Source organism: Giraffa tippelskirchi, chromosome 11, assembly GCF_054371585.1.
Source record: "Giraffa tippelskirchi isolate mGirTip1 chromosome 11, T2T-mGirTip1v1.2.pri, whole genome shotgun sequence".
Classification (NCBI taxonomy): Eukaryota; Metazoa; Chordata; class Mammalia; order Artiodactyla; family Giraffidae; genus Giraffa; species Giraffa tippelskirchi.
The window spans coordinates 62117511-62405868 of NC_137285.1; the positions used below are offsets into that span (position 1 = coordinate 62117511).

The window sequence follows — 288358 nt, forward strand, 5'->3', positions numbered from 1 at the left end:
TTAGTTTTCACCTTGAGACTGAGGTTGGGTGATAAAAATAAATCTTCCTTAATAAGAACTCACGAGCCTGGGACCTCCCTGCGGTCCAGTGGTTAAGATTTCACCTTCCAATGCAGCGGGTGCAGTTCTGATCTCTGGTCAGGGAACTAAGATCCCACATGCCTCATAGCCAAAAATCCAGGGCAGAAAACAACAGAAGCAATACTGTAATAAATTCAATAAAGACTCTTAAAATGGTCCACCTGAAAAAAAAAAATTTAAAAAAAACCTCTGAGCCAGAGACTCTGCTAGACACAGGACATGCATCATGTCTTCAGTCCTCCAGCAGCCTAACAATTGGGCCCCTAACTCCAACAGCCTTATCACTGGGGCCCATCATTTTTACAGATGAAAAATGGAGACAGAGAGAACCTAGGTCATTTGCACCCTGTGAACCTCCTCCAGAGGAGCCCCTTACACCCCTCTTTGTGCCATTGAACTAGTAATCCATGGTGACCAGCTTGATGACTCCCTTGTTAATGGATGCTGGCTGACATGAGTAAAACTTTCCATGGGTTCTGAAATCTGCCCTACATGTTTTGTTTTGTTTTGTTTTTAGCATTCCATTACAAAAATATTTTTTTAGCAAAATAATGCAAAAAGTAAAGCATATCAAACTGCTGCCCTCACCTCCTTTCTCTGTGAGCACAAAAGCAAACATCTGCAACTCTTTTAGCTAATTCTTCTGGTGGCTATCTCCTATTTTTTCATCATATGCTTATCTTCTTATTTCTTAGGGGTTTTTCCCCCCATTTTACACATTACTAACTTCTAATTATGACAGAGGAAGAGGGTTTAACAATCTTTCCCTCCATCCCACTTCCCTCCCCTCCCCCACAGGCATTTTATCACAGTCATCAATCAGTATTCACATCTTTGTAGCTGTGTGAATACAGCTTACTGCAGGGCTCTGCAGTGCACTGACTAGGCTTCAGTGTTTTCACATACTATTTTGAACTAATAATTGCCTCATCTTGATGTGTTGCATAGTTTTAAATGTAAGAACCTTAAAAAACTTATCATTCAATGTCCTGAATTCTGAGAAGTGTTTTTCGCTCAACACTCTGTCATGATAGTGAGATGATCTGTCATTTCCTTTTGTATTCCTGGGGCCTTTCTCCTCACTCCATCCCTGCTCACACCTCAACTGGTAGTTCCTGAGTCCAAATGCCCATCTTTCATCCTAAAACTCCCTCTCCTGTGTAGAAACCCTGATTTTCTGTGTTCTATGTTTTCCTCTTTTGTGTTTATTTCATTGTTCTATTGGACCATATTGTCCACAGCTTCTTAAGAAAGAGTTTGTAAGAGGTAGAGTTTGAGTCCTTTGTCTGGAAATGTCTTTATTCTTTCTCTCTCTCATTTGGTCAATAATTTGGTTGGGTGTACACTGAAAATAATTTGTCTGTAGAATTTCAAAGATCTTTGTCTTCTAGCATCTGATGTTGCTGTTTGTTACTGTTGTTCGGTTGCTAAGTTATGTCTGACTCTTTTGTCCCCACGGACTGCAGCACACCAGGCTCCTCTGTCTTTATCTCCCAGGCTTTGCTCAAATTTATGTCCATCGAGTCGGTGATGCCATCCAACCATCTCATCCTCTGTTGCCCACTTCTCCTCCTGCCCTCAATCTTTCCCAGCATCAGGGTCTTTTCTGATGAGTCAGCTCCTTGCATCAGGTGAACAAAGTATTGGAGCTTCAGCTTCAGTTCTTCCAGTGAGTATTCGGAGTTGATTTCCTTTAGGATGGACTGGTTGGATCTCCTTTCTGTCCAAGGGACTCTCAAGAGTCTTCTCGAGCACCACACTTTGAAAGTATCAATTCTTCAGTGCTCAGTCTTCTTTATTGTCCAACTCTCACATCCATACATGACTACTGGGAAAACCATAGCTTTGATTAGATGGACCTTTGTGGGCAAAGTGATGTCTCTGCTTTATTAATACACTGTCTAGGTTTCCTTCCAAGGAGCAACTGTGTTTTAATTTCATGGCTGCAGTCAATACCTGCAGTGATTTTGGAGCCCCCAAAAAGAAAAACTGTCACTGCTTCCACATTTTCCCCTTTTATTTGCCATAAAGTAGAGGAACCAGATTCCATGATCTTAATTTTTTGAATGTTGAGTTTTAAGCCAGCTTTTTAACTTTTCTCTTTCACCCTTGTCAGAAGGTTCTTTAGTTCCTCTTCACTTTCTGCTATGAAAATGGTATCATCTGTAAATCTGCTGCTGTTGATATTTCTCCCAGAAATCTTGATTCCAGTTTGTGATTCATCCAGTCCAGGATTTTGCATGATGTACTCTGCAGAGAAGTTATATAAGCAGTGTTGCTTTTGAAAAGTCCGAAATTCTGATTTTCATTCTTTCTAACCCTGATTTTTTCCCTCTACAATTTAAAAAAATGTTTAATTAATTACTTATTTATTGACCACACTGTGCCACACATATGATCTTAGTTTCCCAACCAACATGGAACCCATGTCCACTGCAGTGGAAGGTCAAAGTCTTAACCACTGGACTGCCAGGGAAATCCCTCCCTCCACAGATTTCTAGGGGCTTCTGTTTAGCCCAGGTGTTCCAAACTTTCATAATGATGAATTGTGGTATGGAGTTTTTTTCATTCATTTATTCAAAGACGCTTTCAATCCAGGGGAGTTTTGTCCTTCAATTCTGATATTTCTTTCATACATCAATTTCTGAATAATTTATTCTGTGCTATTTTCTTTTTTGAAACTGTCATTAATATTTATATGTTAGATGTCTCAGACTGATCCCATCTTTTATGTTTCTCTCTTTTCCATGTTTTCTTTTATTTTCTGTTTGATTTGCTCAATTTTATTTTCAATGAAGCTTTTTCTTTTTCTTTTTGAATTTTATCACATTTTAATTTTCGCGAGGCCTTTAGAATATTACATCCTGTTCCTGTATCATAAGATGCAGTATTTTATCTTTCTGAGGGTATTAATTACTATTCCAAGTTTATTTCCTAGGTTTTTGGCATCATTTTTCACATTGGAGGTCTTTCTCCAGTATCTGGTGATTCTTGACTGTCTGTCCATATTTAAGAGACAGACACTGAAAAGCATTGAGGAGGCTGTCTGTGTTGGTTGAGGTCCTAGAAGAGGAGTTTCTCCTTTAATCGGGTGGGGAGTCAAATTTCACTGGAGGAAGTCTTGTCCCTACTGCCAGTGCGAATACGTGGAGACCTTTCCCCTGTTGCTCACTTTTCTGGGAAAGCATCCTCTGGTATATGCCAGACTGTTGGCCTTCTGAGAGAAGGTGGGGGAGAACTGCAGACTGTAGCTTAGTTTCCATGTTCATTTCTGAGCCTCACCCCCTGCTGCCTCTGCCTAGGTCTGGGTACTCAGTTTGGGTCGTATCCCTTCAGGTGCTGTGCTCAGTCACTTCAGTTGTGTCCGACTCTTTGGAACCCCATGGACTACAGCCCTCAAGGCTCCTCTGTCCAAGGGATTTTCCAGGCAAGAATACTAGAGTGGGTTGCCATGCCCTCCTCCGGGGGATCTTCCCAACCCAGGAATCGAACCCATGTCACGTACATCTCTGCACTGGCAGGCAGGTTCTTTACCACTAGCGCCACCCGGGAAGCCCATATCCCTTCATAGTCCTTATAAATGGTGTATGTTGGCGAGGAACTTTTGAGTGAAACCTTTGATCTACTTGGCTCTCCTCTCCTGCTCCCATTTTAGGATTATGCCTGTTTACTTTCTATACTATTATTTATTAAATAGGTCTTCGGAAAGAAAAAGAGAATCGTCATTTTAAGCTGGGTTACTTTATAATAGAGGAGACTGCTCTCTTAGGGTCCTGGCCTATTTTGGATAGTAGGTGGGGCAGAGTGTTCTAGAAGACTTAGAGGTCTGCTTTTTCCAGATTAAGCTCGAAATGATGCTCTGAAATGCAGTCACCATTATCTACATTGTTAGAGGTAGAGATGAAACTGAAGATAACTGGCATTCATTGAGTACCTAATTACCCAAGACTGTTGTTTTCAGTCGCTAAGTTATGTCCGGCTTTTTGCAACCCCATGGACTGCAGCACACCAGGCTTTCCTGTCCTTCACTGTCTCCCAGAATTTGCTCAAACTCGTGTCCATTGAGTCAGTGATGCCATCCAACCATCTCATCCTCTGTCATCCCCTTCTCCTGCCTTCAGTCTTCCCAGAATCAGGGTCTTTTCCAATGAGTCAGCTCTTCACATCAGGTGGCCAAAGTATTGGAGCTTCAGCTTTAGTCTAAGTCCTTCCAATGAATATTCAGGGTTGATTTTCTTTAGGATAGACTGGTTTGATCGCCTTGCTGTCCAAGGGACTCTCAAGAGTCTTCTTCAGCATCACAGTTTGAAAGCATCAGTTCTTTGGCACTCAGCCTTCTTTATGGTCCAAATCTAACATCTGTACATGACTCTGGGAAAACCATAGCTTTGACCATACGGACTTTTGTGGGCAAAGTGATGTCTCTGTTTTTTAATATGCTATCTAGGTTTGTCATAGCTTTTCTCCCAAGGAGCAAGCCTGTTTTAATTTCATGACTACAGTCACTGTCCACAAGATTTTGGAGCCCAAGAAAATAAAATCTGCCACTGTTTCCATTTTTTTCCCCCATCTATTAACCATGAAGCCAAGACTGTACTAGGTGCTTTATGAGTTATCTCCTGTAACCTTTACAATTTTTTTCTCTATGGAAGATGACAGAGGTTCAGAAAGATTAAAAAGAAATCTTTCAGAGTCACACAGCAGCTAAGATGGAATTTGACTACAATTGTCTTTCTTGATAACAACAACTGCTAACATTTGTTGAGGATTTACATTGTATCAATCCTGAGAGCCAGTCCATAGTTCTTCGGGCACTCTGTCTATCGGATATAATCCCGTGAATCTATTGTCACTTCCACTATATAATTACAAAAAATTTGATTTAGGTCATAACTGAATGGCCTGGTGGCTTTCCCTACTTCCTTCAATTTAAGTCTGAATTTGGCAATAAGGAGTCATGATCTGAGCCACAGTCAGCTCCCGGTCTTGTTTTTGCTGACTGTATAGAGCTTCTCCATCTTTGGCTGCAAAGAATATATTGATCAATCTGATTTTGGTATTGACCGTCTGGTGATGTCCATGTGTAGAATCAACTTTTGTATTATTGGAAGAGGGTGTTTGCTATAGCCAATGAGTTCTCTTGTCAAAACTCTGTTAGCCTTTGCCCTGCTTCATTCTGTTCTCCAAGGCCAAACTTGCCTGTTACTCCAGGGATCTTGTCACTTCCTACTTTTGCATACCAGCCCCCTATAATGAAAAGGACATCTTTTTGGGGTGTTAGTTCTGAAAGGTCTTGTAGGTCTTCATAGAACCATTCATCTTCAGCTTCTTCAGCATTGATGGTTGGGGCATAGACTTGGATTACCGTGAGATTGAATGCTTTGCCTTGGAAATGAACCAAGATCATTCTGTCATTTTTGAGACTGCACTCAAGTACTGCATTTTGGACATTTTTGTTGATTATGAGGGCTACTACATTTCTTCTAAAGGATACTTGCCCACACTAGTAGATATAATGGTCATCTGAATTAAATTTGCCCATTCCTGTCCATTTTAGTTCACTGATTCCTAAAATGTCAGTGTTCACTCTTGCCATCTCCTGTTTGACCATTTCCAATTTAGTTTGATTCATGAACCTAACATTCCAGGATCCTTTGCAGTATTGTTCTTTACAGCATCAGACTTTACTTCCATCACCAGTCACATCCGCAACTAGGTGTTTTGGCTCTGTCTCTTCATTCTTTCCGGAGTTATTTCTCCACTCTTCTCCAGCAGCATACTGGGTACCTACCAACCTGGGGAGTTCATCTTTCAGTGTCATATCTTTTTGCCTTTTCCTAGTGATCATGGGGTTCTCAAGGCAAGAATGCTGAAGTGGCTTGCCATTCCCTTCTCCAATGGATCATGTTTTGTCAGAACTCTCCACCATGACCTGTCCATCTTGAGTGGCCCTACATGACATGGCTCATAGTTTCGTTAAGTTACACAAAGCTGTGATCCATGTAATTATTTTGGCTAGTTTTCTGTGATTGTGATTTTCATTCTGTCTGCTCTCTGATGGATGAGCTTAAGAGGCTTATGGAAGCTTTCTGATGGGAGGAATTGGCTGTGGGGAAAACTGGGTCTTGCTCTGGTGGGCAAGACCATGCTCAGTAGATCTTTAATCCAACTTTCTGCTGATGGGTGGGGCTGTGTTCCCTCCTTGTAGTTTGGCCTGAGGCCAAACTTTGGTAAGGGTAATGGCAACCTCTCCAAAAGGACTTATGCCAGCAGGCCACGCCTCCCAGGATTGCTGCTATCAGATTAGATCTGACAGACAGAAGAAAGATGGATGGGTTTGTAACATTGTGCAGAAGATGGTGATCAAAACCATCCCCAAGAAAAAGAAATGCAAAAAGGCAAAATGGCTATCTGAGGAGATCTTACAAAAGCTGAGAAAGGCAAAGGAGAAAAAGAAAAATATACTCATCTGAATGCAGAATTCCAAAGAAGAGCAAGGAGAGATAAGAAAGCCTTCCTAAGTGATCAATGAAATAAACAGAGGAAAACAATAGAATGGGAAAGACAGAGATCTCTTCAATAAAATTAGAAATACCAAGGGAATATTTCCTGCAAAGATGGGCACAATAGAGGACAGAAATGATATGGACCTAACAGAAGCAGAAGATATTAAGAAGAGGTGGCAAGAATACGCAGAAGAACTATACAAAAAAAGGTTTTAATGACACAGATAACCACCATAGTGTGATCACTCATCTAGAGCCAGACATTCTGGAATCTGAAGTCAAGTGGGCCTTAGGAAGCATTACCACGAACAAAGCTAGTGGAGGTGACGGAATTCCTGCTGAGCTTTTTCAAATCCTAAAAGATGATGCTGTGAAAGTATTGCACTCAATAGGCCAGCAAATTTGGAAAACTTAGCAGTGGCCACAGGACTGAAAAAAGTCAGTCTTCATTCCAATTCCAAAGAAGGGCAATGCCAAAGAATATTCAAACTATTGCACTCATTTTACATGCTAGCAAGGTAATGCTCAAAATCCTTCAAGCTAGGCTTCAACAGTACATGAACCAAGACTTTCCATATGTATACACTGGATCTAGAAAAGGCAGAGGAACCAGAGATCAAATTGCCAACATCTGTTGGATCATAGAAAAAGCAAGAGAATTCTAGAAAACCATCTACTTCTGCTTCATTGACTATGCTAAAGCCTTTGACTGTGTGGATCACAATCAACTGTGGAAAATTTTTAAAGAGGTAGGAATACCAGACCACCTTAACTGCCTCCTGAGAAGTCTGTATGCAGGTCAAGAAGCAACAGTTAGAACTGGACGTGGAACAATGAACTGGTTCCAAATTGGGAAAGGAATACGTCAAGGCTGTATACTGTCATCATGCTATTTAACTTATATGCAGAGTACATCATGTGACATGCCAGGCTGGATGAAGCTCAAGCGGGGATCAAGTTTTCTGGGAGAAATATCAATAACCTCAGGTATGCAGATGACTCCACCTTAATGGCACAAGGCAAAGAGGAACAAAAGAGCCTCTTGATGAAGGTGAAAGAGGAGAGTTAAAAAGCTGGCTAAAAACTCAACATCTAAAAAACTATGATCATGGCATCCAGTCCCATCCCTTTATGGCAAATAGATAAGAAAAAAAAATGGAAGTAGTGACAGATTTTATTTTCTTGGGCTCCAAAATCACTGTGGACAGTGACTGCAGCCATGAAATTAAAAGATGCTTGCTCCTTGGAAGAAAAGCTATGACAAACCTAGAAAGCATATTAAAAAGCAGAGACACCACTTTGCCCACAAAAGTCTGTATGGTCAAAGCTATGGTTTATCCAGCAGTCATGTACCGATGTAGAGTTGGACCATAAAGAAAGCTGAGTGCTGAAGAATTGATGCTTTTGAACTGTGGCGCTGAAGAAGACTCTTGAGGGTCCCTTGGACAACAAGGAGATCAAACCAGTCCATCCTAAAGGAAATCAACCCTGAATATCCATTGGAAGGCCTGATACTGAATCTCCAATACTTTGGCCACCTGATGTGAAGAGCTGACTCATTGGAAAAGACTCTCATGTTGGGAAAGATTGAAGGCAGGAGGAGAAGAGGGCGACAGAGTATGAGATGGTTGGATGTCATCACTGATTCAAGGGACATGAGTTTGAGCCAGCTCTGTGAGATAGTGAAGGATAGGGAAGCCTGACGTGGTGCAGTCCGTGGGGTCGCAGAGTCAGACACGACTGAGCAACTCAGCAACAACGAGAACAAAAATCCTGGGAGCCCAAAAGCTTGCTTCTCATTTGCCTAGTTGTTCTGGGGCATATCACTGGTGACTCATAAAAAAAATTCCTGTATAACTAAAGTGTCCATCTTTTGTAGAAACAACATATTTTTCCCCTAAATGATCTGGAAACAATGTATTTTTTAAAAAAATAATACACTATTTTACTCATTTTTCCTATATTCTCATTATATGACTCTCTTATACAAAGTCTTTTCTTTTCAGACAACTCACTCTGTTTTGACTCTGCAGTTGGAAAAAGTGACTCTAATTTTCCAACAAGAAGGTATTCGTTATAGCCAAACCATAGCAGGAATATACTATCCACTGTTCTTCAGGTCTCCTTAGCTGAAATCCAGGCTCATGCCTGCTTCTGTGGCTTTGTCAGTTCCCAGGTCAACAGGCTGGGACTGAGACTGCATCGTTTTCCAGTTTGATCTATGACATATTACATGTTCCCAAATTTGCAGGGCAGTTGTGGGTCAATACATAATAATGTGGTTAAGAGCTTGGGCTCTGTGGCCACAAGTCTACCTCTGAACCCCAGTTTCTCCAAGCTTTTTTTTTCTTCTGGACTTTGTGGCCGTGAACAAGTTCCTTGACCTATCTGTACCTATTTCCTCGTCTGTAAAATAGGGCTAATGATAAGCTATCATGGGACCACTGAGAAGATTGTTGTTCTACTGTTGCTCTTGTCCTTTTTAGCCCTTGTTTGTTTAACGTTTTGGTTAAGTTCATGTCTTTTAGGCCCCAACAGTTTGAAGTAAGGCTCACGATGACCAAGGAATTAAGCCCATTCCAGGAGAAAGTGGCCCAGGTCCCTACAGGTCCTTGGACCAGCCAGTGAGGGACTTGTGTAGCTTGAGGGTAAGCTTGGGTCTGCAGTCCTTGTCCACGAGGAAGGAGCTTCAGAAGAAGAGAACTTGGGCCGCTCACTCTTTAAGAATAAGGCCATAGAGTCTCTCAGGGGGAATGAGACAGGCTGGGATCTGGGTCCCTCTACCGCAGTGCCACCATGCTTGCACCCAGACCCAGCTCTCCTCAAGCAACAAAATTCAAAGAAATATATGGGACTGAAAATAACATGCATGCACAGTTGGACAAAAGAAACAGAGGGACCGAAAAACCCAACTGCCACTTCTGAAGAGCCTAGAGCAAAACCAGGGTAGTGCACAGGCTCCCCAACACACCACTTAAGCCATCCCTGGACACACCTCTGTCTTCACCCCATCTAAGGAACCAGCTTGTCCGCCCACTCCTTGGGGAGCGAGCAAGTGAGAGTAACTGTGGTTTGTTCTCCCTCTTATGTGCTGCAGTAGGGGTCCCTATAAAGCCTTGCCTGAAAAAAAAAAGGATAGTAAATTATTTTTAATACATGCTGAATTTTAATAAGCGCATGACAGCAGCTGGCTATCATGATCACTGGTGATATCTACAGCCCTTTAATGAATCCTCACTGCAGACCAGGTACGGTGCTAAATGCTCGACATACAATGTCTCATGTAATCCCCATGACATGTTACCCCATTTCCAGATGAGGGGATTAGAGTTGGGGGAGCTGAAGAGGATTTTCCCTGAGACTGATGAGGCTGAGCTTCAGGGCTCCTACCTGAACAGATCCCTGAGAGCTGGGGTGCTGGGAGATGTGGGGGTGGGGGGGTGGGGGGTGGGGAGAAGGCAGGCTGCAATCAGAAGCACTTCCATTAAGTGATTCTGGTAACTGCCTAGAGATCTCACAAAAAAGGGATCCTCTTTACCAAGTCCTCAGTGAGTTGTTACAATGTTTATCATGCTAAATGTTCATTTTGGGGTCTAATTTTGTGAGATGTTTCTTTTCTTTAAGAGGGTCCTTAAGTTTATGAGCTTCAGTCCCCCAAACCCAGATTTGATGCTCAAAAGAGGTGCATTTGGTTTTACTTTTAATTTCTATTCCACATTGTATCCTTGCCAGATTGATTTAAGCTACACAAAGTCACTTTACAGGAATGGAGAGAATCCTCAAATTGAAGGCTCATGGTAGCATGGAATTAGACTGTCTAGCTGTCTACATTTAGTAAGGCATAAGGGTTTGGTGAAGTCTTAATGGGCTTCATCAATACAAGTTTAAAAAGTCTTGCAAGTAATCTTCCTCTTACAGTGAGTAGTGGTTTGATGTCTCTTTTATAATCTATGAATCTCCTAGAAAAGTGGTAAACTGGCAATATATTTCTGTGCTCTGTTTGAACCTTTGATTTGCAAGAGTGATTTCAACATAATTTTCCTTTTGCAGAGCATGACTGCTGAAGCAAAACAAAACCCAAAGATAAACAGCCTTCATAGGTCTGACCACGATAGATTTTCCAAAGCAAAGAATAAAACATCAAAATGTCCGCTCAGTGGTTCCTTGTCCTTAAGAATCCTGGGGAGAATCAGATCATCTGAAATAGAAACTCTGCTATTTTTACACCCAGTTGCAAACTGGGAAGTTGCCAGGCTTTGGTCTCAGCAATGAGTCTTCCCAGGAACTGGGTCTAGAATTTATCAATACTTTACACTTTGGAGAAAGGTACACTCTGAGTCATTTCAGCTTTTGGTACTTTTTCTTTTTTTGAAGAACCTTTGAAATTACTTTTTGATATTTCTGGTCTCCTCCACCTAGAAAGAGAAGGCGGCAGAGGAATGAAACTGGCAAGAACCTCCCTTGGTGGGGCATCACTAGTATTAATGGAATGGACAATCGGACATGTGGGCTAGTGAACAGTGCCACATTATGCTTGATGGCAATTCAGATCGATGGCTGGCACTCCCCTAAAAGGGGAGTTGGGTGCAGGCACTTTAGATCTAACTTAGAATCCATCTCCTGGGCAAAACTGTGCGCCACCTTTTCAAATCACCGTATGTTGTTTAACGCAGGACTCTAGGAACATTGTGTGGACACACGCTCCCTTCACACAGAGGTCACTGAACTATCACAAAAATCTTAGCAAATCTTCTCTTGGCAACTGACATCTTCCCTTCATGTGGCCCATTCTTTTTTTTTTTTTTTTATGGATGAACAAGAGAAAGGCTTAACAGAAATATTATTATGCATCACTGAGAACAAGGGCCTCCTCCCAGGTTCCAATATTATTTTCTGGTTTTTTTGCCCTGGTGTATGCGATCTTAGTTCCCTGCCCAGGGATCAAATCAGGGCCCTGGCCCCCTGCAGTGGAACCACGGAGTCTTAACCACTAGACTGCCAGGGAAGTCCAACATATTCTTGTATGTTGTACACACACACACACACATACACACACCCCTCTATCTCCAAAACACAGTGAGGCAGGGGACATGAAAACAACTTATGTCAGAAGCATTTATTCACAATCAATCACCAGCAACACTAAGCCACTTTCACTGATGGTAGAATTCCAGATGGCTTTATAAACCAGTAGGTTCTCTGAAAATTGCTTCAAGGGACAAGGTTGAATCCTCTGTTGCCAATGAAGCTGATGGAGCAGAGGTTACAATGTGGACTAGTTTTACTGGGGGGGAATGACTAACAGAGGGAAAGTAACAAAGCTGTGTCTGAGGGAAGGCATCAGTCACTGTGACGTGAATCTAATCTCCTCGTGCTACGCCAGGAAGTTGTTTCTGGTTTCTATCAATACAGGTTGTTAGGAGTTACAGGAGCCGGGATGAAGCCGGGCAGGCGAGGCCAGGCAGCTTCTCCGCCCCCTCAGTGTCTGCACCTCACCAAGGGCAGGGATTGCATCAGTGGGCGTCTTTGGAACTCACGGCACAGCCTGGATTTAGGGAAGCCTTCCTGCCTCCCGGCTCACCTCAGGGAAGGGACAGGCACAGAGGTCTTCGTTGTTGTTACTTGATTGTAGCCTCCAATCAGTTCAGAGAAGTAGAAAGGAAACTGAACAGGCTAGCTCAAAAGGCAGAGAGAAAAGGGCTTAAAGGTTAAATTAATACGATGAACTAAATGTCAATTACCTTTTGAAATGAAACAAGTCAGTAGGTTGAAATATTTACTTCACCAATTGGTGTGTACTAGCTGCTGCAAATTAATGAAATAGCTTATGGTTCTTAAATAGCAATAAGGGAGCTTCCAAGTGTCAAAATTATAAACAATTCCAATAAAAAATACAATAAGCCCTCTTTGCTCAGTTCCACAAACATTTACTGGGCACCTGCTCTGGGCTTTTATGGGTTACTCTGTGTCCTAATTTTAGTTTTAGTTTCAGGTATTGTTTGATCTTTGGGAACTTGTAAATCTAAATTTGGAGGCTGCCTCTATTCTGGTATAAACAATTGAAAATTCACAGTTACATAAGGTGGTGAATTTCTTCATTAAGGAGGCCACAAGCAGGGCTCCCTTTATGACCTTTCTTATTTTAATTCCTTTAGGATGAGGTTAAGATTTTCCCTCTTCTGGAACAGATTCACTGTAATGAAGATTATTCCTTTATTCATAAATAACATTTTATGAACACCTAAGTATATACAAGAGCTCCGCATTTGCCTTTTACAAGGTTTCTGTAAAACTCAATGAGAAATTTATGTGACTTCACTTTAAAAAAAAAGTAAATTGCTATATATAGAGAAATGCTATTTTTATTACATACCTGAATGAGTCACAAATACATTCAACTGCTCCCAAATATAGCAAGTTAGAATTATCTGGGTCTATTTTCTTAAAGTTGTAAGAGTAGCTACCACTTAGTGCCATTGGTATGCTTCATAACACTTCATTTAATCTCTACGATAACCTTAGGAGGTGGGATTCTCTTCCTCCTAGAAGATGAGGAGACATGAGGTCAAGTGATCAGATGAAGGTCCTGTATTTAGACAGAACCGGGCTTTGGATTCAGACCTATTTGTGAACTCATTCTATTCTATAATGCACATTCATTTTTATAGATGATGTTGTGCTTCAATTGTATTAGAGTCAAGCCACATTTACATTATGGAAAATCAAGCAGTTTCAAGACTACCAAGCAGAATCACAACTTCTTGATCACGGAGTTGTCTGTGTGAACAGCAGCCGCGGGGCTGGGCTGTGGCTCACCCTACAGCGGCTGGGCCGCTCGCCTGCACTTCACAGCCTAACGTGATTTTTGCCTTGGGTTTTAACCCTGTGGTTTTTCTGTCTCGGCCCTTATGCTGTCACTTCTCTCTGATGTTCTTGTGCCTGTAGTGTTGGGGACTAATACACCAAATAACTAGAGCAGCGGTTCTCAAAGTTGTGTCCACAACCCGCCTTGTGAGCTAGTTTAAATGCAGAGGCTTGGGTCCCATTCATTCCCAGGTGTTCTGATTTAGCAGCTTTGGGAAAGTGAGGCCCAGGAACTGCTGCCCTAGGAGTAAAGAACACATACTTTGTGATTGTAAGAAATTTACTCTTTAAGTACCATCTGTATTGGTCAACTTTCCGATGTGCATCTCAGGCCTGGCTAGCTGAGATTCCTGGAGATACACTCATGGCAGAAACCTGCCATCTGAGAGGCTATGTAATTGCAGTAACTGAACTTCATTTTTCTTCACTTACTGTAAAAAATGCTAGGCTTATTAAATAAAAAAGTGACGAAAGAGCCTAAAAGTGCCACAAAAATGCGCCCCTCATCCCTACAACCTTGCTTTGGTCTGTCGAAACTCCAGGCTTCTTTTTCCTTAAAGGGCATGGGTGTGAGTCCCGGTGCTTGGCCAACCGACTCCCGAGAAAGCCCTGCCCGTGTGAGCCACGGTTCTGCCCTCATCTTTGAAGTGGGGAGAGCGGTGCCTGCTTTGCAGCGGTGTGGGAGCTTCTGGGAGCTTCCGAGAGATGTACATACAAAGTTCCTGGTAAGCCGTCGATATGCGCTCGAATCTTAACAATGAACTTTTTATCGGAATTCTAGTGGTAACTGCCACACAGGAGTCTGGTGGCTGTGGGAGGGCCCAGCTTTCACGCGTGCTCACCCCAGTGTACTGGAGTTGCGTGCAGAGGCGCGTCTACCCGGGCAGCCTGTCTGCGAGAGACACAACTTGCCCCTGTGGTCACCGTTCTCACTCTGGCTGCAGAAAACGCAATACAGGGGATAAAAGAGACCAGGGCTCCGCTCTTCCATCTATTAGAGACAAACCCTAAATATTGATAACGAAGTGTTATTACCTCAGTAGAAGAAACAGGCATACTAACATGAAAAAACACATTTTATTGCACTTAAGTTATAAGAAAATAAAATTTCTAAGTGAATCAAACCATAGACACAATCCCTTTAAAGGTTGTTTTCCTCCATCATGTCAGGTTGTTACATAACTAAAATTAACCCACTTGAATCTGATTGTTTTAAATCAGACTATAAATAAAACAAACAAAAAATAAACAGGAGGAGGAAAAAAAAAAGATCACTAGGATACAGTGTTCAACCACTTTCACAGTTCAGCTTGAGTTGTGGCTCCTGGAAAATGAGGCGAACCATTTGACTTTTCCACTCATTTCGCTTGTTTGCACGTGACGCCTTCACTACAAAAACTGGATGGTTTCTGCTTTGTCAGTTACTCAGAGCAATAAAACTGTAACAGTTGTTTTCCCAAATACTGTAAAACACTAAGACTGACCAGCAACTTTATTTTAATTTTGTGTTTTATATATTTTTAAAATATTTTGTCAGTTTTACTATGTACGTTCATCCATTCACCACAGCCCTCAAAAAGAAAAGTTTCTCCGCAGAACAGGCGGCAACAGCTCTGTTCCAAGGAATGTGTTTTAATTTTTGCCCAGATAAAAGAAAATAAGCTTTGCACACACTCTCAATTCTTTACTTGCAGGCAAACTTCACTCTTTATTTTCTGAAACTCTCCCATTCTCAGCCTCTTAGAGGCACAGATGGTTCAAGTTTCAGTGGCAAAAAGTCTTTTTTTTTTTTTTTTCCGTAACCAAACTAGAGCAAATTTGGAATTCAGTCTGGGACTAAAACGTCACAGCAGAAAAAAAATAAAAAAAAATAATTTGCTTTTTTTTCTTTCTTTCATTTAGCAGCATAAATAAGTTTGGCCACTGGGAGTACAGTACAGGGGTGGGACACGATCCCATATTTGAAGACCTACTTCTAGCACCAGCATCAAGAATTAAATCCATCTCGGGACTCACAGAACCCAGGACAACTTGCCACCTTTGAGCAACATAGGCATTAAAAAGTGTATGTGGAAGCGACAGGAATAGATTAACAGAGGCTAATACTGTGATTGATTGACATTGGCAATGGTTTGGCAAAAAAAAAAAAAAAGCTTTTCATGATAACTGTACAAAAACAATTCACAGTAATTTTTTTCCTTTTTAGCTTTTCCACTCCAGAAAAATAACTTTTTTGTTTCAGATGCTCTCTGGTGAGACAGTCCATCGGTACTGTGTGGATGTTATTGCAGCTTCTTTCTAGGTCTCAGTGGTAAAAGAACAGGCCAGCGGAATCTGTAACGACGTCTCAGCAGTAACGCTGCCCAGCGACCACTGGAGAAGAAAATAAAGAAATAATTGCACCTGGTTTGATTTCGAAAGTCTCGTGTTGCAAAGCTGCCCTCAGTCCAAAGTGAAGCCTCTTCCGGGAAGAGCCGGCAGGCGCCGTCTTGTCAGTTGCGGTCATCGCTTCCTCTCTTCCTTCTGTAGGTCTTTTCGCTCTGTTGCCCCAAGCCAACATCCTGCACCACTGAGAACAAGGGATATTTTTTCTTTTTTTTTTTTCTTTTGCAGGGGGAAGGGCAGGGAGTCTGTCGCCTACGCGTGGGGCCGATGCCCCCTCCTGCTCTTCACTTCATGTCCACATCAAAGTCCAGCACCAGCAGCTTGGTTTCCTCCGTCCCATTGCGACTCCCGACGGCACACACCAGCTTTGTGTTCGAGGCTCTGATCCGCCACACAACTCCCCCGCTCCCCCCGCTCTCCAATGTGACTAGGTTGCGAATAAATTCACCCGTTTTCAAGTCCCATAGTTTTACAGTTCCATCATCTGAGCTGGTAATTACAAAGTTCTTGTTGAACTGTAAACAGGTCACAGCACTCTGATGCTTGTTGGGACCTAGGCAAAACCAAAGGAATTTCATTACTGGTTAGAAATCATGGTTACGGGTCAGAAAGGTTGTAATTTGTGGAGTCTACATTGGAACACACAATAAATGAAATATTTAAAACACTGCACATTTAGAAACTGCGTTCTGAGTATTTTAGAATCAGCAGGGATGTAGGAAAATCTGGCAGCTATTTGTAACTGAAATGTTAATCTTTGAGGGTTCTGTCTTTCAGGAAGCATGGTTCACTACCAGGCACACACCGTGTGTTCTGGTTGTGTTGAAGAAGCCCATATTCTGCTTGTGGACCATCTACTATACTACCCTACCACTCTGAACTGACCAATCAAGGGCAAAGGTTGAATGGACCCTATTCCAAAACTCTGGGAAAGAGACAGAAATTGTCAATGAGAAAAATGCTGCAGGACCACCTACCAGACGGCCTCACTGAAAACTAACGCTTTCTACGGGCTCTGACCAGTAAAAAGCAGTTAGTCATGATGTAAGAAGTTAACAGCGCCGTGCCTCATTTAGTACTAGTGGCTTTCAGATGTTTCCTCCTCTAGCTGAATGAGCACCGTGATTCCCTCCCATTCTACGTAAGCAGATGGTTAAGGGTCTAAGTCAAGGCCAAAGCAATTTTCTATCAGATTAGAGAGGCTTCTCCCGCCGCCCCCGCCCCCACCAGTAAGGCAGCTCTTTAATTTAAAATTGGACTACAAATTCAAAATAAATGATCACTCAACAAAACGAGCATGCTGCTTCTGTGATACAGCTAAGATCTCTCTTTGCATTGTTCTTTCAGGTTAGGTAGAGCTAACCATACATGTAGGAAGTGATTAAACACTTTTATATTAAAAACACAATTTAAAACACTTTCTTAGGGCAGCATAGTTCTGTCAGTTCAGAGTGGAAATGCTCATAAACTTATCCAAAATCAGTTTTCATTTTGTATGAGGTTAATCATTCTGCGACACAAAAGTTCCACATTTCTCTTTTGACCAACTATCTCGTTTCTAAGAAATGCAACTAAAGGTGAGTAGCCACGATTTACCTTGCAATGTTTGTAAACACTGTCCTGTTTTGATATCCCAGATTTTAACTGTAGAATCTGCATTCCCAGAGACAAGAATGTTGTCTTTGAGTTCCATTCCACTTGTTAACGACTGGTGTCCTGTTAACGTGTGAATGCAATTCCCTGTCTCCACATCCCAAACACGGATTGATGTATCAAGAGATCCACTCACCACATGGATGCCATCGAACTACAACAGACACAGTTTATTAGGTGACAAGTGTAGACATTCTCGATATTATCTATTGACCTTAATCCTAAAAAGGGAGGGAAGCAAAGCATGAGAAACAGATAATGCTGGGAACAAAATGAGGCACCAGGATAAACTGCATGCAACCAAGCAACTCTCCAGTGCACATTCGCAGAAGCTTCTATCAGAAATGTGCATTTTTTATGACCAGTGGCTTCAAACTAGATGCAGAAACAATTTTTAAAGAAGCACAATGAACATATTATTGTCAGACCATCTGGCCACACTCAGTAGCTACATATTATGAATGATTCGATATGGACTACCATTTGAGTTTTACTTCCCAACAGGAAGTTGAAACTACTGATGTGGTTTATGATACAGGGTGTGCTTATCAGCATCTATGGCATGAAAAGGGCTAGAGATAACTTTCATGGTACTTCAAAGTAACTTCCATTAAGTTGTATGTAAAATAAAAATTTCATTTACAGGAACCTAATGCTAGTTAGGCACTGTGCCAACAGATAATTAGTCTAGAATTAGAAGTGGTGGCATTTTGATAACAAAAGGAAACTATCTATGGCATCTCTTCTCAAGCTTCCCAGCTAGACCAAAAGTCAACAAATGTCTACCAACTCCCAGATCTATAATAAAGTTCCTACCTATTTTCTCAATCTAAGGGTTTATTTAAATGAGGCTATTACATTCATTAAGGTTCTGAACACATCACAAAACATACAAACAACTGCAGCCAATTCCCTCTCCTCCAAATTAATAACCTTTTCTAAGTTATCAGACATCTTCATTTTATGTCAATATTTCATGACATAGACATAATCCCATGAAGAAACAAATATTCCAAGGATAGAACTGTGAGCCCTAGGACCATGTACTAATTTGCTGATCACTAGTGGGCAGTAATTGGTAAACAAGCTACATAAGTATTAATAATAGGAAATACAGCTGACTCTTGCACAACATGGGCTTGAACTGGGAGGGTCCACTACACTTAACCAATTTCTTTCACTCAATACCTACTATGTTACTGCACAGTCCTGGGTTGGCTTAATTCTTGGATGTGGAACTGCAGACCTCGAGGGCCAACTGTTAAGTTATGTGCGGGTTTTTGACTGGAGTGGGGGGTGGGTAGTGCCTCTGACTCCTACGTTGTTCAAGAGTCAACTGTAGTTTTTAATTGAAAATGCTGTCTTTCAGGAAACAAAACAAGACCTATTTTTTTAAACCTGCTAATAATCTAGTTATTTATGGCAAAATATGGCAATCTATTCTGGGATATCAGGTTCAAACAAAAACAAACCAAAAATGTCTAAGACAAATTTCCTTCTTTACGACCACAACCCAGCAGCCCTGTGACGGCAGAGCAGCTGTGTGCAGAGAGCTCCACCTCCACTTTGAGTGGGGGCAGAATCACAATGACACGGGCCATCAGCTTCCAGCTATCAAGGCAAAGGGGCAGCTTCCAGCCAAATTAATCCTGTGCTAAGGAGTTTATTAAAATCCAGGTTATTTTCCTATGAGACTATCTCCCCGTTAACTAACACAGGAAAATTTAGGGCCCCCAAATCTCAGGTTCCAAGACCAATAGTTGTATTTTAGAGGAAAACGAATCACAGAAAAATGGAAACAAATCATTTAAATAATTTCAAAATGTATGTTTTCTTCGTGCCAATTTTCAAGTAAATGTAAACAGCAGCATAATTCATCTGTTTCTGGACTGTACTGGATCAGCAGCTTGCCAGTGATCACTGAATAAGCCAGTACTGTGACTCACTACGCGGGCACCGCGGGAGCAAGAGCGCGGTCTCTTACCTGTAGTGAGTAGACCCTGTTGGTGTGGCCCTGCAGCGTGTGCAGACAGCTCTCTGTCTCTGGGTCCCACACCTTCACCATGAAGTCATACGCTCCGCTCACAACCCTTCTGCCATCATACTGAACACAGCGGACTGCCGCTACGTGACCCATCAACACGTGTAAACACTGGCCTGTCTCAATATCCCAAACCCTAAGGGTGGCATCTCGAGAACCGCTAACAACTCTGTGGGTATAACAGAAAAAAATGGATGAGAATTGAAAATCATGAGAAAACAATACAGAAAAAGTCAGTGGTTATTGAAACGTCTTTTCTTTCTCTTAAGCAGAAACCACCTGTTTTCAAAATAAATACATGCTATGTCAAAGCTCGATATATAAACACAGGAAAGTTGAGTTACTTTGCTTGGGATGGGACGCTGGAAAGCCTTGAATCCTGCCTGTTTGGTTCCCCCACCTGTGCGGGACCCAGGAGCATCCTGGCGTCCTGAGGTTTGAAAACTACTGTATTACAGTTAGATACAATGAAGATGAAGCAGAGGAAGATGAAGATAAAAAATTAGCAGAACATGTGGCGAGCTCTAACTACATACAACAAGATCTTTATTTTAGAAATAAGATGCCAGTGTGGACAGTATGTATAAAATGTTAATAGGTGGTAGTATTAATATTTTGAAAAATTTAAATTTTTTCTTTATTCTTTCTGCCATTTCCCCAAATTTTAATATGAACACACATTCCCTTTATGACTAGGGAAAAAATTCAATAGAAGTGTCTCAACAAAACTAGCCAGAATTTGGAATTTAAACTGCTAAAGATATGTGCTTTACACCATATACTTGGTTAATTTAACCAGTTTTAAATATGTCCTCAAACAAAGGTGCTTATGCTTATATTTTAAAAGATTCAATAGGCTATGAGGGCATTGAGATACACAGATTTTAGAAGATACACATGTAGAAGCAACAGATATCCCTTAAAATTCTGACCCAAGATTATTAAAGTGATACTCTTCCGAAAACAAGAGTGATGCAAATACTGTAATCACCTTTGGATTACAAAGGAGAGTTGAAAACTCAGATGTCTTTAATGTTATTCCTAAGAGATAAAGAAAAAACCAGTTTCGATGTTTGCAAGAGTAGAAAATGGAAGCATTGAGACATTTAAGTCAGAATATACTGAAGACTGAAATGCAAGGTCTCTTGATACTAACTTCACCAATTTTAATAGTAGACCACACTGTTCAAAGTAGGTTCAAATTACAAGAGAAAAAGGTACTTTTTTTCATGTATTACAAATCTAGAGTGAAATATGTTTAATGGTTCTTAATAAAGAATGCCATGGACAGAATGAACAGTGAAAACTGGAGTGGATTCACTGTAAGGACTCTTCAGAGAGACTTTTTCTGACAAAATAGGTAGAAATTACATCTGTTTAACAGGAGTACCATGAAGACACGCCAATGGAAAACAAAAAGGACTTTTAATAGGAGGGCTCTGTAGGAGGAAATAAAAGCAACAGCAAAGATGCTGAGAAGAAAAAGGCTACTAGCTGTCCAGTTTGGCTGAAACTGTTCTGAAAACTGGATTTCTTCCTTAATTCAGTATGCAGCAGAAGGCTCCCAAAGGCTCGTGGAACTACCATAACTAGAGGAGGTTCTCTGCCAGCTGTGTGCAAGGTGACCAAATATGGAAGCTCAGTCACTAGTTCAGGTGACAGGTAATGACAATAAGTTAAAACCCACAGGCCTCACTCAGCTTTTGCCTAGACACGAGGGAGACCATAGAGAGGGGGAAGGGTGGTGGGTGGGTAACTAAAGAGACTCAGAGGCTTGAAGCCTGAATAACTGAATTTGTCCTCCTACCAAAAATATATCCTCCCACCCTAAATATTTTTTTTAACATGATGAGTCATCAAAGATTTAGAACCATAAAGTCTAAGGTATTAGTCAAGATCACAGAACAAAGCGTTTCAAAGTGGAAGCCAACATCACCATTCAATGAGGAAGGAGACTTAACGACTGCCCGATTTTAAGGCAATACCCCACTGCTTTCCTAGCAGAGAAACATCTGGAGCTGGATAATTAAAGTCTAATTTAAGAGCACGTTAGCACTCTCCCTGTAGTAGACACAGTAAGTACTGTACAACTGAACTCTGCACAACAGGCCCCAAATTCACAAGTAACAGAGGAAGAATTTCCAAGTTCTACAGGATTTCCCCTACCTTTTTTCATGGAGATGCATACAACGCACAGTGGAAGTATGACCATATAAGGTGTGTATACATTCTCCCGTCTCTGCATTCCACACTTTGAGAGTCCGATCTGTAGATCCACTAATGATGATATTGTCTCTCATCTGTGATGACCATACTCCACCTGTGTGTCCCACTAATGTCCTCAGACACTGCAAAAACACTTAAGATGATTACTTTGAGGTAGAAAGAAAAACAATGTAAATAACATTTCAGTAGCTCATTAAAATCTGGATTAAAGTTATTTACTCAACTGGTATGTCTAGCATATCAGAAAATAATTTTCACACCAATATAACATGATCCCATCACTATTTTGTTTGTTTTGTTTATTTGGCAGCACTGCATTTTATACACACACACACATAATTTAGGAGCACGGATGTAGAAGGTAAACCTTTCTGACTAAAGTATGACAGCTCTGGCCTGGCCTCTTTGATAACAATATTAAAATTGCACCTTAGTTTCTTTCATGGGAACGGATTCAATGAAAGCATGCCAACAGGGTTGGGTGTGGCTACATACCACATTTCATCTGAATCTGCCCCAAGGCAGTAGTTAGGAGCCAGGCAAGGTACTTCTAGACAAGTAAAGACAGACATTAAAACTCTGAAATAAATCCAAGACTAATATTACACTATGGAAATACGAAACTGTTTTATAAAATTGTCACATCTGACTTGGAATATTTAGAAGATTTCTGCCCAAGAATCAACATTTTAAAACACAGATTTTCCCTCTGCCAACACTTTCGTCTATTATTTTTTAGGTGGTCAATTACTTAATTCACGAAAATATTTTCCATTGGACAGATAAAAATAAGTATTCAGAAGTGAATCTTTGAGGAATCACATTGTTTGCAGCGAGCCTGGACTGCTTTGTTTTCTTCAGACTCTTATTTAACTAAACAGCCCGCTCTAACTTCTAACTTCAGGGTTTGAGATAAATCAAAATTAACGTGATTTATTTAACTTTTAAACTATGGTTATGTTATCAACAAAGTTTAAAAGAAAAAATACCCCTCAATCATATTTTTGAAAAAGATTAAAAAGGAAGGAGATATAACTTAGATGGTTAATGAAAGTGGGAAAAATCAAGCCAAAAACAAAAACAAAACAAAACACACACACTACCACATCTATAAAATCTTAACCTAAGTTACAAAGATAGACCAACTATTTAAATGAAGAAGAAACTAATGACATCCCTACCATGAGAAACATCATTTTCATGCCAAGGAAAAAGCTAAATCAGAAGCTCTGATACTTGCTATCAAACTAAGCTAGAGTCAAAAACATATCTTTGTTCTCATCTCACTGGTTGATCCTTGCAAAGATATGTACCAAATAGTGACTTTATGAGGTGCAGAAAGAAGTAAACTTACTTTGCCTGTGACTGCTGACCAAACTTTTAAAGTGTTGTCATCAGAACCACTAACTATTCGGTTACCACAAAACTGTAAGCATGTGATCACGTGATCATCATGTCCTTTCAGCACCTGCAACATAGATGTATAGATTAGAAATATGTTAAATACTGGTGAAAAGAAAAGTGAGGCCGTAAATAGCAACAGTAATGCATAGTCTACTTCTAGAATAAAAATCTATATAAAATATGAAGTATCCTTCCTGGCAGATGAATCAAGTATTAAACACTTTATTGTTTCCATATTCTACTACCTACACATGAGACATCAACTACTAAAATCAGTCAAAACCTCATAAAGATGGTTTGAATACCAGTGTCTTTTATACTATCTAGTTTATCTTTTCAAACCAAAAGAACATGCACTTCAGCTGTGCAATTCTGACACACAAAAACAAAAGTACCTACTAAGCAGAAAGACAATACTCACCAACCTTTTCAACTTAACAAAAAAGTCTGTCATAATGTGTATGTATTAATAAAAATGTCTCCCCAAATTGCTTTTATTCCAGTTAAAAAAATACAGCCAAGAATTTCAAGCATTTTTGCCATTCTTTATATATTTGAAATGTTATAAGGCAGAAAATCAGAATCAGGCTCAAATTTATAAAATTAAAACACACAAAAGCTACCAAACAAGCCCCCCAAACATGGGCATTCCTCAAAAAATCATGCTCGGTCACACAGGGAACACATTTTTAGGTATGACACAAAATTCAACAGGATATTCAGAAATTTCCATTTACATGCAATACATAGAACAGGTAAATCAACTCATCTTTTATTCAAGTACAATTAGTCGTCAATTTTATTCAAGTACAAAGTACAATTAGTTGTCAGACTAGAGAAAAATTAGTAAAGAGGAACACTGTCAGTTACATTTCCTGTTATTTTAAAAATATATTGTTTTCTTTCTCCAGAGGACGGGCTGTGAAGTTACACCGCTTGCCGGCAGTGAGAGAGCGCACCATGTCCTAACACTGACTGACGGCGTCTGTTACACGGCGCGCCGAGTTCACTTACCTTGGGAGACTTCAGTTCTCCCCGCCTCCAGTTAGTATCAATTCTGTGCTGTCTGATGTATGCACTTTTCCATGGACTATGTATGAAACCTGGTTTTATTACTTTTCTTCTCTTGATGTGCAATGGTTCATCAATACCTAAAATTTGGAACATTTAAAGAGTATAACTGCCTTTACCAATAATACAAATTACACATTTTATAATGTATTTCATTTTCTCCTATGCTCAAAAGCACCGAAATGCAGAACACGAACACTGTTATGACAAAACAATCATGTAAATTTTGCATTCTGTATGGCAAGTTGTACACTGACTATTTAATTTCTCTCTTAGAATAATTCTATAAAATGTTGGTGAGGATGTGCATAAATTGGAACCCTTGGGCAATGCTTGTGGGAATGTAAAATGATGTAGCTGCTATGGAAAACTGTATAGTGATTCCTCAAAATAAACATAAAATTACGATATGACCCAGCAATTCCACCCTGGATACAGCACCCAAAAGAAATGAAAGTAGGGACTTGAGCAGTTATTTGTCTACCCACGGTCACACCATCATTCTTTGTAACAGCCAAGAGGTGGAGGCAACCCGGTGTCCACTGATGGATAAGTGGAGAAAAAAAGTGGTATATACATACAATGGAATGTTTAGCCTTAAGAAAGGAGAAATTCTGACACATTTGGATAAATCTTTAAGACATTATGCTAAGTGAAATAAGACAGTCACAAAAAGACAACTATTGTATGATTATATTTACATGAGGTCCCTGGAGCAGTCAAATCTATAGACAGGAAACAAAATGCTGGTTTCTAGGGCTGTGGGGAGGAGGAATAAGGAGTGCCGACCCACGGGTATGGAGCTGCAGCGGGGGAAGATGGTCGAGTTCTGGAGATGGATGGTTGCAATGGCTGCACGACCGAGTGCAATGTCAGTGCACTTAATGCCACTACGATGCACACTTAAAAATGGCAAAAGTGATACATTCTGTTTTATGTATAAATTATCACAATTTTTAAAAAGGTCATTAAAATAATGATTCTTTTTTTATAAGTTTATTTACTTTAGTTGGGGGCTAATTACTTTACAATATTGTAATAGTTTTTGCCATACATTGACATGAATCAGCCATGGGTTTACATGTGTTCCCCTTCCTGGACCCCCCACCCACCTCCCTCCCCATCCCATCCCTCAGGGCCCGGGCAATGGGATGACCCTAAAATAATGATTCTACGAGAGAAAGTAAAGCAAGCATAATTAATCCTACTTTATGATGACTTGAGAAGGAAGGGTTTCCTGATCAGTCCAAGCCAGAGACAGGGCAGAGGCAGGATGAGACACCAAGGATTCTGGACCTTCACCTCTCAGCTTTACTAACCATCAGTGTTGCCCACTCCACTATGATCTCCATTAACTGGATGAGAACCGACAGCGCCTCTGTCTTACCCTCTGATTCTTTCTTAAGAAGTTTGTTTGTCAAAGGCAAATAATATTTTAGCATAGCTGTTTTTCAAAAATAATATTTTTCTAGATGCCTGCTGGAAAAAATATGCTCTTTCTTGAATTAATATGGATGATACCTACTCCATTAGTAAGAAAGGGGATTTTATTTTTTTATAAGTCTCAGAACACCAGCTCCATGGTGGGAAGATTATGGGAGTGATCTAGCACATAAGAGGTGTTTAATAAATATTTGTGGAAGAAATGAATAGATTACAATTTGAGTATTTAATTGCTAATTTAATTTGGGGGTTATGTTTATATTGTTTTCATCTTGACTTTCTCACTGTTTATTAATTCTACTGGAGACTGGGAAGCAAATCAAATATATTCACTGTTAGTTAAAGTGCTCATTAAAGGGGTTAGTGCCAAGATTTGGCTCATCTGAACATGTGGAATAACCTGTGGATTTTATATATGTAGGTGAATGTAAATGAAGATGCAGTCTTGATTCTTTGATAGGCTGCCAAAGTTCTTTTTTATTTTATTTTATTTTTTTTTAAGCTCAGAGTGACTTTTAATATGCCAATCAATGTTAATAAAACACAAGTCAAACAGACAAGTGCAAACATGTTTTAAAAGAAAATAGAAAAACAAACAGATTCTATTTTTTTTTTTTTTTTTGCAATATCTGTTAGCCAGTATTATTAGTCAAATGGCTAATAACAGATAAAATATATTTTGTGAAAAGCTTGGGATAGTCAGAAGTCATTCTGGCATTTTGAACAGCTATATACAGTATCACCAAGATTAGTTTATATACACAAATATTGAAGAGAAACCGGGCAAAACATTTAAAAACAGACTAACAATACAATCAGGTACAAAACTTGGGTGGAAGGAGAAAACACTTTTTAAAAAGAGTCAGAGAAGGGTATTATCAGGAAAAAAGTACAAAACCAGTAATAATTATACAAAGTTCTTTTTTAAATTGATCCACCACTTTATTCTACAAGCACATAAAACTTATTATTTTTTTGTTGTGTTTTGTTTTCAGAATCACTCTGTTTTTTCGAACCACAAACATTTTCTCTCTGTGACTTTGAACCTTACCCTCTTCTTTGCATTTTTCTCTCCAGAGAAGGTTGTCTTCAGCCAAAATTCTCCAGTAGCGACAAGTCTGAGCTGCTTGTAGCAGGTCTTTGGGTTCCAGGAATGAAAGCACATAAAGTGCCAGCTATGAAAAGAAAAAGCAATAGCATACCATGCATCTCTTTTTAATTAGAAAATATTCTCTATAGGATAAAGTACTTATAGATAAATGTAATATAATTTTACATTCTAATTACTAGTATTAGGGAAAGGCAGTACCTTCTAATATTCAATTTTAACAAATACACACCAGATTTAAAACTATCCTATTGGTTTTTATGAACTTGACCCTAGTAACTCCTCACCTCTTCAAGGAATACTTATTAAACCCCTCTGCCTTTTCTCCTGCCTTTGCTCTGTGAGCCCCGACTCAAGAATTTTATCAAATCTATTTATATGTATTTTTACTTTATTAGTTCTTTAAATGTTAACTCTTTCTGTTCTTACTAAAATATAATTTCACTTAAGAAATGTGATTCCTATATACTCTGCGAGGCATGATTTCAGAATCCTTTGAAAAGACATAATTCATAGTTCTTTATCATATCAAAGTGTTTATATCAGAATGATGAACTTTTCAAACATTTACACCCTTTATTTGTAAGTGACAAAGGCTTATAAAAGTGACTGGGTTTCTAATTTCTTTATATTGCTTATGGGGACTTTCTTGATGGGCCAAATAGGGTTGTGTATTTGAGCTAGGTCTTTGACATATCATTGATTTAAAAAATTTTGTTTACAATACTTGCAAACCATCAATTTATTACCAGTGTGTAAAGTCAAGTCAAATGAATAAAAGAGCAGGAAAAGGGGAATGACAGCTTCTGATTATGCTCATTCAATTAGCCTCACAAATCACATAAAAATTCAAATTACGATATTAGGACAGAATGAACTAAACAGAGCAAAAGAGCTGGCTTTTCATGTAAACTAAGTTATCAGTTCAGTTCAGTTCAGTCACTCAGTCGTGTCCGACTCTTTGCGACCCCATGAACTGCAGCACGCCAGGCCTCCCTGTCCATCACCAACTTCCAGAGTCCACCCAAACCCATGTCCATTGAGTCGGTGATGCCATCCAACCATCTCATCCTCTGTCGTCCCCTTCTCCTCCTGCCCTCAATCCTACCCAGCATTAGGGTCTTTTCCAATGAGTCAACTCTTTGCATGAGGTGGCCAAAGTATTGGAGTTTCAGCTTCAACATTAGTTATAGATTAAGTCAAATTATCATTTAAAGGGCCTAGGCTCATACAGGGAGTAAAAGCATATTCTGAATAATTTTTTAATGTTAAAGAGGAACTACATAAAATAAATCATGCTTTCCCAATGACTTTTTATATATAGAATTCATCATTAATCACATATTTATTGAGTACATTCTTTACAGAAGTATTTCAACCAGTCAGTATTCAATTTAATACTCCTATTGACAAATGACAGTGAAAAAATTTTTGTGGAATAATTATTTTTGGTCTATCAGAAAAGATCATTCAGTATTATATACGGAAACTCATTTAAAATAAAAAAGCGTAACTATATTCAACAATCTATATATGTGTGTGTGTTCATATATATACATATATGAACACACACACATATACAAATATACACATATACAACCTGATAATATATTTTTAATGGATACTCCATAAACCACTTGATTTTGAAATTATCAATCAATCAAAGCCTAGACAAGTTTCTTAGTGTAGTCTAATATCATACTATTAGTCTTCTATGTGAAATTGACATTTAACATAGAAATTATCAGGTACAAAGTTGTATTTGTGGAAAAGAAATGCTACTTAATGCTCAAGATATTTAGAATAGTCAAATGAAAAAGTCTATACTTTAGTTATCCAGTTGAAGCTGAAAACAGGTAATTTACAGAAACATTCAATGGACCTTAAATGCTAAGAAACAAATCCAGAGTGGCTCAGATTTCAAAGGTTTATCTCCAAATTAACAGACAAAATTTCCTTTATTACTGGTGACTAACATATCATCTAGTCCAGTGTCTGAATGCATTAAAAAGAAATGTAAAGAAACACTCAAGTGCTAAAGAAAGTTAAAGTGCTAACTCCATAGGTAACTGGCACCCATTCCTTTTAAAACAGCAAAGGCCCTAACTCAACCATGAACTTCAATTTATTAAATGCTTGTCTATTCCACCAAAACATCCTGATATTATAGAAAATACACATAGCCAAATAGAAAAATATTAATAAGAAAATCAGGATCAGGAAAAATATAAATCAGAAAAGGTTTAAACTACAGGAGAAAAACACAAAATATATTGGCAATAATATTCTACATGGTTTTTTAATTAGGCTGCCGAGCAAAAACAAAACAATAGTTACACCAGTTCCTCAAAGAACACAAGGTTTTGGGTTCCTTATGGGAGTAGATAGTGGCCACTGTCCCAAACTACTTCTCTACAACCCTGAGGGGGGTAACAGGTTTCTGGGAGCCACATCAAACGGTCTAGCGAATGCAATTTTCTATTCATTTGTATTAAAGGTGAACTCTAGACTAGTAATTCTTCCTAAGGACTACTTCCACACAAGAGAAGCTCTTAAACTGAAGATTTATTTCAGATAATTTTATTTTCCTTGCCCAAACTTCTCATTTCAATTAGAGTTGCTAATTTCTGTTTTTCACTATAACTTATATAAAAGACTACCATGTTATATTTAAAAAGTGGATAATACTTTCTCAGAATTGCTATATTTCAGTCAATTAAATTAATGAAAGAAAGAAAAAAAAAGAACAAACAAAATGTTGGCCGATTCTATGTTAAGAATTTAGGTTTTGCTGTAGATCAACTGTTACCATTACACTCTTTTTGGCATTTACTTATAAACTAAGGATAATGCTCTTTATCACAAGTCTCCCATGTGAGACTACTGAGATATTTTGTCAAGGTTTTTGAAAGTAGTAAGTAAATGTTGGTAAAGAACTTTGAGATCTGTGGAGAGGAATTATAAAAAATTATTATAACTTCACTTCCTGACATTATTATTATTAAATAATAATAGTACTTAGTCTCCAATAAGATGTTAGTTTCCTTGACGACTTTAGATCTATACCATTATTTCTTTACATATAAAATAAAGCGTTTTTTAAAATAGAAAGTGGTGTGTTTTTTTTAGCAGTTAAAATTATACTCCACATCCTGTGATAAGCCATAATGGAAAATAATATGAAAAAGAATGTGTATGTATGTTTAACTGAGTCACTTTTCTGTAGAACAGTAATTATCACAACAATGTAATTCAACTACACTTCAATAAAAAGTAAAGTAAAGAGGGTGGGGGCAGGGGGAGACAGGTGTCATGCTAAGCCAGGCTCACTCACTCTCCCATCTCGCAACACTGCTTTGCCCTCAGGCAATCTTCAAAGGAACACTTAATCCAAGAAAATCTTTATTGCCATGGTTATCAATAAAATTACACTTTTTAGATTCTTAGCAATTTTTATAAATCATACTTTTTTGTGTGTTACGAAGCTACTATGGAAATCTAAATAAGGCAAAAAGCTCACAATCTTTGGAGATAAGAGGACAAACTAGACTCAGAGAGAAGTCTATACTAACAAAAATACTACCTTCTAAAATATGGAGGATAATCAAGGAAAACTACGAAAAATATATCAAAGGTGAATAAATTCACTTTCAGTCAAATACATATAAAAGAGTTTCCTATTATTAGCACCCTTCTGGAAGTAAAGAGAGCTTATGTCACTTTCATAAGCCAAATCTATCCAAAGGGTTCGGTTTTAGAATGAGCCAGCAAGAATACAAAATTTTTTTCTGGAACAATGTCATTTAAAAAAATCACTCCAAAGTAGCAACATTTCAGGAAAATGATGTTTTTTTTCCACTTTGGTTTTTCCTGGAGTTACACTTAATTTCATCTATTAACTATGATGAAACCAATGTTATAAATATCCAAAGTGAAATTATCATCAGGACTATCTTTAATGCCCTTGGGATATGTAGAAGGGTTATCTGAAAAAGAAATCAACTTCCTTTCTCTTCAAATTTGAAGTTTCAGGACTATTTGCATTTGTATTTATATTAACATAAATGGTATTTTATATTGCCTTCCTGGCTGATCTATATAAAAAGTTTGTGAAAATATAAATCATGGTAGCATTGATAAATGTTATTTCTGTTGGCTGACAAAAATGAAACTTTGATGCCTACAACCTCAATGAAAGAACTACATCTAAACGATGCCTTATTTATGTAGTCAGGAATACACATAGGATCATAGTCTATGATAAAAAAAAAAGATGCTTTATATTATACAAAGATATTAAAACAAATAGGTGTAAGTAATTCTAAAAGAAATGCTCTAAGAAATGTAATTGGTATGAGAAATCTGTGATTTTGCATGTGTGTGTGTGATGGGGTGAAAACGGAGATGAATAACAAGATATACATGTGAAATTTTATATACTTCAAAATAATCACATAATGTAACTCACAGAGAAGTACAATCCAACAGAATAATGAAACTATTAGTCTGAAAGAGAATTAGGATAAACAAACAACAAAATAAGAAAAAATACTGCTGTTTTAATAAAATCAGAAAAAAAATCTACTAATGTAATGAATACACAAAGACAATTAAAGGTTGGACTTCAAATAAGCTAGGAAAAAAATCTTGGTAAAGGAACAATCAAATTAATGAAACTCAATAGCTTAGTCTCATGTATGACTTATTCCAGCAGTGGAGAGAAGATACTTACTCTGTAAGTACACTTTAATCTGAAAATTACGCTAAACTACGGCAGCTTACCATTTATAGCCCCCTTTAACACTAATTAAGTGTTAAACTGACAATACTGAATACTGTAATTAGCACAACAACGTCTAAAGAGGGTAGCTGTTGATTTATATTTTCAAATAGCACCAATGAAGAATATAATTGATAATCCTTACCTCTTTAGGGAGCAAGGAAATGAAGTCTCGTTGAAACTGGGGTTCTATCACTTGCATCATATGTTTTACCTGGGTTGGTTCACAACTATCAATAAGTTCATCTAAAGCAAGCAATTTCTCTGGTCCACTCCAGCTCTATCAAAGAGGAATTAGAAATTTTTATTATTTTAATAAATGTCTCAAATTATAAACTCATAAAGGAAAATCAACATCTACACACAATATAAAAAGTGGCTACTTACAAAAGAAGGCACTGAAGTGATAATCATTTAGCCTCTTCAAATTTACTATCTTTATTTTGCAAAAGCTTTGAGCTTGACAGAAAAATATTTTTGCATATTATTATAATTGTGATATGTTCACCTACCACCAAGATACTGGTTAAGAAATCAAAATTTTGCTCAGAAACATTGGTTTGGGCTATTGAGTAAATAGAGAATTTTGAGAGATGATTTTCCTTTCTTCCCTTCCTTTCCAGTGGGCAGCACCATAAAACTTCACGGTGTTAGTAAGCACTCATCTGAGGGCAGATTGACTAGAGAAAAATTAATAACTGGCTAGAATGCCCATCTGACACCTGTTTTCCACAAATTAAAAGGGCTTTGATTTGCTATGTGAAAATAATTTCAAATAAAAAACAGCAAATAACAGTAAATGGCAGCTGACTTAATGGTAAAATCAGAATATGAAGAAAGGTTAAAATAAAAGAGAAAAAGAAATAAAGTATATATTATGGAAAAACAAAAACAATTATGCCTCAAAAATACGAGCTCCATTAAACTATACTAAGGGGGTTGCTTTAATTTTTCTTTCCCCTCAGTGAGGAACACCTGCACAGAAATGCCATGATTCTTAAAAGAAAAAACCAGACACGTGAATCATTTAAAATGTCAGGGCTCTCACGCACAAAAGTCAAAGAAAACATTTAAGTAACTTTGAAACACTTGGATGAAAACACATCCTTGAGGAAGTAGATATAGTACCTTTATGAATTATTATGTCCATTTTGGACATGGGAGAAGAGAGAACAATACATGAGGTTCGGAGCTAGAAAAATCTGGATTTTGACATTCCAGTTTTTGCTCAAACTAGGAACCTGGATTTTGTAATATGTGAAATAGACAGCAGTTGAAACCTGAGATATTCTGAGGTCACTGAAAGCCTTTTTAAAGTATTTCTTAAAATATTTACCCCTTCAGAATCTGCAATGAATCCTCTCTCTTCTATCTTAACGTGTAGACTAAACTAATACTAGCAAACATTTCAGTAGTGCTTCCCTAGTACTATTACATAGTAACGTCACAAACATTATCTCGCTTAATCATAAAAACCCTGGGGAGTATCTCCATTTTTACCTTCAAATATGAGGAAACAGAGGCTCTAATAAGCTGTATTTTTTCCTTTTACTTTGACACACATACCCAGAACATTCTCCTGGAGTACTCACTGTGTATCCTTTTTGGTTAGGATCAAGATTTATACATAGAAATTAAAGATATCCATATATGTGTATATGCACATACATGACCAATTAAAGGGCTTCCCTGGTGGATCAGCTGGTAAAGAATCTGCTTGCAACGTGGGAGACCTGGGTTCGATTCCTGGGTTGGGAAGATCCCCTGGAGAAGGGAAAGGCTACCCACTCCAGTATCCTGGCCTGGAGAATTCCATGAACTGTATAGTCCAGGGCTTGCAAAGAGTCGGACACGACTGAGTGACTTTTACTTTCTTTCTTTCATTTGACCAGTTAAAAGTAGTTAATCTGAAGTTTACTTCACTCTGTTTTCCTCACACAGCTTCAAATCCTGGCTCAAAACTTACCTCTTTGACAAAACTCATGCTGATCAATTGCCACTCATCCGTGACTTAGTACTATAAACTCTGAGTTATTGATTTACATTCCTCACAGGAAGAGGTAGGTTCTTATAATCTGCTGTTCTTCTCTATCTACATGATAAGGATTCATGGACACTAGTATAAAAACATGCCCTTTTTGGGTAATAGATAACTGCTGACTTTTTAATATACTACACGTTTAATATTTTTCTTTTTTTCAGTTAACGTATTATTTACTGTTTGCAAAAAAGGAATAGAAAAGCGGTATCAACACATGGTATCTACTGCTGTGTGTGTATGAGCATGCTCAGCCGTGTCCAACTCCCTACACCCCCTTGAACTGTAGCCCGCCAGGCTCTTCTGCCCATGTAATTTTCCAGGCAAGAATACTGGAGTGGGTTGCCATTTCCTTCTCGAGCGGATCTTCCCGACTCAGGGATTGAACACTCATCTCTTGCAAAGTTCTCTACACTGAGCCACCAGGGAAGCCTCTAACAGAAAAAAAAAAAAAAAAAAAAAAAAAAATATATATATATATATATATATCTTTTCAAGGATTTTAGGGGCTGCAGTATACAATGAAAAAACTAGACTAGAAGATAAATAACTAATTCAGATCTTAGGTAAATGTTAGAAACTGTGCCACAAACTTAAATATATATTTAAGGCAAAGGCCACGATGAAAATAATGCCCATATAGCAAAATGCTTCTAAGACTTAAAACAATATTTTTTGTTTTAAAATATTTGACAAGTTAAATAAAACTTAAATTATATTTCAATTTGAATTACATATACATTCAGCAGATGTTACTTTGTGACATTTTACTGAAACGTATACTACTAACAAAGAATTAGTAACATAAGCTGTAAGCTACAAAATAAATGAGACTGTTTTCAAGGACCATACATAATCAACCTTCCAATTACTTAAGTCACATCTCTTAGATAGTTCCAACAAAGGTCTGGACTACACAGGCCCTAGATTTCCTCTCTCCAGCCTGGGTTTCTTCCCTGAATTCCAGCCCTGTATATAAAATTGCTTATTCAACATATATTCTTGGGTATGTAATAGAAACTATATCCATGATCTTGCTCTTCAAATATGCAAGACCACAATCCTCATTTCAGTAAAATGTTGTTATTATATTAGTTTGGCCCAAAACTCTGGAGTCATCCTCAACTCCCTCACTCTCACCATGAGATAGCTCTGATCCATCAGTTTATTCAAAGGTCATAAAATGCAAAATATACCCAGAATCTGACTATCACTACAATGGTCTAAGCTACTATTGTCTCCCACCTGGGTTATTCCTGTAACTTCTATTCTCCACAGAACAGAGTGACAGTGCTAAAAGTCAGCTCACTCTTCTGCTTGAAGCTCCCCCACTTCACTCACAGTGAAAACCAAAGTCCTTAGGTTGGTCCTCGAGGCTCTCATTTCCTATTTCTTTCCCTCGTTTACTCTGCCTTAGCCAGAGACCCTCTTTCTGGGCCTCAGACACACCCAGCATGCCCTGCTTCAGAGCCTTTTCACTTGCTGATTCCTAGATTCTTCTTTCCCTAGGCACCCACATGCTTTACTTCCCTGATTCCTTCTCTAACACCTTCTCTGTGCAATTTTCAAAAATTGCAAACCATTTTGAAACCCCCTCCCTTTCCTGACTAAAGTTTTTTCAGAAAAGGGTTTTTGTTTATTTTGTTCATTATTGTATCCCAGATTCAAATTAGGGCCTAGCACCTGACAGTTACTCCATAAATATTTGTTGAATAAATGAATGAATCCCCAAAGAGTCAGGAAATACTGCACCAATGCTATCTCAAAACTTTTTCCACAGAAAGTTTCTATTCTGTATACTGGATGGTATCACTGGGACTTGCTTGCTTAGTCTGCTTCCAAGATTGGTTCCCAATTTTGACACATATGTGGTTTAGCAGCAAGGGAAGGATTACAACTTTGCAGTTTATGAATATATTAAAAAAATAACAACAACCCGCATGGATCTTTAATGAGGTCCAGAGGAAAGTACTTTGCCAACAGAAGTCCATCTAGTCAAGGCTATGGTTTTTCCAGTGGTCATGTATGGGCGTGAGAGTTGGACTATAAAGAAAGCTGAGCGTGGAAGAATTGATGCTTTTGAACTGTGGTGTTGGAGAAGACTCTGAAGAGTCCCTTGGATAGCAAGGAGATCCAACCAACGCATCCTAAAGGAGATCAGTCCTGAGTGTTCATTGGAAGGACTGATGTTGAAGCTGAAACTCCAATATTTTGGCCACATGATGGGAAGAGCTGACTCATTTGAAAAGACCCTGATGCTGGGAAAGATTGAAGGCAGGAGGAGAAGGGGACGACAGAGGATGAGATGGTTGTATGGCATCAACAACTCAATGGCCGTAAGTTTGGGTGGACTCCGGGAGCTGGTGATGGACAGGGAGGCCTGGCGTACTGAGGTCCATGGGGTCACAAAGAGTCGGACACGACTGTGTGACTGAACTGAACTGAATTGAGTTAAGTTGTAATTTACCTCTGCTAGAGCTTTGCCAAGAGAACTCACTGGTCATAGCAAACACCCTCTTTGCAACAACACAAGAAAAGACTCTACACATGGCCATCACCAGATGGTCAATACAGAAATCAGATTGATTATAGTCTTTGCAGCCAAAGATGGAGAAGCTCTATACAGTGAGCAAAAACAGGACTGGGAGCTGACTGTGGCTCACATCATGAACTCCTTATTACCAAATTCAGACTTAAATTGAAGAAAGTAGGGAAAACCACTAGACCATTCAGGTATGACCTAAATCAAACCACTTATGATTATACAGTGGAAGTGACAAATAGATTCAAGGGATTAGATCTGACAGACAGAGTGCCTGATGAACTACGGACGGAGGTTCATGACACTGTAGAGGAGGCAGTAAGCAAGACCATCCCCAAGGAAAAGAAATGCAAAAAGGCGAAATGGCTGTCTGAGGAGGCCTTACAGATAGCTGTGAAAAGAAGAGAAGCAAAAGGCAAAGGAAAAAAGTAAAGATATACCCATTTGAATGCAGAATTCCAAAGAATAGCAAGGAGAGATAAGAAAGCCTTCCTCAGTGATCAGTGCAAAGAAATAGAGGGAAACAACAGAATGGGAAAGACTAGAGATCTCTTCAAGAAAATTAGAGATACCAAGGGAACACTTCATGCAAAGATGGGCACAATAAAGGACAGAAATGGTATGGACCTAACAGAAGCAGAAGATATTAAGAAGAGGTGGCAAGAATACATAGAAGAACTATACAAAAAAAGATCTTCATGACCCAGATAATCACGATGGTGTGATCACTCACCTCGAGCCAGACATCCTGGAATGCGAAGTCAAGTGGGTCTTAGGAAGCGTCACTACAAACAAAGCTAGTGGAGGTGATGAAATTCCAGTTGAGCTATTTCAAATCCTAAAAGATGATGCTTGTAAAGTGCTGCACTCAAATTGCAAGTAAATTTGAAAAACTTAGCAGTGGCCACAGGACTGGAAAAGGTCGGTTTTCATTCCAATCGCAAAGGAAGGCAATGCCAAAGAACGTTCAAACTACTGCACAATTGCACTCATCTCACATGCTAGCAAAGCAATGCTCAAAATTCTCCAAGTCAGGCTTCTACAGTACACGAACCGTGAACTTCCAGATGTTCAAGGTGGATTTAGAAGAGGCAGAGGAACCAGAGATCAAATTGCCAACATCCACTGGATCACTGAAAAAGCAAGAGAGTTCCAGAAAAACATCTACTTCTGCTTTATTGACTATGCCAAAGCCTTTAACTGTGTGGATCACAACAAACTGTGGAAACTTCTGAAAAAGATGGGAATATCAGACCACCTGACCTGCCTCCTGAGAATCTGTATGCAGGTCAAGAAGCAACAGTTAGAACTGGACATGGAACAACAGACTGGTTCCAAATCGGGAAAGGAGTATGTCAAAGGTATATATTGTCACCTTGCTTATTTAACTTACATGCAGAGTACATCATGAAAAATGCTGGGCTGGATGAAGCACAAGCTGGAATCAAGATTGCCGGGAGAAATATCAATAACCTCAGAAATGCAGATGATACCGCACTTATGGCAGAAAGCAAAGAAGAACTAAAGAGCCTCTTGATGAAAGTGAAGAAGTTGGCTTAAAACTCATCATTCAGAAAACTGAGATCATGGCATCTGGTCCCATCATTTCATGGCAAATAGATGGGGAAACAGTGGAAACATTGACAGACTTTATTTTCTTGGGCTCCAAAATCACTGCAGATGGTTACTGAAGCCATGAAATTAAAAGACGCTTGTTACTTGGAAGAAAAGTTATGACTAACCTAGACAGCATATTAAAAAGTAGAGATATTACTTTGCCGACAAGGGTCCTTCTAGTCAACACTATGGTTTTTCCAGTAGTCATGTGGATGTGAGAGTTGGACTATAAAGAAAGCTGAGCGCCAAAGAATTGGTGCTTGTGAACTGTGGTGTTGGAGAAGACTCTTGAAAGTCCCTTGGACTGCAAGGAGATCCAACCCGTCCATCCTAAAGGAAATCAGTCCTGAATGTTCATTGAAAGAACTGATGCTGAAGCTGAAACTGCAATACGTTGGCCACCTGATGCAAAGAACAGACTCATTGGAAAATATCCTGATTCCAGGAAAGATTGAAGGTGGGAGGAGAAGGGGACAGACGACAGAGGATGAGATGGTTGGATGGCATCACTGACTCAATGGACATGAGTTTGAGTAAACTCTGGGAGTTGGTGATGGACAGGGAGGCCTGGAGTGCTGCAGGGTGGTCACAGAGAGTTGGACACGATTGGTTGACTGAACTGAACTGAACTTACTTCTGTAGGCCTTAGTTTATCTGAAAAAGTGTTGGAAATTCTGATAATTGTTTTATTTCTGCTCTGAAAAGTAGTTGTTCTTATAAAGAAAAAAGCATTTTCCTTTGGTCTTACATGGTAAAGTTAGTGGGAACATATTGAAGGAGATAGGAAAAACATTCCAAATTCAGAAAGGATGAAGATAAACAAAATTTAATTTGTGTACAAAATTAAAATGCAAACTTGAAAATTCCCCATGAAAGTGGTGTTTGATTTCAGGTAATTAGAGAGTAGCTGAAGGTAGTAGAGGAGAGTAGAAGGACCCCTGAACTGTAATCAGGGGCTGAGTGTCACTAGCAAACTCAATGTAGAACTGCAGGGAAGCCCCTTAATTAGTCTGTGTCTCAGAGACCCCACCTTATGTATAATGAGGGGCTTGGCCAGACCAGTGGTTCCCAGGTGCTGGCTGAGCAGTGCAAGAATCATGGAGTCCTCCAATCCACCATCAAAGATTCAGTGGTCAAGGTGGGGCTGAGGGCATTTTATGTTTTAAATAACCAACCTACCCAGTAGTGATGTGGGTGATTCACAAATGAGCAGTAGTTATTAGTTGGAATGATCCTTGGTAGTATCTCATTCAGATACACAGATTCTATGACTTTAGGCAATCCAGCACCTGAATATCACGTGATAAAGAACTCACTTCTCTAGTACCTCCAGAAGATGGTTATCTAGTCTGTTTGAACAGTTTCAGGACTAGAATACTTAGTATCTCTATTCTTCTCTGGGTCAGTTCTAATCGTTAAGTTCAAATCTACATCAAAATCCAACTAAAAGAATATGATCCAGGTTTTATTTGCTGAAGAAACCAATAATAAGTCTTCAAGATGTTAAACAGAAACATTTTCCCTTAGTCCTCTCTGGCTACATACATGACCTTCTTCCACTCTTTCTCACCTAACAGGGCTTCTTGATCGGACTGTTTCAAATACAACGGCAAAGTAGTTCTGTATTCATTTACTCCTGGCACTATTCTGTTTTAACATTTTGTTGATTAGCAAATAAGAGAGATCCAAATAAGTTAGAAAACATGTACAATTTCTAAGTGTTACCATAAAACCTAAGTCCTCCAAAAGAGTAGTTTTTACTCCACTTTTAATTTCAAAACACAGAAGTATTTTCTGTTTTATTACTGAAAACATATTAAGGAGTGTAACAGCTATTGTCAAAGTACATCATAGGTTTAATACAATACAAATATGCTTTGATTAAAATAATGCTGATACTGTTAATCTGATGACATTTGTATGAAGCTGGTGTTGATAGCCTCTTCTTAGACCTGAGAAAACAGAGGCTCACAAAGGATACTTCTTTTATTGAGTTTCTACTGTATTTTCAGGTATAGCTTTAAGCACATTTACACGTTTTCTCTCTTTTGACAACTTTTTAGCATTATATCTGTTTCACGGAGGATGAGAACAATGGCAAGAGTGGTTACATAATATCAATGAAATTACCCAGTTACTAAGAGGCAAAGCCAGAATTTGTACTAAAAGCTTCTCCTTCTAAGTCAAAGTGCTTCTCATTATATCAGGATACTTCTGAATATCAATTTCAGAGAATGTTAATATACCTTTACCTAGTCTAATATTTGCAACTTAAAAACTATATATTAACACTCAAATGACATAAAACAAAAAAAAAATGACCAATCCCCTGCTCCCAAATTAACAATCTGAAAGCATTAATCTGGTGTCGCCAAAAAAAAAAAAAAAAAGAATCAATGGCAACTGAAAATTCAAACAGTATAAAATTTTTGGACGTTTTTAGTTTTGTTTCTAATTGGCACTTCTATTTTAGAGTGGCATTCTGTTTCAATTTCCTTTTATCTAAAATGGTGTATCATTTGTTCTTATTCAATTTATAAATTGAGTACAGAGTACTTTGTCAGAATAGATGGAGCTGGACCAAAACAATGCTGTATCACTGTCTTAGGAGCAATAGCAGAACAGTAAGGGGACAAGTTCTCCCATTTTGCTTGTTATACCACAGAAAAGGCATCATTAAATGCCCCACAGCACATCTGCAGAAATCAAGCCAGTTTAATTATCCCTCAACTATACTACATAGGTCAACTCATGACTCCCCCACTTCACTATGAGATTCTCTCTCTCCATGTTAAGCATTAAAGCATCCCAAGCCTTTAGGCGAGTGATTCATTCCTAGTTACTCTGGCACCAGCCCTGAAAATAAAGGGCATGAGGCACCACAATGAGGCCTTGGGTGTGTCCGGCAGACAACGTACTCAAAGGATTAAGGTTTTGATCTATCTAGCTAGCTGACCTTCTGTTGCTAGTATATTTTTTTGCTACAGAATAGTTATGTGAAAAAATATAGTATCAAGCCCACTACAGGGATAATTTCATATGTTAGTTTACTAAATCTCATTCATTCTAAACAAGTTTTTTTTTTTTTAATTTACAATTAACATTTCTGAAGTTGGGATGCACCTAATAATCTATGGTATGTCAGATCTGATGACTTAATACAGTACATGGTAACATGAGGACATTTCATTAAGAAAAGCATGAGTGAGCTAAACAAGCAAACACTGAACAAAGGATTCCCTAAAACACCCTCAATGCAAAATAGAGCACAAAAGCTCCCTACTATAGATCAGCATTTGAGAGTGTTCTCTTAAAATTGGTAAAAACTAAATAGCTAGCAAAGAATATTCTGGAACTCTGAAACATTGGGGAAAAAAAAGGCCCATACTACATACAAAATAAATTTTAGTCTAGATTACCTTCTGATAAGCTTTGCATACAAAATAAGTATTTTGGAGGATGTCTACAGTGATGATAGAACTATTACTGACAGTGTAATTTTCCATCATGTTGGTACTTTCCTATAAACTTACACGAAATCAGCCTGTCATGTGCTCACGTGCTGTGCTGCTCACACTGTATGTGTGTAAGCATGACAATGCACGCTCACATTCCTGTCTCCTTGGCTCAGTCAGAAACGATACAACCGTTAAAGCATTTCTTTAAGGCGTTATAAGCGTCTGAGTTCTTTTTTCACCTCTAATTGGGGGGGATACACCTCTTTTTAAAAGGATGAGACAAAAAATTTAGAATTCTGAGGGCATGTTTAGGAAAAGATTAAAATAAAGTAAAATTAAATAAATCATGAACCTAAGGTAAAAGAACTCAGATGAGGGGAGAGAATAATTCTTATGAAAGGTAAGTTTAATTAACAAATCACTATGAAAACAAAACAAAAAGCTTTGTAATTGTAGTGGTTCGTAACATGATAACAGTAAAACGCAACTTTCATACCTCGAAGCCACAGATTCTCAAGTTCAGTAGCTGTTATTCTGGGCTAGATTACTCTGTGTTGAGGGTGGCTGTCCTTTACACTGACTCCACCCATCAGATGCCAGCAGTGTCCTGCACCCCAGCCTCGGAGTTGCAATAGCTAAAAATGTTTCAACCACAGGAAAATTTGCCCCCTGTTGAGAAGTGCTGCTCTAACCTTTCAGTTATCCACTGGAAAAAAAAAGGTTATTCTAGTTTCTCTGAAATTACCTGAAGAGTAGAAAACAATTTCAAAATTTCATTTTAAAGAAACACTGCTTCAAGTACGTTTTCCAGCTACAGAAGAAAAAAACTGGGACATTTAGTATTTGCTCAAGTATTTAAAATATTGGGATTAATATAAATGGGCACTGAAAAATCGGAAATAAACAAAATCCATAAAGTATCTTCTTTTTCAACCATTATTCCCCTAAGATTCAGAAAATACCATAAATCGAACAGCCAGACGTAAGGAAATATGTTCATTTACACTAGTATGGTGTCTATAATCAGAGATACCTTCACTTTACATACTTTATATTATTTACTATTTACAAAGAATGTTTAATCCATGCCAACTACTTTGCTAAATACTTGATTCCTATGCATTATCTCACTAGAAGAAGAGATAAATTAACTTAATATCACCATCATGAGTTAAAAAATTCCCAAGATTCAAGGTTTGGTTGTAACCAGTCTTCCTGCTAAACTTCCCCAAACTTTATATGCTAGTAAAATATAGTAATCAGAATTCTGAGCATAATAAGCTATATACAAGCATGGCATCTATGGAAAAAAGCTGCATCAACTCTTGGAGGCTATGAGGGTAACGGTGATGGATAAGTTACTACCAGTGACTAATACTCCTAAATGCTTCACTTCCAAACCATGCAGTTTAGAAAATAAGTACATTCACTAACACCAGAAACCCAAACATAAAAGAGAAAAAGAAATACCTTATTATCTAAAAAGCAATGAACAGTGCAAATGGACACTTTACACAAAATAAGCATTGGACCCTCTTAATTAATACACTTAAAATTTAAAGTTGAGTTACCTTGTATTTAATAGCATTTTTTAATTGAGATATACTTCACAATCATAAAATTCACCATTTAAATGTACACTTCAATAGCTCCCAACACATCCATCTTGTTGTGTAACCATCACCACTGTCCAATTCCAGATCACTTCCATCACCCCTGAAAGAAGCCCAGTACCTACTGGCAGTCTGCCCTCCAAACATCGCCTGGGGACCACTAACTAGTCTGCCTTCTGTCTCCCGTGGATCTGTCTGTCCTAGATGCTTCACATAATCACACATTATGTGGCCTTCTGTGTCTGACGGCCTTCACTTCGCATATGGTTTTGAAGGCTCATCCACGGTGTAGCATGTCCCTTTTCACGTCACAGCAACTAAGAGAAGCGTGTCAAGTACTGTGTTTAGACATGTCACCTGAAACATTTTCAGCCATTCCTGGAGGCCTGTAGGTGGCTGCACAGATGTAATCCGGCGTCGTTGTTGCCCTTGACCATTGGCTGCTCTCAGGTCTCCAAAAGTTGTTGGTGTTGCTGAACATGGTACAAGCCCAGTGGTGCTACAAAAATACAAGGGTGGAAGCAAAGACAGATAGTTACTAAGAATTATGGGCTCTAATAAGAATGAGATGGTATGGTATATTTCAAACACCAAATTATTATTTTTATTTGCTTATTCCCAGAAGGCAAGGATACACAAAACTTGCTCTGCTATTCTTAGGTAACTTTCCTCCCTCCTACACAACCAGCTGTTATCCCAGCACAGCTAATTGCAACCAAATGGCAGAATCTCTATGGCAAAACTGCAAGTTGTTGATAACATACAAATAATGTTAAAATATTTTCTTACAAGATTCAGGTTCCACTTGTCTTATGACTGGTCTTTAGGAACATTATTAAACAAAAGTTTAAATTTCTTTCATAAAAAGGGGTGTGAGACTTATTAATGCTTTAAAATATCATAAGTAGTAGTATGTTCAAAGGCTTTAGACATTTCACTGGTCATATTATTCCTTAAGTTTGCCCCTGATACCTTCTAAATTATTTATATTTGTCTATTCTTCTCTAATTTTCTATTGCTATTATTAAGCTTAGTCTAAATAGTATTTGATAAGAGTGAGCCTTGACTAGAAATGTATTTACTCAAACAGGTAGGTAGTGAGAACATATCATATTATAAGCAAAATTAAGTGAAATGAGATCATCAAAATACTTTTATCCAATAATTTAAATTCTGAGACAGTAAACACACACATACACACCACAAATCTGAAATTCAATTAATTTTGCCAACTAATAAAATAAGTAAATACTAAACATCTCTATTTTAGAGACATGTGGAAAAAAGGAGCAGGAAGATTCAGTTAACAAAATTACATTTGCAAAGTAATCTTCAGTTTATTGAGCTAAGACAGTACAGTGTTTAAAATCCAAAGAACATATAAATTGTATCCTAATAGTTAACTATTAAGGTCTGAAAAATTGCTAATGAAATAACCCCAATTCTTTTCTACCTAGCATATCTCATTATTTTGCTTAAAAATGCATCTCAGTCACCAGAAAAATATAGAAAAATCTTCATAAATACACTTTTAAACCTTTTAACGTTATTCATCTAAGATGGTCTCTAACATAAAACAATTAAATCTATTTTTTCCTCTATCAAATTTTAAAGGTAAGCTCTATTTTCTCCTTTGAAATGAAATAGAATGAGATTATAACTTAAACTTTCCAATAAAAATAATGAAAAATCATAGTCTCATTTTACTATTAGAAAATCTTTCAACAAAATTAAACAACATCAAATATACACTGACCAAGTCTCTAAAAAGACATGGCAATCAATATGCTTTCTGGTTTTCTTTAGTAAGACTGTGTTAAAAGGTTAAAAATAAAACTTTCTCCTTTGCAGGTACTTTCTCAATAGAAAAAAGTGAGTGACAGAAGAAAAACTTTACTGAAATGTGTTCTACAGTAAAAATTCAGCATTCATTTATAAATGGCCTTAAAAACAACTGAACCATTTAATACTTCTGCCCTGGTGTTAGTTTTATTAATAGAAGACCAAAATTATATGGTTGACTGAAATCTATACACTAAAAAAATAGCATACTTTAAACATTAAACTCAGCATTCTCATCCAAGAAACAGTTTAGCAAGACCAGTAGAAAAAAGCAAAAACGAAGTGAACAGTTTCACCTGTCTATCACTCTACACCCTCTGGTGAAAGTGCCCAAACACAGCGAAATTGTCAGAAGGCAAAACATAAGTAAGAGAGGGGGCCAGTTAACATGGGAAAATCACAACAGAAAGCATTTTCTGAATAAGCAAGAAAAGCCTCATTGTTCTCTTCTATATCATTTTTGCATTTTTGGTACATAAAACTGTTCTAATTATCATGATTTCTAAATTTCAACAAAAGGCATCTGGAAGGAATATTTTCCAGAACTGAATGAAATAGAAGTATAAACTGTTCCCTGGAAGAAAAGAGATGCAATCTGTAACAATGTTTAATCACAAGTCTGAGTAATGTTAATCTTATTGCATTTTAAAGAATAACTCTAAATCAAAATTTTGAGGGGAAAAACAGAAATGTCACCATCACGAAGTTCTTATGGTTTCTATATCTAATTTTCAATTAATTATTTGAAGTGACAAATATGCCAACAAGACTCATAAAAAGCCCTTAAGATGATTTTGTCATTTAAATTTTAAAACACCACATTCCAAATGACATCCAAAGCCATTTTTAATTGGCTGGGTAACAGACATTGTGCTTAAGTTAGCCTAATTAGTGTGAGAGAGGGAAAAGTTTTATACTGATGCAAAATCCAAAAATGATGGAATGGTGCAGGAAACAAGACTACAATTGTATTTAGTTGTTATGGAAACTATTCTACTGGTGTAGCAATGTGTGTGTTAAAAACATAAGGCTTACAAAGCAAATAAAAGGCGGTTTCTAACATAGTAATCTCATGAAATAAGATTTAGTTAGTAATTGTGAGGTCTATTTCACTGCTACTAAATGTATCTTCAGTTACCCATATATAACTATCTACCCTGGAACAGCTGTTGCTATAGAAACAAGATACATTTGCTCATATCCATGTATCAGGACTTACTTTTTAGAATTCCTTCAAAATTATAATTTAAAACTTTTGTTGATGAGAGAACTTCTGTGTGTGTCTTACTTCAATGTATTAGTAACAAAATGTATACCCACAGTGGTAGTCATTCTTCTCCTTATTCAAAATGTATGTTTTCTAATTTTCAGTGATGGCAAAATGTGCTAAATAGTCGACAGTACTAGTGACATTATAACTCTATGAGAATAAAGTGAATGAAAAGCTTTTCGGAATCATCAACTCTTTAAAGAAACATGAGAATAGGGAGAGAATCAAATTATACTTAATATTACCTTGTATATTCTGAGACTTTGCATGGTTTCTTTCCCAAAGAAAAAGAGCGGACCTCAGAACCATGGTCCAACTTTCTTTTCATCTATAAGGTAAAACAAATGAGATATGTTTAAAAAAAAAAATCACCTGTCCAATTATTAAATCTTAATGTTGGCATCAGTAATACTGAAAAAAAAACCTTACGTTTTCGTATGTCTGCAATATTAATTAGGCATAGCTAATTCATATAGAAAATAAATGTTTCATAGTTTCTTCTATTATTTCTACCTTGTTTTACTCTTTACAAGACTGGAGAAGTGAATTTCTCCCCCTAATATTTGTCCAGAAGAATAGGGTATGGTGATTTAAAAACTGATACCCATCGTACATATTCCTTGAGAGTAATATACCTTTCACATTTTCTGGTTTAAGGACCAATACATGGGAATATGTCAAGTTACCACACAGAAAAGAACCATATTCAACATGCTGTTCTTAGTGATTTTCATTTTCCTTTAAAAGACATATTTAATTTCAAAATTAGAATGGAAATAACAGTGATTTAAAACACATTATTATAAAAGGGTAAAGAGAATAATGTAAATAGAATGCTCTTGAAAAGTAATTATGATAAGGCATAAAGAATGACTGTGGGCAATGAGGACAGTACAAAAAGTCAATCCATAATAAGAGGGAAATCTAGAGATAATACAATAAAGGTAGGAAAAAACCATCCGTTGATATTCACACAGAATATATAGTTCTACTGACTATATATTATAGATACTCAGGACAAAATATTCTAACTTGAAAACCAACAAGAAAAACAGAAAGATTTTAAAAGAATGAGTTATGCATCTTTGTAAGGTATATCCAACATTTGTAGTTTTAAAGTATTTCACTATGCTACATAGATATGTAATACTGTAAATATATTCAGAATTACATTTTGTCATCAATATTGAAATATCTACTTTTTATATTTTACTGTTGGTTAATGGAGGTCATCTTACTATAGATATGTTATAAAACTATATAAGATCTGATGAGATTCAACAACTTATATTTTAGTAACCCTTCTAAGATTTGTGCTTGCTAATTAATTACTATACTACTGAAAATGACAGGAGGGGGGATCCCCAGAGTGACAGAAAGTTATCCTCAATCTTATAATAAGGTGAAAACCCCTGCTTTGCAGTAGCCTTATTTCTTACCTACTGCTTCACATGGGAACATCATAACACAGCATGCTACACTGTAAATACTAAAAAGAACCAATAAGACTCTAAAAATCTTTTTGAATCATATTCTAGATAATAAAAACTGTGCTTTTATCATCATGAAGAAAGTCTTCTAGAACACAGGGATTATTTTACAATGTTAGAGGCAAGACATGAGGGTATGACAAGCTCGTCCACAATTTATACCTTAGTTCATGAAAATACCGACTGAAAGAAATGGAACTGGTCTTATTTCAACCCTTCAGAAGTTTCTGTACTTATAAATTGTACTAAAGTGACTCCTCTCAGAACCCATTATTTTCTTTCTCCAAATAATTTTAATAAAAAGCAAAAATAAATGCTTCAATACATAGGGTAGCCACGTGTTTACACGCATATAAATTATAGACATACACACATACACAAAAATTTATTCATCAGGAAGGTCAGTATAGATTACCTTAAAAATCTATTTTTTATAACTTCTATGGATTCTCATTTTCAAAATTATGTTGATAAATTTTGATATTCATTGTAATTAGGAATACTGGCTTTCAGAACTTCCGGGATATCTTGTAAATACATTGCTGCAAATACCATTTGCTACTAAAGGCAAACTTTATTTCCATCTTAGAAATCCTTCAGTGAATAAAAATGCCCGAAATTCATTTCAAGGGAACTACTGAGAAAGGATTTTCAAATTTAGAATATTTGATAAAATAAAGCACTTTCTGTATGACTATATAAGTCTTTTTTTATATTGTTTACTAAAAATACTGACTTTAGAACCAAAAATTAATTCTGCAATTTTGAAGGGGTGCAGAAAGTCAATAAAATCTCTTTAAACATAAATCCCTAATATTCTAGTGATTCTACACTTTAAGAGAAGCAACTAAAGAAAAAAAAAAAAAACCACCCTATATCCAAGGCATAGAAAAATTAAAGGCAAGAAGGTTCACTGAAAGCTAACTAAGGGTAGAGTATTTCCAGGTCAGCATTTAACAGAGCCACGTTTCTAAAGTACAAATATATTTTTAAAGGAAAAATTCTCAGATTAAAATACTCATTTTATTTTAAATGTAAAGCTTTCTTCAGCTCACGTTGTCTTTCCATTATTTGCTTACATTCACAATATAAAACAGAATACCAGACATCCAGCCACCCACCAAAATTAGAGGATACTGCAGCCATCTCTGATGATACAGATTTTCCTTTTCAGGCAGGCACACACACACACACACACACACACTCATACAACACAGGAGGAAAACAGCTTACTTACTTTGTAAAAAATCATTTTTAGTGTGCCGTAGAAACCCATATTTTCCGGATTTTTCCCCTTCAGTGATTCTGTGCCCCCGCGTGTCCGGCTGCTTGGCAGTCTCTGACAATATAAACCTTTTTCAGGTAGGTATGTCACAGATTCTAATGTGGACATGCTCAGGCACGTCAGAAAAGGAAGATTAGGGAGCAGAACCGGCAACAAAACTCCACAGTAGAGGCAAATGCAGCTCAGTATCAAACCGCTTCTCGGGACACACATACATACATGCAGCTTGACTGAGGAGAACTCGAGGGAATAATGAGAGAGAACCGAGAAGATTATTGGAGGAGACTCTGCCCTGTCAAAGCCTGGACTGAAGAGATTCCTCCCTCAGCAGCAGAGGGATCAGATTACATCTTCCCTTGAACACAGAATGGTGCAGTCCAGGATTCAGCAATGCAGACTGCACATCAATTATATGGTGATCCGCTCCAGGGAACCCGTAAGCACACAGCGTGCTGAACAGAAGGAGGAGGTGGGCAGTCAAGGAGACCGCCCCCACGCCACAGCCCCCTTCTCCCCTTTCAAACTTTCAGGAGGTTATTTTACATTTTGTAAAACCTGCATTTTTGAAGAGTTTTAAATGGCAAGCATCATTTCTGCAAATAAGTCCTTTCAGAAATATTTTGAAAATGGAATATATTTTCATCTGGTCCTCCCAACAGAAGCAAAGCAGTCTATGTTCACTAACTGCTACCCTATTGCAGTCTGGCACAGGCTGACCAGATTTTTCAAGTAGCTTGGACAGTCCAAGATGGGCAGTTGCAAAGGGAAGAATGAGAGATTCTTTGAGGGCGATTTACAGAAAGGTAAACCAGTTTGGAACATACCAGCATTTGCAGAAATTATGTAATAAGTTATATTTCAACCTGCATATTTCTTATATTAACATTTAATATAAATATTCCCTATGCTTTTCCATCCCATTCATTTAAAACACAGTCTTCAAAAAAAAATTACCATACATTGTCAGTCCTTATTAATCCTGAGAATATCTTTCTATGATTAACAAACTAAGGATATAAAGTCTGGCTGAAAGGTTCTATTTTTCCAAAGAGAACAAAAACTGTGCTCATTGGAGAGTCTTATAATTACATGTTCATTTAATTTTGAGTAAACAGGAGGCACTGGACTTCCACTTCCAAACTTATCTTTACAGTGTATACTGCTTGTCTTTAAAAACGTATTTTATATAATAATAAAAAGCACCAAAGTCTGCCTGAAGGCAACATTTTTCTTAGAATGACTACTACACAAGTCTAGATATTTCATCTTGCAACTTGCTACAAAACTATCTTCGGAGGCAATTATGAGATTCTTTGGACTAGAAAGGCCCATTATTAAGGGTCTAGTTAATTAACTCCTACCCTCCCCATTAACGTTCTTTATTACAAGTAAACTGTGTCCCTATAGTTATTTAAGCACTTAGAAAGCTTCTTCAGGAAAAAGGAAATAACATCTTGACTTACTACATTTTAATACTTTTTGCTATGGTAGTAAATGACTTTTGTTAGAAAAATGATTCTAAATGATGCATAAAGTAGTATCATTTTTTAAATAAACATTTACCTTTTTAATTAAGACGTTAAGTCAGAAAAAAAGGAAATTAAGTCAGCATAATGTCTTTTTCTTTAAAACATAAATAAGATAACCTAAAATTTTATGAAAATGTATATCTTGGGTATTCTCTTGGAATTTATATTCTACATATTATTATTATTTTTTAATCTCCTTACTGGCTCTTAAACTAATTCTTACCTCAGAAACAATATGTACACGTACTCAACAAAAGTTGGTCTTCTAAATAAACAGTTAACTTACTTCAAAGGAAGTAATGTTACTCTTGTCAAAAAAATTCCAACTATTAAGGATGGACTCATAAAACCCTTTTTTTTTTTTTTAAAGCTTCAGAGCACTCAGGATTCAGAAAAAGAACCTCTCCCCATTCTGGGCTATCTGAAGAAACTAACTGTAAAAGGAATACCTGAAATTTCCTCTAAGAGCTTGTCAGAGGACAAAGAGACTACCTATCAGTCACATAGCAGTATATACCTTGACTACAATTAAAATCATGTCCTATCTCTAGTTGAACTAACCTTTTCAAATAAAGTTTACTCAGCTGAGGACACACACCAACTTTAATAAACCAGGAACACCGTCTCAAAATCTTGGCTAGTTAAAGAAGAAAACGTCTTAACTTTGTATATTCAATGGAATGCTCTTCTGGTTTTATGACTCCTTTGTATGGCTATGAAGTTACAGGAAAACCTGATTCCCACAAATGTATGTTTATATGTAGGTATGTATATTCACTTTTTAAATTTTTGCATAGCTCAAAAGTCAAAATGAAATACAAAAATAAACACTGAAAAGACTTTCCAACACTCCCAACCATCTATCCACCATGGTTCCCGTTTGGAAATGATTTTTATTAGTTTGTTTATCCTTTAAGTGAGAATTAAATGTTTGTAAGTACTCATGAAGACTTAACATTTCCAAATATTTAAACAATTCTCCCTAATATCTTGTTTACAATGCTAATTTGTACTACAAAGAAAAAATCTGTCAAGCAAAAGCTAGTGAATCAAGTCTTCAACTAGATTTCAAATTAACAGAATAAAAATAAATGATTTTCAATATTCTTTGAAGTACTAGTAATAGGGCTTCCCAGGTGGCTCAAGGGGTAAAGAATCTGTCTGCAATGGAGTAGATTCAGAAGATGCAGACTCAATCCCCGGGTCAGGAAGATCCCGGAGGAGGGCATGGCAATGCACGCCAGTATTCTTGCCTGGAGAATCCCATGGACAGAGGAGCCTGGTAGGCTACAGTCCAAAGGGTCACAAAGACTTAGACACGACTGAAGTGGCTAAGCACACATTCACTGAAGTACTAGGAATGAAAATTATGATCTATTACATTATTTTCATCAAAATCTATTTATGAACAAAGCAAATGAAATCATTCTCAAATTCCTATTTCTGAGCATTCTGGCTAAAATACAAATGTTTAAAAGTTTATCCAGAGATTTTTTGTAGTCTTGAGAAACCTCTATGCAGCTCAGGAAGCAACAGTTAGAACTGGACATGGAACAACAGACTGGTGCCAAATAGGAAAAGGAGTACGTCAAGGCTGTATATCGTCACCCTGCTTATTTAACTTATATGCAGAGTACATCATGAGAAACGCTGGGCTGGAAGAAGCACAAGTTGGAATCAAGATTGCTGGGAGAAATATCAATAACCTCAGGTATGCAGATGACACCACCCTTATGACAAAAAGTGAAGAAGAACTAAAAAGCCTCTTGATTAAAGTGAAAGATCAGGAGAGTGAAAAAGTTGGCTTAAAGCTCAACATTCAGAAAACTAAGATCATGGCATCTGGTCCCATCACTTCATGGCAAATAGATGGGGAAACAGTGTCAGACTTCACTTTTTTGGGCTCCAGAATCACTGCAGATGGTGACTACAGCCATGAAATTAAAAGGCACTTACTCCTTGGAATTCCAGAAAGTTATGACCAACCTAGATAGCATATTAAAAAGCAGAGACATTCCTTTGCCAACAGGTCCATCTAGTCAAGGCTATGGTTTTTCCAGTGGTCATGTATGGACATGAGAGTTGGACTGTAAAGAAAGCTGAGTGCCGAAGAATTGATGCTTTCGAACTGTGGCGTTGAAGAAGACTCTTGAGAGTCCCTTGGACTGCAAGGAGATCCAACCAGTCCATCCTAAAGGAGATCAGTCCTGGGTGTTCATTGCAAGGACTGATGTTGAAGCTGAAACTCCCATACTTTGTCCACCTCATGCGAAGAGTTGACTCATTGGAAAAGACCCTGATACTGAGAAGGACTGGGGACAGGAGGAGAAGGGGATGACAGAGGATGTGATGGCTGGATGGCATCACCAACTCGATGGACATGGGGTTGCAAAGAGTCGGACACGACTGAGTGACTGAACTGAACTGAACTAGTCGTATTAACTAGTCAGTGAATTAGTAGTAGTAATTAACTAGTAAGTGAAAAGGCCAGAAAATACTTGTCACCCACATTTTAGAATATCTCAAAGTAGTCAATAATTATTTTTCACTACAATAAACTAAATCTTCATATATCGGCTAAGCAATAAATTCTCCATTCTAAAAAATATTATTTCTTATGCTGACTGACAGGTGATAAACCTTACTGAAAATCTATTAGCAAGGGGAATGACTGACAATGAAGCCCTGGATTATAGCCTATCTGCTAATTCAGACCCAGTGCTCATCTCAACACAGATCCACTGAACTAGGTGTATGGGGAGTGCAGGAGAGCAGTAGTAAAAATGAAAAACCAGCATACAGATATGAAAATGTACTGCCCCAGAGTATAAGCCTTTGGGGAAATAGTGGAGGAAGAATGATTAACCTCTGAGCTACTGCAGGAGAAATGGCTCTTTCTAAGCAATTGGTGGCGATGACTAAGTTTTCAGAAGGGCAAGTTGTGGTTGACTAAGTTTTCAAAAGGGCAAGTTGCAGCTATCGGCAGAAACAAAAACTGACCTACGGGTAAATAGTGTGAAAAACACAGACAGCAAAACAGTGTTCACAGTATCATGTATCTTCAGAGAAAAACATATATATATATACAGGGTGTCAAGAGAGGAAAGAGTAGTTAATAGATTACTTTTCCTCACCTTGACTGTCAGAGTTCATTATTTTCATTTAAAATACTTTCTTCCATTGCACTTTTATCATACCTCATTGTAATTATTTTTATACTTTTCTCTCCCCTACCATTTGAAGGTTCACAGTTTTCTAAGACACAGTACAAAGATGATACAAAACAAATAAATAACTTTGAATGGCCATTTAAGCAAACCATTAGAATAAAAATTTTCTAAAGCATATATATACAAGCATATATATATATACACACATATATATACCTAATACTAAATTATACTTAGTGCTAAAAAGTCCAACTGTTACAATTAGTTGATGATACCATAGTACTTTGCATTACTTTGCCAACATTTAAAATTTCATTTTATAATAGTAGGATAATGTATTTATATAGATATATCAGTGATTTTCTTTATTACTATTATGACAACATTCTTTACTCTGATGTTACATTAGGACTACCACCTACCACAGTTAGCTGTCTTGCCCAAGCACAGAATTTAGATTAGAGAGAGTTTGGGATTTCAACATCAAAGAAAGGAATGCCAAGCATGTTGAGTTGAAACCAACTTTGGAAATCCTACTAACCCACTATCATTAGGTCTCTGGGGTACAAGTTCCTATTAAAATGTTCACAATTGATATTGGCAAGTTAATAACCCTGTTCTATCACAGGTATATTATCTATTAAAAAAGGATGTATGCTTAGTACCTACATTTTCCCCAATACAAGCAGGTGGCAGTACTGATCAATTATTTTCACTCAGCTATTTTCACATTTATTCATTCATTAAGCATTTACACCTACTGTATGTCAGGCACAGGACAGCACGTAATTTAAAAAATTTATTTTCCCCTCCATTGAACTGATGGTCAATTTAAGATAGAGAATAGGGCTAGTTCCAAAAAATTTTTGAGAATATGTAAATATGCAAAATGAAACAAGGTGAGCCAGATTTAGTTTGAAATTACCATCCAAGGAAGCATATATTAAAATACGACTACATTAAAAAATACCCCAAACACTATATACTGTAATACACAACAACTTGGTTTAAAATAACACTTGTTGGGAAGTGAGGGGATGCTTATATATAAAATCTTAACCTCAGTAAATCAAAATGTAAATCAAAGTATCATAGCTCAAATTGGTTTAAAAAATTTTTAACATAATTACAATTGTACAAGTGGTACTTAAATTTTTTTTCTTTTCCCTGAAGTTTAAAATATTTATAACTTTCTTTATAAAAATGCAGCCCCTGAGGATCTGACAAATAAATTACAATCGAGATTCAAGATAAAGGTTTTTTTTTATCCCTTAGTTTGGGCCAAATTACTGATCTGACAAACGTATGCACAAAATATATGTATCTACCAATATATGAAAATACACACATACAGAATTTCACACAATAATGCAAGTTAAGAGTTCTATTTATAACAGCCACAGAAGAAAACCATGAAAATGGCAGCTTTGCCTGTTTGCTCCTTTAAATTTGATATTGTTACATAGCTGGCAGAGACAATACGCGTACTAAAACATTACTTACAGCACTTCTTTGTAGACAAGCAACAGTTGTAATAACTTGAGAAACTTGTAAGTCACTCTGAAGTTTATCGTGAATTATCTAGAAAGCAATTGGTCTTTAAGTCTCATGTTCTAAACCCAAAATAAACTACCAGTAAGCATCTTGAATTCATATCAAAATTTCCTCTCAAATTTTCACTATGAATTTTTTTGTAGCAATCCCTTCAGTAAATAAGAAAAATATCATGGGAAACTATTTTTAAAAGGTTCCAGGAAAATAGAACAGCAAATATGACCCAGGAATGAATTTAATTAACATGGAGAAAGAATGAAATCAATTTTCCTTCCATGTGCTGCTTAGAACCACATTTGCTCTACTTTCTTTATCTAATTTAATATTTACTGCTGCTATTTGTAAGGTTCAAATATATTTACAAGGCTTGAGAAAAGTTTCCTATAGATATGGTATATCAATCTTGCATTTCAATATTAAAATAACCTTTCATTTTAAGGACTGCTTAAAATTCTGTAACTAATTTCTTTTATTAGCTATTAGTCCTCACTGAAAAGCTTTGAGAAAAGAGATAAAGACTAAGAAGAAAAAACGTTATATCCATTGAATCAACGAAAAACCATTAATAGCAGGAAGCCATACAGTGCAGAACTAGAAGGGAGCCTGGAAATCATCTTATTCTCCTTCATTTGTGGGATGAACCTAAGTTTTGGAATCAGAATAATCTGAGTTTAAACAACAGCTGTGTCATTATTCGAGTGTAACCTTGGCAGGGGTTATTTGACCACCATGAGTTCCAGTTTTCCTTTATTTGTGCAAATGTAGTTGTAATACCATTTACCTTACCAACCTAAGCGTCGTGGTGTGGACACAGAGGTGCCTGGCACAAAACATGCTATAAAATAAGAACTATTATTTATAGGTGAGAAGGTAAGGTAGAGAAGTGAGTGTCGTGTTCAGGGTTATGCAGCTATTTCAGAGCCACACACTCCAGTCCCAAGTTCACTGCTTTTAACTGGTTTCCATTATATATGCGATGGCTCAAGCTGAGTTAAAAAAAATTAGACATTACCAAAGAAGGAAAAAAGTACTATATTTTGCAACTAGCAATTAAAGATGCAAACTACAACTAAATCTTGATTTATTCAGTTCATGGAATGACTATCTAGGTCTCTATAACTATGCTTCTCCTACACATGGCAAATTGGGAGCAAAAAGATGGTAACTGGGGAAAAAGTAGCACAAACAGAAAGATTGAGGTTAAATGGAATCAATCAATTAAGAAATAATCAAGATCTGCAAGGTGCTACTGAAGTCAAATAAAAACATTACAATAATCCTCCACCCTTTAGATATTTAATACCCAATTGTCAAGACAAGAAGCTAATAAAGAGTATTTGACTGAATATCAAGTGCCAAATTGGGTAGTGTAAGAAGACAGAAAATGGAGAAATCATTTAAATACTCATTTAAATAGATACGGTATTGCTTCTAAGTTTAAAAGACTGAGTCTGATAGATGTTGGAGATAGAAGGGAATTATCATCTGTGGACCTATGATACATGTAGAAATGCCACCATCATTAACTTGAAGTACTGACAATATCTCTAACACTTCTAGCAGTCACTAGTCTTTGTAAGGCCGATTTAGTATTATTATCTCCTAATTCAAACACTTAATACTACAGTTAACATAGTCTTTAACTTACTAATAATGGTTTCTTCAAAAGTACTTCCTGCCGTAATAAATACTTCCATTTTAGGGCTAATGTATGTCTTTCTGTACAAGGAGAACTTTATTGTGTGGGTGTGAAAACTTTAGACTTTTTATTTTAGTTACAAACACTGACTAAGAAGGGGTCCTTCTGTTTCCAAAGGTACTTACCAGAAATCCTGCATAAAAGCAGGTTATACTCTTGAATGGGGGGGCGGGGGGGGAGGGTGTGGGTGGATAGTAAAGAAACAAGAGAGTTTTTAAACATTCAAATGTTATATTCATCAAAAAACTTTATGAAAAGACAATAAAAAATGTAACTCAGGGTCAAAGTGGATACCTGACTCACTGATTCTCACCAACATGTAGCCTCTACTATTGAAAAATCAGCTCACTTGGAAAACGAGCTACTTGGTCTCGTTCCACTCCCTGTCCCTTCTTCCCATGCCCTGGCCCTCCAGCCTCTAAACTCGAAGCCTCCTTCTAAAGAATAGATTTCAGTATAGAGCATTTTGAAGTCACAGAAACTGATCATCATGTAAGAACTAAGAGAAGGGTTATTATAAAGCATGGCATCACTGACTCAATGGACATGAGTTTGAGCAAACTCAGGGAGATAGTGAAGGACAGGGAAGCCAGGCATGCTACAGTCCATGGGATCACAAAGAGTCAGACACGACTTAGCAACTAAACAACCGATGTGCAATTGAACTGCAAAAGGAGGACATTCTCAACAGTGGTTCTGTTATTTTTTATCAAAAATGTACATAAAATTGAACACCACTCATAAAGTAATTCTCACATGTTGAAATTAGATATACAGAGAAAATGAATAAAAATCTTTTCAGTTCTTTCATCTACAATTACTTTACTATTTCCCTTATCACTCATCACCTCATACTAATTCTCAAATGTAGCACCCATTCCAAAAGATTCCTAAGCTTGGAAAAGGAAGAGAATTGGAATTGTAGGTAATAATTATTCTGTACCATGCACCAAGTACTATTCTAAAGCCTTTACAGCTAGTAACTCAGTTCTGTAAGAATGAAAGGGTATCTACCATATCATCCCTCTATTTCCTTACTCTTGCACTTTCTATAACCTGATTCTATCTTTCCATTTGATAATTTACTCTTTTTGAGAAAGAGATAGATACTGGCCTCAGATCTCTACAGATTGTTAATGTATCTGCCAGCCTTACTTTAGCAAATGTCTACCATGGTGAAAGACATGGTCACCCTTAGTTATTGGAGGCAAAATGATTTTACCCGTGGTACACTTTTAAAGACTGCTTCCCTGTGATCATAAAGAAATTCAGAACATGATCACAGCATCTCAAGGTTGGAAAAAGCCTTCAAATAAAGTTTACTACAGCCTCGGGTATGTTCTTAGGTGAACTTTCACTAGCACTCACTAGTCATCCAAGGTCTTTACCTAAAACACATATTATTTTGAACCCTGTGATCTTGGCTTACTCATTTTGATAATTATGTTCAATTATGAGTATTTGTCTAGCAGATACATAAAACCTAGATTCAAACTTACTGTACTTTTTAAAACACAACATCTCTTCTCAAGTACCTTAAATATTTTACAGAATTCAAAATGAGAAACGAGAGCTTAAACCAATCTTTTAAAACTCCAGTTATGAATCAAGTTTATGAACTTGAACTTATTTCCCTTATTTAAAAACATTTATTAAGTATCTATTCCATATCGGTGCTAGGCCAGGAAGAAACATAACACACACTGCATTCTTCCTGTAGAAAATGTACATCGTATTGATCTTTAATCAATTCTTCACTTATTTTTAGACTAGCTTGCCTGCTCTTTAAGTATTCAAGTGTTTGATGTAGCTGTCAAGTGAGTAGGGAAGAACCTAGTAATCATGCCCCCACTACATTTAAAAAGGAGGATTCTAAATATTCATTTTAGAAACATCAATTTACATTTTAAAGCAATTACTGTATACATAATTTAACAAACTACATTCTTTGCTTTGAAACTATCAAAAATTATATGACTAGCGTAACGCTTACATGATCCCTTACCATTTCAGAAGATTCCAAAAGGCTTGAAGAGTCAGTAAATAAAATCTGAGTACAAAGAAATATTGCTGGAAGTAGTCCAGCAATGAGTAGGGTTTGACAGATTTTGCCAAACAAAACATTTTGCCAAACAAAAATGTTTGTGGAAACATTTTCAAAATAACTATTAATTTGAAAAGGTATCTGATCTATAGTAGTCTTGCATTAGCAGTGAACTATAGGATTGATGTTTAGGAGCACTTTGATATCGTGGAACACTACTGTAATAGAAATATTTTACTTATAAGTTTATTTTCTTTATTAAAAAGTTCTTTAATATTTAGCACATAACTTAAAAAATATTTACCTATAAATACTCAAGGTCTCCAAATGTTTACAAATTAACTTGTAAAGTTTGTCACACTCGATACATGACTACAGACATTTCTTTTTGTAGAGTGGATATCACTGGTTTCCTACCAGTTACAAGCAAGCATGGTATGTAATGATGGCAGGATGACCATGAAACGAATCTGTAAACAACAATTATGAGCTGCTCTATGCACACAGCTGGTCTGTTGAGAACTGCTACATGGTGGTAGAAGGACATTTCAAACAAACTAAATCTAAACTTTATTCTTATTGAGTCAATGTGTGTTCAAACGTCTACAACATGAAAAAAAAAATTCTGTAAGGAATAGCTTAAGTCTACAGAAGGATATAAAGTCAAAGATAGCAAAAAGATGCTGAACTTTAGAATGTTCTTAAAATTGTAATGTTTTTTAGCTCTTGGGATAAAGACACACACTGACACACATAACCCTCTTCATTTTAAACCTCTCCTTTAAAGTTATTCTGTCAGGACACAAAATAGCAAATCAAGAACTTAAAATATTCTTCAAGAGATGTTAAATGAAGACATATTCATCATCATGATCACAATATAAAGATGCAAAGATTAAAATTAGATGGCATTTTCTAAGATATTTTCACTCAACTAGCTTTTATTGAACTATAATAAATAGATTTCATTAGGCCAAGATATAATTTATTCCTCACCAATTAATTTATTTCAAAGACCTTAACTTTGTGAAGTTCACTGAATTTGTTTATACAAAAGTAACAAAGGAAAAGGAAATTATTGTTAGGAAAATTTATGGTGATCTTCTAACCTCAAATTTCATTTTAATATTATCAGTGTCATCCAAATGAATCCTGAGTTGTAGAATGGTTCTCTACTTTCTAAACAATGAAATAAGAGGGAGAGAAAACTAAATAGTGACTTAAACATTTTATTTTTATAGATCTAGACTACCACATTCTAGAAATAGTTAGCCAACATTACTGAAAGCCAGACTCTTAGCAAAAAGTATACGAAACTGAGCAAGATGTAGTCTGTATCCTGGGGAACTTCCCAACTGAGAACGACAGACAAGGCAATAAAAAAATGACAAATCAGTGTACCCGATAGACAAAGCTGCCCAATTTATATGACAGCACATAGACCTAGAGAGAGAAAAAAATACATGTTTCCACACATGGCACTATTTTAAACCAAAAGAATAAAGAAAAAATAAACACTAGATTTTAATGACTTGAGTGCTCCTTCAGTGCTTACTATCAAAAATATTCAACTTTGAATAAGCAATGTAAAAAGAACAACAAAAAAAGACGTTCTCTTAAGAAAATGAAGTATACGGGGACGAAAACTTACTATATTCCAGGCACTCTTCTAGGCACTTTACTCATATTAACTCAGTGAAACTGAGCAACAACCCTATGAAGTAGGTATGATTATCACTTCATTTTACAGATACGGAATAGGAACAGTGAGTTTCAGTAACATTCCCAAGGTCACACAACTATTAAATTGGTAACTAAGATTTAACCACAGGCAGCGTTTGGTCTCCAGTTTATAGAAAATGAAATAGGGTTTTATATATATATATATATATATATATATATATATACACACATATATACAAATATATATATATATATATATAGCAAGAAGTATTGTTAAGAAATCTTTAGGATGCTTCCCAGGCTATCTCAGTGTGCAAACATGTGATGTGTGGATGAAATTTATGTTAAGACTCGCAGTGGGCCCAGAGAAAGAAAAGACAAACTACACAACTGTGACTGGATATACTTTACTTGTGGAAATTTACTAAAAGCAGCTAGCAAGAGTTAACATTCTACGCCGATACTTCCTTGGTGGGGAACTGCTCCCATCATCTTGGATGCCGTACTGAGGCTCCAAAGCCATCAATAGGCAGACAGGCAGAAAGTCTGATGGAAGGTGCTCACAGCAATACATGAGTTTTGCCTCCTTTCTCCAAATCCCTTAAGAACTTCTAGCTCCTAACCTTTATTTCTTCATGTTCCATGCTTTATTTCCTCCAAATGTGAAATAATGAAAAAGAGCTGAGAACAGAATATGCAAAAGTATCTCCACTGGAAGGTCGTTTCAAAGGGACTACTGGGTTTTCCACCATTACCATATGATGTGAACACTAGCAAAACAGGCGAAAGTTATATATCATAATACTTACTGAAGAAACCGCTTCAAGTGGTCTTTACTGTTTACTCTAACCCAAACACACTTAACAGGGAATTATGACTTTTTGACTTTTCATTTTTTAGTTCAGTAGACAGCTTAAAAACACTTATTAACCAAGTAATGTATATGTGTGTGTGTGTACACATACATATGTACATATGCATATACACATGCACATGTATACATGCACACAAACACAGCACTTTTCCATCTGAGTACATCAGAACATACTCTTCAATATGTGATTATCACTCTGGCCGTGTTTCTTAATGTCATCACACGTGACCTTTTTCTAAGAGCCAATCCACCTTAAATAACTACCAGTTTGATCCATGTGTGGTTAGCGCTTTCTAGCAGGGAACATCATTGGGCACACATGCGTATCTCTATGAGTCTATCCTACATTTGATTCTTTTGACTAGCTCTAATTATCTATATTAGATATACTAGGATACATAATTATATTATCTATACTAGGAGACATAATTACAACAAATTTAGATTTAGATGGTTATTTCAATCTCCCAGAGACACTCATTCATCCAACATTCCCTTGGTTGCTATTCTACATAAGCTAAACTCAGTACAGTCTCTGCTTCATGACTGGACTTCACAGTGTAGTAGGAGAGAAAGACAATACAACAAAACAGAGGAAACCTGAAACTAGTAAGTAGGGTTTTGACTTAGTTTGGGGCTCAGAGAAGGCTTCTCTTCTTTAAAGGAACAACTAAGCTGTGTTGTGGTGGGAAGGGGCACACACAGGGCTGCAGTGCACAGAGTAAAGCTATTATGGCAGGTGCAAGATGAAGCTAGAGAAGTAGAGAACGACCAGATTGGGTAAGACCTCACAAAGGGGTCTGGTCTCTATAATAAGACTAATGAAAAGTACAGTTAGTCAAGGGAAGGACATGATCCAGATAAACCTGCAATACTGTTCTGAATGTAATCTTAAGCCAGAATGGGGAAGGGAGTGAGAGTGGATGTGGAGAGACTGAGGAGGAAGCTATTCCATCAGGCCATGCAAGAGGAAACGCTGGCCTGGACTAGCCGCTATCCGTCTGTCTAGCAGAGATGCATGGAAGTGAATACGAGGTATTCAGGACATACACCTGGTAGGATCTGCTGACAGATGAGTCACGGGACGGAGAGGACAGGGCATTATTAACGATGATGGCAGGTTTCTTACACAACGTATGGACAATGACACGGGACGCTGAACAGGTCAGTGTTCGCTTTTGCTTTCTAGGGCAGGGAGGATCACAAGTTCCACTTCCAGTCTTATTTGGTGTGAGGTCTCTTCGAGACATCCAGATCTCAACTTATTATCACGCTCCAACCGGCTCTGGAGCTCAGAAAAAAGGTCCAGATAGAAGATACAATGTGGGAATTGCCTGTGTATAGGTCATCTCTGATTTCCTTCACAGAGCCTCCTCCTCCCCACTGTAAGTCTGTGAGCCACAGGGCTTGAACCCAACACCCTGTCACAGTGCAGACACATTAATTGTCTCCCTTCCTCATTAGACTGTAAGTTCCATAAAAGCACTGACCACATCTATTTTGATTCCTATTGTACCTCAGCTTTTCACACACTTCCTACATATATCAGAAAATCAATAAATAATATTTCTATGAAATAATTAAGAATGCATGATCTCTAAGATGGCAGAACTACAGAAATTAGTAACTGAAAAAGAATAATTTTTAGCATAATTTGAAAAACTCATAATTCAGAATAAGGCAAGATGATGTAGAAAGCATTTCATATATTTATTATGTATTTAGTATTGTATTATACATATTATTACTTATAATATTTTATACCTTTCTCCTCTCAGGAAAAATAAAAATTTCTACATATTTATCAGTTACACAATTCAAGTATAAATTAAATTGGAAGAAAATAATACAGTTTGATATGGGATGAAAATGCAGTTTTCTTTATTGCCTGTGTTTAAAAGGCAACGTGGTTTAGAACTCCCTGTACCTTTAAAAATGTGCAATAGAATATAAACTTTCACCAGTAAAGGCAGCATACAGTTTTAACAATATTTAATGTACACCATTTACAACAGATCTCACCTATCAAGCGTTCTATTGATTCACAGGTATTAACCTAACAGATAGCATTTTTGTGTGTCTATTTTACTGACAGGAAACCTATAGCATGAAAGTTTTTGAGAGTTACCAAAAGCATTATAACTAATATTAGGTTTAAAAAAAAAAAAAAAACCTTTGGCAATATGTATCTTAATCTCTATGAACAGAACAACAGGCTGAGTTCTATTTTCATTAAAATTAAGTCAAAAACTGCATATCTTACATATAACTGCCTAGTCTTACTTGGCTTTACCTGCTTTTTATCACCATCTCCCATTGAGACAGGATGTAGAAAGAAGCAGTATATTTAACGAAAGGGGTCAAAATACCAAGAGCCTACTGAAATATCCTTTAAAAACTACTGATATTTTTTCAATTACTACGTTATTCATTTTGGTTTTGTGAATATGAAAAGTATACAAGTAATAATTTTAACAAAAGATACATTTGGGGCATTCCATCACTTAATTTTGAATGCAGATAGAATATATCTCATCTTAATCTTCGATGTGGTCAACACTACAAACATGGATTTCCAAATCCTCTTTTGTTTTCATCTTCTAATCAAATTCTCATATATAAAAACTGAAGAATGCTATTACACTGCTCAGAGAATGTTTACATGTTCAAAGCACATATATCAAAACACTTTTGTATATAAACATACTCTGGGAACATTAAATATATTTGAAGACTACAAAATATAGCGCAAGATGATGAAAAACACTAGCTAACAGTACAAGTGCATTTTAAATTAGATTAAAAAGAGACAAAATACATTAAAATTTTAAAAAGGAAAACTGATAAAAAAAATTGGAAGAGGTTGTGGTTGGCCATTTATTACTTTTTTGGATTAGAGTTAATTAATATTCTAAAAAGGTCTACAAAAAGCTGAACAACCTCTCAAGCTCTGAATTCATGGCACTGACCTTAGACTTTCTCAGAATGATTTTTAATGCATTCTGTTATTAGTAAAACCTGTTCAAACACATGCCCCATCTGCCAGCACCCCATCTGCAAGAGAGCTTCTTATTCTTGTAGACAGTGTAACTTCTGCTTGCTTCCTTCTCGTTTCTACATACCAGCTGTATGGTAATGAGTGTGAGCAGCTGAAAGTCCCACACGGTAACAAAGCTGATATGAAAACGGCAGAACAACACTTCCCCTCAGTGAAGCAGTTTCGCATGAACAGAGCAGATAAGCTATTAAACAGGGAGGTGATGGTGATGAGAATTTTATTTGTGTGTATTTGGGGGATGTGTATTTGTGCCTGTTTATGCACATGTGTGTTAAACGTGGGGTTTCCACATAACTGAACACTAAAAAGAAATAAGAGCAGCACAGGATAACAAAGATAGATCTAAAATTTCTAAGTACTTTTGTTAAGACTTGTGAATCCATTCTTTAACTTTTTAAATCTCGATTCTTATATAGTAATAATATACCAGATGTCATTTGGAAAAGCCAGTTTTCAAAGATTTTAACAAGTTATGTTCCATTTCTTAACATATTTTGGGGCCTTAAGGGAAAGAAATAGAGACAGAACTGAAAAACCATTATGGAAGCTATTTCCTAGACATTTTAGCTGCTAACATGTGAACCAAGAAACTATGTTTTTAATTTTTATAGCAATTTAAGTTTTAAAAAGTTTATGATACTTGAAGCCAACACATTTATTCTGAAGAGAGAAACTCTAAACAAAATTCTAGGATGGCACATGCTACCTTCTTAACTCAGGAAAGCACATTGGGGTTAAGTTTTATATACATGAGAGTCACACTGAATGAATCTACGGAATGTAAGTAGATACAAAGCACATTAATTTTTTATGTGCAGTATCTTTCCATTTAGAGATTAACAGTCACTCAGGAAACTGTTTAAGAAAAATGACCATTTAAAATTGGTGTTATGCATTTTCTCTCACAATCTAAAGGAACTAGAAATGAAAAATATTCAAAATACTAACCACAGTGAAAGAAGTTAAGTGCTATACATGAGAATTAATTACAATTTTTACCAGCACATCTAACTAAGTCTTATGTGGACTTCATAACAGTTACTAAGTTCTTATCATGTAACTATACTTTCTATACATTATTTCGTTTAACCCTTAAAACAATCCTATGAAGAAGATACTATTATTATCTCCATTCTACAGAGGCTTAATAAAGGGTGAAGCTAAAAACTTCAGCCCAGTCTAAACAACTGCCTCTATGCTCTTAAACAGTCTACCATTCTGATATTATCTCCACAAGGGCAAGGATTTGGTCTGCTTCATTCATCGTTGTACTCCAAATGCCTAGTAAAACTTGCTGGCTAGTAAAAAGCTTACTTGGCTAGTAAAAGTTGTTGAATAGATGGAATAAATAAATGGAATGGATAGAAGAGATAACTACTCAGCTGTTGTTTTTTAATTATTAAATGTAGATTGCCTTAAGTGAAAAAAAAAGCTACTATAAATTTTGTAACAACTCTTAATAATTTTGTTATTGAAAAATTATTTACTATTAAGTAATCAGTAAGTGTTTAGGAATTTTAAGTTTTGTTTACTTATCAGGTTGAAAAATGAAGACTTAACTTTTAAAATTCTCGATTAACTATTCATTTTGAAAGGCTGGTACAGAATGAATAAGAACAAAATTGCACTGATTTTAGTGTTTCTGTGAATCCACTTGTCCTCTATTTTACTGTCTAACCATAAAAATGCATTTTCCCTGTTAACTAGCTTACATATTCTTTGATTTCAAATATAAATCAAGGCCATGAGCTTCTATAATATAAAAGCTTTTGTATAGTATATATATATAAAAGAACCTGAATTGAAAGGATAGTCCCAACTTAATAAAACAGTACCAATTATCCTTTAAAAAATAAGATATGAAGTTGTACTTCCTCAAAGAAAAAGCTTCCAACAACACTTAAAAGATTTTTTAAAAACTCACAAATTCAGACAAGATTTATAAAAACAGTACTATACTGCCCCTACATGTTCAAACTAGTAGTAACAATGACATTTTAAAATCTGAACTGATAATGTAGAGATTTCTGTGGATTATTGAAAAGCTGTTTAAGCTGTTTAAATTGCTCCCAAGTGAATGATATGAGATCATCCACACATAAAAATGTAATTAAATATAGGAATAACCCACAGGTTTCAATTTTCATTTTCAAGACTAGTAAGGAGAAGAAGTTTAAGAGAATTTCATCCAACGTTATCATATATTTTTTTTCTCTCAAAATAGATTTCCCCAACATTACATGTAGTGTTAGTTGCTCAGTCGTGTCCGACTCTTTGTGACCCCATGGACTGTAGCCCGCCAGGCTCCTCTGTCCATGGAACTCTCCAGGCAAGAATACTGGAGTGGGCTGCCATTTCCTTCTCCAGGTGATCTTTCTGACCCAGGGATTAAACCCAGGTCTCCTGCACTGTAAGTAGATTCTTTACTGTCTGAGCTACAGAGAAGCCACAACATTACATGATCACTAAAAAACCTAAGTAAATAAACAAATGGCTAATTAGCTATGTGCATTTGAGGTCAATATTTGTATATTAATGTCTGAGAAATACTGTTGAATTGTTTCTCACAGATCTAAAAAAATTTCAGTAAAGCTCTTAAATGTGTACATAAACACTTACACACATAGACATTACCAAAACCACAAGAGAAACTTTTATTAATCTAATCTTAGATTTACTTTTAAAAAAACCTACTATAATTATTTTACCTTTTACCCATTGTAGGAATAAAGCACTATCTATGCAAATAAAGAGATGTGCTGCATTGATAAGTTCTTGTAAAAGAAACTAAGAATGTCATTGGTTTTACCACAAATGGTAGTCCTTTCTAGTATTATTCCTATAGAAAAACATACCACATTTAAAAAAAAATCCTACATTACAGTATCATTATTTACATCTACCACAATTATATCTACCATTATTTAACTGATTTATATGTGACACACATTAATTTATGCAAGTTTCCATTAACAAGTCAGGGATAGGGTCAAGAACTCTAATTATGACTTAGGTACAATCCAGGAAGAAATCACTATGGTGAACCTGATATTAAAGACTGAAGTTTTCTGGCAAGAACATGCAATGAAATAGTATGGCATCATATTTAATCTTTCAGAGCCTCAAGATAATACTCTATACTGGATACTACCCAGCAGTATGTGAAAACTTATAGATCATAATATTTTTCAACTAAGTTACCAACATAATGCTATCAAGTGAGGCAGAGTGTGTGCATATGTATTAACATGTATGTGTATGGAGGCATCCTTATATACACATGGAGAAACCATAACACAAATAAATGATCACCAACTGACTTGGAAATGAGAAGTACTGCTGCTGCTGCTGCTGCTGCTAAGTCGCTTCAGTCGTGTCCAACTCTGTGCGACACCATAGACGGCAGCCCACCAGGCTCCCCCGTCCCTGGGATTCTCCAGGCAAGAACACCGGAGTGGGTTGCCATTGCCTTCTCCAGTGTGTAAAAGTGAAAGTGAAGTCGCTCAGTCGTGTCCGACTCTTCCTGACCCCATGGGATTTTCCAGGCAAGAGGACTGGTGTGGGTTGCCATTGCCTTCTCCAAATGAGAAGCACACACCTGAATAAAGGCATCTGGTGACGCACTCTACACTGAAGCAGACCAAACATGATGTCCACGTGTGTGCCCATGTGCTCAGTCATGTCCAACTCTTTATGACCCTGTGGACTGCAGCCCTCCAGGCTCCTCTGCCCACGGGATCTCCCAGGCAAGAGTACTGGAGTGGGTTGCCATTTCCTCCTCCAGGGATCTTCCTGATCCAGGGATCGAGCCCATGTCTCTTATATTGGCAGGTGGATTCTTTACCACTGAGTCACCTGGGAAGCCTATCCTGTCCACACCGAGGTGGAAATCTCAGGGTCACTGAAATATTAAATTATAAAAAGGTTTTTTTTTTTTTTTCTGTTTTGTTCAATAATGTATCTAGAACTGTGCCTGGAAATTAATAGATGCTTATTTATTGAATTTATTAATTAATCTGTGTTCCTCTGATTTTGATATGTGACCATGGAAATGAGACAGTAAGTCTTTCAGAGACAGAAAAGCATCAGTGGCCTTAAGGGAAGGTCTTTGCTGCCTTATTCATCTTTGTTACATTAGCATCACACGCAGGGAGAATGTATATGCCTAATACGCATTAGCAGAATTAAAATTAATTTAGTGGTGTTAATATTTCACAGAAAACTGAGAAAAATAAGTGGCTGATGTGCTCCTACCTCACTTAAAGTCTGCTAGTATAAGTTGCATTTAATCACTGAAGAAAAATAATATATAAGCTCTGAACTATCATCATACTATATGGAGCTGCTCATAACTGGGTTAATAAAATTTAGGTATTAATGTGAAGCATTTAAATATGAATGTAGACAGACTTAAGGCTTAAGTTACTTCGACATTTCAAAGTATATTCCATTTTTTATATGTGGATGATAACTGTAAAACTCAAACGTCTGCAGTTAGTTCCACAATTTTGGAGAAAGCTGTGTTCCTGATTTCAAAACTTCCTGGAGTTTAGAAGGTAACACAGGACATGTGCTGTGTATGGCAGAATACTTCTAGTATATCACATATGAACATTTCTGTAGCAAAATATACAAATATTCAGATAAACAATAAACATGACTGTCTTATGTTAGTCAGGGTTAGGTTTGGATAACTTGTTAAAGCATGTTTTAGTTTTCAGGGCTTACTGGACTCTTGGTCTGCAGACAAGGGACCATAGGTTTACTTCATACTTGTTTACCCAGCCAGAAGCTTCGTAACCTTTTTATTTCTAGCATATTTTTCATCTGTCTCCCATACTCCACATCTTAAACTAAGTTAGTTTCTGTAAAATATGACCTACACATTTAAACAGTCTTGCCCTGATTGTTATCAACAAAAGGGGGTAACAATTCATGGCAATTATTTCTACGCTGTAGTTGTAGATTTACAAACAATAATTTTCTTTGCATTAACATTTGACAACTGAGGCACAACATAATACTTTGACATCACAAGATGACAAAAACATCTAGAAAGCAATGTTATTGAGGTCATCATAAATTGTGAAAACAAAATATGAATTACATATTACATTCTTAAGAAACTGACAGGATTTAAAACAAAATCACCTGATATGTGGTAACCAGTTAATTCCTTTATTGATAAAATAAAGTGACAATGAAAGATATCAGATGATCTGAAAATGCCAATTTTTCCCCAAGTTCCAATGGAATACATGTGTGGAAAAAACTTCAGAAAGCTCCATTTTAGTTATGCACTTAAAAAAAAAATCAGAGAACCTATTAAAATCACTCTCCAAACTTGCTCATAGCACCACTCTGTTCCTCGTTCTTTCTAAAGTTTTGTGATAGTTTTCATATTTTCTGACTTTTTTGGCTACGGCAGACTCTCGTAAGTGCCATCTAAATGAGTATACCCTATGTTTGTTTCTCCTTCATTTTCAAAACTGCTAAGTAGTAATGACTTTTAAAATTAAGCGTCAAACTGTATCTGAGTTTAGTTATATTTAGAAAATGAAATATTCAAAATCACAGCTGCACACTCATTCGAAAGTATTTAGTAAACAAAAACATGTCATATTCTAACAGTATCAAAACTCCTTAAAGAATTTGCTAGACTTAACAAAAACTTCAGCAAATTGGTCATACATAAAAAGATATTAAAGATAATTTCTGAAGTCTAAGAGTTTGTAGCCTCAAGTGAGGAGACAAGATAACCAAATGAAGCTGTCAAATAACACCACGGGACAGTACATGTATGTCTAAGAGCCAAAGGTAATGGCAACAACTACAGTATGTTCCACTAACGGATGAGGACGACGATAGAAGCAATCAGTGCCAGGAGGAAGGTTCCATCCAGAGAGATAAGCTTGACTGTGAGGTCATGGAAAGGATTTGGAGAAAGTGGCACAAATGTAACTGGCAGATACCGAAGAGACTAGTATGGGGGAGGGGAACATGATGCTGGCTTTTTAAAGGTTTCATATTTCTGTAGGTTAAGGAAATATCCATCTATTTCCTCTTGACTAAGAGTTCCATGAAACAAATGTTGAGTTTTGTGAAATCTCTTTCAGGCATCAAGACATTTTAGAAAAGCAGATTTGCTACAACTACTTTAAAAAAGAATTAATCATAGCTAGACTAGAATTGAAAAATAAAAATAAAAGGTAAACCTGGATTGGGGCAAAAGGCAAAGCTATGTCAGAAATGTAAGACTAAGTTGTAGTGCTTTAAGAAACAGGCAAGTATTTCTGGCAGCTGCCTTTGCTAGCATGAAAAGTACTTCTGTAGTAGAGATTATTAATAGCAATATACTTTGGGAGAGGCTGTCATTTAAACTGTACAAACGTCACACTAAAACTCAGAAACATAAACGTATAAACTAAGATGACAAAAACAGAGAACCATTAAGACAGTAAAGATGTATTAAATCAATGATAAATTATAAAACTACACACATGGATCATCTGCATAGATAAAAAAAGACGACAGCTTTAAAACTACGGGAAGAGTAGAAGAAAATTATAGCTAAAAATAATATACATGACAGGTCAATGGCAAATATTATTTTCCAGAAAGAAGTTTTAAAAATCACATTAGCAACAAATAATTTCTTGTTCTATTTGTATATATTCCTAATGAAGTTTTAAGTATAAACACATATAATTATTTTCTCAAAATGAAAAAACATTCCTTCGATAGAAAACCTACAATAAACATTGAAATATATTATCAAGTAAGTAAAATTCATAAAACTTTGTCATACTATAAATAAATTTGCTTAAAATATGATTTCTTTCTCTTGTTAAACAACACTGGAAGTCCCTCATGTTGGTTTTGATTTGATACAGTCTTTCTGGAAAATAATTTAGCAGTATTTATCAAGAATCTAAAAAAAAAAATCATATTCCTTGACCCAATAATTCTACTTCCAGAAAAAAGTGTATAGGGACATTAAAGTTTTATATATAAAAAAGTTCAAAGCAGGTCACTGACCGAATTAGCAACAGTAGGAAAATGATGATAACATCCACTTGACAGATTATAATACACTTTTGAATAGCTATAGCCATGGGCAACTACCAGCGATATATTAAATATAAATTAAAGTGTCAATTTTTAAAAAAAAATTATTTCCTTATAATTTTTATTGTGGCTATTTGTGAACAGTGAAATTACTGATAATTTAGGAAAATGTGAAGAAACACTTCTTCTGTATTTTACATACTGAGCATATCTATTTTTATAAAGAGAAGTAAAAGATATTAACTATTGCAAGAAAATAAAAATTCTCTATACCATCACTCAACTCAGAGGATTTAGAGGATTATCAAACTACTCAGGAAGGTAATACTTCACAAGTTTGCTTAAACAACAGAACTTATGATGGCTTACAAAATCTTCATACAAGTGAAAATTATACTGTAGAGTAAATAATTAGAGACATTGTTTTCTAAAACAAAGACAACACAACTGTCTGATAAAACTGGCAGATATTTGCTGACAAGTCTATTAAAGGAGTCTAATAGATTAAAATTATAGATAGCTTGAAGTAACTGAAGATTATACACACAAAACAACAAAATAGATTATGCCTGAATAAAATTTTGAATACAGGGTATTCTTAAAAATTAGTATCATCAATAATTCAACAATGAAGAAAAAAGCTTGAATCCAAGAGTACTGAAGCTAAGAGAGGTATAATGTTATTTTAAATTTTTGTCATCACAGTCAAAAGTATTAATTGAACAAACTCATGAGAATAGAACTGTACTGCAGTTTGAAGATGGTTAATCTGTCAAACACCTTGCTCTGATTGGTTGCCTACCAAACACAGACCCTGCGGTATGACAAAGGTTCTCTCCTTAACCAAACTCTAATCAGGCTCCTTTGAGCTCTTTTTCAACTAGGCCCTGTCCTTGGGCATGTTCTCAAGAACCAAATTTTAGCAAGAATCCTGCTAAATCATATTAACCAGAATTCCCCACCCTTGATACTGATCACACTCGGGACCAGAACCTCCCCTCCACATCTGCTGGGTTTGCCAGCCTCCCATCCCCCAGGTGATGTTTGACCACCTTGATTAGTTCATTTAACCAGTGTCGTCCTGTTAGCCCTGATACTTCTTAGTAATTATCTACCATCTGACCTATAACCTGCTTCATGGCTGTAAATTCATACTTTTAAGAGTTGAGCCCAATCTGTCTCCCCTACTGCAAGCCTCCCTAGTAGAAGTCCCTTCCCAGGTGGCACTAGTGGTAAAGAATCTGCCTGCCAATGCAGGAGATGTAAGAGATGTGGGTTCAACCCCTGGGTTGGGAATATCCCCTGGAGAAGGCCATGGGAACCCACTCCAGTAGTTTTGCCTGGAGAATCCCATGGACAGAGAGCCTGGCAGGCTATAGTCTATAGGATTGCACACAGTCGGACACGACTGAAGCGACTTAGCATGCACAGACTAGTAATAGTCCCTACATGTACCATGACAGTCCTCCTGAACATCTGTCTTGATTTTAACAAGGGTAATGAATAACTTTTTCTTTAAAGGTACCACCCCTCAGCTTATAAAAAGACAATAAACATATATACTGTTTGAATGTTTCCAGTTTTTTATGACTATAAGCATTGAATCATCTGTGGGAAGACTTTACAAATGAGACATTTTAAAAAGAGATTACACAAAAAATGCTAAATTTATAAACACAGCATGCTACCAAAGTTATCTGTAGGTCAATTATTTGAATCTTTGAATGAATTTTCTCAAACAATGTCAATATTGATAGGTTACCAGGTTTACCCTTCAAAATATAAACAGTGGTTGAAAAAAGTTTAAGTTCATTTTAAAATGAAGGTCAAAAAACACAGTAGAAAGAGAATAGCTATTACCTGTAACACTGGAGAGTCCTGAGGTTAAACACCAGCTTTACTATTTACCAAGAAAATTGGGGAGAGGTAACTTGTTTGAGCCTTGGCTTTCAAGTATACCAAGTGGAGATAATACCTAACTTACAACATTAACATACATTTAAAAGTTAATTAAAATACATAAAATAGATGGAGAATGCACAGTATATTTAGTAGGTTCTTTTACAATGATAGCAAGGCTTTCCTGGGGCTCAGTGGTAATAAATCCTCCTGCCAATACAAGAAACGCAGTCCAATCCCTGGGCTGGGAAGTTCCCCTAGAGAAGGAAATGGCAACCTTTCCAGTATTCTTGCCTGGGAAATCCCATGGACAGAGGAGCCCGGCAGGTTCCATGGGTCACAAAAAATTCAGACACAACTTAGCGATTAACCAACAACTGTATATTGGGAAGGTCAATTAATAAGTATTAGGTTAAAATTCTACTGATTAGGCACATAAACATTTTTCTCTACATAGCTACAAAAGAATTAGACGAGAGAATCAGGATTTCTAAAGGAATGAAAGGCTTATGGCTCTAACAATCTTTCTAAAACTTTACTGTTAACTGAAACTTACATTCAAACAAAAAGATGTATGCACAAGAAGATGCACTACGGTAGTATTGTAATCCTAAAAACCTATGCCACTGTTTCATGAATAAAGTTTTATTAAAACACAATCATGTCCATTCAGCCACTCCTCTAAGTACTGTCTACAGCTACTTTCAAACAATGGCAGAACTCAGTAGTTCTATAGTGACTATTTGGTCCATAAAGCTCAAAATAGTTGCTGGCCCTCTGCAGAAAAAGTTTGTGGACTCTTGACTTAAACTAATGCTAAAGAATCTGCCTGCAGTGCAGGAGACACAGGTTTGATTCCTGGGTCACAAAAATCCCCTGGAGGAGGGCATGGCAACCCACTTCAGTATTCTTGCCTGGAGAATCCCAAGGACAGAGGAGCCTGGTGGGTTACAGTCCATGGGGTCACAAAGAGTCAGACACAACTGAAGTGACTGAGCATGCATGTATTCAATGATAACAATACACAGGATTGATACTAACTCAAATATTTTCTCAAATGATACAAATATCCTATTTTAAATTTATCTCCATTTTCATTTTAAAGCAAAGCATTTATTTTTAAATATGGACATGGTACTTTAAACAGAACTTGGTATAGAATATAACCACTACAAAATTATTTTCAACTATCAGAAAACTAGTCATATATTTCACTGTTGCCTAAGCTCCTGGGTTTCAGGTGAACAAGTTCCTGTACCATACTGCCTCCACCTCACCTCCCTACAGCTTCCACCAGCAGCTTCGCCCCATTCTCTTACTCAGCTCTGTTGCTGATCCTATGCTACATAATTGGTATGTGGTTCAAATCCAAGAATATACATGCACTCTAAAAACATACTTTTCTATAAACCAACAGTCAAGTAGGTATCTTTAAAAGCCCGGATATAAACCACGAATTTCATGTCATTTGGAAATTTCTACCAAAAAATAACACTGAAGAATAACCTTAGAAGAATATTGTAAATGCTTAAAAGTCTCCAAACAAAAATGAGTTCAAGATTTAAGCCTTAAAGTGAATTTCAACATACTATTATTAATTGCAAGATATTATTATTTCTCTTATCATCAGAAAGCAAAAAAATGGTGTCAGATAAGCTATGAAACTCCATCAAGACATATCCTAATTTCATATATGTTTAAAATGTAGAAAAATAGTGTATCTTAGGATTTGGAAATACAGTCTTACCATATAGGCATTCCAATTTCAAAGAAAAATAAAACAATTTTCCAGTGATTTTATAAACTAAGTTTTTCCTGTAAATTTTCTCTCCCTTTAAAAGATGATCAGTTATTTTAGAAACCACAATCATTTACATAATAATAAATTAGACTTAATAATGGAGTAAATTAATTTCCTGAAAGCATTTCAAGAGCTACAAATTGAAGCTGTAGTTATGAAAACTATTCCAAAGAATTTTTCACAATTTTAAAAATTACTTTATTGTATAAACATTCAATAGATCAACACCTATGATGGATGGAGGAGAAATAACATATTTTTCAACTTTTAACAGGTCAAACCTACCCAGAGTCTTGTAAGAGGTCACACAGTATTAGCTTACTACTTAGAAGAAAAAAATGGCCTACAAAACAGAGAAGTCTATATACATGTGGTCAGTGTATAATAATCTGATTAAAAGAGGCTAAACACATCTAATAAACGATATACTGGATGTTAGATACAAAATATGATTAATTACATATCACACCAGAAATCTTTTCAAAATCTTTGATAAAAAATACATTTAAAGTATCTATCATTAACATTACTAAGGGAAAATAAGTAAGTTAAACAACAAAGAGCATGTGAATCAATTTAAAGCTACCTAAATTAACCAGTTGCAAAAAGGAGGGGATGGGGATATAATTACACTAGCCCTCTAATATTTCTAGTAGTCAGAGTCAATGAGTTATGCAATAGCAAATTATTGGCAGGCAGTCTAAAAATGCGTGTGTTAGTTCTGTTTTCTAACTATCTTCACCTAAACTAGAATGATGTTCTAGTTTGAATTCTACTTTTCAAATTTAGTACTCTTCTGTAATTACAAATGCCAGGCTATAATTTAACGTTAACAGTAACCTAGAAAAGTCAAACTGAATAGTGACCCTAGGAAACCCTCAAGGAAAGCCTTCAAGTTTTCTATTAATTTTTCTTAATAAATTCTGCTCCTGATTCTTTTAAGTTTCATGTAAAGATAAAGACAGAAAACATGCAGTGTGACATAATGAAGTAATCTGTCATACACTGTACTTAAGTTTATTAGAAATGTTCAACAAGAAAAAAATTATCTTGATTGTCAATATCTTAACCCCTCAATTAAAAAATTCCAATTTATTTTCCTTAATTTGATGGTTTACTTGTATTGATATTTTTTACAGAAGTATTGAAATAAAAATTTAATTTATTAATGACCTTAAAGAGGCTACTAGAGGCCTCTGTGTAAATGCTTAAATCAGAGCAGTGACCTCATTCACAAGTTATAAAAGTGACAAAGTGAAAGAAGAAAAGATTTAAACAAAAAAAGAAACACTTTCTGAAAACATAGTAAAGAAGAAAATGAGGTGACAGGGAGATTTATATTTTATATTCAATGTTTAAATTGTATTACATTTAAAACCTACTCAAAATGCTTTTCAACATGGCTACCACTTATTTGGAGTAGGAGTAGAAACAGTTCAGAAAGAACTACAGTAATTAGAAAATGTATTTTTACAAAGGCTACTTAAGTCCCAGCAAAATAAAGAGGAAAAATATTTTTCAGGTGTTATAAGTTAACCTATTTAATAGAATATTTTTCTTTCAGTTAAAAGAAAAGAAGAGAGGGTTAAAAAGGACTAAAACACTAATAGTACAGATATGTGCAAACACTCAATCTCTGACAGATATTTTTTGGTTTAATGTGTTCAGGATCCTAAACATACACTAGATCTAAAAATATATTACTCTAGTTAATAATTCAAAAAGGCAATATGAAGTAATTCAAAAAATACAACAAAACCATTAATATTAACAGGGTCAAAACTTGGTGGGGAGGAGAATGTTATCCTGAAGAACATACAGAAAATCATAACCTGATTATAGATTAGTACAAATTCCACAAAATGTTTGTTACTTCAGGATTGTCTATATATAAACTATATCGTAACTGCCACACCACAGCACACTATTTTTATTTTACATAACAGCAAAAAGTAATGCCTCTATTATGTTAAGTTTAATTTAAAAAATAGTGATTTAAAAATAATCCAGCTTCAAGTACCAGATACTCTTTATAAGAGAGCTCGATACTGTAATTCCCATGCTAAAGGACAGTACCACCAGCTCTTTACTTTTCCCACAAAATAAAAACAACGAATTTGGGTTTTCAGTATTTGCCAACGTATTTCAAACATACTTTTTAAATTTACCAATTTTAAGTTTGGAGAATTCTAATACCATAAAAATAAATGAGAGAGACAAAAAGGTAAATTAGGTAACCTTGCCCTCAAGACTCTCTATCATGTTACTAAAACTATCACTTACAGAGGTTTTCATGGGCTACATAATGCAGCGATAGTTTGTTATAAATATCAATTGAAATTTGAATGCATGTTTTCACCAAAAGAGGCAGAAGTAGTTCATTCAAATAACTATTCCTGTTTTTCAAATGTGTGAGACTTACCCGTCTTCGACAAAAGGGGAGGCCTTGGGCAATGATGCTAATGCTAAATATCTTCATCACGGTTTGATGTGGTAGAGGTTCTTTTGCACTTTTAAGATCAACAGGAACCAAGCCATGGTTTAGAGTAGCCTTTCCCGGTTTTGACATTTTAAAACTCCTCTTGGCTGATGAGTACTCTCTACATGTAATACAGGCACATTACTAAAAACTCTAACCACCAAATTAAAATACAACTTTCTAATTAAAAAAAAAAAAAGACCGAGAACCCAAGGCCTGCTGCTTTTGTCTTTCAACCTTCTCCTACCAAATGTCCTGACCTGTCTGAGGCTTGGTGAAGTGCAAACTATCCTAGAATAGCCAGGAATTATAAACTACTGCAGAGAAAGCTCCTGCTCCTGCCAGTCAAACAGCTGGTGAGCCTCCCTACAAAGTCAGTAGGACAAGCAGAGCAGGGCTGTGCTACAGGGTCCCTTTCAGAACTTCTCCAGGGACTAACCTAGGTATACTCCCTAGAGAGTGAGGGTAAACTTTTCTCTGTAAAAATCCAAAAGTTAATCACTGTATTTTCTTTTGAATATTTATTGCCTTTCTTAAACAAATATCAGCATTATTATTTTAGGAGTGTTTTGAACTGTGCTTCAAATTTAAGGGCAGTATTTATGCATGCTCAAAAAATATACCTTTGTCCTATCTTAGCTACATTCAGAATGAGCACTGTATCTTCAAGTGTTTGTCTTTAGCAAGCTCTTTTCCTCTTCCATACGTACCATTCCTTATCTCATACTCACTAAGACATTAAATTGACTCTACTTCTGGATAGTTAATAATAACCACTTCAGGTTAATCTTAACAGGTGACATTTTAGTTGTTTTCAAATTTCAGTTCAGTCTCTATAATTCTGAAATACTTAGCAATTTCACTTGAAAGTATAACAGTCCTGTGACTGATTAAATATATTTTAAAACCTAAATATTTATCAATATAACCTCTGAGGTAATTACAGTAAAATGAATAATGACTAACCAGCTCATCACAAATCCTTAGGGCCTAATTGCTCTGATATACCACAGTCAGATATATCTTTCTAAAACATGGAGATGGAATGTGCTATACACTCCAAGAACTTTCAATGGTTCCCCAATGCCTAAGATAAAGTCTGGAGATCAAAACTCTCCTCCAAGTGGCCCCAAACTCACCTTTCTAGAGTTATCTCAAACAGTTCCCTAAATTAACCACTTATGCCACGTTCATCTTTATGCTACATTTCACATGCAAGCCCATGAACTAGAACGTTATGAAGATGATTTTTAAAAATCCTTCTGTGAGAACGGATAGTAGCTTTGAAACAGATGACAGATAACAGATGTGAACTATCCATTCACAATGCTCAGCCCTGCGGTTTGTTCTCTCCTTCCATTCTATTTTCTTCTTCCAATAGCCAGTCCTCTCACTTCGCGCTCCTTCCAACTGTCTTTATACATCTTTAGAATGTGATATGGAGAGAATTAGAAAAGAGAAATGTCAGAAGTGGGTGATTTCTTCTTTGATTCTGAAGAGGCCTATCTTACTAAATATTACCAAGTGGGTCGCTGGGAAGGCAATCCACACACAAGAAATATCCCTAGTCCAGCCATGATGCTATCTTCTTAAAGGACACCCTTCTCTGACCTCACAATTTAAAATGAATTAATACTTGAAAATGCAAAATCATTAGCAGAGATGACATTTTTAGTTATACAAAAGTAACAACTGCATTCATCCAAGTAGATATATATATATAGACCAGTAAGCACATGTAGATGCTCCATATCACTAATCATTAGGGAAATGCAAATCGAAACCTGAACCACACTGCACATCCACTAATGTGGTTATTACTTACACACACACACACACACACACACACACACAGAAAAATAAATGTTAGCAATGATGTGGAGAAACTGGAACCCTTGTGTGCTGTAGGTGGGAATATAAGACAGACATACCTACTATGGAAAATAGAAAGATTCCTCAAAAAGTTGCTATGTGATCCAGCAATTTCACTTTTGGATATACACCCAAAAGAACTAAAACCAGGGCTCACACAGATATTTGTACAACCATGTTCATAGCAGCATTATTCACGAAAGCCAAGAGGTGGGGAAACAACCTAAGTAACCACTGATGGATGAATGGGTAAAAATGGTAGTACAGAACATACAAAGAATATCATTCAGCCTAAAAAGCAAGAAAATTCAGACATAATAACATAGATAAATTCTGAAGATAAGTGAAGTCAGTCAGTCAAGAGAGGAAAAATATTGTATGATTCCACTTGTATGAGGTCCCTAGAGTAGTTAAATTTATAGATAAATGAGAAAAGTAGTTGTCAGGGCTTCAGGGAGAAAGGAATGAGGAGCTCGTGTTCAAAGGGTACAGAATTTCTGTTGGAAAAGATAAAAAAAATTCTGGAGATGGACAGTGCTAATGGTTGCACAACACTGTGAATGTACTTAAAGCCAATGAATTGGACACTTAAACATGGTAAATTTTATGTTATAGGTATTTAACCACGATAAAAACAGTGTTTTAATAAAAAAGTAAATGACTAAGAATACAACTATAATCAATGGGGGAAAAAAACCAATAGAGATCTAGGGATAGGAAAGAAGGTACTAGAAAACTGTAAGTTGATATGACAGAAAAAGCTGAGACTGATATCTAAGAAAAACATGTCTATGGCCCCACTGAACTATTTACTACCTTGCAGAATGAATGTCTCTAGCCTCATTCTAGTCTGGGCATTTCATCTGGTGCTCACTTTATTTCTTAACACAAGTATAAGCTTTTTTTTAAAAAACATAACCTTCAGTCATATAGTGTTTTTTCCTCCTTATTAGGAAAATCCCTTTGTTGAAGCTGCTCACGCAGAATGCCCTCCTCCAAGTTACTGTCAGTGTCTACTTTGTTAACATTACACACAGCGAGCGTTATGCAGACGGACATTATTCTAAAAGAAAAAAATTTCTCTCAGTGATATCTCTGAAATCAGTTAGTTAATTAACCCCTCAAAATTCATTTCTTGGAACCACACAGAAGATATACTTTAAACTATGGTGTTATTTCAATCCAGAAAAATTAGAAGAGTGTACTACATTCCACTAGTTTATTCTGCAGAGAAAAATGAATCAGATCAACTCCAATTTCAACTTGCACTTAATAAAGGTACCATACTGAAAATCAGTTTTCCCTTTTCTTTCTTACAAAGTTTCTAAAAGCTTTGTAATCACATGCATTTACAGGTAGATAGCTTGAAGGTAAGGATGATACGAACTTCTCTAATCTTCTTGGATTCTGATCCTAAAGCAGGGAAAGGGGAGGAGATTTGGAATTGCAAAGAATTTGGACTGGGGAAATTAAAACTAAAATAAACAGGGCTCATTTTACTGCTTTTAAGAGGGCAAAATTATTATGAAGTAAAACTAGTCTTTCATTTTTAAGAAATTATTTATGGTAATGATATAAACGAACATTAGAGCAGTTTTGTGTATTAAGTGTTGTGTTTTACACTAGATATCAAGTTTTGGTAAACACAGAGTGGTGACATTCTAATTCAACTCTTTCTTTAAATCAGTAAGTAGCTGCCCTCAACTGGATAGTATAGAGCACTGCAACTCAAGCAAACACTTAAACTACGTGTCTACAATATACTTCTGTGAAAAAGAGACAATATTAGTGACTGAGCAAAGTCCGTACTGATTCCCAAACTACTGTTTCATCTTTTTTCTGAGCAATCCAGTTAACAGTACTTGTAAAGCAATGTTCTAAATCAGCATGTGTGTGTGGGCTCAGTCGTGTCCGACTCTTTGCGACCCCAGGGACTGTAACCTGCCAGGCTCCTCTGTCCATGGGATTCTCCAGGCAATAATACTGCAGTGGGTTGCCATTTCCTTCTTCACTGAGTCAGCACGGAAACAACCAAAATACAAAATCTTCAAATACAGAAGAAAACCCTAGTCAATGAAGGAAACTGTAGACAATGTGTAGGAGAACCCCAATGGCTAATATTTTAAAATGCAGCTAGTTTCATGTGTTCAAGACAAAAACATTTTTTTAGTCTCAATTATGCTTTTAAAAATATTTAAGATAATCTTAATTATGAACCCCCATCCAAACTGGGATTTTTCAAAACAGACAAGCTCTTTTTAAAATGATATCAACAAATATTATGGAAATATAATACAGTAAGTCGAAATATTGATACTGGAGTCAAACTGCCATAGTTCAAAGCCTGGTTCTATCACTTGTTAGTGGTATACCCTTAAATTAATGCCTCTATGCTTCAATTTCATCTATATAGAACTTACCTCATAGGACAGTTATCAAGATTGCATCAGTTAATGTAAGTGAAACACAGAACAATGCTTTACATTAGTACGTGCTGAATACTGCTAGCTACCATTACTACTAGGATTAAAAAAAAAATAGAGCTTTGTAGAATACATTTCAACCTTAAAAATCACTAAGAAAGCAAGCAAAGATGCAAAATCCAGCTATGATAATTTTGGACTAGAATGTTTTGAAACAAAATCCTCTACAATTTTTAGAAAGACTTCCAAAATCCTTTCAAAATTTTATTTAAAAATTAAGCTGTAATAGCTTAGTAGTTGTGTTGTAGCATTTTAAGATTCCAGATATCACTATCCATCCAAAAAGAACTCAATATTGGGGAATCTGTGATAAAGAGAAGACTCTCTATACAAGATATTTTGCCTGCTTATTACTCTCTGATTTTCTTTCTTCTAAACATTTGCATTAGCCACAGATTATGAAAATATAAATGCTACATGTAACAAAATACAAGTGATATGGTATTTCTAAAATGTATTACAGTTCCACACACTCCAATTCTCTTACAACAATGATAAGATGTACAGCAGCTTATTCTGGATGTTGACTGCTTCTTTCTTTCATTATCATATGGAAGGCCTGTGATTTAACTGCTCCAGACCAAAGGGCACAGCATAGGAGCAGCATAAAGATTTTCTATTTTTCATAACTATTCTTGACTCAGCTAAAACAAATCACTTGGGAAGATACAAATTAATCTATAAGTATTTCTAATTTTGTACCCTAAGTTTTCAAAGTCTCATATCAAAAACTTTTGACAGGGAAACTATCATTTATTATGTCTGTGAATTTAAGCAACAAGTGACTTACTCTTTTTGTATTAATAGAAACAGAAAATTTTCAGATTCCAAAAATTATACCACTACTAAAGTGGAATAAATCAGAATATTCTTTTGAGACGAAAATATGGTATTATAAAGCATACTCATTTATTCTGGAATATAGAACGAGCGATTACTCTCTGTATCTAAGTCATTGTTTTTTAGTCTTTCCTAACACCTTAGGTTGGAGAAGGCAGTGGCACCCCACTCCAGTACTCTTGCCTGGAAAATCCCATGACCGGAGGAGCCTGGCGGGCTGCAGTCCATGGGGTCACTGAGTCGGACATGACTGAGCGACTCCACTTTCACTTTTCACTTTCGTGCCCTGGAGAAGGAAATGGCAACCCACTCCAGTACTCTTGCCTGGAGAATCCCAGGGATGGGGAAGCCTGGTGGGCTGCCGTCTGTGGGGTCGCACAGAGTCGGACACGACTGACGCGACTTAGCAGCAGCAGCAACACCTTAGGTTGTTCTTGTTGTTCAATCACTATGTCATGTTCGAAACTTTGCAACTGCAACATCAGGCTTCCCTGTCCTCCACTATCTCCCAGAGTTTGCTCAAATTCATGTACATTGAGTCAGTGATGCTATCTAACCATCTTATCCTCTGCCACCCTCTTCTCCTTTTGCCTTCAGTCTTTCCCAGGATAGGGTCTTTGTTTCAAATGAGTTGGCTCCGGGTATCCAAGCCAAAGTACTGGAGCTTCAGCTTCAGCATCAGTCTTTCCAACGAATATTCAGAGTTGATTTCCTTTAGGATTGACTGGCTTGATCTCCTTGCTGTCCAAGGGACTCTCAAAAGTCTTCTTTAGCACCACAGTTCAAAAGCATCAATTCTTTGGTGCTCAGCCTTCTTTACGGTCCAAACTCTCATGTCCGTTGAGGAGTACTGGAAAAACCATAGCTTCGACTATATCGACCTTTGTCAGCAAAATGATGGTTCTGTTTTTTAATACACTATCTAAGCTTCTCACAGTTTTCCTTCCAAGGAGCAAGGGTCTTTTAATTTCATGTTTACCAAAGTAGTATAAACAGCGACATTCAGAGTATATTTGATTTTTTTAAATGAGTAACTTGACTTTGGATTTTGTTCCCATAATTTGCCTTAGAACTTCAGTTGTTAATATCAAGATGATACTTTTCCTCACTGTTTTCATTAAACATTTAAAGCAATACTTGTGATAAAACAAAAACCCAACTATTGGATTGAATTAAGTATTTCAGAAATGTCTAGTATGAAGTTCTCAATGACTATAACATAACTTGCCTCAAGATCAAGTTCATCTCGTATAGTCTCTGCTGGGTTACCCCAGCTGTTAAAACTGGTCTTACACAGCTGCTCTCCAAGAATTTAGCAGATGATTATTATAGCTACACCTTTAAGTCAACAATGACAAAAATGACATAGTAATTACAGGTATTTCAATCATGCAAAAACTTCATGTGATGACAGAGTAATTTAAAAGCAACTTAATTTTCTACAATTCACAAAATAAAACTTTAGTACAAGAAAGAAGACAAAAACTTCTTTAACTTCAGCTTTTTAAGGTCCATAATTTAATTTACTTTCATGAGCAAGTTTAAGCATAAAAGTTTCATTAATCTTTCAGTTAAACTAAAGACATTTTATCAATCATTTATTTCTCCTGTAAAAACTCTGAAAAGTGCTACAGACCAGGGAGTAATAAATAAGGACATAATACTATACTTCTTTAAAGTACCATAAGTAATATAGGGGTTTTTTTCTATACCTTAAAAAAATTAAACTAAGCTATAATGCAGAAGTTCACCAAATTGGTGACTTAACACATTGTAGGAATTTATCCTATGAAAAATAAATGTAAGGTATTTGACAGTGTTAACAATTTAAGAAATTAAAATAGTAAGGAGGGGGGAGATAATTATATTTCCTACACTGTTGAATTTTTGATGCAATTATAAGTAAAAATCAGTTATTTTGAGTGAGGTGAACATAGTTCCATGATGTCGATTATACAATTTACAGTAATATACTATTACAGTATCTGAGAATTAACAATATTCACTGAATAATTTATTCATTATAAATATTCACTTATCAATATTCACCTCAAATTTAAGTACAGAATTACTTTGAGTATAGAAAATATTTTAATATCTTGAGTGGGTTGACAGCTGATTCCATCAGCCCTTTTGTACTGCCAAAATACATACTCAACAAAATACATCATCTGATAAACATCAACATTAATTTTATAGTTGAAGTTAATCTAAACTGACAGTTCAAGTTTTCATTCTTTCCAATAAATAAAACACTGTTTATCAAGAAAGATTAAAAGCAAAGAAAAAGACAAAACTCAGTCCCTATAATAATGATTATGCCTGAAACAGAAAGCTCTCAGGATGGAGGGGGGCAGTCTAGGGATGCTAGGAGACTCAGATACAGGAGATCTAAAGGAAGTTTGCAGCTAAGAGCCTAGAAAAAAAAATATGTATTATTTCAGACTGGTACAATGATGTGAGGTGAGGATAAAACACTGACTTGAGTTCCTTCCTAGTAGGCCATGATTTCTTTCACTTAATATCATGACAAGACTGTGAGGTATCATTAGCCTATATTTAAAGGAATTACACAAAATACAAATATTACATATGAAATCTGTTTTAGTGAGTCTGATTTTTATGAAGTACAAATGAAAAATATAAACAATAAGTTGTAAAAGCAAAGAAATGAGCTCCCATTGCACACCGGGCTTCTCAAAGATGGTCACAGCAATGCCCCCCCCCATCTTTGCAATCTCTTCTTAGAATGTACTGCGACACTCCTTCCATTGAGAAGTGAGTCTGTTTCAACTAAGACAGAATGCGACTTCCTAGGATAAGCTGTAAAAAGGAGATGCCATATCTCTCTTGCTTGCTGGAATACTCACAAGGCAGCTCTGCTAAAAGCAGTCTGACTGCCCTGAGGCCACCATGCCATGAAAAAGACCAAACTAACCCAGGTAAAAAGACTGTATCTGGGTTAAGTCCCGAGACCACATGAAGAGGAAAAGATTCTTGGCTAGCCCCCAGCTGTTCTAGATGCCTGGTATTTCATCTCCAGCTACTATCTGACCTCAACCCTTAATCGACAATGCCCAACTGAGCCCTTTCTAAATTCATAACCTACGAAAACAATGAGAAATAATAAAATAATTGTTATTTTCAAAGCTTTGGGGTGCCAGTTAGGTGGCAATAGATAATTGAAACATCTTACCGAACAAGAAGCTCCAAGAACACTGGTTTATTGTTGTAACACGATAAATAGTCATCCTAGTAGAACTTTCATTTCAAAATTTAAGAGAATGGAAAAGATAACACGCGAGCTAGAATGAAAATTTAAATGAGTAAGTATTTGGAGACTGGTAAAAACTTTGGTGACTAATTCCCACCTTGATAATACCCATTAGAAATGTGGTATTTAGCAAGTCTCTGGTTAATTTAATAATAAATTTGACAAACTGTTGCACATTGGAGAAGACAATGGCAACCCACTCCAGTATTCTTGCCTGGAAAATCCCATGGACGGAGGAGCCTGGTAGGCTGCAGTTCATGGGGTCGCTACGAGTCGGACACGACTGAGCGACTTCACTTTCACTTTTCACTTTCATGCATTGGAGAAGGAAATGGCAACCAACTCCAGTGTTCTTGCCTGGAGAATCCCAGGGATGGGGGAGCCTGGTGGGCCGCCGTCAGGGTCGGACACAACTGAAGCGACTTAGCAGCAGCAGTTATATATTACTTTGACTTGGATTTATATCCAAACTAGTTTGATATGTGACTAAGAAAGGAAAAATCAACTCACTTTTTCTGTTTCCTACAATCATGCTTTTGTCTTCATTCTAAGCAAAATTCAAATGCCTAGAGAGGCATGCAGGTAAAATAAAGGAGAGAAATAAGTCAGATTAAGGACTAGAAAGGCCACTTAAAAGGTATTATACCTGTTGTCATGTGAACACATGAGCCCAGTGAGGCCAGACAGTCTACATTTGCAAAAGAAGGTGAAGGATCAATATTTTTTATGTGAACTTTACAGATTTTTATGTATTTGCAACATATTTATATTTGTTTTAAAAAATCACTACATAAGATATTAATTTACGATCTCTGTTCTTTTCTAAGGAAACATAAAAATATAACAAAGATTAAATATAAGATTACTGATTTCTAAATGATACAGAATAATGATTCTAAATGTTTTAATCTTCTTTTCTATAAAAGATAAGAGAGAAATAAGAAATAAACCAGAAAACTGAAAAATTAAGTAATAAACATTATGGATGCAGCTCAGCATATTTAAATTTTTCACCCATTAGACCCTAAAACAGATGGACGTATATTGGTAAAATACAAACAATTCATTCCTGAAAATTAAATTTATAATGTTGACATATAAAACCAACATCTATAGCTAACCAAATGAATGACTCTTGCACTTAGTTCTTAAAGTTCACCAGTATTCCTCTTCGTATGTCCATCTTTCATTTGCATCTGATTTCAGTAATTAGAAATTGACATTTAAGGCCGATCAGAAACATAGGGGAGGAAGTGTTTTTCACTCTGAAAGTGCAGCACCTTCTAAAAGCTGCTGTTATTCTAAGGCACAGAGGTTATCTCTAACAGTAGCATTAGCAAAGACCACTGAGCAAAAGAACATGGTACATTTCAATGAAATTCATCCCGCCCAATCTTACACATTATTTTTAGCCCTGGTAACCTATAAATATAATCATCATTCTTCTGTTTACACTTCATATAATTAGAGGTTAAAGTTTACAGGCAAAGTGCTACTCTGACAATAATTCTTATTATTAGGAGGAATCGAGTATTAGGAGGAATTGAGTCAACGTTCTACACCAGACAAAATGTGTTTGCTAAAATAGATTCTAAGGAGAGATCATTTTTACTTATTCTTTCATTAGTAAAGACTGCTTTTGTTTGTTTATAATAATCTCTTAACTATGAAAAATAAAGATATTTTCTATAGTATCAAGCAGTAACTCTAGAATTTCTAGAGAAGTACCAAAGAGAATTTTCTCTTGCATATATTCCAGTTCCAACTATTCATCAATTCAGGAACTAGCATACTGAATAGAACTAGTCCTCATGTGAGGACTCCAAGCCTCAGGATTACCAAAAGTACTTTTGGGTTTTCTTTCAAATTCCTTCCAGGTTCAACATTAACAACCAAATTAGGAAAAACAAACACCTGTCAGAGAGCAAAACCACTTCACAGTTACTAACAAAATTAATAACTAGTACTAACAAAATTTACAATATCAAACAGCTGAAATCTATGTTTAAAGTCAAAATAATTTAGACAAAAATTGGTGGAATAGTTTCAACCCACCTAAGAGAGTTGATATCTTTGAAACTAAAAATATTTTGCATAGTATTCTCTAGCTTGTACTAGTCTGGTAAGCTAGCCTCAGCACAATCTTTTTACATTACAATAAATCTTATGAAATATAATACTTAACACTTCATTAAGGATTTATTATCTGCCAGTTACTTTCTAAGTACAAACATTATCTCATTGAATCCTCTTAATAATACTGATAATTATTATTATTATCAGTATTATAATAGTAGTTATGATACTACTATCATCCTTAAAGTAACTGTATAAGAGAGGTTAACAGTTTGCCCAAGGTCAAAGTGCCATGAAATGACAGACTTAATATTTAAAAACTTCACAGTCTTTTCTTCAGAGATCACCATCTTGTGCTCAGTTGCTGAGTCCTGTCCGACTCTTTGCAGCCTCATGGACTGTAGCCCACCAGGCTCCTCTGTCCATGGGATTTTCCAGGCAAAAACACTGGAGTGGGTTGCCATTTCCTTCTCCAGGGGATCTTCCTGATCCAGGGGTTGAACCCTGCATCTCTTGTATCCCCTGCATTGGCAGGCAGATTCTTTACCACTTTACTTACCAGTATTTAAAAGCATTGATGCATTTGTTATAGATGTTATGCTATTGAGGGCACTGTCTACTGATTCATTCATGAAGCCCCATGTGGGTAATTCTTTTTATATATTATTAGGAAAGAGGGTTTGTGTGTGTGAGAGAGGCCGACATATTTTCCCTTGAGAGGACTCAGCACTTTCTCCTCAATTTTATCATGAGGAAGCAGAGAGACCATCCAAGGTTACACAAACTTTAATCTACATTAAAATCATGTAGGAGTTTGTTAAAAATACATATTCCTCAGTTAAGTAGTTCTGGAGTGTAACCCAGAAGTCGCACTTTTAGTAAGCATTCCAGATGTTTCTGATGGGTCACCATTGAAGGAATACTAGTCCTTATGAGAGGCCAGTTCAGTTCAGTTCAGTTGCTCAGTTGCGTCTGACTCTCTGTGACCCCAAAGGCCAACCTATAACAGCTTAGTCCAACTCATCATAGCCCACTTCTCACAGCTTTGTCTTTAGAGTCTACTCCACTATTTTCCCTGGTTCTGACTGTCATGCGCACTTGATTATTCTATTTATATATATATGCCACATCAAATTCCTTATGAAAGTTAGGATACAATCTCTTTTAAACAGGGCTAATTCATTTGGCAGTTTACTACCTAAAAAAGTCCTTGGGTTCCTGCTGAGACACTGTGCTCTCTATATGGTGCTCTTCCACTCCAGCCAACTCAAAATGTCCTTAATGGATCTGCACGGGATGAAAACTATTTTAATTTTGCAATGACTGATTCACAGCACACTCTTCTTCCACATATCATGTCCACTGGAAATGGGTGGTCTATGGGTCAAACCAGCTCACAGAAATGCTTTTGAAAAATTTGGATGCCAACATACAAAAAATTGAGATATTATCATTGAAAAATCTGGAATTACAGTGCAACTTGAAAAACTGGAAAATAGGCAATATTAGGATCCCAAGTTTCAGTCATCCCCTTTATTTAAAGATGTTTTGGAAACCCTAAAGACTCTACTAGAAAATTACTAGAGTTGATCAATGAATATAGTAAAGTTGCAGGATATAAAATTAACACACAGAAATCCCTTGCATTCCTATACTCCAAGAATGAGAAAACAGAAAGAGAAATTAAGGAAACAATACCATTCACCATTGCAACAAAAAGAATAAAATACTTAGGAATATATCTACCTAAAGAAACAAAAGACTTATATATAGAAAACTATAAAACACTGATGAAAGAAATCAAAGAGGACACAAACAGATGGAGAAATATACCGTGTTCATGGATTGGAAGAATTAATATAGTGAAAATGAGTATACTACCCAAAGCAATCTATAGATTCAATGCAATCCCTATCAAGCTACCAATGGTATTTTTCACAGAACTAGAACAAATCATCTCACAATTTGTATGGAAATATAAGAAACCTCGAATAGCCAAAGCAATCTTGAGGAAGAAGAATGGAACTGGAGGAATCAACCTGCCTGACTTCAGGCTCTACTACAAAGCCACAGTCATCAAGACAGTATGGTACTGGCACAAAGATAGAAATATAGATCAATGGAACAAACTAGAAAGCCCAGAGATAAACCCACACACATATGGACACCTTATCTTCGACAAAGGAGGCAAGAATATACAATGGAGAAAAGACAATCTCTTTAACAAGTGGTGCTGGGAAAACTGGTCAACCACTTGTAAAAGAATGAAACTAGAACACTTCCTAACACCATACACAAAAATAAACTCAAAATGGATTAAAGATCTAAACGTAAGACCAGAAACTATAAAACTCCTAGAGGAAAACATAGGCAAAACACTCTCCGACATAAATCACAGCAGGATCCTCCATGACCCACCTCCCAGAATATTGGAAATAAAAGCAAAAATAAACAAATGGGACCTAATTAAAATTAAAAGCTTTTGCACAACAAAGGAAACTATAAGCAAGGTGAAAAGACAGCCTTCAGAATGGGAGAAAATAATAGCAAATGAAGCAACAGACAAACAATTAATCTCAAAAATATACAAGCAACTTCTGCAGCTGAATTCCAGAAAAATAAACGACCCAATCAAAAAATGGGCCAAAGAACTAAACAGACATTTCTCCAAAGAAGACATACAGATGGCTAACAAACACATGAAAAGATGCTCAACATCACTCATTATTAGAGAAATGCAAATCAAAACCACAATGAGGTATCATTTCACACCAGTCAGAATGGCTGCTATCCAAAAGTCTACAAGCAATAAATGCTGGAGAGGGTGTGGAGAAAAGGGAACCCTCTTACACTGTTGGTGGGAATGCAAACTAGTACAGCCACTATGGAGAACAGTGTGGAGATTCCTTAAAAAACTGGGAATAGAACTGCCATATGACCCAGCAATCCCACTGCTGGGCATATACACCGAGGAAACCAGAATTGAAAGAGACACGTGTACCCCAATGTTCATCGCAGCACTGTTTACAATAGCCAGGACATGGAAGCAACCTAGATGTCCATCAGCAGACGAATGGATAAGGAAGCTGTGGTACATATACACAATGGAATATTACTCAGCCATTAAAAAAAATACATTTGAATCGGTTCTACTGAGATGGATGAAACTGGAGCCCATTATACAGAGTGAAGTAAGCCAGAAAGAAAAACAACAATACAGTATACTAATGCATATATATGGAATTTGAAAGATGGTAACGATAACCCTATATGCGAGACAGAATAAGAGACACAGATGCATGGAACAATTTTATGGACTCTGAGGGAGAAGGTGAGGGTGGGACGTTCTGGGAGAATAGCATTGAAACATGTATATTATCGTATGTGAAACAGAACACCATTCCATGTTCGATGCATGAGACAAGGGCTCAGGGCCGGGGCAATGGGATGACCCAGAGGGATGGGATGGGGAGGGAGGTGGGTGGGGGGTCCAGGAAGGGGAACACATGTAAACCCATGGCTGATTCATGTCAATGTATGGCAAAAACTATTACAATATTGTAAAGTAATTAGCCCCCAACTAAAATAAATAAATTTATAAAATTAAAAAAAATAAAAATAAAAAATAAAGATGTTTTGGTTCCCCAGGTAGTATACTTAGTCTATTTCATTCATTTCATTCATTTAAGTTACCTTTCTGGCCCCTATGCCTCGAGTTTGTGTCTCCTATAAACTGTGATGGGAGACAAGAGGTTAAAAGAATTTTTTGAAAGAAAAATCATTTCAGCGTAGTCAAGGAATCACCACTGGAAATTAGTTACAAGACAAGAGAATGTTATTCTAGAAACATTTCTAGTAATCATACTAATCTGATTTTCCCAAGCCTTCTGACTTTTTAGAAATCAGAGTGATCTTACCTTTATACCCTCAACCCCGGACCTGTCCCACCCCCACCAGCCTTTCTGAAACATAATGCCCTATAGCAGGTGCAAGCATTTGCCACAGCAATACGCCTTCCTCTCACTACTTCCTTAAAAGCTAGTGTTAAATTGTGGCGCATCTTAGAAGAAAAATGGCAATTCTTTTGGTGCTCAATAATATTGCTAAATTGAACCAAATTTTAACTATAAGCTAATGTTTTCTCCAGATCCATGTTAAAAAGGCAATGTTTTCATGTCTTCATTCCATCAATAGAATCTAATATCTCTCATTCTCTAGGAAGGAGTTCGTTTCCCACTAAATCCAGACACTGATCTGCTTTTCTTTTCTTTTCTTTTTTTTTTACACTACTGACCAATTAACAGTCACCAAAATATTAGCATAATTTATTTGGTAAATGTAGCCAATTTCATAATTGGAGCACAAAGATCAGAATTCTAGCTCAGTGTTTAATCACTGAGGCTAGTGTCAGCCCATTAAAATACAGCAATAAGTGCAATTTTCAAAAAATGGTAATGATCCAAAAAACAGCAAACATACAAAATATAACTTTATCAGTCAGAGAACACTGTCTATCAGAGCAGTGACTAAGTTGAGACGTTCATGAGTATTCAAGAGGACTAACTCCTCAGTATAATTTGGAAGTAAAGATCAAAGTTTTATCACTTATTTAGAGTAACTAATTGAGGAAATAACTTGACATTCAAATTAACAAATGTAAGGAAGAGAAACTAAAAAGATAAGGTTCTTTGAAGACTTGAACTGTACGGTTGCTCCTTCTCTGTCACGTGATCAGGCTCTCGTCTAGGGGTGTGTGTGTGTGTGTGTGTGAAAGTCACTCAGTCGTGTCCGACTCTTTGTGACCCCACAGACTGTAGAGTCCGTGGAATTCTCTAGGCCAGAATACTGGAGTGGGTAGCCTTTCCCTTCTCCAGGGCATCTTCCCAACCCAGGAATCAAACCCAGGTCTCCCGCATTGCAGGAGGATTCTTTACCAGCTGAGCCACCAGGGAAGCCTGAGAATACTGGAGTGGGTATCCCTTCTCCAGGGCATCTTCCCAACCCAGGAATCGAACCCAGGTCTCCCGCATTGCAGGAGGATTCTTTACCAGCTGAGCCACCAGGGAAGCCTGAGAATACTGGAGTGGGTAGCCTTTCCCTTCTCCAGGGGATCTTCCCGACCCAGGAATCGAACTGGGGTCTCCTGTATTGCAGGCAGATTCTTTACCAACTGAGCTATGGGAGGTAAACACTGTATTTCCACTCATTTCACTCCAATCTTTCATTACAAAAAGGGAAGTATCAAGGGAAGAGAAAATGCCCTTATTATTCCCTCCAAAATATAATATAGAAATTAATAGTGACAGTTCAGTCCAGTTGCTCAGTCGTGTCTGACTCTTTGTGACTCCATAGACGGCAGCACGCCAGGCCTCCCTGTCCATCACCAACTCCCAGAGATGACTCAAACTCATGCCCATTGAGTCGGTGATGCCATCCAACCATCTCATCCTCTGTCGTCCCCTTCTCTTCCCGCCTTCAATATTTCCCAGCATCAAGGTCTTTTCAAATGAGTCAGTTCTTTGCATCAGGTGGCCAAAGTATTGGAATTACAGCTTCTGCATCAGTTCTTCCAATGAACATTCAGGACTGATTTCCTTTAGGATGGGCTGGTTGGATCTCCTTGCAGTCCAAGGGACTCTCAAGAGTCTTCAGTCCAAGGGACTCTCAAGAGTCTTCTCCAACACCACAGTTCAAAAGCATCAATTCTTCAGCTCTCAGCTTTCTTCCCCGTCCAACTCTCACATCCATACATGACTACTGGAAAAACCATAGCCTTAACTAGACGGACCTTTGTTGGCAAAGTAATGTCTCTGCTTTTTGATATGCTGTCTAGGTTGGTCATAACTTTTCTTCCAAGGAGTAAGCGTCTTTTAAATTCATGGCTGCAGTTACCATCTGCAGTGACTTTGGAGCTCTAAAAATAAAGTCTGTCACTGTTTCCCCATCTATTTGCCATGAAGTGACGGGACCAGATGCCATGATCTTAGTTTTCTGAATGTTGAGTTTTAAGCCAACATTTTCACTCTCCTCTTTCACTTTCATCAAGAGGCTCTTTAGTTCCTCTTTACTTTCTCCCATAAGGGTGGATCATGTGCATACCTGAGGTTATTGATATTTCTCCCAGCAATCTTGATTCCAGCTTGTGCTTCATCCAGCCTAGCGTTTCTCATGACGTACTCTGCATATAAGTTAAATAAGCAGGGTGACAATATACAGCCTTGACGTACTCCTTCTCCTATTTGGAACCAGTCTGTTGTTCCATGTCCAGTTCTAACTGTTGCTTCCTGACCTGCATACAGATTTCTCATGAGGCAGGTCAGGTGATCTGGTATTCCCATCTCTTTCAGAATTTTCCACAGTTTATTGTGATCCACACAGTCAAAGGCTTTGGCATAGTCAATAAAGCACATATAGATGTTTTCTGGAACTCTCTTGCTTTTTTGATGATCCAGTAGATGTTGGCAATTTCATCTCTGGTTCCTCTGCCTTTTCTAAAACCAGCTTGAACATCTCGAAGTTCATGGTTCATGTATTGTTGAAGCCTGGCTTGGAGAATTTTGAGCATTATTTTGCTATGACTTTGGTCATAGCAAACACCCTTCTCCAACAACACAAGAGAAGACTCTACACATGGACATCACCAGATGGTCAACACCAAAATCAGACTGATTATATTCTTTGCAGCCAAAGATGGAGAAGCTCTATACAGTCAGCAAAAACAAGACCGGGAGCTGACTGTGGTTCAGATCATGAACTCCTTATTGCCAAATTCAGATTTAAATTGAAGAAAGTAGGGAAAACCACTAGACCATTCAGGTATGACCTAAATCAAATCCCTAACAATTATACGGTGGAAGTGAGAAATAGATTTAAGGGACTAGATCTGATAGACAGAGTACCTGATGAACTATGGATGGAGGTTTGGGACACTGTACAGGAGGCAGGAATCAAGACCATCCCCAAGAAAAAGAAATGCAAAAAAGCAAAATGGCTGTCTGAGGAGGCCTTACAAATAGCTGTGAAAAGAAGAGAAGCGAAAAGCAAAGAAGATAAAGAAAGATATACCCATTTGAATGCAGAGTTTCAAAGAATAGCAAGGAGAGATAAGAAAGCCTTCCTTACTGATCAATGCAAAGAAACAGAGGAAAACAATAGAATGGGAAAGACTAGAGATCTCTTCAAGAAAATTAGAGATACGAAGGGAACATTTCATGCAAAGATGGGCTCAATAAAGGGCAGAAATGGTATGGACCTAACAGAAGCAGAAGAGATTAAGAAGAGGTGGCAAGAATACACAGAAGAACTGTACAAAAAAGATCTTTATGACCAAGATGATCATGATGGTGTGATCACTCACCTAGAGCCAGACATCCTGGAATATGAAGTCAAGTGGGCCTTAGAAAGCATCACTACAAACAAAGCTAGTGGAGGTGATGGAATTCCAGTTGAGCTATTTCAAATCCTAAAAGATGATGCTGTGAAAGTGCTGCACTCAATATGCCAGCAAATTTGGAAAACTCAGCAGTGGCCACAGGACTGGAAAAGGTCAGTTTTCATTCCAATCCAAAGAAAGGCAATGCCAAAGAATAGTACAAGTGTTCTCTAATGTATATCTGAGGGAGAAATAGAAATTCAACCAAGTGTATACTTTACATTTAAGATGCTGAATTTCCTTTTTAAAAGCTATCAAAGATAATAGCAATTCAGAGGTCAAATGTGACTCAAGGTCAGTGTTTTCTGGAGCCTGCACAATGCTTTTCTTTCCTAACTGAAATGTTAGTATGTTTTAGGGAAGGCACGTGTCCTGCAGCTCATAAGAACTTGAACAATCTTAGAGGCTCAGTCATGACTTTCTTCACTCATTCATACCACCTGTCTAGGAACTGCAGATCATATTTCTTATTTCTTCACCCTAAGCGACTAAAATAAATTGAGCAAGAAGAATCATCTGCTCAAATATTCTTTAGTTCAGGATGATCAGGCTATGTGCAAGAATATTACCTTCTATATTAACAAAAGAGGAAATCTGAACAAGAAAGATAGCCTTTCAGAGGGACCATTCTTTTCTTACATACATCGAGGATGCCCTGAACAACAGTGATAGGACTTTTGTTTTTAATGCATTTAACCACAGATATTTGAGAGCTTTTCAAAAAACATACAAATATCCCCAAAGCACAGTAAGTGTGGGCACATATGTATTGTCATCCCAAGGCTCAGTCTTTGTTCACTTTCTGTTATCACTGTTGGTTTAAAATAGCAAAATGAATATATGATAGCTTCTGGTTAAAAAAAAAGGGAACACTAGGTATCTCACATAGTATATGACACTGCACATAACTACTCCAAATATTAATTTCTAATTCTGAGCAAGAAATAGTGTACTATAACACAAAGTGTAAGATAAAAAGCACCTACTAAATATATTTAAATACAGTAAAAGCAGTAATAAGGTACCATATGGCCCTCTAGTGTTCAATGACGAGACAGATGAATTCTTAACTCATTTATGACATTTCATAGTAAAAAATAATACTTTCTCTGATTTACTAAGTATGCTAAACATGTTAATGCATGACTTCTACAAAAATGCAAATAGGTTTTATTTTCTATGGCTTTATTTCTATGTGCTTCCTTTTGAACTATCATTTATGTTTAGAGTATCCAAAAGATTCTGAAAGAACTGTGAAATGTTTTTAAAGATTTTTCCATAAAACAGACATAAAAATAGCTCCTTTCCCCCCAAAATTCCAATCCTAAACAGAGAAGAAACAATGTTTCTCAATTAGAACTAAACAGTATTCAATTTAGGGAAATTTTCAAAGAAGAAACAAAAGAATAGTGTCGTGACTACAAATTAGGTAGGTATTTAGAACACAACTAATCCAAATTCTCTAATAACACTTTCTTTTTTCTGTATTCTACTTCTATAATTCATCCAACTTGGTTTTCTCTTATCATAATTTATGGATGGCAGACATTCATTACAGCCACCAAGGCAAAGAAACACATGAAAACTGTGTTCCCCAGAAGACAAGTCAAAGATGGGATTGAGATTTAGGACAAGAGTCAAAGTAAAAAAGTAGACTTACAGGAGATTAAGACTGAATATTAATTAGTTTGAAGAAATGAGGCACTGGGAATAGGAGAGGGGAGGAAAAGCACGGTGACTCCCTGGTAAAGCAGTTGAGCGTTATATTTTAAAAGACAGTCTCTGAAACTGCTTCATCTTAAATGAAAGATATTCATGTTTCAGGCAGAGCCAAAAGTGCTGTCAAGGGGTACTCTAAGTAACTCTCTGCAGAAACCATATACTAAACAAATGTCTTAAAAACAAAGATACCATCATCCTAACTACTACTCCTCTAATGATGTGGTGAGATGACCTTAGAGAATTGCCAGCATAGCACCTGAGTCCTAGAGATGTGAAGAATTAGTTTGAAATCAGGGTGTGTGACATTTCCACCTTTGTTCTTCTTTCTCAAGGTTGTTTTGACTGTTCAGTGTCTCTTGTGGTTCTATACCAATTTTAGGATTGTTTGTTCTATTTCTGTGAAAAATGCCATTGGAATTTTGTTAGGAATTGCCCTGATTTAGTAGATTGCTTCCAACAGCTGAGACACTTTAACAATATTCTTCCAACTCATTAGCACAGAGTACCTTTGTATTTGTGTTCAATTTCTTTCATTAACGTTTTGCACTTTTCAGTATACAGGTCTTTCACTTCCTTGGTTAATTTCTAGGTATTTTATTCTTTTTGATACAACTGCAAAAAAAGATTGTTTTCTTCACTTCTCTGATATTTCAGTATTAGCAGATAAAAATGCAAGAGATTTTGTGCAGTGATCCTCTATGCTGAAATGTTACTGAATTCATTTATTCTAAAAGTTTTTTTAGTAGAGTCTCAAGGGTTTTCTACATAACATGTCATCTGAAACTAGTGGCAGTTTTAGTTTTTTTCCCCACTATATCCAGCTGCATTTTCATGAAGAGACTACATAATGTCCTTCCTTGTGAGAGATGTCTTTCTATCCAGTCTTCCACTGGAGCATTATACATTATGGAAGCTATCCAAAAAAACTAAGTAGAATAACAACTGGTTTCTAGTAGATATAGTTTTTCTCCCAATAAATAACAGTAATATACGTCTGTTGTAACAAGATTGGGAAATTCTGAAAAGTATAGAAGAAAACATAAAAATAATTCAACCACATTCAGAGATAATTTCTAACATTTGATTTATTCTTTCTGACCTTTTCCCATGCATATATGTTTGTTGCATAGTTAGAATCATATTATATATATAGTTTTGAGTTCTATATTTTTAGTAAATATATTTATAAAGTTTCCTATTATTTAGTTTCCTTTAAAAACATGATTTTTAATGACTACATGAGTTACCTTCAATTGATTCCTGCATCTTTGCAACATGGTTCTTAAACTCTCAGGGGAATCAATTGCTAATTGCAATATTAGCAACTGCTAAATGTAATTAAAAATTATAATATTCCGAAATGTAACTATCTTCATGTTGAATATCTGAGTTTTAAGCTAAACTTAAATGGCATGCTTATTTATAATTTATAGTCTAATTTGGGTACATCTTAAGAGGTGAAATAAGAATTGCTCAAATTACAATTTATGAAACTTCAATGTTCAACATGAATCAGCACTAGAGATAAGTACATCAAATTTCTACTGTTCAAAAAATAAAACAAGTAAATGTCAACTCAAGACAACACTTACCGCAAAATTCCCAAGATAACACCAAATGAACTGCATAATGTAGAGAGCAAATAATGGGTTCAAGGAATTGAATTTTCTAGTTCTAGGAAGGTGTGAAGATAGAGATGGAATTCGGCCTGGATTCTGAAAGATCTGGCTAGAGTTCATTAAAGGCAAGGGGAGAAATAGAGATGAAATCAAATAGAAATTGGTTAAGATTGTGAAAATCTTCAAATGTTCACCTATGGATTTGGCTTCATCAGCGGGAAATGGAGAACCAGATGCTTAGATTGAGGTTACTGATTCATACAGAACTAAAAATTGATTTTTGAAAATTCATCCGGTCAGGACTCCCCTGGTGGCTCAGTGGTAAAGAGTCAGCCTGCCAGTACAGAAGACACGGGTTTGATCCCCGATCCAGGAAGATCCCAAATGCCACAGAGCAACTAACTAAGCCCATGTGCCACGACTGTTGAGCTTGTGCTCCCAAGCCTGGAGCTGCAGCTACTGAAGCCTGCATGCCTTAGAGCCCATGCTGTGCAACAGGAGAAGCCACCACAGGAAAAAGCCCATGCACCACAATGAAGAGAAGTCCCCACTCACCGCGACTAGAGAAAAATCCATGCATCAGTGAAGACCAGCACAGCCAAAAATAAAATTATTTTTTTAAAAATTCATCCAATCATTCATATTGCCAAAACACTTGTCAAGGACATGGCATTATAGCTTGGTGCAAACAGAAACATTAAGTAAAGATGTTCTTAAGATTTTTAAACCTGATCCTTCAATTTTTATCTTACAAATGCCTGGGGGTAAGAAAAAGGAAGATCAAGTGTTCAAATGTGTGAAACTCTTCACAGATCCACAGAATTAGATAATAAGAAAAAGTCAAACAATTTTTTCACCAAATGAATAGAAGGCTGGGATATTAAGAGACTAGAAAATCTGAAGAGGAAAATAAGTTGGTAGGAAGAAAGAAATAGTAGTTTCAGTTTTCAGAGGACCACTCAGGTGACAATATCCAACAGACAGCTAGAAACGCAGGACTGAGGCTTGGGTGAGCAATGGGCCTTTGAGACGTAATTTTGGAGTTACCTACCAAAGTAAAACAGAATCCCCTTAACCTCTTCATACCATCTTCCCTATCACCAACAAAAACAACATTAATAAAGATCATTCATTTTAATTAAACACATATAAAATAATCTGCCTCAGGAATATTTTGAGTATAACTATCTGCAGTATCTGTGCATACCTCAGAAAAGTTTATCATTTGCATAAAGTACAAATCAATGGAACACTATCAAAAGCTTTTTAAATTCTCTGTTCTGTGGGGAGATTTATTTTGGTCTACAATCAAAATCAATAATCACTTCATTATTTTCAGCAAATAGGATACAGATTTCAATATAACCAGCATTTAGAGCTATTACAGTTTAAAATAATGTTAATAAGTATTTTTAAAACTTCACTAACAGGAGTTAGTCAGAAATTGACCATAAACTAAAGCTCATTTTGGCATCCAGTTGTAAAATTCACAAAGCATTTAAGTATACAGATGTTTGAGAAGAAGGAAATTTAGAGAAACTGACAAATTCTAACAGAAGGAAATGATCCATGCTTATCAATAAGAAAGAGCTGTGAAAAGCATCCACTTGGAAATGGGTTCAGCTTATTACAGTACGCTCCCACTCTTCCTGCATATCCTTTTAAAAGCATTTATCTGTTTCTCTAATAATAACTCTTTCCACTAGAGGGTGATATGATAACTGAATACTAAAGGTCATAAAAAGCACACAGATTGGTATCTTGCGTGGCAGAATGAAGTGTATTCTGAGAGATCAGGGATGAGGGATAACAGACAGACAGACGAAATGAGGTTGCAGGCTTATATCTGCAAATGACCTGCGTGTCCCAGGCACTACACTACTTGCTTCACGTAAATCATTTCACTCGATCCTCACAAAAAACATGTGAAGTAGGTGTTATAGTCTTGTTTTCCAGATAAGGAAAACAATTCATTGAGACTGTATATTTATTGCCATATAATGAGTAGCAAAACCAGAATTCAAGCTCAAGTCTGAAAAGCTCTTTTCACTCTACTATGGTAAGGGGAACTCATCTCCTCCAGTGTGTCCCCTTCTGTCAGCTTTCACCATCCTCTCCACATATTTGAAACTGTGTTCAATGTAACTGTCCTCTGGACCTCTCTCCAACTAACAGAATTTGAAATCTGGTTCCTTGTCTTACATGAAGACAAGGTCAGGGACTTCCTGATGTGGTCACTGTTTTCTAGAACTCTACCTAAATACAGGAGAATTCAGAGCCCTATTAGATTTCGGATGTTAGCCACGCTGTCCTACAAAGTTTGCCACTTACTCTGGCTCAAGGGAGTGGTTGGGAGATGCTGGACTGGAAACAAAACTGTAATTCTGATTCCCCGACTGGCGAGTGACCCTTGCGCCCAGCTCCTCTGTTGTTCAGAACCTAGAGACAAGAAAACGTCCCAGGCCCCCAGACACTAGACGTACTGCTTCTTTGAATACAGACAGACAGATAGATGTAGATATATATATTCAGAACACTTATGTCTTATTTGAGGGGGAAAGGACTGAAAAATAATCTGCTTAGGGACTTCCCTGGTGGTCCAGTGGTTAAGGCTGTGGGCTTCCACTGCAGGGCACGCCTCAGCTTTGATTCCTGGTTGGGGAACTAAGATCCCGCATGCCACATGGAGGGGGACCACAGACACACACACAATCGCTTAGCTACCAGGAGAAACCTGACAATCAGGATGGGGAAAAGCCAGATTAGAGGTAAGGAATGAAGTTATGTGAGAACAAATAGAAGGCACTATGATAGACATGGGAGAAGCATAAATCAGTGCTCAAATATGGTTCTCTTCGTAAAAGATCAGGAGGATACGAGACCTGGTCTGATGGTAATCTTATTTGCTTTTCATTTTAGTAGAAAATGACTTGACACTCTACACTAAATATGGGAAAGGAGTCTTTTGTATGAGCTAGGCATCTCTTCAAACAAATGAGTTCTTGTTTTTTAAAAATATGGTAAGGCCGTTGACCCAGGGAAGAGATGGGCATTCGGACCTGGGGAAGCAAGTTGAATTTAGAATTTGCAAGCAGACTAACAAAATTTACAGAAATAGCACACAATCCCTAATTAAGAAGCACATCTGATGGACTCCAGAGAGACTGGTATGTTATCAGCCTCAAATTGTCACTTCTTCCTGTTACAACTTTAGCCTTGAGTCCTCATAAGTTCAACAGTCATTAAATATCACAAAGGAAAGCACCTAACTATGCAATCTGTGCTTTCCAAAGCACAGTTCTGTTGACTTAAAATGTGATATGGTATTAGAAAGCCATCACACTCCAGAGTCTAGAACCTAGAGACTTGTATTCTGAAAATCTTGTTTCGTAATGTTTGACAAATTCTACCATAGGGGTCAGCACAGCACATGGAAAGAAAAGGGTTTGTTTGTTTTCTTTTTAATTAGGCAGATCTGACTTAAAATCTCTTGTCACTTACACAGTGAAATTTTGGGGTGCTGGCCTCTCTACCAGCTTGGCTTACTTAACTGTCATAGGCACTTGCATACAATACAGACATAATCAACACCAATTCTTGACTGCTACTACCCTTGACTTTTAACATTACGAAAATCTGGAATTTCTAACTGATATTATGGACATAGGGTCCCATTAGAATAAACCTTTGGTGACTAGGTGGAAAACAGATTGCCCTAAGAGTTTTGATAGTTTCCATTATGCTTTAAAAGATTAATGCAATGAAGCACCAAAAATGGCTTTTCTCATTAATATATTTGTATATATATAGCATGTTCAGGCATGACAAATAATTAAGTCTAATGGTCCAAAGGTTATGTTTAAGAAACTGCCCCCCACACACACACAACATTTGAAAGATACACTGGGTAAAACTGTAATGGACTTTTTAAAATAACTATTACATCTCTACTCTTCTCTGAAGTCATGGTTTAATAAGATTTAAAAGAAACCGTGGCTTAGGGTAATATCTGTAAAAGTGTCTTGTGTTTATAATGATCAATAGTTTAAAGTGTCATGTTTATAATAATCAGTAGTTAAGAGCTGCTCAAAAAATAATTTTGAAATAATGAGAGTTTTCCCCTATTTACTATATTTAAAGGATTTATACACATGGGTGACTGATATTTTCTTTTGAAGCAACACAGTACTAGGTGATGCTTTTAAAATGTTGTTGAAAAAATAAAGTGTTGTTGGGAATGTTCTTGAAGAGTTTCAAGAACAAACAAAATGGGAAACAAGCTAATTTCAGACTGACATCCTACTTTGTAGAAGGGCACCTCTGTCTTGGCAATCAAATAGTTTTATATTTTTCTTGCCATATTTATGAAGGCAAATGACCTAAAAGTGAATGGCATATCAAAAGCGTGTTACACAAACACAGTCACTCTCTCTCTCACATACACACAATCACATCTAGCCCTACTGTGGCCTTGTGTGTACAACACAATGATTTGTATTCACAACTCAAGAGTTACAAGGGGAAACAGACTTGAATTCAGTATGTTTGTTTTTAAGGAGGTAGCTATCTGTATGAGACATATCTAAAGTTCTGTTTACAGTTTTATCTTGAAGGGAAGGGAAAGATAAAGCACCCATCAAATCTGTGTGCTGTAAGTTTTCCTACTGAACATTATGATGACTTCTCCTTTAGGACAATGGTGTGTTTAGTCTAGCTGCCTTTCTAGTTGTTAATTTAAAATGCAGCAGAACTCATTGATAGCTTTGCATTGTTGAGAAAGGCTTAGCTTTGAATAAACTTCTTTCTTAAATAAGATAATGCAATTAAATACTAAACCCCTCTTCCTCCAATTGAAGCCTTAGAAGGTGATATATATAAACTCCCTCTTTTAAGAACTTTGAGGAAGAGAGATCCAGAGATGGGGACATGAACTGAGCGAATTGCACTCTGAAAGATCCGAGCCTTACCGGCAAGGTGGGGCTGCACTGGCAGTGTTCAAGCCAAAGCCCCACGTCAACACCTCGAGACAGGGGTGGGAAGAGGGATGAAAACCACCAGCTGAAGCCCGTTCCTTCTTAGATCAAATCAACTAAGTAAAATGTAAACCTGCAGACAAGCTAAGGAAATTAGGGATAAACATATTTTAGAAAGAGTTTAAAATTCACAAGGCGAAGCAAAAATGATATAGCAATGAAAGTATTCAAGTGTCTAAGCTATTGTATTGCTGGTCAAGTCAGGTTAAAGAGGATGATGTTAAATCTGTTTGTATGTTGTTTATGGGCAAAATAAATAAAATTTAAAAGTAAGCAAGTGAGAGTATGAGGATAAACTACTTCAGTCAATATTTATTTTTAATGTCTGTAAAATAAGTATGGTATTATTTGAGTTAAAATGCTCCTTTCCAAAGATATGTTTAACTCACAGTCTATTCTATAAGGATAGTCATGATTTTTATCTAATTCTTAAATAATAAAGAACCAGAAAGCATGCAAACATAAAGATCTATAAGCGAAGAAGCCTGAGGGGAAAACAGGATAGAAGTTATGCTACATACCTCCTTCATTCTGAGTATAATTCCTCTTACTTTCTCTCCTCTTTATATAGACCATTAGATAGCAACACTGCCTGAGATATTGATTAAGATAAATTCTAACTCCAGCAAAATTGACATGATGTCTTATTGAATTTCCTGTAAATTCAATAGCATCAAAATATAGAGAAAATAAAATTCGATGCAGAAGAGAAGTCAGCACTTTGTTGACTTAGGAGCTAGTCAATAAGACCAAGATACATAAAGAAAACTTCTATTTTCAACTCTGGGTGTGTGTGTATTCATAGTCTTTACAACTTAATTTTTATTACAGAAAACTTTAAACATACTTTGTAAACTATGTAGAATAGCCACGAACTCCATGTCCCTATAAACCAGCTTCAGCAATTAGCCACTCGTGCCCAGTCTATACCCTCCTTCCTTTTCTTCCCTTTGGTATTAGTTGGAAGCAAAGTCCAAACACTGTATCATTTCATTTTGACTATAATTTGATGGAGGAAAGGGAAGATAACAGGAAGACTGGGAAGTGAGAGAAATGCTGCTTTCTCTCCACAGTCCCTGCCCGCAATTTAAAGTGATATACCCAGGAATGTTTTGAGGAAATAAGTCCCTATGCCACGGCAAAGAATTAGCACTGGCAATTCCATATTTACTGCAGTTTCCCAAACACTTGCCCCTTCCCCCTCAGACAGCAGCTCCCTGCCTATCCAGCAAGGATAATTCTGGGAAGCAGTTGTGGATAGTAAGAGTGTATCCAGTCTCTAACTCTGGCACAGCCTCCAAAGACTGTATAAAATGGATTTTTTTTCTCAGCACTAGATTAGTTATTAAGTCTCTGAATTGATAGGATTCCTCCAGTTTAGACAGGAGTCTAAATGCCCACCTTTTAAAACATGTCTATGACTAATTTCATGAGCTACCACCAACTAAGTGGGATAAGGAGGCAGATACAACAGAGCTATCTCCCAGGAAAGGCAAGAGAAAGGAAAACTATAAGCAAGGGAAACAGTGGCAGAAACTTGACAGAAACTTGGGAATCTAAGTGTATCTTCATATTATCTCCTATTTTTCACTGTCTAACGCCAACCAAAATGGTGTAGTTACCCTGTGGTTAGTATTCAAACTGTGAGGAGAAGCAAATGGAGTGCTCCACTAACATGGAGTCAGGAAAAAACCCAATTCCTCTGGGGTTCCAAAATGGTTTCATTTTAATAAAATAACTAGAAGAAGAAGAGCAGTGAAGATAGCACCATACATTCTTATTGTTCTATACTGCAGAAAACACATTTCATAATCTTAAACATGTCGGTGTCTAGAGTATTTTAACTTTTGAAAATACTCAGATTTCCCCAATAACCAAATACTAACATTCAAACAGCAATTTCATCTTGTTTACATGACAGAGAGAAAACTGTTTACAAAGAATATACCTTAATAATCACCATAATAAGAAAACTAATTTGAGGTCACTTCTAGTAACTTGTGCCATGGGTAAGGCCTGTGAGTGCACAGCCCATCAGACCAGTTGCACTTGGTTAAGTAAGATCCTTCACTACTCCATCTACACAAATCATGTTTCACTCCAACCCTCTCGACTGCACACAACCTATTAACCCCTGTCCCAGGGACAAAACTGATGATGAAATTGGGTATTAATGATTTTTCATAGTAATAGGAGCCTTCTCTCCATTTAATAACACTGTCCCATTACCAGGATTTCTAATATCTTCTGTTAAAAAAAGAAAAACGGGTTCATTTTATTACTACACAACCGAAGATTAATTTTGCAATGATACAGAGACTATGAGGAAGGTTTCACTACAATTAACATGGATACGTAAAGCTTCTCAGGTGAAGGGCAGACTACATGTACTCACTTTTGTTGTCTTTGTATAGAACGGGGAGGAGAGCTGGTGAATAGGCAGGTCCACGATACTGTGAGAGTTTGTGACACTGTTACTATGCGTATGCTCATCCTCCCTGCTGCTGTCATCCGACTGATCAAAGTCATCGCTCTCCTGGTCCATTTCCTCTTCCTCTTCCTCCTCCTCATCTTGTTCTCCAGCATGTTCTTCGTCTTCCTCTTGCTCCTCCTGGTTCCCGGAGGAGTCCTCATCTACCGAAATGAACCGGTTGTTGTTCTCTTCCAGCTGCGCTTGCTGGGCATCATTCCGGTCTCCTGGCCTCGGTTCTGCCCCGACGACTTCACCGTTCCTGGCGGTGTGCTCCTCCTCCTGGTGCCTGAGCTGCTGCGGCTCCTCCTCCAGCACGCGGTTCATCTGCTCCTCATCGGCCTGGCTTGAGGAAGGGTTGCCTCTCAGAGAGCCTCCCGTGCGTCGTCTTTTGCTGCCCACAGAGAGCAGTTCCTGATTCATTTCCAAAAGCCAGCTTGCCACTTCTTGGACCTTGGCTAGACTATCAGAAGATGCAAAGGTTTTCACATTCTGTAGAGAAAAACGAGGGGGGAAGAAAGGTTTTTACAATCTACATTATCTTCTACTTTTATGTTATATGTCTGTATTCCAAATTTTAATACAGATTGTAAAAAGTATTAGAATAGAAACTTTAAATTATAAAAGTTATGAGACTTTATAAAGACACACAAAAATCATATAGTAAATAGCTTTATTTTAATCTCCTTTTAAAAATAATTTTAGAACAAAGGTTTATAGTTTATTTGCTTTGACCAACACAGCACAATCTAACGAACAAAATATTCTTAAATTTTAGATCAGTAGCTCATAAACTATACCCTTCGTCAAACTTCCACAAAATGTTAAGAAGTATATCACAAAAATCTATTCAATGCTCAGTTAAGTACAGGAAATGCTGAGATAAATCAAGATTAAAAGGCTTTTTTTTTTTTACCTTAGGAATTTCCCAAACTTTTCTGATCACAGAAGTTTGCCTTTAGACAGTTTTCTGAAAGTTACCAAATATAATCACTATGCTTTTTGTTTTTCATAATGAATATGAATCAACCAGACATCAAATAAATTAAAAAGTTTATTTCAAAGAAAAGAAAAGAAAAAAAAAATTCATAAGTTCATACCCTCTGACCCAGTCACTCCACTTCTGGCAATCTATCCTAAGGAAGTAATCCTAAAACAGAAAAAAAAAGTGATGCAGAGGATACTCACTGCAGCTTTATCCACAAAAACAAAAAATAAAAATAAATGCAAATTAAAATAATCAAAACCCAAATGTTCAAGACAGAGGAGCCCATGAGACAGGACATATTTAGTATATCTGAACTAAACACATCTAAACATGATGCTCATAAAAAAATTTATGAAAACATGCATGTTATACTATGCTAAGGGCAAAATGCAGGACATTATATGATCATAGAATGATTTTTAAACTGCATAATGACTAGATTGAAAACAATATTTCAAAATATAAACTGCATTTAGGCAGTGGTATTATAGGTGCTTTAACTCAATTTTTACTGTATTTCTCAAATTTTATGTATCAAGCATGTTTACATTTATGTTTTTAACAGTGGCTTTAAAATTTGATCTGATATAGAATCTTTTCATAATGTTCCTTCTTAGATTTCATCCTTTGCAAATGTCTATATGGACATAATTGAGGTTACAGAAAATAATGCCAACACATTACACAAGTTCATGCAAAATTCCTTTAAAAAATATCTTTCAGGATTTCAAGAGAAGGAAATACAATATTCATTTTCTATCCTGCCCCAAGAGTAACTACTTCATGTTACAATGATCTTGAAATAAAACAGCCTTATCCACTTTTCCAATCCTTGCCAATAGATGGTCACTCTCCCAAAGGTCCACAGATCTCACTGCAAGCTTTAAGATGGGGTCAAGAAAGTCCAAAAGATAATTTTAAAACAGCAATATTTCATTTTCTTTTCTATAATCAAGAATCTAAGAAATAAGCTACAGTTGGGGGGAAAATGCTTAAATTCTAATTAACACTAGAAGTTCAAACACAGAAAGAGTTTTAAAGATGGACTCCTGAGACACTTCATCATCCTAAAAGAAGAGGAGTAGCCAGCAAAGATGACTAAGTAGGAAAACCAAGAAAGAATGGTCCTGGTGAAGCCAAGTTAAGAAAGCTTATCCAGCAGGAGGAAGTAAATGATGACACGTATGGCTGATAGATGAAGTAGGATGAAGACAAAGAACTGACCACTGCATTCAGTAACAGGGAAGTCACTACTACAGAAGTGGTTTCTATTAGCTGAAGTCTGATACTGATAAAAGTGGAATTAAGAAACTGGCAAAAGAGAACAGACATGGTGGGCGTGGACAAGGTTGGAGTTTGATGCAAAACGGAACAAAAGAAAGGGAGTGGAAATTGGTAGGAAAATGGGGTCAAGAGAAGATTTTATTCTTTAAGACTAGAGAACTAGCAGAATATCTATACACTGACAAGAATGATACAGCACAAAACAAAGGAAGTTGATCGTGTAATCAAGATATAGAAAAAACTGTGAAATTATATCCTTAATAATTAAAATGGGATGATGAGAAAGACTTCAAAAGTTAGGAAAAGGGGTAATTTAAAAAAAGGATACTACATTCATGGTGATAGATGGAAAAGCAAAATAGTATTAAATAAATACTTGAAATTTATCTCTTTCACCATAGCTCTTAATGTGGGAACAGTTGGAAGGAAGTCAGGTTAAAAATAACAGATTGAAAAACAGTGACCTACATAAATGAAAAATACACACACACATACACATGCATGCACGCATGCAGTACCTCTATGTATATAAAGGTAAATCTGATATACATAGGTTTTCTTGAAAGCTACAATCAAAATCTTGCTTTAGTAACTGTATCTAAAGTTTAGCTCTCCTAACACTAAGGAGAACATTTTCTACTTGGATATTGACGCACTGAACATGCATGAAGTAAGAGACATTGCCTGGTATAATGCAAGCTCCAAAAAAGTTGCTCTTTGTGTACCGGACCTAACAGGCATATTTTTACAAGATTGATACAGATTAAATGACATATTAAGAACAACTTACCAAAAAAAAAAAAAAGAGAGAACAAAGGTCATAAAACAAATCATAAAGAATGTGTGTAAAGAAGAGAGGAGACTGTTGGTAAGCAGTTGACCTATCAACAAAATCAACAAATAGAAAGTTTATAACTGGCATTTCTAAAATAGTACCAGTATTGGTCAACAAAGAACACTTCTCAATTATGAACAATAACAACACAAATGACTATCATTGTATAACTTGAGTGTTATATTGAGGAGAACAGAGAAGAAATGTGTTAAGCCAATAAAAATAACTGACTCATATTTACAGTGTGGCATTTAAACAGATTTCAAAGTAATACAGATTCTTATAGATAGACCTGCCTGGTCAATAACGGTAAATCCAAGTAGAAGAATCAGATTTAAAGCACAGTCAATAAAAAATATGTAATAACAAAGTGGAAAGTCAAATTACAAGAATTCTAGAATATCTGAAGAGGCTGAAAATATCTAATTGATAGATTTACATAAAATTTTTATGCATCATATTTTATTGGGTTGGATTTCTCTGACTCATTTTGAGAGTGGAAAACAGTAATAAATATATAGAAAATAAGAGAAAAAAATTCACTTTCTGTTGGTATTAATTTAAAAAACAATATTTTAGGAAATTTGTTCTTTCTAATAATAATCTATTAAATAAGCCAATAACACAATTCAAATAATAAACAACTAATAATTAATAGGAAATCAGAATCAACTATTAAATACTTTTAAGGGGGAAAAATTTTAAAGATAGTTAAAATAGTTTATTAAAAAAAACAAAACAAAACTTAAGCACCCATAATCTAAAACTTGAAAACTGCCACACAGGCAATGTTCATAAATAGGGTATTAATAAAAGCACATTTGTGCTTTTCAAAATTCTAATTTTAAACTCTTTTAGAGAAAACTTGCTGCATGATTTAGGATGCTTGTGTCATATGTAACACAAACACCAACAAACAGAATCGTATGCCCAAAAAAAAATTATGTAAACTTTAAGAGTGTTCTTTTATTTCTTCTTATCGGTATACGATGTTAAGATATATCAAATACATGACTTACATTTTTACCAATAACCAGTGAGACTGAACCTGAGGTCGATAAAACAAACTCTGATGGCTAATATATTTTGACATTAAATTGCATAATTTTTTGACAACTGAGCATGATGAGAATGGAAATGATTTAAAGAATGATTTCAAGAATAATACTGAAAAGAGAAAATCATAGAAATTTTTAAATCGAAAACTCTCCTCACTTCACAGACAAAGTGAAAGAGTTCAAAGAGATTAAGTATTTTTCAAGTTTGCTAGCTTCAAGATAGCAAAAAGCAAAGCAGGAACCAGAAACTGACATTCAACTGGGCTTTCTTTCATGTGCCTCAGTCTGCATAACTAAATATGCCAAAGTCCTAACACTGATACTGACCTCTTCTCCAAAACCAGAATCACTACAATGCTAGAAGATTATTACTCTAAAACACTCACTGAGCACTCAGTATATATATTTCAGACACATATTAATTTTCTAGAGCATGTGTGCTCAGTCGTGTCCAACTCTTTGCAACTCCATGGACTGTAGTCTGCCAGGTTCCTCCGTTCAGGGAATTTTCCAGTCAAGAATACTGGAGTGGGTTGTCATTACCTTCTTCAGGGGATCTTCCCAACCCAGGGATTGAACGTGCATCTCTTGCATCTCCTGCATTGGCAGGTGGAATCTTTACACTGAACGACCTGGGAAGCCCATAATTTTCTAGAGGATAATGTTTAGAATGTTAATCAATGACTTTTAATCTGAACCTACGGTAAAATTAAATTTTACAGTACAACTCTTTATGCATGTATTTAAACAAATCTAAAACAATGGTTTCAAAGAGAAAGAATGATGAAATGGTTATACCTAAAGTCTCTATAAATCACTATGCTTAATTAAATTTCATTATTCATAGTAACTGTGTTCTATAAAGTTGCCATAAATACCAAACAAGTGTTTCTAATAGAAAGACAGGATTAAGTTCCTGCAAGCCTCGTCATATTTTTGCCAACTGATCAATACATAATCTTTCCATATGTGTATTTCTATTTAAAGACATGCTATTTATTAATAATATATAATAGATTCATTAACACTGAAGTCAGTCAACAGGACTATAAACTCAAGCCTGAATGAAGCTTAGCTAACATGTATGCTCTCCATAAGGCACATCACAACACCAGACAGCACCTCAATGCAGCTTAGGGATCGTTTTGAACAGCAAAATCACCCATAACAAGAATGACAAGCTTTCAGTGAAACATATCTCACTAAACAGACCATGAGATGGACACCTGTTTAGAGTCTGAAAGCTGAAACAAGAAAGCAGAATATCAGTTTGTTCAACCTCAGATGGAAACATCCCTGAAGGTGACTCAAACACTCTGCTCCTCTGTGCATGCAGACATCTACAAGTTACTGTCAAAGTACCACAAGCACTGAATTTTGGTGCTACAAATAAATTTTAATGAGTACGCAAATTCACAAATGAAGAACCTTCAAATAATGAGGCTGGATTTACCTACTGCATCTAAATCCTGTAGTAAGTACACCGATTGTGATTCAAGAGCCACACAGTATTCTGAGATATCTATCTGTGAAGAAGCCACAGCACTACTTATTTATTGCTACAGTTCTGGTAAATTACAAAGGATAAATGATCAAAGAAATTAAAAGCTGAATATAGGTATTCATCACTAAATTTTTCACATATGATTCAAAAGAGCAGATAGCCCATATTAAGACTTTGTGTAAAATAATGGCTGGAGACAGAAACGGGAGCAGGGATACCACTTCTCCTCCTATTAAATGGGGAGCACAGGCTTCTCCTGGCAACATGAAAGTCCAGACAGGCCTGAACTAAGGGCATCTAAAGGAAGAGATGCTAGTCAAAGCTATGGGTTTTCCAATGGTCATGTATGGATGTGAGAGTTGGACTATAAAGAAAGCTGAGTGTTGAAGAATTGATGCTTTTGAACTGTGGTGTTGGAGAAGACTCTTGAGAATCCCTTGAACTGCAAGGAGATCCAACCAGTCCATCCTAAAGGAAATCAGTTCTGAATATTCATTGGAAGGACTGATGCTGAAGCTGAAACTCCAATACTTTGGCCACATGATGCAAAGAACTGACTCATTTGAAAAGACTCTGATGCTGGGAAAGATTGAAGGCAGGAGGAGAAGGAGACAACAGAAGATGAGATGGTGGGATGGCAGCACCGACTCGATGGACATGAGTTTGAGCAAGCTCCAGGAGTTGGTGATGGACAGGGAGGCCTGGTATTTTTCAGTCCGTGGGGTTGCAAAGAGTCGGACATGACTGAGCAACTGAACTGAACTGATTATGATAACTGCTATTCAAAAAAATTCAATAATTAGGTTACTGAGATAAAAGAGAAAAATACTCTGTGACTTTCCCCAAGTTCTAGAAAATATAGGTGACTTTTAGTCATTATAGCTGGTTAATTTAACAGCACTTCAGACCTAATTTCAGTGTTTTTTTTTAAAGTTTTTCATGAACTTTTAACAGTTTCTTATGAACACTGTTTCACAAAAGACGTTTGATTATTCATAACCATTTGAACTGCTTATATTAGGCTGCCTAAAGGAGTTATAGCAGGCACAGTATACCTGTTAAAGTGAGCTCTGAGAGCCTACTCAGAGGAAATTAGAGTTGTGAGCCTCCAAAGAAGATTCCCAGGCAAAGACTAACTTTGAAATCACAGTAGTCACTGAGGAATACTGGTTATCTGACATACAGTGGGTGATCTAAGAAATTTGCCAAAGCCTCCATAGGACTGTGCAATACTAACATTTTCAGAAACCACTATGATTGATCTACAGTCATTTAAGAAGTTTTAAGACACAGATGGCAGGAAAATCAACCAAATTGTACTGATCAGCAAAGCTTGGAATCCCTTTCTGTAAGCAGGTTCGGTTTGTGCCTGAATCCTAAAAAAGCTTCCCTAATCACCAAGATTTCTTCTCTGACCACACCACTTAGTAAAACTCCAGCTTCATATTCTGAACTCTCTGTATGACAAATTAATATCTATTATTAATCACTCTGCTCAAACTGATTAAAAGTAAGTATCTGGAATACATTCTAAATACCACTTACTTAGTATCACTCTACTGGAGGAGGAAATGGCAACCCGCTCCAGTGTTCTTGTCTGGAGAATCCCAAGGACGGGGGAGCTTGGAGGGCTGCCGTCTATGGGGTCACACAGAGCCGGACACGACTGAAGCGACTTAGCGGCAGCAGCAGCAGTATCACTCTGCTACTCAAAATCCACCAAGAACTTCCCATCTCACTCACAGCGAAAGTCATTTTTTAAACAATTGTTGCCTGTTAGGCCTTGTATGATATATGCCATCCCACCACTCTGAGCTCATATTCTGCTATTCTCTTTTTCACTTTGCTCCACTCTTTCTGTCCTTGCTGTTTCTGAAAGAGGAAAATACGCTGCTAACTCAGAGTCTCTCTGCACTGGATAAAGTTTTTGCCTGAATTCTCTCCCTCATATATCTGCATGGTTCTTTCCATTATTTTCCTTAGGACTCTTTTCAAACATCCTCTAATAAATGCACTTCTCCTAATAATCTTATTTAAAATAATCATTTCTTTCAGTTCAGTTCAGTTGCTAAGTCATGTCCGACTCTTTGCGACCCCATGGACTACAGCAGGCCAGGCTTCCCTGTCCATCACCAACTCCCAGAGATGACTCAAACTCATGTCCATTGAGTCAGTGATGCCATCCAACCATCTCACCCTCTGTCAGCCCTTTCTCCTCCTGCCTTCAATCCTTCCCAGCATCAGGGTCTTTTCAAATGAGTCAGCTCTTTACATCAGGTGGCCTAAGTATTGGAGTTTCAGCTTGAACATCAGTCGTTCCAGTGAATATTCAGGACTGATTTCCTTTAGGATGGACTGGTTGGATCTCCTTGCAGTCCAAGGGACTCTCAAGAGTCTTCTCCAACACCACAGTTCAAAACCATCAATTCTTCAGCCCTCAACTTTCTTTATAGTTCAATTCTCACATTCATATGTGACTACTGAAAAAAATCATAGCTTTGACTAGATGGACCTTTGTTGGCAAAGTAATGTCTCTGCTTTTTAATATGCTGTCTAGGTTGGTCATAGCTTTCTTTCCAAGGAGCAAGTGCCTTTTAATTTCATGGCTGCAGTCACCATTTGCAGTGATTTTGGAGCCCCCAAAAATAAAGTCTGACACTGTTTCCACTGTTTCCCCATCTATTTCCCATGAAGTGATGGGACCAGATGCCATGATCTTAGTTTTCTGAATGTTGAGCTTTAAGCCAACTTTTTCACTCACTCTCCTCTTTCACTTTCAAGAGGCTCTTTAGTTCCTCTTCACTTTCTGCCATAAGGGTGGTGTCATCCGCGTATCTGAGGTTATTGATATTTCTCCTGGCAATCTTGATTCCAGCTTGTGCTTCATCCAGCCTAGTGTTTCTCATGATGTTCTCTGCATATAAAGGTTAAATAAGCAGGGTGACAATATACAGCCTTGACGTACTCCTTTCCCGATTTGGAACCAGTCTGTTGTTCCATGTCCAGTTCTAACTGTTGCTTCCTGACCTGCATACAGATTTCTCAAGAGGCAGGTCAGGTGGTCTGGTATTCCCATCTCTTGAAGAATTTTCCACAGTTTGTTGTGATCCACACAGTCAAAGGCTTTGGCGTAGTCCATAAAGCAGAAGTAGATGTCTTTCTGGAACTCTCTTGCTTTTTCGATGATCCAATGGACGTTGGCAATTTGATCTCTGGTTCCTCTGCCTTTTCTAAATCCAGCTTGAACATCTGGAAGTTCACGGTTCACGTACTGTTGAAGCCTGGCTTGGAGAATTTTGAGCATTACTTTGCTAGTATTTTTCATTCCCTTGTATCACATTATCCCCCCTTCCCCATTGCCGTGCTTCATTCTTCTCCACAGTACTGTATCAAAGCAATGGAATATTGTCTGTTATATACAGTGCCTATCTATCTATCCATTCATTTCTTCCTATATGATCTGACTCTTCCCACCAGAATTTAAGCTACATAAGGAAAGAGACTTTCCTTTTTCACCAGTATTTTCAGGACCTACAAAAATGCTTGGCTTAGTAGGTACTCAACACATCTATTGAGTAAATAGTTATTAAATCTTGTTAAAGGCAGCCATGTCCTGAGCAATTTTCCTCATTAAAGAACACCTACAAGCCAGGTACAAAGAAGTACCAATTATTTAAAACACAGTTTTTAAAGTTGTGATCTGTACTGAACAAGGACGTACAGTACTCTCGAAACTGAGAGGATATAAATCTAGAACTTTAACATTTTTTATAAATTATCATCCTCTAAGTCATAAAAATAATTTTTACCTTTATCAAATTTTTTGCTATTTTCAGTAAATGCTATAAAAAATGCGTGACTAAAAATATTAATATTTCAAAAACACATAATTTGTTGAGTATTTCTAGTTCAACATCTCACATAGTGCAGCCAACTGGGCAAGCACATGTGCAGCGTAAAAGTGAAAATCTTTCAGGGGCTGCAAAATCGGCTGAGCAGATTCTTAGTGCTGTAGATTACCAAAACCAACAATATAGGGCACATCACTCAAGTATTCATACAAGCAGCAAGTGTTCATTAAGTTTTAGGGTTCTGAACTGAACATTTTAAATTCACATGCCTCATTAATCATATACATCTTTACTAGAAAGGATGCATAACTATTTCTCAGTTCACATGACAATATCTACTTTTTATATGTTATTTAACTTATAGTACATATTTTTGTTTGGTCACATTTAATTCCTCATCCCCATTCAACTCCACTACATCTGCAATCTGGGTTTACTACACTGATACTGAATTTCAAACTGGTTGCCAAATCCCACTGGGTCTTTTCCCATTTTTGCAGCTTTTTACATTGCTGAACAACAACTCTCCTCTCTTTACAACTCTCTTGTCTCTTGGTTTCCCTTGATATCATCCTTTTCTTGGTGTTGTTCCACAGGCAGCACCTTTGTTCTCCACTGGCAGCTCCTTCCTTCTCTGAAATTTCTTTGCAACCTTGGGTTTTAAGTATCACATAGAAGTTAATGACAGCCAATTCCACTCTCTCCAGCCCAACTCCTCCACTGAGTCCATTAGCTTTATCAAGATATCCCACAGTTGCCCCAAATTCATTATTTTAAAACCCAAATTCCTGTACACACTCTCTCTCTCAGAATTCTTAAATCCTCTTCCTATTTTCTCTAGGTTAATGGAATCCTTTTCTAGTCAGTTGCAGATTTAGAAAATCTGAATGGCTTGCCCTCTTCAACTTCCTTCTACTACCCTCTGCTCTGAGCAATTCAATTCTAAAGCCATTAGTGGAGTCAGGTATGTGGGGGACGGTGGGAGGAGCCTGACTAAGAAGGGTGAGAGTGATCCATACAGTGGAGAAGGCAGGGTGTTGTCAGAGACCACAGGGATTTGCAGCGTGTGGGGGCCACAGCTGCCCCCTGCTCAGATACCCCTTCAACAGAATCTGCTATAGGAGCAGAGCTGCTCCACAGCCCTCAGCCACCTCATCCTGGAATCTACCGTAACAGTAATACCTGCCATACTTCCTCTAGGCTTCCCCAGCAAACAAATGATGGAGCAGGGTAGGAATGCCCCAACGGCTAACTCTGTCTGGATGGGACTCCCTGCACATCTGTTTCTCTGGGGACCTGACCTGACACAGAAGGTATTCATGTACTGTTGTCAAAAACACTTGGAATGATATAAAAATGTTCTGGAAGACACCACAAAATGGTTAACTTCATTAAACAAAGGTCATTTCGCTCCAGAATATTTATGGAGAATATCTTCTGCTATGTAAAGAAATCCAGTGGCTTAGCTAAGGAAAAGTTCTCAACAGGGTATGTGAGCTGAAAGGGGTCCTTCTAAGACAAGAGAAGAACAGAGTTTGTTTTATATTAATAGTTTGAAGATGAACAATGGCTGCAGATTTCATACTCTTCAGTCACTAATGGTTTTGACTTCAAGGGACAAGGTTTTTGGATTTAAAAGGAACATGCACTTCCAGAAAACACTGTGTTACAAAAAAGAAAACTTGAAATGTCTCCACTGCTGCTGGGGCTCCAGTGAAGAAGACACCAGCAAGTCTCAAGTCTCACGAGAAACCACCTGGCAAAGCTGCAGAACACACGGAACTTTTCTTTCCCTTTCAAAACAAGCGTATCAATGAACAGGTTCTCTTTTCCTGAATCATCTGATTGTGAGGAGCTGACTTGGAAAAAAAAAACATAAGAAACTGCAGTCTAATACGTTCAAGATGAGGTTTACTGATCTGCCCAGAAAGTTCTGGATTTCTGCAAAGAAAAGAATATCCTGCTATTCATAGGAAACAATGAACATTATGTTGCAGTTTCAACTTCTCATACATTTGAACAATCTTTTATTTATTCAGTAAACATTTAAAATAGTAAGCTAAAAAAATGCTCTCATTTCAGTTGAAGGAAAATTTTGTATGTGCTTGCTTATCTCATGTTTGACCATGAATGGTATTTCTAAAGCAAAAAACAAGCACACGAGATAAATATAATTTTTACGTTAAAAAGGTAAATTTACAATAAAGAGGTAAATATAATTTTTAAGATTCAAAAATAATACTTTCAGCATATATGAGCCTATAAAAGAAGTAATTTTCTAACTCTTTGGCCTATATTTGAACTTGATCATGTCACTGAATAAGCAAATGCTTTTTCAAAGTTTTATATAAAATTGTGTCTAGACAATATTTTTATTCATATTACTTTGGCTTATGGTTTTGGTTGCTTTACTATTCAGCACTGTCAATAAATTTTCATGTTGTTAAAATTAATTTACAACCTTTATTTAAATTAAATCTGCTGAGTCTACATTAAGAAAAATTAAGTCCCATTTTGGTTAAACTAGTTACATGAAATTTATTACGTTTCTTATGAGTTCACAAACTTCATGGAATGATAAGAGGTTAATCTTGTCTTTTTTCGCCACACCGTGTGGCTTGCGGGATCTCCGTTCTCTGACAGGGATTGAACCCAGGCCCTCAACATTGAGAGCAACGAGTCCTAACTGCTGGACCACAGGGGAATTCCCTAAAATAGATTAATTTAAAGTAAGCTAAGACTAATTACCAGGGTGTTGTATTTTTCCCCCAAGAAATGTTGGCTAAAATGTTTAGTCCTGAATACTAGGGCAGAAAGGAGGAATGCTCTTACATGTACAGTATTTCACGTGGATTTCAAATAGCAAAAATCTGTGATAAGGCCTATTTGGACAAGGTTAAGAAGGTAAAGTTTAAAAAAAGAAAAAACTGGAATTTCCTCTGTCTGCTCAATTAACTTGAATTAGAGCTGACATCCTTTGTGGGAAGGAGGAAACTACACAAAAAGAAGAGGCTAATAAAGTTGCCAAATCGAAACATGTCCACAGGGGGAAAAAAGCATCCATACTCAAAAGAGCACTAACAATTATCAATGAGTCACTGTATCTACATCCTAACTGTTCAGGCTACTACGAGTCATAGATAAAATAAATTGTAAGTGTTTCCCCAGTGTAAGGATACTGAGAAAGGCTGGAAGTGAATACCAGGATTAGGACAAACTGAAATTACGCTTACTTAGTAGGAAGCGATGAGAGCAACTCAGCATCACCCCTGTGATATTCCTGTCAACAAATTCAGGAACCGAATCCAGAAATGAGGAAACAGGAAACAAACTCAAATTAAGGGTCCTAGTTCAAAATGGCCTGCAATCTTCAAGAGTTAAAGGGATGGGGGAAAAAAAAAACAGATTAAGGGACTATTCTGTATACATGATAATAAATGCACCACATGATATTGAATGGAATCTTGTCCTTATACGAGATACTATTTGAACAACTGGTGAAACTCAAATGGGGCCTAAGGAACAGACAATCTAATATACCAATATCCTGATTTTAATGGTTATATTGTGATTATTCAGAAGAATGTCCCTATTTATAAGAAATGCATACTCAAGTGTTTGAGGGTGATAGTACATCATTTTGGCGACTTATCAAATGGTTCTGGGGCAAAACAAATTTTTAGTACTGTACTTAGAACTTTTCTGAATGTTAAATAAGGGGGAAAAGGAGAAATCTGGATATTATCCTGCTTCCTATCATCTGCTGCAAACTACCCTTGCCTGTCCCCACATCTCTGTCACCCACTTACTTCATCCCTAAGTCTATCTGAGTCCACCTCTTAAACAGCCTTACACTCAGTCCCACCTTTCTAGTACTGTTTAATAAGCACATGCTATCTGCTTCTTGCCCAAACCATTTGAATAACGTCCCTAGTAATCTCCCTATCTTTGTCTCCCGCCCCTCTCATCTACCCTCTATACTGCTGCCAGAACAGGAAATGTCAACAACTTAGCGGCAGTTTCTAAACATTTTACATGCTGAACGCTTTGCTCAAATGAAAGAAAAGCACTGAACAGATGAAGAGAGACCAGGGAAGCAGAGAAACAGTGTGCACAGAGAGAATCGGCAACCCTCGGGTGACTCTGCGAAACTTCTGAAAACTACTATTCTGTAGGGTAAATCTAAACTCCTAAGCACAGTACAGAAGACACACCTTCCATCCAGCTTCAATACACACTGGTCTCATTTCCATCCAGCTTCAATACACACTGGTCTGCCTTTATATTCAATAACTTTTCTCACAGACTATAAACTAAAAAGCTTGGTGAGTACCAATTTTTAAAACATAAAATTGTAAGTGTCCATCTTAAGTTGTTGCCAGATATTTCTATTTCTCTGTGACAGTTTAAGACTGAAGTCTACTGAAAAAACTCTATAACTGTGCAGATATCTCCTACAAGTCTTTTGGGGCTTCTCTTGTGGCTCAGCTGGTAAAGAATCCACCTATGATACGAGAAACCGGGGTTAGATCCCTGGGTTGGGAAGATCCCCTGGAGAAGGGAATGGCTACCCACTCCAGTATTCTGGCCTGGAGAATTCCATGGACCGTATAGTCCACGGGGTTGCAAAGAGTTGGACACGACTGAGTAACTCGCACTTCACTTTCACAAGTCTTTTAGGTAGAGTGGCTATCATCACTGCTTGGAGCAAGAAGGGTGTCAGGTCTGGATATGAAAGCTAAAATCTGGGTTAGAAAGGTAAATGATCACAGAATTCAGTCAATGTTGTAATTCAGCTATTCACCACTCAAATATTAAAAGAGTGGAAAAAATGAGTAAAACACAAATAGTTGACTATATACCCTCTAATAGTTGACTATTAGAGAGTTGATAAACATGAAAACGTTCTCAATAACATCAGCCATCAAGGAAATGCAAATTAAATCACACGCAAAAACAACTTCTCATTCACAAGAATTACTAAACTTAAAAGCAACCAAACACCCCCAAATGTTGGGGAAACAGGAAACAACTGAAACTCTTGTACTTGGAATCAGAAAATGGCATCACCACCACAGAAAACCGCTTGGTGGCTTCTTATAAAAATACACACTCTGAGTTAGCACACACACTCCTAGGTACTTAACCAAGAGAAATGTCTACAAAAAAGGTTGGTACACAAATGCTTATATTATAGTAGCTTTATTCAGAAGAGCCAAAACTGACAACAACTCAAATACTCACCAACAGAAGGACGGATATAATGAATTGTGTTTGTACAATGGAATAGGACACGGAAACAAAAAGGATGCACTCTGACACGTGCAACAACATGGATGACAAAAACAGTGTGCTGAATGAAAGAAGTGAAACACAGAAGAGCAACACTACGCACTTCTGCTTATATGACATTTACAAATACACAGAACTAATCTACAGTGACAATAACCAGAACAGTAGCTGCCTACGTGTGGACTGAATGAATGGAGCATGAGGGAAATTTGGGGAGTGACAGAAGTATTCTATGTATCAATAGAGGTATTGGTTATGGTTACATATACATAAGTATATACATTTGTCAAAACGCATCTGTACATTTCACTTTAGATAAAAGCACCTCAATTAAAAATGTACAATTAACTGAAGACAATGCAAAAACTTCTCTGCCTTCCTTGACTCTCAATATCAGCCTGTGTCAGGCTGAAGAAGGCTTAGGTCTTTGCTCTGGGCCCATAGTTGAAAAGATAGCAACACATCCTGAAACATCCTGTAGCAAGTAGAGAATTTGGAAGGAAGAATGCGATATGGCCACATAAGCAACCACACTAAAGGAAACAACATCTGAAGCTACATCTACCTACAGAGCCAATGATCACAGGACCAAAGAAACCCAGAATTTGCTAAATTTCAGAAATAACTCAGCATCTTTAAGGAAAGTCTCAACACCATCACAATGAGCAAGGACCAACTCAAATCCTTTTACTCTGGCCTCTACTCTGCCTCACTATCATTTTTACAAAGTTTTAAACTTCAGAAAAAGCATACCACTATAATATAGAAAATGGACTGTCTATAGAAAACCAGTGAGTCTGTTTTTTAAATAGGGTTCCCATCTTGGTGAGCATACTTTTAGCATGGCAACTGTAGTAAGCCACATGCAGTAAAAAATGTCATCTAGTTATTTGCTTTTTATGAATTTAGGGATCCTGTTCTCATTTGCTGTTGCTTGATCTCCTCATGCCTGGGTGCCTGGGAAGTTCCAATCAGTATCTATGCAATTAGAACCCAGGTAACTCTTACCTCGATTTCTTTTCTTGCTCTCAGGCAAAACAATGACCTCATTTAGATAAATATGCCAGAGAAACACTATTCACAGGTAGACTCTCAGAAACAATCACTCCGTCTTCCTCTTCAAATTCCCGGCAGGAAGGCTAGGTGGACACACTGGGGGAAGCTACTGCCTGACTGCACTGCACACAAGGTGCCTTCAGAAAATGTGTATTTGAACTGAAAAGACACAAGATTTAAACGCTAACATGTGCCAGGCACTGGGGATACAATGCTGACCAAAGACATAAACCATGCATCTAACAAACAAGAGTGCAAAGGCTAAAGAGATACTGTTTATAAAAAATGAGACAAACATCTGCTCTAGCTAGACCTTTGTAAGATATGTGGATTAAAAATAAATAAACAAACTTCTAAAAGTTACATAATTATAGTTGAAACCAGGTAAAATTAACTTCATTCTAGCCTGGTTGCATCACTGCTCACTAACGTCTATAGTGACTGAAAAAGCAAAAAAAAAAAAAAAAAAAGGCAAAAACCATCACCACTACTAATATCAAGAAACAAAGAAACGATAGTGAAAGTGAAAGTCGCTCAGTTTTGTCCAACTCTTTGCGACCCCATGGACTATACAGGCCATGGAATTCTCCAGGCCAGAATACCAGAGTGGGTAGCTTTTCCCTTCTCCAGGGGATCTTCCCAACCCAGGGATCGAATCCAGGTCTCCCGAATTGCAGTGGATTCTTTACCCGGTAGGCCACCTGGGAAGCCCAATTATAATTACAAGAAGCCCAACCATAAACTCGAGAAGAAACAATTACAATTCACTCAAAACTATTCTTTCTTTTTTAGTAATGACTAAGCTATTATTTTTTAAATAGTAAGAAGTATGATTTTCTTACAAAGACCTTTTCTATGTACATGGAAATAAAGCAACACTGTAATAATGATTAAATCAGTAAACTAGATCCTTACATAATGACCTGTAATTTTTCAGAGAAGAAATTTTTAAAATTTTTCAGGTTATAGAACAGCATTTCTGGGCAACCTAACAAGGCAGTAGTTGTACAACATTCTCAGACTTCCAAACACCCTCGATGTCAGTACAGACAATGCTGTGTTGTACCGTCAATCTAAAACTAAGAGGCAGCCTTGTGGGTTAGTCACAGCTTGAATTCCTTATCACAATGACGACGGAATAAGGATTTTACCACTAAACTCAGCCATTCAAGTAACTGGGAAGTCAATAACAGTGGTTATCACTGCTCTCCAGAGCTACTGATTTTTCAGATTTATTTGAAGGAATATTTCTTAGAACTTGCAAGTTTCTGGATAGGAATCCTTCATACTGAAGTTATTCCTCTCCCCTAGACAAAAGTAGAGGGTTAAGTCAAAAGAACAGTAATAATTAATTGAAAGCCATAAAATATATCTTTGTTTTTTACTGCAGCAATTCAATTACTCCAGATATAAAAAATAAGATATTAGTAGGGAACCTTAAAGGTTTCTAAGAAGCCTGTTTTGTTATTTTTTAAAATATTCAAATTAGAAAAGATACTTCCACTACATTCATGTCATCAGCAAACATTCTCAGAGCGTCTACTAGGAGCTAACACTATGCTATGTACAACACATTCATTTAATCTACAACCCTGACATCATTATTCCCATTTATACAACAGGAAACAGCCTCAGATTAAGGTCATTTGCCTGAATATTTACAGTCAGTAAGATTTAGTAACATGTTTGAAATTCAGATATGTCTGAGCCAAGGTGTATGTTCATTCCACTAGACAAACCTCCAACATAATAAAAATCCTGAGGCACCAAGAAAAACAAAAAGGACACAAGTGACAGTAACATAACACCACTACAACTATCTCTTTAATATAAAAGTCCCTTCTTGTGCTCACTTCAGCAGCACATATACTAAAATTGGAACAACACAGAGAAGATTAGCATGGCCCCAGCGCAAGGATGACATGCAAATTTGTGAAGTATTCCACATTTTTAAACCCCAAAGTTAGCAGAAGGAAAAGACATCATAAATATCAGAGCAGCAATAAATGAAAAAAAAAAAAAGAAATGAAGGAAAGATTAATAAAACTGAAAGTTGGCTCTTTGATAAGATAAACAAAATTGACAAACCATTCATTATCAGACTCATCAAGAAACAAGAAAAAGAGAAGAATCAAATCAATAAAATTAGAAATGAAAAAGGAGAGGCTATAACAGACAGTGTGGAAATACAAAGGATCATAAGAAACTGTTATGAGCAACTACATGCCAATAAAATGAACAACCTGGAAGAAAGAGACATATTCTTAGAAAAATTCCACCTTCCAAGACTGAACCAGAAAGAAACTATGAACAAGCCAATCACAAGCACTGAATTCGAGACTGTGATTTAAAATTATAGGCCAGCATCACTGATGAAAATAGACACAGAAATCTTCAACAAAATTCTAGCAAACAATTCAATAACACTAAAAAGATCAAGTTGGGTTTATCTCAGGTATGCAAAGATTCTTCAATACATGCAAATCAATCAATATGACACACCATATATTAACAAATCAAAAGATAAAAGCCATATGATCATTTCAATAGATGTAGAAAAACTGTCGACAAAATTCAGCATCCATTTATGATAAAAACTCTTCAAAAGATGGGCAGAGAAAGAACCTACCTCAACGTAATAAAGGTCATATATGATAAACCCACAGCAAACATTATTCTCAATAGTGAAAAACTGAAAACATTTCCTCTAAGATCAGGAAAAAGACAAGGGTGCCCACTCTCTCCACTATTATTCAACATAATAAACTACTATTGTTGCAGTTTCATAAGTCCTAACTACAACAATGAGAGAAGAAAAAGAAATAAAAGGAATCCAGATTGGAAAAAAGAAGTAAAACTCATTTGCAGATGATGTGATACTATACATGGAAAACCCTAAAGACTCTATCAGAAAATTACTAGAGCAAATCAATGAATTTAGCAAAGTTGCAGGATACAAAATCAGTAATCACTTGCATTCTTATACACTAAAAACAAAACATCAGAAAGAGAAAGTAAGGAAACAACCTCATTTACCATTGCAACAAAAAGAATAAAATATCTAGGGATAAACCTACCTAAGGACACAAAATAACTGTATACAGAAAATTGTAAGACACTGATGAAATAAATCAAAGACAACATAAACAGATGGAGAGATACTCCATGTTCCCAGGTTGGAAGAATCAATACTGTGAAAATGACGATACTACCAAATGCAATCTACACATCTGATGAGATCCCTATCAAATTACCAATGGCGTTTTCCACAGAACTAGAACAAAAAATTTCACAATTCGTATGGAAACACAAAAGATCCTGAATAGACAAAGCAATCTTGAGAAAGAAGAATGGAGCTGGAGGAATCAAACTTCCTCACTTCAGACTATACTACAAAGCTACAGTCATCAAGACAGTATGGTACTGGCACAAAGACAGAAATACAGGCCAATGGAACAAGATATAAAGCTCAGAAATAAACCCATGCACCTATGGGTACCTTATTTTTGACAAAGGAGGCAAGAATATACAATGGGGCAAAGACAGCCTCTTCAATAAATGGTGCTGGGAAAACTGGACAGCTACATGTACAAGAATGAAATTAGAACACTTTCTAACACCACACACAAAGATAAACTCAAAATGGATTAAAGACCTAAATGTAAGACCAGAAACTATAAAACCCTTAGAGAAAAACACAGGCTGAACACTCGATGACATAAATCAAAGCAAGATCCCTCTATGACCCACCTCCTAGAGTAATGGAAATAAAAATAAAAGTAAACAAGTGGGACCTGATTAAACTTAAAAGCTTTTGCACAGCAAAGGAAACTATAAACAAGTGAAAAGACAACTCTTAGAATGGAAGAAAATAATAGCAAATGAAACAACTGACAAAGGGTTTATCTCCAAAATATACAAGCAGCTCATGCAAATCATTACCAGAGAAACAAACAACCCAAACAAAATGTTGGCAAAAGACCTAAACAGATGTTTCTCCAAAGAAGACGTACAGATGGCTAATAAACACATGAAAAGATGCTCAACATCGTATGTTATTAGAGAAATGCAAATCCAAACTACAATCAGGTATCACCTCACATCAGTAAGGACAGCCATCATCAAAAAAAATCGACAAATAACAAATGCTGGAGAAGGTGTGGAGCAAGAAGAACCCTCTTGCACTGTTGGTGGGAATGTAAATTGATACAGCCACCATGAAGAACAGTGTGGAGATTCCTTAAAAAACTAGGAATAAAGCCACCATATGACCCAGTCATCCCACTGCTGGGCATACACCCTGAGAAAACCATAAACAAAAAAGACACACATACCTCCATGTTCACTGCAGCACTATCACAATGGCTGGGAAATGGAAGCAACCTAGATGCCCACCAGCAGACGGAGGCATAAAGAAGCTGTGGGACATATATGTGATGGAATAGTACTCACCCATATTTAGAATGCATCTGAGTCAGTGCTAATGAGGCAGATGAACCTAGAGCCCGTTAGACAGAGTGATGTACGTCAGAAAGAGAAAAACAAGTATCATCTATTAAAGCACATATATGGAATCTAGAAAAATGGTACTGATGGATCTATCTGCAGGGCAGGAATAGAGATGCAGACATAAAGAACAGACTTGTGGACATGGTGTGAGGAGTGGGGGGGACGAATTGAGACAGTGGCATGGAATCATATACACTACCATATGTAAGACAGCCCGCCAGTGGGAATCTGCTGTACGACTCGGAGTGCTCAAACCCAGGCTCTGTGACAACCTAGAGGGGTGGGATGCGGTGGGAGGCAGGTTCAAGAGGGAGGGGACATATGCATACCTATGGCTGATTCATGCTGATGTATGGCAAAAACCAACACAGTATTTGTGAGCCAATTATCCTTCAATTAAAAATAAATTAATTAAAATGTTTTAAAAACAAAAAAGCCCCTTCTAAAGATAAGGCCCACTCTCCTTTCTCATCATATTTCTTCCAATTAGGAACAGGAACAGTGAGTGGGTCGGGGGTCCATTTGGTCAAAGCCAAACTGACAGTGAAACAGCTGCATAAAACTGAGGTCATAAAACCCAGTGGTTAAGAGCCCATGTTCAGCAGTAGATGACAATACAAATTTTATTTCTACCACTAGTAAGCTATGTAAACTTGGACGTATCACTCAGTGCCTTTAATCTCAGTTATCTCATCTGCAAAAGGGAGTTTACAATGGTACCTCTATCTCACAGAATTATTTTGAGGATTAGAGAGATAATGCATGTAAAATATTTAAAGATGTGCCTGACACAGAGTGAGTACTTAATATGTTATTCTTATTAGCTAATAAATAACCTTCTGTTCTCAACTTTTAGAACACTTCAAAATAGATTACTTCATCATGAGTTAGGTATGACACAGAAGAAGATTAGCAGTCTCTTTCTTAGAGATATGCAATTCAAATCTTAACTCAATTTGGGCATACTACTTACAAGGTTAGAGTAAGCATCTTCAAAACCAAAGCAGTTCAAAGGTTACAAGAGGAGTGTTCAGGGGGGTGGGGTGGGGTAGGGGTGAGCAGAACAGATCTATTGTACACTACTGGTGGGAATGCAAACTGGTATAGCTCCTATGGAAAACAGCACCATACGCTCCAGAAATCCCACTTCTGGGTACATATCCAAAGGAAATGAAAACAGGATACTGAAGAGATATCTGCATCCTATGTGCATTATTCACCAATGCTGAGATAGGGAATCAACCTAAGTGCCCACTAATGGATGAACGGATAAAAACATGGAATCTTAAACAAAAAAAGCCAAACTCACAGAAACAGAGAAGAAACATGAATGCTAAGCAAGGTTGGTAAGAAGAAAGAAGCTTTCAGCTGTAAGATTAATAACGTCTGAGGATTTAATGTAAATCAGGATGACTAAAGTAGACAACACTGTATTAGATAATTAAATTTACTAATGGAGTAGAACTTAAATGTTCTCATGGAAAAAAGAGAGAGAAATAAGTGAGGTGAAGTATCGCTGTTGTTTAGTCCCTAAGTCATGTCCGACTCTTTTGAAACCGAATGGACTACAGCACACCAGACTCCCCTGTCCATAGGATTTCCCAGGCAAGAATACTGCAGAGGGTTGCCATTTCCTTCTCCAGGGGATCTTCCCGACCCAGCCGTCAAACCCATGTCTCTTGCACTGGCAGGTGGATTATTTACCACTGAGCCACCAGGAAAGCCTTGGATGTGTTAATTAACTATATGGGGAAATTCATTCACAATGAATACATATTAATATATAAAATCACCACTATACACAGTTTAAGTATCTTACAATTTTAGATGCCAACTATAGCTTCCATGGCGATTCAGACGGTAAAGAATCTGCCTGCAATACAGGAGACCCCGGTTCAATCCCTGGGTCAGAAGATGCCCTGGGTAAGGGAATGGCTACCCAGTCTAGTATTCTTGTCTGGAGAACCCCATGAACAGAGAGGCCCCGGCGGGCTACAGTCCATGCGATAGCAAAGAGTCAGACACGACTGACTAACACTTTCACTTTTTTTCAGACCTCAATAAAGCTAAAATTAATATCTAAAAAAGAACATTCTAATACTCTAGAAATCCCTCTTGGGAATCCATTATGTACTTAAGTCTATCTTCATCCACAAGAGTAACTATGACTTTTAACACCACTGATTAATGTTGCCTGTTTCTGAAATCTATATAAATTACATAATATAGTTTATACTCTTATATAACTTGTGTCTCTTTGGGGGGTCTGTTTCTGTCTGCTTTTTCAGCTGAGCATTATGTACTTAAATCTGTCTATATTGTTATCTATGGGCTTCCCTGGTGGTTCAGCAGTAAAGAATCTGCCTGTCAATGCAGGAGACTTGGGTTCGATTCCTGGGTCAGGAAGACTTCCTGAAGAAACAGCAACCCATTCCAGTATTCTTGCCTCGGAAATTTCGTGGACAGAGGAGCCTGGTGGGCTACAGTTCATGGGGTCACAAAAGTCAGACACAACTTAGCAACTAAACAACAACATACTGCTATCGATAACCCTGAACATTCATTGGAAGGACGGACGCTGAAGTTCCAATACTCTGGCCACCTTATGTGAAGAGCTGACTCAATGGAAAAGACTCTGATGCTGGGCAAGATTGAAGGCAGGAGGAGAAGCAGGCAACACAGGATGAGACGACTGGATGGCATCAATGACTCAATGGACATGAGTTTGAGCAAATTCCAGGAGATAAATTTTTATGTTCTCTAATTAAAAATATTTAATTACAATTGTTTAATTACCACTTACAATTTATAAGGTTTTGGCTTTCAAATATCGTCCTTATAGCTAAACCAGTGTATGCTGGAATAATACACCATTACTACCTTTCCTAAATGAACCAGAGCACTAAGGTATCAAACAGCAAATAAGGGAAAGTATTCCTTTATAAAATTATTTGTTAGTAAATGAAAAAGAAATGAGAGAATTAGAACTCTAATATTTTGCAACCTTCAATAAATTAATGGATGGAGACCTGAATATCAACAGCTGCTAGCATCATAAAAGGAAGGACATCAGACACTAGGTGAATCCTAAGGAAATAACTCACCACGCCAAGACAGAGGGATCAAACCAAGCCTAATAAAGCCTCTGGATCCAACTGCCATTTTGAGGAAATTAAAAGGGACGATGGTTAAACTGTACCATGATGTACGCAATTAGTCAAATCTAGACTATGAAAAACAGATCAAACAGATAAATTTTAAGAAGGGTATAGAATATACATCTATAGGTTGAAATAGACTTAAAGAAACAGTAACTTTTTTTTAAATGGTCAAGATTAAACAACAGTTATCTTGACCATTTGAAAAAATACTGTTTATTTTTATTAAAAATATTTTAATAATTTATTTAAATGTTAATTAAATATTATTTTATTTAATAATATTTAAAAATAAGAAACAGTAACTCTTTTTTTTAATGGTCAAGATTAAACAACAGTATCTAGGGAGACATAATTGAGTGAGAGTATCATAAACAAAAGGAGCTGATCTCTGTAAGAGTAACTTAAAGGAAAGTGAACATCAAAGTCACTCAGTCATGTCAGACTCTTTGCAACCCCATGGACTATACCGTCCATGGAGTTTTCCAGGCCAGAATACTGGAGTGGGTAGCTTTTCCCTTCTCCAGGGGATCTTCCTGACCCACGTCTCCCTTTGCAGGTGGATTCTTTACCAGCTGAGCCACAAGGGAAGCCCAACTCAGAGGAAAAGAGTTACGTAAAAGAAAGGACGGGGCTATGATTGAGTCAGGGCACATGCAGGTGCTTCTGGGATAGTTAACAAACTTCTGTGTATGGAACTGTGTGGTACTTAGAACAATGTATCATCCATCAACATAAAAAAATGATTAAAAACTGGGCAGGAGGTCTGAATAGACATTTCTCCAGAGAAGATTTAGAGAGGGCTAACATGCACATAAAAAGATGCTCAACATCACTAATGCTCAACCAGCTTTACACACTTCAGGAAAAATCCTTTGAGACTGGATGTTTAATGTCTGCCAGGAAACTGGTACCCAAGATGTCGAAGCTACAGTTATTTTATGATAGCACATTTCCTTTATCTGCCTCTTTTTATCCCATCACTGTTTACTCTTATTTTAAAAAATTTTATAGCCATACTTATGATGCTCTTGATTTCTTGATTGCACAAATCAATTTCATTCAAATCTAAAGAGTGCCAAGTCTTTACATATATTTTGTACCAAATTAAATTAGAAGAAAAAAATTTGAGCTTTCATAATTGCAACAAAGATAAATAATGGGGAAATTTGGTACTAAACAACATAATACAAAAAAATATGTATTTATTAGCGATATACAGTATAACTAATAAAACTACCTGGGGAGTGTAATGCTTATTTTTTTGTGTTTATCTTTGCCATCTATTTTATATATATTGACAAAAGAGACTGTGAAATATTTAGCCATGCAGAATATATGACCAGACCAGAGCATGTGTAGGAAGGCATTTAGGTAATCATTAACTGCCCTGAAATGATGGACTACAAGTTACGATGTGTGTCATCCGCACTTCAATCAGTAGTATTAGCAAATCTCCGAATGTTAGCCACGTTGGTTTGTTGCCCTTGTACATTCTTTATTCATGATATTTCAATGCTGTAAGTGGGTGGTCCTTTTTAAACAAAACATTTGCAAAACAGAGGAATTGTTTGCTTTTAAAGCTTTTGTAAATAAAGGCTTCAGAAATGTTTTCTTATGAAAAAAAATATTAGACAAATGCAAATCAAAATCACAATGAGATATCACCTCACATCTGTTAGAACGGCCATCACCAAAATTCTACAAATAGTAAAATACTGACAAGGATGTGGAGAAAAGGGAACCCTAGCACACTGCTAGTGAGAATGTAAACTGGTATGGAGGGTCCTCGAAAAACTAAAAATAGAAGTACCATGTGACCCAGAAATTCTAGTCCTGCACATATATCCAAAAAAAAAAAAAACCAGGCTAATTTGAAAAGCTATATGCACCCCAATGTTCATACCAGCATTATTTATAATTGCAAAGATATGGAAGCAAGCTAAGTGTTTATCAACAGATGAATGGATAAAGAAGACAACAAATATACTTCAGCAAAAAAGAATATATCATCTTAATGCATTAAAGTATACATTTCTTTTATATAGTTTCCTGTATTTATAATTTATTTTACAATAAAAAGAACAGCTTAAAAACTAGAAAATTATAGATAAGACCTGTTTATTTAATAAAATTCTTCAGCAATGGTCCAGTGTCATCTGAATTATTTTCAACAATAATTTTCATTCCAAACTCTTACAGTAATATCATTTCAAAATAAAAAGATAGAAAATTTGACAAAGTATGTAAAAATGCCTGTGGTTTAGTTGCTAAGTTGTGCCAACTCTTGTGACCCCATGGACTGTAGCCTGCCACACTCCTCTGTCCATGGGATTCTCCAGGCAAGAGTACTGGAGTGGGTTGCCATTCCCTTCTCCAGAGGATCTTCCTGACCCAGGAATCAAACTCAGGTCTCCTGCACTGCAGGCAGATTCTTTACCGGCTGAGCTATGAGGAAAGCCCTAAGATGCCTGATGCTTATCTTAATCATTCTAAAAGAAACTACGCAGTCCAATATCCACTCACTGCTCCTGTGACAGTATAACAGCTGCCAAATTTGGGGATGCAGCACATAGCTTGAAGCCAGTTAATTTACTCCCTAATTTACTCCTAGATACCTCTTCATTTCACGATTACACAAGCAGTATTCAAAACAGTAATTCACTTATGTAGCTGGGTAACAAGCTACAGTTGCCAGACTGCTGGGCTTTTCTGGATTTCTTCTACTCTCAAAAAAATCTACAAAAGTCACCTAAATTTCAGATAGTAATTTGAAGAAACTTTTAGTATCTCATTTTAGAGTTACAAAGCTTGACCATGTTCTTCTAAAATTCAAAACTCCAGATTACATTAAAACATAATCATCTAGATACTCTTTTGAGGTGGAGGCGCTGCTCTTTTTTTCCTGCCATTCTAAACTAGATTCAATTAGTCAAGAAATTACAATAAATTACAAAGTATCTGGTAGGAAATGAAGCAGATGTGACATGTAAAAAAGCAATCTTGCCCTAAGATAGCTTGAAATCTAGTTGTAGATATAAGCATGTATTACTTTATGAAAGTGAAAGCGTTAATCTCTCAGTCGTGCCGACTCTTTGCAAACCCATGGACAGTAGCCCACCAAATTCCTCTGTCCACAGAATTCTCTAGGCAAGAATACTAAAGTGGTTGGTGGTGCTGCTGCTGCTAAGTCGCTTCAGTCGTGTGCGACTCTGTGCGACCCCATAGACGGCAGCCGATCAGGCTCCGCCGTCCATGGGATTTTCCAGGCAAGAGTACTGGAGTGGGGTGCCATTGCCTTCTCCGACTAAAGTGGTTAGCCATTCCCTTCTCCAGAGGATCTTCTCGACCCAGGGATTGAACCCAGGTCTCCTGCATTCAGTTCAATCCACTTGCTCAGTCATATCTGACTCTTTGCGACCCCATGGACTGCAGCACGCCAGGCCTCCTGGTCCGTCACCAACTTCCGGAGTTTACCTAAATTCATGTCCATCAAGTCGGTGATGCCATCCAACCATCTCATCCTCTGTCGTCCCCTTCTCCTCCTGCCTTCAACCTTGCCCAGCATCAGGGTCTTTTCCAATGAGTCAGTTCTTCCCATCACATGGCCAAAGTATTGGAGTTTCAGCTTCAGCATCAGTCCTTCCAACAAATATTCAGGACTGATTTCCTTTAGGATGGACTGGTTGGATCTCCTTGCAGTCCAAGGGACTCTAAAGAATCTTCTCCAACACCACAGTTCAAAAGCATCAATTCTTTGGCACTCAACTTTCTTTATAGTCCAACTCTCACAACCATACATGATTACTGGAAAAACCATAGCTTTGACTAGATGGATCTCTGTTGGCAAAGTAATGTCTCTGCTTTTTAATATGCCATCTAGGTTGGTCATAACTTTCCTTTCAAGGAGCAAGTGTCTTTTAATTTCATGGCTGCAGTTACCATCTGCAATGATTTTGGAGACCTCAAAACTGAAGTTTGTCACTGTTTCCATTGTTGCCCCATCTTTTTGCCATGAAGTGATGGGACCAGATGCCATGACCTTAGTTTTCTGAAAGTTGAGTTTTAAGCCAACTTTTTCATTCTCCTCTTTCACTTTCATCAAGAGGCTCTTTAGTTCTTTGGTTTCTGCCATGAGGGTGGTGTCATCTGCATATCTGAGGTTGTTGATATTTCTCCCGGCAATCTTGATTCCAGCTTGTGTTTCATCCAGTCCAGCATTTCTCATAATGTACTCTGCATATAAGTTAAATAAGCAGGGTGACAATATACAGCCTTGATGTACTCCTTTTCCTATTTGGAACCAGTCTGTTGTTCCATGTCCAGTTCTAACTGTTGCTTCCTGACCTGCACGCAGATTTCTCAAGAGGCAGGTCAGGTGGTCTGATATTCCCATCTCTTGAAGAATTTTCCACAGTTTGTGGTGATTCACACAGTTGAAGGCTTTGGCATAGTCAATAAAGCAGAAGCAAATGTTTTTCTGGAACTCTCTCGCTTTTTGGATGATCCAGCAGATGTTGACAATTTGATCTCTGGTTTCTCTGCCTTTTCTAAATCCAGCTTGAACATCTGGAAGTTCACAGTTCACGTGTTGCTGAAGCCTGGCTTGGAGAATTTTGAGCATTACTTTGCTAACATGTGAGATCAGTGCAATTGTGCAGTAGTTTGAGCATCCTTTGGCATTGCCTTTCTTTGGGATTAGAATGAAAACTGACCTTTTCCAGTCCTGTGGCCACTGCTGACTTTTCCAAATTTGCTGGCATATTGAGTGCAGCATCATCTTTTAGGATTTGAAATAGCTCAACTGGAATTCCATTACCTCCACTAGCTTTGTTTGTAGCGATGCTCCCTAAGGCCCACTTGACTTTGCATTCCAGGATGTCTGGCTCTAGGTGAGTGATCACACCATTGTGATCATCTGGGTCATGAAGATCTTTTTGATATAGTTCTTCTGTGTCTTGTTGCCACCTCTTCTTAGTATCTTCTGCGTCTGTTAGGTCCATACCATTTCTGTCCTTTATTGTGTCCATCTTTGCATGAAAGATGTACCTATCTCCTGCATTGCAGGCAGATTCTTTACTATCTGAGCCACCAGGGAAGTCCCGTATTACTTTAATTACTCAATTTTTTTTTTATGCTCTGGAAATTAGACATGACTGAGCATGCAGGCATTGGGTATATAATAGAAACTCCAAGGAGGAACAAATTTTATGCGACTTGAAAAGTGACACAGCTCTGCACATGAAAAACATTCAATAAATACCTAAGGAAGGGAACAAATCAACACAAAGAGTTGATGAAGTTGTACATATACAGAGAATTGCATAGGAGTCTCAACAATCAGCAACATAAAATTTGCTCCTTGCCAAAAAAGAGCCCTAAAATCTGAAAACACACCTGCAACATTTCATAGATTCTAAACGTCACATTTTTGTTCATATCTTAGCTTCTCTGAAATTGATAGCATGCCATAGTTTAAATGGTAGCATTTTTTCTTCTCTAATAGCTAAAATAATTTTGAACCTCAAGCTTCTTAGATTTGATCAAATATATAAATTGGTTCTAAGCAAAAATATGTTATTGTATGTCACATGATCTCAAAATTACTTACTTAATGCAAATTTATATATAGAATTATCATTTTATTATAAATAACAATTAAAAAACCTAATGAAAGCCAGACACCTTTTACTCTCAGGTCAAATCCCATGAGTTCTGATTCTTAAAATTTCAAAACATAAAAGAACATAATAATAGCCACTACAAACGCATATAGCACATCTTCCATAAAATATACAGCATGTATATTCTCTATGCTATGCTATGCTATGCTAAGTCGCTTCAGTCGTGTCCGACTCTGTGCGACCCCATAGACGGCAGCTCACCAGGCTCCGCCGTCCCTAGGATTCTCCAGGCAAGAATATTGGAGTGGGTTGCCATTTCTTTCTCCAGTGCATGAAAGGGAAAAGTGAAAGTGAAGTCGCTCAGTCGTGTCCGACTCTTAGCGACCCCATGGACTGTAGCCTACCAGGCTCCTCCGTCCATGGGATTTTCCAGGCAAGAGTACTGGAGTGGGGTGCCATTGCCTTCTCCGGTATATTCTCTAACATTACTGCAAATGGTACTGTGAAGTAAGCAACTTCAGGTAAAGTTTCTCAGTTACAGAAATATTGAAGATATTCTTTCTTTTTTACACTAAAAGGCAGCAAGCTTGGGGGACAAAATAATCTTTGCAACTGTATTTTTATCTATAAATGGAAGAGTAAAGTAATGACCGTACTAAAGAATAGAAATTTTACTGAAAAACAAATAGAAAGGGAACAGAAACGGGTTATTTTCATATAATCAAATTAACTTCATATTCACTTATAAATTACTCCAAAGGAAAACTCATATGATTAACATAATGCAGTAGCATAAAACAAGCAATCTGGTGTATTTTGTTTTGACTGGGGGAAGATGCCATGTTTTTTTAAAAAGTAAGCAATGCCTTATTTTTAAAAAGTAGCCAATGCCTCTTACCGTGTAGCTAGGGAAACAGTTTACAGTCTACTGGAAAAGTGCAAACAGGCATGAATAAAACTGCTGACACAGAGGCACAGCATCCTTCACTTGAAAGCACCACTAGTCTAATTAGAATATGAACTTACATCAAGTAAAGAGCTTCCCTACCAATCTTTTACCATTATTGGCATCAATATCTGACTAGAAAAGCTTTGAAACTAACGAGATATTAATCATTTAAGGGAAAAATAAACCTTAAATCAGTAGGAGAATCTTTATGTATGTGTGCACCCACATGTATGTATATATGCTTGTAGAGGAATTATGATAGTCAGGATAGGAATTAAGAATGGAAATTACAGTAGTTAATGAATCTGACTTTTGCTACAAACAGAGGTAACCTCAGAAAAGTCTTTGCAGTCTCAAGTTTCATCATTAGAAAAGGACATAACATTTGTTATTGCTTTATGCCAGTCACCGGGCTAGATGTTTTATGTGAATTCTCTCAATCTTCAAAAATATCCTACCAGATTAATTAGTAATATCCTCACATAATCAAAACTCAGTCACCTAAATTTGACTTCATTTAACAAGTCAGCCTAACTCCAAAGCCCCTTTCCTTTACTATACATGGTAATATACAAATATAAACTTGAATGTACACAAATACAGTTCAGTACATGATTGATGACAAAGCAATGAAACAACCAGAGACTATTGTTTATTTTTCTACAGAACATGTTTTTGTAGTTGAGAATTAGTTCCTTCATTTATCATTAAGGGATGAGGTCAGTATAATGTGAAAGTCACATTGGTCCAGAAGAATTTTCTCCAGCACAGTAATGTTTTAAAGCCATTAGGAAAAAGCATTCTCACAGAGAGAGCCTTAGCAATATGTGATGACCTAAAGGAGAAAAAGCTGCAGTAGAGGACAAGCAGAGGCCAGCTAATGACTTCAAGGACTGCTAGGAATTCTACAGTGTTAAACTATCTGGCCAAGCTGTGAGCACAGATAAACAAACCATGAAAATATTTTCCCTGTGTTTACTTTTTCTGAAGAAAAAGGGGGTTAGGTAGAGAGGACTGATAAAGAAGGCTACATCTTGGATCAGAATTTTTCATTTGTCTTAAACAGAACTGAGTGCCTTTGTGGACCTACATTTCAATTTAGCAATGTTAAGCTATATTAATAATTTTATTAGACTTGCTACCAATAAAGACAAAACGTGTTTTTCCTTACTTGTCAAGACCTAGTAGAAAATTTTAAAAATCGAGGCATGTAAAGAAATATTTAAATTATCTATAATCTCATCATCCAGAGATAATCACTTTATAAATTTGTTGTATTTGCTTCCAGTCTCCCTCACTACAATATGTAACAAATATATTTTCAAAACTGATGTCATGGTAGGTTAAACTCCATGAAAATGCTGACATTAAACCAACAGATCTACAAAAATGGCAGTTTCATACAGTTCAACTTATATGAACTACATATGTATGGACACATAAATACAATTTTATATTCTTTTTTTGAGACTTTATATTAAATCATGATTATTTTTTACATCTTCAATATTCTTTCCAAATATGACATTTTAAGGCTTGATAGTAACCCAAACAAATGGATGTAATAAATACTTTTAACCATTTCCCTGATATGTGAAACTCAATTATTTCGTTTTTCACCATTACAAATGATGCCGTTATGAATATCCTTGTGCCTAAATCTTTCTATTATTCTCTGACTTATTTCCTTAAAATAAATTCTTAGAAGCAGGTTTACTAAAGAATCAAGCTCATGAACAATTTAACATGTTCTTAAAAAGCATACCATCAGAAAATTTACATTACCAATTTATATTTCACCACTAGTGTATGAGATTGCTCATTCCATCTCAAAACTGTTTTTAACACTCTGAGAAATGATTATACAAATGATCTATGGTTTGCAAACCAACTTTTAGAGAAAAGAAAGCTGATAGGCAATACGTACAGACAAAGTAAAATAGGAGCACATTTCCAATGTTCTCAAGACTTGGTATACATACAAGTTACCTGAATGGACTGTTTAAAAATGAAAATCCCTAGACCCCATTTTAGTGATTTTGTCAGTGGGTCCAATGTGTATTTGTGCTTTTAACTACCATCCTGAACAACACAGATGCAAGTGATCTCTGAAGCACACTCTGAGAAACATTACTGCAAACTGACTACAAATACTTTCAATGAATAATTACTGCAACAATGAAAAGTATATTCCAAATAGCCAAATAAGAGGGTAATATACATCACTTTCTTCTTATTCAAGATACAAATATTAAGTAATCATATAATGTCTTTAGACAAAAACCTGGCTTCATCTCTGCAGTCACTGCTTAACTCAAAGTGCAAATACTTTGAAAACATATCAAAGTATGGTATTTTAATTATCACCAAAAACAAAAATATGTAGGTATAAGTTTAAACATTGATTCTGCTATTTTCTAGCTGTGTGATTGAAGGTAAGTTATATAACCTCTGAGTCTCAGTTTCCTCATCTTTAAAAATGACAATAAAAAGATCTATCTCATAATGACATAATTAACATAAGACTGCTTAGCATAGCATCTGCTCCAAGTTAAAGGTTCAATAAATGTTCATCATAATTATTATGATATGATCACCACTTCAAATGTACCTAATTCAATCAACCCACAAATCACTTTGCCCAGGCAACAAAGAGGACTGTGTTCAGCTTATCTGACAGGCCATATATGGAAAAAGAAATAGCAACCTAAAGGCTACCTTTAAAATAAAAATGATGAATAAAAAATATGCTAAGTACTGAAACAAACTCTTTAACAACATTACCTTTGATAGGATAGGAAAAACTGGCAGCTCTAGAAATGAATCCCAAATTTGTTCTTTTAAAAACGAGGATAGTTATCTAGAATATTGAATTTCAAGAAGATAAAAGTGTTCTTAGCAAAAGCATGTACCTCTCCTCGTGCGCCCCCCATCAAAAAAACATGGAAACAATCAATATCACCTCAAACCTGATCAAGAAATTTCACCCTGCCTCCCAACCTCAACTTGCTTCTAGGTCAAGTATTATAATACCTCACACTGGAATGAGTAAACTGATTTCTTTTTATTGGACATTTTAGAAGCATGCTTAAGGAACCTTAAAAATGTTTGAGTATAAACTGATCAAGGTCATTAAGTAGATCAGTGACAAGAGTCTGATTAAATCCAAGTCTTCTAATGCTTGAGCTAGAGCTCTAATAGAAGGCAGTTCCACTAGGGTTAGAACTTCACCAAGTGAATTACTTATTTATTTTACATGAAATACTGCTGAATTAAAAGTCACAGTTATCTCCTATCTTTTATAACCAATCTTCTAAACAAGTAGTCAACACTTTTGGTATTCACTTCCTTTCCTCCTATTTGCTTACCCCATTACAAAAAAGGCTTTAATCTACACCGCTTCAGTGAAACGTATATCAATGATTAATTTGTTGGTAATCCACCATTCAACATTTCAATATATATGAAATTTCAACATATCTTTAACGAAATCTCGTATGATATTCACATCCTTATCTTCATGTTTTCAGTGTTCATAGAGGTTTCTGAAGGGCAGGGGGCAATAAACTTAACATTGAAAAAATAAAAGATTATAAAGTCCAGTGTTTAAATTATATTACTATCTTCCATAATTAAACTTTAAAGTATCTGGATTTAGGATAAAGTGCAGAATGATACTGGAAATATTTTCATCTTTCAAGGGCAAGTATTTAAGTACATTACAAAGAAAAGCTGCCTTCCCAGGGAGGTTTGACTATAATATACAATGGCAATTTTATGCTCAATTTCTTCTATAGCAAATTACTAACATTAATTAATTAATGTGTTTTAGATGTGGTTGAAAGAAATAGCATTTCTATCATGGCAAGAACAAAAACATGGTTAAAGAATGTAAATTAGGGAAGGAAAGAGAATTCAGCACTTTTATATATCAGGTTCTGTACAAAACACTTCATATGTTAGATAGTTAGACAGGTAGAGGAGTTGGTGAGGAATGTAGAGAGGGGAGATAATTTTCTTTTCTCATGCAAAGCCCTAAGCAGAAGGTTAAAGTTGTCAAAATCTTAGGCACCAGAGTCTGAAAGTCTTTTACAGAACACTAGTTCTACTTTTAAGCTTTAGTCTTATACTTCTATATTTATATCAATTATTTGTTTAAAATGCATAAAAGATGAAAATAAAGATTATTACGCTAAAATCACTGAAAATTCATAATCGTGGATAACAGGTTTTTAAATATTTATATCCTTAAACACTACTTTAACATAACTACTATGTTATGTTATGTTAAATCGGTCCAACTCAGATTTTCTAAATGTTGTTATACCTATGAGAACAGTAAGAAAGCAAAAGACCAAAAAACAGACAACTAACAAAGCACCCGGACACGACTGCGCGACTGAACTGACTGACTGACTGAGTGAACAAAGCACCAGTACAAGAACTGACCACAATGCCATGATCGTCATTACAGCTGGAGTTTAAAACTGGTGACAGCTACAAATATGAAGAGTATTCTGCTTCACTTAGATGACACAGGATAGTTAACATAAATTGTTATATTTTAGAGATGTGTTCTCATGATCAGTACCAAAGTATGTTGATACATATGTTGACGCGCAACTAGCAGTAGGGAGCAGAGATTATATTTCATTATATTCAAGGCTACTTTTGATGAATTGATGGATGAAATAACACCTAATCTCTAAAATTTCATGGGGGCGCTCAAACTAAGTAAAAAATTTACTGAGGTCACCCAAAACTTAAAGCAAAGGAAACAAAAAAGAAAAACTCACTACTCATTTTAAAAAGACATGCTGCTGCTTTAAGTGGCCAGCAGTCTCACAGCAACTCCGGGCTGCAATCACAACATCCATTAGAGTGCTCCACTGCTCAGAGCGAGCAAGCAAGTGGTTGTCAGTGCAGCTAGTAAATCACCTGATCCTATTACAAAATCAATTACTGCGGTGCATTTCCATTGCTACACAATCTGATGATGACAAAATGATATTGGATAGCTACTGCAAGGTCAAGAAAACTGCTAAGAACATCTTTAATTGATCTTTTATTTTTAATTATTTGGTCCTGGTTATAAGGCATCCATTTTAATTGCATATTTTTATTTGAAATAAATCTGTGTAGTTACCTTTGGTTGTCTAGGACATTCGATGGATAATCTCTGCAACTGGTCTGATGTATGGCTACCCGAGAACAGATCGGAGCAGCAGGTCGAGCGGCTCAACCTCTTCATTAAGGAAGAAACAGCGCTGCAGCCACAGCCACACATGGACTTGTTCATCAGACAAGAATTTAACTTAAAAATCAGAACTGGTAATGTCCCGTGTATACTCAAAACTGGCTAACTGCCTCATTCTGCAGCCCTCTGGCTGAAAGAAACACTGTGAAAAAAAAAAATAAAACAGTAGCTTCCCTACAGAAGATGCCAGCCACCAACTCATTGTCAAGAACTCAATATTAAAAGCAGAAGTCTCCCGGCTACTCCTTAGAAAGAAGGTAAGGTGCTTTAATATTTCAAACTGTTTTATATTAAAGCCCAAGTACTTAATAAAGGAGCAAACTCAAGACAAAATACCCCAAATGATACTAACCACTCTTTCTGTCCTCCATCAGTTTAGGTCTGTTTGCCTACTCCTCCGGCTCAGCCTATCCAACCTGTGCCCTCTGTAAATGCACACTGTCTCAACAACCAACAGGAATGAGCCCCACCCCTGCTTGTCCCCATACACTCAGTTCAAGAACCGCTCAATATCTGGAAAAGAACTGCTGCTGCATTGCTTTGAGAAACAACAGGGAGAAATTACGGGCGGATTCTTTCACTTACCAATCAGAACTGCTGACCCTCTATGACTCCACGGTTCAAGAAGCCTGCCAAACGCTCAAAGTAAGAATAACAAATGATTTTACTTCTATATTATAGATTAATTTATAGGATTGTTTTCAATCTAAAATTAAAAAAGCATAGGCATAACTATTTTTTGAACAAAATTTGGACAGTAGCTAATAATAATCCTTGCGTATGCCTTGAAGAGGGCAGCATGGTGGTTGATAGGCAAAGTAAAAAAATTCCTTCTGAATCCTGCACTTAAACTTGAGAATTATGGAGCAACAAAATACTATATCAAAGACAGTGGTCTCGATAATGATAGAACAACTAAGAAAGAGAATCCAAGGAGGCCCCTGCTATCATAAATGTTAGAAGAGTTAAATGAGAAGGACAGGGTGTGTGACTTTATTATAGATAGGTATTGGTAACAGATGATAAGCCACCAAAAACCTGGTTGTTTTGATACTGAATCTTCTCCCATCTGTTTATCTGCATCTCATTAAAAAGATTCAAAAAACACGAACCACCCTGAAAACATAAACAGTATTAATATTAAGTATGTTAGCCATGCTCTAGGATCCTTTGCCAATAATGTGTGTGTGTGTGTGTATATATATATATATATATACACCATGTTATTATAATCCACATTATACTTTCCAGGACAAGAAAGGGTTACATTAATGAAAAATAATCTTGATAGTTTCTTCCCAAACAATCAGACTTCAAAACAAATGTAACTTAATGGACATTCATAGACCCACAATTCTCAGTCTTTGTTAACAGCATCCTTTTTGAGGAAGGAGTCTAAGAACTAAAAAGAAATATCTTGTATTAAAAATGTATTTAAAAATTATAAAATGTACTTAAAATTTTTAAAAATGTAAAAAAAAAAAAAACATTAACAAACTTCCTGTTTTCTGTAGGTTCTTTATCTGTGTATGTCTCATGCTCAATTTCTTCTTTGGTTTAAATCTAAAAAGAGTGAGTATCGCCTCTTCCTTCACCTTGCACTGCCCTTTTGAAATTCATGTAAACTTAAATCAATTTCCAGAATATCTAAAAACAGGCATGCACTTCACACTGCATTTTTAAAAAGCCTTTTGTAGATAAAGGCTATGAAAACAAGCAAGCAAACAATGCAATAACCTTTTACTCGCCTGCTGGAGGTACTGTCGCTGCACAGAATTTTAAATCCTCATCTGCAGATGCAATCGGGCTGGTATTGCCAAGAACCCTGCTTTTCCTGTGCTGCTGCTACACAGCTATTCATCGAAAGAGCATGTTACGTGGAAAATGTGAAGTACTATCAGTTTAAGTTTCTTATATGATTTAACAAAAGAACTTCTAAAATCTAGCTAAAGCTCTGCTCTATCACATTTTCAGAGGCATGTCAGACACGCTGGGGAAAAAGGTCTTACTGCTGCTAACGCACTCCTCCTAGCAAACATGCGAGACTGGGAAGCTTAGAGAGGTAATGAAAAAAATTAATACATCATCCTAATGTAAGAACAATGAATTGAGTGTTAAAACCTCATGCAATTTATATCGTCAACAAATATATAGCATGCCCATAACAAACTGAGGTTTTTCATTAGCTTTATAATTAACAGACTTTAAATAAATCATTGTGACTTATATTACAGACAAGCATCAATAAAAATCCCCACCAAATGCTGCTAATGAAAGTAAGTTATTTCACTAACTACTCAGCATCAATGTTGTTTCTAAACAAAACCGTGAAATAAAAGATGCAAAAGCACAGATTACTACTTGTGAAATAACCTGATGTGCAGTGCTTCATTTCCCTCATTCCCCATCAACACCCTCTGGATCTTACACTATTTATAACTAAAAGAGAATGTAAGCAATAAGTGCTATTTTCATTATTTATTATTTTTCCTTCCAGGTCAGCTAATTTAATGTATTATTGATTCTTAGGTTGCATACTGAAGGAGGCAAAAGGCAAACCAACAAAGGGAAAGCTTTACAAACTATCAGAAAAAGAAACACAATTGATGGGAAAAAAAAGTTAATAATTATCTTCGGCTATAGTTCTATTTACCAAGAGGTAGAAACAACATTAGTATTTGCTCACTAATGACACCGAGCGTCCCAACTACTCTTTAATAAATTTACTCCATTTTAAAATTGTGCTTTCCCCCTTAACTGCAAGTAACTCTGAATATCAAAAACTTGTTTTAAAAATTTGAACCATCTATTACCACTGAATTAATTTCTAAGTCTCTAAGAAATAAGGTGACCATTCTACTACATGGTAGGCTATGAAATCTACAAACAACCCTGCAAGTCAGGGCACACTTCCTCAATTCCCAAACATTGATATATACGTAAGTAAGCACCAGCTAACTTCAATAGTTCCCCTAAAGTAAAACATATGGCATAGGAACACTCAATTGATCCTATCATATTTTTTAAAAATTTTCTTTCTTTAAAAGACTGTACTGCCACATATAGTTGCCCAATGAGAAATTATTCCAGCAGTTCTCAAAATATGGACTTAGGGGTGGTCTCTGAGAATCTCACATGGTCTATCAAAATTATTTTCATAATACTAAGATGTTATTTGTGTCTTTCACTTTCCATCTCTCATAAGTATACGATGGAAGATTTCCTCAGACTACATGGCTTGTAATATTTTAACAGACTGAATGCAGAAGCAGATAAGAGACTTCAACTGTCTTTCATTAAGCCAGACATATTTGCAGAAACGAAAACAATGTCATCTCTCTCATTAACTTTTTTTGCTTGGAGAAAATATGGCTAGTTCCCCAAAAATGTATTAATTCCATGAACATGCCAATTAACAATTACCAATTATTTTTAAGTGAATTTTAAGAATTAATACAGTACTTTAAAAACTTCTCAGTTTTACTTTCTAATAGGATAAATATTGAGAAATATAACCCAAATAAATCAAAGCTCTTTGGGGTCCTAAATAATTTCTAAGAGTGCAATGTGGTCCTGAAATCCAAAAAAGTTGAGACTACTTGCTCACATTTTTCCTTCAGTCAAAGCTTATGGTTTGGGGTTATAAAAATGACTTCAGCAATTTTAAAAAGTAGTCATTTTAAAAACACTCATTTTAGAATATCAAATATAATAAGTTTCTGAATTTTCACTGTTGTCATTTTTAATACTCAACTTGAAGTCATTTTAACTATTGAGTACAATTATTATCACCTGTGTCTCATAGTAACATTAAAAACTAAAACATATTTTTAAACATAGTACATAACTGATAATCAAAATTACAAGATATTCAAATCTACAAGATTTTAAATACAAGATATTAAAATCTAGTTTGAAACACACATACATAGAAAAAGGGAGAAAATCAGTTATCAGAAATAGGAGAAATGTAAGATTATATTTTTAACAAAAAAAGAAATCATAAGAACAGTTTCTAAAATTCATCTTGCCCATATAAAATTACTAGTTTTAAATAATTTTTTTTTCCTGAGAAGAAATACTTAACCTTCAAATAAAATACAGTCAGTCCTCCACATGGACAGAAGTGGAACCCACAGATACAGAGGGCCAACTACGTTACACCATTTATGTGAGGGACTCAGCATTCGCGAACTCTGGTGTCTGAAACAAATCCTGCCAACACCGACGGACGGCAGTCCATCTCCAGATGTGATAAATAAATCGATGACTGGCGGAGGGGAAACTTTAAAGACTATATGAAAGACAGTTACAGTAAGATAACAATTACTCTCTAGCAATCACAGTAAGATACCGATTGCTTTACTACAGAAATTAATTGTAAGGTAACAATTTTACTGTTGTTACACAGTAAGGTAACAATTACTTTATAGCAACTTTTATTGCTGAGAAAATGTTGGATATTTGATATATTAAGGCTTTACAGTCAAACGCGGAAGAGATGGCTTATCACCTTAACTTTTAATGTCCTAGGCCACATTTTCCCCTGTTAAGTCCCACAAGATTAATTTTCAAAAGTAAATGTTAGTCCCCCAGTCGTGCCCGACTCTTTGCGATCCCATGGACTGTAGCCCACCAGGCTCTTCTGTCCATGAGATTTTCCAGGCAAGATACTGGAGTGGGTTGCCATTTCCTTCTCCAGGGGATCTTCCCGACCCAGGGATCGAACCCGGATCTCCTGCACTGCAGGCAGATTCTTTACCAACTGAGCTAATAGTCCTTTTCTATCCTTATTTCCAGAAGCTTTTTAAAGTAAGGAATGATGCACAACTCAGCAGTGTTAACGCTTAATGTCTCTTGAATTGTCCATTGTTGAATTTTGTTCAACTTGGAGTTTGTACTTAAATGATAAAGAATCATTCTTTTCTTATGCCTGTAGAACAGGCTTTGATACTGAAACCGTTTACCTCAGAATGGGACTTGAACCCATGTGTCTGGGACTCAAACCCAGTCAAAACCTGGCTTGGGAATTGAACCCACATGTCTGGGAGTCAAAGCCAGCCAAAACCCACGGCACCTGGTTTCAGGACGTAATGAAGCTTGGGTTCTTGATGTCTCATCGCAGAAAGAATTCCGTGAGAGACAAAGTGATAGCTAAGAAGTGGACTTATTCGGATACAGAGGGAAGCACATTCTTGAGTATGGGCCATCACAGAGGGTGAGTGCCTAATTTTCAAAAGTTCTCTTTAGTTCTGTCTTTGGCCAAACCCCATGTCCCTAGTATTGAAGAGTTTTAGTTCCCATTCGTTCTTTCAGTCATTCAACTATTTACTAAGCAGCAGCCATATGCAAAGCAGGGGTAGGTAATAAAGAAGATGCAATGCGCAAAACAGATAAAAATCCTTCTTACCCTCATTAAACTCATATTTCAGCAGGAGAAGACACACAACAACTACACATATTTACTATAGGAGATGGTGTAACTCATAAAGAGAGAGGGAAAAAAAATGAATGAAATGGTCAGAAAAGCCTCATTTTTCTTACCAGAACTATAAATACTTTGAAAGATTTAGAAATATTATTCAAGATATTATTAATATTGCTATATTTGTTATTATTTTTGTTTTTATAAGGTAAATTCCAGACATCATGTCACTCTCTTCCCCCACCCACACCCATATCTTTAATTTTATCACTGCCTTATATAATCACAAAATCACCATATCACACATCAAATTAAATTTCCAAGGTATTAACTAATATTAGTCAATACTCAAATTTCCAAGACTGCCTCAAAATGTCTATTTTAGGTAATATGATCTAAACAGAATCCAAAAAGAACTACTCTTGATAAGTGGTTCTAGGTTTCATACATCTCTTTGAGTGGAGAGCAACCCCCCCACTCCTTTTTTTCATGCCACTGACTTGCAGAAACCTCTTTAGTTTTCCTATATCCTGAAACAGTCTGTATGCTGATTTGCTATGTCATTTACTTTCTCCCCCAATCTTTCCTATTTCCCACAAATAATATTTGATAATGACTATTCCAAATTCCAAACTCAACAGAAATACGAGAGATTTAGGTGGCAGATATTATAATTCCAGTAATTTTTAAACACTTGCTGAAATTAATTTCAAACATTTAACATGGTGCAGTAGCTCTGAAAAGACAGAAGAGGGAACTATAATATTTAGTAATTCTACATTTAAATAGCACTCTTTTGTTTTAAACTTAAACACTGATTTTCAACTTGGCAATGGTTAAAAATAGAGCAGTGATAATTGCTTTATACATCCTCCTTCCAAAAACAAAACTAACACAAACAAAAAACCCTAGAATACAGAAGAAAAAGATTTGGAAGAACAGAATGAAGACTGAATGCACAGATATTTATAAGATGTATCACACTAATGAATAACAACCGTTAACAGAAGCTACCATTTAAAATTACTCCATCAAACAATGTACTTCCATTTTCTAAATTATTTTCTTTGATAATAAATGAGCACACAGAGTAAAACCACTATGTTTTATAATAATAGTTCAGTTCAGTCGCTCAGTCGTGTCCGACTCCTTGCGACTCTATGGACTGCAGCACGTCAGGCTGTCCATCACCAACTCCAGGTGTCTGCTCAAACTCACGTTCATCGAGTTGGTGATGCCATCCAACCATCTCATCTTCTGTTGTCCCCTTCTCCTCCTGCCTTCAATCTTTCCCAGCATCAGGACTTCCCTTGTGGCTCAGCTGGTAAAGAATCCGCCTGCAATGTGGGAGAGCTGGCTTCGATCCCTGGGTTGGGAATATCCACTGGAGGAGGGCATGGCAACCCACTCCCGCATTCTGGTCTAGAGAATTCCTTGGACTATACATGGGGTCGCAAAGAGTCGGACATGGCAGAGCAACTTTCACTTTCACTTTGTAACAAATTTTTCTGGAAGTCATAAGGAAAATCCAGAAATTAAGGGTTTTACAGCAAGTTATTTTTACATATCCATTTAGTCACAGGGAAACTGCAAAAAGACTTTAGTAATAATGACATTTTAAGAATAAGCATATTCTACTAAAATGTTTGCTCTGAAAAATAGTGATATTTTATTAAAATGTAAATTTCATTTATATAAAAATACAATCTGTCACTTTAATTAAAGCTGAAGTACTCTTTGCAACTACATAAAACAGCAAAATTTACACACACATGACCGCTACTCTACTAAGACAAGACACAACAGAGTCAGCCAGGTAAGTGCAGGGCAAAATTCAGGCAAGCCTTCTGTTACAACCAACATGGGTCTCCTTTCCTCCAGCTTCCACAAGCACATTCATTTCCTTTGAAACCCCCACCAGCAGCATTATTAATGTTCACATTTCCACCAAAATTCTTTTTATGATAGCTTAGATATTTCCTTAAGAACCTACAGGCTTTCTTTACCACTCTTTTCTTTCTTCTGAGTCCTCATCTTCAGCATCTTTAATGTCCATATTTCTATCAACAGTTCGTTCAAGGCAATCTAGGCTTCTCCAATCATGCGCCACAAAATTTAACTCACCACACAATTTCAAAGCCACTTCTATATTCTTAGGTATTGGTTATGGCAGCACCCCCACTTCTGTATTAGCTTCCCATATCTGCTACAGCACATTACCACAAACCTGGTGGCATATAACAGAACGAATTTTATCATCTTACAGTTCTTGAGGTCAGAAGCCCAAAATCAGTTTCACTGGGCTAAATATCAAGGTGTTAGCAGGGGTGTTCCTTCTAAAGGCTCTAGAAGAGAATCTGTTCCCTTGCCTTTACCAACTTTTAGAAAGCTACCTGATTCCTTGTTCCCGGTCCTTTCCTCAATCTTCAGAGTGAACCACTCTAACCTCTCCTTCAGTCTCCCAACTTTCTTCTGCCCTCACCTTCTTACTTCCCTCTTATAAGGAGTCTGTGATTATACTAGGCTCACCTGAGTAATTGAGTGCCTGAACAACAACCTGGGTAACTCAGGATCCTTAACTTAATCACATAAAAGTTCCTTTAGCCACCTAAGATAATATTGTGACAGGTTTTGGAAATTAGGACATGGATATCTTTGGGAATACTACTCAAACTCCCACAATGTATCACAAGAAAAATGAAATATAAAAGAAAAATTGGGCTTCCTGGGTAGCTCAAACGGTGAAGAATCTGCCTGCTATGCAGGAGACCTGGGTTCGACCCCTGGGTAGGGAAGATCCCCTGGAGAAGGGCGTGGCAACCCACTCCAGTATTCTTGCCTGGAGAATCCCACAGACAGAGGAGCCTGGCAGTCTCCAGTCCACAGAGTCGCAAAGAGTTGGACATGACTGAGCAACTAACCCAACATAAAAGAAAAAGATATAAACTCAGCTTCATCAAAATAAAAAAAAACTTTTGAACTTCAAAGACACTGATTTAAAAAAAAAAAAGAAAAGGCAAGCCACAAACTGGGAAAAACCTGTGCATAGTTATCCAAAGAACTTGTTTCTTATAAAGGTGAACATACACCTACTTTTTGAATCCACTATTACACTAGGAGGAAACACAAAAGTGCACATCCACATAAAAACTGCATGCAGATGTTTACAGCCAAAACCATTAACAATGCAATGTGGCAACAGGTGAATGGAAAACAATTTGTGATATTAAAAAAAAATACAGTATTTCATAATAAAAAGGGATGAAGTATTGCTAATCTATCCAACAATATGGATAAACCCCAGACCCTGTCTATTCCTCTCTTCCATTTGGCTGTGTCTGAGTTGCATCCTTTATAATAAAAGTGTAATAACAGAGGTCTCAGTGAGTTCTGTGAATCATTCTAGGAATTATCCAATATTCCAGTTGTAGAAACCTCTGAATTTGTAACCAGTTCAGACAAAAGGGCAGGGAGCCTAGTGATCACATTTGTGGCTGGTGTCTCAAGTAAAGGCAGTTTTGTTGGGAACCTTGCCATTTAACTTGTGGGATGTAACACTAACTATAGTTAGTGTCCAAACTGAATTAAACTGAACTGTAGGTGACCAGAAAACTGGTGCTGGAATATAGACATTCAGTTCAGTTCAGTTGTTCAGTCGTGTCTGGCTCTGCGACCCCATGGACTGCAGCATGCCAGGCCTCCCTGTCCATCACCAACTCGTGGGGTTTACTCAAACTCATGTCCACTGAGTCGGTGATGCCATCCAACCATCTCGTCCTCTGTCATCCCCTTCTCCTCCCACCTTCAATCTAGACATTAACTGTGGAATTTAGAAAGATTTCTGATGAAAGAGTAAAGGAAAAGGGTAGTGGCACTCAGTTTCCACTGAACTTCACCACCACTCCTATCCTCCCCGACACCATAAAAAAAGAAGGGTCAGGAGATTTGTTGTAGTTTGATGCTTAAAATAAACTAAGCAGACTGACAGAGTAGTCAAAAAAAACTTTTACTAGTTTATGAAATACATTTATTTTCACCTTCTAAAAGAGTGTCTAATGAATTTCTGACAAAAAAAAAAAAAACCATTTTAACTCTCAGATGGTAAGATATACACCAACTTAGTCAGCTAAAAAGAATGATCTAGATGTGCATGATCCACCATAACACTGAGACACTATCAGGAAATCAACACATCTGGACTCTAGGTCAGACAAACCTCAGTAGGCAATACTATCTTCAGCAAATCACCTTCTCACTAACAGCCATTTACTCATTTTAAAATGACAGCATAATAATCTCATGCTGGATGGCTACCCTAGTCCCATCTCTGTGTAAACCAGCTCCAACAAGAGGTAACTGACTTCTAGCTGGAAAGAACTGCTTACAGTATGGATATGACAAGAAACCAGGTCAAAGAGAAGGGAGAGATGTAGAGAAAGACAGAGAGACAGAGGAAGGTGGGAGCTTGTAATTGGAAAACTACCTCAGTTCTGTTTGGTTTGCTATGTCACTTCTATGGGTCACAGCAAAGTTTTAGCATGTGGTGACAGGTAAGAATTTCAGTCTTTTCCACTTTGTAGCACAGCCGAAAGCAAAACCAACACAGCCTGAACATAACTAGCCAACCACAATTAAACTGTTCCCCAACTGGTGTAATCAAATTATGGAAATTAGGGTACTCCTCTGCATGTCCACTCCAAGGTGAAGTGAAATAGCCCCAAAAGAGAGGTGAGACACCCCTTTTAGGAAAGTGATATTCTCCCTTAAGTCACTAGTCAAAATAGTACAACCAATTCAGGCTACAATATAACTTTACTATCTAAAATAGCAAACAATGTATCATTAATGCCATAAGAAAAATAGTCAAGCCAGAAAGATGTTTTCAGGATCATCAACCATCTCAAAAGCACACCCACTTATTTCAATCAAGCTTTGGGGCAAATCTCTTTGAGGCAAATCAGGTGATACAACACCATAGCCAAATTATCTAAGAGTAGCCAAAACACGCAAAGGGAAAACCCAAGAGTCATTCCTAAGATTCTTTTTATAGACAGCAGTTAATTCAGTTAACCCTGGTGACAAGTGGGGAATCATATCACAGGCCTCCTGAAGTGAAGAGCCAACTCATTGGAAAAGACCCTGATGTTGGGAAAGACTGAAGACAAAAGGAGAAGAGGGTGGCAGAGGATGAGATGGTTAGATAGCATCACGGACTCAATGCACACGAATTGGAGCAAACTCCAGGAATGGAGTCACAAAGAATTGGAAACAACTTGGCGACTGAAAAACAACAACACAGTCAATCCAACCACGGGAGGGGCAGGGCAGGAAATGTAGTTTGAAAAAGCACAGGCAATACTATAGTAAAAGCACCAATTTCCTTCCTACTACAAAGTACAATATGTAATACTTTATAAATCCCTAATACTATCACCTTCCAACTGCCTGTGGATAATAATAGGCCTGGGTGGGATAGGGCAGAACCTTCTGCCATAGGTATAAAATGGAGTGTAACAATGGTTTTAACAAGTATTAAAGGAGGGGGAAAGCAGGTAATGTGGAAAGAACAACCTAGGGACTGACATGTCTATTTCAAAAAGTCAGCGAGGAGTTAAACTGCAAACTCTCTCCAATGGTGCTGGTGCTGCTAAGTCGCTTCAGTCGTGTCCGACTCTGTGCGACCCCATAGACGGCAGCCCACCAGGCTCGGCCGTCCCTGGGATTCTCCAGGCAAGAACACTGGACTGGGTTGCCAGTTCCTTCTGCAATGCATGAAAGGGAAAAGTGAAAGTGAAGTCGCTCAGTTGTGTCCGACTCTTAGCGACCCCATGGGCTGCAGCCCACCAGGCTCCTCTGTCCATGGGATTTTCCAGGCAAGAGTACTGGAGTGGGGTGCCATTGCCTTCTCCGCTCTCCAATGGTATTCCTGCTTAATAACCATGATTCAAGTGGGAAACTCTAAGTTATCAAAAAATAAACTATGATTATGATATGCTACATTTAAAAAAGCAAAGTATATGATACATTATTAAAACAGTCATATCAAAAATATTGAAAAAATTTTCTTACTATTCAGAACATATTCTGTGGAATTTATATATTTATTTTTGTATTTATAATAAATAATGTTTTAATTATATTGGAGCTAAAATTGCTAATTTCTATAACAATATATTCAGAAAAGTCAGAAATCCTTAAAAGCAAGATCTGGGGGTGTAATATAGATAAATATACATTATATATAAATACATACTATACCTATTTTGCCTTGAGAATCCCATGAACAGCATGAAAAGGCAAAAAGATACGCACTGAAAGATGAACTCCCCAGGTCGGCAGGTGCCCAATATGCTACTGGAGATCAGTGAAAAAGTAACTCCACAAAGAATGAAGCAATGGAGCCAAATCAAAAACAACACCCAATTGTGGATATGACTAGTGGTGGAAGTAAAGTCCGAAGCTGTAAAGAGCACTATTGCATAGGAACCAGGAACATTAGGTCCATGAATCAAGGTAAACTGGAAGTAGTCAAGCAGGAGATGGCAAGAGTGAACGTCGACATTTTAGGAATCAAAGAACCAAATTGGACTGGAATGGGTGAATTTAACTCAGATGACCATTATATCTATTACTGTGGGCAAGAATCCCCTAGAAGAAATGGAGAAGCCATCATAGTCAACAAAAGAGTCTGAAAGGCAGTACTTGGATGCAGTCTCAAAAACAACAGAATGATCTCTGTTCGCTTCCAAGGCAAACCATTCAATATCACAGTAATCCAAGTCTATGCCTCAATCAGTAACACTGAGGAAGCTGAAGTTGAACGGTTCTATGAAGACCTACAAGATCTTCTGGAATTAACACCCAAAAAAGATGTCCTTTTCATTATAGGGGACTGGAATGCAAAAGTAGAAAGTCAAGAAACACCTGGAGTAACAGGCACATTTGGCCTTGGAGTACAGAATGAAACAGGGCAAAGGCTACTAGAGTTTTGCCAAGAGAACATGCTGGTCATAGCAAACACCTTCTTCCAACAACACAAGAGAAGACTCTACACATGGACATCACCAGATGGTCAATATAGAAATCAGATTGATTATATTCTTTGCAGTCAAAGATGGAGACGCTCTATACAGTCAGCAAAAACAAGACCGAGAGCTGACTGTAGCTCACATCATGCTCCTTATTGCAAAATTCAGACTAAAATTGAAGAAAGTAGGGAAAACCACTAGACCACTCAGGTATGACCTAAATCAAATCCCTTATGATTATACAGTGGAAGTGAGAAATAGATTTAAGGGACTAGATCTGATAAACAGAGTGCCTGAAGAACTATGGATTGAGGTTCCTGCCATTATACAGGAGGCAGGGATCAAGACCATCCCCAAGAAAAAGAAATGCCAAAAGGCAAAATGGTTGTCTGAGGATGCCTTACAAATAGCTGTGAAAAGAAGAGAAATGAATGGCAAAGGAGAAAAGGAAAGATACACCAATTTGAATGCAGAGTCCCAAAGAATATCGAGGAGAGATAAGAAAGCCTACCTCAGTGATGAATGCAAACAAGCAGAGGAAAACAACAGAATGGGAAAGACTAGAAATCTCTTCAAGAAAATGAAAGATAGCTAGGGAAATTTTATGCAAAGATGGGCTCAATAAAGGACAGAAATGGTATGGACCTAACAGAAGCAGAAGATATTAAGAAAAGGTGGCAAGAATATACAGAAGAACTATACAAAAAAGATCTTCATGACCCAGATAATCACGATGGTGTGATCACTCACCTAGAGACAGACATCCCGAAATGTGAAGTCAAGCGGGCCTTAGAAAGCATCACTATGAACAAAGCTAGTGGAGGTAATAGAATTCCAGTTGAGCTATTTCAAATCCTAAAAGATGATGCTGTGAAGCGCTGCACTCAATATGCCAGCAAATTTGGAAAACTCAGCAGTGGCCACAGGACTGGAAAAGGTCAGTTTTCATTCGAATCCCAAAGAAAGGCAATGCCAAAGAATGCTCAAACTACCCCACAATTGCACTCATCTCACACACTAGTAAAGTAATGCTCAAAATTCTCCAAGCCAGGCTTCAGCAATACATGAACCAGATGAACTTCCAGATGTTCAAGCTGGATTTAGAAAAGGCAGAGGAACCAGAGATCAAACTGCCAACATCTGCTGGATCATCCAAAAAGCGAGAGAGTTCCAGAAAAACATTTCCTTCTGCTTTATTACTATGCCAAAGCCTTTGACCGTGTGGATCACAACAAACTGTGGAAAATTCTTCAAGAGATGGGAATACCAGACCACCTGACCTGCCTCTTGAAAAATCTGGATGCAGGTCAGGAAGCAACAGTTAGAACTGGACATGCAACAACAGACTGGTTCCAAATCAAGAAAGAAGTACGTCAAGGCTGTATATTGTCACCCTGCTTATTTAACTTATATGCAGAGTACATTATGAGAAATGCTGGACTGGATGAAACACAAGCTGGAATCAAGATTGCCAGGAGAAATATCAGTAACCTCAGATATGCAGATGACACCACCCTCATGGCAGAAAGTGAAGAAGAACTAAAGAGCCTCTTGATGAAAGTGAAAGAGGAGAGTGAAAAAGTTGGCTTAAAACTCAACAGTCAGAAAACTAAGATCATGGCATCCAGTCCCATCACTTCATGGCAAATAGATGGGGAAACAATGGAAACAGTGTCACACTTTACTTTTCTGGGCTCCAAAATCACCGCAGATGGTGACTGCAGCCATGAAATTAAAAGACGTTTGCTCCTTGGAAGAAAAGTTATGACCAATCTAGACAGCATATTAAAAAGCAGAGACGTTACTTTGCCAACAAAGGTCCATCTAGTCAAAGCTGTGGTTTTTCCAATAGACACATACGGATGTGAGAGTTGGACTATAAAGAAAGCTGAGCAGCAAAGAATTGATGCTTTTGAACTGTGGTGTTGGAGAAGACTCTTGAGAGTCCCTTGGACTGCAAGGAGATCCAGCCAGTCCATCCTAAAAGAAATCAGTCCTGAATATTCACTGGAAGGACTGATGAAGTTGAAACCCCAATACTTTGGCCACCTGATGGGAAGAACTAACTCTTTCAAAAAGATCCTGATGCTGGGAAAGGTTGAAGATGGGAGGAGAAGGGGACGACAGAGGATGAAATGGTTGGATGGCATCACCGACTCAATGGACATCAGTCTGAGTAAGCTCCAACAGTTGGTGATGGACAGGGAAGCCTGGTGTGCTGCAGTCCATAGGGTGGCAAAGAGTTGGACACAACTGAGCGACTAAACTGAACTGACCTGAACTGATACCTATCCTGAGTTAAAGAAACAACAATACTAAACAAACAGAAAATGTTTACATTTATGCTATTCATCTTAAGTGTAAAATAGTGACATTCAACCATTTCCCCGCAACAGAACATTCTGCAAATGAATGTTATGAAACTACAATATTTGAAAGATATCAACAATATTATTAAAGTTATTTTGAGCTATATTTACTTACATAAAAAGAATTAAGACAACAATGTGGCTGTGTAATGAATACAAAAATATGTAGTTATGAGTTTTAATCAGTTTCAGCAATTTATTTCTGTATTGTTTTGGTTAGACTATATTAAGAAAATCCTGTACATAAAGGTTTGTACCTCAATAAGAAATTTCTGAAAGACATATTGGAACAATTCAGTCCAAAGCTAAATCACTAACAGTTTCCAACAACTGTTAACTTATTATAAATGTGTAAAACTAAATACCCAAAATTTAAAATGTGTACTAATACTATGTGTAACACAACATGCTTGAGATATTTACCGGTTTATTAACTACAAATGACTATATATACATTATTGACACAGCACAAAAAGAACAGAGACGTTAATATGTATCCGAGTCCCACCCACGTTTAGCTGAGCCTATACCCGTCAGCCCCCTCACCTATGCAGTAGAGTCACCATTCTTACAACTTGACATACAAAACATATCCAGTGGGAAAACTTCTTCAAAAAACACTGGTGAGTTTGAAACTTTGTTTTAAATGACACTGAAAAATGAAAAAGAGCTCCTGATATCCAGGAGCCTAGTACTATCAGCTAGGGTTGGTATTCTTTGTTGAACATGATTTTACAGAACATCTGCATTATACATGGCCATTCTGATCAGGATGGACCACTCGGTAATCATACCTAAACACAGGCAAAATATCAACACTGTCCAAGCCACAAAACACCAAACATTCTCCGCCTTTGCAAAAAGTATGAGTGAATTCTGGCTTCTTCAACAATTACAGCTTTAATCTCACTATATTCTGCCCTCCCTATACATAAGATTTATTGAGATACCAAGTCATAAAACTGTTCCTGTTTCTTGACAGTATCTAATCCAGAGTGGATTTCTGCTACCATGAACCATCCCAAAATCACTCAGCCAAAGCCCAAATCCTTTAAGTCCTTTCTAACACCCTCTTACTGGCACCCCCACGGGCTTCCACTGTGTGTGTTCTCCCTGCTGCAATGAGTAGCACACCCAACGAACGTGTCCAACTGCAAGTGTGTATCTGGCGCTCTTTGCTGGAGAGCAGGGACAATGTATTTAGAAGAAAGAGCAGGCAGTGCTTTTAAAAAGCTGCTTTGACAGCACAGTATACTAGCAGTGTCTAACACTTTAGAATTTGATATACCACAGCCGCTTTTTAAATTTGTAAACATTAAAACTCAGTGTAGTAACTGATTCAAGCTAGAATCAACAGATGATAAAACTGTTGGATGAAAATTTGGTAGGAAACATATTCACATGGCCTCAAAGTATCACCCTCAAGTTACCATAAACAGTAAGGGAGAAGTACCTTAACAATGAAGAAATCTGACCATCACCACCTTGAGAAAATAATCAAACTTATCATGAACAATGAATCAAACTGGTATGTGTGATACACATGAAAAGTATACTGAATACTGATACACTGAAACGTATACTCTATCAACTATGTTGTAGTACTGTCAAGAATGTTTTAACCTGAATCCAATCATGAGGAAATATTCAGAAAAATCTGAGAATGTGAAACTGTCTACAAGGCAACTAGCTGGATGCTTTAAATAAAAAGTCAGTGCCATAAAATACAAAATAAAGGCAAGACAGTGTTTCAAATTAAGAGAGACTAGAAAAAAAAAATTGTAGCTAAATACAATGAGTCATCCTGGATTAGATCCTAGACCGGGCAGGCAGCAGATGGGGGTGGGGATTATTAAAAAAAAACTTGAGAAAGCAATTAGGAAAATTTTAAAATAGACAGTATTATTAGATTTTTATCAAATCAAGGCTATTCTTCGCAGGTATAATAATGATACTTTTGTTACACATTTTCAAAAATTTTATTTTTACATCATACATGCTCAGTATTTGGAAGTTAAGTGTTAGAATATGTAAAACTTTTTTCCTTCCAGTTTTGAGATATAGTTGACATATGTATATCATAAACACCATAGAAATTTAAGATGCACGGCAAAATGATCTGAATTACATACATCATGAAATGATTACCATAATAAGTTTTGTGACATACACCATCTCCTACAGTTGCAAAATTAAAGAAACAGGAAAAAAAATTTCCTTGTGATGAGAACTCTTAGGAATTACTCTCTTAACAATTTTCATATGTAACACACAGTGGTGTTAATTATATTTATGTTATGCCCTATACCCCTAGTACTTCTTTATCTTATAACTGGAGGGTTATATCTTTTGAGTGCCTTTATCCAATTAGCCTCCCCACCTCTGGTAACCACAAATCTGATCTTTTCTAGGTATGTATGTTTGTTTTTGAAGTGTAATTGAACCATAGTACTATGAATGTTCCTTTTAATACGTGAATCAATATCTCTATACATTTCAGAATGATCACCATGTAAGTCTAGTTACAATATGTCACCATACAAAGATATTACATAGTTACTGACTATATCCCCCACAATGTCCATGTCATGCCCGTAACTCATTTATTTTACAATGGGAAATTTGTACTTCTTAATCTCTTCCACCTAGTTCTTTCCTCCAACTCCCTCCCCTTCTGGCACCCAACTGTTTGCTCAAAACTTACTTTCTAAATGTGTAATCAAAAGAAGATTATATGTATATATGCAAAGGTAGGCATGGAAATGAAGAGAAAAAGAGATACAGACTAGAAAAAAATGTACCAAAATATTAACAATTGGTTGAGTCTATGTGAAGGGTATACAGGTTTCATTATAACAGTTTCTCAACTGTAGGTCTGGAAAGTTTTCTTTAATGAGAAAATAAATAAACATCAAAATTTTTTTATCTAGAAACCTTTAGTCTATAGAATCTATATTTTTGCTTCCACAGAGTAGTTTGGAAACCAGTAATATAATTTATCAAAAGTTTCCATTTCTATATTGAACAATATTAAACACCATATACAATATAAAATACCATTTAAAAAGAATTTAACTGGCAACAAACTGGGACAATGTTTTTGAAAGTGACATAAAATTCAAAGTATTAAAATGATAACCAGATTATATTTTTGAAAGACAATTTTAACAGAAAAAATAAGAATATATGAATAGTTCACAGTAGAAAGAATTACCAAAAACTTACAAAAAGATGTCCAAACTTACTCAAAAAATGTATCTATCACATTTTTTTAAAGGCTTCCTATACTTTTTGTTAGCTACCCTAATACTGAAGTAAATGTAACAAGGTTGCTTACTGCTTATTACTAACAACTTCAAAATTACTTTAATCTAGCAATAAGAGGATGGGTAAACATCAAACTATAGCACAACCTTCACATGGAATACTAAGTACAAGTCAGGATAAATCAGATCCTAGATCCTTAATACCTAAGCATTAATGTGGCAGTGACACCAACTTTCCTAACCAAAACTCACCCTCACCTTCCACAGTAAAAGCAACACAGCAGGGCGTGTGGCTCCCTTACAGTCACATCTAAACTTCTCGTCAAAGGAGAGTGAGTCGGGCATTTTAAGGGAGTGGGCATGCAGATTATCTCCCCTTCCCAATGCAGCTGGAGCATGAAAATAAAGCACAACAAGGATGAAGAACTGAAACGATGAAAGCAAACAGCTCCCAAGTAAGCACCTGAAAAAGTTTCACTGCCAACTTGAAAACGTGAAAACTTCTCCAATCAATATCTAAATTCCTTAAATTTTTATCCAAACCATATATAATTGTTTTAAGTGTATAACTGCTTTCCTTTTCAATCTCATTTCCAATCACTGGGCTCCAACCTTATAGCCTTCCCTTAATAAGCATAAGACTTATTCCCACAACAGGTTTTAAACTGACGATGCCCATCCTTGAATTGCTTTTTCCACCAAACACTCACAAGGTTCTCCCCATGCCTTTTACCAGGTCTTTGTTCAAGTGCCACCTCTTCAGAAACACAGTCTCTCAGAACCATTCCCCTCCAAGCCCATCAGACCCCACTTGCATCTGAGCTCTACCCCCTTAATAGGGGCACATCTAATTTCAGGGGTCTTGAAGCTTCTACAACTTAGAGGATTGAAAAGAAAGGATATAGAATTATAAGTACAAAATTAGAAATGAACATGAATACATACTAGAAATGTGAAAAAATAACAAAATACTAAAAAGACTGACAAATTCCATAAATAAATCCAGAAAAACAGCACTTTAATTAAATGTCTGACACAACTCTGTTATGCCATAGTTCCTATATTTTTTGGTTGAGTACTCTTTCCTCGGGGCTTCCCTGGTAGCTCAGCTGGTAAACAATCCACCTGCAATGCAGGAGACCCTGGTTCAATTCTTCGGTCAGGAAGATCCCCTGGAGGAGGGATAGGCTACCAGAGCGTAGAGAAGCCAGAGGGAGAGCTGGGTTCGATCCCTGGATTGGGAAGATCCCCTGGAGAAAGACATGGCAGCCCACTTCATTATTCTTGGCTGGAGAATCCCCACGAACAGAGGAGCCTGGCGGGCTACAGTCCATGGGGTCACAAAGAGTCAGATATGACTGAGCGATGAGGCACAGCACAGCACTCTTTGCTCAGCTTTTCAGGTGACAAAAGCTTATAATGTTTCCTATACAGACATTAGGAGGATATAATTTAGTCTTTCCTCTAGCAGAGTTGATCAAAATTTATCTTTTATTATTCAGGCTTATAAACTTCAAGTTTCACAACCTGTTACTGGGAACGTCACGTCAATTTTTGAGAGAGTTGACAAACAGGAGGAAATTCTATCAATCCTCTTTTATATATAAACTTGAGATTTTAATTCAAGTTTTCTTGTGCAGTAACTAATTTACATACCCTAAATTTAAGGCATTCAGAGATGATAAAACAAATCATCAATGTCATTCTTGGTGGGTTATGAGTTTTATGCTATATTCACTGATCAGAGAATTTTGTTTCAAATAAGTAAGTCATTTAAATATTTTTCCAGTATTTTCATATGATTGTTTTTTCACTAATTGTATTATCAAAAAATCAAAAGCCTATTACTTCTGTTTATAATTTAGTTTTTCCTCTTAAATGAATTACTGCTTTTGCGTGATTAGAACATTTTTATGTCACAATTCACTTTACAACGTCAGAATAACTTTTTAATTATTCATGGCACATCTTTAACCATTTTTGTTTCACATTCCATTAATTTAATCTGAATTTTATCTTAACTCTTAAATAAATATAAATATAACAAAAGAATACACCTTTAACTTTACTTTCAAATCAGAAGTCTATCATTTCACACTTGCTTTACTAAAGTGCTCCAATAAGCAGATGAAATCACATATTTTAATTTCATTAAATATGCTATTTCAACTAAAATGGGAAAAGCACATACATATTACATTATCAATTATTTCCTATACAGAAGTACCAACATGTTGAATGCATAGGATGAAAATGTAATCTTACAGTTTAAGATAGGTGTATCTGCAAATGGTCCCATAGACTTGATTCCAACTTTGTACATTTCAGATTTCAAACCTGGTGTCTCTTTTGCTACTACTAGTTTTAGTGTACTCATACTTTTAGCAGTGGTCATCAAGGACACTTTCATACTGTATATGCCTTCTATGTATATTTCATACTGTATATGCCCTTTATGTGTATTCCTGTCATGATGCCCAGAGCCACTGGAGATAAGGACACCTGCCTACCGAGGGAAAGCTAGCAGTAATTTAACACGGGCATGTTAAATTTAACATGGGCATGACTGATCTCCATATGAGTATATACCACTACACTCAAATTAAATGAAATATACCCCCAACTCAGACTATTTTAGCCAAAACCAAACAAATTATCTGCTAATTATACCTACAAAAATCTTCAAATGTGTGTTAGAACATCTTTTCAGATATTTGCCAGGCAATAACTACATAACTGAACAAGAGAAAGAAGTGGTAATATTAAAAGAATTACCCACTATTGCCACAGTTTTGTCCCAGAAATTCAAAGCTTACGTGACATTAGGAGAAGAAGAAAAAAAAATTACTAACAAATTTCAAGAAGTGTAACAGCACATAAAGAATAGATCTAAAGATTAAAACTTTCAAAAAAAGTTTTTAAAAACTTTTAAACTTTGCAATTTCAAAATAGGCAATAACAGGAATTTTTTAAACTTATTAAACTACTGAGAACATATACTAAATAATCACTTTTTAATGTTCTGGGTATTTTTCAAATTTCCCTACTGTGTACACTGTGAGTTAGGTTAAAACTATTACAGATCATCATAAGTTCACATTACAGTTTAGGGAAGAAATATGTTTTGATCAGAAATAAGGTTGTGCTGGGGTAGCAGTAAATGTATTGGGCAGAGGCGAGGGGGAGGGGGTGTCTGGCATCCACCGACCTTAAATCAAACAAAATCAAGTGTTTTCAGACAAGACTATACTACAACATAGGATCCCACCCCCACCACACACACACAGAAAGCTACTATGAGGATTCTACAGTACAAAACTACAATAAACTAAAGTCCTCCTTAGCATCGAAACCAAAATATTAAAACATACTATATTGTTTTTAATCTGAATCTCAAAATTCAAAGAAATTCAAAACCTAGGTGACATATGTGTGAACAGAAGACAATTTATATACATATATATACTTAAAAAAAATTCACTAAAGCTTAAGACGTAGCTCTCTTCATTAGTTTAACCCAATGAAACTGAATGAGTAAAATTACTATTTTAAAAGAGAGAAAAAAATCCAATCCAGTAACCAGATTACATAACAGAAAAATGGATTAATTATGAAACCTTAGTTACTAAAACAGCTGACTTACCCATAAAAAAATCAAACCATTAAGAACAAAAAAATCCATAAATCTAAAACTTCCCATCAAACAATACTCTTGACCAAGATTATTTTACTGGTGAATTCTACCAAACAATTAAGGAAAACATATACCAAATTTACATAAACTACCTATCTGTCATACAAATATTCTAGTATTACACAAAATAGAGGAAAAGAGGACAATTTCCAGTTCTGACAAAATTTTCAGCAAATCAAATTCAGTGATATATAAAACAAAAATATATTCTGACAAAGTAAAGTTTATCTAAGAATGTAGGGTTAACATGAAAAATATTAATGTAATTCAACCACATTAATAGTTTAAGAGAAAACCTATATGATTGTGGCAAGAGATGCAGGAGTCAGTGATAAAATCAAATACCATTAATGATTTAAAATAAACAAACAAAACCAGTCAACAAAGAACTTTTTCAGCCAGATAAACAGTAGCTATGAAAGTCCTATCTATGATTATCAAATTAAAAAAAAAAAGACTGAAAGGAAGTAAAACTGTCTCTGTTCACATGCCTGTTTTTATGTAGAAAATCCTAAGGAATCTGCCCTCAAAAGGTACAGACAGTTAATAACAAGCACTGATGAGGATGTGGAGAAACTATAACCCTTGTAAATCACGGATAGTAATGTAAAATGGTGACGCCACCATGCAAATCAGCGTGGCAGCTCCTCAAAAAGCTACACAAAGAGGACACAGGCACCTGTAACACCAAAGTTCACTGCAGCATTATTCACCATAACCAAAAAGTGAAGAGAAGGCAAGTGTCCAACAGATGAACAGATAAATAAAATGTGGAATAATGCAATGGAATATTATTCAGCCATAAAAAGGAAGGAAATTCTAACGTGTTCCAACATAGATGTACTTCGAGAACATTATGCCAAGTGAAAGAACCCCGACACAAAACAACAAATGCTGTAGGAGATTCCATGCATATGAAATATCTAAAATAGGCAAATTTATACAGATGGAAAGGGCAGTACTTCTTTAGCCTTCTGTGGTTCACTTGCTTCCAGGATTTCCTTCAACAAATTTCCAGCTGCTTGGCTAGATCTAACTTCTGTCCTGCACAACTGGAACTACACAGGAGGCTGGGACGCACCCAAAAGCAAGGAAGCCACAAACATACAACTCAGACACATTTTCGGGCTTTAAAGTATAACTTCTCTTCTGACTTTAAACTACTTTCAGTCATTTTCTGCTGCTTTTAAATACAGTTCTTCTTTCAATATTTTATCAAGATTTGATCATTGCTATCTGAGGTTTTCTGTGAAAACCATACGACATGTGATGACATCATTTTAATTTTCAATTTCACCATTACCTGTGAAATTATAAGCAGATCACAGCCTATGTGATCCTTACTTCTACCATCTGCCTCATTAGTTAAGCTTAGGACCAAAATATGATAACTAATATTAACAGGTACAGACAAGAGTTGATCAAAGATGTTATCGGGCATGTATATGAGATCAAGTGAATGGTTAAAACTGTTGTCCAAAAAAAAAAAAACCAATAGACTAAACAGACTGGGAAACTTAGATAACAATTTCATTTACTATATCAACAACTATTTACATGCATATATCAAGGCAGTACTGCAGAAGACAACAGAGAAGTGAATGGTAAGAAGAAGCAAAATACCAAATAATGGAAAAGGCAGGACAGGATGAGAAAAGGAAAGACACAGATTAGCAACTGGAACTTAGTCATATCTTGGGGATGACAGAGAACACTCTCATCAGCCTAACCAATGTCTATCTACCTGGTAAGGTAAGAAAACTGGCTTAATTTCATTTGAGGAAGCAGAACTCTAATAGAAACAACAGTCAAACTGCAGAAGGTAAGTTGACTAGAAACTGAGAAACTGGATACCTAGAGTCAATTATAAATCAAACAAGCTCAGTGAGAATGGGAAGGACGGAGAAAGAGAAGAAGATATTTTTCAAGATTAACTGTGATAAGGCAGAGAACCTAGAATGAGTAAGTTCTGAAGGAAAAAGCTTTCAGGAAAACTTCTCTACATAATGTGGTTACTACAGTAACTGTATTGGGAGAATAAAACAGTCAATACTACTGTGTGATAGCTTTCAGACATTTGTGCAAAAAATAGTGTGACATTTAGAATAATTCAAGTCCAGCTGAGCTTTCCTGAGTAAGATTAGAGAGCAGTGAAAGGCCCTTCTGATGAGGAATCGTTTATACCCATATAACCCTGACCAATATCTCCAAGGTGCTGTTAGAGATCAGCGGAGGGGCAAACTCTAGTACATGTGCTGAGAAGCCGCCCCCTGTAGAATAAGACAGCCCCTTCTGACTTCAGAGACAAATTAATGGATTAACCAAAGGGCAATTCTTCAAACCCTTGTAAGAATAAGATGCCTCTACAAATACTAAAACCTTATTTCAAGTATATATACTAAAAGAGAATTAATATGTATTCAGTGGTTGTGTTAGTAAGCTTACAGAACAAGAGAAGGGAAGCGGGAAAGAAGAGTGCACAAAAGCCATTTGCCTTAATTCAGTCATAAAAGAGGTCATCAAAATCCTCTTACTCACCATATCTGACATGCAACCAAAGGAGGAGCTAACGCTTTCGGCTAAATCTTTTCCTTATTTTTTACCACAATTGAAAATTTAACACCACTATGAGTGAGATTTCAGTGTTTATTTCCTTTTCCATTGCAACATGTCAGTGGACAGTACAACACAAACTATAAACACATCAACGTAAAGAAGAGAATCACCCATCCAATGGGCACTTCAGTGACTGTTCACCAACGAACACGATGGTTTAAAATCAACTAACAAAGAGAATATAAACGATCTTAGCTCTATAACATTTCATTAAAATAGACTTTTATTTGCAGTTAACATAGAATAGTATTAAATAATAAGGAAGATACAAAAGTAAATTCCCCCCCAAAAAAATAATTTGTTACACTGTGTTATAAACTTGCCGTCACACAGAGAGCCAACCCACTAAGAGCAGTGACCCTCCACGGTCACATGCGTTTCTCTAAAAAGCTAAATTAGGCAACATTATAGGATAATACATTTTGAAATATGCATTCAATTTATTTAAAAAAACCCATAATGTAAACAAGTAAAAAACTAAAATGGTTCCATAAAAATTAAAAAGGCACGTACTTCATAAAGCAGAAGAAAAATATACATATTCCATTTGTAGATTTACAAAAACACCAAAATATCACCGCTACAAATAACTTGCACAAGATTAAAATCAATAAGATTCTCAAAATCTACTTTCTCCTCACAGGAAAGAGTAAAATAACTCTGATAATACTCTTAGCCTAAAAAGCAATGATTTATTAAGGTATGAAATCAAATATGCAATAAATATCATGATAAACTATTTTTTAGTTCTCCAATTCAAAATACTAACTATGAATTCATGAGACTTTTATCAATATACATATCACACACAGCTAACGTTTTCACGGCAACATATGAGATCAAAACATAATGTTTTGCTTAAAACAATTAGCTGAGGAATTGAAGCACAAATACAAGGCTAATTGCTTCCTTTGGGATTTGGTTGTCAAACACAAGAAATGCCAATGCTTTACAGTCCTGGGATAATTAAAACCTTGTCACAAACCTATACTATCAAATGAATATTTATTTAAATATAAATATGAAATACGAAACCAAAAGCATAAGCAGCTAAAGAAAAAAGATAAATTAGACTTCATCAAAATTAAAAATTTTTGTGCTTCAAAGGACACCAGAAAGAAAATGAAAAGACAATCCACAGACGGGGAAGAAAGTATTTACAAATCATATTATCTCATAAAGGGCTAGTTTCTAGAATATATAAAGAATGTGTATAGTTTAACAATAAAAAGACAACCTAACTGAAAAATGGACCAAGGATTTGGACAGACATTTCTTTAAAAAATGGCCAATAAGCACATGAAATAATGCTCATCATTAGTCATCACGGAAATGAAAATCAAAACCACAATGAAATGCCATTTCATATCCAACAGGATGGCAAATACAAAAACGGTTGACAGCATAACAATCAATGTCTGCAAGAGTGTGCAGAAACTGGAACTCCCATACACTGTGGTGAGACTAACATCCATTTCAGTAGTTCCTCAGAGTTACACACAGTTACTATACTAACTTGTAATTCTCTCCCTTACAGGCATACACCCAAAGGAAATGAAACCATAGTGCACATAAAAACTTTCCTAAGAATGTTCACTGCAGAAGCATTCCTAGCAGCCTAAACATAGATACAATTCATCAACTAATAAATGGATAAACAAAATTAGGTAGATAATGGAGTATATTTTTGGCCATAAAAATGAGTGATACACACTACCACATGGGTGATCTCTGAAAATATTAAAGTGAAAGAAACCAGACACAAAGACAGATACCATATGATTCCATTTACAAGAAATGTCTAGGGACTCCCCTAGCAGTCCAGTGGTAAAGGCCCAGTGCTCCCAATGCAGGGGGCCAGGTTCAATCCCTGGTCAGGGAACTAGATCCCACATGCCGCAAATAAAAAAACAGAGTTCTCGTTCAGCAACTAAAGATCTCGCACACCGCAATTAAGACTTTGGGGGGGGGGGGGCGCGCAGAGACAAAGAAAAAAGAAAAGTCCAAAATAGGCAATTCATAGAAAAAGTATATTACTTGTTGCCTAAGGAGTCGAGACGCTTCTAAAACTATACAGCAGTGATGATTACACAACTCTGAATATACTAAAAATTTGCTAAAATAAAATATATGCCAAAAATACATACAATACAAAGATTGCTTCACTCAAACTAACTCAAATTATTTGCATCAATGGGGGAAAAAAATGGCCATAAGTTACTTTTTCTACTTAACGGGAAAGTATTAGTTGTTTGGTGGTGTCCAACTTTTTGTGACACCACAGACTGTAGCCCACCAGGCTCCTGTGTCCATGGAATTCTCCAGGCAAGAATAATGGAGCGGGTTCTTTTCCCTTCTGCAGAGGATCTTTCTGACCCAAGGCTCAAACCCAGGTCTCCCACATTGCAGGCAGATTCTTTACCATCTGGACCACCAGGAATTCTTTTTTTCTACTTAATACATCTCCAGAAATCAATTACCACACCTCCAGAAATCAATGATCACATTTTAAGTAGTAAAATTTTGTATAAGAGATTTTTGTAGCATCATTTGCTAACAATGTTACATTTATTATAAATATTCAACAGAGTAGTATAATTTGTTGAATACTTATATCAACTATGATTATTATTGAATCTTAAGAATATCATTTGGTTGAAAATTTATTTTTTCAAACACATTAAAAAGTATAATAAAAGAAATCAGTGCTTATTATTAAATATCTCTTCATGTATCTAGGAAATTTTCTTAGTTAATCAAGATACTAATTTTCTTAGTATTCATTCTTAAAAATATTTTATTGACTATATTAAAATAATCAAAAACTATAAATGCCACTTGGTTAGCAACCAATGCCTCAGTACTTCCCTCTCATTGTTGACGTATATCTAATAATTTTTAAATCTATCATCAGTAACCAAAGCATTGTTAAATGTCTATATAATCACCATAGCACAAAACTCTAAAATACTATACAATGAAGTAAAACACATTCTGAGATTAATTCTACTTTCACTCAAAAATAAAAAATGTAAAGCACCATCTCATGAAATCAAAAGTTTATAATTTTGATTTACAGGCACCTATCAAATATTCATACTAAAATGTTACTACTAAGAAACAGTGTAAGGTCTGATCAGAGTCTTCACATTGGCTTATTGTTATGAACTGGACCTAACGTAAGGAGTAAAGTAAGGTAAAGCTAAAGAATCTTGGTGTTTGTACTAGTATCAACAGCTAGTAACAGCTATCACAAAAATCTTATGAGAGGAAAATCCTGTTTCATTCACAAAATATATTAGTATGTCTTTCCATGAAGACTATTAATTTCTTTGAATTCTTAATACTCAGACTGCACGCTAGAAGAATTTTCTTGATATAAAGAATCAGAAGATCAGAGTAAGTATAAAGAGAAGAAATTCAAGTACCAGGTAAAAATTAAAAGAAATATAAGTTATAATTTACACAGGCTATTATTATAAATGTCATTAATTATAAATAATTAATTATAATTAATTATAAATAACATGCAAAGTATTTAACATGGAGAATAGAGACTTACCAAATATTTGATAGCCTTTTAAAAATCTCACTGATGGTTGAGACTCCCTAAAATAATAAAAAAAAAAAATAAACAAATATATGAGGAATAATTTCTCAACTTCATAAGTTACCCCTGATCTATAAAGTCTACCCGGGAATCCCATTTACATAATAGCAATTTGTTTTTTCACATTACTTTAAAATCCAAAGCACCTGCTGAACTTTGCCAAATGATTAACAAAATTTTTCCTAAACTTATAAATAATTCAAGGTTTAAATGGCAAAGCTAATGAATTAGCAGGATATTGACAGCTCTATAATGAATCAGATCTTAAAAATTACAGACCAAGACAACAGCATGCTAACAATTTCTTAGAAAAGCATTCACATGTTAAATTGTCCCTAATTATCACATACAATGTCAGCGCTACATTCTAGTATATAGTTACCAACACCTTTTAAGTAGCAGCTAGAAAATGTAACTCTACACCTACAGAATTGGGGACAATGAAATAGAAGGGGCTTCCCTGGTGGTTCAGTGGTTAAGAATCCACCTGAAAATGTAGGAGACGCAGGTTCTATCCCTGGGTCAGGAAGACCCCCTGGAGAAGAAAATGGCAACCCACTCTAGTATTCTTGCCTGGGAAAACCCATGGACAGAGGAGCCTGGCAGGCTACAATCCATGGAGGTTTGCAAAAGAGTCAGACATGACTTAGTGACTAAACAAGATAGGAAGATACTTCATAAAGTATTAAATTTTATTTAAAAAATTAGCATAAGGAAGTATTTTAAAATCTACCCTATGTTGATACTAAAAAAAATTAAAAGATTTCAAAGAAAGGCATAAACTTACCAATTAATTTTACAACTTACAAAAGTTAGTTGTAAATAATTTTATAATAAACATAGTATGCATCTTTTCTGTCATTTCAAGTCAAAATAATTTTCAAAACAAAGTTCAAAAATTCAAGATTAAGCACTAAATATTATAGTGCTCTTGTTTGCCAGGCACATTGCTCAAGATTTGAAAAAAGTTATATATCTCTTTTTTAATCACCTTATTCACTCTCCATTTCACAGATTTCAAAACCAAGCCTTACAGAGATTCCTTCACCTGCTTATATACAGTAGCTGTCATTGACTGCACAATCCAATGTCTTTAAAGCATCACAACATGACTTCTCAAACACAAAACAAATAAGACAGAATATGACATAGTATACAGTAAAACTGAATGCCTCTTTTAGAATTAGATTTTTAAAAAGATGTTTTTAAATTCCTTTTAAAAGAACCAACAGAATAAAAAAATTATCTACTTTAACTAGCAGAAAATGTTACCATTCAAAAATTACAATACCATAAATGCAAATAGAATAAAAACATTTTCTATCACCACTACTGTTAAAAATCAATCAAATCAATCACATCCATCCATAGGCCACGGAAAAGGAAGGAGAAAAAATTATGTTAGAGACCTAAACAATGAAGTTTAGAACAATAAAGCTGTGAAATGACAGGAGAATATCATCATGACTTTGAGGCAGATGAAGATTTCCTAAACAAGACAAAGAAACACAACAAACTGGACTTCCTTAAAAAGCTGTGTTCTTAAAATGAAAATGCAAGCTACATAGTAGGAAAGATATTCTCAATGCACATGTCCAAAGGACTCAGGTACAAAATATTTTTTTAAAAAAGAGGAAAAAAAACATTCTAAATCACCAAGAAAAAGACAACCCGATTTTTAAGATGAAGACCAAACAAAATTAAAAAAAAATAATTTCAAAAACCAACAAACATATTGAAACGGTCCTCAACATCACTAGTCCTCAAGAAAACACAGATAAACAACACAAGATACTTCTACCCACCAAAATGACTGGGTTTTAACCGAAAAATCAGGGAATACCAAGTGTAAGCAAGCATATGCAGCAAATGGCATTCTCATGCACTGCATGGAGAAATGGAAATTTGTATAACCAGTATGGAAAATTATTTGGAAATATCTATTAAAGGTGAAGGCTTTAATGGTTTCTCTAGCAGCTCAGATGGTAAAGCGTCTGCCTGCAATGCAGGAGACCTGGGTTCGATCCCTGGGTCGGGAAGATCTCCTCGAGAAGGAAATGGCAACCCACTCCAGTACTCTTGCCTGGAAAATTCCACTGACGGAGGAGCCTGGTGGGCTAGAGTCCATGGGATCACAAAGAGTCGGACACAACTGAGCAACTTCACTAAAGGTGAAAATACATATACCCAATGACTAAGCAATACAACTCCTGGGTACAGAGTCAATAGAAATGTGTATATTTGTGGGGGGAGAAGAAGCACATATATAATTCTAGGCTACTAAATTCGAAAACAAGCCAAACTAATCACTGATCACAAAGTCACAATAGTAAGCTTTGCGGTAAACAAGTTATTTGACTGGGACAAGTCACAGGGAGGCTTTAATTGATATCTTGAACTAGGGTATGGTTACAAATTTGTGTGTGTGTGTGTTCATCAATACACACAAGCTCATCTGTACTTTTCTGTCTATAAATTATACTTCAATTATTATTTTTTAAGCTTAATTTTAAAAAATAGATGAAAAATCACTTCTCAGTTAAGTAACTCCAGGTCATCATACTACTGGTCTGTAACTCAATAATTTGAAAATCTGGATCTCCTAACAATGTATTTAATTTATTTCTATAGGCTGCATAAAAGTAAATTAAATACATCTAGTTATTTTGCATTAATAAGTTTTAAGAACAGTTTCAATGTAAAAATAAACTTTACCAAGAAACGATTCCTTATGATTTTCTACTAATAGCAAATGAAGTTTTGCATGAAGTCCTGCTAATGAGTATTTCTACACAGGCTCAACTTACGTTCACAAATGTATAACTTTACGCATATTAAAAGTGTTAATAGCTAACTCAGAAGTTGATTCTAAAAGCAATCAGATGGCCAAGCCAGGAATCCATAAAAATTCATAAAACCTTTAAGGCATACTACTTGGCCCAGTTTCTCAGAAAATTTTAAAGACTTTTAAAAACCAATAACCATTTGAAGAAAAGTCTTTCGGGTAATCATTCCTACATACCTAAAAAATTTTACATTAATACTTACAATGATACCTTCTTTAATAAAAATATGAAGTTTTATCTGTATGTCCTTTTATCTATCTTTCCATTATATTTACCTAATAACTTTTTTTAATCTTACCAACTTCGAAATTAAATATCATTATTTGGTCAGATCTGAGAGCTTTTATCATTGATGGAAACTGTCTTATTACTCACACCAACCTATTTGTCTTTAGCTGTGGGGTACAGTCATCATATAAGTCTCTAAGATAACGTTCAGAGGAACAGAATGGCATAGGCCCCAACAGGTCAGTTCCCTGAACAATTCCCAGAGGCTAGCATCCTTTGGACAAACTTTACTTAAGATGACTCTTTGAAACCTTATAGTAACTTTTCTCAGTCTTGGGCCTGATAGAGATCTCTCCAAATCTCCAGTCAGCATTGAACTGTGGTTCTGAGACACAAGGTGCAGCAGAAGCAACACCTTCACAAAACTGACAGTTTTCATTAATCAACCCACTCTCAAGCCAGACACCTGCTTCTGCTAATTCAGACACTTACCTCTCTAAATTGCAAGTTTTCACCAAGAAAAAATTAAGACATACCGTTTCCACTTTGGGTAACTTTTGAAATGAACAAAAGATTTAACTTGAGAGGCACTTTAGAACATACAGGGGGGGGAAAAAATCTCCCTCAAGAGAAGTTTGTCTGATCCACCTAAAAGATAAAAATCAAATCACCGAATGTCAGGAGACCTCCCCAGAGGTCACACATCTCACCACCACATGCGAGACAAACACTAACAGAAGGAGCCGGATCATCCTTAAGGGTCTATTCTGAAGCGGAGCGCCAAGAGATCTCATCCCAAATCTAAAGAACCTACAGGACTAGCACAGGTTGGCTAGGAAAACTATCTCACTTTACAGTTTCTGGTAATATACTAAAGATCCCTCCCAGAGAAGACAGTAAAGGTGTAAGCAGAACAGTCTTCTCCGAAACCAAAAGGGGATTCAGTGAATTCAGTGACTACACGCTGTTCAATCAGCAATAAATCTAATAAAAATTGCTCATGAATGGTAACTATCCTTATATAAATACTGGCATTTGAAAAACTAGCATCTTTAAATAGTGCTAATGATATGTCTTCTTAGGATTATGTTATTTTTCGCTGCTTTCTACTTTAATTTTAGAGGTGGAAAAGTTAGAGCCAGATTGGTGAAAAATATCTAAAAAGCAAGGTTTCAGCTAGTCAACAGTTGTAAGTTGTTACACAGATATCAGATCTTAAATTATCTGAAACAAAGATTTCAAATCACTTTTCAAACTGCCCACCACACATTCAATTTAGCCAAATTAAAATATTTCACAAACCAACCCGTCCAAATTAATAGTTTACTGCTACCTTATAGAAAACTAAATGCTATTTTATCTTCCACGTATTCAAAAAGTTTCAACTATCATAATTTTTTGTAAAAGACGTAAATTTTTACTTGAAAAACCTCATGCTACACTTCTATTTCCTTAACAAAGACACAGCACTCAGTACTTATCCTTTCAAGCTTCTTGCCTAATGGCTGCAGAACTGCAAAAGATTGCTTACACAATACCTCAAGAAGTTTCAAAAAAATCTCTCAATGTTCTGATGACAGTCTCAGAGATACTACCAACAAATTTAAAGAGAAACTCAAAAATATCTTCCTTTTCCCGGTTATTAAAAGGTGATATGACATAAGTTTCCATACAACTCAACCTGCATTTTTATAACCATATGCACTACACAATCATACCTTCATAAAGTTATGCTCTGATCATTTTTCTTCAACATTTCCATAATCTTTAAAAGTATTTCTAACTTCCGCACAGTTCTAGTCAACTGCCAATTTTTACAACATACGTCTTATTAAGCCTGGGTCTTGTATCTTTCATACCCTTTAAATCAACATAAGTCCCAGCTGATCATTTTATTGCAGTAACATATAACCACTGTAGAGAATGTCCTCCTTTTGCAGTTCAATTGCACAGCTATTATTTAGTTGCTAAGTCGTATCCAACTCTCTGTGATTCCATGGACTGCAGCACACCTGGCTTTCCTGTCCTTCACTATTTCCCAGTTTGCTCAAATTCATGTCCATTCAGTCAGTGATGCCATTCAACCATCTCATCTTCAGTTACCCTCTCCTCCTGCCCTCAATCTTTCCCAGCATCAGCGTCTTTTCCAATGAGCTGGCTCTTTGTATCAGGTGGCCCAAGTATTGGAGCTTCAGCTTCAGCATCAGTCCTTCTAATGAATATTCAGGACTGATTTCCTTTAGGATTGACTGGTTTGATTTCTATGTAGTCCAAGGGACTCTCAAGAGTCTTCTCCAGCACCATGGTTCAAAAGCATCAATTCTTCGGTACTCAGCCTTCTTTATGGTCCAACTCTCATATCTGTCACAAATACTGGAAAAATCATAGCTTTGACTATCTGCACCCCTTTGTCAGCAAAGTGATGTCTCTGCTTTTTAATACACTGTCTAGGTTTGTCTTAGCTTTTCTTTCAAGGAGCAAGCGTCTTTTAATTTTATGGCTGCAGTCACTGTCCTCAGTGATTTTGGAGCCCGAGAAAATAAATTCTGCCACTGTTTCCATTTTCCCCCATCTATTTGCCATGAAGTGATAGGACCGGATGCCATGATCTTAGTTTTCTGAATGTTGAGTTTTAAGCCAGCTTTTTCACTCTCCTCTTTCACTTTCATCATCTCTTTAGTTCCTTTTAGCTTCCTGCCATGAGGGTGGTATCGTGTGCATATCTGAGGTTATTGATATTTCTCCCAGCAATATTATTCCAGCTTGTGACTCATCCAGCCCGGCATTTTGCATGATGTCCTCAGCATATAAGTTAAATAAACAAGTTAACAATGTACAGCCTTGATGCACTCCTTTCCCAATTTTAAATCAGTCCACTGTTAAATGTCCAGTTCTAACAGTTGCTTCTTGATCTGCACACAGGTTTCTCAGGAGGCAGATAGAATGGTCTGGTATTTCCATCTCTTTAAGAATTTTCCACAGTTTGTTGTGATCCACACAGTCAAAGTAGCAACTATAAAATAAGTATGGCAAAAAACACCTTTTTTGGTAATTACTTAGCTATACATAGGAGAGAGGAAACAAATAAAAATAAAAATACTACCAACACTGTAAAAGCTCCACAAAAAGGAAAAGTTAATTGTAGTACAACTTAGTTTTGGTACACTATCCATCCCTTTTGGACTTCCCTGGTAGTTCAGACAGTAAAGCATCTGCCTGCAACGCAGGAGACCCAGGTTCGATCCCTGGGTCGGGAAGATCCCCTGGAGAAGGAAATGGCAACCCACTCCAGTATTCTTGCCTGGAAAATCCCATGGATGGAGGAGCCTGGTAGGCTATAGTCCATGGGGTCACAAAGAGATGGACATGACTGAGAAACTTCACTTTTCACCTTCTTTTCTTTACCCCTTTTATGGATCACAGTCTTGTTGTGGCAAAAGGGCTCGTGTAACTCAATGAAGCTATGAGTCATGCTGTGCAGGGCCACCCAAGACAAGACAGGTCACAGTGAAGAGTTCTGACAAACATGGTTCACCAGAAAAGGAAATGTCAACCCACTCCAGTATTCTTGCCTGGAGAACCCCACGGACAATATGAAAAGGTAAAAAGACATGATGCAAGAAGACGAGCCTCCAGGTCAGAAGGTGTCCAGTATGCCACTGGGGAAGAGCAGAGGGCAATTACTAACAGCTCCAATAAGCATGAAGCAGATGGGCTCCTCTGTCTATGAGATTTCCCAGGCAAGAATACTAGAGTAGGTTGCCATCTGCTTCTCCAGAGGATCTTTGAGACCCAGGGATCAAACGCACATCTCCTGCATCTCTTGCACTGGAAGGCAGATTCTTTATCACTGAGCAACCAGTTGGTACAAAAGTAATTGTGCTTTAAGACTGCAAATTTTAAATCATCATAACTAGGTCACAAAGAGTCAGACATGACTAAATGACTGAATAATAACAACAACTAGGCTCAAACACATCTTTATTAATCAAAGGAGAAATCATTACAATCAACACATTTTTGCCAACAAGAAAAAAGCTGGTTTATTCCAGTAGCTTAAAAATCCAGGCTTTTGGATTCAGCGAACTCTTGGAAAGCATTTTCTGCCTCCTGGTGGTTGTGGAAGCGTTTTCCCTGCAAAAACAGTTGTCAAGATGCTTGAAGAAGTGGTGGTCAGTTGGCAAGAGGTCAGGTGAATATGGTGTATGAGGCAAAACTTCATAACCCAAGTCATTCAACTTCTGAAGCATTGGTTGTGCAACACGCAGTGGGGCATTGTCAATGAATTGGACCCTTTCTATTGACCAAGACCGGCTGCAGACATTTGGAGCATGTCGTCAATTTGCTGAGCATACTTCTCAAATGTAATGGTTTCACCAGGATTCAGAAAGCTGCAGTGGTTCAGAACATCAGCAGATCATCAAACAGTGACAGTGACCTTTTTTTGGTTCAAGTTTGGCTTTGGGGAAGTACTTTGGAGCTTCTTCTGGTTCAACCACTGAGCTGGCGGTTGCTGGTTACTGGGTAAAATCCACTTTTTGTCTCACATCACAATCCAATCAAGAAATGGTTCACTGCTGTTGCAAAATAAGAGAAGACAACACATGAAGATAACGGGGTTTTTTTTGGTCAGCTCATAAGGCACCCACTTATCAAGCCTTTTCACCTTTCCATTTTACTTCAAGTGCACAATGACCGTAGAATGGCTGACATTGAGTTCCTCGGCAATTCTCCTGCAGTTGTAAGAGGATCAGCTTCAGTGATTCCTTCAATAGGTCGTTGTCACCTTCCGATGGCTGGCCACTGCACTCCTATCTTCAAGGTTCTCGTCTCCTTTGCAAAACTTCTTGAACTACCACTTCATTGTACATTTGTTAGCAATTCCTGGGCCAAAGGCACTGTTGATGCTGCAAGTTGACTCTACTGCTTTACGACCCATTTTGAACTCAAGTAAGAAAACTGCTTGAACTTGCTTTTTGTCTAACATCATTTCCATAGTCTCAAATAAATATAAAATAAACAGCAAGCAATGGCATTAGCAAAAAGAACAACAAAAAAACAAGAAATGCATTTTAAAATGATGTGTTAACATAACCACATTTACTTAATGTATTCCAACATCAAATGGCAAATTTCAACAATGCAAAAACCACAGTTACATTTGCACCAACCTAACACATAAAAGTTGTAATACTGAGCCAAGAAACGAATAGATACAGCAGACAACACTAATTTTAAAAGCTACTGTAAGAACATAGACATTCCAAGTCCAAATACTTCAGCTAATGAAAACTCACCAAAGGGAAAAAATCCACAAAACATAAAACTGTAAAGTAATATTCCAAAATAAATCTGTAACAGCCTTTATATATATTTTTTAACATATTGAACCAAAAATCAAAACTAGAAATGGACAAATACACAACAAGATATGAAACAAGAATTGACTGTACTCAGGCAGAGGGGATGGAGAAAAAGACAAATCACTTTTAAAATAAGTAACAAAAGGACCTCCCTGGCAGTCCAGTGGTTAAGACTCCAAGCTTTCATCACAGGGGACACAGGTCTTTAAATCCTTGGTTGGGGAACTAAGACCTCATCCACATGATGGTAAGGACAAAAAATAAGAAATAAAAAGGAAGGTTGGATTCAAGTAAAAATACAAAGGAAAATAAGGAACAAGAGAAGATCAGACAAGAGAGTAAAAATATTGAAGAAAAAATGACTGGAGAAAAAAATTAACATAGATCTGTAAAGAAGCCATAACATATGTATAACAGAAAACTCTGAAGAATAGAAGTAAAATCAAGGAATATTTAAAACTATAACCTATAAAGTATCTCCAAAACAAAAACAAATGTGTATTTATTTGTATGCTGTGGTGGGCAGGAGGAACTACAAGATATGTGAATTTTAGCAACAAACATACTGTATACTTGGAAAAACCCAGAATAACAAACTACCAAACATAGCCTAATAAAACTTCAAAAGGAAGTAAGGAAAAAAAATCTTTGGATCCTCCAGACAAAAACACGAAGCCTCTTACACAGGACAGAAAGCAAGGTTGGCGTCAGGTTTCTAGATAGCAACATTCAAAGTAAAGTAAAAGTGTAGCATCTTTTTCAAGAAATCCAAGCAATGAAAATATAAACCAAAGATTTTTTATCCAGTCAGGTATCTTTGTAACTGGGAAGGCTATTACAGAACTAGAAATTTAAACATGCAAGAACTCTGGGAACATATTATTCAGAGCCTACTCAGAGCAATCTACAAAAGAATCAGATTTATCTCATTAGACAGTGAAAACTTTGGCAAAAACTTTACTAAACAATGGGATAAACAATGAATATATTTAATTTTAGATATATTGCTAAAACAAAGATATGGACAAAGAATGAAGATGAGTATTTAAATATTGTGTTCTCTGACAAATTTTAACGGAATTTTTTTTTTAATATGAAGAAAACAGAAGTAAAAAACTAAAGAATCTGCTCATTGGCATTGAACAGGTAATAACTGAATGTCAAAGGATATTCATTTAATGCAGACAAAGCAATTACCAGCAGTCTAAGTTCTTTGCCTAAAGGGACCCTAACGATATCATAAGAAAATATTATTATAAAGTTAGCCATTAAAACAAAAATATCAACTAAGAAAATAATCTTCAAAAAGAGTAAAGATACAGCCCATAGGAAAAGAAGAAAAAAAGTAACTATAGCATAAAACAGTAAATGCAGTGTATAAATTAGAAGAAACACTGTCATGTCAAGATATAAAAATAGGCTTAACTCTATTTCCCAGGTGGCTCAGAGGTAAAGAATCTGCCTGCAATGCAGGAGACATGGGTTTGATCCCTGGGTCAATCCACTCCAGTATTCTTGCCTGGGAAATCCCATGGATAGAGGGGCCTGGAAGGCTACAGTCCACGGGGGTCACAAAGACTCAAGCAACTGAACAACAGCTCTTCTATTAAAAGGAAAAAGCTGCAAACTACTTGTTTGAAAACAGTATTTACAAAAAGAACATAGGATTAAACATAAATGTGTAAAATTTATATAAGGAAAGCTATGAAACACTTCTGAAAGATACAAATGAAAAGACATCCCCTATTCTTTTGGAAAGGATGACTAAGCTTCATAAAGATACTGATTTCCTTAAGTTGGGCTTCCTTGATAACTCAGTTGGTAAAGAATCCGCCTGCAATAACGCAGGAGACCTCGTTCGATTCCTAGGTCGGGAAGATCCACTGGAGAAGGGATAGGCTACCCACTCCAGTATTCTTGGGCTTCCTTTGTGGTTCAGCTGGTAAAGAATCTGCCTGCAATGTGGGAGACCTGGGTTCGATCCCTGGGTTGGGAAGATCCCCTGCAGAAGGGAAAGGCTACCCACTCCAGTATTCTGGCCTGGAGAAGTCCTGTATAGTCCATGGGGTTGCAAAGAGTCAGACACGACTGAGAGACTTTCACTTTCACTTTCTTAAGTTAGTGATCAACATTATTCAAATAAAAATACCAACAAATGTTTTCCTAGAGCTCAACAAGCTGATGTTCAACTTCATTCATAGAGAATATGTACATATAGTATTCTGTTGTATAAAATAATAATAGGAATAAATATACAAACAGCAATGCATGAACATATAATATGCTTATTTTTTATAAAAGGAAACACGAGGATAAACCAGAAACTAATGAAATTAGTGACCTACAGAGACTGAAAATAGAAAGCAGGGAAGGAGAAGGAAGTACGACTTCTGAGAAGGCCTTTTTATATGGTTTTGACTCTTAGCCATTTCACTAGTTCACAAGTCTCAAAACTTTTTTTAAATGACTCAGTGATGGAGGGAGGGCTAAAACCAAATACAAGCAAAAACAAATGAACCTTAGGGTTCATCAAAGTAGTGATATAAAAAGATTTAATTAATTAAAATAATTTATGAGCACAGTACTCTGATATATACCTTCACTGGGGTATGATATGAACAACACTACATAGAAATCTTCAACTTTCCTCATTACTAGGTTTACTGTTGGCAGTGGTTTAGTGTGCCAATTTCAATATTATTATACCATGTACATTACAGGACAAAGAAAATGTATATTGATGTTACTGTTGACCAAGATCCTCACCTTGGGAAAGGAGAGATCCAAACATTAAACAGGAGAAGAGAAGAACCTTGGGTACTGGGTACAACCACTACCCAAATATTAGTAGTTTTTTTGAGTATAATTCCTTGCTTCCTGTTCCATGAACAGACTCCCTGGAAGCCTGACCAGTAATATATAACACCTCCTGACCTCACAAGGCAGTTTTTAAGTATTCAAGAATAGGAATGGGGATTCCTGGACAAACAGCTGTTTCCAGATCTAGGGCCAGTGAAAGCAAAAGGTAATAAGAATGGAACACTTTGTTGTGCCAGAAAGTAAATAGTGCTCTAAAACGATGGGACCTATCAAAGAAACATAAAAGTCAGACTGAATGAGTTCCTACTGCTAAATTTTAACATCCTGAGCCTTGAAAAGAAATATAACAGTAATAGATCTCAAACCCACTGAATAAAAGAAGAATCCAGGAACCCACAAATGACAGTGAAAAAAGGAGAGCACAAACTCTGCCAGCTAATAAATGTGGGAAGAATAACAAACTAGAAAATCATCATTTTTTAAGCATCAATACAAACAGTGGTTCAGGTAAAAATTAACAAAGAATATTAAAATCACTGGCTAAAAGGTTATTTAGAAACAGTATTAATTCAGCCTGAAGGCATGGATTAATTACCAAAGGGAAAAATACCTTTATAATACCTTTACAATAGAGAAATTTGACAGCACGAGATAAACCAAATAACCTACTTTAATCACAAGTAACGGGGCAAACTAATAATACAAAGGTTAAAATAAGCAAACTTTAAATGCATCCATATATCAACAGGCTTCCCAGATGGTGCTAGAGGTAAAGAATCCACCTGCCTGCAGAAGACCCAAGAGATATGGGTTCGATCATTGGGTTGGGAAGATCCTTTGGAGAAGGATATGGCAACCCACTCTAGTCTTCTTGCCTAGGAAATCCCGTGGACAGTAGAGCCAAGAGGGCCACAGTCCATGGGGTCGAAAAGAGTTAGACATGACTAACCGACTGAGCATGCAATAGGCACACACATATATCAACAGGGCTAAATCTTGCAATGAACACTGAGTGAAAGAAGCACAAATGTATGTAAACAACATGATACTTATTTACATTTTAAAACCAAATCAATACTACTTTATACAAATGTGTACATAAAAGTATAATAAACTTTTATTTTCAGGCTAGCAATTGCAAGCAAAAGAATGAGAGCGGTAATTTTCAGCCATCAGTTCAGTTCAGTCGCTCAGTTGTGTCTGACTCGTTGCAACTCCATGGACCACAGCACGCCAGGTCTCCCTGTCCATCACTAACTCCCAGAACTGACTCAAATTCACTGACTCTCCATTGAGTCGGTAATGCCATCCAACCATTTCATCCTCTGTCGTCCCCTTCTCCTCCCACCTTCAACCTTATCCAGCATCAGGATCTTTTCGAAAGAGTCAGTTCTTCCTATCAGGTGGCCAAAGTATTGGAGTTTCAGCTTCATCAGTCCTTCCAGTGAATATTCAGGACTGATTTCCTTTAGGATGGACTGGTTGGATCTCCTTGCAGTCCAAGGGACTCTCAAGAGTCTTCTCCAACACCACAGTTCAAAAGCATCAATTCTTTGCTGCTCAGCTTTCTTTATAGTCCAACTCTCACATCCGTATGTGTCTATTGGAAAAACCATAGCTTTGACTAGATGGACCTTTGTTGGCAAAGTAATGTCTCTGCTTTTAATATGCTGTCTACGTTGGTCATAACTTTTCTTCCAAGGAGCAAACATCTTTTAATTTCATGGCTGCAGTCACCATCTGCGGTGATTTTGGAGCCCAGAAAAGTAAAGTGTGACACTGTTTCCATTGTTTCCCCATCTATTTGTCATGAAGTGATGGGACTGGATGCCATGATCTTAGTTTTCTGACTGTTGAGTTTTAAGCCAACTTTTTCACTCTCCTCTTTCACTTTCATCAAGAGGCTCTTTAGTTCTTCTTCACTTTCTGCCATGAGGGTGGTGTCATCTGCATATCTGAGGTTACTGATATTTCTCCTGGCAATCTTGATTCCAGCTTGTGTTTCATCCAGTCCAGCGTTTCTCATAATGTACTCTGCGTATAAGTTAAATAAGCAGGGTGACAATATACAGCCTTGACGTACTTCTTTCTTGATTTGGAACCAGTCTGTTGTTCCATGTCCAGTTCTAACTGTTGCTTCCTGACCTGCATACAGGTTTCTCAAGAGGCAGGTCAGGTGGTCTGGTATTTCCATCTCTTTCAGAATTTTCCACAGTTTATTGTGATCCACACAGTCAAAGGCGTTGGCACAATCAATAAAGCAGAAATAGATGTTTTTCTGGAACTCTCTTACTTTTTCAATGATCCAGTGGATGTTGGCAGTTTGATCTCTGGTTCCTCTGCCTTTTCTAAAATCAGCTTGAACATCTGGAAGTTCACGGTTCATATACTGCTGAAGCCTGGCTTGGAGAATTTTGAGTGTATCTTTATTTTTAGAGTTCTGAAACAATTATGTCTGTGTGCATGGTAAGCCACTTCAGTTGTGTCCGACTCTGTGTGACCCCATGGATTGTAGCCCTCCAGGCTCCTCTGTCCATGGGATTCTCCAGGCAAGAATACTGGAGTAGGTTGCCATGTCCTCCTCCAGGGGATCATCCCTACCCAGGGATCAAACCAGGGTCTCTTACATTTCCTGTTTTGGTAGGCAGGTTCTTTATCACTAGCCCACCTGGGAAGCCCCCTGAAACAATTACAGCAAAATATAAATATCTGTTAATTTGGTCTGTATGGATACATGAGTAGTTTACATTCATTCCTGTAATTTTTACACTTTAAAGTATTCCATCATGGTTTACTCATGTAAACCCATGGCTGATTCATGTCAATGTATGGCAAAAACTATTACAATATTGTAAAGTAATTAGCCCCCAACTAAAATAAATAAAATAAAAAAAAAAAAGTATTCCATCATTTAGAAATGTAAAATTTTTAATGAATTTTTACTATACAAAACTCTGAATTCTGTCACACACCTATACAGTACTTGGCTCTGTAATTCTTGTTGTTTAATACTACTGTTCTGAAGAACTTTAATTTAGAAGCAGACCCCCAGTGTCTCCTTCTACTTTACTATCTGATGTAAATTAACAGAAGCAAATCAGCCCTTTCAAAATGATTCTTAAAAGCAAAATGCATTTCATTTACCTGAATAAAAAATAACTTGGAAGATATGACATCTGAGTGGCATTACACCATCTCTAAAGCTAAGTAATTCCTGTATCTCATATTGCTCTCAATATATATCACCATTTTGAGAACTGAAAGTTTATCCATTCTAATAATTCAGTTTTTTAAATCATTTTGACTTAAATCTACCTACCCATCCTATTAAAGTTACTACTTTAAATATCAATTAATAAGTCCAAAAAAATCTACTGTTGTAGATTGGTGCACAAAGATTTTGAAAATTCAAATTTTAAGTGATTTGATAATAAGTTAGTTCTTCATCACATTCCTTATAATGCTTTCATCTATTTGTAAAAACTTTCTATTTTTTGCTTAAGAGAAGGTCAACGGCTTTCACTTCACTACTCCAACATAATCATGAATTGAAATAAGAACTCTAAGCACTCTGGACCGACAAAGCTACCAGTATGCCTAAGCCAATAAAGCAATTCGTTCATTAATGCAGCTAATAAAGCAACCTTTTGTTAGTCTATGAAACATCAGAAACCTCAGAGACTCTAACTTTGCAATTTTTCCCTGTTTTTGCTGTATGAACTTGAAAATTCCCTTACATGCCATTTGCTTTAACAACTAAAACTTAATCATTTGAGGAATTTGACCTTCCACTGGAGGTAATTTAATAACATATTAGTTCCAACTTCAGAAAGCTGTTCCTAGATGAAACTACTTTTCTTTTATTTCATTACTCTCTTCTGTTTTCCCATAGAGCCAAGTTGTATAGACATCTGTGTCATCTCACAAGCAACTAAGCAACAACCCCTATAAATATTCTCCAAATGAAGAACAAAAATGTTCATTTACCCAATCAGCATTAACCAATCAACTACAGTAAGCAAGGCACAGATGATACTAAGATTAATATATAATCCTTGCCCTCGAGCACTTAAAGGAATAAAGAGGCATCTCAAAAAAACTACTATAAGGTAGCTTATAACAGTATTAACTACTAAATGAAACAGCATGAGGGACATAATTCATTGAGCTTAAATGAGATAAAAAGCCTACCAGTGTGGGGACTCTTGAAGCTAAATAAAGGAGAGTATACCTTAGGCTTAGTGAATAACTGATATACAAAAAGATGCATGAAATAACACAGTAAATTCAGACATGTTTAATTAATTTAGTACAGCTAGAGTGTCACATGCATGTAGGGAAATGTATGTCTGCTCTTGCAAGGGCATGTTTCTACTCTCTAGAATTTAAACTTTATTCTATGCAATGGGTAGACATTACAAGATTTTTAAAAATATAAAATTGTAAGGCATATGGTGTTTAGGACTTTTTTAGAAAGTTTACTCCTAAGATACATGAATGACCAAAAGCTCCTATTTTCAACAACTTCAGAATATATAATGCTTTGGGGCATGCAGGGTATCCCAGAAATATGGGAATGCTCTTTTCCAATGCAATTCATGCTCAGTATAATGTTCTATTGCTGCTGCTGCTGTTTAGTCACTAAGTCATATCCAACTCCTTGTCACCCCATGGATTGTAGCCTGCCAGGCTCCTCTGCCCATGGAATTCTCCAGGCAAGAATACTGGAGTGAGTCGCCATTCCTTTCTCCAGGGGATCTTCCTGACACGGGGATCAAACTCGTGTCTCCTGCATCGCAATCAGATTCTTTACCACTGAGTCATTAGGGAAGCCCATAATGCTCTATTATGTTCTGTTAATTTAACTTTAGCATTTTCTAAACTAGTTACTAATCAAAGAGAACTACTGATGAAGTTAATATTTTAATAATATTCTGCTGCTACTGCTGCTGCTAAGTCGCTTCAGTCGTGTCCGACTCTGTGCGACCCCATGGACGACAGCCCACCAGGCTCCCCCGTCCCTGGGATTCTCCAGGCAAGAACACCAGAGTGGGTTGCCATTTCCTCCTCCAATGCATGAAAGCGAAAAGTGAAAGGGAAGTCACTCAGTCCTGTCCAACTCCTAGCGACCCCATGGACTGCAGCCTACCAGGCTCCTCCATCCATGGGAGTTTCCAGGCAAGAGTACTGGTGTGGGTTGCCATTGCCTTCTCCAATAATATTCTAATAATAGGCATTTAAAACCCCTTCAAAGTATTAGCAATATGTTAGTTTTCATATACTGTAAAGCAATGTTGTTGGTCAATATTATAAGTTTCAGTTGAAGTCAACAGAAGGCATTTAGAATTTAAGTAATAAAATCTGGCCCGCTGTAATCCTTAGTGCAAACCCCCATAGTACTGTCTGCCTAGCACCCGTGCCTTCTTCTAAGCACTATCTCTTATCCCTCCTCCCCTCATTTCACACACATCCCAATAGCTACCTTGAGAACTCAGGGTTCTTACATGACCCTGGAATACAGTGAATTAGTCCAACTTGGCCAAGCCATACCAGAGAGTCTATTAAAGCTTTAACCTGGGGCTCAAAAAGTAATCAGACCCTCTCCAGAAACAGATGCAGTAAGGTAAAAAATTTAGACTGGCTCTTTCTACAGGTTTCCCACCATGCAGAAAAACCAGTCTATGCTGAAAAACATGAAGGAAAAAAGTTTATTATACAATTCTGTTTATATTGTGTATGTTTGAAATTTTCCACATAAAAAGTTTTTTTTCCTGAAAGTTATGAAGACACATAAACAGTACCTATGTTCTCACCATCAGCTAAATAGACAAAACTTTACCAATGTACTTCTCTTCCCTATGAACCACACCCTGATTCCATCCTCCTACCCCACAACCACTATCCTGAAGCCCTCCTCTCTTACACATTCTCCAAATATCAGTCTAAACATCACTGCTCTGGGGGAAGGTCTTTCCTGACTTAAAAGACTCACTAGGTTCAGTGTCCCTGTTATGTGCTTTCACGGCTTTTACCATACCTGTGATTTATTTGTTTGAATACTTTATAACAAGCTCTCCAGTAGACTTACTTCTTCCAGGAATTCAAGAAAATCTCTGTTCAATTCTTAGCTGACTACTCAGCTAACTGAGGAGAGACTTCAATGGCTTCACAGCTAAGAATTCAGAGTTTACAAAATTAGTTGAGAAAGATCATTTTAAGAGAACACTAACAAAAACAAATCTTGAGAGGGAGAAGAAACAGATTTCCAGGGTTGCCATATTATATAATTTAAAACGTTCAATTTCCAACAAAAATTAAAAACCATGCAATGAAACTTGAACGTATGGCTCATGCACAGAGAAAAAGCAGCCAGCAGAAACTAGCCCCATGGAAGCCCCTCCACTGGACTCACCAACAAAAAACAAGTTGACACGGGGATCAAACTCGTGTCTGTCAGCTCACGCTCGTGCTCAGCCGCTGCACTCGTGTCTGACTCTCTGTGACCCTGTGGACAGTAGCCCACCAGGCTCCTCTGTCCATGGGATTCTCCAGGCAAAAATACTAGAGTGGGTTGCCATTTTCTCCTCCAGGGGATCTTCCTGACCCAGGGAATCTTCCTGACCCAGGGACTGAACATGTGTTTCCTGCAGCTCCTGCACTGCAGGCAGATTCTTTACCTCTGAGCCACAGGAGAAGCCCTTCAATCAGTGATTTTCAATATATTCAAAGAACTAAAGGAAAGCATGCCAAAAGAACTAAAGGTGAGATAACAGTATCTCAAAGATAAAGAATACCAATAAGGAGAAATAGATTTTTAAAGGAACCAAATAAAAATTCCGGAATTAAAAAGTACAACAGCTGAAATGAAAACTCACTAGAGGGGTTCAACAGCAGAATTCAGCAGGTAGAAGGAAAAAAAAATCAGCAAATTTGAAGACATATCAATTGAGATTAAGCTGCCTGAGTAACAAAAAAAAAAAAGAAAAGAAACCAGAAGAAGTCTCAGAGAACCTCAGGACACTATCAAGTTTACTAACATACATAAAATGGAAATTCCAGAAGGAAGTATCAGTTCAGTTCAGTCGCTCAGTCGTGTCCGACTCTTTGCGACCCCATGAATTGCAGCACGCCAGGCCTCTCTGTCCATCACCAACTCCCGGAGTCTACCCAAACCCATGTTCATCGAGTCGGTGATGCCATCCAACCATCTCATCCTCTGTCGTCCCCTTCTCCTCCCGCCCCCAATCCTACCCAGCATTAGGGTCTTTTCCAATGAGTCAACCCTTCGCATGAGGTGGCCAAAGTATTGGAGTTTCAGCTTCAACATCAGACCTTCCAATGAACACCCAGGATTGATCTCTTTTAGGATGGATTGATTGGATCTCCTTGCAGTCCAAGGGACTCTCAAGAGTCTTCTCCAACACCACAGCTCAAAAGCATCAATTCTGCAGCGCTCAGCTTTCTTCACCGTCCAACTCTCACATCCATACATGACCACTGGAAAAACCATAGCCTTGACTGGACGGACTTTTGTTGGCAAAGTAATGTCTCTGCTTTTAAATATGCTATCTAGGTTGGCCATAACCTTCCTTCCAAGGAGTAAGCGTCTCTTAATTTCATGGCTGCAGTCACCATCAGCAGTGATTCTGGAGCCCAAAAAAATAAAGTCTGACACTGTTTCCACTGTTTCCCCATCTATTTCCCATGGAGTGATGGGACCAGATGCCATGATCTTAGTTTTCTGAACGTTGAAGGAAGTATAAAAAGAAGCAAAAAGAATATTACAAAAAAATAACAGTCAAAAACTTCCAAAATTTTATTTAAAAAAGTAATCTAAACAGAAGCTCAATGAATTCCAACTAGAATAAACTCAGAGAACCACACTTAGCTACACTATTATCAAACTGTCAAAAACCAGAGAGAGAATCTTGAAGTGACTCATCGTGTATAAGAGATCCTGAACAACCTCAACAACATATTTATCATCAGAAACCAAGGTCATAGTGCCAAAACAAAGACTATCAACCAAGAAAGAAAGTAAAGAAAGTGAGGACACTCAGTCGTGTCCGACTCTTTGCGACCCCAGAGACTGTAGCCCACCAGGCTCCTCCATCCACGGGATTCTCCAGGCAAAAGTACTGGAATGGGTTGCCATTTCCTTCTCCAGGAGATCTTCCCAACCCAGGGCCTGAACCCGGGTCTCCTGCATTGTAGGCAGACGCTTTACCATCTGAACCACCAGGGAATATTCAGCAAAGTTATCTTTCAAAAATGAAAGAAAGATTAAGGAATTCCTAGATAAACAAAAACAGTGAATTCATCACTAGCAAACCTTCCCTGCAAGAAGTACTAAAAGAAATCTTTCAGGATGAAATGAAAACTAAAGATTCTCTTCATGTGAATTCAAGTTACCAAGTGTCTTCTATGTCAACCTGAAGTGACTGAACAGATATCCATAGAACACCTCACCCAACTGCACTAGAATACAGTCTTCTCAAGAATTCTACTTACGTTAGGCCAAGAAACAGGTCTCAAAAATTTCAAAGAGAATGAAATCACATAAAGCATCTTCTCCAATCAAAAGAGAATGAAAAAAAAAAAATCAATGGTTACAATACATGCTACAATATGGATGAACCTTGAAAATGTTACGCCAAATGAAATAAGTCAGTCACAAAAGGATTATCTATAGATAGACTTATCTATCTGTGGTTACCATGAAAAGTCAAGTTCATAGAGACGGAGTAGATTAGTGGGTATCAGAGACTATACAAGAGGGGAAGATGGAACTTCAGTGTGTAGAGAACTTTTTTCAGTGGTTTGTGTTTGGGACAATGAAAAAGTTCTAGAAATGGCCAGTGGTGACAGCTGCATAACACTGAATTTACTCAATGCCACTGAACTGCATACTTAAAAATGGGGAAAACGGTAAATTTCTGTTTTACGTATATTTTACCACAATGAAAAAAAAAGGAAAAGGTTTTATTAGGTTCCCCAGAATGCAAAAAGTAATAATTATCTAACATTTATTAAGTATCAGTCACTATCCATACCACCACATATGATTCCCACAACAATGCTGCCAGGTACTATTAATATGCTTTAATGATTAGGAAACTGAAGCACAAAGCCATTAAGTCATTTAGTTAAGGTCACACAGCTAGGAAATAGTGGAACAAGAACTCAATACTTTGGCCACCTGATGCAAAGAACTGTCTCACTGGAAAAGACCCTGATATTGGGAAAGACTGAAGGTAGGAGGAGAAGGGGAAAACAGAGGATGAGGTGGTTGGACGGCATCACCGACTCATGAGTCTGAGCAAGCTCCGGGAGTTGGTGATGGACAAGGAAGCTGGGCATGCGGCAGTCCATGCGGTCGCAAAGAGTCAGACACAACCGAGCGACTGAACTGACTGAAGCACTCAAACCCTGGCAATCTTTCAGAGACATCAAAGCTTTAAAAAAACAAAAACAGCAAACTGTCTAACTATTCATGTAAATATGAAACAGCGAAAATCAAAACACAATCCTTCCCCTCCAATATTTTAATGTGTATTTGCATTAATGGCACTGTTTAATGATACCATTATACACAAAGCATTTTTATCAATCTTTATTAGTTCATACTGTCATCTGGCAGTAAGGCATATCAAAATTTAAAACATACAGTATCAGTATAAAAAATAAGAAAGCAAGCCTTTAAAGATCATTATCCCTGACAAACACCAATATGCAAAGGAGGAAGCACATTAGAGAAAAGAAAAAGAAAAGGCATTTAGAAATATCTTCGTAAATAGTCTTTCACTCACATGGCTTCCAAGTAAGAAAAAAGACAATATCATAAAGCTCAGGCGCTTTTGGGAACCAGGTGGTAGGCCGTTTGGACATGGTTCCAGATGTCAGGACACAGTACTACTGCTCCCTTTTTATCTGGTGCCAATAAAATCAGAAAGAATTACCAGCTACCAATCATTCTCTCACACTCATAACTTTTTATAACAGACTGATCCAACAATCTGAGGATGTAATAATAGAACAGTTCGTCAATTTTCAAGATACTTTTATAAAAAGGAAAAAGAAAAAAACTATACCAACACAGTCATTTAATAAACTTATCATGCTATGCACTAAGACAGAAAAAAATAAATATACTCTGCCCTCTGATAACTGGAGAGATTAGTACGTAGTACTCAAAAAATCACAACTGTAATGCCATGAAAGCACACAACAGGGACACTTAACTGAGGAAGTGTTTTGAGTCAGAAAAGACCTTTCCCCAGGGAAGCAACACTTAGACTGATATCTGGAGAAGAGAAGAGGGCTTCCCTGGTGGCTCAGACAGTAAAGAATCTGCCTGCAATGCAGGAGACCTGGGTTCCATCCCTAGGTCAGGAAGATCCCCTGGAGAAGGGAATGGCAACCCACTCCAGTGTTCTTACCGAGGGAATTCTATGAACATAGGAGCCTGGCAGGCTACAGCCCGTGGGGTTGCAAAAGAGTCGGACACAGCTTAGCAACTAAACACACATAGACACTAATACAGGAAAGACTAGTAAGACTGCAAGGTTGACAGTGCTTCCGTCCTAGGATGGGTTATTAGCCTTAGCCTGTGTATTTGGCCTTTAATCCACATGTAGGGATTGTAGATGAGAATTTTGGCCTTTGATGAGACTTCAGAACTCCGATCCCCCTTCCTCTTCCATACATTAACACTCATATACAGCCAAGACCCATGGAGGGCTGCAATTTTAGTAAAGGTGTCCTGAACAGGTCAGTACGAAAACTAAAGAGGGTTAGGTATGGAGAGCAACAAAAACACCATTATTCCTTGATTATACAGTTACCAACACAGGGTCCTCAGGATAATCTAACATTAGAATCAGAGTTCAGCAAGGTTGCTGAATGCAAAACCAGTCTACAAACAGCAATTTCAATATTAATTGGTTACTGGTGGCTACTAGTTTGTAACCACCATTTGCAAAATGCCTATTTATAAATATATATCATTCACAATAACAAAAATTCATTTAAAAAAATCTAAGAATAAGTCTAATAGAAGACTTTCATGAAAACAATACAACTGTATTGAAAAATATTAGAGTAGGTAAGTAGGGATATACACCACAGTCATCCAATAAGATGACAACTATCCCCACTGTAAACCTGTAAATTAAATGAAATTCCAATCACAAGCCCAAACAGGGTTTGGGGACTTTTTTTTTTTTGGTCAGATTTTCTTTGAGGTGGAATGAAATTTGACAAACTGATATAAAATTCATTAAGAGAGAGAAGGTGCCTTATCAGACATCAAGACATCAAAACTGTTGTAATTAACACAGTATGACAGTAAACAAGTCAAATAAGACTGCAGTACAGACCAAACTCTAGAAATTATCCCATGTAGTAAATTTAAAACTTTTAAATAAAGTTAAAAACAATCCACAGACTAGAAAGATACTTCAATGCATATTACCAAAAACATTAATATCCACGTTATAAAAAGAACAGCCACAAATCAATATAAAATCCAATTCCTACCAGGAAAAAAAAAAAAACCAGCTGTGAAGGATACTGAGAAAAGATTCACAGAACAGGAGATGAGAATGCCAAGATGTTCAACTCCACTAAAAATACAGTGATGAAAGTGAAAACTATGAAACTCCATATATCTTATCTTTCAGAGAGGCAAAAATTAGGAGCTAGATAAAAATACCAAGTCAGTAAGATGCAGGCAAACATGCTGGCAGGTACAAAGCAGTACCTCTACTCTGGACTGGAGCTGGCTTTACTCTGTGAGGTCAAGTGGCACCTATACCTGTAATCCAGCAAGTCTGGCCCTGGTGTCTGCACCAGATAGTTATATGGAGACTAGGTATCTATGTACAAGTCTATTCCTTACAATACTATTTGCCAAAAGGTAGGACCCAGTTCGGAGAAGGCAATGGCACCCCACTCCAGTACTCTTGCCTGGAAAATCCCATGGATGGAGGAGCCTGGTAGGCTGCAGTCCATGGGGTTGCTAAGAGTCGGACACGGCTGAGCGACCTCACTTTCCCTTTTCCCTTTCATGCACTAGAGAAGGAAATGGCAACCCACTCCAGTGTTCTTGCCTGGAGAATCCCAGGGACGGGGGAGCCTGGTGGGCTGCCGTCTATGGGGTCGCACAGAGTCAGACACGACTGAAGCGACTTAGCAGCAGCAGCAGCAGCAGCAGGACCTAGTTATTTCTCAGTAAACATGGAATACCAAACAGTAGTTTAAAAGAATGAACTAAACCCACATGTGAAAGTACAGCGTGGAATGGTGCACCAAGACTTCAGGGTAACGGGTACTTCTGAAGGAGTGGGGAAAGGATGAGGAGAGGAAAACTTTAAAGGAAGAGAAAAAGCAAACAAGGGAGAAAGTTAATGTGCTTGAGGCCAGGCACAAAAGTGTTTGCTATATTACTTCCTGTAAGTTTTTATATGTTTGAATTATTTCATAATTTATGCAAAACTTTAAGAGATTAGAAACAGCTTGGTTATGAACATCAATTTCAGAGGGTACAATGGAAGGAAATAGGAAAGAAATACAAAGAAGGCTTTCGTCAAAGCAAACAAGTATAAAACATTTTGAAGATGGTAATGTAAAAGCTATGGCCACCTACTGATGAGAACAGGGATGAGAAGCAAGTCTCAGATCTCCTGCTGCTGCTGCTGCTAAGTCGCTTCAGTCGTGTCCAACTCTGTGCGACCCCGTAGACGACAGCCCATCAGGCTCCCCCGTCCCTGGGATTCAGATCTCCTGAGGAAGGCAGAAACTGGGCCTCATGGCCAGACAATTTTGTCTCAGCAAGACAAGATAAAGTAAGTCTAATCAGTTTATTATCTCAGCTCACTTGGCCTGGCATCCCTGGGATATTCAGTAACTCTATGAAGCATTATGAAAGTGTCCGTGCTGAACTTTGAATCTAATAGGTACAAGGCATTCTGCTAGATAATGCAAGGGACAGAAAGAGGCGTGTTACCAGTTCTTAGGAAACTGATCACTTAGTGTGAGAGCTACGATGCATACAGAAAGAAAGAAACAAACAACAAACAAACAAAATCTGACACTTACGGCCTAAACAATGCTACTGGAATTCGGAGGAAGAGAAGAATCCATCAGGGTGCTAGGATTTAAAAGAAAGGTTTAACCAGAGCAGTGGAACTCAAGCTGAGTTGTGAAGGACAGGAAACAATTTAGAAGGTACAAAACTTGGCATTCTAGTTCTAGGTAGGAAAAAATGGTAGACCTCCAGGGAGGAAAAAGTAGAGTGCAAGCACGTGGTAATTTTTGGATCTCAGAAAAAATACTTCGAAAATAAACAAACTCTTTACAATCAGTCAATCAATCGTTTCTTACCTATAAACAACAGAATCTATTTCCAGTAGTCTCATCAGAAAAGGAATTTATTAAAACACTTTAGGTGACACACAGAATTCTCTTTTGCAAAGAGCCAGAGAATCAAATTGGGGGTATACAGCCAGAAAAATACCTGAGTCTCTTCATCAATTATTTCCACTCTTTGAACCCTTGGTGCCATGAGGGTGAAGCCTTAGACATAAGACTTGCCAGAGAGTTTGCCACACTACCTGTAAAAGCTCACCGTCTCAGTCCCCAACATCCACGTTAGGAAGCAACCCAAGCAAGAGCTGCTACCCTGCAGTTCTCCCTTCTGAATTCCTGTCTTCCAGAGATGAATCCCATCAGCAGAATCTAGGTCACATGCTCATGTCCTAGATGCAAGGGATGTTAGGAAACTGAGTCCTGCCTTCTACAATACTCCAAACATACCGATTTCTCCAACAGTGAGGGGCTATTTGAAATAAGACCAAATATAGAACAAGTCTTGGCTATCGAACAACATACATATTTATTCCAAACTTCAAGCACCAAACAAGATTCTCAAGCCTGACAGATTATAACCAAGCCTCGTATGAACAAAACTCTCTCTGTTCCTCAAAGGGAGACAAGATCCAGTCTCAGCAGTTGTTGTGCAAAGTTCCAATATCAGAAGCGACGGGCCGTATCACCCTCCCTTCCGACTTCTTTCAACTTATAGACTAAATGGCAAAGGGGGTGGGAATGGAAAAATAAGTGAAAGTCTTTTTAAATACATAAACACACAAAGAAGGAACACTTCACACGTTCTACATATATGACCTGGGTCTATGAACTGTGTGAAGAACTACAATTCACTCTCAGACCTCCACTTGTAAAACCTAAAATTTTTGGTTATACAGATCTAGTAGAGCCCTTAATTGACAGAATTGACATAGATCTGCCCATCTATTTTAGATCTAGAGATTCCATGTTCATTTAGCCACAGCTAAAAAGAAGCAGTCAGGTCACTGCATCTCTGATCATCAGGCCACTCAGGCTACCTTATAAAAATGACGCCCACTTTGCCTATGAAAGTAAGAGGCATCCTAGACTCCCACCACAATTCCAATGAATTAAATGTAGGTAGGTCTCCCACCTACAGACAACAGCAATTACACTGCTTTTCACAGATGTTGGCATTGTCCTCCAAATATGCTTTACCTTTCAGGTGAGTAAAATGTTCTCTGGACCTCTTAGTGGACAATAGTGGACAGAGAATAAAGAGGTGAATAGGCACAAAGAAAAATCTACTCCATCAGTCCCAGGACCCTTGATCTTTTGACTTCTTCCTCTACATACTACCATGAGTTCACCGGCTTTCAACTTCACTAATTATAGGCCAATGCTGAGACTAATCCAAGAAGCAAACAATTATCGATACCTCTCTTGGCTGCTTGACCTGGAATACTGAATCCAGAATCTCTGGTAATTGCACATGCCAATACACTCTGCCAAATGTAAAAGTGTGTTTCTCTCTCATCATCTATACATAGAACCAACATCTATATATAGAACTGACATCTATACATATTCCAGTTTTTGCTATGCTGGCAAAAAAAAAAATCACATTGACACATAATCCGTTTCTGCTCATTTTGACTATCCAACAGTATGCTACAATCTGACCCCAGTTACAGGTCTGGAAACAATGAAAATTATGGACAGGAGTATGAGGAAACTGACTTCCTTTTGAATAGTAACTGTTGTAAGCAAGATTTTACAGGGCATCAAAGAAAACAGGGGAAGTCTTCTGCCAGCAGGAGAGATTTCATCATATTTGGAGACTTGACTTGTGTTCATAATTCCCTATATAAAGAAAATGTATTCAGTAGATTACTAGGAGCCATAAATAAGGCATATGTCCAAAAAAAGAGGGGCATATGCTATACATTGCTGTTCTATCTCCCAAAGTTTTCTTAAAATTTGATAAAAATAAGATTTTCCTATTTTATGTTGCTATGTATTTAGTATTTATCATTATAGTTTGTACATACTAAGACAAGGCAGCATTACAGTACTCAAATTCAAGAGCAATTAAATTTATGCCTCTAGAGGGCAGCATTTCTCATAGGATAGACAGGTTAAAGAAAAAAAGAGTTCCACTGTCCAAGTTCAAGAAATACAGGGTAAACAAGCTTTAGCAAGTTTCTTTCTTGTAAGATGTCTCAGAGTCTTTCATATATCACCGTGCATTGTGAATCTTCAACAGACCATTACTACAGTATACAGTATTTCTTCAACCTTAATCACAGAAACCATTCTGCAACAACCATCTCTAGTGACTACTTGCACAGAACACATTTGGACAAATTCTCTTAAGACAAGCCTTACTTCCTTTTTAATTCAGAGACTTGCTCCTCTGGTCTTTAAAACAAGCCTTAAGACATCCCTTTGTATTCACAGATCACAGCCAAGAAAGGAATAAACAATGGCATTCATTTATTTTGCAAAAATGAGAAACATGGATAACTTACTACTTGGCTTGTTCAAAGGATAACAGCTAAAAAAAATGGAAAAAAGTTAGATACATCCTCTCCTAGCTTTAAAAACCACAAAAGAGTTGAGGTATACTTACAAAGGAGTTGAGGTATACTTACAAAGGAGTTGAGGTATACTTCATAAAATATTTTCATATTTACCCAATTCAGAATATTCATTAACAATTCATTATCTTTCCATAATCCATATCAACTGAAATTAAATTTCATAATATAAAGATATGTTGTAAACCTGATGAGACCTCTACATATCTCCATAGATGAAGTGTTCTTAATTTTTTGTGAGGGAGCAGTTAAAATAGTTCCCCTTTTTTTGTTGCTGTTTGGTCTTTTCACTTAAGTGATGGAATGGTTTATAGAATATAGACATGCTAATAAACTAATTAAAAAAAAAAGAATATAGACATGCTCTCATTCTCCAAGTATTCTTGCAGAATACTTGAAGAATATTGCAGAATACTCTTGAATAATAAAGGGGGGAAGGAGAGGGAATGATTTCGTATGTAATACATGTATCCAAATGTCTGGTTACTAAGTATCCTTTAATCCATAAACAATGTTTGAAATGTTTCTCTTTTTAAGCAAATGCAAATACAGGCATACCTCAGAGATACTGCAGGCTCAGTTCCAACCCACCACAATAAAGTGAATATCACAATAAAGCAAGTCACACAATTTGACTGGTTTCCCAGTTCATATAAAAAACAGACTGCCTCAAAACTGTGAAAGGACTGTGTCAAGACTGTATACTGTCATCCTGCTTATTTAACTTATATGCAGAGTACATCAGGCAAAATGCCAGGCTGGATGAATCACAAGCTGGAACCCAGATTGCCGGGAGAACTATCAGTAACCTCAGATATGCAGATGATACTACCTTAATGGCAGAAAGTGAAGTGGAACTAAACAGCCTCTTGAGGAGGGTGAAAGAGGAGAGTGAAGAAGCTGGCTTAAAACTTAACATTCAAAAAAATAAGATCATGGCATCCAGTCCCATAACTTTATGGCAAATAGGTGGGGAAAAAATGGAAACAGTGGCAGATTTTATTTTCTTGAGCTCCAATATCACTGAGGACGGTGAATGCAGCCATGAAATTAAAAGATGCCTGCTCCTTGGGAGAAAAGCTATGACAAACCTAGACAGAGTATTAAAAAGCAGAGACATCACTTTGTCAACAAAGGTCCAGACAGTCAAAGCTATGGTTTTTCCAGTAGCCATGTATGGATGTGAGAGTTGAACCGTAAAGAAGTCTGAGCACCAAAGAATTGATGCTTTTGGACTGTGATGCTGTAAGACTCTTGAGAGTCCCTTGGATTGCAAGGGGATCAAACCAGTCAATCTTAAAGGAAATATTGAATATTTTTAATATTAATATTTCCTGAATATTCATTGGGAGGACTGATGCTGAAGCTACAATACTTAGGCCACGTGATGTGAAGAGCTGACTCACTGGAAAAGACCCTGATGCTGGGAAAGATTGAGGGCAGAAGGAGAAGGGAGCGACAGAGGATGAGATGATTGGATGGCATCAACAACTCAACAGACATCAGTTTGAGCAAACTCCAGGAGACGTGAAGGACAAGGAAGGCTGTGGTGCTGTAGTCCTTTGGGTCGCAAAGGGAAACATGACTTGGCAGCTGAACAACAACATCAAGTTATATTTACACTACAGTCTATTAAGAGTGCAATAGTATTATGTCTAAAAAACAACAATGTACATACCTTAATTTAAAATCATTTTGTTGATAAAAAATGCAAACCATACCTGAGCCTACAGTGAGTTTTAATCTTTTTGCTGGAAGAGGGGCTTGCCTCCATGTTAGCAGCTGTTGACTAATTAGGATGGTGGTTGCTGAAGGCTCGAATGTCTGTGGTAATTTATACAAATAAAACAATGAAGTCTGCTGCATTAATTGACTCTTACAAATGATTTCTCTGTAAGCATGCAATGCTGTCTGATAGTATTTTACCCACAGTAGAACATCTTTCAAAAAGGAGCCAGTCCTCTCAAACCCTGCCGCTGCTTTATCAACTAAGTTTATGTAATATTCTAAATCCTTTGTTACTTCAACAATCTTCATCAGGAGTATATTCCATCTCAAGAAACCACTTTCTTTACTCATCCGTAAGAAGAAACTTCTCATTTGTTTTATCATGCGTGCATACTCAGTCAGGACCAACTCCTTGCAACACAACAGACTGTAACCTGCCAGGCTCCTCTGCCCAAGGGATTATTCCAGCAAGAATAGTGCATTAATATAATAGGGTAGCCATTTCCTCCTCCAGGGGATCTTCCATACCCAAGGATCAAACTTGTGTCTCCTGCATCTCCTGCGTTGCGGGCAGTTTCTTTACCAGAGACCTCAGGGAAACCACAGAAGTTACAACCAACAACACAGAAATACAAAGGACCATGGTAGTGGTGGTGGGAAGCCGCTTCAGTTGTGTCTGACTCTTTGTGACCCCAGGGACTGTAGCCTGCAAGGCTCCTCTGTCCATGGGACTCTCCAGGCAAGAATACTGACATGGGTTGCCATGCCTTCTTCCAGGGGGTTCCTGACCCAGGGATCGAACCTGAGTCTCTTAAGTCTCCTGCATTGGCAGGTGGGTTCTTTACCACTGGTGCCACCTGACTGCAATTCACATCTTCGGGCTCCACTTTGAATTCTAGCTATCTTGCTATTTCCACCACATCTGTTTCTTCCTCCACTAAAGGCTTAAACTCCTCCAAGTCATTCATGAGGGCTGGAATCAACTTCTTCCAAAATCCTGTCAATGTTGATATTTTAATCTCTTCCCATGAATCACAGTGTTCTTAATGGCATCTAGAATGGTGGATCCTTTCCAGAAGGCTTTTTATATACTTTGCCCAGTTCCATCAGAGGAATCACTATTTATAATAGCTATAGCCTTATGAGATGTACTTCTTAAATAATAAGAGTTGAAACCTACATTGGTCCTTGATTTATGGGCTGCAGAATGTATGTTGTGTTACAGGCATAAAAGCATTAATCTCATTGTACATCTCCATGAGACCTCTTGAGTGACCAGGTGCGCTGTCAATGAGCAGCAATACTGTGAGTCTTCTTTTCGTTCTGGGGAGTAGTATTCAGTAAACCATGTTGCAAACAGACGTGCTGCCATCCAGGCTTTGTTATTCCATTTACACAGCAGAAGCAGAGTAGACTGACCACAATTCTTCAGGACCTAAAATGTTCAGAATGGTAAATGAGCAGTGACTTCAACTTTAAAGTCACCAGTTATGTAAGACTCTAAGAGGAGAGTTAGCCTGTCCTTTGACGCTTTAAAGCCAAGCATTGACTTCTCCTCTCTAACTATGAAAGTCTTACATGGCATCTTCTAACAGAAGGCTGTTTTGTCTACATTTGAAAACTTGTTGTTTACTGTAGTCACTGTCATTAATTATCTTAGACAGATCTTCTGAATAACTTTCTGCTGCTTCTACATCAGCACTGGCTGCTTCACCTTGCACTTTTGTGTTATGGAGACAGGGTCTTTCCTTCCGTCTCATGAACCAACCTCTGCTAGCTTCAAACTTTTCTTCTGCAGCTTCCTCACCTCTCAGCCTTCAGGGAATTGACGCGAGTTAGGGCCTTGCTCTGGATTGGGCTTTGGCTTAAGAGAATGAATGCTGTGGCTGGTCTGATCTTCTGTCCAGACCACGAGAACTTTCTCCGTATCAGCAGTAAAGCTGTCTGGCTTCCTTCTCCATCTCTTCACTGGAGCAGCACTTTTAATTTCCTTGAAGCACTTTTCCTTCCCTCACAACGTGGCTCACTGACACAAGAGGCCTCGTTTCCAGCCTGTCTCAGTGTCAGCAGGTCTTCCTCACTATGCTTAACTGTTGCTAGCTTTCGATTTAAAGTGGGAGACATGCAACTCTTCCTCTTCACTTCAACACTGGAGTCATGGCAGGCTTATTAACTGGCTGATTTCAATACTGCTGTGTCCCAAGGAATAGTGAGGCCTGAGAAGAGGGAGCGAGGGGCGGGGAACGGCCAGTTGGAGGGACAGTCAGGACACACAGCATTTATCACTTTAGTTGCCACCTTACACAGGCGTGGCTGGTGATGCCCTGAAACAATCACTTCAGAGATCACTGCTCACAGATCACTATTACAAACAAAATAAGGAACAAGTTTGCCAAAGTGTGACACACAGACATGAAGGAAGGAAACACTGTTGGAAAAAAGGCACAAACAGACTTGACTGACTCAGGGTTGCCACAAACTTTCAACTTGTTTAAAAACGCACACATGGTATCTGCGAAGCTTAATAAAGCAAAGTGCAAAAGGCAACTCTTTCCAGGATTCTTAATTCATAATCCTTCTGGTACACCTCTTATGACATTAGCATTATCCAAAAAAGACTAATTCTTGGTCTCAAGTCATCAAAATATTTTAAGCAAGTATATAACCAACTCTCAAAGTTTAATTTCCAATATATTAGTCATTGGCTGCATATCCTAATGAACATCTAAAATGTGACTAGCATTACTGAATAACTGAATTTTTATTTAATTATAATTTTATCTAAATGTAAAAGTTGAAGTGATATAAAATGTCTATTAAATAAAACTTTATTGTTTTGATCTAGATAGCATCAATTAACTATTAAACTGTAATTTTTTCCTACATATCAATATAATAGTAGTGTAAAGCATTTGCTTAAAGTTTTTTTTGCAAAGATCACAAGTTGCAGTGATGCCTATGTAAATCATAGCTGATACTCAAATGGAGATACTTTTTCATTTTAGTTTTTACTTTTTAAATTTTAATATTTTTGAATATAATTGTTTTCTTTAAAAAAATGGATGAAAGGTTGGTGAAGTGAATAAAAATTTAAAATTAAAACAAAGGCATTCTATTCATGAAGAATCAAGTAGAGATACAGAAGTTAGTGCTACAACTAGAACAATAAAGTGAGACTGGAAGAAGGTAATCCACAATTCTAACATGAATAAGAATCACAATTAGCTGCAGTAGAGCAAAACTAAAAAGTTGTTTCCTGCATAGAAAATTTTTCAAATCAAAAGGTAGACAAAATTAAGACACATTTTCAGCAAGTATATAATTTTTATAAGAAGTTTCCTAAGTCAAAATAGAAGCAACAAAGTTAGTCACTTGGTGTAAGAAATAAAAGTCCCACAGACATTTTTAAAAGATTTTTCAAGGACCTGGGCTTATGACTCTGGCAAGTTATAAAATGTGTTGAATTCTAAGAAATAAAGGAGAGAAAGTAGAGGTGGGGAGGAGGGAGAAAACCCTATTTAAGTGGACAGAAAGTAATCATTTCAATTACAGGCATTTTGTTAGAAAATTATGAGGAATACTAAAAAGGGTATTTTACTGAAAGTGAAAGGTCTTCACTTAAGCCACAAAACAACTGTCCATCATATAGAAGACCATTCTAACAATATCAAAAATCAATAGAGTTTTAGAAATTACTTTTCTTTTACCTTTAGATAAACCATGTGATACAAAAGACACTGCAAATTACTTTTCTTTTACCTTTAGATAAACCATGTGATACAAAAGACACTGCCAAATTAAAATTTTAGACATTTTGTTTGAAAGGACTTCCAAATTTAATAAGAATGTCAATATGTAGTTTAAAAAAATAAAAATTGTGGCACAGGCTGTTTCTCATCTTTTACATCTGTCAAAGAATTTCAGCTATATATTAAAAAATTAGTTTATCTCAACAGACAGCTCCAGCCATATGAGGTCAAAAATTCACAGTTACTGGAATTTTAAAAGAAACCAATGCTTCTCTTATTGTTTTGTTCCACCGCATGATATACATTAAAAATATTTGTGCTTAGCTTTCTAAAGTTAACTATGAAAAGTGTCATGGATTTAAGTGTTTAAAATTGTTAAGTGTGTACACACAAATAATATGAATCCAAGCCAGTTTACACAGCTGTTGAAAAAACAGAAGACAATACATTTAATAATCTTGTATTATTTGTCAGTGATTGAGTAATGGAAGAATTTCACAAAGATTTACTGTATCACTGTATTAACTCTTATTCAAAAAATACTGCTTTTCAATATTCAATAATCAGAGACGAAATAGCAGTATTCGTTATGTTTTTTCACTAATATCTCACTATATGTAAATAAGCTTAATCTGAGTATCAAAAAGTTATTTGTGACCTAGCTATAAGGTATGGAAATCTGTGCTGAAACTGAAAGTTTTCATAAAATAAATCAATAAAGATTTTACACTTTTCCTTAACATGAATCAATATACAGAATATTTTAGTCACAATGGACAATGTGTGAAAACTGCAAAAATAACATGAAATAGTTGAACACTTTGATATTGATCGAATTTAGAGTTGCTTTTCAACTTATGCAATATCCTTAAGGAATCTGATGTCAATACTAAACTGACACAAGAGTTAGTGAATTTGCTTAGTTTGAGTAGCACAGTTTTGAAACTGTTAAGCTTCTGCTCAAAGTCTAATGAATTCTACTTCAAAAAAAAAGGAAACAGTTTTATCGATTTGGACGTCAATACAAAAAGAAATTCATTTTTTAGCAGTCAAGTTCAGATACTGAAGAGCTTCCCTGATATCTCAGTTGGTAAAGAATCTGCCTGCAATGCAGGAGACTTGAGTTTGATTCCAGGGTTGGGAAGATCCTCTGCAGAAGGGAAAGGCTACCCACTCCAGTATTCTGGCCTGGAAAAATTCACGGACTGTATGATCCAAAGGGTTGCAGAGTTGGACATGACTGAACGACTTTCACTTTCACTTTCAGATACTGAAAAGCATAAATTTGCTTTGAACAACTTAGGTATGTGAATCTACTTTTTCAATCATAAATTTTACAAAGTCTAAACAAAGACCAAGAATTTCTGATTAAAATTTGGTGATCAAATCAAACAAAACATCCACCAGGTTTCAGAGAACTGATCCAAAAAAGGCAAAATATCTCAATATTTTATATTATTTACATGTTAAGATGATAATATTCTAGATAAGTCAGATTAATTAAAATATACTAATCTTTTTTCCTTTTAAAAATGAGGCTCCTAGAAACTTTTAAATTGCATATGTGGCTCAAATTATATTTTTATCACACAGTGATATTCTAGGCAACATTAACTAAAGATGAACAAAATCATGTTCTTACAAGAAAAGCACATTCTTTAGGACATCACTATCAACAACTAAAAATTCACCCTGCAGTTCACATTACAATAGCCCACCACAATACATACACAAGTCACTATTCAACAAATAGTGGTGGGACAACCAGATTTCCACACATAAAAGAATGAAGTTCATCCCTGCTTCATATCATATGCAAATGATAGCTCAAATGGACCAATGATCTAAATATAAGAGCTAAAAAGCACAAAACAGTTACACAAAACACGCGTAAGCGTACATGGTCTGGATTGATACACTCATCACAATGGATTCTTAGACATGATGGCAAAGTACAAGCAACAAAAGGAAAAAAAGATAAAATGGGCGTCATCAAATTTAAAACTATCATACATCAAGGTATTATTAATAAAGTAAAAAGGAAACCTACCAAATGGGTAAAAATATTTGTAAGCCACATATCTTAATAATGGTTCAATATCTAGAATATATAAAGAATTCCAAAAACACAACAACAAAAAGACAAACAACCCAATTTTTAAATGGACAAAAGATTTGAACAGATATTTTTTCAAAGGAGATAGATAAATGGCCAAATAAGCATATGAAAAAATGCTTAACATGCTTAGTCATTAGGGAAATGCAAATCAAAATCATAGCTTCACAGCTATTAAGATAGCTATAATTATTTTTAATTTTTAACATTTTTTAAAGGAAAAAAACACTAAGTTCTAGCAAGGATATGGAGAAACTATACATTGTTGGTGGGAATGTATAAAAGTGTAGCCACTTTAGGGAACAGTTTGGCAGTTTCTCAAAAACACAAACTAAATTACCATATGACTTGAAATTCCATTTCTAGATATATCCAAGAAACCTGCATGCAGGACAGGAAGCAACAGTTAGAGCTGGAAATGGAACAACAGAGTGGTACAAAATCACGAAAGGAGTACGTCAAGGCTGTATATTGTCACCCTGCTTATTTAACTTATATGCAGAGTACATCATGAGAAACGCTGAGCTGGAAGAAACACAAGCTGGAATCAACATTACCGGGAGAAATATCAATAACCTCAGATATGCAGATGACACCACACTTACGGCAGCAAGTGAAGAAGAACTAAAGAGCCTCTTGATGAAAGTGAGAGAGGAGAGTGAAAAAATTGGCTTAAAGCTCAACATTCAGAAAACTAAGATCATGGCACCTGGTCCCATCACTTCATGGCAGATAGTTGGGGAAACAGTGGAAACAGTGGCATACGTTATTTTGGGGGGCTTCAAAATCACTGGAGAAGGCAATGGCACCCCACTCCAGCACTCTTGCTTGGACAATCCCATGGACAGAGCAGCCTGCTAGGCTGCAGTCCATGGGGTCGTGAAGAGTCGGACACAACTGAGCGACTTCACCTTCACTTTTCACTTTCATGCATTGGAGAAGGAAATGGCAACCCACTCCAGTGTTCTTGCCTGGAGAATCCCAGGGACAGGGGAGCCTGGTGGGCTGCCGTCTATGGGGTCGCACAGAGTTGGACACGACTGAAGCAACTTAGCAGTAGCAAAATCACTGCAGGTGGTGACAGCAGCCATGAAATTAAAAGACACTTACTCCTTGGAAGAATATCTATGACCAACCTTAACAGCATATTAAAAAGCAGAGACATTACTTTGTCCACAAAGGTCCGTCTAGTCAAGGCTATGGTTTTTCCAGTAGTCAGGTATGGATGTGAGAGTTGGACTATAAAGAAAGCTGAGTGCAGAAGAATTGATGCTTTTGAACTGTGGTGTTGGAGGGTCCCTTGAGAGTCCCTTGGACTGCAAGGAGATCCAACCAGTCCATCCTAAAGGAGATCAGTGCTGGGTCTTCATTGGAAGGACTGATGTTGAAGCTGAAACTCCAATACTTTGGCCACCTGATGCGAAGAACTGACTCATCTGAAAAGACTCTGATGCTGGGAAAGAGTGAGGGCAGGAGGAGAAGGGGGTGACAGAGGATGAGATGGTTGGATGGCATCACCGACTCAACGGACAGGAGTTTGGGTAAACTCCGGGAGTTGGTGATGGACAGGGAGGCCTGGCGTGCTGTGGTTCATGGGGTCGCAAAGAGTCGGACACGACTGAGCGACTGAACTGAACAGTTTCTAGGTATATACCCAAGAAATGCCAGGCTAAATGAATCACAACCTGGAATCAAGATTGCCAGGAGAAATATCAATAACCTGAGATATGCAGATGATACCACTATAATGGCAGAAAATGGGGAGGAACTAAAGAACCTCTTGATGAGTGAAAGAGGAGAGTGAAAACGTTGGCTTAAAACTCAACATTCAAAAAACAAAGATCATAACATCCAGCCCCATCACTTCATGGCAAATAGGTGGGGAAAAAGTGGAAACTGATTTCATTTTCTTGGGCTCCAAAATCACTGCAGATGATGGCTGCAGTCACAAAGTTAAAAGATGCTTGCTTCTTGGAAGAAAAAGTCTGACAAACTTAGCATATGAAAAATCAGAGCCATCATTCTGCCAACAAAGGTCTGTATAGTCAAGGCTATGGTTTTTCCAGTAGCCATGTATGCATGTGAGAGTTGGACCATGAAGAAGGCCGAGCACCAAAGAATTGATGCTTTCAAACTGTGGTGCTGGAGAAGACTCTTGGGAGTCTCCTGGACAGCAAGGAGATCAAACCAGTCAATCCTTAAGGAAATCAACCCTGAATATTCACTGGAAGGACTGATGCTGAATCTGAAACTCCAACACTTTGGCCACCTGATGCAAAAAGCTGACTCACTGGAAAAAGATCTGATGCTGAGAAAGCATGAGGATAAAGGAGAAGGCGGAGACAGAAGATGAGATGGTTGGATGGCATCAGCAACTCAGCGGACATGAGTGTCAGCAAGCTCCAGGAGACAGTGAAGGACAGGGAAGTCTGGCGTGCTGCACGCACTCCATGGGGTCACAGAGAGTTGGACATGACATAGCGACTGAACAATGAAGAAATAAACTCAGGAGTTGAAAAAAGGGGCTCTAACACCAACATTCATTACAGCTTTATTCACAATAGCCAAACAGGTGAAATAACGCAAGTATATATCAACAAATGAATGGATAAACAAAATATGATATACACACAAAAGACTACTATTCAACTATAAAAACAAGTTCTGATATAAATGCTACAACAGGGATGGGCCCTGAAGTCATTATGTTAAGTGAAATAAGTCAGACACAAAAGGTCAACTACTGCACGAACCTTCACTTATGTGAAGTATCTAGAATGGACAAGTTCACAGAGACAGAAAGAAAATTTGAGGTTACCAGGTTCAGGAAAGGGAGGAGCGAACAGAGAGTTAAATTTCAAAATATCTCAGTACCCTACAGACTAGGTAACACAGACACTGTAACACAGAAGGTGGATAAACCCCCACTCCATTCTCGACCTCCACCAAAACCCAAAACAAACTATAGGAAATACAGACAACAGTGTTTCTCCTGTACCAGGATCACCTGAAGGGCTTCTTAACAGACTACTTCCTCTGGGTGGATCCTAAGAAGCTTACGAGGTTAAGCCTACTAATGATAGGGGACCACACTTTGAGACTCACTGTAAAGACAATTTAAAGATAAATTCAAGATGAAATCAATGGACATAATGAATTCTGTGGGCCAAAACAACACACTCGAAGACCATGAGGTTCTAATGCCTCCCTTAACTAAAAAAGCTCAAATATCTAGGAGCTGATGGCTTGTAAATTATGCTTCACATTTTGTTCTTCTCCAACCTTCTTGAGACTGCAAATTTAAAGTTATAGTCTGTGACAGGAATCTAATGTATATTGTATAAGAGCAAACACTTATTTTAGAAGTTAAGTGATCAGTAAAGACTGAAATCTTTTGTGGTATTGTAAAATCTAATAAAAAACGTACCCTGGATAGATGGCTAACACACCTTGTATAAGTGAACTAAAACAGTACTTAAGGCAAATGCAAGACTTTTCTTGAGGAGAAAAAATTGACACCACTATACTAAACAGAATCAAATCCGTTACGATTATACAGTGGAAATGACAAACAGATTCAAGGGATTAGATCTGATAAACAGAGTGCCTGAAAAACTACGGACCGAGGTTCCTGACACTGTACAGGAGGCAGAGATCAAGACGATCCTCAAGAAAAAGAAATGCAACAAGGCAAAATGGCCGTCTGAGGAGGCCTTACAAATAGCTGTGAAGAGAAGAGAAGCAAAAGGCAAAGGAGAAAACTAAAAATATACCCGTTTGAATGCAAAGTTCCAAATACTATCAAGGAGAGATAAGAAAGCCTTCCTCAGTCATCAGTGCAAAGAAATAGAGGAAAACAACAGAATAGAAAAGACTAGAGGTCTCCTCAAGAAAATTAGATATATGAAGGGAAAATTTCATGCAAAGATGGGCACAATAAAGGACAGAAATGGTATGGACTTAACAGAAGCAGAAGATATTAAGAAGAGATGGCAAGAACACACAGAACTATACAAAAAAGATCTTCACAACCCAGAAAATCACACTGCTGTGATCACTCACCTAGAGCCAGACATTCTGAAATGCAAAGTCAAGTGGCCCTTAGGAAGCATCACTACAAACAAGCTAGCTCAATTCAGTCACTTAGTCACGTCTGACTCTTTGCAACCCCGTGAATCAAGCAGGCCAGGCCTCCCTGTCCATCACCAACTCCCAGAGTTTACTCAAACTCATGTCCATCGAGTCGGTGATGCCATCCAGCCATCTCATCCTCTGTCGTCCCCTTCTCCTCCTGCCCCCAATCCTCCCAGCATCAGGGTCTTTCCCAATGAGAAAACTCTTTGCATGAGGTGGCCAAAGTATTGGAGTTTCAGTTTCAACATCAGTCCTTCTAATGAACACCCAGGGCTGATCTCCTTTAGGATGGACTGGTTGGATCTCCTTGCAGTCCAAGGGACTCTCAAGAGTCTTCTCCAACACCATAGTTCAAAAGCATCAATTCTTCGAAGCTCAGCTTTCTGTATAGTCCAACTCTCACATCCATACCTGGCTACTGGAAAAACCATAGCCTTGACTAGACAGACCTTTGTTGGCAAAGTAATGTCTCTGCTTTTTAATATGCTATCCAGGTTGGTCATAACTTTCCTTCCAAGAAGCAAGTGTCTTTTAATTTCATGGCTGCAATCACCATCTGCAGTGATTTGGAGCCCCCAAAAATAAAGTCAGCCACTGTTTCCACTGTTTCTCCATCTATTTCCCATGAAGTGATGGGACCAGATGCCATGATCTTAGTTTTCTGAATGTTGAGCTTTAAGCCAACTTTTTCACTCTCCTCTTTCACTTTCATCAAGAGAATTTTCAGTTCCTCTTCACTTTCTGCCATAAGGGTGGTGTCATCTGCATATCTGAGGTTATTGACATTTCTCCCGGCAATCTTGATTCCAGCTTGTGCATCTTCCAGCCCAGCATTTCTCATGATGTACTCTGCATATAAGTTAAATAAGCAGGGTGACAATATACAGCCTTGATGTACTCCTTTTCCTATTTGGAACCAGTCTGTTGTTCCATGTCCAGTTCTAACTGTTGCTTTCTGACCTGCATACAGGTTTCTCATGAGGCAGGTCAGGTGGTCTGGTATTCCCATCTCTTTCAGAATTTTCCACAGTTTATTGTGATCCACACAGTCAAAGGCTTTGGCATAGTCAATAAAGCAGAAATAAATGTTTTTTTGGAACTCTCTTGCTTTTTCAATGCTCCAGCGGATGTTGGCAATGTGATCTCTGGTTCCTCTGCCTTTTCTAAAACCAGCTTGAACATCTGGAAGTTCACAGTTCACGTATTGCTGAAGACTGGCTTGGAGAATTTTGAGCATTACTTTACCAGCGTGTGAGATGAGTGCAATTGTGCAGTAATTAGAGCATTCCTTGGCATTGCCTTTCTTTGGGATTAGAATAAAAACTGACCTTTTCCAATCTTGTGGCCACTGCTGAGTTTTCCAAATTTGCTGGCATATTGCGTGCAGCACTTTCACAGCATCACCTTTCAGGATTTGAAATAGCTCAAGTGGAATTCCATCACCTCCACAAGCTTTGTTCATAGTGACGCTTTCTAAGGCCCACTTGACTTCACATTCCAGGATGTCTGGCTCTAGGTGAATGATCACACCATTGTGATTATCTGGGTTGTGCAGATCTTTTTTGTATAGTTCTTCTGTGTATTCTTGCCACCTCTTCTTAATATCTTCTGCTTCTGACAGGTCCATACCATTTCTGTCCTTTATCAAGCCCATCTTTGCATGAAATGTTCCCTTGGTATCTCTAATTTTCTTGAAGAAATCTCTAGTCTTTCCCATTATGCTGTTTTCCTCTATTTCTTTGCATTGTTTGCTGAGGAAGGCTTTCTTATCTCTCCTTGCTATTCTTTGGAACTCTGCACTCAAATGGGTGTATCTTTCCTTTTCTCCTTTGCTTTTCGCTTCTCTTCTTTTCACAGCTATTTGTAAGGCCTCCTCAGACAGCCATTTTGTCTTTTTGCATTTCTTTTTCTTGGGGATAGTCTTGATTCCGGTCTCCTACACAATGTCCTGAATCTACGTCCATAGTTCATCAGGCACTCTGTCTATCAGATCTAGTCCCTTAAATCTATTTCTCACTTCCACTGTATAATCATAAGGGATTTGATTTAGGTCATACCTGCATGGTCTAGTGGTTTTCCCTACTTTCTTCAATTTACGTCTGAATTTGGCAATAAGGAGTTCATGATCTGAGCCACAGTCAGCTCCCGGTCTTGTTTATGCTGACTGTAGAGAGCTTCTCCATCTTTGGCTGCAAAGAATATAATCAGTCTGATTTCAGTGCTGACCATCTGGTGATATCCATGTGTAGAATCTTCTCTTGTGTTGTTGGAAGAGGTTGTTTGCTATGACCAGTGCGTTCTCTTGGCAGAACTCTATTAGCCTTTGACCTGCTTCATTCTGTACTCCAAGGCCAAATGCGCCTGTTACTCCAGGTGTTTCTTGACTTCCTACTTTTGCATGCCAGTCCCCTATAATGAAAAGGACGTCTTTTTTGGGTGTTAATTCCAGAAGGTCTTGTAGGTCTTCATAGAACCGTTCAACCTCATGTTCTTCAGCATTACTGGTCGAGGCATAGACTTGGATTACCGTGATATTGAATGGTTTGCCTTGGAAACAAACAGAGATCATTCTGTCGTTTTTGAGAATGCATCCAAATACTGCATTTCGGACTCTTTTGTTGACCATGATGGCTACTCCATTTCTTCTAAGGGATTCCTGCCCACAGTAGTAGATATAATGGTCATCCGAGTTAAATTCACCCATTCCAGTCCATCTTAGTTTGCTGATTCCTAGAATGTCGATGTTCATTCTTGTCATCTCCTGTTTGACCACTTACAATTTGCCTTGATTCATGGACCTAACATTGCAGGTTCCTATGCAATATTGCTCTTTACAGCATCGAACCTTGCTTCTATCACCAGTCCCATCCACAAGTGGGTGTTGTTTTTGCTTTGCCTCCATCCCTTCCTTCTTTCTGGAGTTATTTCTCCACTGATTTACAGTAGCATATTGGGCACCTACTGACCTGGGGAGTCCATCTTTCAGGGTCCTATCTTTTTGCCTTTTCATACTGTTCATGGGGTTCTCAAGGCAAGAATACTGAAGTGGTTTGCCATGCCCTTCTCCACTGGACCACATTCTGTCAGACCTCTCCACCATGACCCGTTCATCTTGGGTGGCCCCACACGACATGGCTTAGTTTCATTGAGATAGACAAGGCTGTGGTCCGTGTGATCAGATTAGCTAGTTTTCTGTAATTTTAGTTTCAGTGTGTCTGCCCTCTGATGCCCTCTCGCAACACCTACCGTCGTACTTGGGTTTCTCTTACCTTGGACGTGGGGTATTTCTTCACAGCTGCTCCAGCAAAGCGCAGCCACCACCCATGACCTCAGGCATGGCATAGCTCCTCCTGGCCGCCGCTCCTGTCCTTGGACGTGGGATAGCTCCTCTTGGCCGCACTTGCGTGCCATCGCATTCTCCTGCACTGGACTCAAACTGAGCCAAAACCCACAAAATCCACAAAGCTAGTGGAGTGATGTAATTCCAGTTGAGCGATTTCAAATCCTAAAAGATGATGCTGTGAAAGTGCTGCACTCAATATGCCAGCAAATTTGGAAACCTCAGCAGTGGCCACAGGACTGGAAAAGGTCAGTTTTCATTCCAATTCCAAAGAAAGGAAATGCCAAAGAATGCTCAAACGGCCACACAACCGCACTCATCTCACATGCTAGTCAAGTAATGCTCAAAATTCTCCAAGCCAGGCTTCAGCAATACATGAATCGTTAACTTCCAGATGTTCAACCTGGTTTTAGAAAAGGCGGAGGAACCAGAGATCAAATTGCCAACATCCACTGGATCATCAAAAAAGCAGGAGAGTTCCACAAAAACATTTATTTCTGCTTTATTGACTATGCCAAAGCTTTTGACTGTGTGGATCACAATAAACTGTGGAAAATTCTGAAAGAGATGGGAATACCAAACCATCTGACCTACCTCTTGAGACATCTGTGTGCAGGTCAGGAAGCAACAGTTAGAACTGGACATGGAACAACAGACTGGTTCCAAATCGGGAAAGGAGTACGTCAAGGCTGTATATTGTCACCCTGTTTATTTAACGTATATGCAGAGGACATCATGAGAAATGCTGGGCTGGATGAAGCACAAGCTGAAATCAAGACTGCAGGGAGAAATATCAATAACCTCAGAAATGCAGATGACACCACCCTTATGGCAGAAAGCAAAGAACTAAAGAGCCTCTTGATGAAAGTGAAAGAGGAGAGTGAAAAAGTTGGTTTAAAACTCAACATTCAGAAAACTAAGATCATGGCATCTGGTCCCATCACTTTATGGCAAAAAGATGAGGGAACAATGGAAACAGTGACAGACTTCATTTTGGGGGGCTCCAAAATCACTGCAGATGGTGATTGCAGCCATGAAATTAAAAGACTCTTGCTCTTTGGAAAGAAAGGTATGACCAACCTAGACAGCATATTGGAGAAGGACATGCCAACCCACTCCAGTATTCTTGCCTGGAGAATCCCAGGGACAGAGGAGCCTGGTGGGCTGCCGTCTATGGGGTCGCAGAGAGTCAGACACGACTGAAGTGACTTAGGAGCAGCAGCAGCAGACAGCATATTAAAAAGCAGAGACATTACTTTGCCAACAAAGGTCTGTCTAGTCAGAGCTATAGTTTTTCCAGTGGTCACATATGGATGTGAGAGTTGAAAGCTGAGCACCGAAGAATTGATGCTTTTGAACTGTGGTGTTGGAGAAGACTCTTGAGAGTCCTTTGGGCAGCAAGGAGATCCAACCAGTCCATCCTAAAGGAAATCAGTCCTGAATGTTCATTGGAAGGACAGATGCTGAAGCTGAAACTCCAATACTTCAGCCACCTGATGGGAAGAACTGACTCAATGGAAAAGACCCTGATGCTGGGAAGTTTGAAGGCAGGAGAAGGGGACGACAGGATGAGATGGTTGGATAGCATCACTGACTGTTTGAGTAATCTCTGGGAGTTGGTGATGGACAGGGAGGCCTGGCGTGCTACAGTCTTGGCATGCTGCAATCCGACTCTCAAAGAGTCAGACAGGACTGAGCGACTGAACTGAACTGATAGTCAATAGATAGATAAACGATACCCACATTTCTACGCCCTAAGCACTGAAGGAAGCTCTTAAAAAGTTTTTACAGTGTAACTTACGAAGAAATCCTCAGGTTCTAATTAATGCAAAATGAATTTGCTGGGAACTAAACAGAGTCTGCTACAAAGAGAATTATTAAATATAAACTAATTTCCATAGAGTATGATTATGTGTCCACACCATCCAAAGTGGTTTTAAGTCAGAAAAATTTTTAAAAGACAGTGAGATACAAGTATCAGGAAAAACAAGCATGAAAGAATTCCAATCTTCATAAAAGGAAATGGGGAAACGGCTGATTCCAGGGTGCGGGTGGGGAATGCACAAGATGAGTTGGGAACATCTTGTGGAACCAGAAACTAAGTCAATCCTCAAAAAAATGATGGACAAGGAGCATCCTTGAGAAGAGTGTTCCCAAGGGCCAACTCTGGAACAATCAGAGCACCAGGATAAATAATGGTAATAGATTAAATCCACAGAATAAAAATGTATAAGTTCATGTGATCAGTAGAATAAAACACCATGTTTCTTCTGATATAAACTTAAAAATTGATCACATACCTAAGAAGGAAAAGTTTTTCTTTACAGGAGAATTCCAACCAATAAATGTGAAGGAATGATGGGAACAGAAAATCACCAATTGGCAAACACCACAGTAATAATTATTTGAGGTAACAATAATCAATGTAAGTAACAAGTAGAGAGTATGATGAAAAATGAAAAATAAGATAATTACCTGGTCACAAAGTATCTTCCCACAGAATACCTATTACTTACAAGGGAAAAGCACAACTACAGCAGACAACTGTATCACCTTAACCAATAAACGACATTAACATCACTGGTAATTGTATAAATCAGTATTATACGCCTGTTACTAAGCTTAATAATGTCACTCTATAGTATCCTTCACCAAAAACATTCAGCATTAATTGAATCATGGGAAAATCATACAAATCCAAATTGTGGGACATTCTACAAAATTACTAGCCAGTACTCTTCAAAGTGTAAAGATATGAAAGGCAAAGATTTTGGAATTGTTTCAGATTAAAGAAAACTAAGCAGAGACATGATAACTAAACTACAACTACATTAGATCCTGGACACTGGTGAGACAACTGGTGAAATCTGGAAAAAGCCTGGGTGATGGTTTAGTTGCTAAGTCTTGTCAAACTCATTTCAACCCCATGGACTGTAGCCCGCCAGGTTCCTCTGCCCATGGGATTTCCCAGGCAAGAATACTGGAGTGGATTGCCATTTCCTTCCCAACCCAGGGATTGAACCGGCATCTCTTGCATTAGCAAATGGAATAAAGCCTGGAGATTAGATAACAGTATTATGTCAACATTAATTTCCTGATTTGCATGATTGTCATTGTGTAAGATGTTAACATTCGGGAAATCTAGATGAAGGCTGTATGGGAAGTCTTTGTAGCATTTCTGTGATTTTTTTTCTCAGTGTGAAAAAAAAAAAGACCTATAAGCAAAGTTAATAAATCAGAATAGTCTTGTTTTTATATCAAATTATTAATGTATCTGTGAAGAAACTATAACTGTTGACCCAGACTTTCATGGGAATAATAAACAAAATTACATGTTCTAGGGTAGATACTGGGGTCAAATAACTTACACTACTATTGCTTCTTGCTAAAAGAATGAGGAGATAAAGAAAAGCCAATAAAAATCAGAAATAATCTTATATAATTTCTGTCCAAATTTTTTACAATAGTAGTTTTCAACTGGGAGCAGTTCTATCCCCTTAATAACTGCTGAAGTAGCTTTTTGAATCAGTAACTATACACAGTTGTAGCACAATGACATCACAATGGAGAAGGAGACCAGAAAATCATGCGACTAGCTCACCAATGGATTGGCTTATCCAAAACACTAACAGCATCCTTACTGACACATGCTCCCTACAGGACAGTAAAGAATGTGACAGTGGGCCACAGTGAAGAGTGCGTTTGTTACAGCTGTTAAATGTCAGCCTGAGAGGCCCAGGGCTGCAGAACCTCCTGCTCAGGAAGGTTAAAGTGCTTGTCATAAAGCCACACACCCATCTAGACAATTAGCTGTGATTTAAACTGTAGTCCCCTATGCTCCCTCAAGTATGAAGGGGGAAAAATGTAAAGAAACATTTTCAACACTCATGAATGAGTAGCATTAAGATGTTCACTGCAGCATTTTTTTATACTTAAAAAAAAAAACTAGATACAACTTAAATGTCCAGTAGTTAAATTATAACATACCTCACCGTTTTGCTGGAAGAGCTGGAAAAAGTTTAACAGCTCTCTTGTTCATAACATTAAGTTATACAGTATAGTTTTTCTAAACTTCTATCAGAACCAACAAGGAATTTTCATCTCTAATGGACTCACCTTTCACACATAGTTGTACAAGTGTATCTGTAGTACTAAATTACTGGAAGTATAACTCCTGAGTCAAAGGGCACATGAACTTTATTTCCACAAACGTCAAACTGCTCTCCAAAAAGGCTGCATGAATTTACACTCCCAACAACAAGGGAAGGAGTCCAAAGGAGTATGAGAGATCCAGGTCAAGTCTAATAAGGGACAAGAGTAGAACCAGACCTTTGGTAACTAAAAGAAAAATACTGGGAAAGCTCTGAGCTGGACCTGAGATGATAAGGGGCACTTAAATAAAATTCAAAAGACACTGGGGAAAAAATCAAACTTTCACGACTCCACTCCCTGGGTTCAGTCTTTTTAGTAAAGGCTAACCCCCACAAAGCCTCTTTATATTAGCATTTGTTTTAATTCTTAAATTACTTTTATGCAAAGAGTGAAACAATGAGCAGTTGTTGTCCTGTTGTTGTTCTTGTTGCCAAATGATTAGAAAGTTCTTGCAACATAAATTACCAAATCAGCCATCTTCCCCCCCCAATTTGAAATGCTGCCTGTGATAAACACCTACGTACACTGGGGTCTCTTTTTAAGTACTTTCTTCAAATTCATCCTAGAGTGTTTTTACTATCATTTCAGGATACTTCTTAATACCAGAAATAGTTTTGAAAATTGAAAAGCACACTTGCAGGCTTCAAAATGCAAAGCTTTCTTAAAGGACTGATCCCCAAAATAAAGTTTGGAATTCTCTTATTTCTCTCCAAAAAGAAGTTGGCATGACTTATCTCCGCTTTTGTTCATCAAATGCAATACAGATATAACAGAAAGGTCAGGCGCTCCATTAAAATCAGAAACATGTATATTAGCAACCTGACCTTGCACTGGTTGTGTGACCATGGGCAATTACTTAAAATTTCTGATCCTTCACTTTCCCATTTGTAAACAAAGGCCAAAAATCCATTAATAGTCTCCTTTTTCCCATTTATATTCTTTTATCTCTTTTTCTAAGTACAGGTAATCAAATTTCAAATGGATACACCTTGAGCCAGTAATTTCACTTTGAAGAAATTATTCTGCAAGGAAAAAAAAGAGAAAGTTCTCAATGTATTATTATGAAAAGATTTCTAGGATATACTGTCAATTTTTTTTCAAAGTTTGTATACTATGCTCTTTTCTCTGTAAAAAGGGAGAGAATGCCACATACATTTGTTTGTATTTGTGTGTGCATGTATCTGTGTGTACACGCACATGTCACATAAAGACAATCTGGAAATAATTTTTAAGTGGATGTAAAAGCATTTAATTTTTACTGTTTCAGACATGTTAAAAGTAGAAAAACACTGACTCTATCTAGATAAGGGGGAAAAAAACTGAGGCCGCCTGAAAAAATAATTGCTAATAGTGCTAACCAGAAAATGAATGATCTGAATGAGTTTCAAGTATCAGAGGCTGACTCAAATAAGGTGTTTTTTCACAATCACTGACATTATGGACAAACCCAGGAAAGGAAAATTCTCTGTTTTACTATAATGTTTCTCTTTGCTCTGTTCTAATAAGTTGCCTTTCTAAAATTCTCCAAACTATCTACCTGTCTATCTAAATCTGTCAACGAAATCGTCATTCTCAAAAATTTACATCATTTTAAAATGAATTCAACTGACAAATTCATGTATATATATATAGTCTACATAATCTATCATCCATAAGTAGCACATATTTTAGAAATAGTAAAGCATAACACAATGGAAAAGAAAGTAGCCTAAGGACACATTTTGTAAGAGTTTTAATACAAGCTAAGTATCTCGAATTATGTCGTATAACCAATAGGGAGCCACCTCCAAGAATGAAGGGTGATATGAAGAAAGTAATGTTCTTGGAGAATGAGAATGAATGCAATCTCAAAACCCGGGGGATTATTTGTAATATCAGAAAATTGGAAACAACCCAAACGTCCATCAACTGAAGAATAAATAAACAAAATGCGGTTGGTTATCTTCATACAATGGCATACTATCCAGCCATAAATAAGAATGAAGTATTGATACATGGTACAACACAGAAGAACCTTGAACATTATGCTAAGTGAAATAAGCCAAACACAAAAGGCCATATGTTACATGACTACACTTATATGAAACGTCCAAAGTAGGCAAATTCACAGAAATAGAAAGTAAGTTGGTGGTTGCCAGGAACTGGGGAGAGAGGAAAGGGCAACGGGCGGCTAATGGGCAAGGGGTTTCCTTGCGGTGACGAGAATGCTATATCGGAGAAGGCAATGGCACCCACTCCAGTACTCTTGCCTGGAGAATTCCATGGATGGAGGAGCCTGGTAGGCTGCCGTCCATGGGGTCGCACAGAGTCGGACACGACTGAGCAACTTCACTTTCACTTTTCACTTTCATGCACTGGAGAAGGAAATGGCAACCCACTCCAGTGTTCTTGCCTGGAGAATCCCGGGGACGGGGGAGCCTGGTGGGGTCGCACAGAGTCGGACACAACTGTAGCGACTTAGCAGCAGCAGCAGCAGAATGCTATATGCTTAGACAGTGTGATGGGTGCAAAACTTCATGAATATACTAAATCCCACTAAACTGTATATATTTCAAAAGGGTAAATTTTCTGCTATGTGAATTATATTTCAATAACAACAACAAAAAAAAGCCAAGGGCGGGGGTGTAAAAGACTGCAGGCAGGAAAAATAGAAAGCAACTATATTTGTTTTTAGTCATGAGTACATAAAAGCCATCAGGGTTTCTATTATTAACCCCCATCTAGGGAGCACCATTCAGATAACCGTGCTCCTCCAGAGTAACACTCAGAGAACCTATAGTAGGATACAGCTGGGGACTGCGAATGAATACATGTAAGCAGAGAGGCAAAAGGACTGAGGACAATTCTTAGCAAATGTCTGAATACGAAGAGGAAGAAAATAAAACAAAGAAGGAATCTATTTTCTCTTTGGTTTAAAGTAAAACATTCATAAAGAGGAACTTCAACAAAAGTTAAACATTTGTTATCTTTAGATTGAAGAATAAAGGCAATTTGTAGTCTCCTATCCAGACTTTTCCAAATTTTCAATAATGAGACTATCTATATAATGAAGAAAATGTATAAAAATATATTTGGCCTTATAAACAAACAATTTTGTATCTCAATCACAGAAACCATTCTGTAACACTCCAGCCCTAACTTACTAAAGAGTGAAGCTTCGTCAAAGCCAATTTCTTACGGATTCCACATACTACTGTCTCTAACAAGAAAACAAAAAGGAAGTTCATAATCTACATCTGCACTGTTCTAAATGCTAGCCACTAGCTAGTGAGCACTCGAAATATGGCTAAGCCCACAATGAGATGTAGTGTAAGTATAAACTATGCACCAGATCACAAAGAATTAGTACTAAAATAAAAATCTAAAACATTTCATTAATAAGTTTTCATAGTTTTCACATTGATCACATGTTGAAAACATCATTTTGATATATTATGTTAAATAAAATTATGTCACCTGTTTCTTTTTAGTTTCTTTAATACAGCTACTAGATTATTTAAGTTTAGGTATTTGGCTTACATTACATTTCTATTAGTGTCGTATTAAATGGTAGCTAAATGAGCTTTCTGAAGGCTTCATGCATCCTTCCTCAATTCCCTCTTTCTCAAGAAAAAGAAGAAATACTTTTCCCAGAGTGTTCCCTACACTGGAAAACACTGCAGACACCAAGCAACATAAAACAAGCAATAATCCTAAGAAGTGACTAGGAGGAAAATCCCTAATGTTTCCTAAAATTCAAATTGCACTACATGAATCTTAAGAAAAACTGAGATAAGTACATTTTGAGATTCTCTTGAGAGTTAGGACTATCCTGAAAGTTTCAGATATAAATAATCACAAAGGGAAATATGTTAGGACTTAGAACTTAGGACTTCTAGCTGAAAACTGCTTCTGTTTATGGTCCTCGCAAAGATAGTAAGTAGAAAAGCGGACCAGGGAGCCATGCAAGCACGTGTGTGGTTTAGGCGAGCCAAGCATGCTTATGCTGGGAAAAAATACCCAGGCAAAGCAGAGGTCAAGAACATCCCAGAATTTTAGTCGGGAAGGTTTGAGGAAAATCATTTTACTCTCACAATGAAGGAATAAACCTAAGACCTAATAAAGAAACTATTTCTCTAACAATCAGAGGGATCTGAAGGAAACACAAAAAGTAAGAATACTTTCTCCAAATTTTTTTTTCCTCACTGCTTAAAATACCAGAAAAATACCAGAAATGCTAACTAATCTGCATTAACAAAAATACAGACCAGAGACTGCCTGGGGCTGACTTTTTGAGGCTGATGGAAGCATCTTAACTGAAAATGGCTTCATATAAACACTTGTCAAAATCCATCTAATGAAACACTTTAAATGGATACAGTTTACTGTATATATTATACCTCAATAAAGCTGATTGAAAATAAATAGGAAATGAAAAAGAGCAATCGCCATTTGCCCTGTGGCAATCACAATGTAGCTGCCATTCCCTGTGCATGTGGAAATTCAGTCATGACAGTTCCTATCGTCATAACTTTTACTGAATTCTATGTACTTCTGGTACACACATGTCAAGTTTACTTCCCCAATTTTAAATATATCGTAAAAGACTACACCGGTTCAGCTTCCCTGGTGGCTGAGTGGTAAAGAATCCACCTGCCAAAGCAGAAGATGCAGGTTCCGTCCTTGGGTGGGGAAGATCCCCTGGAGAAGATGGCAACCCACTCCAGCATTCTTGCCTGAAAAAATCCCATGGACAGAGGAGCCTGGCGGGCTACAGTCCATGGAGTCACAAAGTTTAAGACATGACTTAGCAAATAAACAACAACAAGTGATTCAGCATTAAAACAAAAAAATTATGCTTGCAAAAAAGCACAAAAACACAGCAATGGGGATTAAATTTGACATTCATGAAACAAGTATTTTTGCTGAGAAGAATGACCAGAGTACCACTTTTTTTTTTTTTAACAAGGCAACATCCAAGTACTAATAATGCATTGTATCATATTTTAAGCTAGCATTTTCTTCCTTAGTGATACATAAAATAACAGTTTGTCTTACAATTTATCACATGGTAGAGAGAATTCTAAGATACCCCCAAGATTCTAACATGTTGGTATACACATGTTCTCAAAGTTATTTAACCAAATATTGATCTAAATGCTGTTGTGAAGAGATATAATTAAATTCCTCATCAGTTCACTTTAAATTACTGGGGTTATTGTAGTAGGTCTGACCTAAAGACATCAGTTCTAAAAAGAAAGCAGAAAGTGTCTTCCACTATCCTTAAAGTAGTGAACTGCCCATAGAGAAAGCCACATGGCGGGAACCCAACGGTGACCTCCAGGACCCTCTAGTGGACTGAGTGGTCCATGACAGACAGACAGCAAGAAAACAGGGATGCCATCCTACAAATGCAAGGAAACGAATTCTGCAAACTACCAGTGAGCCTGGATGAGGACCCTGAACGTCAGATGAGATCACAGCTCTGGCTGACAGCTTGATTTCAGTCTAGTAAGACCCTGAGGATAGAATCCAGCTAAACTACGCAAAGACTTCTCACGAACAGAAACTATTCAACTGCTAAAAGTTTTGGTAATTTGCAGTGCAGCAATGGAAGACCAATACAAATGCCTTCTTATTTTAAGGAAATATAGTTTATATTATTTGACATAAAGATTGCTAACCTGCTTCTATCATCAGAACAATGTCTTGTACTTCACATTATTATGAGTTTTACTATTCAACTTCACAAGTCAGTAGGTTGAGGTAATACTATACGTGCAAAACTTTACAGGCAAAAAAAAACTTTATAACAAGAATTTATTTCTGTCATCAACTGGGCATACAATTTAGTATATTTGTTTCTGTCTCTCTAAACCAATGACATACCATAAATAGATAAGTAAATATCTCAGTCCTTATCCATTTCTAAAGGAAGGAAAGTAAAGTTGAATATGTGACTAAAAACTAATTTTGAGATGTACCAAGGCCACATAATTTGGAACAACCATCTAATTTCTAAGAACCTCAGGGAACTCAGCTATCAAAAAAAAAAAAAAAACACTAACAGAAACTTAACAAAGTCTGCAGGCTCATTAATAGAAGAAAAATATACACGCTTACATAAATGGATAATAACATATATGCTCTGCCAACCTTATCAAGTATACAATTAAGTGCCACTGAAAATAGCCTGCACTTCTACAGATCTCACTGTGTGCCAGGCACTGTTCTATAAATAATATATAAGAAATAAATGTATAGACAATAAACACAGTATAGAATAGTGATCAGGATCCCAGGCTGTAGAACCAGAGTGCCTAGATACAATCCCAGCTCCACTACTAATTAAAGGTGAGTTCTTGAGCATGTTTTACTTCTTAGGGCCAAACAGGGACATTAACACCACCTAACCTCAGTGGGCGACAGTGAGGACAGAATGAGTTAATGCACACACAGGACACAGAAGAGTGCCTGGCACACATTAAGCATTCAAACGCTGACATCAATGTTATTTTTATAATAATACCATATAACAGTTACATCTCAAAGAGGCAAACTGTGATTTTGCCAGGGATACTGCTGTCCCCCTGTGGTGGCGTTTAGTTCTATTTAACTGTATGAGCCTGCCAAGGCATGGTTTAAAATTATTACTGTATCTTTCAGGTTCTTCCCTGGTGGCTCAGTGGTAAAGAATCTGCCTACCAATGCAGGAGACAGGGGGTGTTTGATTCGTGGGTTGGGAAGATCCCCTTGAGAAGGAAAGGGCAACTCACTCCAGTATTCTTGCCTGGAGAATTCCATGGACAGAGGAGCATGGTGGGCTCCAGAACACAGGGTTGCAAAAGAGTCTGACATGACTTAGCAACTAAACAACAAATAACAACTGTATTTTTTAACCTTAATGACATGTTTACAGATTCAAGTATTATGTCTGCTCCTGTGTTAAATACTAATTGAAACTTACATGGAAATATTAAAAACTGATATTCTAGGGCTTCCCTGGTGGCTCAATGGTAAAGAATCAGCCTGCCAATGCAGGAGACACGGGTTCAATCCCTGGTTCCAGAAGATCCCACATGTACCACAACTGCTGAGCCCACACACCATAACTGGAGAGTAGACCCTGCTCGCCTCAACTAGAGAAAAGCCTGAGCAGCAATGAAGACCAGCAGGGCCATATATCAATCAATCAATCAAAAGAAAAAATCCTGACATTTTTGGGCTTTGCTTTGCAAAATAGTTTTGCAGCCACAAAATCAGCATCATCTAGAGGCCTGTTAGAAATGCTCAATCCCAGAAGACCCAGTGCATTTGGCCAATATAGTTTATGTTTCTTTTCATGGAGAGGATCATGTTTGAGGCTTTTTTTCTTCTTAATACTCAGTACTTCGTTTTCTGTGCCTTTAAGGTTCCTGGATGGATTCAGTCTTTTCAAAGCAGGTACAGCACTATTTTTCAGGATATTTGAAAGAGAAAATAACATTATTTAGGCCACAGAAGTCTTTCAAACAATATTTTATACAAATCAGATACTAAAATGCAATATTCAAATCCAAATAAATACTGGTTTATATAGCTAATGTTGTTGCTTTATAATCAAAAAATGACAGAAATCACCAAGAAGTGGGATTAGGTCACAACTGCAACATGAAAAATTGATGTTGGGACGTCGCTGGTGGCACTGTGGATAAGAATCTGCCTGCCAGGGACATGGGTTTGATCCTTGGTCCAGGAAGATTCCACATGCCAAGGAGCAATAAGCCCGTGTGTCACAACTACTGAGCCCGCGCTCTAGAGCCCACGCTTTGCAACAAGAGGAGCCATCGCAACGAGAAGGCTAGCAAGCAGCCCGCAGGTGGCAATAAAGATCTGGTGCAACCAAAAATAAATAAATAATAGTCTTTTTTTTTAATTGATGTCTACAACTGGGTACTTCCCTAGTGGCTCAGATGGTACAGCGTCTGCCTACAATGTGAGAGACCCAGGTTCAATCCCTGGGTAGGGAATACCTCCTGGAGAAGGAAATGGCAACCCACTCCAGTACTCTTGCTTGGAAAATCCCATGGACGGAGGAGGCTACAGTCCATGGGGTCACAAAGAGTTGGACACAACTGAGCGACTTCAATTTCACTTTCAATTAGGGTTATAAGATCAAGGCCTTAATCTGTATATGCAGGTTCTTCAACTTTTAAAATAAGTGATTAGTGTAATGATTCATTAGTATAATAATAAAGTGGTTCTCAAAGTTTGGTCCCTCGATCAATAGTATCACTTATGAACTTGTAAGAATTATTTATTACATTCCCGGGTCTCACCCCAGACTTACTAAATCAAATACTAGATTTGGGGACCAGCAATTTATGGTTTAACAAGCCCTCCAGGTAATCCTGATGCACGCTAAATTTGCGAACTACAACAGTGATTCTGGTATAGTAAGTTAATACCAAGTTTTCCATCACTAGCTTGAATTCAGTTCCACCTGATCAAGTTTGAAGATGTATGAATGTTGGAAATAGGACACTAAAATACTGAAACCCAACCTTTATGCCTGGAGACAAGTGCACCTATGACCAAGCCCATGAATTACAAAGAAACTATGTGATTTACAGCTGATGTAGTTCAAAGTTATTGCACATTTACTTGACTATCTACTATGCATGGTTGCAGGGTTATTTATAAAGTTTGTATAACTTTAAACCTTTTACAAAACAACATTTTTTATAATTATGCAAGCTTGCAAAGTGAAAACAAAACTTGTTTGTCTAAAAAACAGAAAGAAAGTCAACCTGTGGTAGACAGTATGAAAGTACTAACGAGCCTAAGATCCTGAATCCTAAAATCTTGACATGATTATCTGATTCCCTGTATTCCAACCCTAAATTCTTTATTTTATTTTTAATAGAGGATAATTACTTTAAATATTGTGATGGTTTCCACCATAGATCAACACGAATTAGCCACATGCATACACATATCCCCTTCCCTCTCAACCCTAAATTCTTATTTACCAGAACTCAATTTCATTCAGGCATTTTTAGTTTTTAACAGAACATAGTTCAGTACGCTGCTCTTAAGTGTTTACATGTAATTTTTGATAAAATTTTACAAAGCCCTGAATTACATAATTCTGAAAGGACCAAAGTTCAAATATCTATAACTATGGTTACAAATACAGTATTTAAAACACAACCAAGAGAAAAGAGAAAATCTTTTACGAAACTTTTTTAAGACCAATATCCAGGTTTAGCTCATTTTAAGGTAACAAAATAAAATTTTAAAAGTATTTAACTCCCTTAATGAGTAAAAAGAGTGCACAGATGTCAAGACTATGTTCTCACTATACTGATTAAATGTAAAATGCCCCTAAATAAACTAATTGGGTAAGGAATAGTCCTGTACGTAGTATGAGAAGGAAGGAAAAAGTAATTTTTTTAATAACAAACACTATCTCAGGAAACAAAAACTTTAAGAAATCACATAAAAATATACTAGATATCTATCAAGTTAAATAATTTATATCTTAGAGATTAGCAAGTGTTGATTCTCAAATTATCTGCTATACCTTCCAAGCATACTAAATCATAAGTTTTCAAGTCCTAAACAACGTAATTTTGAGGCTCACCCCCTAAACAAGAATCTCTTTCAAAAGATTTATCTCTTAACTACAAAATATATTTTACACATAGAAAAAAACTATAAAAATCACTTTGCTCCATGATCTTTTTAGATTTTACCTACACTGATTTCTTCTACTGCTAAAGAGGTATCTAATACACCTGTCCTGATGGTGAGACCAAGAGCAAGATTAAACTTAATAAAAGATGCAGGTTAAGGCAAGCTGCTTAAATCACAGGTTTACATTTCGTAATTATTTTGTATAAGGAACATAAACCTGGGAATTGCTTCTCCATGAGTCTATTAGGCTTCTTCCTTCTAACATCTGTACAGGATGAAATCCCATTATTTTCACCTCCTACCTCAGTACTACCAGTTACTCCTCCACTGAAACTTAGAAGGCAGCAGCACAGTAATTAACAGGAGAGACCACCAAGTTGATGGATCTGGATTTGAAACCCAGGTCTGCAAATTCAAATTGCTAGCTATATGTTCTTAGAAAATTTTGTGAAGCTGTTTCTTCTGCCATGAAACTGGCTTATTACTACCCATGCATAGGGACTGTTGTGAGGAATAAATTTAAAAAGCAGTAAAAATCCTTAGCACAGTGCCTGACATATAGCACACATTCAATAAATGGTAACACTGATAATCAAAACAATGACTGTCAACAGAAAGACAAACACCACATGCTATCACTTACATATGGAATCTAAAACGGGACATAAATGAACTTATCTACAAAGGAGAAACAGACTCATAGACATAGGTATCAGACTTGTGGGGGGCAGTGGACTGAAAGCTTGATGTCGGTAGATGTAAACTACTGTATGCAGAACAGAAAAATAACAAGGTTCGACTGTACAGACAGGGAACTATATTCAACATCCTGTGATAAACCCTAAAGGGAAAGAGCATGAAAAAATAAATACATACATACGTGTGTAACTAAAGCACTGTGCTGCATAGCAGAAATTAACACAACAGTAAGTTGCGTTAAGTTTAGTAAACCAACTAAACTTAAATAGAATAAAGAAACAAAGGTGACAATATACTTTTCATGTAGAGCCTATTAAAAAATCTTTCCAGTTTATTTTTCTCTCTTCCACTCATTTCTTAACTTAATATACACCTACTAGGCTGTACAAATTGCCAATATCCATTGGATCATATAAAAAGAGAATTCCAGAAAAACATCTCCTTCTGCTTCATTGACTGCGCTAAAGCCTTGACTCTGTGGATCACAACAAGCTGCGGAAAATTCTTAAAGAGACGGGAACACCAGACTACCTTACCTGACTCCCATGAAACCTGAATGCAGGTCAACAGTTACAACCTGACATGGAACAACAGACTGGTTCCAAATTGGGAAAGGAGTACATCAAGGCTGTATATTGTCACCCTGATTATTTACCTTATATGCAGAGTACATCATGAGAAACGCTGGGCTGGATGAAGCACAAGCTGGAATCAAGATTGCTGGGAGAAATATCAATAACCTCAGATATGCAGATGACACCACCCTTATGGCAGACAGCAAAGAGGTACTAAAGAGCCTCTTGATGAAAGTGAAAGATGAGAGTGAAAAAGCTGGTTTAAAATTCAACATTCAAAAAATGAAGATCATGGCGCACCCAGTCCCATCACTTCATGGCAAATAGAGGGGAAAACAATGGAAACAGTGACAGATTGTTTTCTTGGGCTCAAAAATTACTGCAGATGGTGACTGCAGCCATGAAATTAAAAGACATTTGCTCCTTGCAAGAAAAGTTACGACAAACTTAGACAGCATATTAAAAAGCAGAGATATGACTTTGCTGACAAAGGTCCATACAGTCAAAGCTATGGTTTTTTTCAGTAGTCACGTACGGATGTGAGAAAGTTAGTTGCTCAGTTGTGTCTGATTCTTTGAGACCCCATGGACTGTAGCCTGCCAGGCTCCCCTGTTCACAGAATTCTCCAGGCAAGAATACTTGAATGGGTTGCCATTTCCTTCTCCAGGGGATCTGCCCAACCCAGGAATTGAACCCAGGTCTCCTGCATTGCAGACAGATTCTTTACCATTTGAGCCACCAGGGAATCCCAGATGGATGTGAGAGCTGTACCATAAAGAAGGACGAGCACCGAAGAATTGATGCTTTTCAACTGTGGTGTTGGAGAAGACTCTTGAGAGTCCCCTGGACTGCAAGGAGATCCAACCAGTCCATCCTAAAGGAGATCAATCCTGAATATTCATTGGAAGGACTGATGCTGAGGCTGAAGCTCCAATACTTTGACCAGAGAGGATTCATCAGATAAGACCCTGATGCTGGGGAAGATTGAAGGCGGGAGGAGAAGGGGATGACAGAGGATGAGATTGTTGGATGGCATCACCGACTCAATGGACATGAGTTCAAGCAAACTCCAGGAGATGGTGAAGGACGGGGAAGGCTGGCGTGCTGCAGTCCATGGGGCTGCAGAGTCAGACACAACTGAGTGACTGAGCACACACATGGCAGCCAACGTTAGCCGTTTAGGGGGAAGAGACACTTACTGAAAAATGAAGACGAAAGAACCCTTGTCCTCAAAGAACTGACCGACCAGTAAAAGGGAAAAATAGAAATAACTATGTTCAGTGCTATGAAAGCCAGATAGATACCATGGGTAACCAGCAGAAAAAACATCTGATCACACTAACCAGGACATGTTTCCTAGAGGAGACGGCAGTTAAGTCTTAGATAAGTGTTTCACAGATGAAAGGAGAATAATACTCCAGGCAGAGAAAACAGCAAGATACAGAGACATACATAAAAGTATATACACATGTACACATACACACACTGCACACAATATCAGTTTTTAGTTACAGGTGAAGGAAGTCAGTATTTTTACAGACTCTAACTAGCAAAGTACCTTATACTACAAAGATAATAACCAAATGAGAAGCTGCTTAATGATAAAGCAAGATTTCCCAACCTTGGCACCACTGACCTTTTGGACCAGACAATCCTCAGCTGCAGGGTGCTGTCCTGTACAGTGGTTACACCCGGCCTCTACCCACTAGATACTAGCGGTGCCCTCACACCCACTCCTCCCCGACTTGGGATCACCACAAACATCTCTGGGTATCGCCGAACGTTCCCTGAGGCTGCTGCTGCGTGCTGGGCAGTAGTTCTATGCTCCCCGTTTATTGTCTCACTTAACCTAACAACACAGTATCAGTGAGGCCGTTTTTATTTTCCCCATCTTACAAATAAAGAAACTTGAGGCCGAGGGTTAAAAAACTTGCCAAAAATCACACAACCAGCCTGCACGGAGCCCCAAGTAGAGCTTCAGTCCCTACTATAAGCACCATTCTGCTGTCTTTTATTCATGTTTCAGCCTTTCTCATCTGATACTTGCAAATATTCTGAATATTATCTGGAAGTAAAAACTGTAATAATCCACACAAGTGTAAGTTAAATAAAAAGACTCAACCTCAACTCAGGACAAATTAACAAGTATTTTTTAAGCACTAACTGTATGTATGCCCAGTATCAACTTTAGGGACTAGAGTGGTTCAAAGAAAACAAAACTACATTTATTAAGGATTTGGCTCAGGACCTTTTCAACACATTATCTCTCTGAAATCTCACAACATCCTGTGAGGTAGGTATTATCTTTTTTTCAAGTGAGGAAGCCAAGGTTCAGAATAGAAAAGTGGTCCCTGACCTAAAAAGGCTTACAATTTAATTGAAGATATAAGAAATGTATTTTAAGACAGAGAATACCAAGTAAAATACCTCCATTAACACACAGAAGGTGAGAAATTAAAAAAGAACAGGGGCAAAGCTCCTTTGTGGCTTCCCTTGCGACTCAGCTGGTAGAGAATCTGCCTGCAATGAAGGAGACTTGGGTTCAATCCCTGGGTTGGGAAGATCCCCTGGAGAAGGGAAAGACTTACCCATCCCAGTATTCTGGCCTGGAGAATTCCATGGACAGCCCATGGCGTCACAAAGAGTCGGACACGACCAACTTTCACTTTCAGGAGGAAAGCATATATCAATAGTTAGGTTAGTCAGGGAATAGTTCTTAAAAGAGGTTTCTAGTATCCTCTCTTTGGAAATGAAATGGATGAGCAAAATATGATAAGCTGGGGAGGAGTAACACTTCTGTAAATAATGTGAAACAGAAGTGTGGGGCCTGAAAGGAAAGATGTGTGATAGTCAATTTAAGCAGTAAGCCAAGGAAAAATAGGAGTAAAAAGTTTGCCTTAAAACTAAGCTCGAGCGGTAGCTGGAGAACAATGAGACTAGTTATGTGCTATGAGGGTGCTCCTGCCACAAACTCTCTCAAGCAGAGCAACAGGAACAAGTGCCAAAGACCTGCAGGTGGAGACTCGTAGGGCTGGCCGGCGGAGACTCAGACACGGGAGGCCAGACACCACATTTCACAGAATGAGTGACGGGCCATCTACTTTGCTTTTATGTATTCTGTACCCTTCAACCAGAATGTAAGTCTCAAGGGGGCAGGGACTGTAATGTTCTGTTCACTTAGATCAATGCCTGGCATGGTAAGTGTTCAATGAACATCGCTGCTGAATAAAAGCAGTCTTCAAAGTAGTGACATATTCAAAAACAAGTCACAAAGGCCTTCAGCAACACAAAAATAACCATAATAGTGTAATATTTATTACTGTTGCGATAATTAACATTTATTGAGCACTAACTCTGAGCCAGACACTGTGATCCATCATCTCAACCCTCTTAACCTCTAAGAGAGAGGTACTATTATCACCATCTCAGTTTTACAGATTCACATACTGAATAAATAACTTGCCCAAGGTCACAGAGCAGCACAGTTGGAACCTGGGTCTGATAACTCCAAGGCCTACCTCTCAGCTACTCTGTCACATATATAGAATTACAAATACCCTTCTTAGGCAAAGCTAGGGAAATGTGGCCAATGAGGGGAACATGGCCCATGAGGAAAAACAATGAAACAAAACAAAAAAGAAACTCCAACATACTCAAAACCTGTATGTCCGCCCCCTCCTCCAGCAGGTACTGTGGAAATTTTCCCAGCCTAGAATACACAGATCATCCCACATAGATTAAAACTTCAATGGTTTACAGAATCCAGATGTTGAAAAACCAGGAACTAGGGTCAATCACCTAATCGACATTTCAAAGGGTGGCAGATAACACGCGGTAACACCCCGTGTCCACAGCCCAAAGAAACAACAGGGTGTGACCTCCGACTAAGGCTGACCTCAAAACCTCCTGAGCCATTCTCCCCAAGCTGCTGCTTCACTCCCTCCTTCGCTCTCTCTCCCCTCCTACTAACAGGCCTTTACCAAAACTTGGAAAGCTTTTGTTTCCTACTCTAAATTTCTAATATAGTGAGTTAAAATCCCCATATTTCTCTAATAATAAAAAGCCTACCTGTGTAATATTCAGGTCGAAAAAAATGTTCCCCACTTATTACAGCTGCATTCCAAAGGTTATATTATCAAAGTCACACAATCAATGAAGAGCCCACCAATCATGCAAAACAAAGCTGATGACCCATGTACTTATTTATATAACCTCGGTATTACAGACATAATAAATAAACAGGAAGAAATTAAACTCACTAGAAAGACTATGTTCTTCTCCCACCCATCCAGTAACCTATTCATAATCATAATTCTTTCTGAAAATCTCTAAAATGCAAAGAAGCATAACTCCAGAATTAAAACTCCAATTGCAACCACCAAAGAAAAATATTTAAAAGATTGAATTTGTTTAAAAACTAAAATATTTGTTAAATTACTTAACCAGAGATCCACTAATACATAAGTCAATCTAATTTCTGCATAAGAATGAGGACAAGAGTTGGCAAGAAAAACACTGCTAAGAAACATATCTCAATCTTTTCTTTCTGCCTTCAGATTTTTTTCATACACTTAACTTAAACATACAGTTCTATTAAATAAACAAACTGGGAAGACATAGGCAAACTGTTCTCAAAATAGAAACACTTTCCAAATACAAAAAACTATCAAGAAGCATTTATTTCTTGAACTGGCCAATAGAACAGTGATTATGCCAAGCTTAAAGGAAAAGTTATTTCTGAAAACTGATCCTGCATTTAATAAATATTAAGCATGAAAAGGGAATATCCCTTCCTCCCTCTCATCATTTCAGAAAAAGGAGAAAGCTAAAAATTTATTGAAAACAAAATCACCTAAATAAATTTCTTCAAAATTCTATATTTGAAGTGTACTAATACAAATAAAACTCCTTAAACTTCATGATTTTTTCAAAGTTTTTTATTCTCAAGTGTTACAGATGCACAGTTAAATGGCTTGATAACCCAATTACATACTGCTATTTCTAAATGAACAATTTAAACCATAGTCACTTTCAGAGATAATCAATAAATTATTTAAAAAGAGTCCTTTCTAATCTAAGCACTATTGAGGTCTTTAGAGATAAACTGAAGTTCTAGTTATGTTTAAATAAGTCTTTCTTTTCTATAAATAATAAGCACAGCAGTTCTGCCATTTCTTTAAGATTTTTTTAAAATAAAAATGTTAATGAATCACACACTGTTTCAGAGGCTTTTGAAAACACTGCAGAATTACTTCAGTATAATTTATTAAACTCAAGGCTGAATTTAAGTGTTGGGCAATATAAAGCCTGACATTAGCCTTCTGTCTATGTTATACTTTAAAAGATCTTTACCATAATAAGTTAACAGTCATGGGTCACAGGAAGGCACTGGAAGAGCTTTGCATATGTTTTACATTATCTCATTTAATCCTAACAACAACCCTGTGTAAGACATGTCCCCATCAAGAGGTGATGAAGTCCATAGCAAAAGGCTAATAAGTAGCTTGTCCTAGGCCACAAAGTTAAGGAAAGTATTGCCTAACTAATGGGGCTTCTGCCTCCAAAGCATTAATGTATTTTACGAGAGAAATGAGAAACAAATTAGCAACATGTTGCTTGTTCCAAGTATATGTAATAGTTTCTACCATTAGACAGTTCTAAATTACCCACCATTATAAGTGGTGTTGGAGAAGACTCTTGAGAATCCCTTGCACTGCAAGGAGATCAAACCAGTCAATCCAAAAGGAAATCAACTTTGAATATTCACTGGAAGGACTGATGCTGAAGCTCCAATACTTTGGCCACCTGATGCGAAGAGCTGACTCACTGGAAAAGACCCTGATGCTGGGAAAGATTGAAGGTGGGAGGAGAAGGGGACGACAGAGCATGAGATGGTTGTATGGGATCATTGACTCAATGGACATGAGTTTGAGCAAACTCCGGGAGATGATGAAGGGAAGGAGGACCGGCGTGCTGCAGTTCATGGGGTTACAAAGCGTCAGACATGACTGAGCAACTGAACAACAACGTTAGTGGGGCAAGTCCTTCTCAGACCTAGAGATGTTGTGCAAAGGTCTATTATTACCCTCTACACTGCCCTGAAAAGCATGCCTCCTAAAAGTCTCACCAAGATACATACTGTCTTCCAAAAACAAACCAACAATTTGTTGTGACACTTCACATCTGGCCTAACATATATTGATGGGTTCAGTATCTTGTCCTATGTTGAATATCTCAGAAGAAAGCCCAAGTGATATTAAAAATATTTTGCACCACTATCTTTTTAATACTTCCTAAATTCCACAGCAGCCATGAAGGAGTATCTAGCATGACTCACGTGCACACAGATACACACAGCACATGCAACCTCCTGCCTAAAGCCACCAGATTTCCAGTAGCTAACAACCTTCAGCTGGAAAAAAAGGGCAGAGGCGAAACAGCAAAGCAACAGAAACTGCACAATATCTGACTGAGCTACAATCTATCCCTTAGGTGAAGGGGAAGAGAGCAAAAAACAAGATACGAAGCAATAATGTCTCTTGTGCATTTTTATTCATTACCTTTCAACTACCTGCACTGCAGGATAATACAACACAAACATATTTTCTTCTATTAGCTTACAGTTTTAGAGAAATCAATTGTCACTCAAAACTTTTTAAGGGAACATTTTAGAAAAAATGCTATATGTTCTGTCACTCAATATCCAGATCAAGCACAGATATTCCCTCAAATATTTCACAATTCTGAAGGTAGACTAGGAGGAACTGCTAACTACACATGTGTGTAAACGTGTAATTATTAGAAAATATAAATCCCATAGTGTTCAGAAAATGTCAAGCAGATTTAGAAAACACTCTAAACCTGTTATGAAAGGGATCATGAGACAGGATCAATGAGGTATCACAAGAAAGTAGCAAAAATCTACTATACTAAGGCATCAGACAGACTGGCTGGATACCTGGTGGGAAAAGTCACAAAGCAGAAATGTTTAACAGCAGGAGTCCATTATTTGGAAACAAGTTTACTCATCTATTGGTAATGACAATTCAGCTACAAGTAATAAAAAAAAATTATACACCTCTCTTTTCCCTAGTCCACTGAAAGTGTCACCAATATGGAATATTTCTATTTGGAATATTTGCAGATAGGAGACAGACACCTTGTGTCTTTTAAACTGTCACTAATCCTTAAGCTTGAAACAAAATGAATACTTTTACAAAGAGCAAAGAAAGAATCCTCTCCTAATGAAGGAGAGAGAGCGACTTTACAGCGGCCTTCTTTCTAAAAGGTATACTAAAATTGTCAGGCTGTGCAAAATTGTCAGACTCCTTTTTTAAAGGAAGAGGAACTGAAGTTACCAATTCTATGTAGAAACATTATGTAAAGTAAAAGCAGGTTAGAAACTAAAAAGTGGTCACTACTGCAAGAATAGCCCCTTCCCCTGCCATACACAGGGGAACCCTGAGATAAATAAGTCCTATGAAACCAGGGTGAAAATATACCACCATCCAATATTAACAAACGAAACAAAAGTTTTGATATTGGCTATGATGTAAAATTGAACAAAATGAACTGTCCTTTCTAAACAACACATTTGAGATTTATTTATTGGGTGAATCTATTAACCCATGGTACATTTACCCTTAAGAACACAGCAAAAATTTTTAAAGTACACAATTAAGTGATTTAAGTGATCTGTTAAGATCTAATACTTGAAATTAACAAAAATTATGGAGCCAGTAATTCTACACACTGATGGGCACTGCAAAAGATCATCAAAGTTTTAAGAAACAGAAGGATCAAACTTTAATGATCTTAAGGTTTGACTACTATTTTCACCTGATTCAAACAAACCATGAGTAATTCTAATTTTACATCTAAAGTAAATGCTCTACAGCTTATTTTCAGAACCTTTCAAAATTATACCCACAAGTTTCTTCAAAGTTACTTCAGAGATGCTTCTGGCCCTGATACACAGCCAGTATACCACCATATGGTATCTTACATGCTATGGTATCTTTGAATGAGAAATCCAAGCAGTCCCTACTTTTTAGCTGCTCCTCAGTCCATAGTTTTTCATCACTGTGGAGGAAAAAGGACCTTTGAACAGAAGACTCTGCAGAATCATTTTCAGACAGCCTCCAAGAAATACATCTCATTTAGAAAACAGAGACCAGCTAAAATAGCCAGTCCCAGCTTTGTAGTGGAAGGAAGCTCACACTGCATGTTAGTGGACTTGGCAGTGTTTTATACCAGGGATCCGTAAACTACCAGCCAAACTCAGTCTACCTTGTTTTTATGTACACAGCTTTATTAGAACACAGTCACATACAATCACTTACATATTGTCTGTGGCTGCGTTCACACTTCAACAGCAGAACTGAATCTTTGCAACAGAGACCATATGGTTCACAAAATCTAAACTATTTACTAACTGGCCCCTCACAAAGGAAAAATGTTTGCCAACCCCTCCTCTGCACAATGAGATGCTGGAGGAAACACAAGGTTTCGCCAAGAACCACCTTCAAGTACGCGAGTTGGGCTTCTGCTAACTACCTGTGGGCTTGGGGATCATCCAATGTTTAAACACCGGAGAAGGCAATGGCACCCCACTCCAGGACTCTTGCCTGGAGGATCCCATGGACGGAGGGGCCAGGTAGGCTGCAGTCCATGGGGTCGCTAACAGTCGGACACGACTGAGCGACTTCACTTTCACTTTTCACTTTCCTGCATTGGAGAAGGAAATGGCAACCCACTCCAGTGTTCTTGCCTGGAGAATCCCAGGGACGGGGGAGCCTCGTGGGCTGCCGTCTATGGGGTCGCACAGAGTCGGATATGAGTGAAGCGACTTAGCAACAGCAATGTTTAAACACACACACACACATAAGACTCTATTATTCATCCCAAATGAGTCCCAAAGTCGCTAAGGCAGAGCGCAGAGCACACGAGGTGATCCCTCCCTACTACAAGCCCCATCTACGCCACTGTCTTTACGAGTAGATCAAGTTAACCCAAAAAGGCCCTTTAAAGTTCATCAAAATATGATTTCACCTGCAGAAACAATGTGGAAAATAGAGGGTGAGAAGAGAAGGCACACATGGCATATATTCCAAGTCCTAGAATCACCTTAGATCTAGCTCCCTGTCTAAATAGCTATGTCCATTTCAATTATACTGCTCTGAGGAAGAGGCCAAAGAAGCTACTAAGAAGGTGAATTCAAACTAAGGAACACAAAAAAGTGTGATGTATGTATTTCCTATCTCACAATCCTTAATCCTTGTTAGATGCCGATGATGGTGTGCTGCGCTCAGTCGTGTCCAACTCTTAGGAAGCCCCACACACTGTGGCCCACCAGGCTCCTCTGTCCACGGCATTTCCCAGGCAAGAGTACTGGAGTGGGTTGCCATTTCCTTCTCCAGGGGATCTTCCTGACCCAGGGATCAAACTGCGTCTCCTGCATTGGCAGGTAGGTTCTCTACTGTTGCATCACCTGGAAAGCCCTTGTTAGAGAATACCCTCTATGCAAGTTTCACCACAAAAATTTTAAATATTTTTAATTTCTTAAAGATCAGTCTTCCAGTGTCTACAAATGCTTCGAAGATGTCTAAATTCTTTTAAGTGCCAAATTGGTTTTTGATTGTTTCTTAATAGAAAGGTTTTTAAGGCATTTTCAGCATGCTGTGCCAACACAGGGATATCCCCTCCATTGTACGGGACACAAAGACTCGCACCAACTGCAGAGGGGAAGTAGCCTTCTCTGCCAGCTATTTTTAGCACCACTTCGGCATGTTAAAGACCAAACTTAGGATAATAATGAAACGCAAACTTTTAAAAAGATGAATTTGATGAAACAGATCTGTCCCTCCTTGTATAAGTTCATTACAACCGAAATTTTATATATTCTTCTGAACTTAATCTCAAAGGACCTACATAGCCTATAAAAAGCTTGTTAGCTATTTCAAAGATAATCATATGCCCTAAGACTGAACTGGTGGCCATGTTTAAAGGTCATTCCTTCTTTTTCAATTTCAACTCTCATTCACTTTCAGTCTCATCCATTCTTTGTTCTTCCTGTATCTTTGCTAACTTTAACAAATTCCCCTCCTCCCAAGTAAATGTACACAGTTTTCAGCTCATTCTCTCCATAAACACTATAGAGAAACCACAGTACTTAATAATGACTCCCAGTTTTCAGCATATTACTCACCATTTTACTGTTTTAAAACTGCATCGGTATCCAACTTTAACCCTAAAATTTAATGTCCAAAACAAGGTCCATTGCCCCATTTTTTAATCACTTTTTATAAGAAACCAGTAGTACCATACATAGGAGAAGGCAATGACACCCCACTCCAGTACTCTTGCCTGGAAAATCCCATGGACGGAGGAGCCTGGTAGGCTACAGTCCATGGGGTCGCTAAGAGTCGGACACGACTGAGCGACTTCACTTTCACTTTTCTCTTTCATGCATTGGAGAAGGAAATGGCAACCCGCTCCAGTATTCTTGCCTGGAGAACCCCAGGGACGGCGGAGCCTGGTGGGCTGCCGTCTATGGGGTCGCACAGAGTCGGACACGACTGAAGCGACTTAGCAGCAGCAGCAGCAGTACCATACATACTACATATTGGGAGCATCTTCTTTTTCACCTTGCATCTGTTATAGTCCTTCAGGTGACTGTGGTGTAAAATGTTAGTTCCCTAGAACACCAAAATCCTAATCCAGGTACAATGCCTCATGGCCTAAAATACAATTTTATCCTCAGTGGTCTAAAACTACCCTCTCAAAATCACTACTCTCAATTCATTCTTCGGGCTGTAAACATGTATCCACACAAACTGGCCCTAAAGCTACTCAACAAATTCCCGCTGTATTCCCATAAGTTAACTTCCTAATTACATTTGTCCTTCACACCCTCCAGTTCCAAGAGTTATAAACACTTTATCTCCACCTACTCTTTTCTTCCTAAAAAAAAAACACTTTCCCCTGACTGATAAACTCCATTAAGTTCTGTATAGTCCAACATCAACATTTCTCTAATGAAATTTGTACAACTAAATTTACATCTGTAAGGTACCAAACAGCAGCCACCATAGTGGTCATAGATGAAACCTAGTCCAATCCCCCTTTCCTACAATTCTGTGCAATTTGTGTTTCATTGCCTCTGCCACCTGGACACAAAAGCATCTCAAAGGCAGGGACCCCCAAATATTTTGCTGTTTCTTTACTACTCGAATATGCAATAAAACGTTACCATGATTTTTAACCAATGTATAGTCAAAACAATACAAGTCTTGAAGTTGTAAACAACTTTGATGGAGTATAATCTATGCTCAAATGAGTTTGTTGCTCTGCCCTCCTTTCCTCCCCACCAAAGAGCCTATGCAAAGCTAGATTTCTCTTCCTCCAATCCTTGTCAAGTATGGAATACATGACTTCCTCAAGGTCACAAAATAACAGATCTACAGACATTTGGTTTTGACTCCACAGCTAATATTACATACACTGCTCAATATTTTGATGTCAGTATCTATTTAAAAGAGAATTTAAGACTTCTAACAAAAGCAAAACAAGAACAAGGCATACAAAGAGAAACAAAACACCTGGAGAAGTTCCAGAGGGGGGCAAAGTGATGATGAGGATGGAAGAAATTATTCTAAAACAGACAAAAAGTCAGGAAAGATGATGGTAAAGAGAAACAATCAACATCTACAAAACCAGGAAAAGATGAACTCCAGCTTGTTCTAGCAATTCTCAAAACACAAATTTGGGATGTGTCTTGATACTTGAGACAGGTTTGGGAGAAATAAATGAACCGTTACATAATTCAGGGGCTAATAAACTTGTAGAATTCATTTCTTCAAAAGAGAAACAATTCAGGATGAAAAATGTTTTGAGAAAGTTTTAAACAAGATCGTGAGAGAAAAGAGCATAGATAACCGCATTCCCACAAAGTTTCTACATTCATTCCCACTAAGCTTCTCTCAGCAGTGGCTTCAGAGAGTGTGAGCTCACACAGCTGTCTGGAGGGGCCCTAATTCTTAGTACTGACTATGTTCTGTTAAATAAAATTCCACCATATGCTTATGGTCTGTACAAATATATGAAATGTTAATTACTTTCCTGCACCTTAATTTGGCACACGGAGAGGATACCTAAATCACAAATAAAAAATTTTACAGACTTCACTTTTAAAATAAAGGAAGAGGAAAAACATTCTTCTTCAAAGAATTAAACATCAGAAGTTTCTCCTCACTGTATAGAGAAGCGTGAGATAAATAAGCTAAGCTTCAAGTCATCAAGCAGGACATATGCTACTAAAAAAAAAGCACTTAAGGAAAAAACTTAGTAACTTTCATGAACTGGTTAAAGTACTAAATTCTCTACCCCAAATCAGTTGCGATTCATAAGAACTCAGAATTTCCTGAGTAACTGCAATCTGTTAGTGTCCTCCAGATACACAGGAATTACACCCAGGAAACGAGAAGGTAAAAAAATAGCTCCTATACCAGTTGCTCCTGAAATGAAATCTCTCAAAGAAGACTGAGCAAAAAAAAGTTTTACTTTCAGGGGTTCACAGAGTCAGAGGTTCCCACTTGGGAACCCAAATAAGAGTTGCCCAGGGGCAAAAACTACAGCGCAGTTTCCCACCCGGTGTACCGGGAAAAGACATATTACAGAGATGTCCTTTGTGCACACACAGACTTGGGCTTCCTCAATTTCCTTTTGCCAATTACTGGCCAGAAAGGTACAAGTGTCCACTCTGAAGAAAGACAGAACTCCTCGAAGAGAAACCTGTGTGTATCACACGTACCCAGCGCTAAAGGTTACAAAACACAGGACTGCCGGATGCCTCTCCTGGCAGTGAGGACTAAGGTATCCCTCTCATCTACACACTCCCAACACTCCTGGAAAACAGCGGCCAAACTCCAGAGGACGCCCCAGCATCCTCCCCCTTTCTACCCCCCCCCACTCCCCTTCCCGGGGCACTCACACTTTAGAGAAGAACCGGCGGCGCTGAGAAAGCGGGCTGCTTCCTGTCCTCCTCGGGACCGAGGCGGCAGCTCCGGCGCGCTGCTGAGCAAGAAGCGGGGCTGCGATCGCCCAGCCGGGCAGCCACCCGGGTCTCTTCCGCGCGGCCGGAGCAGAGGCGGCGGCGGCGGCGGCCCCGCTTACCTCCTCTTTTCCTCTTCCTGGGTCTCTTCAGGCTGGGTCTTCTGCCAGTCCCGGGCCACTTCTCCCCGACAGTCCCGTTTGGGAGGCTCCGGGTTTTTGTCTTACAAAGTTTCTTCTGGGCGGAGGCTGCGGCCGGCCCCCCGGGTCCCCCCCGGCCCCGCCGCCCTCGGGGCTGGGGCAGGGAGGGGGCTCTAAGAACTCCTCCCGGAGTCCTGCCGAGGAGCCGGGGGGCCGGCGACGGGCCGAGAGAGGAGACCCCCCGAGGGGGCAGAGGGGCGGGGGGAGGGAAGGGAAGGTCGGCGGCGCCGGTCCCGCGGTCCCCGCCGCCCCGGCCGCCGCTTCACATCGGGGTCCCCGCCCCCCCGGCCGGGGGGCGTCTGCCCGGCTCGGAGCCCCGTCTCATGCACTCCGGGGCGAGGTGCTACGGCCCCGGGCGGGTGGCCGAGGCGGCGGCGAGGTGGGCGACCCGGCCGGCTCCGCTCGGCGCCGCCCCCGCGCCCGGCTCCCGCATGTGTCGCTGCGGCCGGGACCCCCTCCCTCCACCTTGGGGGTCCCTCGCCCCGCGCCCCGGGACGAACAGAAGCTCCGGCCCCTCCTCGGCGTCCTCTCCCCGCGGAGCAGCGGACTAGCCCCGGCCCGAGGCAGCCACCTCCCTGCCCCCCAGCCACCGGCTCCGGCTCGGGCTCCGGCGTGTGCAGCCGCGGCTGCCGGCCGGGAAGGTGAGGGGGGGAGAAGAGCGGTGGCCGCGGCTCCCGCCGGCCCAGGTCAGGGCAGAGGTCCTGGCGGCGGCCGGCGCACGGGCGCTGGGTCTCTCAGATGCCCCCTGGCTCTCACGCTCGCAACGGCGGCGGCGGCGGCAGCGCCCGGAGCTCAGCTCGCTGTCTCCCTCGCTCAGTGCGGGGCTCTCGCCTCACTCCAGAGAGAGGGGCGGGAGGAAAACGGCGCGCAACAATGACGCAAGTCACCTAGCAACCGCTCTCCCCCTCCGCCCTCCCTTTTCTCTCCGCTCGGAGGCTCCCTCCCCTAGTCTTTTTTCACCTTTCCAACCACCCCGCCCTAGGCGCCTCTGGCGCGCTCTGATGACGCGCCAAGGGAAGAGGAAGTCGGGCTCCGCGAGCGGGTGGGTGCGCCTCGGGCCGCGGACTCGGTGTCGCTGCCGCCGCCTCTACGGCCGCGTCAGAACAGAAGAGAGGAAGGGGAGGAGCCGCGTGGAGCCTAAGCTGCCGCCTGAGCTTACCCCTGACCCGAGGGCGGTGGAGAGAGCTTGCTCTGTAGCGGTTTCCCTCAGAGCAGGTGGTGACTGCTCCTTGGGGAGCTAGGAGGAGGCCCAGGCCGCGCGGCCATGCTCGGGCGCGCACCACCCGAAGGTGAGGCATTTGGCCCCAGACGGGCCTTCGAAGCCCAGCTGAGAGAGAAGTTATCTTACAGCTTGATCCGCCGCACCTGCTCGAGGGAGCGAGCGCCCCACCCTTCCCCTGGCGTGGAGCGACACCAGCGCCGGATGACGCGTGGTCAGGCAGAGCAAATGTTTGATGAATGAATGAATGGCTCCCTCACTCGCGGAGCTCAGAGGACTTTGACGGAAGTCCAAGCGCTTTGTAAACTGCGTAGCATTGTAAAGATGCGAGTTGTAACACACCCCTCTTACCCCTCTCTACCCCAAGGAAATGGGGCTGCGGCTGAAGTGAGGAGTCACAGCCTGAGTCTTTAGTGAAAACGGAGGCGAATTGCTGGGACGAAGGAAGGGAGCCGCCCTCCCAGGGATTGTGGAAGGGTTTTTGACTTTTCCGGAGGAGAGTTTAGTACTGCCTCCCTTTTAGGAATCATTCATCACGTTTGTGGCTTGGAGCTTTGGAGAGCTGGTATTGGTGGTTAATCAGTGTCCATTACTGTGATCAAGAAATTCTGGCCTGTGTTTCAGATCTGACTCAAAGGCTATTTCCTTTCTAAAATAAATATTATTACTATTTATACCGGTTTTCCTACAGGTGTTATCCTGGAAAGTAAATTCAAGTAAAAACTCATGAAGTTGACAGTGTAGTTCTCTACGACAGGAAATTTTAAGATAAAACGATTTCAGAATCCTCAGAAATCTGCCTTGCACCTGTCCTGATGAATAGTGTGAGAAGGAGATAAAAGCAGAGACGAAAGGAAGTCGATTCCGCAGTTGGGTCTCTGGACTCTGGCGCGCCTTACCTCTTCCGGAATCAACGATAGTGACTATTACAGATCTTTCTACCTCAGGGGATAAGGCGCAGGTTTTTATATAAAGATCTGGGAAGCTCAGAGTTTCTGCCCCTGCTGCCACCACCATATGCAAATACATCAAGGAACCTTGTAACTGGGTAAAATACAAGGGCTCATTTTTATTAAAATGCTGCAAAAAAAGTAATGGAAGGGTGGGGACGGATATTGCCAAAGCAAGAAGAGACTGATAAAGTAGCCCTTGCCCATCTCCCGTTCATCCAAGTTCTAAGAGCCAGGTTAACTCTCCTATGTTTAACTTGCCCTAGATTTGACTCTCTTCTTATGACCAGTCCCTGCCAGATCCTTCCAAATAAGACTCACAAGGAATCTGAGCAGCAAGTGATGGCCCCACATGGCTACATGTGTAAATCATTTTGGGGTTTGCTCCTCTTCCTAATTTTTTGATGGAAATTGAAGGAATAAAATAGATTGAGGGGATTTTGTAAAGCCTAGCACCACAGATTTCTGTTAACTTTGGCTAGAAAGAAGGCAAACATCAGAGCTCTGCAACGCAGCAGAGGACACGTCCAGGGAAGTGTGTAACCAACCACATGGAGCTTTTCGGCAGCCTGATTGGTTTTCGTTGTCAGTGGTTCCACCAGAGAACCTTGGTGCTGAGGGGCAGAACAGCAGGGAGGAGAGCCCTCAGCCAACTGCTGATGAACTTACAGCTGCGCTAGCTTATTAGGCAAGACCCACCCACTTCACCACCCAGAATGCTAACTGGAGGAAACAGCTGGAACTGGCGGCTGCAGAAAAGGAAGCTCATACATTGCCAACTTGGTCTGCATCTCTTCAGTGCTTTCATTTCTTACTACTCCAGAGAAGAAAACAACTGGGTCATTCGAAATTCAAAAAGAGAAATCTGAAGTTTTAGGTAACAGAGTTCTTTCCCTGGTTCATCAGTTTTTTTATAATAAAGATCTGCATAGTATGTTAAAATATAACAGAGGGATATTTGTATAGGGTTCTTTTCTCCTACACTTGAAAGTGAACTCGTATGAGAAACTATTTTATCAGCTTCATTATCCCACATCAGTAGTTTTTGCTGTAAAAGATTTCATAAGCTAAATTCTCTAGCAGTATTTCTTTCTAGAAATTCCATCTACAATATTCAATTACCTTTAGTGGTTTGATTGTGAAATATGCTTTAAAATGCATAAAGCAGTTACTCAGTAAAATGAGTAATTGTAAAAGAAGCCATGTAACCAACCAGGTCAAGAAATGGAACATTTCCAGCACCCCAGAAGTACCCCAGTGACCTTCCTGAATACAACTCTTCCCCTCCCTTTTTGAGGTAACTATTATTCTAACTTTAGTCATAGCCATTTCCTTGCTTTTCTCTATAGTTTTATTATAAGCATGTATATCTCTAAACAACATATTATTTGGTTTTGCCCTTTCTCTTGGAACAACAGTATGTAACCTGTTTTGATTACAGCTTTTGCTCAACATCTCTTTTAATCCGTCATACGTTCTTTGGGTTGTTCATATAACTGTAGTTTGTTCATTTTAATTGCTGAGTTTTACGGTGTTCCACTATAGTAATATGGCATAATTTATTTAGCCATTCTATTGTTGATGAATATCTGGGTTGTTTCCCGTTTGAAAGTGTTGTAGATACTGCTGTAAATATTTCTTACATATGTATTCCATCACATCTGAGTTTCTGTATGGTATATACCTGGGAGTAGTTATGTGTGTTCTAAATTTGAATGAATAATTCCAAGCTGTTTTCTAAAGTGTTACATTCACACCTCATGAACCTCATGGCTCCACACCCTCAACCACAATTGATATAGTCAGTCCTTTTCTGCTTTGCTAGTCTGGTGGAAGTTTGAGCTTGCATTTCCCTGATTGCTGATGCCAGTGAGGACCTTTTCATATATCAACTGGCCATTTGTATTCTTTGTGAAATGTGTTAATCATTTTCATGCCTAATCACTGAGATACCCAATTTTCCAATATCCTTTCCAATAGTCCATATTTGAATAATATATGTTAAGTAAGGTAATACTACCAAATGAGTTACATTTGGGACAAGTTCTTTCCAAAATAAGAATAATTATATTAATAGTTTGCCTAATTATCTCTTATGAATTTGATGATAAACTTAAAAGTAGGTCTGTAAGGCTATATTTTTTACATTCCAAAATAATGTCATGCTTTGAACTATTAAATTGTTGCTGGAATCCCTCATGGTACTTTGATGTGACTTAGTTTTCCTCAAGTATGTAGTCAAATATTTATTCAATGAACCTGTGTAACTAAATTCTTACTTTGTATTTTATAGGCAACTGTGTAACAACTTGTTTCACCTGCACAAATTTTTTTTCATTTCCAAGTTTCATTCATTTTATGAAAGTTACAATGACTTTTGCTTCCCTCCTAAAATTCCTGCTAAAATACATATTTTGTTTTTGTTTTTAATTTTACTCATTAATATCAAATACATACCATCCATGTCGCTATCTGACAAATTTCTCCAAGGTATTCTATTTGACTATCTTATCATGTTCTTATCTGTCAGTTCTTTGTTTAGAGTGAGTGATATTTTAAGATTGGATGAAGACCCACAGAAATTAAATCACTTAACCAGGGTCAGAAAATTAAGTAAAAAGGAAGCCTGGATTCAGCCCCAAGTCTTCAAATAGATGACGCTTGCTATTACATCATACTGACACTCAGGCTTCTGGAGCAGCAAGGTAAATTAGTTCCCCTGGTCTATGGAATGTTGTTCACTTCCACATGGCAAACCTCATAGTCTACCATTGGATAAGGTTACTTTATTTTAAGCCTAATAGCTTTAGAATCAGATTAAGATTGGTACCCATAAAAATAAAAGAATAAAAATTTTAAATATTAATCTAAATAATAGTGCTAAAAAGGGACTACATGGAAACCTGCTTTTAAAAAAAGTTTCGCCACTCTCCCCCTCATCCCTTATAGCCAGTCTACCACTTGACCCATGGCCTCTTCAGAGAATAACCATACTTCCTCAACATCTGAAAGAACTACAAAATAAAGGAGTGGTTGGTCGTATCAAATGATGTGGCAAAGGCCCTTGAATTTGGTGATCAGCTCCTTAATAATATCATAGTGCTGTTAAAAATGTTGGAAGGTACCAGAGCTTGATGATGTTGTTAAATACAAGAACACATCAGTCTAGAAAACTTATCAACTGTTTGATGAGATTGTCCCTGTGTGGCCTTCATCATCATCTGGGTTTGCAAAAAGATTGATTCTGAAAATGAATGATAGTTGACTACTAGTTATAATGGAAAATTAAATTAATAAAATAAATTTGAATCACTTGTTATATTTGATAATTTAGCTTTAAAGTTTCAGAAGACTCCTTCATTTGATTTTGTCATTAATAGTCACTATCTTTAGTAAAGTCAAGCCATTATTTTCAAAATAAAGTATTGAGTGAAACAGAGTTAAAGAAAATGACTTCATAAAAGTATTAAGGTATGTTTACATGTAACTTAACTCTGAAAAGGAAAGGTTTCTAAATGTTTTGGCTTGAAATTCAAAGTTGATTTATTGAGTTAACAGTAGGGAGTTGCTAAAGGTCCTAGATCCATAAATATTATTTGTATATTTTTGGTTTTCCAAGGAGTAATGATATAGAGAAAACATAAAAGGGTTAGAATATCTATCCAAAGCATAGAATTTTCACATTTACTTCCCCATTTAATGAACAGAAATTTACTTATCACCTGTTCCCTAGCACTTGACTAAGTGCTGAACATACAATGGTGAAAACAGTGGTGTCCTGGCTCGATGGGGTCTGTAGTCTGGAGCCAATATGTCCCTGGCTTCTCTGGTGGCCCAGACAGTAAAGAATCCACCTGCAATGCGGGAGACCTGGGTTTGATCCCTGGATGGGGAAGATCCCCTGCTGGAGGGCATGGCAACCCACTCCAGTATTCTTGCCTGGAGAATCCCATGGACAGAGCAGCCTGTGGGGCTACAGACCATGGGGTTGCACAGAGTTGGACACGACTGAGCAACTAAACAGCAGCAGCTACCAGTATGTCCCAGGCTTGATACTTCACCTCCGCTAATACCATCTAAAACTATCTGAACTGTCTGATGTTATATTCTTCCCTTTTAGTTGGAGGAAAATTGCTTCACAACATTGTGTTGGTTTCTGCTATACAACAATTCAACTCAGCCATAAGTATATACGTGTGTGTGTGTGTGTGTGTTAGTCGCTCAGTCGTGTCTGACTCTTTGCGACCCCCATGGACTACAGCCCGCCAGGTTCCTCCATCCATGGGATTTTCCAGGAAAGAATACTAGAGTGGGTTGCCATTTCCTTCTCCAATATATATGTGTATATGTATATATATATATAGGCTTCCCTGGTGGCACTGATGGTATAGAACCCACCTGCCAATGCAAGAGACGTAAGAGACGTGAGTTCAATCCCTGGGTCAAGAAGAACCCCTGGAAGAGGACATAACAACCCACTCCAGTATTCTTGCTTGGGGAATCCCATAGACAAAAGAGCCTGGTGGTGGGCTATGGTCCATAGGATCACAGAGGGTCAGACACAACTGAAGTGACTTAACACATAGGCATAGACAGATAGATAGATGACTGCTTTATTGTCTTGATAAGCAAGTAAGTGATCACAGGCTAGAAACCTTCAATCTTACTGTCATTTTTCAGATTTTCACTATGACAATTTTTTTTAATGCACTGAAAGGATAGTGTAACTTCTTGTCATACACCTTCCACCTAGATTCAGTCATGGTTAACATTTTGCTATATTTGCCTTATGTACTTTTTCTGAACCATCTGAGACTAAATGGCAGGCCTCCTAATGCTTCATCCTTTTCCTTAGGTAATATTTCAGCAGTTATCAATTAAGAAAAGAATATACCTAAGCCAAACCTTTAATCAGACCTAAAAAAATTAACAAACATCTATATCTAAATTTAATTCCCATTTAAATTTTCCTAATTGTCCCAACAGCATTTTTTTCCAGCTTTGGTGGGATATAATTGACAGACAGCATTGCATCACAGTGTGATGATTTGATGTGCCTACATATTGTGAAATGATTACCACAATAAGGTTAACAAAGTCATTACCTCACATAGTTCCCTCTGTGTGTTTGTTGGGGTACTTAAAAGTAGTTCAAGATCTACTTTTTTAGCAAATTTCAAGCATAAAATACCAACAGTATTTTTGATCGCTTGTGTCCTGCCCCCAACTTGATCCAATCAGAGTTCACATATTGCATTCTCCAGTTATATTTAAATGTTTAAATGTAAGTATTTTTAGGGAAACTAAGAACTGCACTCTCTAATACTATTTGGCAGTAATTGCTTTACATTATATCATTTTTTTAATGTTATATTTTAAGTCCACTAAGAGCATTCTATAATTTTAGTAAAGGGTGATCTTTCCTTCAGTTGCTTTTTCACTCACCTTTGACTCCATGCAGCTTTATAGGCTTTATATAGCTTTATTATTTAGTAGTTGGGGGAGTCACTCACTGAGGTACTAAGCACTCCCCTGTCTTCCAAAAGTAACCTATACATTTTCTTAGATGCTGTTTCCTTCCACCTTTGTCCTACCATGCCTCCCCTGGAAGGCCCTGCTCTTTATCCCAGCCAAAGCCCTTATTACCTCTTTTTCCTCTCCTTCTATTTGTCCTGAGTTTATAGGTGCCTATAAAGAGCATCTAACTCTCAGTTCTTAGGTTCTTTTATTCTCTATCTGTCTTTCAGGTTACCACAACCTCTGCTTAACTCTACCAGAATCTGTACCTGATTGTCTTCACCTTCACTGGAGTCCTTTGTAACAGAACCCACCACCACTGCAACCTGTCACCAGTAGTATGTACTTAGCTTATTATATATAAAGCAAGGAAGAACATACTTGACAAGAACCTAGAATGTGCTGTCCATTTAATCTTCACAGAACCTTTCACGTAGATGCAAGAGGCCCACATCCTTTTTCCTCTTCCTGGTCACAAAGGAGGACTGTTTCCCAGCCTCCCTTGCAGTTAGGCTGGAGCCATGTGATTAGTCTGGCCCGCAGAACACGGGCAGAAGTAATGTCTGTCATGTCCAGGCTTGATCCCTTGTTTCCCATGAGATAATTAGCTCCTCTGTCTATAGGCTTAGAAGCAAAGGATGTTCAGATACTGGCTCACATGCCAGAAGGAGTCCAGATTCCTTAGCTGCCTCTTGGAGAAGCACTATCTGACCTAAATCTGTGAACAGAGCAAAACATCAAGTTAAGTTGTGGAGTTTAATAGCAAGTCTTGAGAATGCAACCTTGTTTTGTTATATTGTTTGTATAGAAATAGGAGTTCTGAGTTCCAACTCAAACTATAAATGGACTTTTAGGGAAAAGAAAACAAAACCCCCAGGGATTGACTTTCCTGTGAGAGAACCACGTGTGAGAGCGTCAGTCCCCTGCAGATAGGCGTTGCGTTCAAGGCTTCCTTTTCAATAAACAGGTTTCCATTTCAGGGATGAAGATATCTTTAGGTTCTTCAGCCTTCCATTCCAGGATTGAAATTTTTTTAATAACCAAACAAAAGGTTACAACCTACCATCTTTTATGTTATGAAAAGTTTAGAGCCAGCTGTCTCCACTGTGGCTGGCATCCTCAAATTATTTCAATGCCTTGCCCCTCACTTGCCTTTCTCATTTCATCAACATAAGCCACCTTTTAGGCTGAGGGGTAGCAAATGGTAATGTGAGTACAAGAGCCAACGTAGCAGATGAAACAGTTTCAAAATCAGTGTCTCATATACCTTTAAAAAACTGCTGACCAATTGCAACCTTAGTGGATTTCTCCGTGATTATGTCTTTCCTTAGGTCTCTTCCAATCACCTTGAATTTGCTACTCTAACCCCCATATCCTCTTCACATTTCTCCAGAGCAGTCTCTGGAGCTTCCTTTTACTTTATGAAAAGCCCCAAGGCACTACTCTATCAATGAGACCTACGTGGAGATGTGCTGGAAATGTTGGGAGAAGAATCGGCTTTTCCTCATACAGGCAGCACCCTTTCTCCATCCTTCCTGTCTGCGGTGTGGATGTGGCTCCCTGGGAAATAAACACAGACCATTTATATGACCCAATCCTAACACCCCCTTGTTAAATTTCATTTTTCATCCCAATAATATCCTTTATACCAAAAAAAAACAGAATACAGTTCAGAATTGTCACATGTGTTTAGTGTCCTTTAGTCAGAAATGTTTCCTCAGTCCTGGTTTGGCTTTCGTGACCTTGGTGCTTTTGAAGACCACAGCTTCTGTGGGGCTTCCTCCAGTTTGGGTGTGTTTGTGTTTGGCGGGAATACCACCAAAGTGGTGCTGTATTCAGATGACTCTCAGTTTTGATTTGTCCCATTACTAGCAACGCTCTCTTTAACCGCTTGATCAAAATGATGTCTGCCCAGCTTCTCCACAAGGAAGTAACTCCAAAATAAAGTTACTATAAATATTTTTCTGTTTTGAATTAACAAGTATTAATTTTGTGAAGAGATAAGTTGTTGTTGTTTAGTCACTGAGTCATGTCCGACTCTTTGCAACCCCATGGACTGTATATAGCCCACTAGACTCCTCTGTCCATGGAATTTCCCAAGCAAGAATACTGGAGTGGAAAGGCAAGTGCCGTTTCCTTCTCCAGGGGATCTTCCCATCCCGGGGATCGAGCCCACATCTCCTACATTGGCAGATGGATTCTTTGCCACTGAGCCATCAGGGAAACCAGAGAGATACATTAGCTCTAAGTAAATACTCTGTTCCTTATCAAGCTTCACTTGACTTTGATTCACATCAGTGTGGGCTCCTGGTTTCCTATTTTGTTCAATAGATTTTTTTATTATTTGTTGGATGCTTGTATTGTCTCATATTCCACCAGTGGGAGCCCTTTCAAATCGGCTCATCTGTCATGTTGTCCCATCCTTCTGTATTTTCTTTTTTTCTGGCACCACAAAATGTTCCCTGCTCGTGTTTTTTCCCTGCCCCAGTGTTGCAAGTGGCCATTTCTTCAAGGAATAGGGTTACCAAATATAATAGAGACCAATAAGTTAAATTTGAATTTCAGATAATAAATAGTGAAGATATATCCCATACAATAATTTCTTGTTTGCTTACAGTTTGCTGTATTTTCATATAGTAAATCTGGCACCCTACCAAGAAATCCTGGTTCCTTGACATGGCAAATGGTATTTAGAAAACCACAATCAGGATAGGTCTGCTGGTTGCAATTTGAGTTCACAGCTCTCTTGATGGACAGAGGTAGGGAACATGTATACACACACACATGCACACATTTATATCTATATTTATATATCAACATTGATGCCATATAGATATACATACACTGCAGTCCATGTGTTCACACTGATAACTTCTAATTCCAATCCTGAAGGTGTATTCGGGTTCTCCCTTTCCATGTTTATGACTTCTTTCTAGGAGGGCGAGAACCCTGGCTCTCATTACTGTTAATATGTGCCCGTTTGATCAATGCCTTGGTGTATACCAAACTGGCATCACCGACCCTGCCCCCTCCCCCGGGAGGATGCCCTGTTTGCGCTCAGATTCCCGTGCTGGTTCATCCCTCCAGATGGACACTCTCTCACTCACCTCAGCACAGGCCGCCCCACGGGGGGGGACCTCTTCACTCTACTGAGATCTGCTGCACCCCCGTGGAGCCTCACCTCTCTCCTGTGCATGCCCCCCACACTGGGTCAATCTCCATGTGACTCCACACCCGCCCTTTGTACACCCTCCTCACCTTCCTCTGAGGACAAACATCTTCAGAGACAAACGATGCTTAAGTAAGAAGTTTGTCTTACTTTTCTTATTCCTGACACTCATAACTCACAACATGGGGTTTTCAAAGTAAAAGAGGCTTTGACAAAGGCAACTGGAAAAACAGGGATATTTTTATTCTTTTGCATTGAGCTGATGCTAACCATTACTTACTGACTAATAGTAAAAACCCAAGAGAAGTCAAAATTAGAAATGCAGACCTCTGTTTAAAAACCTGTGTTTGTCTCCACTTCCTCTCAAAAACCCCTAAATTAACAGGAAAGGAATAAAGAGGCAGAAGAAATACAAAGAGCACAGGAGATGAGATGAGAGCAGAGAGGACATTATCAGGAAAATCTAGAAGATGGAAAGGTAGACAAGGAATGACTAACTTAGAGAAAATGAGGCCAAAACTTACGTCCCTTCAGCAGAGTGTCCAGCAGTAACCAACCAATCCTGGATATGAAACCCTAGAAAATGTCAAAATTGAAGTCATTGGTTACTCTGACGTACAGGATAAAGTGAAAAACAGGCTTATTCTTAAATGTGAATGAGCAATCAAGAATCACCAGACACTTGAGGGAGGTCTTATATGGAAGCAAAAATGAAAATTAACCTGGAGAAAACTGAGACAATGGAGAAGAAGAAAAATACCAAAGATAGTGAAAAAAAGATGAAAGTCATAGCATAGTGATTGTGTGTGTATGTGCAGATAATTAAAACATCTTTAGTAACAGGAACTTCATAGATGATGTCTTGGTTTGAAAAACCATGACATATCTGTATCAGTATGTTATTTAGTCACATGTTCTAAGAGGAGAAACACCTAAAAAGTTAAAAGTGGTTACCTCTGAGGAAGCCACATTAGATAAGGGAAAGAGAGGTGAATCTTGATCTTTTCAGAAACCCATATAGTACTTTGTTAAAAATAAGGATTTGATTTAAAAGCTGTTTGTAGAGATTGAAACATCTTTAATGTCAGAATCTGACACCTAGATTCAATTCAATGAGCACGTCTGCGCTTTTTACTGTTTACATAATTCTGTACAGATCTTAATCCGTGAAACTCAGTTTACACATTTATAACTTGGGGATAATCTCTTAATCTGCTTCGGCTGCTGTAACAAAATACCACAGACCAAGGGGCTTAAACAACAGTAATATATTCCTCACAGTCCTGGAGACCACAAGTCCAAGATGAAGGTGTTGGCAGGCTGGTTCCCTGGGGTCTCTCTCTCTTTGGAGTTCTCCCTGGGGAGCTCATCACTAGGGTCTCTTACTCTCCGTATAAGGACAACAGTCATGTTACATTAGGCCCTACACTAATGGCCTCCTTTTAACTTAATGACTTCTTCAAAGACCTGATCTCCAAATACATTCTGAAGTCCTAAAGACTAGGATTTCAACATGTGAATTGTGGGGGGAACACAATTCAGTCCATTCTACCTACCTGCTAGATTCATTCATGTGCCAAGATTTATTGGGATTCCTTTAATGTTCCAGCCTGTGCCAGAACATGTTCTAACATGTTCCACCATTCCTCCCAGAATCATTATTCAAGTTTTGTGTTTACTGACCTGTCTCTGTCTCTCTCTCTCTCTCTCTCTCTCACACACACACACACACACACACACTCTTAAATGTTCATTTTCTGTGTGTGTGTGTTGGTTTTGGCTGCGTGGGGTCTAGGTTGCTGTGAGCAGGGCTGCTTTCTAGTTGTGGCACGAGGGCTTCTCATTGTGCTGGCTTCTCCTGTTGGGGAGCTCAGGCTCCAGAGCAAGCGGGTTCAGGAGTTGTGGCGCACTGGCTTAGCTGCCCTGTGCACTAATTAATGTGTCATCTTCCCAGACGAAGGTTTGAACCCATGTCCCCTGTATTGACAGGCAGATTCTTAAACACTGGACCATCAGGGAAATCCATTTTTTGTGTTTTTAAAATATAAATAGCTTGCGTGTTTTGCAGGGACTCACCCCCATCAATATCAGGCCCCTAGACTTGTTCAGGTTGATATATGTGATCATAACTGTATCCCTGTTCTGATTATCTGTTGATGCCAGCCTGACCCCTAGAATCCTGCTATTCCCATTCATGCTGGGGCAACAGTCTTAATCCAGCAGCAGTCCCCAACCTTCTCTGCCCCAGGAACCAGGTGCCAAAAAAGACAACTTTTTCATGAACCATGGGTTGGGGGTGGTTTCAGGATGATTCAAGTGCATTACATTTATTGTACACTTTAATTCCATTATTATTACATCAGCTCCACCTCAGATCATCAGGCATTAGATCCTGGAGGCTGGGGACCCCTAATCTAGAGGACCGGTAATTCTGAGATTCTCAGAATTTACTAGCACTTTCCATATTTTAGTGAAGGTAGTGCTAAGTTGCTTCAGTCATGTCCAACTCTTTATGACCCTATAAACTGTGACCCACCAGGCTCCTCTGTCCATGGGATTCTCCAGGCAAGAATACTGGAGTGGGCTGCTATGCCCTTCACCAGGGGATCTTCCCCACCCAGGGATCAAACATGTCTCTTAATGTCGCCTGCGTTGGCAGGTTCTTTACCACTAGCGCCACCTAGGAAACCCATTTAGTGAAGGAAGTGCCCTCTGAAGCCCCCTCCCCAGGGAACATTGTTAGCAGGTGGGTTCTCTGGTATTATGTAATAAATGCAGTCTTAAATCTAGTCTGTTTGAATAAGTTTACCCCTTCCTCATCTTTCTTCTAAGAAACGCAAGCACCTCCATTCAAGTACATTGTTTTCAAGTTTTGAAGAGCAATTCCTGCTATTTACTACGGACAGCTCTAGGCATCCTACCAAGATATTAAGTTTTGAGTCACTAAATAATGCACCCATATTAATAAACTCTCTTCTGTCCAGCCTTATAGTCCATCCTCCCTGATCCACCACCTTTAATATCCATTTTTAGACAAATTCTTCCAGTTCCTGGTGGTTCATAACACTGCCAAGTTCTGCAGAGCTTTTGGTGAATAATCTCTTTCTTCACATAGAAGTATTTTTCTGCTTGGCTCACGATAAGGAGCAATAGAGAGAGGCAAGGAAAGATCTTACAGTCATACATTATCTTGCAAGGCATCTGCCCTAGTGAGGCCTTTGCACAGTCTCCAGGCAGCTAGCGACTGGTTTCCTCTGGCAAGAGGGAGGGCTCCAGAGAATTCTGGCTCAGATTATTCAGAGGAACCTAGGTAGTCAAGTCCTCAATCCCATCTACCCAAATGGGCTCCTCTCCTTCCCTTTCAGTCTCCTGACTTTAGCATAAGAACCCGCCTGGACTGTGAACTCAACCTCCTTTTTTTCTTTTTAGCTCTGCTGTATTTAAGATCAAATTTGAAATCTTACTGTTCAGCTCAGTCTACCCTCCGTCTACAGGAAATGAGACCCCCTTTAAAAGATGACATGGAAGACTTCTGACTTTCTTTCAATCCAAATTCTAAATTAATGGTTACCTGGCCTGAGTCTGTTACTTTCTTCTTTCATGGCTACTCTAGCAGTTGACAACAAACCAACTCCAAAATCCTAGTAATTGCCATTGCTGCCCATTTGGTTCAAAAGCTACTCTATAAGCCAGGACATTTTCTTACACCAGCACATGAGCCCAATTTCCCACAGGTAAGACTCTTAGTAGCAGTGATGCTATAGCACGCCAGACATTATCCTGGCCTCACTCACCGACAGTAACAGGGTCTTAGTTGTCATCTGAGCAACAAGAGATCCAATTCTAGAATCTTGTTCTGAGAGTCTCCTTTATTACCTCACTTCTAGGACCTACTCACTTAGGCTAGGTTCCTCCAGAACTTAGGGATTTGAGTTTGCAAATAGTGTGTCTGAAGAGTAAAATGTGATGCCAGGAAGTAGCAGTAGAGGCGTGAAGGGAAGGAAACAATCCAGAGCACTGTAATGAGCAGGGTACCGCTGACAGCTGGGCTCAGCCCACAGGAACCCTCTGGGAAACATGGACTGCACATCAAAGACGCCCCACCCCAGGGGGCAGGGAGGCGGGGATGTTTGTCCTTCCGCTCCTGTTGGTCATCGGCTAGGGGCTGTTTGTCAAGCATGAACCTGTCACACAAATGGAGAGACACCCTCAGGCCACAGGCAGGGTCACATGTGCTTCCAGTAAGACTGAGTTGAACTGGATCATTCCAGAATGCCTACGGAATGTGGGCCCGGCACCAATGGCTGTCAGCTACACCTTCCTTGACTTCTATCTAAAATAACACACATCTCAGCATTACCCTTTCCTCCTCCATTGCTTTCCTTTTCTTGACAGTAGATTTCTACCTGGCATCCTATTATGTTTATTTATAGTTTCCTTCATATATACACTACAATATGGGCCAGAGACTTCATCTGATTTATTCACTGCTATATGCCCCATGCTAGACAGTGCCTAAAGCAAGGCATGGACACAATGAGTGTTTTTGAATGAGTAAGCAAATGAAAAAAGGTGATGTTTGCAACATGGCTTGAAAACACTTAGCTTCTGTGGGTTAGGAAGCTAGGAAGGAGAAGATTAGAGGTTCAGAAAAGGGGCTCATTGAAGGATGAGCTTGATGTGTCAAGAGAAATAAACATGGGAAAGTTGTTCCATTCAAAAACTTTTCAGTCTCTGTTGATTCAGAAGAAAGCCAGCAATTCACCGAGGAAGAATCATAGACTTATTAAAATTAATGCTTTAAAAAAACGAATAAAATAATTTCTGGCAAGGATTATCCATGAATACGGATGAGATGTTCACTTGTTGCTGATGTATAGTCCATACTGCCGCTGCTAAGTCGCTTCAGTCGTGTCCGACTCTGTGCGACCCCATAGACGGCAGCCCACCAGGCTCCCTCGTCCCTGGGATTCTCCAGGCAAGAACACTGGAGTGGGTTGCTCTTTCCTTCTCCAATGCAGGAAAGTAAAAAGTGAGAGTGAAGTCGCTCAGTTGTGTCCGACTCTTCGTGACCCCATGGACTGTAGCCTACCAGGCTCCTCCGTCCATGGGATTTTCCAGGCGAGAGTACTGGAGTGGGGCGCCATCGCCTTCTCCATAGTCCATGTTACTTGTTAATTGCAAAGAAAAACATATACCTCATGGAGGAGAGATCTGGCATTCACCACCTTAAACAAATGATCAAATTGAGAATCACATAGTGGAACAATCTACTTACCTCCTTATGTGACGTAGTATGAAGTACATAGCAGGACTGAGGAAATATTCTTGCCAAACATAAGTCAAGCCTTTAGATTAAACTTCCAAAGCATTGAGGTATAAGCCTTAAACACCACCAGAAGGAGATAATCAACTAAGTCTTTTTTTGTCTGGCTTCTTTCACTTAGCATAATTTTTTTTTAATTCAACTTTATTTTTTGAAGCAGTTATAAGTTCACAGTACAATTCAAAGGAAGATACAGAGATTTCCTATATACACCCTGCCCTCAACATGCACAGCGTCCCCCAGAATCAACATCCCCCATCGGACTGGTACACTTGCTACAGCTGATGGATCCACACTGACATGTCATAGTCACACGGGGTTCATAGATTACATCAGGGTTCACTCTTGCTGTCGTGTATTCTGAAGGTTTGGATAAGTGCATAATGACATGTATGCACTGTCATAATATCATGCAGAATCTTTTTACTGCCCTAAAAATCTTCTGCGCTCTACCCTTTCATCTTTCTCTCCCTTTCTCCCTACTATATGCGAGTAACCACCGATCTTTTTACTGTCACCATAGTTTTGCCTTTTCTAGAATGTCATATAGTTGGAATCATACAGTTGGTAGCATTTTCAGACTGGCTTCTCTCACTTTGTAATAAGCATTTAAGGTTCTTTCAAGTCTTTTCGTGACTTGATAGATTATTTCTTTTTAGCACTGAGTCATACTCCATTATCTGAATGTACTGCAGTATATTTACCCAGTCACCTACTGAAGGACATCTTGCTTACTTTCAGATTTTGGCAGTTATGAATAAAGATGCTCTAAACATCTGTGTGCAGGTTTTTGTGTGAACATAAATTTTCAGATCCTTTGGGTAAATACCAAGGAGCAGAACTTCTGTACCATATGGTAAAGAAACACCACCACCAAACTGTCTTCCAGAGTAGCTGTACCATTTTGCTTTCCCACCAGCAATGAAGGAGCGTTCCTGTCGATCCCCATCTTGCCAGCCCATGGTGTTGTCAGTGTTCCAGACTTCGGCCTTTCTTCTAGGTGTGTCGTGGGATCTTGTTTCAGTTTGCAGCTCCCTGATGACATATGACTTGGAGCATCTTTGCATATATTTACCTGCCATTTGTATATCTTTTTTGGTGAGGTATCTTTTAAGGTCTTCGGGTCATTTTTAACCTGGTTGTTTGTTTCCATGAGTCCTTTTATATTTTGGATAAGTCCTATATCAGGTGTGCCTTTGGCAAATATTTTCTTACAGTCTGTGGCTTGTCTTTTCATTCTCTTGATGTTGTCTTTCATGGAGCAGAAGTTTTTAATTTTGATGAAGTACACATTATTATTCTTTCATGATCATGCCTTTGGTGGTATATCTAAAAAGTCATTGCCTTACCCAAGGTTATGTAGATTTTCTCTTGTATTCTGAAGATCTTTTTCCTTTTCCTCTATCAACAATTTGTTCTTTTTCATTGTTGAGTTCCATTGTGTGGGTATACCACAATTTGTTTATCTGTTTACCTGTTGATGGATATTTGAGTTGTTTTCAATTTTGGCTATTACTATGAACATTTGAGAACAAGTTTTTGTCTAGACAAATATTGTCATTCTTCTTGGGTCAATATCTAAGAATTGAATCACTGTCATTTGGTTGGTACATATCTAACTTTTTACGAAGTGGTTCAGTTGTTTTCAAACCAACATCCAGTCAGGTTTCACACATTGTATTTGTTTGTTATGGCTCTTCAGTCTCTTTTTATCTAGAACATTCCTCTACTTTTAAAAAATACATCTTGTAAGCCAGAAAGAAAAACACCAGTACAGTATACTAGTGCATATATATGGAATTTGATAGATGGTAACGATAACCCTATATGCGAGACAGAATAAGAGACACAGATGCATAGAACAGTCTTATGGACTCTGAGGGAGAAGGTGAGGGGGGGACTTTCTGAGAGAATAGCATCAAAACATGTATATTATCATATGTGAAACAGAACACCATTCCAGGTTCGAGGCATGAGACAAATGCTCAGGGTTGGGGCAATGGGATGACCCAGAGGGATGGGATGGGGAAGGAGGTGGGAGGGGGGTTCAGGATGGGGAACACATGTAAACCCAGGGCTGATTCATGTCAAGGTATGACAAAAACCACTACAATATTGTAAAGTAATTAGCCCCCAACTAAAATAAATAAATTTATTAAAAAAAATAATTATTGATTAAAAAAATGCATCTTGTAGAATGAATCATATTCAGTACATACTGTATAATTCCATACATATACAATTCTGAGAAATTCAAACGAATCTATGGTGATAGAAAGCAGATCAGCAGTCCCTGGGGATGGGGCGGAGGGTGAGTGGAAGAAGGGATGCATTCCCCAGGTTTCTGAGGAAACTTCTAACGTGAAGGTGCATTCATTGTTTGATTGTAGTGATGGTTTCGCGGTTGTATGTATGTGTCAAAACTGATGGAGCCTATGTTTTAAATTGTGCATCAATTACAACTTAACAAAGCTATTAAAAAGTTGAGGTAAAAAAAAAACCAAAAAAACAAACTAAAGTTGGGGGTAGGCAGAGTGTACTAATGAAAGTGCTAGGACAGAAAATTTTGAACTGGGAAAGTTTAAAATTCAGGCTACATGGGAATTGAATTTATAATCAATCACCAAGGCTTTATCCAACTTGTTTCTAAATTTCTCTCTGATATCCTATTTTTGGCTTCTGTGGTGGCTCAGTGGTAAAGAATCTGCTTGCCAATGCAGGAGACACGGATTGGATCCCTGGGTTGGGAAGATTCCCTGGAAATGGTAAACCCACTCCAGTATTCTTGCCTGGGAAATCCCATGGACAGAGGAGCCTGGCAGGGTGGAGTCCATGGGATTGCAAACAGTCAGTCACAACTTAGTGACTAGGCAACAACAACAACAAACATCCTAAATTCATTCACATCATTTTATGCTGGTTTTAGAAGAGGCATATATGTTGAACGATAGCAAAAATGCATTTTAAGTTTTAAATGACTTCTATGAAAGTGCTTGAAATTAATTTAAGAAAACATTTAAGATGCAACTTAATTTAAAAGCCAAAAGAAAAAAATTGTCAGTAACTCCCCTTTGCCTCCTGATTTAAATTTGGAGGCAGTTCACTGAAGGATCTTAGTGTTTCCTTTCTGTTTTTTTTCTCATCACTGCCTTCTCCGTAACCCATTCCCAGATTGACTGGCCTGCCTGCTACTCACAGACCCCGTGCCTGCACTCCTGGCGCGCTTGTCCCTCTTGTTCTCTCTGCGGGAGATGCCTTGCTCACATGTGCCCCCCCCCCCCCCCCCCGGCTTCCCCTGCCTCTGGCAGGCAGAAATGCTACTTATCCGCTAAGGCTTCTGAAAACCTTGCTGATCACTCTTAGCAAAAATGAGTCTTCATCTTCACTAGGTTTAGCCTAGTGGTTGGTACTGCCCCAGTTGACCAATTCCAGGCTGAAGCAAGTGAGGTACTCACCTGAAATATACATTTTTAAGAGGATACCAAAAAACTCAAGAATCAAGTATTTTCAAATGAGGACCCAGTCAAGTTTCACTCTTTCCATTTGGTTATCTCTTGAGTCGTTGTTTAATCTGTAACATTCCCACCACCTCTTAGAACATGTAGCTTATAAGAATGTACCATATCTAATGCACCTTAAATAGCTCCACTTTATAATATTTATATATGTAATATTTTATGTAAACACTTGGAAAATAAAAATGCAAAGCATCGATGATGATATTTGATGATGTCAGAATTTTAAATAAAGACAGGATCGGCATGACTGATTTTTCCTGAACCTTGGGCTCCAGCATGGCTCCAGGAGCACCAGCTCATTCCCCCTCTGCTCATCACTGTGCACCTCAGCACCTCTGTTAGGTCTGGCAGGTCCCAGACACCCATCATCTGACTGCAATTTTCTCTCCTTCTGTATATGACTTCCCTTATTAAAGGAAGGATGGTGTAGACGATCTTATTTGCAAAGCAGAAATAGAGACACAGACGTAGAAAACAAGTGTATAGATGCCAAGGGGGAAAGCAGAGGGATGAAGAAGGAGATTGGTATTGACACAATATACACTACTATGTATAAAATGGGTAACTGATGAGTTCCCTGTAGAGTGCTCTGTGGGGACCTAAATGGGGAGGAAATCCAAAAAGAGAGGATATATGGATACGTATGGGCTTCCCTGGTGGCTCAGGTGGTAAAGAATCTGCCTGCAATGCAGAAGACCTGAATTCGATCCCTGGGTTGGGAAGATCCCCTGGAGGAGGGCATGGCAACCTGCTCCAACCTACTCCTACTCTCCTTGTCTGGAGAATCCCCACCGACAGAGGAACCTGGCAGGCTGCAGTCCATGGGGTTGCAAAGCGTTGGACACGACTGAGCAACTAAACACAGCACAGCATGTATGCGTATAGCTGATTCACTTTGCTGTACAGCAGAAACTGACAGCAGTGTAAAGCAATTATGCTCCAATAAAAAAGAAAAAAAAGGAAGGAAAGAAAACAGCAGCAGTGATTAAGACATCTAAGGATAGAAGGCTAAAGAAGGAAAAAGAACATTTAACAGGTCTGTAAGCAAAAAAAAAAAATACAGATTGTCTCCAAGACAAGGAGCTTCAGCTGCATCCTGCATGTTACAATAGACCACAAGGGAAAAACAAGCTATTACCTTAAATATGTCTCATTTTAAAAATGCTCTTTTTATACTAATAATAATCATCGTGTCCCATTCTTATCCTTGATGTAGAATTTTTTAAGTCATAAACAGATGCACATTCTTTGTATAAAATTAATATATAAAGCCCCTTTCCAGGGTTTCTTATCTTTCAGTTAAAGATTTCTTTCTTGCAGTAGAAATGAAAAAGATTGTCTGTTTGTGGGTGTTCGTATTCTTTGTGATTTAATAACCATTTAGACAGTCCTCTTTCATGGGCCAAAGACTTTAAAATAAAATCCATGAAAGTATTCAGTGGCAAGTAGGGTTTCTCAGTATAACCATCATGTTTGTGTATTATTCAGAGACTTAATTATTCATTTTTTCAGGTATCATTATATCATCATATCCAATCTATTTTCTAACCTGCTTAAAACTGGTTTGGTTCTCTTTACTCTGTAAATATATAGTTCAGAAAACCTCAACACATAAAGAGAAAAAAAAATCCTAACAAACACCGACCTGCTTGCTGTACATTTTCATGTCCTTAGCAGTAGTATTTCTAATTGTATATGTAATACTGCTTTGTTTGGTAATATATTCTTTTTTTTTTTTTTTAGCATTTTTGGTCTTATCAGAAGATAAATATCTTAAATTAGGATAAATTATACCCTACATTCACTGAAAACTTAAACTACTATGAATCATTATTTTTATTGGAGTATTGTTATTTACAATGGTGTGTCACTTCCTGCTGTACAACAAAGTGAATCAGTCGTGTGTGTACATATATCCCCTCTCTCTTGAACTTCCCTCCCACCCCTCTAGATCCTCACAGAGCACTGCGCTCCCTATGCTGTTACAGCAGGAAACCACAGTGGATTGTAATGGAGGGTCATCTCTTTAGTTCCATCCTAAGAGTGAACAATAATAAACAAACAAAAACCTTTATTTTTAAATGAAATAGAACTGATTTGAGCCTGGGACTAGATTCCTTATTTTGTTAACCCAATGAAATCTAGCACATACATGATGCATCTTGCCCATCTCAGGGGAAGGGGCCAGCTCATGTGGAAAATGTGGAAAATGCCTTACGTTTTCATTTGCATCAATATTATTGGTGATTCATAAATTATCTTTTTAAGTTTAAGTCCAAATGTAGACTTTATTACTGAATATAAGCAGAAATAAATTTATATATGTTAGCCATTTGGTAGGAAAAAAGATCCAGATGTATTCCAGGCTAAGGAAACGGGTGGAGATCACCGCCTGAGACGGGGCAATTGCCTTTCTCTTGCTCCATCAAATTGTGTAGTCAAGAATTTGAACAACATCTGCATTGTGAACCAGAGGGATTCATGCCTCTTACAGTATGGAGAGAGAACTGGTAGTAGGGAACACGGTGAATCATTTGTGGGCACTGCTGGTCTCCTCCTAGTTGATGATATAAGCAGATGATTTTCTCAGGGAAGACAGAGAAGACCTTTAATGTAACAGGTGCAGCACCGGTTTCCTTGAAAAATCTGTTGCTGCTGCGAACTGGATATCTGACAGTTTTGGAGCTTAGGTCAAGGACAGCGGTCTTGCTTGTCTCGTGTACTGCAGTATTGTTTTCAGTTGCCCGGTCATGTCCGACTGTTTGCTACCCCATGGAATGCAGCACGTCAGGCCTTCCTGTCCCTCACCATCTCCCGAAGTTTGCCCAAGTTCATGTCCATTGCATCGAACTAGCACCTCACCACCTCTGCCCGGTGTTTGATACATATTGTTGATAAATTTTTAAGTCTTATAGTCTTGAAAATACATGGAGGAAGTTTACATGCATGTTGCTAAGTGAAAAAAGCCAGTTTGAAAAGGGTATACACTGTGTGAGTCCAACTATACGATGTTCAGAAAAGGGAAAACTACAGAGACAATAAAAGATCATTGCCAGTGGTTTGAAGGAAGGAAGGATGGAGGGATGAATAGGCAGAACAGAGGATTTTGGGGGGAGTGAAATTATTTTGTATGATACTTTAATAGTGCATATATGCCATTATATACTTGCCAAACCCTGTAGAACAGTACAATGCAAAGATTGAAGCCTTATGGAAACTATGGACTAAGTATGTATTACTATCGGCTCATCAGTCATAACAAATGTATTGAACTAAGGGAAGATGTTAATCACAGGGGAAACGGGGCAACTGAAAGAGGTATACGGGAACTCTGTACTTTCTGCTCATCGGTCTGTGTATCTAAAACCGCTATAAAATAAGGGAATCTATTAATTTTTTAAAAAGTCTATGAAGCTTTATTCTGCCCCTGACTTGCACTCCAGCATAATATAAAAGCAACTACCAGAAACTAGGTGAGTGAATGAATGTGACATTTGAGGTAATAGTCTTTAGAATATATTTTATTTTGAGTAAATAAGCCTCTATTGAGTGCCATCTAAAGTGCTTCTAGGGAGTGTACAGTAAAGAAAAAACAGAGAAACTGCTTATTCTGAGAACTACAAAGAAGAGCTCTTTTATTCTCTTGATCACAAGATTCTTCAGGAGAGGAAATGTTTACCTGCCAAAAAAGAAAAAAGAATAACACTTTAGGGAGTGTAACAATTACGCAGGAATTTAAAATAAATGGATTGGAACAAAAACAAAGGTTCAAAGGCTAAGTAAATGTATAAAGACACAGAAAGCACCCTGATAAAAGTGAAGGTGAAACAGTCCATGTAGTATACAAATGCATGGAGAATTACGGTCTCCTGAAGCAGTCAGAGAAAAGCTCATGTGCGATTTTGTAAGTCATCAGTGGAGACATGGTATCATCACCCAGACACACATGCGCGCGCACGCACGCACACACACACACACACACACACACACACACACTCAGGCTATATTCTTTCTGAGGATTTCCAAGTTATAGTCTGTTGGATGCAGCCATGAAAAGGAGAGAAGGAGGTGTCTTATTTGATACTGTAAACAAAACAAACCAAAACACAGGCTTATACAACCAGGACATCTTTCCCATCACCAAAAAGGTGGAGAGGTAGTACTGCTCCTTCCTGCTTCCACACCCACTCCTCTGGCTGAACTTTTATTCTTTCCTTTATTCTTCAGATCTGGCCAGGGCATATGTCTTAAGCTGGCTTTATCTGTCTACCAATTGCAGTGCATCAAGTGATAAAGCAAGATGACACAAGGAAAGCAATATGATTTTCCCTAAATCCCACCACACACAAGGAGAGCCCAAACCTGAATATAGCATTTGGGAGGTATAACCTACTCAAGACAGACTTTAAAAGAAACCCACACAGTCCCCCAGGATTCCAAGCATTTGGAAAAATACTTAAAGGGTTGGATTACAGCAGATTAGGGGCAGCCCTTGAATGTCTCTAACGGAGATAATGTGGAGGCAGGGCTTTACAGTCTGAAGCCTCAGTTCTACTATTTCCTAACATGAAAGATTACATAGTCTGCATGTACCTCATTTTCCACATGTGTAATATAGGGGTTTAATAACACTTGTCCTTCACAGCAGACAGTTATAATGAAGATAAAATGAATTAACGAAAACAAGAGTTATTGGCGCACCATCATCATCATTTCTTTCTTCCCTTGAAACACACAAGAGGTACCCAGGTACCAGGAGGTACCCAGGGAGGCACTTCAAAGGTTTACAATGTAGCTCTGCACTTGGGATGAACTTGGAAGCCTGGAAACACATAGATCTGCTTTCAAGTTCGGCAAATAGTTATCACCAAGTCTGTATGTAGCATATGGTCATGTGGGTTATCCACTACCCAACTCTAGGGAGCACCATTCTTATAATTGGGGATCTGCAGCTGAAAACTAAAGATTAATAGGTAAAGATTTCAAGTCTTACTTTCTATAATAAACTCATATATGATTAAGCAAACCAGACAGCTAGCTATCCAAACACGTGGCACATGACCCTCATACTTTCAGATGAATTTGAGAAGTGCAATGTAATGAGTAAAAGGCTTCCATCCTGGAGCTCTAAGTCTCTTTCTCTAAGTGCTGAAGTGAAAGTGGCTCAGTCATGTCTGACTCTTTGCGACCCCATGGACTATACAGTCCATGGAATTCTCCAGGCCAATGGAATGGGTAGCCTTTCCTTTCTCCAGGGGATCTTCCGAACCCAGGGAATCGAACCCCGGTCTCCTGCATTGCAGGCGGATTCTTTACCAGCTGAGCCACAAGGGAAGACCAAGAATCCTGGAGTGGGTAGTCTATCTCTTAGTTTATATATCTATATATTACATATAAACTTCAAAAAGACAACACAACTGTAGAAATTTTAGTTTTAAAAAACTCACTAAGTCCTACCTTGAATTCTGAGATTGGTGCTGAAACCCAGAACTCAGCCTCTGTGCCAAATCAAACCTCAGAGACAATGTTTTGAGTGTTTTAATCTTTTGGCTGGGCTTCCCTGGTGGCTCAGTGGCAAAGAATCCCCTGCAATGCAGGAGATGTAGGTTCGATCTCTGCATCAGGAAGATCCTCTGGAGAAGGAAATGGCAACCCACTCCAGTATTCTTGCCTGGGAAATCAGAGGGATAGAGGAGCCTGGGTTGGGGGGTGGGGGTGGGGCTACAGTCCATGGGGTCACAAAAGAGTTGAACACAACTTATTAACTAAACAACAACAATCTTTTGGCTGTGTCTCTTGGGCTTACCAGGTAGGCCTAGCAGTAAAGAACCTGCCTGCCATTGCAGTGAGACATAAGACATGCAGGTTCGATCCCTGAGTCAGGAAGATCCCCTGGAGAAGCGAATGGCAACCTACTCCAGTATTCTTGCCTGGAGAATCCCATGGGCAGAGGGGCCTGGCGGGCCACAGTCTAGGGGGTAGCAAAGAGTCAGACACAACTGAAGTGACTTAGCACGCACACACTTGGTGTGCGGGATCTTAGTTCTCTGAGCAGGGATTGAACTGGTGCCCCTTGCATTGGAAGTGTGGAGCTATAATTACTAAACCATCAAGGAAGCTCCTCAGCTGTGTGTCCCCCTATGCCTGGCAAAGCAATAAAGCTGTTATTTTCTGTGTTATGATATGCTTAGTCGCTCAGTCCTGTCCGACTCTTTGTGACCCCATGGACTGTAGCCTTCCACGTTCCTCTATCCATGGGGATTCTCCAGACTACTTCACCCAAAACTCTGTCTCCAAGATTCAATTTGGCACTGGTGCACAGAAGTCAAGTTTTAGCATCGAGTTAAGCCACAACAGAAGCATCTCCTAAAATGCAAAATTTAAATAATAATGTCATGAGAACAGGAAACTTCTTCTCCATGCAAATGAATTTTGTTCTCAAAAAGAGGCAGTGAACTGAAAAGAGGAGAACAAGGTCTACTTGATGGCAGGGAACTCTGATTCTAGTAATGAGATCTTTTCCAGAAGTTTTCTCTCTTAAAATTCATGCAGTTCCAATCAACTGCTCAATCTTTTTTTTTTTTTTTTAACTTGGAAGCTATCCTAACCTTCATCTGGAAGAAGAAACAAATGAAAACAACATGGATGCTCTAAAGAAAAATGAGGTAGAGAGCGAGCTCCATCCATCCTGTCACTAAAACATACAGCAATAAGAAAGTAAACCTCCTGGGCTGGTATGATGACTGAATTGACAAAACTCTCATGGGAACACAATGACCTGTCAATGGATACCAGTATGTATAAAATATGAATTGTGCTATTTTACAAGTCAGTTGGGAAGGAAAGATCATTCCATAAACTGTACTGGGCTGAATAGCTAGCAGTTGGGAGAAAAATCAACTCATGTCTTCACCTCACATCATAAATTAAAAATAAATTTTAGAATATGTAAAGAGACAAAAAAGAAAAATCAAGTTTTAGATGCATTAAAAGAAAATAGAATTAAATATTTTTCAAACCTTAGAAAAGGATGAATTTCTAAGCTTGAAAACAATAGAAGAAATAAAAATCAAACAACATAAAAGCAATTTTGAAAGTTAAAAAGGCAAACAGTAAACTATGGATCACTTATGGGAAGACTCTAATAACTTTAAATAATTCACAAATAGATATAAAAATTACTTAGACTCTAATAGATAAACCAGCAAAGGGCATGGGCAGAACACTTACAGAAGAGCAATTATGACTATTTGTAAACAAACAAACAAAAAAAGTTCACCAGCAGCTGTGACTTTAAAAAGCAACAAATGAAACAAATTTATATCATTCTTACCTTTTTAATTGGCAAACTTAAAAAGTGATGATACTCATTAATATAGAAGGGACAGAAACATGGACATGCTTATGCATTCCTAGTGACATTTCACATGGATACAACCTTTAGAAAGTAATAAATTTGACAAAATGTATCAAGAAGAGGAAAAGATCTCATGCCTTTTTATCCAGGGCCGCTTCTCTGGAGAGAAAGAAAATAAAAAGCATGGAAAAAACCATATGCACCAGGACAACCATAAAATAATGTTTATAAAAGATTTGAAGCAAGTAAATTACATAACAAGAAGACATTCATTCAGTAATGCATAGTATATTATATGCTATATACAGTATATAGTATTATATATATAGTATTATATACTATATATAGTATATAATAATGCTGTATATTGTCACTCTGCTTATTTAACTTATATGCAGAGTACATCATGAGAAACGCTGGGCTGGATGAAGCACAAGCTGAAATCAAGAATGCCGGGAGAAATATCAGTAACCTCAGATATGCAGATAACACCACCCTTATGGCAGAAAGTGAAGAAGAACTAAAGAGCCTCTTGATGAAAGTGAAAGAGGAGAGTGAAAAAGTTGGCTTAAAGCTCAACATTCAGAAAACTAAGATCATGGCATCTGGTCCCATCATTTCATAGAAAACAGATGGGGAAACAATGGAAACAGTGACAGACTTTATTTTTGGGGGCTCCAAAATCACTGCAGATGATGACTGCAGCCGTGAAATTAAAAGATGCTTACTCCTTGGAAGAAAAGTTATGACCACCCTAGACAGCAAATTAAAAAGCAGAGACATTACTTTACCAACAAAAGTCCGTCTAGTCAAAGCTATGGTTTCACCAGTAGTCATGTATGGATGTGAGAGTTGGACTATAAAGAAAGCTGAGCACAGAAGAATTGATGCTTTTGAACTGTGGTGTTGGAGAAGACTCTTGAGAATCCCTTGGACTGCAAGGAGATCCAACCAGTCCATCCTAAAGGAAATCAGTCCTGAATATTCATTGGAAGGACTGATGCTGAAGCTGAAACTCTAATACTTTGGTCACCTGACGTGAAGAGTTGACTCATTGGAAAAGACCCTGATGCTGGGAAGGACTGAAGGCGGAAGAAGGGGACGACATGGATGGCATCACCAACTGAATGCACATGGGTTTGGGTAAACTCTGGGAGTTGGTGATGGACAGGGAGGCCTGGCGTGCTGCAGTCCATGGGGTCGCAAAGTGTCAGACACGACTGAGCGACTGAACTGACTGAATGCATAGAACTTAGCAAATGATAGTTTGAAGGGAAAATTTTGAATGGATGAAATATACATATGGTAGGACATTTTTCAACCAAAAAAAAAAAGAGATCATTATGTAAATTGAATGACTGTGCAATGCAGCTATAGTTTAGAGTTTTTTCCTCTCCTTTGCTAACCAGTCTCCTTCTGATAACAGCACTTGTTTTCTTTGGACAATCATTCTCAATTTTGTGTGATGCTGGTGGGAATGTGCCTTGTGATGACCCAACCTCATCTCTGCCAACTGGTGAGCATATGACCCAGCTCGGTCTAGTGATAATGTAACACCCCCCAGGCACGGTAATTGGTCAGAGGAAGGATACATTTTTCTTGTCTGACCGATTTGAGTCATTTCCCGGACTTTTCCAAAGTGAAGGTGCCCACTAAGTCGCTTCAGTTGTGTTTGACTCTTTGCAGCCCCATGGACTGTAGCCCACCAGGCTCTTCTGTCCTTGGGATTCTCCAGGCAAGAATACTGGAGTGGGTTGCCATTTCCTCCTCCAGGGGATCTTCCCAACCCAGGGACTGAACCCACTTTTCTCACATCTACCTGCATTGGCAGGCGGGCTCTTTACCACTAGCACCACCTGGGAAGCCCCAAAGTGCAGGTAGACAGAGGCACTCTTCCTTTTGGATGACCTTGGATTATTGGCAGCTCTACCCTCCGCTGACTGGATCAGAAGGGCAGAGGGGAGGAAGGAGGCAACATACAAAGAGAAACAGAATTAATTTTTTTAAAAAAGGTCTAAGGACAGCCTCCAGATCCCTGGATGTAGCCCTACCTAAACCCCTTGTACTTCTCACTTACATGAGTTTTCCTGACACATGGTTTAGAATGATGATGCTGATTTGAGTTGGGATTCAGTCCTTAGCATGTGTGTCCTCATTTGTGCAGAAATAATTTCTGTACAGTATCTTTGGTGACCAGAATACTTTTTAAAATCTGGGTCAGACATGTCACTTCCCTGTTGGAAATCTTGCAATAGCTTCACATTGCTCTGAGTCCAAGAGAGAATCTCCTTACCATGTCCTATGTGGTATCACAGAACCCTCTGTCCTTTTACACCCATGCACACACACACCATACTGCCAAATCACAACACAGAACCATGATGAGGTTTCTGTACATACATATAAGCTTACATTAAGACATGTCAAAAATCAGATACAGTAATAAAAGTTCTTGGGATTATTTGTCCCAATGCTACAGCCAAGTGCATAAGAAAAAGGGTCCATTAGTTATTATCTGTAATAGGGGAGTAGTTAATTGATAATAAAGAGGCTAAAGCACAGGAATTCTACTATTTTTAATTTAAAGTGATATTTACAATTTTTAAATTAGCATACCGCAAAAGCCTAAGGTGATCCTATCTGGTTTTAAATACAGAAAAATCACATTTCTCTTTATTTCCAGTCCTCTCCTGGCTCTTTCATATGTGTAGACCTTGGTGCTTCTACCCTCTCAGAGCCCTCACAATCACGCTCCATGGTTTGAGATTTTCACCAAATTTTCAGCCACCTAGCGTCACCTTGATGGATACCTTCAACCACTTTTTCCACAAATAGTTATGGAGTGCCTGTATGTATTAGGTCCTGAGCAGAAATAAGGCATTCTGCCCCTCTTGAAACTTACAGTTTACTGAGAGGAACAAGCAAAAACAAGTGAACAAACAAAAATTGATAGGCTCTAGGGAGAAAAAAATTAGGGTTTTTTTGCTAAGATGATCAGGGAAGGTCCTTCTGAAAAGGTAAATGGGGATATGAAGCATGAGGAGACAGTCTAGGGCAGGAAAAAACAGGGTTTGTTTAAGGATTATTACAGCTGGAACATCACAAGCGAGATGCTAAATGATGTGTATGGTTAGATGATGTCAGATCAAGTACAGCCTTTGTTGGTTGGCTTTTATTTAAAGTACAGTTTGAAACAACTGAAAGGTTTAAATGTGAAAAGTGGCATATCTTATTTACTTTTATTTTTGCTTTACTCTTCTCCTTTATTTTGTTCTTGTTCGTCGCTAAGTCGCGTCTGACTCTGTGAGACTTCATGGGTTGTAGCCCACCAGACTCCTCTGTCCTCCACTATCTCCTAGATTTGCTCAAGTTCATGTCCACCAAGTTGGTGATGCTGTCTAACCATCTGATCCTCTGCTGCCTCCTTCTCCTCCTGCCTTCAATCTTTCCCAGCATCAGGGTCTTTTCCAATGAGTCAGCACTTCACATCAGGTGGCCAAAGTATTGGAGCTTCCTTGCGGTCCAAGGTATTCTCAAGAGTCTTCTCCAGCACTACAAGCCAGAAGCACTAATTCTTTGGCATTCAGCCTTCTTTATGGGCCAAATCTCATATCTGTACATCATTACTGGAAATCAGTTTTTCGAAATAATGAGTGGGTTCATTAGTATCAAAAAGATATAAACTTTAAAATCAGTTTGTTCATATTCACAAAATATCTGGTTTAGATTTTCGTTGGGATTTTATTGAATCTATAGTTTGAGAAAAACTGCCATCGTGAGTCTTCTTGACAACACTGGGTCCTCCTGTCCATGAAAGTAGAATGTCACCCTCTCTATTTAGATCTTTCATTTCATTCATCAGAGTTTTGTAGTTTTCCTTATATAGATCTTGAACATATTTTGTTAAATTTATACCTAAGTCTTTTTTTTGGTGTTAACGTATATGGCATTGTGTTTTTAATTTCAAATTCATAGCTGGTATATAAGAAAGCATTTGACCTTTGTATATTAAACTTGTATCCTACAACTTGGCTATATTCACAAATTAGTTCCAAAAGTTTTAAAAATTATTTTTGCGATTTTCTATGTAGATTGTCATTTAGTACCCTTCAAAAGTTTTGGTTTTTTAAAATATATCATTGTAAGTTTCACCTTAATCTGTATCAATATCTTGTAGTTCTTGTTATCAGCATATGATTGTCCCACGTGGGGCCAGTGGGCATCTCTTCGAGTTAATTCTTGAGTCCTTTTGACACGTCCTCAGAAGTCTTAGTTGCTTCACTGTTACCTGGTATGGCAAGATGTCCAGGCTAATCTTTCATATTTATTGCCCCAGACTTGTAAACAGCTTATTCTGCAAGGAGCCCTAATTTTTTTTATTGGTAGTTCAAGTAGATTACCACACTACCTCCTAACCAGTTTCTCCAATTCCACTCAACTCACTTTTATTCCATACTCTATTTAAAAGCAAGATTGAAAAAAAAAACTCAATAAATAAATAAATAAAAGATAGCAAGGATGAGTTTAAAACACACCCAGAATTGTTACTTCTAAATACCATTTCCCAATAAAAGGTTCCCTGGAGAAAAGACTCAAGAAAAACTTCCATGTTTTAGGTGAAGACTGATTGAAAGTATTCAGATTATAGAATAACGAATATTCTGGGAAAGATTTGAAACAGGATATTAAATCACTATTTCAGATTGCCAGTGGTCTAAACTTTATGTAAAAGATATTGTATAAACAGTGTTTCAAGAAATCCCATACACTTAGTGTTACATTGCTTTGTATACTCTTCCAGTCTTTGTTGACTAAATCTACAATTCAAGAGTTGCAAACAGTATGTTCATTTTGCTTCATGGCCTGCATTTTTTCACATAGACAATTTGAAACCTCATCACTTTAAAATATACTCAGTTATATGCCAGATAGCAATTCATTTAATGATTCTCTTATTTGGGGTTGGGTTGCTTCTGATTTTCTATTGTTGTGTCTCAGTTAAGACTCTGGTTATAAGCAACAAAAAGTGATTCAAGCTGCTTTATGTTGAAAGGGTTATTAGAAAGATGAGGGGTGTGTCATGGAGTCAAAGGGAAAAAATGCAGTTTGGGCGTCTGGAAGAAGCCAGAAAGCTGTCAGTCTGTTCTTTGTTTATCTCCATATTTCTTGATGAATCTGCTTCATTCTTCTTTCTCCTACCCTGATTATCTCTTCTTATAGGGGAATAGAATTAAATCATGGCCCACTTCATTTTACCACGCTGACCATCTACAAAGACTGACCGGTATTCTACTTTCCAGTTCCATATCCTAGCTTGCATTAAATCCATCTGGTTGATCAGGAGGTGGATTTATCCAATACAGACACGGATGCCAGGGCCCCTGTCGGTGAGGGGGTAGAGGAGTTCCTTGAGAAGAAGGGATAATTCATGGGTTGGGTTGACCCCTAAAATGTGAATAATTGGTGGAAGTCACTTTTTTCTTTCTCGCTGGAGTCTGTTCTTCAAAGTGGACTTACTGGGTGTCAGAGTGAACATGACTTATTCTAGTCAGTGTGATCTGGGCCATGCTGATGACAGGAGGGAAAATCAGGGTGCTGGGAAATACTGGTCTGGTGCCCTTGTGAACTGCGTGTGAACTCAAGAAGTTCTTGCTTATCTTCATGATATGGCTTTTAAGCCACTGCCTGTCCCTCCCTTCCCCAGAAAGCACTAGAATTAATATACTTTCTTTACATTCTTTATTTGGTGAGGGGCAGTTCAGTAGTATTTACTGAACAGAAGAAATGAGGAGACAGTACAAAATGGCAATTCTTAAGGGAGTCAAGAAGTTGCAAATTAATTTCTTCTCAGAAATAATACTCTTCCATCCTTTCATCTTTCCCATTGGTCCCGTTTTCCAACTCTCTACAGATTTTTCTGGACTTCGCCACCCTCTCTCTTTCTCCCCTCAGACTGCAGATCTGAATGCTTTCCATCCAGAATGCAGTTCTAAGAAATATTTACTGTCTTAAACAATTAGTTCCTCCGTGTAAATGTTAACTTTTGAGGATATTAATTACCTAAGTACTTCACACTTTTTTGCATTTTTAACAAAATTATAATTTTTAAATTGGGGCCAGAATTTTAATCTACTTTTCAATTCCTTAATTCATGAGTTTAGGAACTGGAGTGGAGTCAGTACAAGAGTGGGGAGGTAGGGGGAAGCATGGGCTACAGAAAACCAAGACCAAGGGTGTCCCAGGGTGATACTGTCCTGGCTAATCAAGCTTAGAAGACCATAAAAGGGGCCACGTGCAGGAGGAAGCAGAGTGAAGCGTAAGACTGACCTAGACTGAATCCAAACTGAGACCTCTGGGCAGGCTAACTAACTATTGAAACTAAGGGTCCTGAGTCGGCAAGAAGGCAGAGCTTGGGGTCCAAGGGTCCAATGAGGGTCCAAGGAGTGAATGAAAAGCACATCCAGCTCAATGCACCAGAAGGATGACCAGAGAGGTTTGATTCCATAATCAGCATCGAGGGAAGTTTTTGCCGTGTGCTTCCAATACGTTATAATGACCCAAACTGCCTTTTTTTCTTTACTTTATTGTAATGTTCTCTTGTTGCTCAGTTAAATGACGCAGTTCACGAGGGCACCATCAGAGCACGACTCTTGCTTCCAAGTCAGAAGTCTCCCCTGTTTTGTTTTTAAATGCAAGTGACAAGGGCTGACATGGCCTGGCAGGTGTCTCCGCAGGAGGGGGCTCTGCAGGTGCCGTTGGCTGGGGCTGCCGTCCAGTTGGGGCAGGGGCCCCCGGAGGGCCCGTCAGTCCCCCAGGTGCAGTGGGGAGGACTGGGGTCCTTTCATTAGACCCTTCATCATTTTACACACTCCCACCTCATTTTAAGGGTATAAAAGAAGTGGCAGCTGGTTTCTGAGTTTGCAGGGAAAAGTGCTAAAAGCAAATAAGCAGTTGGGAAATTGTCTTGAGGTTCATGGAATGAACTAGGCATTGATGTGTAAGAGAGGGCCTAATAACTGTTCCCGGAACACTCCGCCAGCACGTTAGAGAGATGTTGGCCATTTGTTTTCAAAAATTCAAAGAACAGCAAAAGCCACTCTAGCAGTTTAAGGGGAATGCTGTGGGCAAAAATTACAAAAGAGGAGTGGAAGGGGGAGTGCACGAGGGCCCTTAAGCAGCTGGCTGTAGGGAAGATTTAATTTAAAATAAGATAAACATCCATTGTACATGAAACAAATATTTCTGCCACATTTCCATCCCTGCCTCCTCATGCAGCTTTCTTTCGGACTTTGCTAGAATGTAGGATGGAAAACCAATGTGAAGCTCAGATGGAATATGACTTGATCCCCTTCATCAGTACAGAGGGAAGTATTTGGCATGTGTTTTCAATACATTATAATTCCCTAAAATTGCCTCTTTTCTTCACTCTATTGTAATTTACCCCCATGTTGCTTTATTTAAATTGCACAATTCATAAAAGATTAAGGCTTGCTCGTTAATGAATATGCTCAAATTTCTCACTTAACATAGAATTGCATGTGTTTCTGTCTTTGTTAGTGACTAACCCCCCATGAATACTTAATTCTTAATAAATACTAAGCAGTGTACTTCCCTTTATGTTTTTGGCTAGAAATTACATAATCAGGCATACTCTCAAATTTTGTACCTTTTTGGATTATATGCTTCTTGTGATAATGGATTAAAATAGATTTATATTCAAATGCTCCCTTGAATTCAAAATAGAGAGGAAGGGATTCTAGGATCTTTGAAACACTAGAAAAATGTGGCTCTTCAATGGAATTGCGTCAGATGAAACCTCAGGAGTAAAGTGAAGAATGTTCTTCTGACCATAAACTCTGGAAGCGGAGAGAGAACTTTTAAAACAGAGGAATATCTCAAAGAAGGTATTATTAACACTTAAATGATAATCATTTCAATTATTTCAGGTTATGTATAATAACATGAATCCATCAAAATGAACATAATGGACCCTGATAAACTAGATGGGACTACAGTTTTTCAAAGCAGGGAACTTCAACTTGTATATATTTAGTAGGATTTTTTTTAATATGCTACTGACCTACTTTCAGATGTGGACTCACAAATCCCAGGCCCCTAGGAGAGTAAGAAGAAAAGTTACTTGCTTATATTCTGCAATTTATTACACTAATTTATGGTCCTTCAAGTCTGGGCAGGGGATGGGCTGTTCTTGTTTTATAGAAGAACCTTTTTGTCCTTTGTTGGGGACGTTTCCAGAAATTTAACAATTGACTCTAATAGAATCTTATGAATAAAACTAATGAAAACATGAAGAAATGAACTCTAGAGACCAAACATACAGTAGCTTATTGTTCACCCTCTGGAGAATAGAAATACCTTCCCTCACAAGGTACAATGGTGCAAACAGGAACTAACACTTGGGCTTCAATGAACAAGGCCTTCAGGGTCAGGAGGAGGCCAATATGGCTGAGCTGAACCTGGTCAGTAAGAATAAACGCCAGCAACAGGTATAAACGAAGAGGGGAAGTGTCTTTCAGCTTTTGCTGTGTTCAGAGGACTTTAACAGTTATTTAAAGAGAGAAACAAGTTACAGATCCAATTCTCTACCCACTGACCCACCTCCATGGTTTTTGAAGGGGTTATTATATTAGGTAGTGCTTTCTCTTTCACTAAAGCCAATCCTTACTTTGCCTATTCTCGTGGATCTTAGGGAGTAAGAAAGGAGAGTTGGTCTAAATGAGATAACTAGATAGTTTTTAATTACAAAATTCTTCATTGCATCAAGAGTTTTATTGGAGTTGCAATCACAGAGACACTCAGGGCAAACCAACCCCCCCCCCCCCACCTTGGGTCTCAGTTTTCTCATCTATAGAATGAGGAGTGCATGGATCAGTGTTACCCAAGTGGCCACCCATGTCACCGGGTGTAGAACAGATGATTTTAGATGATATGTGAATAATTGCTCGAAGTTATGTATTTATTTACTAACTTTCAAAACCCATGATGTTTATGAATATTACTGGATAAAGTAGATACTGAATATTTTTTAAAGTAGGTGAATAGAAAGAAAAATATTAAGTAAATGATATGAGGCTATGTCATAAAATAGTGACATGTTATTTTTGAATGAGTAACATCTGGAAAATACTAGACTGGATGATCCCCAAGGTATGTTTTAGCTCTGACCCTAAAATGTCTATAATTGTTAAGTCCTTATTCCAAACCTTGCTCACGTTAATGATACCAAAGAAGCCAAAATTAAATAAAACAGACGAAAGTTAAACAGCAGAAGTGCAAAGGGCTTAGGTAATTCTTAGACTTGAGACTCACTCCAAAATTAAAACTGGATACATTTCCTTTGATTCTGACATGGAATTTTAACAATATTGTCTAAACAACTCCGTGCAACACTTTCATAAAAGCCTTTTAAAAAACCCCTATCTTGAATCATAAATTCTGTAATTGTGCCCCAAATGTTTATGGTATGATCAACACTGGTGTCCTGGAAGAGTTGCAAATTCTGCTGTGGTTGTCCTTTAACTGCTTCTTGGAACGGAAACATACATACTGACTTCATTTATTGAGTGCCTAGCAATGGCCTTGCACTTGGTAAACTTTATCTTGTGTAATCCTCACAACAACCCTACAGATTCCTATTTTTAGGCTGAGAAACTGCAGCTCTTCGAGTTTCCTAACTTGTTAATTCTCTTACCCAAGGGCTCAGAGCTAGTCTGCGATGAGAATTTTTTAAAATGCTACCCCAATCTGTCTCATTTCTAGGCACACACTTTTTCTACACCATAAAAGCTTCATTTTAGAAATTTAAAGAACATCTCTCTCCCTCTCCCTCTCTATATGTGAAGTAGAGAGGCCTTTGGATGTGACCAAGAAAAGCTTGTGGAAGAACTCACATTCCTGAAGAGTAGGCCAGAGACTTAGGCCGAAGTAGCATGTACACGGTAGATTATTTCAAAGAAATGTGACCCTCAGGTGTAGAAAACAAATCTGTGGTTACCAGAGGGGAAAGCGGAGGGGAGTGATGAATGGGGAATTGGGTCTGACCTAGACACACAACGATATATAGAACAGATCACTAATAAGGACCTCCTGTAGAGTGCAGGGAACTCTACTCAATACTCTGTAATGACCTATATAGGAAAGGAACCTAAAAAAGAGTGGATATATGTATAATATAACTGATTCACTTTGCTGTACAGAACAAGCTAACACAACATTATAAATCAACCATACTCAGACAACAAAAAAATTTTTTAAAGAAAAGAAATGTGATCCTGATCTCTGCCCTCTCCGTCTTGATGGTTTCTGCCTCCTTCTCTGTCCCCAAATGGAGATCCCCCTCCTCTCTGAGCCTCTGCAGATAACCAGCCCCAGGCCTCACACTCCGGCCAACCCGCGGGAAAGCTGGCATCTTTTGTGACTGTGGTAGAGCCTTATCAGTCCACATCCCAGGGGTGAGACTCTTCTTTCCCCGCCGCTCTACCAGCTGATAACTTTCAGCAGAAAGTGACCACACTGTCTGCCAAACTCCCACAGATCACCCCTTGACCTTTCCTCCTCTTCTGTCCTCAAGGAATTCTCTTCAGAATGCTCTAAGAAAGACCAGCTCTCCATTCCTTTTCTTTGAGAATTCTCTCTGTCGTCCAAAAACAATGTGGGAAAGAGCTGAAGTTATAAAAGATGTCCCCTTTATCCTTCTGGGAAAAGTTCTCATGTAAATTAACTTTTTTTTTTTAATTACAGTAAAAGAAATATCTTATCAAGTGCGGAAATAAAGCTGAAAACATTTACAGTATTTGGAAAACAGTCTTAGTCATAAAGGTGCTGAGGAGAGAAGGAAGCTCCTCCTAAGCCTACTTTGTTTAAAACACAAAGGCTTCAGTTACAGGCAGCTGACAGGTGCCCAGAGCAGTTGCTCAAGGGCAAAGAGCCCAGCAAAGAAAATATGGATGGGAGTCTCGGTTTAATCCTATTCCCAATTGTCTCTGTTATTAGCACCTTTCCCATTTAAGGTGAAGTCCTAAAGGAAACAGTGTCCCCAGAAGACCTCTCTAAGACCCAGCCAACCCATCCGTTAGTCTCAGTCGATGGGACTGCTGGGCTCCCTGGTGGGTCCGTGGTAAAGAATCTGCCTGCCAATGCAGGTAGATGTAAGAAAAGCGGGTTCAACCCCTGGGTCAGGAAGATCCCCTAGTGGAGAGCATGGCAACCCACTCCAGTATTCTTGCCCAGAGAATCCCAAGGACAGAGGAGCTTGATGGCCAGTTTTGTGGGTCAAATTGGCCAAATAGCAGTCCAACCTATGCTTTCCCTTCCCACCCAGGGAGGGGCAGTTTTGTCTTGCTCTTAGTCTCTGCCTCATTTGCTTCCAAGGGACGCCTCTCCTGGACCGTTCCTCTGCAGGTCAGCCCCACACCCAGGGGCCAGCAAGGGACGCCTCTCCTGGACCGTTCCTCTGCAGGTCAGCCCCACACCCAGGGGCCATCTTTAGTTTGGACCGATCCCTGCACCCAGCCTGGGCAGGAGTTCTGCCCTGTGGCCCCTGTCCCTGCCCTGCTTGCTTGGGAGGGGGCTGGAACTTAACAAGCACTGTCTCCTGAGAAGAGTAGGGGCAGGATGTTCCTCAGGGAATTCCTACCACTGAATAGTCTCTGGGCCCCAGAGCCCACTTAGTACATGCATACACCCTAAAACACAGACCCCCCTCACCCTTCCTACAGAGAAAGCAGCACACTGACATTTTCTTAATTTTTTCTATTTCACATTTTTAAATGCTGGTAAGTACCCACTAAATTTATTCTGTGACCCACTAATGGGTCATGACTTACTGTTAGAAAAATACTCAGAGAAGCCCTTCTAAATACATTCTTTGAATACAAATGAAAACTTATATACAGCAGCTCCACTGGAGGCTGGCCCTCCTGAGTGTCACGACCTAGTCCTTCTGGCCCTGCCCCGCTCCGTCTGTCGCTCTGACTCAGGGCGGCGTCCTGATGGAGGGGCCTCAATCGACGCTTTGCTAACCTTGACCCCCTTGCTCACGCCTCCACTCCCCAGCTCCGGGCCAGGCTTCCTGTCCAGAGTTTCTTGCCCCTTGAAAATGTGCGCTTGGTGATGACATGAAACTGCCGCTTCAGAGGTTCTTCTGTTTGCCATTTTAATGATTTCATATTTTAACCCAATTTTGACAACATAAGATGTATTTGGTACAGTTTATCTTAACAAACAACACCACCAACAAGGGAGCCCAAGTACTAACATCACAAATGTCAGTTTTGAAAGAGATTAAGATTGAGAAATGGCAAAATTACACTTCCAAAGTATAATTTTTCAACATCTGTTCTATTCTCCATGATTTAAAAAAATCAGATTATTTCTTCATAGCTTTTATTATAGACTCTGTTATCTATTGCTGCTTATTTGATTAATCACAATCTCCTCCATGAGTCCAACTTCAATGAAAGCAGAAACTATTTAGCTCACTCCCCAGTACCTAGCCCAATACTTGCTTTATAGTAGGTTTCAATAAATGTTTCCTGAATTAATAAATGTATGTTTCCTTTAAGAAGACTTTGGTAAGATTTCTTTCTGTGCAAAGGCTTTGAAATTTGTATCATGTCTTGTAAACTAAAATACCCAGTGTGAATTTGCCACAGGATCAAAAGATACATGTACAACCCTATAGGTCTGACTTATCCTTAGACTCCCAGTTGGAGCATAATCTTCCCAAACTCATCATCCCCCAATACAACTTCCTAGTGATGATAGCTGCAGCTATTACACTCTTCATGATAACTCTAGGAGGCGGGTATTGTTATTACCCCGTTATACAGAGGGGAAATTGAGGCTCAGAAGGGCTTACTCTCTGTCTGTAGATTCTAAGCCACTTGCTTTTATGCCTCTCTTTTTATGTAACATCTTGTTATCTTTCTTTAAAAGCGTTTTTTCTCTGTGTCCTTCTGAGAACCTTTTGTACAAAGAGAGCATTAAAAGGTGTCATGGAAATGGAATGAGCTTTAAAAAACAAATTATTAAAGAAAGGGAATGTGTAATGTCATAATGGAGTGGCTCCTTAAAGATATTTTACACACATTTGGAATATGCTATTTGAAAAATGTGTCTTTTCTCAATGCAAATAAATGAACAACCTTTCAAAATAACATCATTATTGCTTGATCTTAGGTTATATTCTTTCAAATATAAATGGATGTCACAATAACTGAGAGAAGTAGCTGGTTCTACATTAAAACAGATTTAAAAATAAGGAATAAGAAATAATAATTTGACTATAGTGGGAAAAAAGGTGTTTTAAACAGTTTCGTAAAGGTAAAGGAGGGAGATTTTATTTATCTAGAAGTCAATGAATAATTTCTACACTGGAGCATGTTAAAGGTTCTTGAGATATATTTTCATCTGAAAGCTCTCTGCGTCTTATTTTGTCAGTCCCTCTACCTGAATGGGTAGAATGTGTAAAGGGTTTTCAGTGGGGTTCAAAGGAACATAGTGTAAGCTTTCTGAATGTTACAAAAGCAGGGGTAATTTTTATGACTTTTCTTAAGGTTATTGGTATTTCAGAAAGACACCTATCCTGATACTGTTTTGTCTCTCATAATTGATAACTGCAGCGGCTTGCTTTAAGAATTTGGTCGTCAACAGACACAGAGACCACTCAAAGTTCACAACAAACGCTTAGTGAGTAAACACGGATGCTGAGATTGCCCTCAGCGAGCACTGGGCTGAGGGGTGTCAGAGACGATTGATCCACGTTCCTCCCGCCCCTCCTCTTCCCTGGCTCCACCCCACCTTTGACCTCAGGAACTAAATTGAGTTTCTTTCTGCTGGCTCATGGCAGGAAGGTGCCAATAATGAAGTAACAAAGTATTAGCTGATAACATGAAGGCAACAGCTCCCCTTGATTTCCGCCCGCAGGCAGTACAGCTGGGGCTTGGACAGCTGCCAGGGAAGCCGCGGCGGGCCTGCCCCTCGGAGGAACCGCCCCCGGCCCCGCGGGCAGGAGCAAAAGTCACCGGGGAAGTAATTCGGCCTTGAGAGCCAGTTCTGGCCTTGTCACCAAGAAGAAGTTAGGGAATGAGATGAGAAATAGATTTTAGAGTGACATATTGGTCATTTGGTAATATTGAAGGAACAGTGGGAAAAGAATTGGCGCACACTTAATGAAAAATACCTGTCACTGGTCCTCCCACGCTGCCTCTGGATGTGGCTTAGGGGCATCATCTCTCTGGCCTAAGAAGTGCTCATCTGCCCAAAAATATATACTCGTTGAGCAGAAAGTGCAGAAACCTGAGTTCCTTTCTTTCCTTGCCACATGAAATACATTCTTTCATTCTTTTAGAAGAAGATAATATAATAGCAATATAAACATTATAATTTTTTTAAAAAAATCATATAAATGCCATAACTGGAACAAAACTTCATTTTTGAACATTACCTCCCACGTGAATAGTTCAAATATAGTTGCGCATATAGTGTATTTATACAGAGATACTACGCAGAAATATTTAACAATAAATAAAACCACCTACTTGAACAAAAACTGTTCTTTGATCTGTTGACTGAAATTTACTACATATTAATACATTGCCAAATCCTTTATGTCACAAGTTCTGCCTGAATTCTTCTATTCCTCTTTCCTTCCAGGAATGAAGGATCCTACAGGACCTTAGACGTTGTGCTTGACTTTTGGACTTGTGTTGTCAGTGGAATTTTAGTTCGTAAACTAAACTTTTTACACAGCTGGACTAAACAGAGAAATTTGAAGCACTGGACCTTGGGTTGTCCCAACTTTCCATGCGGCTTCAGCTTCTATCACATCATTAAAATTTCTCCTTTTGAAATGAAGGATTGATTCCACCTTCTCAAAATACTCTCCAGACTCCACGTCCTCCTGGGGCCCCTCCTACTTCTCCAACCACCCTTCCTCAGGCTTCTTTGATGACTTCTCTTCATTTTTATTTTATTTTTAATTTTTATTTTATATTAGAGTACAGTTGATGAACAATGTTGTGTTAGTTTCAGGTGTACAGCAAAGTGATTCAACATTATACATATACATGTATCTATTCTTTTTCAAATTCTTTTCCCATTTAAGTTGTTACATGATATTGAGCAGAGTTCCCTGTGCTATGCAGTAGATCCTTGTTGGTTATCTATTTTAAATATAGCAGTGTGCACATGTCAATCCCAAACCCCCAGTCTATCTCTCTCTCTCCTCCTCTTTTAAGTTGGAGTTTTCCAAGGTTCAGTCTGGAGCCCTAATTTTTTCAATATCCTCTCCCTAGGGCAGGTCATCTATTTCCATGGTTTAAATACTTCCCCAATCCTTTCCTTGAAGCTCCCATACATTCACCTGACTAATCAAACTGCCTCTTTGCTGTTTCCCTTGTTTAACTGAAGATTGAAGATGCTGATAGAAATAATTACAGATGAATCTTAGAGCATGTCAGCCCTTAAGAATTCAAAACTTTCCTCACAGGCACCTCCAACTCAGCATGTCCCAAACAGAACTCTTGACTCAACCCAATGCCCACCCAGCATGCTCCCTCTCCTCATTCTCCTCCATCTCACTGAGTGGTACCATCCTCCTCCAGTTGCTAAATCAAAACGTTCTGTAGACCTTCTGTCCTCCCTTCTCCTTTCTCTCACCTTCAAAGAATCCTGACATTTCTCCTTCCTTGACTATCTCTCATCTTCAGCAGTTTCTCTCCAGCTGTAACTCATTCTCTGCTCTTTCCTGGATCACTGGAACAGTGTCCTGACTTCCCTGCTCCCACTCTTGCTTCCTGCCAAAAGATAGAGTAGCTTGTTAATTTATTTTTGGCTGTGTGGCACTTGGGCTCAGTAGTTGTGGACTTAGTTGCGCCATGACATGTAGGATCTCAGTTCCCTGATCAGGGATTGAAACCGAGTCTGCAGCGTTGGAAGGCAGATTCTTAAACCACTGGACCACCAGGGAAGTCCCCAGAGTAATTTCTTAAAAACACAGATCTAATTACGATACACAACCATTTGTAAACCATAAAGAATTGTGTTTCCAATAAAATGTAGACTTCTCTCATGGCCTATGTTATCTGGCCTCTTCCCCTTTCTGTCTTATCCACTTGTTCTCTTGCTCTCAGCCTCACTGACGTCCTTTCTCTAACTGAATATAAAACCCTTTTTCTGCTTCAAGACCTTGCACTTGCTGTTCCTTCTGCTTGGGACCCTGTTCCCCTATTGTGCTTGGTCACCTTCTCTTCATTCTTCAGTCCTCAGCTTCAGGGTGACCTCTTCTGAGAGGCCTCCCTCTACACACATATACACACCATTAGTATCCCATTGCATCTTTCCACTTATACCATATTTAACTGTGCATTTTTTCCTTATCTTTTTATTGACCATCAACTACTTCTGTCACTTATCTTTTCAGTAGTTAATAGCATGTTAATATTTTTTGAAAGAACAATTTATAAAACGTGAACAGGGGAAGCTATTTTTTAAAAATTTTATTGGAGTATAGTTGTTTTCCAATGTAGTATTAGTTTCTACTCTACAACAAAATGAGTCAGTTATACCTATACATACATCCCCTCTTAATTGGATTTCCTTCCCATCTATGTTACCACAAAGCACTAAATAGAGTTCGCTGTGCTCTACAGTAGGTAGGGAAGGACTGTTTAAACTTCCAAAAATGTTTAAAAGTTTCCACTGTTTGGAGTCTTTAGGTTTATAATCGTTTGAGACTATAAGTCAATAAAATGCTTTTAAGTAACAGTGCTCTCCACAAACCTACAAGGCAACAGAGTGGTTGATTTGTATATCTGTTGGGAATGTTTAATTGAAGATCAAGAATGTTGGTGCAAACGATCAGTGAAGAGTCGGTCAAAGAGCATGAAAGGGGCCTTGGCTCGCGGTCCAGTGGATAAGACTCCAAGCTCCCAATGCAGGGCCCCAGGTCTGATCCTTGCTCAGGGAGCTAGACCCCGCCCACCGCAACTAAGACCATGCCAAGCAATGAAGACCCAGCGCAACCAAAATTAAAAAACAAAAAGCATGACTATCCTTAAGGATTCAGAACTTTCCTCTGCTGGTGTTTATGGAAAGAGGTAATGTCCAGAAAGGTGTTAGCCAAGGCTGCTCTTGTTTAATTATCAGTCGTAATAAAGAAGTCATTTGATCTGACAAGAGAAGTGACAGGAATGGATTGAGATAAAATATACAAACATCTGGGATTCTCTCAGAGTTGAGGATCTTTTCCTGGTTTATGAAGAATGCATTTTCTACAAACATCTGGTTTATACCTCCCTTGAATGTTGTAAAGATTAGTCTATGTTAGTAAAGCACTTCTGAAATAAAAAGTGATATAAAGCAAAAAAGAAAATTAAAAAAAATCTGGCTTGAATTCCTTCATTTTGAGAAATTGGTAAGCAATTTAAAAGGTCACATAGTGTGAATTAGCCAGTCTATTTGAATATTTTGAAGGAAAGCAGTCTTCAGTGAGTGACGTGATGGAACTAGAAAGCAAGTTAACTCTACGCTATTCTTTTTTTAATAAAAATAAGCATGCAAATTTTTGATTGTCCGTTATTATGGTAGAAAATGGACAGGGATATCTACCACTTGCATGAATTAGGTATCTGTAGTAATAGCAGTATATTATGGGGTCGCACAGACTTGGACACGACTGAAGCGACTTAGCAGCAGCAGCAGCAGCAGCATGTATCTACTATGTGCAGGAGAGGCTTCGCAGGTGGTGCTAGTTGTCAAGAACCTGCCTACCATTGCAGGAGACATAAGAGCCGCGGGTTTGATTCAGGAAGATCCCCTGGAGAAGAGCATGGCAACCCACTCCAGTGTTCTTGCCTGGAGAATCCCAGGGATGGCAGAGCCTGGTGGGCTGCCGTCTATGGAGTCGCACAGAGTCGGACACCACTGAAGCGACTTAGCAGGCACACAGGCACTGATGAAGGAAGGAAATAGGTCAGATACAAAATTGAGACTGGGAAAAGCTGGACTGAGACAACAAGTGGGCCTTCTAGAGCCTCTCAGCTTTTCCTTTATTTATTTATTGGAGTATAGTTGATTTACAAAGCTGTGTTTGTTTCTGTGGTACGACAAAGTGAATCAGTCATACACATATATACATCCAGTATTTTGGGGGGATTCTTTTCCCATATAGGTCATTACAGAGTATTGAGTAGAGTGCCCTGTGCTCTACAGTAGGCCCTTGTTAATTACCTGTTTTATATATAGTAGTGTGTATACGACAATCCCAGTCCCCTAGTTTATCCCTCCCTGTTCCCCCTCCACATAATCATAGGTTCATTTTCTACATCTGTGACTCTATTTCTGTCTTATAAATAAATGCACTATTTTCACTATTTTTTAAGATTCCACGTGTAAGCAATATCATGTGATATTTGTCTTTCTCAGCTTTCCCTTTAAATGAAACAAGCCCCACAGCAGAAGGGCGCGTGTGGCTGTGTGTGTGGTGCACGAAAACTGCCACCCCAGGGAGCCAAGATGCCCAGACCGAGAACACGCGCTGAGCAGAGCCTACAAAGGGCAGGGTCAAGAGCAGACCCAGGCTGTTCTCACCCTTCAAGGACGTCTGAGCAGGAGAGGAGATTTGTCTTAGGGTAGGACTAAAACTAGAAGTTGTAAACATCCTCTCTACTTCTCTGAGAGCTTAGGCGGACAGCTGAGCACAGAGCAGAGAATCAGCCCGAACGAGGGCGGAGGAGAATTTCCTGGATAACAGGTGGCCTCGCAGGCCCTTGCAGCGCCTGTGCGGCCGGAGGAAACACTTGCCTCTGCTCCACACGTAGGCTTACCGGCCCATGACAGAAATACGGCTGACAGAGATCCTGCTCTTAAAGGGAGCACTTTGGGCAACTGCAGACGGAAAAAGAAAACGAATGAAACATCTTCGTGCAAGGAAATAACCATTTTGACGATGACAAGCATGGATGAGGAACAGCAGGAAGCCTGGTCGGGGATTAGTTAATGAAAACATCCAGGGCAAGAAAAGGAGAAGATGCTGCCAGGTCACAGACACGGTGACCTCAGTGTGATCCTCCCTGAAGACGGATTTAAAGTTACCCCTAGAACCGTTTGGGATATTTTTGTATGTTTAGTACCTATACATTTTGATTGGGTCAACTATTTGTGTCAACCATTGGGTTGAGTATTTGGTTACCTCTATATTGTTAGTTGCCAGAGTATGAACTCAATCAATCTCAACTTTTTTGGGGGGGGATCTTTATAAAAGAACTGAATTTTTAAAAAACATCTGAGGCTTTGTTAAAGAAAGAAAACTGTCTCCACGATGCTGATTTTAACGCAATCAAGGTTCCAGAGGGGGCAGGCCAGGTCAGCAGCATCCCTTAGACTCTATGCAGTCCGCATCTTTTTGGCACCAGGGACCAGTTTCATGAAAGACAATTTTTCCATGAATGGGGGTGAGGGGATGGTTTTGGGATGATTCAAGCACCTCATATTTCTTGCGCATTTTGTTTCTGTCATTATATCAGATCCACCTCAGACCATCTGGCGTTAGATCCCAGAAGTTGGCAACCCCTACCCTAGAGAACCTTGCCTGGAGAATCCCAGGGATGGCGGAGCCTGGTGGGCTGCCGTCTATGGGGTCGCACAGAGTCGGACACGACTGAAGCGACTTAGCAGCAGCAACCCTAGAGAAGAGGGGTAGGAGAGCCTTATTCCTGTCGAGGTGAGTTTTACTCCACGCTTGCAGAAGTGACTGTTAATGGAGCGAGTGCTTCTGATCCTAAAGAGAGAGGCTGAAGAAATAAGGAAAAGGACCAATGGCAGGCTCTTACTTTGCCACCTCCCTGACTTTCATCTTTTATCTTTCCAAAGACTGTGTTTGTCCACTAGGTTGCAGTCTCTCAAGACCGCCGGTCGCCACTGCTGGGGATGGCTCTGAAGGTATTGCCATTCATTCTGAGGACTGATGACTGAGGTGAGAGTCAGGACACTGGATTTGAGTTCATGATCTGTCCTAGCAACCAGCTGAGTGACCCTGCTCAAGCCTCCTGATTGGTTCACATCGCTCCGTGGTCTAGTCCCGCAGACAACATTCTCCCCCTCAGACCCAGAATCTTCTCTGGCTTGACTCTACCCACCCTCACTTTCCGTGGCTCCTAGACTCCTAAACTCACCTGGAAATCCTCTTGGTGGGCCTGTTTCCAAGAAAGTCTCTCGCAGCTGCAAAGGACCTGAGACATTTCTCTGCTCCACATATGTTCCCTCCCCCCATACCTACCTGTCCAAGTCCAGTGCCTCTGAGGCCAAGTCAAAGCCTGAGCTCACGTGGAAACACCCTCAGAACCTCTCAGCCCTCGAGAGCGAGTCATGTGCCTCTCTCCTGCCTCTCCTTGGTTGCGGTTCCTCAAAGGAGAGATCAACTCCTCTGTGCCACAGCCCATAAGCGTTTGCTTTGTTGAGTCTATTGAATTGCTTTGAACGAAATCATTCTAAACTTTTATTAAACAATATCACTGGGATACATGTAAAAGAACTTCTGTTTAGGTTATTTAATATATTACAGCTCATTCTGTTTAGTGTTTTAAAAAAGTTCTTTGTTGAAAGCCCTACTGTATAGCACAAGGAACCATACTCAATAGTGCAATAACTTACAAGGGGAAAGAATTTGCAATAGTATATATGTGTGTGTGTGTGTGTGTGTGTGCATGTATACATATACATATATGTATATATATATATATAAAAAACTGAGTCACTTTGCTGTATGCCTGAAACTAACACAATGTTGTAAATCAACTATGAAAAGTGAAAGTGAAGTTGCTCAGTCGTGTCCGACTCTTTGCCACCCCATGGAGTACCTGGCTCCTCCGTCCATGGGATTTTCTAGGCAAGAGTACTGGAGTGAGC

The 288358-nt window shown here is 38.0% G+C and overlaps 2 protein-coding genes and 1 non-coding gene across 13 annotated transcripts; 1 reads left to right on the forward strand and 2 right to left on the reverse strand.

Annotated features, from left to right (window-relative positions):
• Positions 1–14509: 14509 nt before the first annotated feature.
• FBXW7 (F-box and WD repeat domain containing 7) lies at positions 14510–241208 on the reverse strand. 10 transcript variants are annotated; one of them, XM_081544832.1, is made up of 16 exons: positions 240536–241208; positions 240297–240422; positions 240115–240197; positions 169722–169768; positions 107497–107546; positions 106322–106888; positions 46188–46270; positions 43188–43329; positions 31708–31842; positions 26726–26849; positions 24175–24311; positions 23111–23224; positions 21697–21878; positions 19474–19699; positions 17433–17643; positions 14510–16389 (listed from the first exon to the last, which is right to left on the reverse strand). In XM_081544832.1, the coding sequence occupies exons 6-16, from the start codon at positions 106817–106819 to the stop codon at positions 16121–16123; spliced, it is 2121 nt and encodes a 706-aa protein (XP_081400958.1). In that variant the 5' UTR covers positions 106820–106888; positions 107497–107546; positions 169722–169768; positions 240115–240197; positions 240297–240422; positions 240536–241208; the 3' UTR covers positions 14510–16120. The 10 variants fall into 10 exon arrangements, with proteins under 10 accessions (XP_081400958.1, XP_081400954.1, XP_081400960.1 ...); XM_081544828.1 differs by having other exon boundaries at positions 240115–240422; XM_081544834.1 differs by lacking the exon at positions 240115–240197 and having other exon boundaries at positions 240529–241208.
• LOC145528009 (U6 spliceosomal RNA) lies at positions 124110–124216 on the forward strand. The gene has a single exon (XR_014070089.1). It is a non-coding gene; the product is annotated as a U6 spliceosomal RNA (small nuclear RNA).
• Positions 241209–248453: 7245 nt separating the features above from the next.
• Positions 248454–255056, reverse strand: LOC145527222 (uncharacterized). 2 transcript variants are annotated; one of them, XR_014069579.1, is made up of 6 exons: positions 255024–255056; positions 251754–251805; positions 250904–250992; positions 249522–249620; positions 248946–249068; positions 248454–248778 (listed from the first exon to the last, which is right to left on the reverse strand). XR_014069579.1 is itself a non-coding variant. In XM_081544838.1 (5 exons), exons 1-5 carry the CDS (start codon positions 255048–255050, stop codon positions 248773–248775), a joined length of 273 nt encoding a protein of 90 aa, XP_081400964.1. In that variant the 5' UTR covers positions 255051–255056; the 3' UTR covers positions 248454–248772. The 2 variants fall into 2 exon arrangements, 1 of the variants encoding a protein (XP_081400964.1); XM_081544838.1 differs by lacking the exon at positions 248946–249068.
• Between the last annotated feature and the right edge of the window lie 33302 nt (positions 255057–288358).

Excerpts from the sequence above, each read along its gene's own strand:
- FBXW7 (XM_081544832.1), bottom strand. The coding sequence starts at position 106,819 with ATGAATCAGGAACTGCTCTCTGTGGGCAGCAAAAGACGACGCACGGGA. Across the intron at positions 46,271-106,321 it reads TCTATACAAAGACAACAAAA|ATGAAAAGAAAGTTGGACCA; the intron begins GTGAGTACATGT and ends TTTACCTTATAG. Across the intron at positions 43,330-46,187 it reads AAAGTCTCAGAATATACAAG|CACCACTGGGCTTGTACCAT; the intron begins GTAATATTAAGT and ends GTATTTTTGTAG.
- LOC145527222 (XM_081544838.1), bottom strand. The coding sequence starts at position 255,050 with ATGACAACTAAGACCCTGTTACTGTCG. Across the intron at positions 251,806-255,023 it reads CTAAGACCCTGTTACTGTCG|GGTTTCATATCCAGGATTGG; the intron begins GTGAGTGAGGCC and ends GACATTTTCTAG. Across the intron at positions 250,993-251,753 it reads GGACACTCTGCTGAAGGGAC|AAAGAAGTCATAAACATGGA; the intron begins GTAAGTTTTGGC and ends TCGCCCTCCTAG.